This window comes from Rhinolophus sinicus, linkage group LG04 (genome assembly GCF_036562045.2).
Source record: "Rhinolophus sinicus isolate RSC01 linkage group LG04, ASM3656204v1, whole genome shotgun sequence".
Lineage (NCBI taxonomy): Eukaryota > Metazoa > Chordata > Mammalia > Chiroptera > Rhinolophidae > Rhinolophus > Rhinolophus sinicus.
In genome coordinates this window covers 165,913,160-166,156,952 of record NC_133754.1, presented here as the reverse complement: position 1 = coordinate 166,156,952, position 243,793 = coordinate 165,913,160, and the positions used below count along the sequence as shown (strand labels likewise).

The 243,793-nt window shown below is 40.4% G+C and overlaps 1 protein-coding gene and 1 long non-coding RNA gene across 12 annotated transcripts; one reads left to right on the top strand and one right to left on the bottom strand.

Annotated features, from left to right (window-relative positions):
* Nucleotides 1-3,021: 3,021 nt before the first annotated feature.
* On the bottom strand, nucleotides 3,022-137,002 carry ZNF462 (zinc finger protein 462). 11 transcript variants are annotated; one of them, XR_012495875.1, is made up of 14 exons: nucleotides 133,627-133,890; nucleotides 80,601-80,850; nucleotides 74,461-80,039; nucleotides 73,512-73,676; nucleotides 71,619-71,905; nucleotides 68,740-68,858; nucleotides 64,690-64,881; nucleotides 35,153-35,420; nucleotides 32,898-33,034; nucleotides 23,356-23,579; nucleotides 11,407-11,539; nucleotides 6,939-7,062; nucleotides 4,798-5,811; nucleotides 3,022-3,732 (listed from the first exon to the last, which is right to left on the bottom strand). XR_012495875.1 is itself a non-coding variant. In XM_074330792.1 (13 exons), the coding sequence occupies exons 2-13, from the start codon at nucleotides 80,818-80,820 to the stop codon at nucleotides 5,604-5,606; spliced, it is 7,656 nt and encodes a 2,551-aa protein (XP_074186893.1). In that variant the 5' UTR covers nucleotides 80,821-80,850; nucleotides 136,699-137,002; the 3' UTR covers nucleotides 3,022-5,603. The 11 variants fall into 11 exon arrangements, 9 of the variants coding, with proteins under 9 accessions (XP_074186893.1, XP_074186892.1, XP_074186896.1 ...); XM_074330792.1 differs by lacking the exon at nucleotides 133,627-133,890 and adding an exon at nucleotides 136,699-137,002 and having other exon boundaries at nucleotides 3,022-5,811; XM_074330791.1 differs by having other exon boundaries at nucleotides 3,022-5,811.
* Nucleotides 135,874-138,578, top strand: LOC141571165 (uncharacterized). Its single transcript, XR_012495877.1, has 2 exons — nucleotides 135,874-135,999; nucleotides 138,359-138,578. It is a non-coding gene; the product is annotated as an uncharacterized LOC141571165 (long non-coding RNA).
* The last annotated feature ends 105,215 nt before the right edge of the window (nucleotides 138,579-243,793 follow it).

The following is a 243,793-nucleotide window of genomic DNA, read 5'->3' as shown; positions in this document are numbered from 1 at the left end:
GCTCCAAATCTTAACCTCTCTGCTCACTCCTCCCCCACTTCTCACTTTGGATTCCACCTCAAAGACAAGGTTCATCAGCCTGAACTCAGTCACCCCTTGCAGATGCACACACAGAGCCGGTTCCCTTTCCTTACTTTCCCTCTCCAGGATAAAAGGATCCCTCTTCATCTGCAAAGCCAATTGCTCTATTGTGTCCTGGATCCCAGTATGAGTTTGCTTGTCAGTTACCCTGCTGCTGCTATGGCTTCTTCCCTCCAGTGTAACAAACATCCAAATCACTCGTATTCTAGAAAACGTTACCTCCACCCTGCCTCTCAAGATACCCTCCCCTCACCTTTGTCTGCTTGCTTTTGCATCTTGTCAGTCGTCTTATCCCACTTGTCACAGCCACGTATCTCCACTGCCATCATGGCCATTTCTGGCTTCTGCTCCCTCATACTCTGCAGCTGGTCACCACTGATGTCTAATTATCAGACCCAGTGAAACCCCCTATCCATTTCCTTTTCACCTCTGGGAAGGAGAGGAGGACGGTGGCTGAAGTAACCTCTTGAGGGGGAGCTGGTGTTCAGTAGTCTGACATGTCTTCAGAGAGAGCGCCTAGAGTTTCAAAGACATTTTTCATCTACCAGACTGCATATTTTTAGATACTTAGATATTTTAAAAAGCAATCTCAAGCTCCGAAAGAAAATGTAACGTTGATGCCAAATCAGATCACTAACACTTGGTATCAACAGGAATATATTTGAATTTAAAAAGGCTAGCTGCATCTGACAGCAGTGTCTCAGCTACTTAAAGTCGAGTAGGAGTGAGGAGTGGCGAAGAGAAGTCTCCAATAAATGTTTGTGAAGACGGGATAGGTGATAAGTAGGGTGACTGTCCATATCCTGTGACATGTAGGAAATCAGGGAAGGCTTCACGTCCAAAGTTATATTTAGGCTCAGTCTTGAAGGGCAAGTAATTTCCGGTGAAGAAAAGAAGTTCAACATTGAAGGCAGAGGGAACGGCATGTGCACGGTAGAGCATTTGGAAAAGAACAGACATTTTCAGGAAATGATGAACACAGTACTTCAAATCACCTTAGTCTCTTATGAAGGAGTGCTGTCCCCTATCACACCCCTGGCCCTGAAATCTAGAGAGCTGCAAAAGCGAGGATCTCATAGTAAGTGTTGTTGAGCTTAGGGCTAAAGAGTCACCCTGTGTATGAACAACCAATTCCTCATGTGCCTCCCTAAATCAAATGCACGCGTGTAGATGGACAGAGAAAATGTTCACAATCAAGGCCACCTTTCCCCAGGGTTGTCAGCATCAGCACAGAGGTGGAGGCAAAGCCTCACAAAGGGAAGTTAAGGGTTCAGCAAGCCCCAACATCTCCACTTGTTGTCATTTCTCCCACGTTGCACCTCTATCCTATTTGTCTGGAGACTGGTGCCGCGCGTCTCATTGTTATACACTGGCGAGCATCAAACAGTTGCTCAAAAATAATGGTTAAGTAGATGGGTAACGGGACCGGCATCCTGCACTTTTCTAAAAAACAGAGGGTTTCTATCTCCCCTACTGTTTTCAAAGGAACACCTTCTGGGAGTTCCTGATTGTGGTAGAGGTGGCCAGCTAGTGTCCCTCCTGGGTACATTGGTAGACAGACTAGACCACACATTTCCCAGGCCTCTTATGGGAAGGTGGGGCTCTGGGACCAGGTCTAGCCCATGAAGCAAGGCAGGAAGTGATGTGTACTACTTCCTGGATGAGACATTTGAGTCGGTAGACCACCTCCAAGCTCTCATCAATGACCCTGGAACTCATTTTTTGAGATCCAATGGAGGAGCTTGGATTCTTCAATCATCAGATGACAGGGCACCCCCTCGCCCTCCCCGGCATACACACACACACACACACACACACACACACACACACACACACACTTACTCGGAATTTGTAAGAATTAAACCTCTATTGTGCTAAAGGTTTGCTTTGTTGCAGTCTTACTATGACTAATACAAGTATCAGTAAATTCTACTTCCTCTCCATAAGACACAGGGAGTATGGCTTAGACATGAACTCAGTAAAAACATTGCTCATTAAATATTTGATGGAAGCTATGAGGGAATAGCTATGCTTTGCAATAGACAAGTTCTCGTCACTTTCTCTTCTTTAGAAAAACATACAGAAGAAACTTCTCAATCTGTAATTCTAGAAAATGTGTAGTTCTCTCTCAAACATTTGATAATAATATTACTACTACTGTGATTCTTGGTCATTTTTTGTCTTGCTTACCAGGAAGCTCAGAGACAAGTATGTGGCTTCTGTATAGCCTCAGGGAATGCATTTTGCTAATTCCTTTTGCTACTCAGTCCTCATTTTTCCTTTGGGTCCTGATTTGTTTTTTCTAATTGTGTTCTGCATTCATGTAAATAAAACTTTCCTTTGTGAAGGGGATAAAAAAGATGAAGGGTGAGAACCAAATTTTTAGAATGAGCTCAGGACACATGATCCGTTTGTCTCCTAACACTGAAGGAAGTCAATCAGCTCTGAGTTTAATTTAACAATCAGTGCAGTTAATTTTATTTTACTCTTCTTCTAGGTTTCATGACTTATGTTTTCCTTTGATTTACAACAAGGTAGCTCAAAGAATAACTTCATGGTAATTACTGGTGCAGGATGCACAGTAACAGTTTGAGGCAGTGGTTGTGACTTGCAGTTAAAATAACCTGGCACATGGATTCAGGGTCCCCAGATGACTGAGACTTCCTCCTTCTGAAGCTTCCTACACCACTGTATATGTATATTTGATGGAAAACATTCCCTCCATGAAATTTCCCCAGTTGCTGATAAATATCTGATATAGAAATATTAACATTTCTAAATCCCAGCTCACACTTCACCTTAATTTTATCTTTGCTTTCCAGATCTGTGTCGATTCAATGGCTTGAAGTATCTCATGTATGTGCATTGAAAGGCAATACTATATTATTTCTACATTTATCTGTAGTTATAGCTATAAATGATCTACAACAGATGCACATAGACACATGTGAAAAAAATTCTTTATTAATTTCTCACATTTCATTACAAAATGTATGTTGCAAACAACTTGAATAACCTACTTGTGTGTTTTTTGTTGTTTTTTAAACCCTTGGCTTCAAGAACTCAGGATCCCCTATCTTTTATCAAGTATGGGGAAACACTGATTATTGGAGTCAATAGGTTATCATTTTGCTATTTATTTTCTTCTCTCAAGCTCTGAAAAAAAAATGTCCTCTGTATAAATTAAACAAAAAAAAGTTGTAAATTCTATGTCATTACAGTCAACAGAATTATAATAATGCATCCAAAATGTGCGGCCACAAAATATCAGGTATATGTTTGAAAAAAGAAAAAAAATGACATTCTAGCCTTGTTAAAAGGATAATGGTCCCATATTTTTATTAACAGGTTAGCAAAACAAAATCCAATGGATTACAATATTTACATGTTATTTGAAAAATAAAGTAGTGATAAAAGCATGTCACAATTATTTTCTTTTTTTCTTTTCTTTTTCTTTCTTTCTTTTTTTTTTTCATTTGTTTTTTTTTTTTTTTTTTTTGGTAATCATTACAAACACCCAATCCAGGTATGGAACTGTTTAATACATTTGAAATGAGGCCAATTAAAAACAAATATGGACACAAAATGAATCTTTGTTTAGATAGTTCACACTTTCCCCATTTTCTGGTTTCCACATGATGGCCCTCATCCCTAAAAAAAAAAAAAATTAAATTAAAATAAATGCCCTACAAATAAAAATTCTTAACAGCAAGAAAATAAAAGAAGAACATGCTTTTCAAGTAAGCACTTATTCCACAAATGCAATTATCTTTCCATGGATTTTATTTGAAGCTGTGTGGGACACTGTCATCTCAGCAATTCCCTTTCCCTTGCTTCCCTCCCCCTCCCTCAACCCTTCCAAGTAAAAAAAATCAAAACATGAAAACCAAAGGACTCACTCACACAGGCACTCACACACACACACATGAAAACACACGCACATAAGAACACACGCACACAGGCTTCTAAAACCTAGGCTTCAAGGAAAGTTCTTTTCTACATTTTGGAACGAAACCCTCTGTTCACAATCAGAACATATTATAAATGTAGACTTCGATTTAGTCTAAGCTGCTCCCTCCTGAAAAAGCTAATATGGGGAAACAGAGCAGCTGGCAGCTAGATTTAAAAAAAAAAAAAAAAAAAAAAAAAAAAGTTCTCCAGGCTCCTTGTAGGATATAAGTATTTCTTGTCCACTCTCACCAAAGGGATGGGATTGCCTTATCCCCCAAATTAAATGAGAACCCCCCACAAAACACAACGCAAACAAAAACAGAACACAGATTTTAAATCACACACAAAATCCAGCCCATCCTAACAGAAATTATTTGTGTGAGACGGATAATGTGTTAATTTGACAAGCAACAAAAGGGTGAAGAGGACTTCCTCGTCTGGCCCACAAGCTGCATAGCTGTGCCGAAAAGTTTGGTTCTTCAGTTAAATAAAAAAAAAAGAAAGTTAATTTCTTTGTTATTTCCATGTTTAAAATAAAAACATTCCTATTCACAAAAAACTAAATCTCCTTTGCCCCCAAATTAAAACAGTAACAACACACACAAAAAAACAATTTATATGAAAAACTGAATTGTGCTGTGTTTGTAACACTCAAATTGATAGAAAATAAACATGTGGCAAACAAAACTCCACAGTCACCTTAAAATTAGCTCGTATGAATCTACCAAATTCTAAATTATAGTTGAACACTAATAAACAGCTTACCTGGAATAAAGGATGACAATTCACAAACAGTTATCTAATAATTAAAGTCTGTTTCTTTTTTTTGTTTTGTTTTTTACTAAAATAATTAAAAAAATCACAGTATTTTAAGAAATAAAACCCACATGGGGATTTTAAGCACAATTTGTGTTCCTTTCTTTAAAACTCTTTTTTTTTTCTCCATTCACCATCTTGCCCAGCAGTTCTCTCTACATTTAACCACAACGACGACAGGTAGTACTGACAAATGCAGAGAAATCCCTTGGTTAAGTTTGAGGTACTAGGAAACAGGTGACTGTTTTATGCAAAGCAGTTTTTTCTTTTCTGTTTTTGTTTTTTTTTTTGTTTTGTTTTTTTCCCCAAAGCGGCTGCAGTTAGGTCTTGAAAAAGCTTAAGGTATTAAAACTAGAAAAACGCACCGAAAGTTGTGCGTCAAAAAGTTGTTCCCCTAAGAAGTCTTCTACTGTCACGGAGTTTCTGTTTCCACATCCTGTCCAAGACCACCACAGAGCACACCGTGCGCATGGGAGGTACTTTCATGTTCCGTAACAAATGAAGCTTCCATGATGAAGATCCGGAAGAAAAGATGTAGTGATGGAAAAGGAGCCACATATTCCAACCATTTAAATAACTTTAATTTACATACTCACTCACACAGGTACCAGTGCTTTGAAAATAGATTGTTCAGTCCTAAAAAGCAGCTTTGTTCTGTCTTCTCTTTTCTGTCCCCAACTTCTCAGCCCAAGCTGGCCCTCCCACTTTTTCATCATGGTTCAAGTAAGGTGTGATTAAGAATTTTACCAAAACACTTATTCTTTTTTGGCCTCTGCATTCTCCAGGAGAGATTTGTCAGCAGCTACTACACAGATGGCTACTGTCTCATTCTTTAGGGAAAAGTCTATCCCAATTGCCTCGTCATCTTCCTTTTCCTCTATAGAGGGCACCTTAATACTGTCCTCCACACTCTCTTTCAGGTGGATTTCTTCTCTGCTCATCTGCTTGGTGTCATTCAACGCCCTAGAAAAACATGGATGGTAGAGACAGATGAATATATTTATTTTCCTAATGAAACGACAAGAAAAGAGTCATGTCCTTATTTCCCTCATCCTAAAAAGGCCTTGGGGTTTCCCTGGAACAAATGCCACAAATGTATGACTACACTGTGATTTATCCTTGTTACCTGTTATGCTTAGGTCAAGTATTTCTGGTATCATATCAAAGATCTGAACTTACAAAAATATCCATTTTTATACTATGCTTGGATGACATCATGCTTTGTTTCTAGATGAACATAATTGGTTTATGTTCCCTCCTCGGGGAACAGTGTTAAGTCATAACTGGTAAAATAGCAAGAATTGTCTTACGCTCAAACTCATCAGTGGAACGCGGAAGCTAGGAGATTGGCTACTTATTAAGATGAAAAGAGCAACTCAGATATTAAAGATGTAATGGACAGGTCCAGAGGCAAATCAGAGAAACAAAAAGCAAAAACCTGAAGCTGGAACCCATGCCATGGGAAGCTTATATATATTCTCTGAAGTTTAGACGCTTCAGGTTTCAGGGGCATTTCCTGCTGAAAGGACCAACTTGTAGGTTCTGTGTTTGGTGGACTAAGAGCATTTTGTGGAAGGGACGATTTCATATTCCAGGATCTTACAAGTGTTTTCCAGGTATGCTCCCACCTACCTGGGAGGCAGGCAGAAGCTGGCTCTGTCCCCGAGGCAGAGCACGGAAGGCACCAAGAGGTGCGTGGGAATGTTCAAGGCCACTCAAGGAATGAGTCATCAGAGGCAGGAGCAGAAGCCAGATCTTTTGACCCCGGTCCACGCTCTATCAGAGAATGTCACGCTAATGAAAGCTGAAGGGACACTGGCTGGAGAAAGTGCAAAACTTCTACGCGAGGGAAGGTTTGAGCAGGATTTGTCATTCGTAAAGATGATTGTTCATTTGACTTGTGTCTGGGTGACGATTTTCAAAACCAACAGAAACGGAGAAACCTAGTTCTTGACAACTGCCTCTCCTCCCATGCCCAGAAATGTGACACAGAGGGCTCTGGGTATTATCAGGGGAACCAAAAAAAAGAACCTGGTCTCCCTGCCACCTCTCACTTGGGGCAAAAGCATTCTTGGGATAGCGCAACTTACATGCCATGTCTCAGCACGTGCCGTTCCCACTCGGAACCCTGTGAAAACGCCCGTCCGCAAAATTCACATGGAAAACGCTTCTCAGGGTTAATAGCAGCCCCATGGTCAGAAAATCTCATTAGATCTGTAAGGAGAAAACAGAAACGTTACCTGTGTGCTGTGGGAATAGGCAGAAGAGATAAGTCAACATTCATCAGGAAACCTGCTCTCCTTCCCTCACTTGAAAATCCATTCATGAAAGCAATTTCCAGATCTCTTATTCTTTCTCCTATCTGGCTTTTCACCAAAGGGTATTTCAAGAATCGCTCCTGGTTCCCAGGCCCCAAGCGTCCCCATTCCGCCTCACTTGCCCAGCTGCTTCTATTACACATAATCTGGGTTTTTCTTGCCTGAAGAACGCCTTCTGCCCATTCCAAGGGTGTCTCAGCTTTTTTTCCTATTGAATCTCTCCCTCCTGTGATGTTCTATCAGTGGCTCACAGTTTAGCACCTATTCATTTTCTGTTTGACAGAGGTTTACTTTGCTCACGAAAAAGAACACAGACTACTGAAAGCCCCGGACTGGGTTATGCACAGTAGACCTCAGGGTTCCGACTCCTTCCGAGTGAGAATGCCTTCCTGACTCACAACTTGTGGTCATCTGTCATGGATATCATAATCAACACCTCCCAGGGTGGCTACAAGCACTGCATGGGAGCCACAAGCAAAGAATCTAGCATGAACGTGAATCCTGGACAATGGGGAGGCCAGTGTGTGAAAGCATGTCCTCAGCTAACCAGGGAGCCTGGCCAGCTGCCCGGCATCTACTCAATTGGTGGAATTCATGAATGTGGGGATATACAGACAGTTCTGGACAGGTCTGTTGTAAACATCAAATATTGATTGTCATTGTTTGTCTCCTCCACGGTTCTGGGCACATGTGAGAGGTCTGATAAACGTGGATTGGCTGGCTAATCGTTTACAGGCTACTCCTCCTGGCAAACTCAAAGATGAGCGCTTACACAGCCTTTGTGTGATCCATATGTCTTTCATTATACCACAGAGGGCCAAGTCTTCCTGTGGGTTATAAACCACAGCACCTAGACAGTTCTGCAGCCACGTTGCAAAGTGAGGGCAGTGCACAGGGAAATGGTGATCGTCTCCACTATTTGATCAGTCTGTGCCTGTGCATACAAGATGTTACAGGAAGACGTCTCCTGGTTGAAATAGTCCATCTAATAAAATCCTCAGGATGACGTTAGCAGGATAGGTACCTCTCTGCTGCCTTAATCTTCAGCACAAAAAGCTATGTGAATGGGGCCAGTTTCAACAAAAGATGAAACATTTTCTCACAAATTAAGAAGATCACCACACAAGCCATTAAAAATAATTGCACAGACTATCTTCCTTGATTCTTTTCATTGGAAATGAGACAGCACCATCTGCTCTGCGCATTAATTCCTTAGCAGGGATTATCTTGGGCAAGAAATCAACAGAATGCCTTCCTGGCTCCTCCCAACTGCATAATGAGAGGGGGTGGGGAGGATTCTGCTTGGGTTAATTTTGATTTTTTTCATGCCTGGTTTCTTCTCTTTCAAATTCCCTCTGAGCTTTCTAGGCAGGACCTGCAGCGTGGCCACAGACAGTCCTCTCTCCAGTTCTTGTGTTGGGGAAGGATGCTGAGAATGGGGTAACTACGAGGATGTGAGCCCCCCAGAACTGAGAGGGCCTGATGAAAGTCTGACATTGCCAACGAGGGGCATGCTCCTGGCACATTTGCTCCTTTACCCTTAGGAAACATGAAACCAGTCATCTATTCTTTCCAATGGCTCATGCTGTTTCATCCTCAAAGGAAGAGGCCAATCATTACGTGTCACACATCAAATAGCTCTCCATCAGCCCCCAGAGCCTGGCTAAAGCCACCTCCCACTCTCGACTCCTAGAAGACAGACCGTCTGGCAAAAACACCCCGAGGCTGTGGTGTGTTATTTCTTCTTGTTGGCAAGAATATACCTAGATGGTGGCAAATTGATTCAAACGAGATGAGACAAAGGAGGCTGTTCTTTCAAGGATTGGCGAGGGGGACCGGAAGCTTCCGGCTCATGATTCCCATTAACATTACTAGAAGTTACTCATGTAAATCCCTCACCCTCTGAGAGAGGAATACACGCTTCTCCGCCCCAAGACTTTTCCCCCCATGTGGTTAAGGCTCATGAATGTGACGCTACTTGCCAGGGAGAAGTGATCAGACACCATGAAGCTCTTTCCAGTCAAACGGAGCTGGTCTGATGCCACAGTGTTCGTGCGAAGGGGGGTGGCCACACCGGGCAAGCACGGAAATTTGTGCATACACACATTTTCTGGGGCCCCACACATCTAACTGCCATCTTTTTTCTTCTGATTTTCTATGCTTTTATTTTGGAGCAGTCACAGGGGAGGGGAGGACTAACGGGGTTCTCGCCTCTGCAATGCTTATGCAATGCTTATATGCCTCTAAAATCACGTGTGGTCAGCGTTAGACATTAAAAAGTCATAGAAGCCAAGGAAGAATAATTGAAATCCTGAAGAGGAACAGCAGGACACAGAGCATCATGAAACAATAAGAGCCTCTCTACCTTGTGTCAAAAGCACCTTCTTCCTCTGGTCACAGAGCACAGACGTTAAAGAATTCATCACCAAGAACGTATTTGTGAAATGTTAACAAAAATGAAAATGAAAAACCATGATTCTCAGATCACAGCCAGTTTCCTTGTAAGAATGGATGACCATGGCTCCTTAAAATTGTAACTTGACAACGACAGTCAACCTATATGGTGAAGAAGTTTCATCTGTCCATTTCTTTTTCAGGCTGACCATGGGCACCCTGGCACAGCTTGGCTGGCAGTGGTCTTAGCTGGGAATTCAGGGGCCAAACTGGACCCCCACTGTGCAAACCTGTGGTGTACTGCTGTGGTGGGGGTGGGGAAGAGGGCAGGGGCAGGTCAGAAAAAAGAGCAGGGAGAGAGGGAAAAGGCCAGCTAATGGGCTTTCTTAGGCTTGCGGACTGACCAAGCAGGAAAAACAAAGATATTCTGCAGAAGTGCACCTTTGAGTGAGGCCCTAGCGCCACTGAAGTGACACAATTCAGGGTCAGGTTTCCTTCAGGGAACGTCTCACTGACAAAGGGTTGCGGAAATGGTACGTAGTGTAAAAGGGATCCTGCCTTTGGAGCCAAAAGACTAACTTTAACCTCCAGTGGTTTTTTTTTGTTTTTGTTTTGTTTTTTTATTGAATAAGCTGTTAAATTTTCTGGGCCTTTATTTCCCCATTTGTTAAATAACAGTAACACCACCTACATTGCAGGGTTATCATTTATTAGGTGGTTACTATGTTTCAGGAACTAGGTAATGTCTTGTGTATGATCTCACTTAAAATTTATACAACCTTTGTAAAGGAGGAAGGTGATATTTTATTATTATTATTATTATTATTAAATGCACAAGGAGTTAAAATAATTTACCAATTTAGCTAGTAAGTAATGGAACAGGGAGCCAAATTCAGGCAGGCTAACTGCGAACCCTCTACACTACATAAGATTAAAGAATGAAATTATCTAGAAACGACCAACACCAGGCCTCACATGTGATGATGCTCAACAGCAGCCACTAATACCATTTTTCTCATCACCAGGATGACATCTGTAGTGTTTGTTTCTCATGTTGATGTTGTCTGTGTGCTTTTGATAAATCTGCAATAACTCAAGTAACACAGACCAACCTATATGCTTATATGCACTGTCTTGGCATTGCCACAATATTCTATTTTGAACAATATATAAAACCAACTCTAGATCACATAAATGTGTAACTAAATATACTTTTGAAAACCTTCATTTGGAAAACAATTACAGACTAAGAGGAAGTTGGAAAAATAGTACAAACATTCCATGAGACCTTCCCCTGCATCCCCTGTAAATACACAGCTACATGAAAGCTGTTGGTCTCTTTCTCCCTCTTTACAATGCAAAAACAGCAACAAAGAGATTCAGAAAAGAGCCACATCGAGGACTCAGGGCTCATGCCCCTTGCACCCTCCCCCAAAACCTCAGCAGTGTATGCCCCAGAGCAGCAATTTTAAATAAGCGTTCAATTGGAAGCTCATTTACGTTCCTCGATAGCTTTATAGTGTCATCCGTTTTGTTGTCTGCCAGTCCTTATTCTAAGGATTCCCTAGACACCAGTTTTCCTTATTAAAAACAAATCACCGCTATATGTTTTTAATAAACAAATAGCTACAGTTAGAGAGAAAACGCCTGTTTGCCTTGGAGTTTCTATAGCTGGTAATAGTTTACAAAGACATGGCTCCTGACATGTTTCTTACGTTAGTCTGTTCTGCTACTTAACTGAGAAGGATCATTCCTTCTGTTGCTCAACAACCTCTGCCTCCCTTCTGTCTCCCCATGGACATGCTGGCTGCCATCTGGGACTCGGGGGGGCAGGGATGAGACTAACCTCTGTCATCAGCCTTGCTGTTCATTTCTTCTTCTTTGTCCTCGTCATCGCTGCTGGAGCTCTCCATCTTTTCCTTCATCTGTTCCAACTGATCCAAGTTAACCCGTCCAACCAGCTCAAAGTTACGGCTTACCTGAAAAAAGGCCCAAACAAATGATGGGACAATGAACAACAGACTGAATGCAGCTCGCCCTGGCGGAGAGCTCTTGTCAACCTCACTTTCCTGTGACTGTTTTTGGAACGAGGACCAAAAACATCAGTGCCTAAGAGGTCCCTTTCTTAACTGACCTTTCCAGAGGTGGATCCATCCTTTGCTCCCACATTCCACCATGTTCCATGGAACTGTCAATGTTGGATCTTCCTTACCAAGCTTAGTAAGAAATGTGAGCTACAGTCAACAGGAAATCAAAAGTATCATGAATCCTGGGGAATCGAGTAGGTGACTAATAAGCAGTTTTTGAGTTGAATTCAAAGGGGTAACTTTTGTAAACTACCCTAGTTCCAGATACTTCTGGAAGTGAAGAGGCTTTGTAAGTATCCTAAAAACTAGCGGTGTGAGTCACAACCTTTTTCTCCATGACACTCAACCCGGAGGGCTGTGGGCTGTCTCAGCAAAGGCCAGGTGACAACTATTTGATTCTAATAAAGAGCGATGGCTACTCCTCTGTGGAAGGCACTGTGTTCCCCGTTGGGGGCCAGGAGAGGGACCCACAAAGATGAATGAGACCCAGTTTGGGCCTCCAGAGGCTCACAGTATAGTTGAGGAGAGAAAACAGAGATCATTCATTAGATTCCAAGGCAGATTTCCAAAGCTGCTGCAGTAGAGAGTGTAATGAGGGCTCAGAAGAGGAAGAGGGGAATCGATAAGACAATTCAAAAATATTCTCTAGGACAGAGATTTGCAGAGCACCACTGATTCCATATGCCTGGCAGATGGGGACATCATCATCAACTGTGACAAATGTGAGAGAGAGACTCAGAGTATCAGGGCCAACAGACAAGCCCTGTGAAAGGCTTAATATTGTCCCAATGTCATGGTAAGAGGTAGGAAGCATTGAACAGGAGGAAGAACGCTCAGGATAAAAGCTCTTTTAAAACAAGAGAGACAATACATTGCTCTAACTATAATAATGAAGTCCATGAAATCAGTTACTTCGAAAACTCAATACAAGGGTGGAAAAGATGTCTGCCTCAATCTCAATGCTACACACTCAGGGAAGGCAAGTTCTTGTTTTGCTCATTAAAAAACGTTTTAAAAATGGATAGATTAAGGTGAGGAGGAGGAGGAAGAAGCGTTCTGAATCTTTATTTCTCCTTCCTCCCATCTTAAGAGTTCACAGTAACAGTCTCCACCTTTGCTTGTAGCACCTTCCTAACTAGGGATATATCTGCTATGCCTTACTCCTACGGACCTCTATGAATTTTTATGATATAAAAGCCAGCTCTGTACGAGGTATTGCAGCCCCTGCTTCTCAAGGAGCTCATGGTGACAGAAGAGCTGTCACCAAACCAAATGTTCTTTTTTCTTTTCCTCCTTCCTCTTTCTCTTCCCTTCACTGGAAAACTGTGAACATTTTGGATGATACACAGTTTTAAAAGAGTACAAGACATTTTTACCATATGATATTCACCTGAGGCTGACTCAGGATTTAGTTGCCCTGAAAGATTTCTAAAATCTTTTCTAGGCAATTAAAAGATTTAAAAGTAAGAACTGAAAATTCTGCTATGTAATTAGAAGATTTTCCAATAAAAACTCTTGATAGTGTTGGGTTCTTACTCTACTTTAAATCCTGAAATCAGCCATCCAATATTAATCTTAATACAAAGGGAAGACTCCTTGCTGCATTTCTGAGCTACTGTCTCTTACCTGGATTATTGTTAGGCCCTTCCCTCTTCCCCTCCCTCCCTGTTGGTTCCCACCATCCATTCTTGTTCCTTTTGCATCTATTCTCCAATGCCTTCTGAGTGATTTAAAAAAAAAAAAAAAAAAAGAAATCTGTTCATGTCAGTCTCTGCTTGCCCTGAGGATAAAATCCTCATTTTTCACTGTGGTTTATATGGCTGGCTATCATCTTATGCTGGCTCACCTTCTCCAGGCTGACTCCCCTTGGTTCCCACCACCCTGAACTTACTAAGCTTCCTGGAATATGCCATGCTCTTGACTTTATGCCTCTCTCTCTGCACATGCCATGTCCTCTGTCTAAAATTCTCTCTCCTTCATGCGGGGACTCCTCAGTCTTCTAGCCTCACTTCAATGTCACAGGGGGACATTCTTTGAACTTGTCTTTGGTTAAATACCCTTGCTCTGTGCTGCCACAGCACCCTACACTCCCCCTTTATAACTCATCCCACTGAGTAATTGTTTAGTCAGCACCCCCCCTGCCCCCAACTGAACCGCACACCATGAGGACGCGGCATCTGACTGACTCACAGCTGGATGGCCACTGGACACTGCAGTGCCCAGGTCAGAGCCGGTGCTGTTCTCACCTCCTGGCTACTGGGGGTCTTCATTTTAATTTAATAAGATTTTCCTTTCCTATGAACTTTCACAAAGAAAACTTAGAAAATAGGAAAAAAAACTCATTTACAATCCAACTACTTATACATACTAATTGTTAACAAGTTTGTGTACTTCTGTCTGCCTGTTTTCTGTGCATAGATTATTTACACTGATGTAATCATACTAACACATATGCAAGTATATCCTGTTTCTTAAGTCTGGCATGGCTTAAATATCATTCTCTGTATAAGTATTATTTTTAATCATTATATAATGTTTCATTATATTTTAGTTTCCTTGACTATTCCTATGAGTTTACCTTTGGCTATTTCTGGCTTATTAAAAATGCAGTTATAAACTTTATTTTACATAAACCTTTCTTTAATGTTTAGTTTTAATTTTATAGGCTAAATTTCCAAACATGAAATTACAGGGTCAAAGTCAAAGAGTATGGATTTTATTAAAATTCCAATATATTTCGAAGTTGGCTTCTAAAATGACATACGAGTTACTTTCTGGTCCTGGAGATTGGTGGGCCTCTGATTAACTGTTTAATGGTGCTGAGGAAATATTGAGGGAAATTCACCTTTTTCTCTGGAGATAAGAAGTATTTATTACCTCGTTTCCCCAAAGGCCCACAACAGAGAGACAAAAAAGTAAGGCTAGGAATGTAAGGTTTAGAACCTGGATCCTTACAGCCTTTTGAAGGCAAAAGAAGCTACCCATGGTTTTGAAGGGTGGACTTTTCAAATGTATAATCACTCAGACTCTAAAACTATATGCAGATCCTTATATCCTGTGAAAGGTATTTGGGAATGTCCAAAACCGAAACTTCCCTGTAAAGGCCAGTAACCCAGAGTCATGGTGAAGTCTGCTGTCCAATAAGAATGTGAGATGAAGGGCCATCGACCAGCAAATGCTTTACCCTTAAAGTTATACTTTATTCTTAAAGTGACAGTACTTCAAACCCTCATGCTTAATGTTCAAGCTTCATAACTACATTTGTCTTTCTGTTTGTTGGTTTCTAACCATTCAGCAAAGTGGTTTGGATCTGTCCCTAGTATACAAAAGAATTTCCATACTTGAGGCTTATTCAAAGGGGAGAAGCATTACATGACTTACAAGTACTAACCAAGTTGAACATGCATTTTCATATTGTCCTAGGTTGGTAAACCCAGTTGTATAGCAGAGACTGATATAAACTTGCTTGTTAATGAAAAAAATGTAATTGGATACACTTGTCTTCAGATTACTTAGCAGACAATAAATGGGGGAGACGGTGATGAAGAAAAACCCACTTAATATTTCCAGAGTTCCCACTGACTTAACATTTGTACTTTCAAAAAGGAACACCCAATCAGGATATCCACATCACCTACGAGTACATGTCCATGTTATGAAGAAAGGCCAAAGTGAATGTTTTATTTCTAGAAACAGGGACACCAGAAAAACTGGCTCTTATATCAGAAATGCCTATTTCAGCCACAAACTGAGAATGTATAATGCAGTGAAGATTTTAAAGGATTTATAGCACAGGCTGGCAAACTTTTTCTGTAAAGGGCCAGGTAGGCAAATATTTTAGGCTTTCTGGACCATAGAGCCTCTGTCACAATTACTCAACTGCTGCTGTAGCTTGGAAGCAACTACAGACAATAAGGAAATGGATGAGCTTGGCTGTGTTCCAACGAGACTGTATTTATGAACACTGAACTTCAAATTTTATATAATTTCACATGTCACGAAATATTAGTCTTGATTTTTTTCAACCATTCACAAATGTCAAAACCATTCTTAGCTGGTGGACCACATGAAAACAGGTGGTGAGCTGATTTGGTCCATGGTCAGAGTTTACTAACCCGACGTATAATATCAGGTGGTTTAGGCAGCAGATCTTCTTTGCTCGTCTTTAAAAGTCAGCATGGGAATGAGGCAAGGAAATCAGCAAAGCATTTTCTCTACAATTTCTTATAGGAAGGTGGTCAAAAGTGCAGGTAAAAATCTTGAATTCTCAGATAAGAGCATTTCAATTGGAATTCAATCAAGCTTCTAGAAAGGATAGCTAAGTGTACAAAAGTTCTATGGAAGAGCTGTGTCACCATATTCGCTCTGTTCTATTCTGCCTTCCCATTTTATAGATACCTTTATCAAGCATTTAACATGCTGGTTTGTAATTCTTTGTTAAGCTTTTCTTGACCACTTGCTTATAAACTCTTCCAGGGTAGTGACTAGTCACTGTTTCTTATTTAGCTTTATATGCTCAGTGCAGAGTACAAGGTCAGTCATGTAGTTGACACACAATAAGTGTTACGTGAATTTACCGGTAACGTAAAAACCCATGGGAGATCACAAAGTATAAAAAAATTCATAATATTGCCATAAGATGTACATCCCATGATAAAAATTTGCTTGCTAATGAGAAAAAAAATTGGACAATTTCTAAAAGACTTTTTTGATTCTTACCAAATATCTACTATGTGCTAAAAATTAATCCAGTAGTTTTTCTATGTTATCACTTAACACTTATGTCCATTGGGTAAGATATCTGTTATCTTCCCTATTTGTAGATGAGGAAAACAGAACACAAAACCAGTAAGTAATAAAGCCAGGATAAGAACTCACATCTTCAGATGCTATAGCTCCAGTTTCCCCATTATAATACAAATCATCTGTAGAAATGCAAAATTATTCACAAAATAAGTAAATATTATCCGTGATATACTGGCTGAACACAAGAAGAAGGAAGGAAAAAGTATTGTGACAATAATGTTCGGTTGCAAAATTGGATGGCATAGAGTAGAATTTTTTGAGACATTTTCTTCAGAAGAAAAATGTTCCTATGAAGAGTAAGAATAAAAGATGGGCAAGTACCCAGGAGGATATGGAGGACAGAAGTCAAGGAATAGATCTACTTAGCAACACAAACCAAATCAGCGCATTTGGAGAATCTAAGCACAACTCCCGTCAAAAAAGCCAAGGTGAAAGGTATCATCAAGGAAGTCCAAGAACTTCGCTGTTGGCCAATTGAGCTGTTGCCAGTCGCGTGGGCTGGAAATCCAGAAGCAGAGATCCTGATGCTGCTGCTGCATTTTGCTTATTTGAACAAACAGGATCCTTAAAATCTCCTACCTGAAAAGTGATTTCATTTATTGATTTATGTCACAGCTCCTGGAGCCTTTATTGTACGCAGGGTACTATACTAGATTTTGGAAGAAAAGAGAAATACGTAACGTGGTTTCCACTTTAAGAACATTGCACCCAATGGCAAGACAGGCACTTGTTAAGAATTAAGTGTGAGTTGAGGCAGCATGAAATAAATGCCTTTATAGAGGAAGAGAGGAAGAAGGAAAGCCCTATGGAAGCTTGGAAGCAGCAACAATTAATTTTGACTGGAGAGTTTAGTGGATAAATTCAAAGGTTACAGGCACAGAACATCTTCAAATGTCTACCTGAGAAATATGATCTAAGGTTGTGCCGGGCACATCCCTCTATAACGGTCACCCCTCTTGCTCATCTACTTCTGATTTCTCTGTCTTCCAAAATACACAAAGAAACAGATCTACAATGGATAAATCAAGAAGCCAGACTAACATGAGGGAAAACGGGGGTGAAATGACACAATAATCTTATATAGAAACCTTCAGCTTGCAAAAATCCTTGGAGTTGATAAAGCTAAAGCCGCTAGTACTTAGTTCAGAAATTAAACGGAATCCGAAAAAATGGCCAACGGTGTGTTTATGATCTGGCATGGGGAAGGTCCTTCTTTTGTCTTACTTCTTCTCATTTTCTTTGCTGGAAACAAATGTTTCATGTGACTGTTAGGCCACTGTGGATTTCACTAGTCCAGAAAGCTGAACAATTTTATTGGAATGACGAAAATGTTGGTGATTCCTTCTGAGCTTAATGTTCTGCTGCTTTCCCCAAACTGGCAAAAAGTGAGAGATACGAGTTCCTTAGAGTTCAGCCGCCTGAGGCTCCATTTGTATAAAAAATTAAAAACATTTCAAAGTAAATTAAATTAGTGAATGTGTATTGCCTGAATAGACTATCCTTCTAAATTTAATATACCGAACATGACAATTTTATGAGCAAACTAAGTTAGAGATAATATATTTTTATGTTCCTTAAACTAGCAAAGAGACTTCAGGACTATAAAGAACACTAACAAGGTACTGCATACACTTACACTTTCTTTTTAAAAAATGTGGGTTTTTTTGTTTTTTTTAATGCAAGTGCAAGGTTTGTTTTTTTTTTCATGACTTCAAACTTCCTAAAAATGTTAAGTATTAACTTTCACTGGCATTGCTAATAAATGGCACTACCGGTAGGTGATTGTGTGTGTGTGTGTGTGTGTGTGTGTGAGAGAGAGAGAGAGAGAGAGAGAGAGAGGGGGGGAGGGAGGGGCATGGAAGGAGGAAGAAGGGAGGGATTGAAATAGTAGAATAGTCTGTCTTTTAGAAAATCTAGTGAGATCAAAACAAGACAGGAAGTTGAAAGATGAAAAAATAAAAATCTAAAGAGCCTGCACTGTTTACTTTAGATTCCAAGAAATAACAAGTGCTTCCTTGTTCCCCAGCACAAAGATAAAGGTCTAGGAAGACAAGATGCAGTGTGTTACCTTGGCTTCTGAGGATAAACAGGGCAGTGTAAACCCAGCGCACTGGAGAATTTGGTGCTTAAAAGGAATAGTATATTTGACTTCAAGGACTCTTCCTGCTGGTACCAGTATTTTGTCTAGTCATGAACGATACCATCTGACATCTTTAGAGACATTTTCTGAGGTTTACAAGCTTTGCAGGCAGAATTGAGAAGTCCAGTTTTGAATGTCCAGTTCTGTTTAACAAAATCCTGACTGAAAATACATCCTACAGTGTCTTTTAGTTTCTTCGATAGATTCTTTCCACCACACAAAATCACCTAAAGCTACTCGTGGAAGAATGTAATGAGTAACGCACTCAACAGCAAGTCTTACTGGAGAGAGAACAAAAAGTAAACCTTAGCTTAGAACCAATTGCTAAGTTCTATTGCACATTTTACTTTTGGTAGTTTACACATTAATCTGGATCTTGAGCATCTTGTAGATATATGTGTTCCCAGGCTCAACGTTATAAGAAAAGACTTCAGGAAATGAACATTTATTGAGCACCTACTATGTGTCAGGTCCTGGGAAACTTGCACCTTTTAGGTACTGAGGTATATTTTCCTTACTATAAAATTCATCTATTCTTTTTGAAAAATTCACCTATTTCAAATGAACAATTCAATGAATTTTAGTAAATTTGTGCATTTGTGCTACCCTCAACACAATCCAGTTTAAGAATCCTTTGTCACTCTAAGAAGTTCCCTCATACTCTCTTCAATCAATCCCTACTCCCCTATTCCCAATCTCCAGCCCCAACCAACCTCTGATCTGCTTTGTCTCCATAGTTTTACATTTCTAGAAATTTCATATAAATGGAATCATACAACATGTAGGAGTTTGTGTCTGGCTTCTGTCCACTCAACATGATGTTTTAAAGATTTATCCATGTTGTTACATGTATCAGTAGCCCATTTCTTTTTATTGATAAGCAGTATTTACTCCATTGAAGGGATATATATATATCACACTTTGTTTATCCATCAACTTTATGTGGCAGAAGACTTACTGGATCAGATGGTAAGTGTATGTTTAAGTTTTAAACAAATTGCCAAAGTGATCCAAAGTGGACATGACATTTTATATTCCAACCAGCACTGTATGAAAATTCCAGTTTCTCCACATCCATGCCAACAATTTAACACGATCATCTTCTTAATTTTAGCCATTCTAGTGTGTAGGTAGTGATAGTTTACTGTTGTTTTAATTTGCATTTCCTTAATGATGAGTCTCAATGAGCATCTTTTCATGTGATCATTTGCCATTTATATATCCTCATGAGTAAAGTGTCGATTCAATTTCTGTTTTCTCATTTTAAGTTGAATTATCTTATTATTGAGTTATAAAGGTTCTTTATATGGTTTTTTTGTTAGATAATTACTCTACAAATATTTGCTTCCCATCCGTTGCTTGCCTTTTCATTTTTTAATGGTGTCTTCGGAAGAGCAAAAATTTAATTTTGATGACATTCAATTTATTGATATTTTTTCTTTTAATGTCCGTAGCTTTTGTATTGTAGCTAAGAAATTTTTTCCTAACCCAAGGGAAATTTTCTAACATTTTCCTAGAAGTTTTATACTTTTAGGTCTTATGTTGAGGTTTACGATCCATTTTGATTTAATTTTTGTGTTGGGAGTGACGTAAGGGTCAATAATAATTATTTGGCATATGGAAGTCCAATTGTTCCAGCACTATCTATTGAAAAACTATCCTCTCCTTATTGCCTTAGCACCTGTGATGCAAATCAACTGACCACACATTTGAGGATTTATATCTGGACTTTTCCTTCTGCACCAATGATCCAGGCATCTATCCTTATGCCAATAGCACATGCCCTTGATTACTCTAGCTTTATAGTAAGTTTTGAAATAAGGAAGGGTGAGTCCTTGATTTTGTCCTGTTTCCACACCGTTAGGCTATTCTAGGTCCTCTGCATTTTTACATACATTTTAGTATCAGTTTGTCAAAGAAAATATCCAAAGAAAAAAATCCTATTGAGATTTTGATAGAGATTACATTGAATCTGTAGATCGATTTGGGAAGAATTACAACATTGAGTCTTTTAATCCATGAATATGGTATATACTGAATTAACTTAATTCTTTTACTTCTCTCAACAATATTTTGTCATTTCCAGTGTGCAGCTTTCACAGCTCTTGTGTTAAAATTTATTCTTAAGTATTTTATTTTTTGACGTATTGTGAATGAAATTGATCTTTTTAAGATTTCATTTTTGGACTGTCCATTACTAGTATCTATAAATATAATTGATTTTTATATATTGATCTTATATCCTACAACTTTGTTAAACTCACTAATATTTTAGTAGCTTTTTTAGTAGATTACGTAGGATTTTCTACTTACAAAGATCACACTGGCTCTGAACAAAAACTGTTTATTTCTTCCTTTCCAATTCTTACGCCTTTAACTTCTTGTTCTTGCCTTATGGTCCTTGACTTCTGTATTTGAATTATTAGCAAACTTCTCTTAAGTACATTGTACACCGACACTCCTATACCCCTTTCATGAATGCTGAAATCAGGTTTTTGTATATCCTGTACCCTGATGAATGGACATTTTTAACTCGTGTATGATGTCACTGCCTACCAGTCAAAAATTCAGTTTCAGCCGCACCGCCATCTTTGTTTATAAAATAGTGTTTGGATAACTATTTCAAGAATTCAAACTGCATTTTGTACTCAGCATTTAGAAAACAAGGAACAGAAAATGGGAAAAAGTGCTCCTATCAGTAATAAGCATGAGTCTCATAAACTTAACAACTGAGACGAAGATGAAAATCGTTAGGCGTGCTGCAAGTGGCAATTCTACAGCCTCAATTAGGCGCTCATTGGACTTAATAAACTGGTCAACCACGAGAAAGTAAAATTAAAGAGCACATCTCGGCATAGTGACAATATAATATCAAAGACGTGTCTGAACACAAGGTATAATAAGTGATTTTATAACATATTTTAGGTCTTCAGGAACATAACTACCTTTGTGATAAGTGTAATTGTTGTATAGTTGAGGAGCAATCAATTCACATGGACTGAAGAACACAGTGGGTCTCAAAATGTGGGAAATACCAGGACTTCATTTAACCTTACACAACTTCTGAGAAAGGTATAAAGATTCCCGTTTAGAAATCAGAAAACAGACAAAGAAATTTAAGTGACTTGATTCAAACCCAGGTCTGTTTGGCTCCAAAAAGCTCTAAGACAGGCCCCTATTTTCCTGAGCAACCCATTTCTCTGATGCATATCCGGAAGCCCTAACCTTCCACGCCTGCCCAGGAAGCCTCTGGTTCCACATCTGCACAGTTTCTAATCTTTTCTGGATTTCCCCAGTGACTCACAAGCCACTGTGCAACAACTGCGGAAGAATTTATCTTCCTGGTTTGCTGTGTCCCAAAACATGAGACTGAAGGCTTGAACAAGATAATGAAAAGATCTGAGGTGGTTACATATATAAGGTACACGTACATGAATGTAGAAAGCTTGGTTCGAAATGGATGAGTGATTTTCCTTTGAGTTTGGGGGCAGAAATGCCCAGGAAGTTTGAGTAAGAAAATACATTAAAGTTTTTAAGTGAGGTAATTCAGGCTTTTCTTCTCTGCTTTCATTTTTGGGCAGGCACATTAGAAAATGAATGTGTTCCAAAGCGGAAAAGTTACCATAAAATCATTAAATTGTGGATGGGTGATAAAACTCAGCCTTCTCTCTCAGCACCCCACAGAAAAATTTCAACCCTTGGGTGCAGATGATTCAAACTAAAGTATTTATAACTTGGGTTTGTAAGGCAAGTAAAGAGGGCCTGTATTTTCCACTGAGAGGACACAGAGCAAGGAACAAAAGAAACAATATCAAAAGTGCTTTTCATTGTGCTTTAAGTCAACACTCACTAGATGTTCTGGATTTGTTGGTTAATTAGAAAGCGTTTCAACAGGCTCATACCACCCCCACTCCCTACCAGCACCCCCACCACCAAGTTGGGCAATACCGGAAACAATCATCTCAATTCCCGATATGCCCAAACTAAGGAACTGAGAAATGAGGAAGCTCCTGCATGATTTCACCCTACAACCAGATCTTTGGAAGAGAATTTTCTTTTCACAAACCTTTTATTATGTCGTGTACGAATCTGTTATTCATCAATCCCCCTCCTCAAATGAAATACACATTTTACAGTCCTTATATTACTTAGACATGAATAGCGATGCCTTGGAAAATCTTCCTAGTTAGCCAAGTGTTGGAAACAACCTACACAACTGAGGGGCATAGTGACATGGCCACTATGGGTCCACACCCCGTTGCCTATGTTTGTAAATAAAGTTTTATTGGACCACAACCATGCCCATTCATTTATGTCTCGTCTATGGTAGCTTTCTTGCTACAAGGGTAGAGTTGAGTAGTTGCTACGAGGACCATTTGGCCTACAAGATCTAAAATATTTACTATCTAGCCTGTCAACTAATGTGGAAAAATACAGCAAGTCATGTATCGCATCATCACAATTATGTAAAACAAAAGAAAGTGGGCGTAGAAGAGACCAAAAATGTTAAGCACTCAGATTTGGGTGCTAGCATTACGGGTGATTTTCCTTATCGCCATCAGTGTGCTCCAATTTTTAAAAAATTGACCTTATATGTCTTTTATAATAGAAAAAAACTTGAACCTCATTATAAACATTATTTTCGTTCACATCTCTGTCGTGCACCCGGTGGGTGTGACTCAATTCAGCTCTCCAGCCCACGCGGGCCCTTTCCACATGTATGCCTGCCGAGGCTGGGAGCCAGGAAGTCGCAGACAAGTACCTTATGCTCGTCCCGAAGGTGGCTGTCCAGTTCCTCCGTGTGCTTGGTCTCGTAGTAGCAGAGCTGGCATTTGTAAGGCTTCAGTTCATTGTGCTTTTCTATGTGTTGCTGGAGGCTCTCGTCACTGGAGCAGGTGAAGGTGCACTTATCACAGCGGAAAACTACTCCTTGCAAGTATTTTGACAGTTTGGAACGGCACACTTCAATGGGGACAACTCGCTCTTCTGTGGAGACAAATTGAATACAAAGACGGGAATTTTTACTGATCAGCAGATGTCCTTTCTTTGGACTATGAAAAGAAACACCCACTCAATTTTGCAACTTCTTATGAATTTGGGTCCATGAACTGTATACACAGACGTATGATACCCTCTTCCAACCCCCAAACAACATATTCCTCTGGTACAAGTCAGTGTTGTTAGGGCCAGAAGCTCATTGTGTACTTAATACTCAGAATGACCTATAAATAGGGGTGGGCAGGCTGAAAGGTGTTTGCTAATTAATTCCTGAATGGAGGTGATTAAAGGAGGGGAGAAGAATGGAAGTGGCTGCCACTTTGACCAATATTAACGATTATCAACAGCAACCATTAGCACTTCCTACTTTCTCACCAAGTGTTACTGAGGCTGGACTTACAGATGTCTTCAAGGGGCAAGGAAACTGTCATTCCCCAAGCACCTATGTGCCGCCACTGTACACCTTGCTAGCAACTCGATTTAGGCTGGAGTTCTTCCCGTTTTTTACAAATTACTAAAGTGAGGAACAGAGCTCTCAAGTCACTTTCCAAAGGTCACAGACTGGCCAAGCTGAGATCTGTATCCCTGTCTGTCCAACAGCAAACCCATTATTTCCCACCATTTCCAATTCCATTCCTGTTCCCCTTTCCAAAATGTTCTCAAGGAGACCGTTTTCGTTTTCCTGACACCGAGGGAATCTCTAATTAGTATCAAATAGAAAAACAAAGAAATCTGTATGTATACTTTCATTCACGAAAATTCCAACATTGTTTCTATTTAAAAAACAATTTTTTGTTAGGTTCAGGTGTACAAAACGATGCAATAGACATTTACACCTCTCACAAAGTGACAACTCCCGCCCCAGTCTACTCTGTTATCATATATAGCTGTTACAATTCCATTGACTATATTGAAAACTCCAACTCTTAACTATGAAGACTGTACAAATGAAAAAGCTGCAGGCATCATTCAGGGGGAGATCGGATAGTGTGGGAAAAATGGTGGATTTGTGCCTTTTCAATCTGTAATCTGATTGTCAGGAGGGTAAAAACAAAAGAGGGAGTGGATTTGGGTGCTTTTCTCATTAACATACCAAATGCTGTAGGGCTGAAAACTCGTGCGCTTGTTTATTTTGCACTCTCTCACCCTTGTGTTTAGCTGCTCAAATTAAATTTCACACCAGTCTGCCCAGAGTATGGGCACACGCGCCAGAGATCCATAACTGGGATAAAATTAAAATCTGTGCTATTTATGCAAGGATCAAATATAGCGTGTGTATTCACGCTGTGTCTGGATTTCAGGAGACTCTCTGAAAGTTTACAAATGGACGCACACAACATATACTTATATTATTTAGAAACAGCAATGTATTATTAAGTCAAGAAAGCCTGATTTATTCTCAGAGTCACTGAGTAGCAATGTTTCCCGAGCATCGGGATTTTGTGCGCTGGTGCCACTCACTTGGTGAGACCTCCCTTTGTTGTTGGCCTGTGTTGGGCCCCTGGGGATTTTCCCCACCCAACGTCATGCCTTAGTCTCAGCCATCACATTCTCACTGCAGGGCAGTCACTGCCTGGGGAGTCCTTGAATGAGGCGATTAATTGGCCAGCAAAAAAGCTGGGCAGAGGGAGCGTGGAAGGTGGTGTCTGCAACATACTCCCCCTGGAGCTCTAATGCATATGTTATTTTCCCTGTACAAAGAGTCAGTTGCTTATTTAGAAATATAAATATTTTTAAACCAAAGTATAGCAGACAGCTAAGAAACACATGATTATAATGTAATCCACACATTTTCTTAGAATAGCAAATGTTTAACAGTCTTCTAACCATTCAGTTCCATGGGGAAAACGCTTTGGGTAAACCAGTGAGCCTTAAGGAAGCCCATCCTGCCATCTTCTCTCCTCTAACCCAGGGTTTCTCAGTAGTAAGCACTACTGACATTTGGGGGCCAGGCAATTCTTCGTGGGGGGCGTGTGTGGGGGATGGGGTGGGGTTGTCCTGTGCATTGTTGGGTGTTTATCAGCGTCCCTGGCCTCCACGCACCACCTTCCTCCCCAGTTGCGACAACCCAAAATGCCTTCAGACAAATGTACCCTGAGGAGGCAAGACTGAGCCTGGGTTGAGAACCACTGCTCTAAGCCAAGTGTGAAGCATGCACTCCCGCTGCTCTGGGGAAGGCACGTGTGGGCACGAACCACCAGGAGGCTGGTGCCCAGCAAGAGGCAGGGACACAGGCTGAACCAGGCACCAGCCCTCACACACTGAGGGGTTCATAGCAAGGGCTGACGTGAAGTTTTCTGGCACCTTCCTTGAGCCTGCGCCTCCTCGGGCTCTCTCCACGTTTGTTCCTGATTTATATTTTGTGATTTCTACTGCTTCCACTTTCATTCTTCGGCTCAGGCCTGGGCCGGGTGCCCTGGTTCTGTGGACCTTAGTGGAGATGGGGAATAGCTGGGTATAATTTTCCATATGGTGATGTCTCAAACACCTCAAAGACAGTCATTTAAGCATCCTCGAGTCTTCCCTTCTCCCCCATAAATTACCGGTTTTTTTTCTAACTTGTTTTTCATATGTCTCCTTTTCCTCTACCACTTCAGTTTTCTTTGCAGTTTCCAATTTCACACTGTGTGTCTAAGTGAATTTTACACAGTCCCGAGCACTCAGAACAATACCTTGCAGTTTAAAAATAATAAATAAATTTGAACGACTGCTGCAATTTCTTAAGTGCTCAGTACGTTTCAATCTCGGTTAGGTACTCTACCCTCACAGTTACTTTTTCTCCTCCTGACACTCTGCAAAGTCAGTTTTATTACCTTCAGTTTATTGATATGGAAACTGAGAGCTGATCTGTTAAAAGACTTCCTCAAAGTCCCTCCTCTAGCTCAGTGCCCTCCTGACCTTGGCCGGTGCCCTCCTTGGCCGGTGCCCTCCTCCTTCACCTCTGAAAAGAACAGGGCTCATCCGATCTGCATGCAGCATTCTTAGAAGCCTCTTTTCCCCTAATCGTTTAAAAACGCAAAAGACATAGATGTCGAAGGCAACGATTTCTATCTGAATTTCTTTTGATTACCTTCTGGATTTGATAGGTCATTTCCCTGCTTATTTCCTCTGAAATGTTAAGACCTCCCATTTCCAAACTAAGACATTACCAGAGTCTCAAGTCTCTTAGTTCCACATGGACTTTTACTAAGAGATTAATTTTAGAAAAACGTTAACTTTTTCTTGTTTCTAAAAACATGGCTACCATGACCAAGATAAAAAACAAGACAGACGTTGAAAGGCAGGCAAATGACCAACAACATTTTCTGAATGAGGTTATTCATTGAGGCAAAGTGCAGGACATAAAGTTAGAGACTGGGACGATGCCAGGTACGGACTGAGCCCTGTCTTGGCTACAGAAGCTCAGCGCTCAGGGCTAATTTCTATAGGGGCAGCGACAACTGTGGGTCTTTCTTGACTTCACACCTCTCAAAATTACCTTGGGTAAGAAATTAAGGCCTGAATCACACTCATTGTGAATCAGCTTCCACCACTGGCTGCAAAAATATTATGACTTCAGCAGTTTGACTCTAAGATAGACCATGTCTCGCATCTCCTCCTACTCAGAAGATGCTTGGTGCTGCAGCTGGACATAAAACCCAAGATGCTGCACCTCAGAGTAATGACACACTGAAGCACGTGAATACCAAGGTCCAACCAGGGCCGAGAAGTACGTGCCGTCAAGCTCCTGTGGTATTCGGTGGAAAAATCTGCAGAATTAAACTAAAAAGTGGGGGTCACTTCTGCTCAAAACAATGAAAACCACATCCCTGTGGAGTCCAGCATCACCAAGTAAAAATTCTTCCTGAAAGGCAGACCACTTCACACGTCGGTTTCCTCCCGCAGCGTGCCAAATCTGAATGAAGCAGGGAGAGATTTGGAAGGTATTCACTCCAACAAACTTCGTATGTAAGTAATCATGCTAGAAGACCTGGACCGTCTTTGGGCCAAACTATTGGGCCAAACTAAAGGCCCACTAATTACTCCCTCTTGGCCAAACACGTGACAAGGGCTGAGTACTACCGTGTTTCCCCAAAAAGTAAGACCGGGTCTTATATTAAGGTTTGCTCCAAAAGACACACTAGGACTTAAGTTCAGGGGATGTCATCCTAAAAAATCAAGCTAGGGCTTATTTTCCGGTTAGGTCTTATTTTTGGGGAAACACGGTAGAAAGCCATTAAGAAAATAACAATAGCTTCTAAAAAAAAAACAAAAACCAATCATTTAAAAAACATAACCACAAAGAGACATAAACATAAGTACGACTGCTCCTGGTAAGAAGTTATTAAGTTTCGACGTGAGCTAGGCTACCACCCTCAGCCAGAGAGAGCCGAGAACCACACCTCTAATTCTAACAGGCAAATGTATCTGATGGGGATGGAAGGAAACATGTAATTTCACTGAATAAAATGAAAGATTGGCCATCTCATTGTAGATTTCTTTTCTCAAGAAAAATGATCATACAAATTACAGGAGATTAGTACCAGTTCAAAAAGACGCCCACCTGCAGGATTTGGTTCAATTCAGCATTTGTCTAAGTACAAGGGTTATGGACTGGGAAACAGAGACTTGAGGTTAATATGTCAATTGGAGACCAGTATCAGTGATTACATAGCTCCATAATTATAATATAAATATTTTGCAAAACTGTGTTTCATCCTATAATTCAATCTATGCTCAAATTTTCAGGTTCACTGTAGATATGCAAAGTATATACAGGCAAAGCTATGCATGAGATATCCTGCTTCCAATGATGACAAATTCAATGGAAATGTATTCATGAAACGATTCCTTTGTTCACTGTCTCATTTCCCATTAAAGTTCAAGTTCCTTCAATGTGCAAACCTTGCCTGACTCTTCATGGCTGTGTCCCAAGAGCTTAAAATAATGCTAGCATGTAGTAGGTGTTCAATAAATATTTGTTGCATGAATGAAAACCCATCAAAAGTCCTAACACCAACTTTCTCCTTGAAACAAAAGCCCCTGGGCTTAATGTTTCCCTCATGGCCAACCTCACCAAGTATTGGTCCAACCTAAGTTCATAGTTCCTCAAAGAGATGGTGCTACCAAGCCTTTGCTCCAAGCTTTGCTAAATGAGTATTTGCCGGGGATCTCATCAGTCCCCTGGCTTCCCATCTCTCTACTGAGTAAAGTTCGAACTCCCACATTGCTATACGAGCCCTCTATAGTTTGGCCAGAGCATGCTTTTCCAGCCTTGCCTCCTATTCCCTCCAGGGCCCCCTCAGAACAGTCTAATGCCTCTCTGTAAACCCGCCTTTCTTCTACGCACCTGATGGTTTGTTAAATTCCCTCCACCCCATGTAGTGCATCAAATAGTGTCTCCCAGACATGGGTGTCCACCTAGAACCTCAGAATGTGACCTCACTAGGACATAAGGTCTTTGCAGATGTAATTAGTCAAGATGAAGTCACAATGGATTAGGGCAGGCCCTAAATCCAAGGATCGATGACCTTATGAGAAGAGGAGGGGACACACAGACACACACAGGGAAGAGGGCCTCCACAGACAAGGCAGAGATTGCAATGGTGCAGCCACAAGACAAGGAATGGCAGGGAACGTCGGAGTCACCAGAAGCTAGGCAGAGCCAAGGAAGGGTTCTTCTCTAGAGCCTTCAGAGGGAGTAGCGTGCTGACACCTTGATTTCAGACTTCTAGGCTCCGCCATGGTGAGAGAATTCATTTGAGTTGTTTTAAGCCACCCAGGAAGCTAATATACCCCACTTTAAGTTCTCTGCCTGTTGAAATGTTATCATGGCTCAGTTTGAAGGCCAATCTTCCCTCACAACCTTTCTCAATCCCAAGCAGAAATATATCTGCCACTGTGAATCTCCCAGACACTTAACAGTCATTATCTCATACATACTTATGCACACACTTCATCTCCTTAGGAGGGCAGGTGCTGGGTCTTATCTGCCCTGTTTTACCCAAAGAACCCAGCATAGCACGGCATGTAACAAGCAAATAATGAATGCTTGCTGAATGCACGAACGAACAGTGTGCTTTCTGCGGCCCCAGCCAACATAAATCCATGAGCATTTCTCATTCAGAGTTCTCATGAGTGAAATGGATTCTCTTTCCTTTCCTATTTAAATATATCCATTTGTCTGGACAAAAAGCAAAGGAAACTCTATTCTTACAAGCAGTAGCTCACTCGCAGGGCCAGTTCAGCCGATGTTTTTCTTGCCTTTCATCCCAAGTATTTTAATTAACTAAGGCCTCAGAAAGATCTCTTCCTGCAGGCCCTAGAGACCAAAGATGTTTATTCAGAACCAGGAGGGCACAGGTGCATAGAGAGCTACATCTTGTTACTTTGAGATCAGCCCCACTGCAAAATTGTAAGGCAGACACCGAACCCTGTCTTTTGACTTGTTAAGACCAGCTTCCCACTGAGCAGCCATTTTGAGTTGAGATGGACACCAAAGCCAGGCCAAGACACAGATGGCAGACACGGCTGTCCTGAAGCACCCTGCCATCTGTGGTTCAGTGGGCCTCATCTCTGACCTGCAGCCCCACAGATAATTCCATCGCCAGGCCCAGCTGCCACAGCCACTAGATCTCTCAACAGAATGACACCAACCACCTTCCCAAGGGTGAGACAGTGATGCCTGGTGGTTAAAGGGGGCTATGGGTCAGAAAAGCCTGGGCTCAGATCCCTGTTGGCTTACTTATTAGTCATGCACCTTAGGTAAGGTGCTTTCTGAACGTGATTTTTCCTTTATCAGGGATAACCATAATGCCCATCACAGAGGGTTTTGTGAGAATGCCATAAAATGACACTTGGAAAACACGTAGTACAGCACCGGTTACCTAATGAGCATTCAGGAACAGTAACCACTGTTCCTACTGTTAGCTTTGCCATTACCACTATCAGTCCTCAAATGCTCATGTTCATTCCAGACTGTGCGCTTTCTCACCCAGATGAGGACAATATTTATATACTCAGATGCCTCTTTCGATATAAATTATATCTACAAACAAGCAGAAGAGCCTGTATGGAACCAGTGACAGGCAATACGATGGATGGGTCAGGGGATCAGAGGACTGGGGTTGGTGCATAGCTTCACTGCTTACCGGTTGGGTGACTTGGGTTAAACTGCTTCAGCTCTCATGGGCCCTGTGGGACTTGCCACTGCATTTATGGAGGGCAATATGCACTATATCATGCATGGTCCCTTCAGGAGAACCCACTAGAGAAATTCCTTTCAGGCTTCAGAGTCTAGGATTCCTGAAAATTTCCTGAACAAAATTCCTGAAGTCTACCTAGCACTCTAAATCCAACTGATGCCGTTTTCTTCTCTCCTACACTAAGCAGGAATCTCGGGGCCAACTCTGCAGCCCACTGCTAACCCACGCACAGCACCTCCTGGCATACACTGAGTACCCAACTCGTGGTGAGCGTTAGCATACTTTCAGGGGTCTTGCAACTGGTTTCCCCTTATTTTGCATTTTCCCCAATTTTCTCATTTTTTTCTATCCTATAGCTCTGCATGAATATCTTTAAGATACCTCAAATCCTTTGTGAAATGATCCCAAATAACTACACAAAATTAAAGAAAAAGTTGTTTTTCTCAGCCTCAAGGTTCACGTATGTGAAACAGGACTGTAAGTAATAGTATTATTCTTCACGTGTTGTGGGAAGATGAAGAGACTGTGTGTGAGGAAGACGCACATTGTCACACGTAGCGCTCTAAGGGTCAGTTCCTGGCATCAGTGTTTCATCTCTCTTGGCCTTTCCCTTTCTTGGACTCCCAGCTCAGAGAAGGAAAGGTATAGAGCTCATTAGGCATCAAAGCCCTGATCCTGGCACACAGCAATATGGGAAAAGAGAGGGACCCAACACCTAAGTGAGGTCTCAACATTTCTGTTTGCTTGGCAGTGACACTACTCATGGCCTCTCCCAAAGCTGAGGGGGCATGGAGCCACCGCAACACAGGGTCCTGGGGGCCAGAGGCAGGTGACTGAGGTGGAACACCAGGTGGGACCACTCGGGCCAAGCATTCCTGCCTGAATGTTCCTACCCTGCGTCTCGCAGCTTGCAGGAGGATCTCCTGGCCAGCAACGATCTCACATCTCATTGCAGTGCCATGGGGAGGCGAGGAATCTGAGAATGCTCCATGGCGAGTCTTCTAGAGTTTGCTGCAGATAAGGGAAAATGTCCCAAACCGCACGGGCCAAAGGCAGTGACAATGGGGAAACTTTGAAAATGCCCTCAAATATCCAACATTTCTGAGTGAGTGACATCTCAGAAGGACAGCAGAAGACACTCTTTGCTTTTGAGGCACGTGTGGCAAACACTGAAAAGCTTTCCCAGGTTACAGGCAAAGGAAGAGGAAGAAAAGAAGGGAGGGAGGGGTGAATAAAGAAGAGATGGAAAGCTCAGTAGACGGAAACAGCAAGAGATTGGCAGTGGGTGTTCTAGTAATCTTTTCCCATCCATCTTCGGCTTGAATCTTTTCAGGACAAAGTAAAGTAGTTTTTACACAGACATATTGTTCCTTCCAATGCAGAGGAAGCCTGTTGTTTAACAGTGTCATAACTGGTCAAGAGCAAACTCAACTCAAGGAAAAACCAAAGAGGACTTAAAAGAAAGATCCCTGTTTATCAATAGGAACCAACATTTACGAAACACCCAATATGCATCCACTAGGGAACACACTGTCATTTCACAGGCATAATTATCATCTCTTTTTACAGATGAGAGAGAGGTTCGGCATACGAGGTTTTAAAACCAGGATTTAAATCCAAACCCTATGGGTTTTCTAATATATATCAGGCGACTTTTACTTTTAAGAAATTTCTCTCTTCATTTCAAGAGAAATTCCATTTTGCTTTGGAAATCATCCTTTTGGTCTCCCTCCAAAGAACTGCTTACAACACATAGCTCTTCGCATTTTAGAATGAGTCGTCAGCCACCCATTCTCTTTCTCACTCACTCCTTCGTTACAAGGCTGTGAGAGCAGAGGACTCAGAATATAAACATCCCACACGCTGGGAAGCCAGCAGAAGTGCTCACCGCAGAATCCATCACCTTTGCCTCCCTCCAGGTGGAGGAAATCCTCTCGGCAGGAAGGTGTTTTTATCCTGTTGACTGTCACTGTGGTTATCACTGTGATTTCTTGCCTGGAGATAAGGTGAGGAACAAGGGACCAGGGCCAAGGCACCACTGACACCTTGCGAGCACAGCCCGATAATGCCACCCGTGCCACCCTCCCCCTGCACACCAACAAAGCTGCGTTAGGAAGGTTACCTCGGTGCAGTACGATGTGGTCAATCATGTTGCGTTTGTATTTGGTGTGATAGAGGCAGAGAGGACAGCGAAGGTCTTTGGGGCCCTCCTCCGGAACCGCCGAGTGCCCCGCTTCCATGTGCATAGTAAACGCAGATCTAGGGGAGGGGTGGGGGAGACAGGCGATGAGAGCGGCCAGGGGCCATTTCACTCGTATGTCCCCTGCCCACCACCCTATTACCCAGCTTCCGGGGGTGACACCCCCGCTCGAGGGGCCCAAACCATGGCTGTTAATCCTGTGTGCTGACCACAAGTTCCTCGGTCACTCATCCAATAATTGAATACTGTCGGTCATGGATGCTCCTTTTTTGGACATTCTGCCACTTGTCTGGGTCCAGGGCTTAGTAGCATTAAAAGAAACGGATTCCCCCAAATACTTTATTCTTTTTTTTAAGTATAGTTTATATACATATATTAGTTATATTAGTTTTAGGTGTGTAATGTAGGGATCCGGTATTTTTCTACCTTGCATTGTCATTACTCCACTAATTGCAGGAATCATCTGTCACCATGTAAACTTATCACAATATTATTGACTATGTTCTCCTTCACGTTTTTCGCGCACCCCTCCCCCTACTGCTTCCCTTCTGGCAATCATCCTTTTGGTCTCTTTCTGAGTCTCCCAAACATTTTGTTCTTTAAAAGTTGGCAATTGCCTATTAAAAATATGACAACAACATCCCTAACAAAACAAATTTCCATCATGCTTAAACGGAGGGGTTACATTTAAGCTGATTTACCAACTGCCTGTGTCACTCTTCACAGGTAAGGAGGGCAGGAGATGTTGGTTAGGAAGTCATGGCGGTTGACAATCAGGTAACCTAAACTCAGAGCTGCTGTACAGCTAGAAGGCAGAGAGGTACTGCTGCCTTCCCCTCCATCCTGCTCAACACTTCAAAATTTAAAAAGCCTTAAATGTCTCATAAAAATGGATGAAACCAAGAGTTTAATGGGCAAGGCCTCCTTCTTATTAACCCAAGTGCTTCTCTCCGGGGAAACATGTACACCTGTCAGGAGGCCCTTATTATTTGGGTCCTTGTAGCCTTTTCTCAGTTCTAAGGTCACATCCATATTTATCTGAAAAACAACTGAGCCCAATTAATAGTGAGAGCTATAACACATTTTCCACAAAATCCCAGCAACTAAGATGTTGGTGGAAAAGAGACTTGTTCTACCGATTCATGTTTTACTTTGGTCATGAAGCCTACTTTTGCTAGCTTCTCTGTATAGGGTGGCCCTAGGCTCAGGTCCTGACGGCAGCAGGAGCAGATAGTAATAGCTTTATAGCTGTAACGCAGCACCTAATATTATTATTCTTACCTATATTATAACAATACTAGTGTTCTCTTTGTGCCAGGCACTATTTTAAGTGCTTTAGGTACATTGATTCCCTTATTCCTCACACGAGCCCTGTGAGGTAGGTAGTGTTATCATCTTTATTTTACAGATAAGGAACTAGAGGCACAGAGAGGTTTAGTGACTTGCCCAAAGTCACACAGAGAGTGAGCAGCAAAACTGGGCTTCAAACCCAGTCGGGCTCCACATCCTACATGTGTAACCACTAGCCTCCAGGGTATCTCACAGGATGAGATTAAATCCCAGGAGTTTAGCTTAAGTGACAGGAAGCACTCCATTCTTTGAGTTCATCGGTTCTGCCATACACAGGAGCAAAAAGAAGACTTTGGAATCTCTTTTTCTAGACTGGAACCATCTCTCTATGATCGCTCAAGTTCAGTTTTCACAGTGCTGGAGTCTTGATTCTCTGGGTTTCTCTGAATAACATGATGTTAAGAAAAAAGACTTTTCTACCAGGGCAGCAGGGAAGTCACTATTGCTGGATGTTCTCTCCCTTGACTTTGACCTTGTTTCCAAGAACATATTTTCCCCCCAAGCAGTAGTGCTCTGAAGGGAAAACATTCATTGCTTCATGCACTGGGTCAGGGAAATCCTTTCCTGTGATCTCACACTGCTCAGGTGCCCTTTTCCTAAGACTTTTAAATTCCTTTGTTCTGATACAGCTCTTCATCCCTTCCACAAACCCCAAAGCACTCTTCTGGAGCTAGCCTCTTTGTATAAAGACTGGATCCCACCCTTGCATCATCCTAGGGCCAGGGCCTCCCCTGAGCTCCAGGCGGGAGAGTGTCAGGAAAGAGTGTGGTGAGGGGCGGAGCAAGTGCAACCACCTTGGTTTTCGAGGCTGTTCCTCATGCACTTACTTAAAGCCTGTGTAAAAGGAGCAGTCTTTGCACTTGAAGAGCTTCTTCCCGCCATGCTTGTCCCTGTAATGACGCCTGATGCTCTGGATGTAGCCAGAGGAGAATTCACAGAATTCACAGTGGAGAACAGCTTCGGTTTTCTGCTCAGCGCCCCCAGCAGCTCCAGAAAGAGGCACAGGGCTGACACGGCTGTTGTTCCTCGCCAGAGCAGCGGACTGATAGTGGTTCAACTGCTGCTGAACATCTGGAGGCTCTGAGTAGGACGAGTCTGTAGACAGATGGGGGGAAATGACACCGGACACAAGAGAACACACTGGAGTTTTAACACTTGAAACCCCTGACATTAGCTTTGAGTACTTTTTTTTGAAGGGGATGGCTATAGGCCCATCTTTCCCCTTCATTTACATTCTATAACACTTATCTGGGGAAAAGCAGGTAGGGAGGAAGTGTTACTTCTTTTAGTCCGACTTTGAGGGCTCATAGCATTTAAAAATAAAATTCTGAGGTTAAAGGTTTCAAAGTGGAGGAAGAAAGTAAACTGTTGTTTTTTTTTTAAAGGAAATTGCAACGTGGCAACAGGCTGCCACAGAATACCAGCCCTTGTAGGTGAGATAAATAAACCCGCATAATGTACACAGGAGTCAACATGAGAAAGGGAAAGTAGATGATGCAATATCTCCTCCTTTGCAGCCCAGAATTATTCAAGCAAACCAAAAAAAAAAAAAAAAGAAGTTCTTTAACAGAAATGCTCAAGCACATGGCACTCACAAATATAAAAATGTTTTATGCCTTCACAGTCAAGTGATTTAAATTTTAAAATATAAAAATCCAATAGTGTTCTCCTGGAATGGATGTTTAAAGCTTAGTCAGCATTAAGATGGAGATTTATTCATAAATCCCATTAAAATGAAATTCCAAACAAGTTTCCCTGAACGGTATTTTAAAGTTCACAATTCGGAGAAAACTGTCGGAAATGACAGGCACCAATCTCAGCCCTGAGTAGCTTCTATGGCAGGTGGTGGAGAAATGGGACCTGGATGGGAGGAGGAGAAACCTGAGTTTCTTCTTTACATTAAGAAAAAAATTGTTTTTAGAGAGAGGGAAAGTGAACGAAAGGTCTTGAACCTTTTCCCAACACACTGCTTTGAATGTTGAGGTTAGGAATTCAACATTGTCCCGCGTAACCTACAGCTGCCTATGAATAACACAGACGAAGTCCATGAATACCACACAGATGAATTTTAGTATAACTTCCCTTGAAAAGAAAACAAAAGGCTCTTTTCTTAAGCTTTTCAAAAAGCAGGGGGGAAAATGGGGTAGGAACTGCACCAGTCTCCTCCTGATTTGATGGACACTTAATTTTCCAAAGCATGAATCCCCCAGGCAGGACATGGAGGAATTCTGTACAACCCACATTTGATGAAACTAGTACCATCCATCCCGTTGGCCCCTCCGAAAAGAAAATCAAGATCAGAGCAGCCTCCCTTACTGGGGGGCCACCTCCTGCCTTCAAAATACTAAAACACCGTCCCTTCTTGTTTTCCTCCTCCCCTCCTCAATTCGTATTCCTCAGATTGAGAAAAACCCCATTGGAAATTGTAAACAAACCTGCCACACACAAAAATATAAAACAAAAGGAAACTTGAACAATACCTCCGAGCCTCCCTGGGTTCATTACCAGGTGTAAAGTTAAGACAAAGGAAGAAAGGAAGGACACAACTGAATTCATTCTACCTGATTCTTTTATCTCCTTTTTCTTTATTCCTCGACCCTCGCTGATGAACCCACTCAGGATCCAATAATACAATTGTTAACTTCTCATTCTTCATTTCAATAGCAGGTTTGTTTACCATTTCATGGATTGTTCCGAGATGGTTTCTATGTAAGCCCTCAAGACTAGTTTCTGCTTAACACACGCACAATGAAGCACAAAACACACTCAGCCTCTCTTGTTAACACAGGCTTGAGCTACAGGTTCCCACTGCCTCACCAGCATCCCTAACAAGTCCCTCAGCAGGGTCGGTCCTGGTTTCCTCTTAGCTTTTCAAATTACAAATTCCGTGACCAACAAGGCCAAAGCCAGGTCCTGCTGCCCGTGAGCTGTCCACTATCCATAAATCTATCCAGAGACCAAAACACGTATCCCTAGAACGGCCCTTTTCTCTATTAGCAGCCTAACTCCCTTCAAGACATGGTACCCACCTCAGTGAGTCCCACAGGTTAGCACGGACGCTGGCAGTGATCTGGGACACCAGGCACCTGACAGCTTCCATCCCTTTATAGCAAAATGATGTACAAAGTGGCTCCTAATCAGACGATAAGCCAGGTAAATTTGTCTCTTCCTCCCTTCCACCTACCCCCAAACTGACACATGCACTAATCTCCTAGGTAGACCCCCACTCCAGGAGAAGGAATCTCCTTTAACTTAACACATTTTTATTGTCTCTAGGGTCAATTGCATATTATTCCACTCATCTCAGAAAATGAATTCTAGGGCAGGCCCGGTGGCTCAGACGGCTGGAGCTCCGTGCTCCTAACTCTGAAGGCTGCCAGTTCGATTCCCACATGGGCCAGTGGGCTCTCAATCACAAGGTTGCCAGTTCAACTCCTCGAGTCTCGCAAGGGATGGTGGGCTCCGCCCCCTGCAACTAAGATTGAACACGGCACCTTGAGCTGAGCTGCCTCCTGGATGGCTCAGTTGGTTGGAGCGGGGGCTCTCAACCACAAGGTTGCCAGTTCAATTCTTCGAGTCCCGCAAGGGATGGTGGGCTGTGCTCCCTGAAACTAGCAACGGCAACTGGACCTGGAGCTGAGCTGCGCCCTCCACAACTAAGACTGAAAGGACAACAACTTGACTTGGAAAAAAAAAAAGTCCTGGAAGTACACACTGTTCCCCAATAAAGTCCTGTTCCTCTTCCCCAATAAAATCTTAAAAAAAAAAAAAAATGAATTCTAAATTTTAACTCCAGTATTTACATGTTACATGAAACCTGAAAAGATAAAAACATTAAGACGTCGTGAGGAAAGCATTCCAGGAGAGGGCGGCTCCTCACCCTCCTCAAACGGCAATGCAACAGGACAGCTCAATGTGTTCTCAGTCTAAATTCCTTTTTTCCCTGGTTAAAATCAGATGGACAGGTTTATTTACAAAAATCACCAAATCCCACCACTTAATGATACATGTGTAACAATGCCCAGGTTACAACTTTTGGGGTCTTCTTAGAGCTTTACTTTCTTATCTGGTGCCAAGACACATCCTCTCTCTTCCTCTCTCACTTGGAGTTTGTGAATAATGAACAATTGGGCACTGAAGTGACAAAAATGTGAGCATGTATGATTCTGCCGATCTTAAAAAAAGCCCACTTGCTAAGCTACATAAAATTGCAGTTTGTTCACCAAGCAAAGCCTGAAGAGCAGAAAGAGGGTCATTTTGTGCCCAGGTTAGAATCAGAAGACAGGCAGATTGTTGGCAGTGACGGGCATGTCACCTACGTTACAGGTCATTATCATTAAGACTATTTTCTTTCATCCTGAGATTAAGGAAAGGAAAGTAAAAACACTCAGTGCTTGGAGAGCCAGACTTGTAGCCAGGGGGAAATTACAGTAGTGGAAACACAAGGCTGGGAATCTAGTGCGAAACTCTGTACCCAATTGCAGGTCACACAGTTACATTACATCTCTATCCCTGTATTGCCCGTAATATCTACAATGGAACACACAGCAACGATGAGGTTGGTGCATCCATTCCTAACCCAGCACTGAGGACATCAGTCTCAGAAGAGACATTCATTCTCTGACTTGTAGCTTTATTATGGGCAAAACTGAAGAAATTGAATTATAACTACAGTTATAAAATACATTTAATTATATGTAGTTACATATTGTATAAATTATCTATGATCAGAAAATAATTAGATTTTGAAAAATCAGGATCTAACTCGAATTTTAGCACGGATGGTCACACTGCTTGCAGGCGTGAGTTTGAAATTCACTGAGCAGCCAGCAGTTAATTCTCACAACTAGGTATGGTTTCTCATCCCAGTTTTACCAGTGAGGTAACTTAGCCCGAGAGTGGTTGGTCACACAGATCCTAAGAGGCAGAAGTAGGAGTTGAACAAAGATCGGTCTGACTCTAAAGCCTGAGTCTTGTCTGTCGATATCTGTACCCAGTGGTGACCTCTGGGGTCCTGCAATGCAAGTCAGAAGAGTGCAAAATAGTGTCTGAGTGTTATACCGGCAATGAACACGTAACAGAGAGGAGAGAATGTGGTAGAAAGGCTGAAACAGTTGAGGAAATAGCATTAGAATCGATAGAAAAGATGACAGAACAGACAGAAAATAACATTAAACTGAATATGATAGAAAACACTGAAAAAAGCATTTCAGAGCACACGGGGAGAAATAACCAAGTGAGATTCGTGAGAAAGAAAAAGAATACTCAAAATTTAAAAATGCTTTATTTAAAGAAAAAGGGGGTGGGAGGGAGCCATACAGGAGACATTTCTATAAGCACGCTGCACAGGTAAGCACAGGAAATTTCCAGAACTGGAAATCCACCTGTTCAAATGGCATGCTGTAGTTAGATGCTTGATAAATTGCCCTCACAAATGATAATGCTCTAAAATTTCTCAGTTGGGATGTGGCTGGGAAAAGAAAGGTACACAAATGGGAGATGGGTGCAGTTAGGTGGCTCTTAGCTCAGGATTTCAAACCAGGGAAAGGGCTGAGTTTCAAATGTGGCCTCCTATCCCTCTCATTCAGTCATGTCCCCAGAGAAATGGGAAATTTCTTGCTCTAATTCCAGCTCCCCAGAATACCAGCCAAACCCAGGTAAGTATCAGTTTGAGGGTTTTTTCATTCTTTTTTTTCTCCGGAAATTAGCCAGCACAATCATAGGGAATTTGATTTTACAAAGGCAAATGACAAACAAGTGAACTCTGGAAGAACAGTTAGCATGACAGAATGAAGCTTTCTTGAATATTCTGAATCTACAAACATTTTGTCAACACCCTCTTAATCGCCCGGCCATATGCTGGCTCTGCGATTGTAAAGTCATGGAAGACATGAGGGGTGCCTTCTAGGAACTCAGATCTGCTCAGGAAGAGAGCAGAGCCGAGCTACGTAGGAAAATACAGGCCATCTCCATGTTGAGCAAACTTACTCCATTGATTGAAGGAATAAAAGAAGCAAAGAGAACAAATGAATAGTACCGAGAGTTTAACTCTTGCAAGATTAAGGAAGACACAACGAAGAGCAATAATCAATCGGGCAGTAAGTTGTGGGAGCCGCAGAGGACAGCCCCCTTGTGCACTGAGTGATCCCGAAAGGAAGCCATACCAGAGGATCAATTCTCAATTTTCTGCAAGGCATGAGTGAAGGTGAACAAGTAGCCCAAGTGTCTCGGTGCTAGCAACTACATTTAATTATATTTGAGCTAGACTTTTGTGCAGACTTGGGAGAGAGGCCCTGTGGTCAGTGTGAATCAAGTACCAGGAGAAAAATAAAAGACAAAGGATTTTAGGCAAGCAAATTTTAGAGGTGCCCAGAGGGCAAATGATTAAATCACACCCATTCATTCAGCAAATATGTACTGAACATCTAAGCCAATGTCTCCCATCCTCCGTTCTGGGACAGCAGGACTTGGTCCCTGCCCTCAAGCAACTCACTGTCTCAGACAGACATGTAAATAACTGATTGTGATACAATGCCAAAATAAATAAATAAATAAAGTCTTAATACTGGCATCTATTAAGTGGAGAGGAAAGCAAAAACAGCAGCACTTGGTGACAGATGGAATATGGGCGTGAGGGCGATGGAAGGAGGATATCAAGAGACCCCTGAGCGTCCATTAATAAATGTAACTAGTATTAGTGTGTTAATTAATGAAATCAACCCTAGACATGAAGATGTGTAAATGTTCAATGCACCATACCTCCACCCTAAGCCATAAATAGATGTTATATAGCCGTGTAGAGGGTGTGAGTGAAGGTGTAAAAACAGAACTACATTCTTATCATGATGAAAAAAGAAATGGACTTAATTCCTATAGGGAAAAGAAATTAAGATCAGAGGATGGATCTGAACAACAACAACAACAAATTATGTACAGCAGAGGGTGGGATATATTGCATACAGGAGAATTTAAAATCTTCAAGTTCTAAAATAGCATAGAAAGTTCAAAATAATGCATGGATTGTAACTTTTCTTCAGAAAAGTAGGTGATTTGGCAACAAAGGTTGGTGGTATAAGGAACCAGAAATAGACTATTACCTGTGGATAATTTAACCATAAATATTGTAAATAGCCAAAGTATAGAGGGTGGGGGGATGGGACTCAAATATGCTGGAAATACCATCCACTATTTCTAGTTGAGAAATTGCAGAAAATTTGAGAAAGGCACACTAATAAACGACAAGAGAGCAGCTAAAGACATACTTCAGTTAATAGCCAGGAGAATTTTGGAGTGGAATGCAACTTCTATCATCCAACTGCTACTAAAGTTTCATGTGTGGGATAGTGACGACCCAGGTTACCTACCGTGACAAGACAGAGAATTCTGCTGCAAAGGGTAACCCAGTGAGCTTTGAGGTGATCTGAGTCTTCATCTAAAGCTGAAAAACTTTCGAGCTTTATGTCTGACAGACTCCTCAAACTCAACAAGCTGAAAACTGACATCATCTTTGCCCACACATCTCCTTTTGTGTTCTGAATGTTAGTGAATGGCTCACCACTTTGTTCAAGCTCAAACTGTGAGACTCTTCCTTGAAAATGTCAGACGTTTCTGTGGCAGCACACTTAACCAGGTACCATGTCTTAGAGACATGTCATGACCCGCCTCCAATCATTTCCTTTCCAGTCCCCCGCCTTCCCTACCCATTGTTCATTCAGGTCCCCATATTGTATACGGGTAACTCTAACAGCCTCCTATCTGGTCTTCCTTCCTCTGAGATCTAGTCTAGTTTGGCCAGCATACACATACAAACATATACCACATATCACTTACATGATTCGGCCTCAATGCTCAAGGATTAAAGTCTCTTTTCCTTATCTCGGTATATACAGTTCTTTAGTCTAGTCCCAGCCCATGTTTCCGGCCTCACACTTGTAGCTGGTTCTTGACTCCTTGCATACTTTTCTCATCACCGGGAGTCCTGGATCAGGGCTACCTGATGCTCTTCCTTTTTTCTTCTGGCAAATTCCTACCCACCCTTCAAAACTTAGCTGAAATGTCACCTATTCGGGCTTTGGCAACACATATACGTCATGATTTTCACCTGATCTCACTGTACCTCACGTTACACATACATGTTTTCTTAAGCTGTCTCCACCACCATACCCAAATCAATGCCTTTGACCTTAACACATCCTGACCAAAGCAAACAGTGTCTGGACTGGTGCTGAGGGTCACTCTTAAGCAGGCCCATTCATTTCTGCTTCCAGCAGTTGAGTGAATACCAACTAGAATCAGTTTTATTTGCTCCCACAGTTCTTTGTGTCAGTTCTATTTGTTACTGAGCTTATTCAATTTAATTAATATTATCTACAATGAAGAAATGTAGGCATAAAAATTGTCATTTCTATGAAAGCTATGGTGAATGCTTTGAAAAGACTTTGATAAAGTCAAGTTGCTAAAAAAAAATTACTGTCAAATGATGTTTTGGCAAAACCAACTGTAAGAGATGGAGGAGAACATAAAATTCTAGAAGGACTCTGCTCTAAGACTGTTCCACAAATGTATGTATAAACTATCATTCTACTAAAAAAAAATTGAAACTGGGAGTAGCACATGACTGGTGACTGGTTTATGCAAGAGAGTAAATGGGGAAGTCCAACCAAAAGACCCAAACCCAAATACACAGGCTTGACCCTACATCACAATACTGGTGAATGAACATATTTAGATTTTTCAGTGAAAATAAAATGCTTAAATTTCGTTTTAAAAGGAGTCCCTGCATTAAAAAGCTTTCCAATATAAATGAGAAACTGTAGGTCTTGATCGTATCAAAGAACAGTTTCTACTGTACCTACCAAATGCTTGCCCCCATTTTATATTAACTCAGAAAATATTTACTGAGAACCTTCTATGTGTCAGGCACTTCTAAGCAATTGGGATACATCAGTGAAAAAACCCAGCAAGGACCCTGTGGAGCTTACATTTTCCACAGACAGGAACTGTACCTTATGTGCTTATATAGCCACAAAGACTCATGGTCCTTTCACAAAGGAAGGTACTGGAGAAAATGTTTGCTGAATTGGATTTGTGGACAACGTCCTTACCTCCAGTTCTGCCTGTCTGTCTGTCTGTCTGTTTTCGGTTATGAAAACAGTATGCAGCATAGAGTTGTTAAGATGATCCACAAACTCAAGCAGTTTCCTTGTTTTAAAAGATTTCTTAGGTTCTCTCTGAATTCCTTTGAAGCACTATTTAACTCCCTTTCTTTCTCAAGATACCTGTTGTTCACTTCGTGCTATTAAACTAACAGAATGGAATTTGGCATCCAGAAAACCACCAACTACAAATTGCCAATGCAGCTTTCCAAGTATTTCCTTCAAAGAGTCTCAAAATGTTCTCTATCTATGGGCTATTCCAAAAAGAAAATTGTATTAGAAACTAAGCTGTGGCACACAAGCCATTTCAACTCCTTCTGGATAGTGTCTACACGGGAACATAAATCTCTAGAGACAGCCATGTTATTTTATTTCCTTCTCTCGATTATGCCTTGAAAATCTCCAGGCCAAGGACTCTGGCTCCTCCTTGTCTTCTATCACCAGTGGCGTTCTCTGGCCTGGATGCACAAGATTATGATACAATGGCCAGGGGGACAATGGGCACTGGATAACTATATATAGGAATTCTGGGCTTGGTTGTCATGGAAGCAAATAGGAAAACAAACGCCTAATCCTGAAAATACGGCTGAGGCCAAACTTGAAGGAAACACACACGGAAAACTTCCTGTCATTCTGACGAGTAAAAACAAAACCTTGAAATATGATCATGGAATAGATGAGACTAAAAACAAAACCAAACAAAAAAATGTCTTCAAAACGACAAAAACACAGCAGAAAAATGGGCAAACTTCTCTTTTTGGGATTAGAGTCCCATCCTCCATAAGGTTCATTGTAAGGGTCTCTCAAAGGTCTGTTTTGCATGAAGCTTCACGTTCTCACTCTCTATATTTTGGGGGAATCCAGGCAAGTCTGACCTAAGACAGAGAGGATTCCTGGACTTGGAATTCACTAGGTCCTGTATTTAGGGACAAGGCCATTTGTCTCTCCGTAGATTCCCCACCCCAGTGGCATCATTAACAACCCAGTTAAGGAAATCACAACAAATCCTTGACTCATTTCCCTCTTTCATCCTACACGGTTGATGAGTGAAAAAGCCCTGTTGGTTCAACCTCCTGAAAAGCTCTTACTCTGTGACCCACACACTGTTCCACTGTCATTGCTTTTGTTCAGGTTCTCATGGTTGCTTGTGTGAACTTCTACACCACAACATTCCTAACTGCCTTTCAAGTTTCTTCTCCCCTAAGATTTCCCTCTTTTCTAAAAGCAAATATGGTCATGGTACTCCCCCCTTCTTACAGGAAAGGCCCAAACTCTGGCTCTCCGCTGTCCCAGACCCTTCTCCACTCCACACCCACTCTTCCCACACTGCTGATTGCCAACCACATGCAAAGTTCCTAACATTCACTCCGTCTGCTCTTTTTCACTGAATCTTTGCACATTCTTGCAATGCCTTTCTTCTATTTTTCTGATCATAAGAGCCTAGCAAACTCTTATGATCTTCCAAAACTGAAGTGAGTTCAAATTTCCCATCACTATGAAGATCTCCCTTGATCTTTTTAGATATACTTATTCCATTTCCCCCTTCGGGCTCTCCCACTAGTACTCACCATGCTACATTGAGGTTAATATATTTTTCTTCCACCAGACTACAATCTCCTTACAAGCAGGATATCCCTCTATCCATCCATTCATCTATAACTTTTTAAAAGTTCATATTCCCCAGAACTTCACTCAGGGCCTAGCCCAAAACAGGTGCTCAGTGAACATGTTACAAAAATCCAAAGAGCTCAAACTGAAAAGGTGCTCTGGAAAATCCAGATTTCAAATGAAAAATCCAACGAACCAAATGTCCCTCTTTCTTTGGACACTGAGGTGAATAGAGACTTTCCACTGAAACACTGACCCACGTTCACTGAAACAAACCTAGGTCTTAATTTTAATTACCTGGCCTCTGGAACGTTTAAGAATTTGAAATGAAGTTCATAATCCATGGCTATCCAAAAAAGCCAAAGGTATAATTTCTGGGTTTGACTCTAAATCTGCTATAAGCCTAAAACTCCGAAACAAAGGATATCAGGACATCTGGGAACCACTTTAGATATTTCTACATGCAACTCTCTCTCCCTCCTTTTTGAACCCATTGGTCAGCACAGACGTTTGTGAAATGCACAGGTGTATTAGGTACATGCCTTTAAATGCACCATGACTTTCTGTAGTCAACCCCTAAGCCCATGAATAGAGGGCTCGCTGCAATCCCTGTGAAGGTACTCATGGATTACTTTTAGATATTTAGCACTACATTCTCACGGTATAAAATGTTTTTACCAATTTTCCTCCATCAGTAATGCACTCTCATCCCAGCTATGTAGTATACAGACTCTCCATTCTGCAGAAAGACTTGTGGCGGCTCAGAAAAGCGGAGATGGCTTCCTGTCACCCAGCCAGTCAATGGAGAAATAGGAACATAACCTGAGGCATCTGCATGCCCTACTTTCGAAAACATGTTCCTTTTCTGCCATAGTCAATAGCAAACATTGTAGGTATTCCTTTTGCACGAAACAGTATTTGGAACTCAAAGTGTGTGTTCCTAAAAAACCTCCTGGAAACAGCCTGGAGATTTGTAGGGAAACGAAATGTGTGGTGAAGGAGCCTTTTTCTAATATTTGTTGGAGGAAACTCTGGGTGGCATCTGCCATTGTTAATTGAGAAGCTCTTACAATACCAAATGCATAATTCACCTGTGACTCTTTTGAATTGTGTGATGAGGAAGTAATGTTTCCTGCTGTTCGTTTAGATCATATAGATGTCTTTACCACACTGAAAATCCTGCGAAACACGTTGAGAACAAAAGCCTCTTTATATCAGTGACTTGGCCTCGACCACAGAGAGCTTGCTAGCAACTTCAGATGGTATTTGGAGCTCACAGGCCGTGGGCAAGGCCACAGAGCCACCTCCTCAAGAGCCGGCTGGAGAGGAGATGCCTACGGACTTCAAGGACTCGTTTACAATGTCGGGCTCACCGTGAGCAGGACAGTGAGCGCCCAGATAGGGAACCACTGTAGAGATTTCTTAAAAGATTAGATAATCAGGAGGAAAGAACACATCTGACTGTAAGCATATATATTTGGATACACATAGAGCTCTACGTGATAACGTGGATATCAGGTGAGAAAGGTGACGGTTGATTAACAACAGGAACGAACAGCCATACTTCAAACGCTGAGTTATTCTAAAATTGTCCCCCAGCAGCGGGAGTCCCTGCACCAACAAACCCACTGGGTGTCTTACCTTTTTTTTCCTTTTCTTTTCACCTATTCCCACGTAGTATAAGAAAATCCTGGCCCTGGGTTAAGCTGTGTTTTGAATCACCATTAAAGCAGTAGGTTGTTCCTTTAGGCTAGCTCTTCCCACTCCAACCTCACCCACAGAAACACTGCTCAGCGATGCTGGTTTCAGGTGTAGGGTGTACGCTTCCAGGAAGCCAGAGGGATCTGGTAATGAGATCCAGGTTCGCCTTTTACTGTCTCAGCCAGGTCTGCATGTAGCAACTGTGTCAGGTGCTTTTTATAAGGTTACTTGCTGATTTCACCATGACCTTACGAAACAGGAAGTACGACTTCCCATTGTACAGATGGGGAAACTAAGGGAGCAACTGGAAAACACGCCATTTCTCAGCATCCTATGAGCATGCCTATGAGCCTCCTCCTAACCCTGTGAAGACTCTCAGTTAAGCAGACCTCTGGTTCCTCGTTTGTAAAATGGTGACGCTAAAACTGGCAACTTCACAGGATGCTGCAGAGAGCACAGGAGACCAGGATGTGAAGCACAGTGCCTGGCACACAGGGAATGCTTTAAGGGCCTCAGTTCTACAGCTATTAAAAGCCTACATCGTATAATTTTATACTGAATTATAAAATGCCGTTTAGTGTTTGTATTTTCTAGAGATGAAAGAATGTGGTCTCCTTAGCTGGATGGAGTGGGACGGGCATCTCTTACGCTGCTCTAAACAGATGTAACGAACATACCTCCCAGCTCCAAGTACGTGATGGGTTATAAGCAGCTAGTTTTTGAATGAACGATTCTGGGCAAAGCCAACTGCACTACTGCTGCTGGCAACAACCCACTAGCTTATTCTGTAGATGGAGAAGGCTGCAAGGAGGAGGGCACTGACTATAAGGTCTGAAGGCAGGCGTGGCGTGAATAATACCACAGACTCCATTCAAAACAGGAGTTACCCAAAAAACTCCTGTTTGGTTGGGTAACAACGCACACAGAATGGTCACAAATCAACTTGCTATAAAAAGGTTTGTCAGAGCAAATTTAATTCCCAAACTTTACAGGCTTTCTTGGCAAACATTCTGGGGTCTACTTCTTTTTAAAGTTTTTTCAAGCTCACCTCCAGCTTTGAGCAAAATCCTTCGGTATCCAATCGATAGATGCAGCAACCAGCCCCATCATCAATGGTCCTCTCCCAAACCACCCGACTTGACACTGTCCTCTTTCTCTTGGTAGTGCTACTTGCCACCTTATCTATAGTAGATACAAACTGGTTGATTGTCTGATTCTCCCTACTATTTGTGAGGGATTTTGTCTCAAACTTCTTAGCTTGCACGGATTTTTGGATTTTAGTTCATGACTGATGAGGGCATTTCAACTTTCTTGGGAAGGCTCAGCTGAGCATGAAGCATTTCCCCAATACTCAATATGAGAAACCTCAGGGTCTGTGCTTTAGACCTGCCACTGTACATCTACATGTTTCAACCTTTTGAGTGTCGTGGCCAGTGTGTGGCACCAAAAACACCAACACTTAAGACCAGACTCATTCACTCAGATAACTCGTTTTAAGGGCCTACAGCGTGCAACGTCATCGCCATGCTCTGGGGACCCAAAAATGAAACGATAGCCTCTGCCTTTAAGAAGCTGATTGTCTTGGGGGAGATAGGAAGACAGTTACAACAGAGTATAATCAGTGCTATGATACTAAAGAGAGCTCAAAGATCTAAAGGAGCAAAAAGGAGCCCCTCGGCCAGACAGGAAGAGTCAGGAATGCTTCTGGAGGAGACAAGGTTCAAGTTTTCAAGGATAAATAGGAATTAGCCAACTGAATGGAAAAATGAGGAAGAAGGGTAAAAATCAGTGGAGAAAGTTGTTCCAGGAAGAAGGACTAGCAAGGCCTGGAGTGTGAGACAGCAGGAGTCTGTAAAGACAGGGCAGGCAGCATGGATGCAGCACGGGAAAGAGGGAAGGAGAGGAATGATCCCAGGGCGAAATGGGGGGTGCAAAGAATAGCTTTCCATGCTGAGCTGGGAATTGATCCCGATGGCAAAGTCAACAGCCACTGGAGGGCTTCAAGCAGGAAGCAGGTGAGATGGAGGCCTCATATTTTCACCTTTTCTGTGCCTATAAATTGCACCCATAGCCTTGACCAACTCTCAGATGGGGAAGGCAGCTTGGAATAAATGCATCCCCACTGTGAGAAAAATCAAGTTACTGCACATTCCCCATTGATGATGGAATATCAGCAGCCTATGATTCCATTGGTTAAGTAGAAAACACCAATGCAATATCGTTTCTTTTCTGGATTATACTAGCAGGCTGAGATTGTTCATTTGAAACTCAGTTCCCCCAATTTTTACTGAACGTATTATACTTGCATAGGGGAATGAAAGATGGAAACTCAGTAGGTTACCTTCTCTGCTTGCTACCAACCTTTCTTGTGCAAAAAAATTATAAGGCATCACAAGAAGCTAAGTGGTACATCCATGTGCTGGCAACACCGAAAATGTATAGGCATCAGCCAAGATCCTGTGGCCTGTTTTCCAAATACAGGATCTCAGGAACATCCAAAATGTTTCTAGATCTGTATTTCACTCGTTAGCTTTCACACTCATGTGGCAACCCAAGAACACTTAACATGTATTTCTTGGGCTCCTTTAGACTCAATTCAATGGTCAAAATATGGTTTTGTGAAGTGATTTAATATTCTTCTGGATTCATTAGCTTTTATAAATGGTTTGTTTAATCACAACAAATGTTTTATCTACTGTACATTGGGTATTGGACAGATACAAAGATCACCTAGTCTCATATTTCAAGAGCTCTCAGGTTGGCAGGGGAGACGACTGCGACACACAGGAAAATGAGTGAGTGCTCAAAGAAAGAGCAAATGCCCACGGGCTCCTCGAGCCGTTGTTAGCAGAGTAGCCAGCAGACAGTGGGACTCTGGAGTCAGAAAAAAAATCAAATCTTGATTTACTGCTTTAAACTGTTATGACTATTTATAGGACACAACTAACTTTCATTTTACATTCATAGGACATCCACTCTAGGGAGGAAGTGGCCCTGTGCCAGGCGTTTAGAACGTAAAGAGGAACAGGACAAAAACCTTGTCCCTAATGAGCTTCCTTTCTGGTACTATGGAATTGGACAACATATCCCCGAGAGGGACAGGGCATAGCACCTATCAGAGGAAGAGCTGACCCACATCGGGGGACATCATGAGAAACATCATGGAAGTGAAAGAATTTGCACATGGCTTTGAAGGACAAGGAGGGTCTGGACACGGGGAAACAGAGGAAAGGAGGGATCGCTGGGGGATGGGCACGGAGAATGTGGAGTGGGAATTAACAGGCCATGCAGAGCTGTTCAAGATTCTTGAATAGGAGAATGACATGACTCTTAACCTTGCTTAGAGATTGGAGGGAGGAGTTTGCAGGGAGGGTGGATGTGACAGTGGCTGGGTAAGAAATGGGGACGGGAAGAAGGGTGGGTGTGAGAGGAAGTAAGGAGATGGAAACAACAGGACTGAGGAGGCAACTGACTGGCTGATGGACTGTGGATCCAAGGAGACCTGAAGATGCAGAGGATTCCAGCTGGGCACCAGGAGCCTGGCAGAGGGGCAGGTTCGGGAGGAAGTTAATGAGTTCCATTTTAGAACCTTGGAGGGAAAGGCTGTGTGAGAGCTCCAGGTAGAGAAAGTGAGGAGCAGATGGAAAAGCAGGACTGGGCTTAACCTGAGAGGTTAGGGCTGGCGGTTGAGATTTTGGCAGCATCATTTAGAAGAGTGAGTACTGATTCCATGTGTTTGTGAGGGGGGAGAGCGCGAGCAGAGGACTAAGGCCAAGACCGCACTCTAGATGATGGCAGCTGGAGGAAAAACGGTGAAAACAAGGTAAAGAGAAGGTATTATCAGAGAGGCCAGAGGAGAGCCTGAAACACACAGATGGCCCAAAACCAAGGGAGAACTTTCCTGGGAGGAAGGTCTGCAGTTTTAAATGCCATGATATAAAAAAAAAAAAAAGGATGAGACAGGAGCAGAGGCCATGTCTGGAGTTGCTGTCAACCCTTGTGAAAGCCATTTCATTAAAGTGGTGGGGGGCGAGTCACACTACAAGGGATTCCAGAGAGGGAGAGAGAAGTGGGAGGAAAAGGAGGCAGCAGCAGGTGTAAAGAAGCAAGGAACGATTCCTTCCCAGAGAAAATGTCACTGGAGTTTGCCAATAGGAGGCCACGTCATCAGAGTGGTCTCAATGAAATGCTGAAGGCGGAACACAGAGTCTAGTAGTTTAAGAAGAGAATGAATGGTGAGGAAATCCAAGTTGGGATACTGGTTCTTTCAAGAGACTTGAAGGCTAGAACTGTAATTACAGGAATGAAACTGCAGAAGGTCCTATCCAAGAATGGTTCTAATGTTTAAAACACAGATCACTTTCCTGGGGCTCATGGAACTCCCGTTTTTAGACTTTTGAAAGGAAAAATAACACATCTAAAACTGAGGTTTAGGAAAACAATGTGACATAGTGGACAGAGCTTTGGCATCAGGCTGCTGTGCACCTTCACACCAGCTCTGCCAGGTGCTAACTGTGACCCTTCTTAAGCCTGTTTTCCTCTTCTTCTTCGCAGATATATGGTCCCATCCAAAATGTCCACTGAGACATTTGGTCCATTCCAAAAGGTCCTTGATATTTAAATCCTGTTCTTCTGCAAGATTCAAACCACATCCCATCTCCCTAATCCCATAAATGAGGACAGTATTTTCTATGTATTAACCCTCTAAACCAAAAGTATAAACACAATGGGTTATTTGTACCCAGGGACATTTTCTAAGCACGGGCAATTTGGACAGGACTGGATTTCAGAGACCTTGTGGCACGAACAAACGTATCAGTGGACATTTTGAACAGGACCAAATGTCCACAAATCATTTCCCAACTTCCGAAACAGTAGGAAGCTAGCCATGGACGTTACAGTCTCATGAGATTGTCGTGTGTCTTAAATGAAATGAGACGATGTTTGTAAAGAACTCACTCAGCAGATATGCAACGCTAATAACAGTTATTAATTTAAAATGCATATTGATTAACGCCAATAATAACAACACTAATGGTGTTTGACACCGGGACTTATCAATGCCTTTTACCAGCCCATTAGGACAACAAGCACTAAGCAGTTTGTCTGCGTGGTTTCAATTAAGCCCCAAAGTTCACACAAATTTCAATGCACAAGGCTCCAGATGAAGTATCACTTTCCAAACAGTGAATTATTTAGACTCCTAAGAAACAGCTCATGATGTAAAGAAATTTCATTCAGCTTCCAAGGCAAGACGTGCAATTTTCTTCCTTTTCCATTAAAAAAAAAAAAAAAGAAAAGAAAAATCCTCATCAACCTTGGGTTGATGACAAATTATCATAAACCGACACAAAATTTGCTTCTACTATACTACTTCAATAATATCTAACATTTCTACAGTAATTTACACTATGAAAGCATTTCCGTATGTTACCTCATTTGATCTTAAACTAGGCATCATCATCACTACATATTAGAAACCGAGGCTCAAAGAAGGTACATGATTTATCTTAGCACACTCATGTGTGAGACGGACATTGTCAGGTCCTCTGCCTAAGCCTGCACAGGCTGGGTGTTTCACGGCCTACAGTGTGAGTGGTATTTCCTGGATTTGGGCCTACCACCACGCTCAAGCCAAACCTCAAACTCAGGGGTTCAACATCTCCATGCAGACTATTAAGAAAAGATGATTATTCAGAGAACCAGTTTCGCAAGGATCATTTGCGTCTAATTTTCACGAGCTCCAGTTGTGTGAAAACGGTTCCTCCTAGTATTTGCTCACTCAGAGTGAACCCAAAGACACAGAGGAAGTCACGCTCAATGCCAGCACTACAGCGCAACTCCAATATTCCACTGGAAAAACAAAAAAGGTTAAGAGTTGAGGAAGAGGTTCCATGAACATTTGGATGCCTGCCCTGAGTGGGAGTGCCCAAGGGAAGCCACCACCACCAGAATCCTGTGGCAGACCTTGAAAGGGCTCGCTGAGTCATCAGATGTACAGACCTGTTGCTGTAAAGTCAATAACCCTCACTCCCCTTCAGCATACAGGAAGCCCAGGGGAGAGGGGCACAAGGAGCTGTGTCACCTGGTCTGCAAGGAGAGTCTGGTGCTGGCGCTGGGCTGGCGTCAGCACTTCTTCACTTTATGTGGTTTTAGATGGCCAGCTCAAGCAGGGTCCCTTCGTTGACAAGCTTTATGACGAGCAGTATAAAACAACCACCAGTTTGCTCAGTACATTATCGTTTTAAAATTTCTCATGTATTGTTTTTGCCACCTCTCAATTTTGAAAATGGTAAATAACAAGTAAATAAATATAAATAACTGAATAAATAAATAAAACCTTAAGCCTGCACTTGACTTGCACAGAACCACCATCCCTCCATCCTATAGTTCTCAGACTCTTTAATGCTCTGGCAATTCATAATGGGAAGGCATCTCTGTAGTCAGCTTTCTTCCCCTGGCATACTGAGGGATTTAGATAATACCCCAGAGTAATTATTATAGAAGAGGGAGAAACATACCAAAAAGTATTGTAAATCTTTGTTAAAAGCTACAGGGGTAGAGGCACATAATAATGAAACCATTGGAAGAAAATAACTTCAAGAGAAAAAAGCAAATCTTTCTATCTTTTATTTGAACATTGAATTTTATTCTTTTAAGAGTTATTTTCTTCCAGTCTTCCATTATGTAGGTAACATAACCAAGGTGCTGAAGTAAACTGTAGCTGTATTAGCAGAAATGATCTTATTTTATTGTTAACATAACAACACACAGAAGTTACTAATTTTAATGCGTTAGTTAGGAATTTTACTTACATTTTCCTGTCTGCCTTTGATTTAGTGATCATGATTATTGTTTCTTCCAACAGACACATTGGTGGCATTATTCTTGCTTGTATGCAAGGCAGCTGTGGATAGCTTCATCTTTCCTTCTCTGTCTTCCTAATTAAAAACTTACCCATGGGCAAAATTTTAAAATACTGTAAAACTGGAGTAACAGTGAAACTGCAACTCACAAGTACAATAATTTGCGATTGACACAGCTATTAACTATCTATCTCCTCACTCCGTTTCTTCACTATTAGCTTTGGGGCAGGCAAGATAGACTGAAGTGATTTGCAACTTCTAGAGCAAGGGTGTCCAAACTTTTTCCAACGGTTTTCACCAAGGGCCATATGCGGTAAAATACACAAACAGTCGGGCCACTTACTCGAGGTGACGTACGTATTGCCTCCCCTGGTTTATTTAAGTAAACTAAATATATTTTTGGAATTTGCTGTGGGCCAATTAAAAATGGATTGCGGGCCACAGTTGGCCCGCGGGCCACAGTTTGGACACCCCTGTTTCTAGCACATCAGTTGTGAATCCATTTCTGTCTCTTTCACTCAAGAAGCTACCTTGGAATACTTACAAGTAAATTGACGTTATAGAGGGATAAATCTGAATAAGCTCAAATTTATTTTTAAAAGTAGATTTGTGGTTAACAAAGATAATCTTGAAAGCAGATTGGAAAAACTTGAGAAGAGAGCCAGGAAGACTGGCTAAAATCAGAGGAAGTGCAGAGTAAAAAGTTATTCAGGGTTGTGCTCTGGCAAGTTGGAAAGCAGAAGGACAAGGGAATCAGAGATACAAGGACTCTGGAGAAAGCACCTCTGGAACAGCTACCCCTAGGGTGCGGGTTGGGTAGAGAAGGGTTGGATAGTTGCAAAGAGAATTTAAGAGTTTGAGATGCTGATGGTGGAGCAGTTATGGTGAATTCAGCCACAGATGAATGGTGGTTGGAGTACAGTTGGGAAGGAGGTAAATCTCTAGCAGAAGAGAGCAAGTAGGGGTTGGGTCATTTATCATTGAGTCTAGTATATTAGAATTCCACAGCATGATGGTAACGTTGGAGAAATAAGGTAGACTGCGAGCCTGGCACCGAGTTCACTGAAAAACCTAAAAGAACATTCTGGAAGATAAAGAGAAGGAAATACGCAGAGAGCAAGTATTTAAAAAGGGACTGACCAATGAAGAAAGCAGAAAGTAAGGCATGTGCTCACTTCTCTTGGCCGCTACGAAGGGATTAGTCAGTCACTTTGGTTACAGAAAATTGAAAGAGATATGGTGTTGCCACTGGGGGCGGGGGAGGCCAAAGTTAGTTAACGGGGGAGGGAGGTGTGATCAAACAAATGTGCAACAGTGGGGGACAGCACATCATGGCATCCACGCAGCCCAGTTCCACTGGCTATTTCCAAACATCGTGTGACACAACTGAGCTGGCAGTCACTAAAATTCCCAGGCTTTTCCACACATAAACTATTGTTTTGTCAGTTCTCCTCGTGTGTGGTTGATTTTGCTGCCCTAACTCAAATCAAGAAATATTTACTGAATGGCCTGCCAAGTGCTAGGATTCTGAAACAGTCCTTGACCTCAGAGAGCACACCGTTTAGCTGGGGAGACAGATATGATAACTGACAATTATAAGACTATTCGGCAAGTCTAGTAATGGAAGTGAACACAAGGGTCAGAAGCCACCCAACCTATTTCATATTTATCCCCTTGCAAAATCTCATTTTTAGCTCATTACTCTGAACAGTCTAGACAGTCTGTAATCTTGATTTTGTCATTTAACTTATGGACCATTTGCCAATATGTCAAATGTATTAAGTATGAAGCAGTAGCAAAAAAGCCTTTAAGTTATTTTTCAGGAGATCAGTGAGCCTTAAAATGAAACAAATTAGTGAATTTTTGATTGGTGAAACCTCTAAGGCCTTATATAATTCTGAGAATGCCATTTTAAATGCATGTATCACATATACCCAAAAATACGCCTTTAAATACTCAATACTTATTATTTTAAAGGGAATCATTTTTGTTTGTTTTGAGATACAGACCCTCATGTTTTAAAACTACAGTGAGTCAAATAGTGAGAGAACCTCTCCAATGAGAGCAAAAGCATGAAAAAAATAGTTTGTTTTTATGGTCCCAGTTTTGGGGGAAAAACACACAAAAAACCTGTTTGTATATGCATAAAAAACATCTAGATGACTCTACAGCAAATTGTTAATAGAGATTTTTTTGGGTGCCAGCAGAAAGAGGCTGGCATTATGTGACCCTTACAGTTTGTTATGTACTGCCATAAAGTTGTTCTTTAATCATGAGTAGGTATTACTTTTGCAATCGGAAGGAAAATCTATGCAGGTATCTTAAAAGGGGATAACTACCACCCGTAACTATTTTTAATGCACATTCATTCCTGAAGACCTACAAATGCTAGCTTAATGCACCAAGACTTGAAAAGTACCCTTCCGCTTCCAAAAGGGACAGGGACCTTGCTGCTGGTCTTCCTTGTTCAGAAGTGCTTCGTAACAAATCCAAAGACCTCTTCCTGGTACTGAGTAGCCCTGTAGTTTGGCTCTACCTCTCCTCACCTCACCAACTGTCTTCCCACTAACTTCCCTACACACCCACCACTCTAGCCAGACTGGCCTCCTTGCTGTCCCAGGATCTCTTCCTTTATACGTTTGCTCACTTCTGATGATACTCCTTCCACCTGGAATGGATTTTGTTCTGCCTGTAAAAATCCTACTCACCTGTCAAGGTCCAGCTTGAGCCCCGCCTCTTCCAAGAAGCCCTCTGGGACTGTCAATTCCTTCTCTTTCCCATGGCTTCAGCTATTAAAATCCAAACGCACAATTTCTCACTTCATTCTATTCCATTCTTTCAACTTCATACTATCTGTATATCAATTAAGTTCTAAATATTATTAAACTTGGCTTTAGTTTCCTCTGGAAGATTCCAGGACCCCAGACATGTTAGACGAGGCTGTGCCCAGGCCACTCTGTATCATTTACGGATATGTATTTCTGTTGAGTCTTCAACGAGCTGGCACAAAAGTTAACAACACGGGCTTTGGATTTACACCGGCTCCACCACATACACATTTTGTGATTTTTGGACTCATCATTTCACTCCTCAGGGTCTCAGTTTCCTTCTCTATTAAACGAGACTAATAATTTGTATCTCCAATTCATTAGACATACTAATTCAGATGACAAATTTAAGGCATCCATCAGCAGAATTTTAAACAGAAAAATAATGACTAATTTTATCACTTAGGAATTCAAGAGTCATTCAGCATCCTTGTAATAAACCAGAATGAATGACTTGCAAACTGGGCAAGGGGGAAAAATAGCTAGCAACGCTTAAAAAAACAACAACAAAAAAACCAAGGCCTCGAATAAGCGTTTAGAAGGTCCTACGTTGCTTGATGTGGCTGTCACTGCAGCTCTGGTGGAGGGCTCATGGTGCATGAAAATAAAAGATGACATAAGGAGGGTGGCTTGCACACGAGTCATCTAAGAATATTTTGTGTCCCTGAGGAAACTGAAGAACCTAGTCCTGGAATGACTTCTCAAAGAGCAGTGTACTGGTAAATAAAACCTTAGCTGCGCCCTGCACTCTCAGCCAAACAAACACCTCCTTTGGGTTGAGCTTGATAGCTCTGAAACTGCTTGCAAAGGAGCAGAGCCCTATGGTCGGAACACCTCCCTTTCTGGGCATAAACAGCAAAGAACTGAATCCAGCAAAAAAGCAAACAGATCCTCCTATGTGAATTTCTCATGTCAACTTAGGCCATTCTTTACTTATCTCCCCATTTTTATGTAACCACCACTGCGGGGATATTTCCATGGGATATTATTTAGGATTATGAAGGAGTTAACAAGAAGATGTGTACATCATTTGGACAGGTTTTCCTGGGCCATACCATCATCGAAACTCATGATTTACATTGAAAATTACGTAACAGTTGTTTCTAAAAAGTTATGTTTGGCATCTTCTTCTCAGCTCTGCATTTAAAAAACTTCTTTTTTTTTCACATACTCATCTTGCCCAGGCCATACCCTCTTCTCCAGCAAGGCTGTCCCAGGATCTGTACCTCTCACTCACAGCTCACTCGTGCTAGTTCTCCCAATCCAATACCCTTCTTTCTGCTTATGTGAAACCCTCTAATGCGGAATAGTATTTGAAAGAGAAGAGAGACCTTATGAGTCATAAGAAGTCTCAAGAGAGTTTGAAGAATTTTATATCGAATATAATTGGGCTAAAATATCTAGATCGAGTTCCAAGGAAAAATTCGGGGGGAGGAGGCAATGAGAAGATAAGGGAAAATTTTTTCAGAAGAAGAGATTAGTCATTTTAGATGATTTGACTAACAATTGAATATATTTTCTGCTAAAGAATAAAGTAGATTTCTTCTGTCTGTTAGCTACCTCTCATAATTGAGGTTGTAGAGGATTTAAGGTTATCTCCAGGCCTAAGATGCAAAAGTTGGATGTGGAATTATGATGCAAACTCTGGTGCTACTAGGCACTGGTTCTCAATGACTTTGGTAATATATGCTTATATGTCTGACGAACAAATATTTTTCTTTGCATGGGTAAAGGGAGATGGTTAGTTGACAAGGTTTCCGGGACATGGAACGCTTACACTTGAAATGTTTTTTAATCCTTGGCATATGAAACTGCGGCTAATTCAAAAAGTCTCAGAAATCTCAGGCAGGTGGGGGTTTCTTGGGAAGGCTACATAATATGATATTCAACTTCAGGGTGGTGATAATTTTGGAGGCTTCCTATTTGCCATTGAGGCCAAGTTTTAATAACTTAACCTCAAAAGACTTCTGCACCACTGGAGTTATAAACCCCTAAGTATTGGTAGTAGAAATGCCATTCTTCATAACAAGCATTAAAATAAACTCCAGATCACATTTTAATGTAGAAATTCTGATGTCGAAAAGGGAAGGTTAGTATTCTCTGGTCAGATAATTTTGAGACCAGCAGAACCTATTAAACATTATGGTCAAGCCATTAAAATTATGCCTTGTATCCCATGTGCTATAAATGATGTAACTCTTTGTACTTCATAACTATTCACTCGAGTCTCCATTTCATTATTGTCATTTTTAAAGAAACCACCTCTTCTTTCTTTCACCCCAAGAGAAATCTGATTGCAATTGGAACCTGTGTGGAAGGTCTGATGCCCTAGCAACTAATTGGATCCTCTTAAAGGTTGAATTTTATGTCTGACCTATTTAGAAATCTGAAAAGCTTCTCTTTGAAAAGCAGGCATCTCAGATCTTAATTTTTAAGTGTCAAGTATTGCTGCAGTCAAGGTTAAATGAGTTGATAGTTTGGCGCTAGACGCAACATAATTCTTAGAGAATATTTTAAGTTTCAATGTAACTCACATGCTAATGTTTTTAAAGTTCTATGTAATACCCTACATTTCACATATAAAATAAAGGATATATTTGGGTCAAGTTACATTTTAAGTGACACCTAAGAGTAGTCCATATGTTATATAGAAAGGTCTATAATGACATTTATTAAAGACTGGATTAATTTCATGGGTATTACTATAATTTTTTTCCTCCAATCATGTATAACAAAGGTCAGTGACATAATGTCCATGAGCCAAATCTGGTCTCCCCTTTGTTTCTGTACATAAAGTTTTATTGGAACACAGCCATTCTCATTTGTTTATATATTATTTATGGCTGCTTTCACATTACAATGGCACAGTTGAGTAGTTGTAACAGACTGTTACAAAACTGAAAATCTTTTCTATCTAGCCCTTTACAGAAAAATTTTTCTAACCTTTTATTTATGGAATAGAGAAACTGACCAGTATAAATCTCATAAAACCATTATATTATGTGAAAATCCCAGGGGATAAAATTTTCAGGTAGAATAGATTTCATTAATCTATGAGTTTGTTGTTCAGTTTCACACTATAGCTTCTCTGAATGCGGATTTAACTACAACCAAACACATATTTTTTTGACAAAGATGCAGAGAACAAAACAGCTCACTCCAGGGTCAATTGTTTGCATTTGGTCCAAAAAGGGGCTCTGCTACCAGGTGACCCACCAGTAATGCCATCGCTCCAACTCCACTACACTTTCTGTCTCCTTCTGAGGCTTGGAAAGACTTACACCCTGTCTAATCTTCAGTTTCCCACCTCTACAGAAGGTCTCATGCAAGGAACAATGACAATATCTAAAATGCTTTGTCAAAAAAGATCTTTTCCTCTTGGCAGAATGATGTGTCAGAAAATTTCTGGTAGAGCAGTCCCTAAGGTTTCATCTTTGCATTGGTTATCTTTGAACTTGCCTCTTAAATGGAAATGCAATAAACGTACCCTTGTACAATTTGGTTATGTAGATTTAGACATGTTAGGAGGCTCGGTACAATTAACGGAATTAAAAATCATGATGCCTGCAGAAATCACTGGTCAGTCAAAAGAAGTCAGCATTTAATAAGGACCTACCTAACAGCCGCCATTGGAAAATCAGGGGACAGAACCAACAGTGTATCCGTAAATGCAAAGAGAGCACTGAGCTCAGCGATAGAAGAGTGGTCAGAGGAGGGCTGGGACCAGTAAATGTCAGTCTTTAGAGAATGTGGAAGTCAGATTCATAGAAGGAAGCAGACAGGGAGGAAATCCTTCCAACCTCCCAGCAGAGCTCATTCAAAGGCACAGGAATAGAAATGAAAAAGTTAGATGCTCGGGGTAGCAAGTACAGAGATGGCTAGAAACATTAGTATTTCTTAGCGAGGCCACTGTGGAATGGGGGAAGGGCGGTAGCCTCTGAATGCAATGCAGAGGACTTCGATTTTGATATGACAGTAAGAAGTGCCTGTGGTTCTTTGATGAGAGGCGTCTTAATAAAAATAGTGTTTGTATCAAATATTATTCTAGAGTTTAGAATAGAAAAGCCAATTGAAAAGTTATAACAGAAAATCTTTCCCTAGGGGGGAAAAATCACAAAACTCCTTATAACATTTTTCTATTAACTCATAATAGCAAAGATTTCTCTGCTGGGCGGACTATATTACAAAGCGAAGGGCATTGCCACTAAGAGTTCTTGTGTTTTCCCTGGGTGGCTAACCAGAGCATGGATGAAAAAAAAAACTATGTTGTTCTCATTCGTCTTTTATTCTGTACTTGGTCTTAGTGTCTTATTTTTTATTCAAACATCACAGAAGCTATCTCCTAAAACAAACAATTCCACACAGCATAACTGGATAGAAGAAATGATCTATTCTTTGGGAGAAATTTGAGGAAGTAAAAAGATGGAATGCCACCATTGGCATGACTTCTTATAAATGATACAGTTGAATTTTAAATTACTTACGCACAGCCCATGCACTGTGTAGTGTCTCAGACCTAAACAAATCTCATAACTAAACGACTCTGTTCCAGTTTGTTATTTTATAGAAGTGTGCATATGTAGTTTTCAATGCTGAAAGCAGAGACTTGGAAAAAGCCCGATATTTTATATGGCAGGAGAAGGAACCCAGCAAATACACACACAGCAGAGATCTTCTTTTTGCTGACAACCTTATGATTTCCCCTTAACGCATTGTTTAGAATAGCAATTACGTGTCATTTTCCATTATCCTATACACAGAACCAATACCACACAGCCGTATCTTTTTTCATTTTTTCTAACAACTGAACATGAAAGAATATATAGAGAATTCACGTGCTAGTGAAACCTGTCAAGACTGACAGCCCAGAGCCTAAAGCTCTATTTATGCACAGGTGTGCGGCCAGGCAGCTGGGTGAAATCTCCCCTCTACCTTCTCATTTCGGCCTCCTCAGCTTCCCGCCCTTGCGGTACCTCCCTCCGAGTTGGGAGGGAGAGCAGCTTTGGAACAACCTTCTTTCTCAGGCTGTTTCCTTCTGCCAGAGAAGACTGGCTCACTCTCAAGACTGCAAGCATTTGACCACTGCAAGAGCACTGAGCATGTCAACTCGTTTTATTCACATCCCTCATTAGGGAATCAGAAAGCCAAGGACACACTAGTGATTTCCCTGGTTTTATGGATCTCTACTCCCCCCAGGCTTGCAACACATTTTTGGTTCTTATGTTCACAGTGTCCTGGCATCCGCAGTGTGGGAAACCTTAACCGAGAGCCAATAGCCCCACAGCTTCTCCCTATTAAAACGTGCAATTGGATTTCACATGTGTGTTTCAAACACCATTCAAGGCGTGATTTACAGGCCACTGTCTAGCCCCACAGCTGTTTCTTCATCCCCCAGACTTAGCCGTTTCTAGGAATCCGCCACTCAGCTCCCTAATACATAGTTTTCTCATTTTCGACCTCCTCTACCATTCCTGGACATCCAAAACTATGCAAGACCGATAGTAAGGATTCAAGAAATGATTTATTGAATGAATCATCTATTAATTAGTTTTTCCACGGAATTATCCACTCATGAGCATAGCCCATTCCACGCCTCCTCTCTGTTTACCCTACTCTCTAGTCAAGTTTTGTTTTCATCAAATTAAATAAATCACTTTGACCCACTGATGTTGGTTATTTATGTTAAAAACAGCATAGGTCCAATGACTTTTGTGGACGCCTCACTACAGAGTTGCTAACCTGGGCTTTCACAGTCACTAGGTTCTTCCTTTAGAAGGAATTAAAATCCCGCTTTTATATACTGCAAATTATCTTCCCGTGGCTGAATAAAGACAATTTGTGTTACACAGAGAGTGACTCAAAATCATATCATCATGTTTCTGTCTCCACCCTCTCTCCCCATGGTCCTAACCCAGTCTAGCTTCCGAGAATCTGCAATCACCCCCAAAAAAGGTTAGGCTTCAGGCTTAGGGTTGTGGTTAGTTCAGACGTAGGTACTGATAATATCTTCTAAATATTTTAAGCTGATGGAAGAATAGAATAGTACTGGTACTGTATTCATTTTATTCTATGCATAGTATAGCTCTTGGTGGAGAGTCTGGACTCAGGAAATTGATTAAACTTAACTCTGTTAGCCTATGCTGAGGAAGATAATCCATGCAGTGGATGGTCTGTGGGATTCTCTTGTCCTGTGACTGAGACCCACCTTTCAAGTGAGAAGGACAAAGGAAAAAGAAGGTATTAACATTGAGAGAAATGTCCCAGGTAAAGTCTTTGCTGGAAATGGTATTTGGATGAATCAGTTTCACCCAAACGCCTCCACAGGTGTAGCTTCCATTTCAGATGAAAGCAATTAATTAAAAATCATGTTAATAAAGATCTTACAATTTACATCAAATTATATTTTGCCCTTTGTTGCAAACAATTTTTTCCAATACACAGAATCTCAAGGTGCACAGGGGGCCATTTTCTGAACCCTTTCACATGTACTCTCCCCCACCCCTAGCTCTGAGACTCAAAGTCTTCCTGGAAAACAACAACAAAACACACTTCCTCCTACATTTTAAACTACCACACGACAGTTGAGGAGACAGTGTGCCTCGTTTATCACAAGCCATAATCATAATAACAAGCCTACTCTGTTAAACGAAAGTCCTTTATGACAGAGATACCAGTGAGGAGCTATTGGCTATTGTGTTTAATGATTTGCAAAGAATAGGCCACCAAGTTTTGCAACTCAATAAAGGCAGCTTTTAGCCTCAGGACTTACCTTTCCTTTCCCTCCCACAGTTGTCTTCTTATAGACCTCATGAATAAAGATCACTCATTTACTCTCTTGATAATCTGATAATTAGACCATGTTGACATGTTGGGCTGTCAGATCTTCAGATTACCTGAAGAGTCTATATTTTTAAACCCTTACATTAAAAATAACCCAAAACTCATGCTTGTTATAAATGGTCCCAAAGGCCAGAATTTCAATCAAAGGATGAAAATCATAGGAACAAAATGACCATTTGTTAAATACCTACTATATATCAGATGTTTTATGAGGCATTCTCATTAATTTCTCAAGGTAATTGGTTGAAGTAGTTATCTTCATCCCATTTTATTTATATGAGAGCTTAGGAAACTAAGATTGTCCAGGAAAACACAACTGGCATTGAGAGAACTAAGATTCAAAGCCAAGCCTTTGTTTCCAAGAGACCATGAACTTTCTTTCCAGTCCACTAAGCTCCTCCCAAGAACGTAATAGTAGACCTTGGGAAACAGCCCAGCCTGTTCCCTGACCCAGGAAGTAGTCAAGCTGGTGGTAAATAACTGGTTACTACAGATGCTGCAGAAGGGATTTGGGCAATAGAGGGGCATGAAAGAGAATAGCTCTAGGGTCTTCTATATCTCTCAGAATCTAGATTTCCTCCTCTAAGCACCTGGTTCTGCATTCTCTTGGGGTGAGCTGAGTAATCAGAACACTTGTTTCTTGTAATCAAAACAACCATCCCTTTGCTCACTATGCCACACCTGCAATGATCTCTCTCTCTCTCTCTCTCTCTCTCTCTCTTCCCCCCCCCTTTCTCCCTCCCCTCCTCCCCTACAGCTTTGGTTCCATAGCCAGAAGAAGACCCCTCCATGACTTTCTGTATTTCTCCAGAGGCTCCAAAACTGGGCAGTTAAACCCTCCTCCCTGATGCTTTCTCAACATCCTTCATCTGTAAGAAATCAATGCATTACCCCTAAATTATCTTGTAACCCAATCAGACATATTTGCCCCACCCATTCACCTTTTCCATTCCTACTCTGAATTCTATGTCGTTAACTTACACATCTCACACCCCAAACACTTCATAAAACATACATTTTTTTTAGAACAAGACAGGATATAAGTAAGTAAACAAGGAAATAAACCTGTCTGGTATTCCTTTTGCTTTCTTGCTTGCAAATACAGTGGAAGAATCAAACACTAACCCATTGCACACATCATGCTCTTTCCACAAGCAACGCGCACACAAGTCAACACCAGACATTCAGAATTCACAACACTTTCAACTTCCAATTTCTATACTGTTCCAACCTTTTCACATTTCTTCCTTCCCTTGAGCTGCCATGTTTTTTCGTGTCAGATTTTCTCTAGAAAGAATGACTGGCAATTAATCCCAGCCCGCCTCAACCCTAAGTGGTTCATTCTGGCTTGGAAGCCCATTTTTACCATTGGAGTCTTCCACTTCTTCGGCCGGGGCAGCTTTTGGGGAGGAGTGGTGGGTGTGTGAGGAGAGAAGGCTGACAATTCGTGGCCTGGGGAGGGTCAGGGCTTTTCCATGGACCTTGAGGGAGTGTTCCTTCAACTGGCTGATTGTCATGGTGGAAAATGAGCACCAAGAACACTTGTAGGCATGTTCACCTGGAAGAAGATCGGGGCAAGGGACAGAAAAGGAAAACGAGGGAGGAGGACATAAGGAGGGGTGGAAAACAAAAGAAAAATAACGTGGTAAATTCACACTAGAGAAGTGCTTCTCGCGCTTCACAGTCTAACCCTCGCAGACCAACCGCCTGCCCACTCCTACAACCACAGCACTCCTTTGGGATTGAGACTCTTAGGAGAGCTCCATAATCAAGTGACCTGGTTCCTTTTCATTTCACGGTCTACTTACATGGAAGAGCTCATGGGTTGTTCCCTCACAGGGAATGATACCAAATGTCTATGAAACCTCTGTCAGAAAGGCTTCCCATCTCTCTTCCTCCCTCTCTATACTAGAAACAGCCATGTCAGTTTTCATTCAAGGTGGCCTCTATAACATCTGCAGAAAATAACACGCTTAATTCTTATTCCAGGGGTCGATCAGTGGCTTTCCAGCACAAAGTCACACAGTGCGAATTCTAACGTGCTGTTCTCATTCTTCACTTCCTTGCTGACTATATACCTCCGCAGTTCCACACATTCCATAATGGGCTTTCGGGGGGACCAATTCACAAACCTCAGCATAAAACTCTACTTCCCTATGTAATCAATAGTACAGAAATGGGTAAAAAACAAGTTTTTTTAAGGGAGTGTTGTATATATATAAATGCGTGTGCGTACGTATGTATAGCTCCACTTTCTTCAATAAACAGGACAGTTACATAGAAATAAGTTTTTTCTTTTAATTATTTTTATAGCACTGAGATACAGGACAAATCACTATGACTAAATTAAATTAGAGTATGATTTACCTTTGCCCTAAGTCAGCTTTTCAATTAACTGCATTTTAAGAAGCAAGAGTGTGAAATGGGCATTTATGCTGTTGGACAGATAAACTCAGAAAGCAATTTTGCTTTTTGTAACAATAGACTTTGGATGGTCATACCTGCAATGCAGTGATTCCACTTCTGAGAGTTTATATTAAGGAAATATCCTTTAATACATAGAAAGCTCTATTTAGAAATAAACATTTATTTCTGCTTGAAAAAGTATGAAACAACCTACATTTCCAACCATAGGGAAATGATTTCAAGTAAATGTGGGCCTATCTTCTTGATGAATTATTGTTCATTAAAATAAATTCTCAAAGAGTTTATAACAACAGAAAAATGCTTACACTCAGAAAAATACATAGGAAGGCATAATATATTTTAGTTTAAATTATAATCACAAATGTTAAAATAGTTAGAGTGGAAATGGTCAAAAAGAAATATTAAATGTTAAAAACAGTGGTCTTTAGATAATAAGATTATATATGATTGATTATATTGCTTTCAATTTCAAATTTTCTCTAATAAACGTGTATTTTTTAAATTTATTTTTACAGTGAAATTTAAAAACCAGAGAAGAGAAGGAAGTAGAGGAATGAGAGGAGAAAGGATCCTTAGTAATGAAAGTTCTGTGGACCAGTGAAGATGAACCGAGGACGGAGCTGATGGTTCCCAGTTCACTCAGGGAAGCAGGAATTAGAAGGTAAACCTCCACCTTTGCCTCACCTAGCTGAGATGGTCACTATTCTGCCACTAAATGTTTTTGCATGTGAAGTGAGCCCAGCACCCCAAGTTCTGCGTTAAGCCTCCTTTTCATCACTGATGAGCCCCAGAGATTGTATTTTCAAGAAAGTCTCTAAACTAACCTTGAGCTATGCAACATGCTACAGCCCAAGGCAGAACAAAAGTTCAAAGAAGTCAGAGGGTTCAAACAGAACTCCCGTCTGTTGTACCCCCAACCACAGGAGTTACAGGATAAAGCTGGACCATGAATAACGGGATTTACTAATCATGTATATGGTGTGTGTGTGTGTGTGTGTGTGTGTGTGTGTATCACTGCTGCTCTCCTGATTCAATTTTTCAATTTTTTTAAATGCAAGCCTGCTATATGAATTTTGTTTGGTGGTTTTAAGTAGCACAACTTGAGAGAGAATTCACATCCAAGTTATTTGGGTTAGTTTATACAACTTTTTATCCTCTAAAATAAAATAAAATAATCCATCTAGAACAGACAAGATGAGTCAAGAGTCCCTTTGGAAAATGTACTGGCTTTCTCCAAGCTAAGCCACTGTCGGTAGCTAAGAACCATGTCATGAACACCAAGGTTCCAGGTGTGTAGAGAGCTGAATTACATTGCTCCTACTCTGTCTCTCTGGATGTTTCCTTCTCTCCAATCAGTGAGCACAGGCCAGTCTGCTTGGTCAGCTCTAAGAACATACACTTCAGCTCAGTGCCCTGGAGCCAGTGTGCAGCCCCTGGCACTCTTTTAAAGCCCTTCCTACAGGCCAAATCATTTACCCAACTCCCACTGGTAAAAGCACTTTGACAAGGCTGAGGCCTATAGGAAAAACTCACTAGGATGGTTTCCCAGCTGAATAATTTACAATATAGAGTTAGAAAAGAGTGACTTGAACCCTGAAGCCTCTTACTCCACAGACTTGGGTAGAATTTTCCTGGAGATACAAAAATACTAACAGAGAAAAGCACATTTGGCTAATCTCCCCGTCCCACCCTCCACCCCCAGTGGGGCTTAGGGTATCTGGAAGACTTCAGTAGTTTTACTCCATTAAGCCAGCTCAACAGGACTTAACACTCAGGAGACAGCAGAGACAAGATCCTATTTCCATAGGGAATGAGAAAATGGCAGAAGTGAATGACTCAGGTTCTGGATGAATTTTATAACCACACAAGGGAAGCTAATAATTAATGAGACAGAGGAACTCTAGTTGACTACAAATTTAAAACTAGATTTCAGCTAGAATTCTAAGGACCTTAGCTGAGGCCTTCGTTTCCCCAATTTTCCTTTGTGTTTGATGCAAGTTCTTCTAAGGCTCGCAAAACCTGAGAGGGCCACAGTCTGCTGTTGAGCTGGGCTTCTGAGAGTGACGGAGAACGTCATGGACAAGTCCCCAGAACCCGCCCTGCTGCCTTTCCTATATCACGCTTCTTTTCTCTCGGCTGAATCCACCCCACTGTCACTCCTACATCGCCTCTTTTCTCTCTTGGCTGAGTTCTGATTAGCTACCTGTGGGCATCCTCTAGCATATGCAAAGTAGAGAAGAACAGAAATGAGAGCGGGGTAGCATCTTGTCAGTAACAAGGATGAATTTGTTCTGGAGTCAAATTCTTAGTGAATGGACTATACGGCTTTGAGCAGATCACTTCACTCTGCGTCTCTCCTCATCTGACACTGAGGGTGACAACACCACCTGCCCTTTGGAATTGTCATGAGGATTAAACAAAATGATGAATGTAACATGCTTAGTGCAGAGCCTGGTAGGTAAGAGATGTTCAAGAGGCAAGCACAAGGAGACAGAACGACAGAGTGACAGAGACCAGTACGGTTCCTGGACATTCACCACCCAAAGTCACCTCTTGGGTATGGAAATGTACCTAAGGCATCTCAGGAGAAATCTTACGTGTCTTGAGTTCTCTTTGCCCCTTTGAACTTCCTCAAGATTATAATGTTATTTTAGTTGGGAATTATCTTTAGTGGATGTCACAATCCTTGTATTTCCATTAGAAAGACTAGGGAACTTAGAAATTTCTCTAACAAAAGTTGTTAAGATGAATCTGTTAGTAGGTATACCTGTTAGTAGGATGAATCAACTATGACGTGGGTGACAAGCTTGGTATTATGTTGGCTTTGGGTGGTTAATTTTTACTTATTAGATGAAAATAAAACTAAACACGAATCACCGCAATAATAATGTATTTTCACATGTGGGGCAAGACACTTTAAAAATGTCACTCAGGGAAGACCCCTGGATTTCAAACTCAGAGAACTTACGCGTCACAAAAACCCACTCACCAGCGTGAGCTTTGAGTATATGTGTCTTCAGCCGGCTGTTATAGGAGGACTTGAAGGAGCAGAGTTTGCATCGGAATGGTTTGTGGTGTCCGTGGTGGGTTTGCATGTGACGATCCAAACTGGATGTAGAAGGAGAGAAAAAAGAGGAAAACGACAGGATTAAAAATGGCGCACAACATTTTCTCATCGCCCTTTTCCAGAAATCCCATTTCTAAGCTGTTCAAAGTCGTTTTGTTACTTTCCAATGAGAGCGCTTACCAAAAAAAAAAATTTAAAAAAGGCAAGAGTTGTACCTACTCTAAAAGGAGAGGAAGCTAAAGGAAAGAAGAGGTGAGCATTTGAGTGGGGAAGGGAGGTTTCTCAGTGACTGAACTACTTGCAGGGGGCTGTCTGTTTGCAATGTGTTTGTAAATACGCAGGTGTATTCAGAGGCTGCTTATACCTCTGATAAACGCAATCATGTTTGCTGCTGTAGACATCAGTCTTCCAGAAGCAACTTGTAAGGCAGGCACTTGATTATAATGCGTTCCCAGCACTTTATAAGTATTACTAGTCTAAAAGAAATAAATCTATCGACCAAACAAGGTGTGGGAAGAAGTTCTGCTACCCCAAAGAACTAGATCCCATTCTACGTGACTCATTTGGGCTTGGCACTGCTTACCATCTAAACCTGCAAAGTCCTCCTGCACTTCTAGGCCGCACTCTGAACCGCCTCTGGGCGTCTCCCGCTGGATGCCCCTTAGCTATCTGTAAACTCAACCCTCCCTAAACCGTCAATTTTGTTTTCCCCTTTTTTCTGCAAAACAAACTCTCTTTTTCATCCCCTTGTTTCTATAAAGGGCACTACCATTCTCTCAGCCAACCAGACTGAAAACCTAGGTGCCATTTGTACTCTACTTTGTCCCTCATCCCCTCCCTGAAATCATTTTCTCCAAGGCAGGCTTATCCTTGTTCCCGCAACCATTCCCCAAGTTCCATCCTAACTTCTTGGACTAGCTCCTATCACTGCCTCCTCATTGGTCTCCCTCTTTCTTTTATTTCAACACAAGAACATAAGCTATGAAGTTAGACTGCCTGGGATCAAATCCCAGCTATTACTTACCCCTTGTGTGGCCTTGGGCAAGGTATATAAGCTCTCGATACTAAAAGGCCTCCACTGTTCTTCTATAAAATAGGATAATAACGGGACCATACCTCACAGGGCTGTTTTGAGAATAAAATGAGATCATACATCGAAGCGCTTAGCACAGCGCCTGGTCCACAGTGAGTGTCAACAAAAATTAGCAATCATGGTGAATTTGTTCATCTCAGAGCTTTCCTCTACCAGTAAGGTAAGTGATGAGGTACAAATGCCTCATTCAGACACTCCAAATGTGGTCTCTACTCAAGTATTCAGGTTTCATCTTCCACTATTCCTTTAGGCGTAATTTACAGATCACTGAGCTGCGGCGCCCCCACCCTTCCCCACCCTACACGCTCTGCCTCAGGCTTGTGCTCCTGCATCTTTCCTCCACACCCTTTGTCCTTTCCAAGCAACTCAAGTCCTAGCCTCCTCCTTTAAGACTTGACTCAAATGCTCCCGACTCCATAAACCTCTCTTATTCTTCCAAAGTCGTAACATTTCCCTTCTTTGAAACTTCACAGCATTTTATTGATATATACACACACACACAATATGTATATATATATACATACACATATATATGTATATATGTATATACTTTAAAGATATGTGCCTTATTTTGCCAAGTCATTTGTATGCTTGCTTTATTGATAAACCAACTAACTCAAATCTAAATTCCCTCACATCATTGACCATGCCCGACTCATCTTTATATTCCCCCAAAGGCTCTAGCACTGTGCCTAGCACAAGGCATATTCATTTATTCACAATGATTTATTGAGGTTCTACTGTGTGTCAGAAAATGTGACAGACGCTGTACCAAAAATACTTATTGAATTGATGAGAACTACTCAAGTTTTCTGCCAGTGCCTGGAACTGATGACAAAGATTAGATATTAGGCTCTGAATAATAATAAAGAGTTTATAACCCATTCTAACCTCTGCAGAAGCATTGCCTCGTCCTGCCTTTCAACATCCACTAACTATCACTTTATCTTTTTAAAGAAGCAAACAGCCCATCATTTATTTTCAATTATCATAAAAATAAACAGCATGTCAGTCTTACAATCAGTCACCTTCATCCAAGACTGTAGAACACATTATTGAACATTTATCTCTCTTATACAGTTGAAAAGAGAAAGGCAACAAAAGGTTGTTTCTTCTCAGAGCCACCCCTCTTCCCCTCACACTGAAAAGCCTTACACAAGACCCCAAATTTACAATTTCCAAGCTCTGATGGGCAACAGGAAGCACCCTCTCATCTAATGTACGTCAAGTACCTTTGGTGTCCATCCACTTAACTCCCTTTCAAGGTCTTTTTAAAATAAATCAAGCAATCATTCTTTCATCCCATAGTGGATTAACAGTCCTAATTTTACCTCCTAGCCACTCAAATTTCCCAAATAGAACTTTACTCCTCAACTAATGATTAGGTTCTGGGTGAATGTTTGACAGATACACCAGTAAACGTACCTACTCTCTGTTTTTTCTTTGTGTAAATCACAGCAATACCTCCAAAATTATTTTTTAAAATGCCTGCATTAGTCAAATCTAGTGTCAACCAAGCAATCTCCTGTTCTTAGCCCCATCTGACAGATGAGGTGACTGAGGTTCAAGGTAACAGGCAACTAAACAGCAGGAGTGAACCATGAATGGGGCCTTCTGACTCCTCCAAGCTTCTCCTGCTCTAATTTAACTGCCGTTCACTACGACACCTCCTCCCAGTTACCACTTGCAACCACTCGATAGCACTTACTTGTGCCTGAAAGCAGAAACAAAGGAGCAATACTGGCAGCTGTACTTGTCCTCGCGGGTAAACATGGCCAGGGCCAGGTGGCTCCTCTCATGAGAACGCAGCCCCTGCATGGACATCAGGACTCTGTCACATTGACTACAATGGTATCCCCCCGGCCGGGTTTCATCCTCCAACATTCCATCAAGCAAGCAGTGTTCACCATCCACCCGGTCCACTAGGGTGCCACTGGCATCTTTGGCTGCTTCCAATCCATCCAGAAACAAGTGGGAAGGGTCTTCAGCCTCCTGCTAAGAGAACCACACACACACACATGCCCCACCAACAAAATAAATATCCATCATCATTTGCCCAGGCTTTCTTCCTCTCCCTTCATTCTCCCACACTCATCAGCGCTTTCTGTCGGAGCTTTCTTCCCTGCCTCTCCGGCTCCCCCAAGAGGGAGGGCAAACCTGACTGCCATTCTTCATGCAGTGGTGGCATTTTAAGGCAACAGATAAGGTGCTACTACCCGGGAAATGTGAGAGAAGGGCTCTCTCAATTTGAAGACAGTTCACTCACTTATCTCCCATCTTAAAAAGAAAATTCAAATTGTGATCCTACCTAAACTGACATAAAGCAAGGTTAGGGTTATGGCTTAAAGAAAAGAAAGGAAGGAAAGGAGGGAGGGAGGGAGGGAAGAAGGGGAAAAGCCAAGTAGTTTGGGCATCTAGGAGCCTTGGGCCTTCCTTACGAAATAAAAGGAAAGTGAAAGACCCTGCCCTCTGCCCCTACACTCATCCCTGCCCCAGCAGACTGTGACTTCACCCCTTGACGGAAGGTTGCTGTATAAGCAATTCAAAAATATTAGGAAGCAGCCTGATTTTAAGTTATTCATGTTTCGAGGTGGATCCTTGGATTACTGATTACACAGGAAGAGCTGCTCTGTCTCCCTTGAGTGAGTCCAGGAAACAAGGCTGGGACACACCGCAGTGGCATGGAAGAAGCTGACGCCGCTGCCCCTGGGTGCCACTGTTCTGCCGACAGCCAGAAGGCTTCAGTCTTCAAAGAAGAAAAGGAGAAGCTTTACCTCCATGCCACACTGGCAAAACAGGACACAAGATCAGGAAGGGCAGATGACAAAAAATATATTCACATATCCCGAAAGAGCAGAGCCCTGAACTAACTTCTCTGCTCAAAAAGTACAAGTGCTTGGGCATATCCTGGAAGGCAGAGATGGCAGTGTGGTTATTGAAACAGTAGCTATTAGGATTATGATATTCAAAACAGGTGGCCTAATAAAGGTCGGCGGGGGAAGAGGGAAGGCACTTGTCAGTAACATACCAGGCGAGGGGGTGGGGAAGATAAATCAGGTCAACAGGCTTTCAGGGCCAACTGAGACTTGAAGGCTTTTAGTTTTAGATTTAATGTCTCTTCCGCTCCTCAGAGGACCCAGGATAAGAAGTAAAGACGGATTCTCCTGGGCTGTCTGCATCGTCAGCCAGATGAGAACAGTAAGGAGTCAGGCAGTGGGAGGGGCAGAAGATGATGGGGGCAGAACCCACTTGATTCCTCTCAAGAGCTCGAGCCACTTGGAAGAGTAAACACCTAATGGCACTACATGCAGAATAGCAGGGTGACCCAAAGCCTCCTGTACCGAGAGGCCCAGGTCTTCTGTTGCCACCAAACTATCCACGTGGAAGAGAACCAGACCGAAACGCGACCAGGTCGAAACACGGAAGATGAGGAAGGTCCAACCTGCAAAGAAATCAAAACAAGCCAGACCAATCCAAGCATAACTCAGGAATGCCCACATTCGGGGACGCCCTTTCCTGAGCTGCTTTGAGCAGTGGGGTTAATGAGTAACTCGAATCGCTCGCACACAAGAATGCTCATCCAGACCTTCCCAGTTCTCACCTTCACGGCGGCGGACACGGCCGGGACGCTGCCGTACTGGACGTGCTTTCGGAGGTGATTGCAGATGGCGCGGAGCGTCGGGTGCACTTCCACACAGAATTTACACTTGTAGCCCACCACCTTCCTCTCCTTGATCTTTGGCACCTCTTCTAAGTGACCAAAAGGCTGGTAAAATACAGTGGTAGCCATCAGTACTCCGAGCCCTCCCTCCATAGCCGGCATTTATTCTTGCAGCTTACTAGCAGATTTTATTTTAAAGCAGATTAGCAGGTTAAAAACCAAGGGAGATATATGTGAGTATTTTTACATAACGAATGCGTCAGAGTCGTGGCACCCTGCGTGCTATGCAGTCTCTGGAACCCAAGTACGTTACGACTTGTGAGGAGAGAAGATTTCTGTGCAGAAGCCTCATCGTCACTGCCACCAAGTTATCTGGTTTTCAAACCAATTTCAACTACGCAGGTGAACCGTTGCATAGCTACGCCATTAGTGAGCTTCTTCACAAAAAAATAAAAAAATAAACTAAAAAGTAAAAAATTCTACTCCTTGAGATGTTAGGTTCATGTAGCAACACTGCAGACCGAGACATGGCTGAGAAGCGCTAATGAGACCAAGAGACAGCCCACAACTGCCTTAGGAAAGAGAGCGAGCGTCGTCGCGGAACTAGGCCTCAAATAAGGGTACTTGGCAGAGAGAAATCCAGAGAAACCACCCCAACCCTCCCCTTGGGAGCCTCGGGAGGAGTGAGAGGGAGGGGCACAGGACCGTGGAGAAGGGTGAGCACAGACTGGGGATAATCAAGCTCGAAATGTTTAATTGACTTATTGAGCTCTCTGGCAAGCTAAGTCGCTAGGAAGCCTGTAGCAGTTTGGCTGGCAACGAAGAAGTGCATGTGGGCACCAGTGATGAGAGGCCTCCTGGGGGAAGGGAAATCAAAACATATCCTTACCCTCTCTTGTTTGAAATCTGCAAAAGCACCATCTGCATATTTCTGCTTGCTCAAAAGCTGTTTCCTCCTCTCCTGACGTTTGGCACGCTTCTGGAATTCCTCATTGTGAACGTTCAAGTGTGAGGTCAGCTCCGCTGTGCTTTGCAGTTTGCTATCACAGTGCTTACACTGGTAGGCGGAGTTCTGCAAGCGAGGGCCGTTCCCCAGGATGATGAAGTCCCTCTTCAGGTCCCGACTGTGGTGGTCGGTGTAATGCATGCACAGCAGCTCGGCGGTGCTGAAGGAGAGCTTGAAGCATTTGATGCAGCGGAAAGGGAGCCACTCGATTTCCTGAGCTTCGCCTCCCTCCACCTCGGCTTTCTCAAAGCTGCCTCTCTCCTCCTCTTCCAGCACCATGGGCTTCTCGTGCTCATCGGCGTAGACGGCGGTGAAGTAGCCCCCCAGCTTGCTGGCGTGCTGCTTCTTGGGGAACACCCCTGGGTGGCGCTTCATGTAATGGGACACAATGCCCTTCTTGCTGAAGGACTGGAAGGAGCACAGGGAGCACTTTTTCTTCTCCACTGCCCGCCGGAGCTCCTCGCTGAGCTGCGGGGAGTCATCCTTGGGTGGGGACGGGATGATGACCTTGTTGGGCTTGTCGCTGATGGTCCTGGAGGCTGCCAGGCAGTGGGTGTAATATGCATCAATATCATGGCGCTTCTGGTAGTGGGCCGCCAGCCCTTTGCGGATGGGGTTGGTGTAGGCACACAGGGCACACTTGAAGAGGTTGTTCTTGCCCTCTGGCTGGGCTCGGACGTTGTTGTGCTTAATGCGGTAATGCCTGGCTATCCCCTTCCTCGTGGAGCAGAAGTACTTGCAGAGCTGGCACCGGAACACAGTGTGCGAGACCAGGTGCGAGGTAGAGAAGTGAGAAGTGGACACGGGCTCCTCTCCCACCTCCTCCTCGGTGACGGAGATCTGGGAGGGGCTCACTTCAGTGGTTATCTCGGGCTCAAGGGAGACTGGCAGCTTCGGGGGTGACTGGGAGAAGACATCAAATTCAGGCTGATTGTGATACTTCTCATAGTGGATTTTGAGTTTCTCCAAAGTACCGTGGGTGTATGGACACAGTTTGCAGCGGTAGGCGCCGTATCCTTGCTTGAAGATCCTGCTGGTCTCCTCCACGTCATTCTGGGCTATGTCAGCTGACTGCTCCACGTCGTGCACAAAGTCCTCGGCGGTCACCTTGATGGACGGGTGTCGCTTCTGGTAGTGGGTCAGGACGCCGTGGATGCGGGTGTTGATGTACGGGCAGTGCCTGCACTTGTAGACGGCACCCGGGTTGATGTCAATATCCTGGGCAAAATCAGCAGCCTTCACTTTCATGCCAGGGTGCTTCTTCCCATAATGGGTAAGAAGGCCATGCAGGTTGTTGTACTCAGACTGGCACACCGTGCACTGGTACGGGGTGGAGGAGATGGCAGGGTTCGCTGAAGAGAGCTGGATGCTTTTCTCCGGGGAAAGCCTCGCGTCCTCAGGGCACTCTGGCTCCTGCTCGGGCAGTGGGATGGGCACACTGTTTTCACAATTCACATGACCCACCAACTCTTCAGAGGCAGGGATGGGGTTCTCAACCACATCTTTCTCCTTGATGATATCCAGCAGCACGGACTCGTCACCATTCATGGCCCAGGGGTGGAATGCTTGGTAATGATTCGTGATGTCCCAGATGGAGACAGCTTCAAAAACACAGTCTCTGCATCTGTATGTTTTGGCTTCAGCTGGCATTGTGAGAGAGGGAGGGGATGGGTCTGGCCCAGCCCAGAGTTTGGTAGCCATGTAAGTATAGTCAACGTAATGCTCTGGGTGCCTCCTTTGGTAATGTAGGAGCAAACCATTGGGCTCCATGTGGGAATAGATGCACCACTCACAGTGGTAGCCAGCTTCTATCAAACCATCTAGAAACGCCCACCGCATGATGGACGTGACTGTGGCCTTCAGGGCAGGGTGGTCTTTCTTGATATGCTTCCTCAGTGCATAGAAATAGGGGGAGGTATATGAGCACTGCCTACATTTGAGTGCTCGAAGTTTCGTTTTGTCCCGCTCCACATTAGAGGAGGGGACAAGCACGCAACTGGCAGGCTTCTTCTGATTACGGTCACAGAGGCTTCGGATGGTGGCTGTGTGCTGCCGGATCACGTCTGCATTGGCCTTGAAGTCTCTGTGCTTCTTCTGATAATGAATGAGTACCCCTTTGACCGTCCGGTTCCCATAATCACAGTGCTGGCAAAAGAACATCTCATTCTCCACAGGGGGGCCATCTCTCTCAGAGCTGCTTCGGTTCAGATGTTGCATGGGGGCAGGTGGCCGAGGGGAGCCTTGGGGCCCCTCAACCCCTCTCATCATTGCAGCTGTGGGAGGAGCCTGTCTGATATATTTGGCAGTAACCTTTATTTCTGGGTGTCTTTTCTGGTAGTGGACAAGCACTCCCACAACTGACCGATTGCTGTAGGAACAGTGTTTGCAGTAGTAAAGCTCAGTACTGAGGTCTGGTGGCGGGGGTTGTGGGGGGGGTGGGGAACCCATGTTGGACATTTTGGGAGACATTGGAGCACCCACCTCAAATGATAACTGAGAAAGGGCAGAGCCCCTGTCCACAGACACCATTCGCATGGTTTTCTGGATCCTAAAGTAGGAAGCCTTTTCTTCAGGGTGTTTCTTCTGATAATGAACCAAGACAGAGTGCATGTTGGGGCTTGCAAATGAGCAAACGTCACAGTCGTAAACGACAACGGTATTCACCGAGGGGTCCTTCTGATTTTCACATTCTGGAGTAAAGGTCTTTGAAGGAGTGTTTTTATTAAACGTAGCTGGCATGCTGCCACGAGCCATGGGAGCGGACGTCGCCATGTTCTTGGGCGCCGAATTCAGAATCTCCCTCAGTGTCTGGGATTCTGCATTCAGCCCTTCCTGCTGCTCCACGACATAGCTGGAAAATATCATGGCATTGTTAATCTTCACTGTGGGATGCATTCTTTGGTAGTGCGGCATCAAGCTTCTCACATTTGGGCTCGTGTAGGAACAAAAGCGACACCGGTAGATCAGGTCTGAATGGTCAAAGTTGAGGACATTCATGGCTTCTGGGTGGTGTTCACCATAATGCTGCTGTAGGTCTTCAAAGTTGGTGTAATCAATGTAGCATTCCAGGCACCTGTACACCGCACTGTGATCGTTGGGGTCCAAGATGTACCGAAAGCTGAATTTAATGTACGGGTGCATTCGTTGATAGTGGGTGCTGACACTCCGGGCAGATTTGTTGTTAAAGTCACAGTGTTTGCAATAGTAAAGCCTTCCAGAGTCACTAAAGTCTGTATTTTCACTGTTGTGCTCCGTTCCGTAGATAGGAGTCTGGGTATTCAGCAGAGCAGTGCTGGGAACTTGGTGATCTTTCAAGTTCGTCGAGGAGCCGTAATAATCTTCCTCGTCTTCAGAAAGGGTGAGCTCGATCTCGGCCCCATTGGTGGCATTGTAATCGTGGGTGACGTTTCTGAAGTTGGGCTCCTTCTGGGGTTCACTGGCATCTCTCGCCCAAATCTGCTGGGCTGAAAAAGAAGTGGGTACCTCCAGGACCGGCTCTGTTGGCTCCTCCTCCCGGTCCAATTCAACCTCTATTTCCACTTCATTGTCTTCCTCTTCCTCCTCATCGTCCTCCACATTGATCACCGCATCTTCCTGCTGTTTGGTTTGGTTAATTTTGCTCTGCAGGTTGCTTGCGATCTCGTCAATCCTGGTTCTCTTTTTCACGGGCGATAAATCGAGAGGGAAGTCATTAGCGAGCTTCCTAGAGGCCTTAGCGACAAAATTGTTCTTGGAGGACAACCCAAGAATTGAGGTCTGACTTTTCTTCACAGTGTTGCTGGAAGAGGGGTGGCTGTCGGTCTCACTTTCCAGTGGCAGGCTGGAGGGCTGCCCCTCAAATTTTGGCAAGTTGTCACAGAACGAGTGTTTGTGCTGCTGATGGACTCTTAGCCCTTTCAGAGTCGTGGTGGAGTAGTTACACATGGTGCATTTGTAAGGGTGCAGAGGTGGGGCCTGCACGGGTGGTGGCGGCGGCGGGGGCTGGGGCTGGGGCTGGGGTGGCAGCTGATGTGGTGGCTGTGGCTGTGAGGGTGGCGGGGGGGGCGGTGGGGGTGGTGGGGGTGGCTGTAAGGGATCCACCAGGACTGCTGACTTTCTACCATTGATGCTCGGGCCCTCGTAGGACACTACACCTTCATTCAGTGATGAGGAAAGGCTTTCACTCTGGGAAGTCACAGCATCCCAATCTGACGTTGGACCCGTGTGACACTGTTTGTGAGCCCCCAGTTTTAACGAGCTCTTGCAAGTGAACGGACATTCATCACATTTGTAGACAGCAGTCTTTCCAGATAAGTGGATGTTTTCTATGTGACGTGAGATGCTACGTCGATGCATGGTAAGGAAAGGACAAAAGGGGCACTGGAACCTGTTCATGAATCTTCTAAAGGGAATGCCCTTGGTCTCCAATAATTTGTTGCCATCCGAGCCCATCAGCTGCTCTGCAGACATGCCGGATGTCTGGTGATCCATAACATTTAAACCATTCTCACTGTCTATTTCATTTAACTCTTCATCAGAGCTAGAGTCATTCAGCATGCTGTTAGTTTCCAGATCGGCAGAAGAATTGGTCATGTCAGCCATTCCATAACGCGATCTATCTGCCAAGTTTACAAGGCCAGAATTGTGAGGTGACTTCGGCTTCATCTGAGGATAAGACATAGGTGAAAACTTGGAAGCTGAAGAAGAATTGGGTCTCATGATGGAGTTGCTGATGGAGCCCCTGAAATTGGAGACATTTGTGTTGGGTACCTCCCGGCTTGCAGCATTCATGGACAGATAGGTAGAGTTGGGCGTGGGGCTGGAGGCGCTCTTGTTCTGCACATCGGGTAGACTCGTCCCTTCTTGTTGCTGTCTGAGACTGGAAAGGATCTTGACCATACTACGGTGTTTCTTCATCATGTGGTCACACCAGCGTTCTCGGCGGGGGGTCTGGTAGCTGCACCACTCACAGCAAAAGTTGCCTCGGGACTTGGTCAAAGGCTTGACCATGGATTCTAAGATGCTGCGTTCCACAACTTCCGCTGGCAGTTCCTTGCAGGGATCTTGCAGGGACACGGGTGGGACCACAGGGTCTGGCATTGGAGCAGGGGCAGGGGGGGGAGCAGTGGCCTCCTTCAAATTGTTTTTGTGATACATCTTCTGATGCTTCATTATTCTTGCCCTCCTTGGTGACTTGTATGTGCAAAACTGGCAAGAGAAGACCTTTCCAAATCCCTCGTGCATCATGATATTATAATTTAAGGATCCTGGAACAGGGGGTCCCGCCGAACTTCCTTCAGCTTGAGCTCCATGGACCTTCCTAGTGTGTTCTATGAGGAGGTTTTTTGACCTGAAGTAGCGTACGCAGAACTTGCATTGAAAAAACTTATTTGTTGGTTTGGGATTGGGGGCAATATGCTGACCGTAATATCCTGGACTGTGGCCATAGTAACTTCCGGTCCCCAATGCAGCTGCATTTTGACCTAAAGAGAAAGCATAAGGTAAGTGGGAAGAGAAAAGCAAAGCCAAAGAGAATTAAGAAATTTAATCATGCAAATCAATTTTTCCTTTCAATTATTCTTCATTAATAAACATCACACTCAAAAGGCCTACCAGCTCAAGATGAGGCCCTGAAGAATATTAACGAAGCATTAATGAACATACATATATTGCTTCTCACAGATAAAGATGCAGTGTTCAACTTTAGGTACAACAGTCATCTCATCTCCATTAATGTGCCACATAGCTATAAAAGTACAAGTTTCACAAACTATTCACAAGCTATAATAGTTTAGAACTTTTTGAGATACTACTTTGTTCTCCAAACTGAAAGGAAACTAAGAGACATAAGGAAGCTGAAAGGACAATAACCTACTCAAGAAGATACTCAAGAACAGAAACATGACACCCAAACTATGAAAATGACTCAAAAGAGCAAGAAACTTTGTAGAAACCAAGCATATCAAGAACCATGGGCGCAACAGGCTCAAAATAGATGAGAGCAACGCTATACATCAGATATGCCGAGTTTAGTATAGATTTACCTGATAAATCCTCTGCAATCACAAATTCGTCCTTTATAGAAGAAAACTCCACCTCCGTCTGATTACTGGCATTCATGGACCCGGATCGTGGTTCATTCGCATTGTCTTCGGCAACATCAGTTGGCTGCAGAAATGCTGTGTGGACATCCTGAATGTGCGCCTTGAGATCTTCATAAGACGGGGCTCTGAAGTCACAGCCATCACACTGAAGCACCTCCATGATCTGGGTCTACCCTCTCACATTAGGAACCTGTGGCAGGAGTCAGAACAGAACATCTTCGGTGATGCACTAAACGCATACCCCCCAAGCTGATGGGGCGGCAGTCCATTAACGGGAAAATTCTAATACCAGCAGATTTCTCTTATTGAACTCTACCAGTTGGAACACTGGCCAAAGGAAGGCAATCAAACATAATAGGGATGATGTCCTCGATTCATAACTTCAAAGAAGGAATCAAGAAAAGCAGATAAACTTTTTCTGGCTTGATATGAATATATCTTCTAATGCTATTTGTAAAGAAAAACCCTTAAATCGCCCAAAGTTTTACTATTTTCTGAATTTCTTGACTGAATTCAAATTTCTTGGTAAATTAATACTGACTTTAGTTCTGTATTGGACCTACTTTCTTTTTGAACTAGAACCTTCTCAGAAGCAAAAAAGACGTTCATACAGAAGAAAGGACAAATATTAATCTTTATTTGCTGTTTTAATATAACATTGATGTTTTATCACCAAATGATGAAATAGTATTGAATCTCAGAGCGGTGATAGAGAGAGCTTTTATTATTTCAATCTTAGTAATTTTAAGAAATAATAATTTTAAAATAATTTTAATTTAATATCGTAACTGATATTGGGATACACCTCTTTACTCCATTCCCCAAACGCTTTTGTTGGGGTTTTTATTTTTTTTCTTTCCATGAGCTAAATGGTTATTTGCTTTTCACTACCTACCAATTATAACCTAACAGCTTAGCTTCTCCAATCTAATTAGGTCATAAAATATTTCTCATGAGATTCTCAAACAACCAACTTTAGATGACAATCCAGTTTCTAGTTTAAAGTTGCACCTTGGTACCTCCATTTACATTAAGGCAACAGAAACTCACGGTTTTGCAGAGGGGCTTCTAAGTCATGACTTTATCTTTTCCTACTTCTTTTCCTTTACAAATGTGAAGTGTACACTTGGGCATAAAAATCTGTGAACCTGATGAAGAATAAAGAAAAACTTGCCCAGCTAACCTTCATTCTGCTGTTTACTATGGGACAGAAATATATAGATAGCTTAGAAATATACAGATAGCTTCACACTAACTCAATGGAGAGTCCCACCATTAAATTAAAAATGTATTAGAAGGTGTAGTCCTTCCTATCTTTATATCCTGAGTTGAGATACCCAGTTATTATCTTAATGAGTCAGTTACTTCATTGAGCTCACCGCAAACTCTACTGAGTCACTGAAATCTAGAACCAGATGGCCAAGAACTAAAGTTGTAACCAAATCTGTACTTTTACTGTATAGAAACTTTCTCTACTTTCATTGTAAAAGATAAATTATTCCTGCAGGGGAACAAAGTCTAGCAATATGTCAATGGAGTAAAAGAAGCCATTGCAGGAGGATTTTCTATGAAAGAATACTCCTGCTGATAGCCTGCTAAAATAACTTCTGGCAGGTCCAGCTCTGGACAGACTGAGCTTGCCCAGTGAGACGCAGATATTTACCTCCTCTTCTTTCACCCAGAAATTTATCCTTTTTCAATAAACATTGAACTGTGCACCAGTCTTTTCAGCTAACTAAGTCTCAATATTCCAGATACACAAGCTTTTATGTCTAAGCACCAACCCAAATTGTGTGGAAGAGGTTGCTATCAGCTCTGGATCGAATTACAGCAGTCACTGAGGCCCCACCCCACTTCTCCTTTCGCACAGTCCATTAGACCTGAAAACAAATTTTTCCATGGTGCAGACGACTCCTGCATTTAGAACACTTCACAGAAAAAAGCAGATCATCCAGTGTGCACTCCCCATCCCCCAAGCTTAGTCCTTTCATCTCAGCCAAACAAGCCACAGCTCTGCTGAATGTGTTTATCACACTTTCAAGAGATATGAGCTCCTGCGTCACTGAAGCTCTAAGACTCACTAAGCTGCCCTAGTCCTCTGAGCTTAGGAGCAGCCATTTTAGCTCAGAGCTTCTCCTCCGTGCACAACATGGCTTCTCTGGGATTCTGCTAGGCTGACAATCAGAAATGAGCGGTGGAAGAGCAGGCTGGGCTCCTCCTATGCTCTTCTTCTCCCAACAAAGAATGAACTGTTTTCATTTCTTTCCGAAAAGCTGCACCTTTCTCCTCCTCAAATGTCATTCACCAAGATCTCCGAAGGTTCTTTTATCCCATGATTGATATGCTTGTCCCTTAGTCCCAGCAGAGCACTGGTTACTGCAGGACAATCTGGACCAGACCCTGTTCTATAGAAGGGTTTGGGGGTGGGGTGGGGGGACCTCCAGAATGCCTTGGCTTCTTGGGAGTCGTCCTTCCACACACAGAAGACATACCATCCGACTCTGCGTGCCAGATTCCAAAGTCTAATGACCTTTGTTAATCACCAGCCAGTCTGTCTGCATCAGCAGACCCTGCCAACAGACACACCCTTCAACACAAAGGCTGTAGCTATTCCTTTTAAAAGAGGTTCTCTGAAAGCTCCATTGTGTAGCTGAGAGGAAAACAAAATCTCTTCCCTTCGAAACTTCAAGCCTTTAGAAATAATGCAACAAAAGCCTTTCTGCTGTGTCTTTTGGAAAGTTTGAGCCTGGTTTGCACAACATCAACAAAAACTACGGTTCTGCACAAGGAAAGCAGGGCACCTTCTGCATTAAGTCATCTACCTAGAGATGAAATTCACCTCTCTATACAGTTCTCTAATACCTTGGTGTCTTCTGATGCTGTTATCAAGGATCCTAACTTCGCTAGATGCAAACACAAACCAATAGTCTCCTTGTTCTGCTTGCTACAAAGGAGATTAAAGGGTTATGAGATCAAAAAAAAAAAAAAAAAAGGCACTGATTTGGAAAAAGAAGAGATGATGAAAGTGATTTCCTAATGGGTTCTAGCTTTAATGTTGTTGCATCCTCTACCTCAAAAATAGCTCAGCGCCTTAGAAGAGGTTAATCTCCAGGCTGCTGAGAGAACCATCATCAGGTACAGCTGAATGGCCTTCAATTTGATGTCTGCACCAAGGACTGAAATGAGGATGTCGCCTCCTTTGAAAGCCATTTTGCCTTTGTGTACACATTTCTCCCAAAGACACTGACAGGAGAAGAACACAGAAATTGCAGCATGGCCTAAACAATCAAAGAAACAGAGACTTAATGTGTTATGAGACTGAGGATGTACCCACATGCGAGAAGTGAAATAGGAGAAGAAGGGAATAGGTGAGGAGAGAGAGACAATGAAAACTGGACCTGAGGACGCCCTGTCCGTCAACCAGAGTACGTTTTTTGCAGCAGATGGTAATCCTCTGAGAAACCAACAACGAGGAAAAAGATGAGAAATAAGCTCTGCATAATTGACTGCTTCATCAACCCTGAAAAAGCAGCAACCCTAAAAGGCTAAACTAGACTGATTTGCTACCAAATGATGATTTAAAGTCAGAAGCCTAAATCTTATATCTACTTCATTTAAAAATTCTGTGATAATGAGATTAGCAATTCTTCCCCCTCACTGACCAAATCAGAAAAATCAAAAGCAGAAGAGGAAGCTTCTGAATGCTATTTCTAAAGGTCATGAGATGAATTTACAAATCAAACAAGCACCCCCATCACCTACCCCCAATGCAATATTTCCAGCAGGTGACTAGAGTCTAAACACCACCCATAATGACACCTGCTAGGTGAATATGGATTCATTCTCAAATAACCTAGCACCCAAAGTGACCAGTCCTCCTAACATGAAAGCCCTACCCCATTCTAATTATCCATTACTCTTTGGTACTACTTAGTATCGGTTGTTGGTTTATTCCATTTAGTTCAGGGATTTCAAAACGTGGGGTTTCAATGGGAAACCCTAAATCCAATTTTCCATATTTGACAAGCACTTTTAAGTCATAGCTTTTAAAAAATCCAAAGATTTTTGTTAATCATTTGGACTATATACATGAGAATGGGGAAAGGGAAGTCATGGACACAGGCTGTTCTCTCTCCATCTTAAGAACACCAAGTTTAATTTATACTGTCTGCCCACACACTTTCTGTGCTCAGAATCCCAGGAATCCATGATGCCTCCGTTTTCCTCCTGTGAAGGTGAAAGGAGACAATCCACAGCTTCATGCTGAGTCCTTCCAACTCACTGTCCAGAAGTAACTAGAGATGGGGGAGGTGCCTTTGACATTTCACAGGGTTCTCCCAATCCTGCCACCATCCACCCTCGCCCAGTTCAACTTGGCGAGCTTTGCTCTTTAAGTGTGCATGGCCCAGAAGTATAAAAGTGGTCTTCAAGTCATCAAAATCCCAACTGTCTCCAGGAAGGGTCCAAATTAAACATGCAAGCCTTGCCTGGATCTAACCCGTTCTCTGCCTGAAGGACTGCAGACCAGAAATAAAGCTGTGAAGCACCCCAGCCACAGGGACTCAGTAGCAACTAATTATAACCTTCAAAGCCTTTGAGAAACAGAACCAGAAACACCATCAGATGCTTTTCCTCTGTCCACTCCAGAAACCTAGTTTCCTTTATAAGACACTGAACTCCCCAGTTCTCCTGAATCACAATTCTAATAAAAGGCTTTAGTGAACACCTGTTGTTTGTGCTTTTCTTACTTTCCTTTCCTACAAGCGAAAAACAAAACAAAACAAAACAAAACAAAAAAAACCCCAGTTATCCAAGGACAGGTAGTGGCATGCATAAACTTTGGAATAAATAGTTCAACTAGAAAAACAGAAAAATCAGGAGCCTAAAGATCATTTTACAAACATATTTGCAGATCAGAAATTGTTTGATCTGATGAGGTCAAAGAGCTATGGGGTGTGTGGCGAGGTTAGTGTTTCTATTTGCAAGCCCCAGGACCTTGGTTTGGGTGGAATTTTCTTGCTTTAGATGAAAAATGGGTGGGGAGGTTGATCACTAACTAATCCACCTCTGAATGTTGGGTTGCGACTCTTAGCAACAAGGGTTGTTCTGTATCACTACTTATCATCTACTCTTGTCATGGTCAAAGTGGGAGTCCTAATAATTTAAAAATCATTTAAAGCATCTTTCCAAAGAGGGCCAGACTGAAAAACTAAGGCGAGATCAATCTCCTTCCAGTAACAGGAACAGTAAGTGGTTAAGGAATCAGATTTACAAAAGCAAACATAGTCTCTCTCTCTCTCTCTCTCTCTCTCTCTCTCTCTCTCTCACACACACACACACATGCACACATACATGCACACACACACACATATATAAATAATTAATTTTTTATTTAATTTGAACTCAGTATATGAGCATGTGTACTCCAAATTAATAGGAGACCTGTCGGTTAGGAGTCAGTCCCCTTCTGAATTCAAGTATAAATGACGTATGTACTATTCCTATGTTATAGATTTAAAAAAATAAACCAGCAAAATGAACCAACCAAGAACTTCTGACAACAAGCTACCTCCATCAATCCCACAGCATTTGGTACTACTACAGATCCTGGCTCACCATGTGGTGTCTTCAAATGTCCTATCAAATGTTTATACTGTTTGCTACATGATCTAAGCAGTTCTGTGTACTCTTGGCAATTCACCACACTAATGAAAGGTTTAACATATCAGGGAGGATAAATAATTAAGGAATTCAGAAGGGAGACACAGCTGTTCTTCAAAACCAAATTTTCAGAAGAGAAAGAATTAATTTGCAATCACATATGTAACCCCCAACATGAGACTGAATTTAAATAGTAGCAGAGAAATACCATGAGACCTTCAATCCTGCCAATGCATGTGGCCTCTGTTCTACGTGGTTGGCCTGGTCCATCTGTGGGACCTTGTACACAAGCGTCTAGTCTGAAGCAGGCAATCTGCAGTTGAATAACCCAGTCACCTTCTGGTCAAGAATGTAAGTCTTCAGGTTACCTTGTTTTAGCTTTGTCTCCTGTATAAATTTTTCAAGCATTGCAGAGCATGTTGGGGTAATATTTTATAACGGATACCTCTGAGATCATCATTAAAATGACATGAATATATAGGGATGTAATCCAAGTAACTAAAAAAAAAATTCAGGTATGTAAATAAGAAGCGATTCTGGCTGAGTGACCTGTTATGAAAGCAGGTAGTGAGTGTCTAATACAGAAAGAGATAGTACATACCTTCTGGAGAATTCATGCATTCCTTTGCAATGATATAAGGCTAATTGAGGCCAACAGGCCAATAGGCAGTCTGCCAGCAACCCTGTCCTTAGAAAAGGAAGCGTGTGATTTGAACAAAGAGATAAAAGAGGAGAGAAGGGACTAGAAAAGAAAGGGAGGAAGCCGGGTGGTATCTCAGTAGCTTCAGGCTTCATTGTCTGCAGAGGGGAACCAGCAGTTCACTAGATAACTCTAATTCTGAGAAGTGTCCTCACGATATTCTCCTTGAGAAACAAAACAAAACAAAACGCCTCCTCACACGAAAATTCTCAAAGGCAACCATGACAAATGAGATCTCAGCTCATCTGGTTCTTTCAAATGATGGAAACCATTCTTGGTGTTGAATGAATTCTCTGAAATGTCATGATCCCAGTAGAAGTTCCTTGGAAACTTGGAAGCCATTCTTGCCCTAGCATTTAGAACAAGAGATAACTGATTTCTCTCCTCTAGGGCCAAACCTCACCCAAAAGGCAGAGACAGAAAATCACGGTGTTCCTTTATAGATTCTTCAGAATGCTGGCTGGGTTTCTACTCTCATTACAAAAATTGTAAAATTAAAGGGAAGCTGCAGATATGCTGCTGGGTCTTCATTAAGACGCAAAGTAAGCAGAAGCTGCAGTGAAAGTCATCTTCCACATCACAAAAGACCTAACTGTACACTGAGTACCTCCTCTTAGGGTTTGAAAGCTTGACTGACCTCAAGCCTTGGGTGTGTCTTCATGGCCCTAACTGTTCCTGGCACAGAAGGTCCCACCAACCACACAAGGTCTAAATTCTAGTTTTGGTGAATGAATCCAGAAACCATTTTAACAACTTACCTTGCTCTTAATTACCATGCAGAGAAGAAAGAGAAAAGAAAAAAGACCCAAATATGATGTTGGGTTAACTTGTGGAGAGCATAAGAAAGTTTTGCTAGAAGAACTTCTTTTATTTGGGAAAAATCCCATAAAAATCCCAATCTAATTCCTGAGTCTTGCTCATCACCTTGTACTCCTGGTTTGCTCAGAAAATTCAGACAAGTTACTTCCTTTAGATGAGAATTGTCCCAAGTCTGCCTATATCAGTGGCATACAAAGCCCTGAACCAAGCAATTCATGGACGTTTCCAATTTAATTTTTTATATCTGACAAAGCTGATTACACAAGCCTGTCACCTAGGTCTATCTGTCCCTCTCCAAACCACGGTTCCTGATCTAACTACCCTGTCAGAATAAAGCCCCTAAACAGACTGCTTCCTGGCAGGTCAATAATGGCTGGGCTTGTGTGGATTATAAACACTGTGAAGTCTTCCTACCCAAGGATACCGTGACTTTTTTTTTTCTCTACCTATAGCAGAAGCCATTAGAAGGCTGTCCTTCCTCCTTGTTAAGCCAACCAAACGGCCCATTTAGATCCATTAGTTTTCCCACCCATGTTCCAACAAATTAATAGAATCATATAATAGGGAGAACACAGTATGTGTTTATGTATGGAACTGGCAGATACCCCAAAACTAGGATCTTTGTTTTTTAAAGATAGCTAAAAAATTCCTTGCCCCTTCACACCCCCCAATTTACTTTCAGCAAATAAGTTTACTCCTAAAAATCACTGAACCCCAAGAACTTCTAAGCAGAAAGTTAAGACATTTGTCTATCAACATAACAGTAGAATTTATCACCATGTGAAAACACTAGAGTGCTCAGGTACTTGGCCAAGCCCACATTCCATGAATCCTTAAGGGTAAATCTCACTTTTGTCCAACAAATTTAGGATTCTCAGCTTATGTATTCACTACTGGGCTAGTCAAAAAAAAAAAAAGGAGGAGGAAGAGAAGGAAGAGGAGGAGAAGCAAGAGGAGGAGGAGGAGGAGGAGGAGGAGAAGGAGGAAGAGGAGCAGAGAGAGAAGGAGAAACAGGAGGTAGAGGAAGAAGAGGAAGAGGAGGAGGGAGAGGAGGAGGGAGAGGAGGAGGGAGAGGAGGAGGGAGAGGAGGAGGAGGAGGAGGAGGAGGAGGAGGAGACGACAAGGACACAGAAAGCCTATCTAGCAAATAAAAGAATTTGTTCCCAGCAGGTGTGATGACTGCCTGCCATCTTCACCTTGAGCAAGTCTTTTGAAGTCTTGCATCATTTTGCTAAATGAAGAGATTAAATTATGAAGTTCAACCTTTTTGTACAAAGGACATGTGTTTTACAAGATTTCCTTCTCATATTTTGAAAGATTTTTTTTCTGACTTAATTCATTCCCTTACTTTTTATTATTATTCAGAGACAAATGCCCAATTTTGTATGGCTGACTCCTCATCATTTAAGTCTGGGCTCAAAGGTTCCATCCTCCAAGGTGTTTTCCCTGACAACTCCATGTAACAATAGCCCGCACTCCCCACCTCCATGAAATCCAGTCCCCTATCCACCACCCTGACCACACTCACTTTCTATCATGTTACAATGCTTTAGTTCCTTCAGTGCTGACATGATACCTGTTTGTTTATGGTCTGTCTTCCTCCGCTAGAACATAAGCACGCTGAGATCAGGTCCACGCCTGTCTATTCATGTTGATATCTTTAGCACTGGGGACACTTCACACAACAGGTACTCAGCAAATGTCTTGAATGAATGAACAAGTGAATGGATCAGGGCTTCTGAATTATAGGATTCTAATCAAACATTAAAAGATTGGTCATGATCGTTAGATTCTTCTACTAACCCTATGCTACCATAGAGCAGTTTTACACCCTCTCCTTCCCCAGACCAGGGGTATCTGGCAGTATCGGAAGACATTTTGGGTTCTCCCAACTGTAGGAGGGGGCTACTGGCTTCTAGTGGCTGGAGGCCAGGGATTCGGTCAAACATTCTACAGTGCACAAGACCGCCCCAACAACAAAGAGTGATGTGGTCCAAAATATCAACAGTGCAGAGGCTGGAAATCCAGGCACAAATAGTCTCTAGATCTTTTCAGTCTCTGCATATAACCCACCTGCCTTTATATGCCTTTCATGGCGCCCTGGCTGGCGAATCTCTGTACTAGATGACCAGCAAGTTCTCTTGCAGCTCAAAGATTTTATGACTCTATGTTTCTAAGTGATCTTAGTAGCCCTTCATGTCATATGATAGCACAAGGTTTTAGTTTTATTTTTCTGATTTGGGTGTTTTCCCGAACAGTTTTCAAGAAAACTCCAAGATTAAAGCATATGACCAGTCCATCCTTTTTTTTGAGTGATAAGGTCCTTTCACTGTTAATGACCCTGAGGCTTTGTGGGTAAGGAGTCCATGTCATTAAAAATGGTCAAGTTCTACATTTAGCATGTGGCCTCCAACCAAACTTTCTGTGAAAAACACGATGCACATTTTCTCCTGTTCAACGTGTAAAATTATCTTCTCTCCAACTGATGGTGCCCCAGGCTACTCAAAATCACTCTTCAGAAGACGAGTAATGTGTTCCTTTTGGTTCGTATATCCCCAGGGGCCAGCACAGGTCTGGCCCTGATGAGATTTGCGGTATGAATGAGTGTATGCAGGCCTGCTTTCCAGGACAGTATTAACCAGTGATACCAACTCAAGGAACCTAAGCAATTCCAGAGAGTCTCCATGGCCAGAAAAACAAAACGGAACAAAACTGAACGAATGCTACGTGACACTCGCCCACTCCAACTAATGAAGCTCCTGAAGCCACAGGACAATGAGGAGCTGACTACTGGCGTGTCAAGAATTCTAAGTCCCCACTTGTCCTTGATATTTGACTAAGCGGTCATCTTCCTTCTCCTTGTCATCATCCACAAGGAAGGTGCTCTGACTGCATCATCCCACTCACACAGTTTCAACTCTGCTAAGCTACCCTGAACTGATATGACGCTTGGAATCATCACCTGAGGCTGCACTTGAGACTATTTGGTTGCCCTCCCTCCACAAAAACCTTTTAATTCTTGTTTGCCAGGATTCTGGAAAGTCTGAGGAACCATTCTCTGTTATAGCTCAATACCATATAAACATTTTCAGTGGAAGGAAGTATGATGAAGGCAGGAGCAGCATTTTCTCTACTTTGCTTCCTTGAAAAGTACTGAAACAATATATTACTCGTGACTTCCTCAAATCAAATCGAAGAATTAAGTCTAAAAGGTAATTATCTATAGGCTCATAGCATCATTAAAGAGGAGATGTTAAAGACCATGTAGTCCAACCTGGTCCAATATCTTCATTTTTCAGATAATGAACCTGAGGTCTCAGGAAAAGTCACCTGCTCAAGGCTTCTGGAACACAAACTCTCTGAAGCCAGAAAAAAAAAAAAAAAGTCTTTTGAATTCTATAATTTGAGAATGGAAATCGGCAGTAAAGACACTCTAGAAATGTTACCTGGTTCATTAATAGCTTTCACACTTAAAGTCCATGCCCCACATATATTCTCACTAACACTCGTATTTATTCACTGCAGAGACAGATTCCAGAATAACCCCCAGTGTCTCCTCTGCTCTGAATTCTACACTCAGGAGAGCAACTGCAAAGGTGCAAAATCCATCGTCTGCAGTTTGACTGTTCAAAGATCTCCTTAGGCATGCAAGCAGTGTGCTCATACTTTGGAAAGGCATTTGGAAGACTGAAAGTTGCTGACAAAGGTATACACAGAAGAACAAGAGCTATAACACTGATTATCTTTCTTCAGAATCCAACCTCATGGAATCAGAACAAGGTTATATAGTAGCTTTATGCCTGCCAAATCTACCCCATGAGAAACATCGTCTTGTTTCTTATGGAAAATGTGCACTGCCAACAAAGACGCTGAAGGGGCTGGCTGAACGAGCCTTAGGGGTAATCTGGAAATACCAGGGTCAGTTCATTTAAAACGGAGAGGAGAAGAGCAGTCAGTCCCACAAACGCCTGGCAAGGAAGCCAGTCTTCTCCTGGCAGAGCTAGTGGGCAGCTCAGCCCAATTAATTCCAGAATACTATTGATAACAAACTTCACATCAAATGATAGACGGTGTTCTGAAACCAGCTGCAATTTGGAGAATTTTACCACATTTACTAATACATGTATTTATTTATATATTTATTTATCCTTTACTTACCTATATGCCTAGTAAATATCTATATCCATTTGTTAGATATAAACAAACAAAATGTACCAGAAATACTCTCCATAAGGGTCTCTTATAAAAAAAAGTCTCTCTCTTATCATAATGAAGAGAATGGCTTAGAAATCAAGAAGATGCAGAAATGTGCATGTTTGTTCATGTTTGGCCTCCCTGTAGAATACTTTTACCTACACTTTGAGGATCTAAGGAATTTCCATCCTTTGAGACAATGGTTCTCAAAGAGGGGTTCCTAAAGCAGCAGCAACAGCATCACCCGAGAACTCATGAGAAATATAAATTCTCACCTCCCTCTCCAGACTTAATGAATCAGAAACTCTGGGGGTAGGGCCCAGCAATCTATTTTAACAATCCAGCAGGGTGATTCTGACGTCCATTCAAGTTTTAAGATCAAGTTTAAAACTTCCTTCTTGCATGAAATGGTCCCTGGGACTATCAGCGATAATTGCCAAGTCCCCTTCTCTATCGCATGGGCACCCTACTTACAAACGCTATTGATGGAGTGAATATGATAATAGCTTTGAAGTCTGTAAAGAGCCTAGGAGGACTAATGTTTACAAATATTTCACTTTTTAGCCATTAATGGGAAAACACTAAGTTGCAGAATCCAGCCTCAGAAGCTAGTGAGAGCACACTCACAAAAGACCAAGTTGTTATCTTTGAAAGAGTAAAAACTGTACAATGCAACGCTGCTGATATTCATCTCCCTTAAAAACCTCAGAACAGCTCATGACATGGTGTCCTTGATATTTCCAAAGTGGGATGTGGCAATCCACAAAGGAAAGAACTGGAGTATTTTATCAAGAAAATACTAAGAGTTTCAGAAAATCCTCGGGACCCTAGACTCTAACATGACAGGAGGTTTTCGGGATGAAGTCACTAGAAAACACCTCCAAACTTGGAGCAGTTATTTGATTATGACACTAAAGGTACAGAGCAAGACGAAATTCACAGTTAGAATAAACATCTGAAAACAGAGATGTGTTTTCACATTTGGAAATCCCTCAGAAGAAGGATGTGTGCTTTAAGCCTACCAAGGGACTTCTGGGGAAGATGGTGGCTAATCGTCTCAAAATGCAAACAAAGAAAGGCTTGGCTGAAGGAAAAGAAAGAGGAAAACATAAACAAAGAAAAATAAAGTTTGGCCACACCAAACCAACAGACCAATAAGGCCCTCAAATCAAAAGTAGGATTTAAAACTTAGAATCACAGAGATAAAATTCATCAACTGTGTCTTGCCTAGAAACCTCATCACGACTTTTGTACACTGCTGCAGGGCTACAGAAGAAAGACACACCACAAAGACCCAAAATCAGGTTCTTAAAGCAGAATTAAGCAGGACTCAAGGAAGAAATTTAAAGAGATATTACCATCATTGTTTAGGGGGCAAGGGAAAGTTCTGATAGTTATGTCCCAATCGAAGACAATTAAGTTAGAAAAAAAAAAATGAACTGAGGAGGAAAAAGGGGCGACAGAAAGAAACAGGGCATGGAAAAGACCAATGAATAATCTATTTTGAAAGAACAGGGCACAGAAGAAATTTATATACAACAATTAACAGGGATACTAGAAAAGATCAAAGATAAGATGATAAGACATCACAATGAGATGAAAGGGGAGTTGGCAGTTGAAGAAAGAAACTGATGACAAAAATAATATCACTGCAGAATCAATAAATACATTAAAGTAATAAGAGGTAAAAATCCGCAATCCAAAAACAAAGTTGATAATGTGAAAAACAGTCTTCAAAAAACTGACAAAAATGCAGAGGAGAAGGACAAGTAGATGAAAGCAAGTAGAGAAGATGACAGATAAGAAGGTCTGAAAATAGAGATCCAACATACAGATAAAAGGTATTCTAGAAGTAGACAGCAAAACAAAACAGAGCAAAACAAAATATGCTCAAATCCGTGATGAAAAATACCTTCGTTGAAATAAAGGAATATCTAATGTTCCAGGAAAAAGTAACAGAATCATCAAAATTGAGACATCTTGGTAAAGTAATAGAATTTTCAAGGATAAACACTGGATTCCATAAAATCACGATTTTTAAAAATCAGTCAATTACAGGGGAAAGAGCCTCTGAGTTTTTCACAGTAGCATTCAATGATAGAAAGCAGCAAAGGGGTGTCTACAGAGGCTTGAGAAAGAGAGAGCATGATCTGAGCATTCAGTTCCCAACGAAGGTCGTATCCATGTATAAAAGTAATAAAAACGCATTTTCCAATAAGCATCAGGGAATACAGCACTTGTTAAATCTCCTTCACAATCTACTCAGCGATATAATATATCCAACCTACAGAAGATTCAAAATCAAGATCTCAAGAATAGGGATTTCGACGTAAGCAGAGGACTTGAGCACTGAATCCACTTACATTTAGAGCTAAGATTGAATAATTTACAATAATTGCAAAACAAAATTATCATCCCTTAAATGTTATAAATATAGTAACAATAAAGTATTCCATATAATAGTAACAATAAAACTGGGGAAAATCCTCAAGCATAAGAACAAAAACAAAGAAATGAGGGTTAAGCAGCATTAGAAGATAAATATAAGTAGGAGAATAGTCTCAACTTTCATAGCAGGACATAAATAAATACTTGACAGTCGTTCTTTCTGAAGTTGAAAACTCCCCCAATAGAGGTATAAAGCACATTAATTAAAGTTTAAAATTTAATTAGTAATAAAAATAAAAACACACTGTATAGCTTTTAATTTTTTTAATCAAAGAAAACACAGACCATGTATTAAAAGACAGAGGAAATTGCACAGAAATATGCAAGCAAGTGCAAAAAATTAATTAGAATCAAGTATATATGTTATATCAATAAATGTGAATTGGACAACTCCTGTGGAAAATATCCCCAGAGTAGATTCAAAAACAAAATCTAATTGCATTTTGTCTACGAGAGACCCACAAATACATACAAAATGACACAAGACGTTTTAAAGCAATGATATCTAAGATTTTCAAGAAAGGAAAAGTAGGGATCATAATAAATATTATTCATGGTCAAATTCAAGATATCAAAGCTTGTAAGTTTATCAAAAAAAGCTTGATAAGCAGCAGAAAATATCCACAGATGTAAAGGAAAATAAACTATAATTTTAAAAGTTTAAGGATGAATACTTAATAACGTAAAAATGTACAATCCACAATGAAGATTTATCATATTATGCCCCCATCACCAAATAAAGAAAAAAAAATGGCAACAGGTATAAGAAGAAACAGACACAGCACTTAATAGATTAAATGGAGAAAGACAACTAAGGGTAGAATTAATATAATTAATGGAAATGAGTTAAGAGACACATTTCAAATTCCAGACCCTGGAAACAAAAAACATATTTCATTTCAAGCAACTGTGGGACATTTGCAAAGGTTTGCAAATGCCCGTGGAGGTTAATAAGAGTTTATAATGCCAGAATTAAGAGATAATAAACTACAAATGGAAAAAACAGTCTGTAATTTCTACTTACAATGCAACAAAACTTAGGGAAAAAGGAAAACAAAACATTCCAAACACTTGGAAACATTTTTTTAACATTCTCCTAAACAATTTCTGTTATAACCAGAAATAAAAACTCAATTGCAGAATGTGACTTTAAAAATGTTATGTATATAAAATGTGAAATTTGCTAAAACCTATACTTAGAGGAAATTTCATAGCTCTATGAAAATTATAAATGAAGAAATAATACTTCTTACAAATCAAGAAATAATAATACTAAATGAATTAAACATCTTACTCAAGTAAGAAGAAAAAAAGGACTTAATTAAGATATAGAAAATTAGGAATCAAAAAGCAATAAAACTAACCAAGCAACCACTTATTTTTTCAAAAAATACAATACAGTATAAAATTAAAAAAACACTATCTAGCCTAATTTAAAAAGGGGGGGGGCAAAACACAAATATAGAAAATTAAGGATAAGAGCAGAAAATATCCACAAATGTAAAGGAAAATTAGGTTGGTGCAAAAGTAATTGTGATTTTTTGCAATTAATTTTAACCTTTTAAACTGCAATTACTTTTGCACCAACCTAATATAATTCAAAATGACTACGTACAATTCTTAGTAGTATTTGTAAAGTTAAATATAATACACGATTGTCTAGAAACACACATATTACCTAAGTTAATTCAAGAAGAAACCACAACAATGAAAGACTAGGAAGCAAAGACCCAACCTAACCACAAGAGAGTCTTCAAAGAAATCAGTAAATCAGATACCTTTTAAACTGGTCCAAAGCCTAAAGCATAAGAGTTTCACCAATGTATTCCCAAGTACATTGTAGTATAACATAGATACCAAGGCTTACTCTGAAACAATTAATAATAATAATAGCAACAACAACAATAAAAGCAAGCTAATGAACTTATAAATATTGAAGCAAAAATTCAAAATAAAATCCAGGTGCACATCAAAGGAATATGATTCCGTGATCAAATGGAAATCACTGCAGGATTTTCAATAGATATTCAATACTATAGATTTTCTCATATTGAAAATCTGTATTCCACTTTATTAGAAAATCAAAGGAGAAAAAAATAGTTTGACAATACAGAAGAGGCTAGACAGCATTTGATGAAATTCAAGGTCCATTTCTAATAAAAATGGTGTAGTAAGATAACTTACACACACACACACACACACACACCCTCTCATATACTCAGCATCACACTTAGTGATAAAACATTATAAAAATTTGAACCAACAATCAAACAAGGATTATCACTATTGTTGTGGAAATCCTAGCCAATGCACTTGTACAAAAAAATAAAGAGAAATAATAATTGGAAAAAGAAAATTACCAAAATTTACAAGTAAGGTAAATTACCTGGGTGTCAGCCCAGGTAAACATTTTCACTTTCTACTTAATAATTTAAATTTTTTTCAACAAGATTTTATTACTTTAACTTTTAAAACAATCATTGAATGTAAAGCACTGGAGTGATCTGGCAAGGTATTGGTTATCAATGGTTTAATACCTCAGGTTACTAAGAATGTTGACTCTTCTGCCAACCCTTGCAGGACATTTGGTACTGTCCAAATTTCATGGAGACACTTGGTCCAAGCCAAAATGTCCTTGATATTTGTTCCTGTCAAAAAAGTCCATGACTAGAAAATATCCCTGGGTTCAAATAACCCATAACGTTTATTTATACTTTTGGTTTACAGGATTAATACATAACAATACGATCAAGTTTTACTGGTCCAATAATGGTGTTGTGGTTGTATTGGTAATAATAACCCTTCATGGTTACCAAAAAGGTAGCAGCCTGTGCTCGTGGCACATGGGGTTAGGTGGGTGGGTCGGCATGGCCCAAAACTACTTATGGACTTTTTGGACAGGACCAAATATCAAAGATCTTTGGCGTGGACCAAATGTCTCTGTGGACATTCTGGACAGGACCAAGTGTCCACAAATCCTGCCAACTGGGCATTTCTTATCCTACCCTTGTTCAGAACGTTTTAATGACTCCTCAAGTCAATAATCTCAGATGATTCATATCCAGTGATTTTAGGAACTCCAACCTTAAGGTCATGAAGACCATTTTTAATTGATTACATCTGCATATACTCAATTCTCAAACAAATTGCTCCACCTATGCATTTAAAAGTCTTCTAGTTCTGTGAAAAGAAATGCTACACTCCATCTCCTCCTTAAAGGAATGTAAGTATAGGTGGAGAGAAAATTGTAAGAATGAACTCCTAAAACCAAATCATAATTTGGTCTAACGGGTTGTCCTTCCCTTATAATGATTAGGAAAAGCTCTACCTTCGATCTGTCTAAATCAGTGTTTCCTCCAAGCTTCTCTTTGCCTACCCTCAGATTGGTGTCCCTGCAAATTCATGGTTTCCACCCAATAGCCTGATGTTTACCTATCTTGCATTCCTCCATGTCTAATTGAGAAGAGAAAGAGGTTTCTATCTTGTCTGTCTTTCCCTTCCTCATCCTTACAGGTATCTATCCTTTCCCCCTTCTCCGGCCACAGTGGAAGGCATAGCTCTCACTCCCCACTCCCCATGACCTAAGGCTGATTCCCCAACTTGGGCTCTTGATCCAATCCTCTCCCGTCTCATCCCATCTGATCTTCATTTTCAATTTCTCTCTGACTGCTAGCTAAGTCATTCCCATCTTAAACTCTCCTCTCCAGGAAGAAAACCTCCTATTTTCCCCCACCCCCACCCCCACCCATGTCCCTTGGCCTATCTTCTTCCCAGGGGAAACAACAGAAACACAGTCAAAGCCACCTACGGTTGAATCCCAACCCCATGATTTATGAGCTATACGAATCCTTGACAAACTATTTAAATTCCCTAAACCTCTATTTCCTCGTCCATACAAAGAAATCCATATTTCACAGGGTTGTTGTGTGCAATAATCCGGATAATGAACACAAAACATTTGGCATAATTCCTGGTATATAGGAGGACTTAATTCTAATTGCCATTATTACCATTAATCCTCCTTTTTACAGACAAACTGCTTTCATGCTCCTTACTTCTCCTTCGGTCCTCTACATCTGGCTTTTGTAACTACCATTCTGCTAAAACAAATTCACCATGGCCAGGAACGACCTCCTTCGGACCAATGAAAGGATACTTTAAATCCTATCTAACTAGACTATTACTTCCATGCCATTCTCCACCATGCATAGCCCACACTCTGTTTAAATAACTCTCTTCCCTGGATACTTATCACCCTCTCTAACCTGACTCCCTCCCCAGCACCACCAATTTGCATCCATCCTTCAGTCTCAATTTAGACCAGGGTTTCCCAACTTCGGCACCACTGACATTTGGGGACAGATGATGGTTGTGGGGAGCTGTCCCAGGCACTGGAGGATGTTTAGCAGTATCCCCAGCCAGTACCCACTACATGCCAGGAGCATCTCTCTTCCCAACCCCCATCGCCCCCAGTAGGGACAACCAAAGTGTTTCCATTGGTCTCACCATAGACAGAGGGGAAAATCATCCCCAGTTGAGAACCACTTCCTCTAGAAAGCCCTGCCTGGCACTCCAGGGCTGGGTTGAGACCCTTTCTAGATGTTCTTGAATTTCCCAAGCATTGTTTCATACAGCACCATCTGCATAACTGCCTGTGTCCCTACCTCGAACTGTAAGTTCCTTGAAAGCAGGGACTGTGTGCTGTTCAACCCAGGCCCTGGCCAGTGTCTGGAACTTAGACAGACTTCTTCCTCCACTTGGCAAGAAATTTATTGTAAGACATACTTTACTACAGATTTTCAAGAGAAAAAAACAACAACCCATGCACACTAAATATAAACTTTGATTGTAACATGTATCCCTTTTTAAAAAAGTGTTTCTTAGTACTCCAAAATAAGGAAATCAGGCTGAGCTGATGGGCCTTCTGTATTTGGGCGGGGCTTGGGGGAGGTGTGTTGGGGGAGGAGCTGAGAACCAGAATTAGAGACAGGCTTTAGCTTCAGTCCCATGTGGCCATGAGTTAGGTCAGCAGGGCCCTTCTGCTGGCCTCCTTCCCACTGTATTCTCAAGCACAAGTCACCTCCTTCCCTAATCTCTCCCCTGTCCTTGCCTAAGACTTCCTAGCTGATCTGGAGTTTTTGAACTTAATGATATGTTTCTATCTCCATCCTCCCTTTCTCCTTTCCTTGCGCACATGACTATGCTCCTTATACTGTTCCTGCCTCGGGCAATGAAATTTCAAAGCGTGTCCTTACAAAATACAGTTTTCACTCCTCAAACAGCACTGCATTCCAGAAGGCTGGTCTATTTGGGAGATGAGAAATGTTAGGATGAAAAAGAACTCACGGGTCCCCAAACAGTTTATTTCTATGGAATTACTCAAAACAGTAAGTCTTTAAAGACCCACATGATGCTCAAGTGGAATGAGGTCGCTGATGGCCAAGGTTCAGAACAGCAGTGGCAAAGTTCTCTTGTCAACAAAGCTATGAACCCCAGACATGCAGTTCGTTTGCCCGCACTGTAAAACCTGTGCTTCTCCTTAAGGAGTTCTTAGAAGCATTCCCTAACATTTACAGACAGTGAAAAAATAAGTTGTAAAACAGAATGCATTGTCTTTTGCTTTTTAAATAATGCTGTAATACTACCTACCGTGTTTCCCTGAAAATAAGACCAGACCTTATATTAATTTTTGCTCCAAAAGACACATTAGAGCTGCTGGTCTGGCTAGGTCTTATTTTCGGGAAAACACGGTACTATACGGAAACAATCAGAAGATATCTTCCCCAAACCCTTAACAGTGAAGTTCTCTCTGGAGGTGAAGTTAAAAAGGACATTCACTTCCTCTGAATTCTAACTACTTCCATAATGTTTGTGTATTTTTTATTAGTATGTTGGTTTTACAAGCTGGAAATTATTTTTAAAGTTGAAGTGTTTTTAGAGAAATAAGTAAACACGCTAAACAATCTCCCTTAAAAAATAATCCCCAGGTCCAACAAGTCAGCCCACATTTTAGGGAATGTGTGGGTGTGTGATCACTTTAGTGGTTAAATTCTTCATGTGTCCACACAATACTGTGGTCCCGTGAACCAAAGTGGCACAGCCAAGACCGACCACAGAACACCAGCCGCCTATTAGCAAATGGACCGACTGTCAACGCTTTGCTAGCTCTTCTCATCAACCTTCAGACAGAAGCAGGTGTGTCCCACGATTGGAGAAAGCAAGGTTTAGCAGGAACATCTACATATCTGAACAAAGTTTAATCAACCAGTTGACTCTTTTATCTAATGCTCGGTTTTGTTCCATGAGGCCCTCCGGAGTTTGGGCAAAGCTCTCTCCTGAAGGGACTGTCCACTTTACCTCCACTCCAAGACATGTGAAAACATCTTAAATGTCCCTCCAGGAAATATCAGAAGCAATATAATCCATAACCCCATGGAGATATATGGGACACCAGTCATGACCATCTCACCCCACAACTAAGATAAGTGGGAAATCTGAGACTGGATGAGGTCAAGTCTGGCTTAGAAGTGTCTCGTCATTGCCAAGGTCCACTTCATCCACATCCAGACGGGTGAAGAGGGAGTCATTGACCTGGCCCTCTCTGCCCTCATTTAAAAGAAAAATCATTTTCAATTGAGCCCAAAACACATATTCATTGACCAGCTACCACGTGCCAATACCATCCATTTACTGAACATTTGAGTGCCTACTAGGTAGGTAGCAGGTATGGTTCTGGACATGGGAGAAAAACAAGAAACATGTGGTGACAAAAGGCACCTAGGTATAAGGCATGCTCTTTCCCATAGAAGGTAAAATACAGGTGGGACAAGACTAACGTAAAAAAATTAAGAGAATGAAGAATTATAAATACTCTATAATGAAGGGTGGCTTGTTATAGTAGAGTTTCCAAGTACTAAGATGATGAGGGCAGCTGGGAAAGCAAAGGACATGGTAGGTCCGTGAGTTTGATAACAAATATTCTTGAAAGCTAGTCAGTAGAACTAGCATAGGTTTTAGCAAAAAACTGTAATAGCACCTCACCCTAGCACTTGGGATCTAGCTTTACTGCCTCCCACCTGACCTCAGGCAAGATGCAGAACTGCATCCTCACCTGTATAATGGGACTAAAAATATCCACTTCAGCAGGGATTAAATAAGATAACATCTACGGAGTCTCAAATGTCAGATCCTTCCCTCCCTCCCTTCACTGGAGAGGGACAGGGAACTCTTATCGTCCTTAATCAGGGGAATGTGATATAATGAAAGCTGTGTCCTCTCAAGATTATTTTGGCAACACCATGAAGGCGTTCTGGGGGCAGGAGGTGGGGAGGGAGAGTGGTGAGACGCAAGCTGCTAAAGCAGCTGCTGAGGTAGTCCAGGGGTGAGATAAGGTAGGTCTGGGCCAGGAAGATGCACTGGGGGTGAAGAGGAGGTGGTCGAACCCAAACAGTATTTAGAAGGGAGACACATCAGAGGCTAATTCTTTCCGCGAACTCCATCTAATAACCAGGTCACCACTGTCTAAACCATCAAGAGTAACTAATGAGACATAGTCTGAGCTCAGTTTTTTTAAACATATGTCAAGAACAGTTAATTCTCCAGTAAGAGATAAAAAAAAATTATACTTTTAACTACATTTTGAAAAGACCAGTACCAAAGAAAGTATAGAATACTGCCCAAGAACTTTAAGAAGCCAACAGTCTTTAGGTTGGAATACTTTAACCAGCTGGTTCTTCAGACATAGGGCATCAACCTATGATAATGGCATTCTTATATATTTTTTATTTAAATACATAGCAAGGAAATTACCTAGACCAGCACTGTGAGAAATATAATGCAAGCCATGTATGTAATTGAAATTTAGTGTCTAACAGCCAGAAACAGGTATAATTAATTTCAACAAGCCTATTTAGCCTAATATATCCAAAAATATTATTTTAACAGGCAATCAGTATAAACACATATTAATGAGATATTTTACATTCTTTTTGTTGTTGTTGTTGTTTTTCTCCTAAGTCTCAAAATTCAGTGTATCTTGGACTTACAGCAACATTTCCATTCTCACCAGGCGTGTTTCAAATGCTCAATAGCCACATGTGGCTCAGGGCTACTATTTCGGACAGTGTATACTTAGACAACCTTCAAAAATCCCTTTAAATAAAGTACTTATTTGATAGTTTTCACTGGGACTCACCTTGAGGTGGTCACCTACTGCAGGGAACATCTGGAGTGAGAGATTTAAAATGCTAATCTAATCACATCTGTTCCCAGGTTTACAGCCCTGCAGTATCTTTAACTTAAGATAAAGACTAATCAGTTAGGGGTCCCTCCCATTCAAAAGAGAGAGTCTGTCACACCAAGTTTTATGGATTCTTGAAATCATATCTTGATATCTTATCTCTGTAATAATAGAGATTCAAGATACGAAGACCTTCCTCAAAATGCACTTTCTCTACCTACACTGTCAAGCTGGTCATTTTCGTAATACGCCAACCAAAGAGCTGATTGAGCTGAAAAATACCTTTGGCCAACGAGGGCTATTCTGAACTTGGCAGTTGGCCTGCCTAGCAGCACCCAGCATGGTACTTAAGAGCATGGGCTTGGGAGCCCACCTGCCTGAGTTTGAATCCAGTTACTAATTAATTGTCTGATCTTGGTAAATGATATAACCTCTCGATGCCTCTGTTTCCTCACCTGTAAAAAATGGTGTAAAGAAAGAAAAAGGTAGTACTCATTTCATAGGATTCTATTAAGGATAAAATGAGGTAATATATAAAAAACTATTCCTCAGCCATTATTTTCATGGACTTCTCTAATCCTTCAGAAACGCTAAACTCATGTTTCTCAACGACCTCAGAGAAGTATGTAGGCAACGTTGCACAATGAAAAGAGCACAGCTGACCTGCATTCACGTCGCCTCATTGCCACCTAACACTGATGTGAACACATGCAAATGACTCCACCTGTCTGAGCCTGTTTTCTCATTGGCTAAATAGGAATGACAACAAAACTGCATCCACTGCACAATAATACAGTGGAGATGAAATCAGACAACACACACAGTAGATAATCGAGCCTTAGAAAATATAGTGCCTGCCTTGAGTATCATTAGCATTTTCTTTTCCTTTCTTCATCAGAGCTTGTTGCTTTGAACACATTACTTTGGGAATGAGCTGGGATACTTATCTTCTGAGTGAAGTAAAAGCAAAGGGAAACTACTATGACGGGACTGTTTACCATTTCAGTGGACTTTTGTTACCTTACCAAATCTTCACCATGCCCTTAATCATCACTAAAATCCATCCTACATAAGCCATAGCAGGCTAGCTTGGCCACTGGTTCTCAGGACTATTCTATGAAGAGCGTGGTGATTTCCTTCCATGATGATACATCCTCACAAGGTTAGAGGATGTCTCCTGAATATCCCCAACTTCCTTTAAAAGGCTACAAAGCATTTGTCATTTGTGGGTGAGTCATCCATGGAGAGTACTGGAAAGAGCTGGTCAGAAGACAAGATCTGGGATTTTGTCCTGGCTTTCAACCAGCTGTGACTTTGGGGAAGTCACTTGACCTCTGTGGGTCCCAGAGAGCAAATCTACTTCATGAAATTGTTGTACAGAACCAATTTACCTAATGTATACTGAGAGGCCTTGGTCTAATTTATAAAAAGCTTTGAACATCAATGTTCGGCAAGGATTAGTTATCTAAAGCAGACTTCCACATTTGTGTGTGTGTTGGTAGTCTATTTTGGGAATTTGCTTTGAGATGTAGAAGGGACTCTCACTTTATATGACCTTTGACATCGCCTACCTTCTTCCCCAGTCCCAAAGTCAGAACTGGAGATCCAGACCTCTGACTGAGAGCAGGAATAGGGTGCCTTAAAGGCAAGAAGCCTGGGGCCGGTGTGACTCATGGCTGTGGAATTCATTAATGGGTGGAATGCTCTCTGCATTTCTCTTCCATGTCAAGTCTCTGGGTTAGCAAGGTACACGACAGATGGAAGAAATAAGCATATTTCCTTGCAGACCAAACATTATTTATATATGCCTACATACATAGCTATGTGTGTCTGAGTATGCCTCCAGATACGGATGCAAAGATCTAAGCAAATCATTCTTCTATTAGGTTGTATAAAACCAGAAACCAGCTTTATGTTTTGAGAAAAGATGTGTTTTAGAAAGTATGGCATCTCTTCCAGTTGTCTTTTTCTCCACTACCTGAGAGTTTGGTAAATTAAATCCTTTGATATGATTAAAATTTTTAATAAAAAAAATCTAAGTGAAAAGAAAGAAAAGTCCTTAGATAAGCCATTAAAGTTCTCAAATATCATAAGACTGAAGTTGTGGTGTTAAAGGGTGGGACATGGAGGAAGAGGTGGTAGGAGGAGCTTAATGATTCCAGAATTAAAAATAATAATAATAACAATTTTAAAAGATGGTCAAAAAACCCTAAAGCCAATAAAACCTGTATTATTATACATGCTCATGTATACAGATACCTAATCTTTTGTCCAAGTTGCACATTTGTTAAATGGATGCCAGGATTATTCTAGAACAGTAGGAAAGGACCTCCAAGAGGACATTCCAAATACCTTGTGCTTGGATTTTCTCACACAGCTGTAGTTATACAACTCTATTAAATCAGCGGCTAATAATTTTCACATGGTCCATTAGTTCTACCAATGACCTTGGGCCACCCCCAATTTCAGACCTCATCTTCATGTCTTAATCAACAGCCGCAAATGGAATCCCCCTCTTCTTTCAATAGGGAAATGCATTTTGAAGAAAGGTTGTTGATCACTTAACTTCTTTGCCATTAGGGAATTTGTATAATGTGGAATTTAACCTACAAACCCGTCTTCCTGAAAGGAAAATGATTCCTCTGAGATTTCATTCTCTAAAGCAAGGTGAAAACTAAACTCCACCCTTCCACCCCCCACCCCCACCCACCCAGCCCCCACCTCCACCCCACCCCCCGCCCTTCTTGAACAGAACAATTGGCATGGATGGATCTCTCAGGGCTCTGGAAAACTGTCTTGAATGTGCTTGATCAACAATGGGAACTCATCCAGAGCAAAAAATGCCAGGAAAATATATCCTAAGCTACTTCAGATAAATCTAAGAAAACATCACTTTGTCTATAATGAAGGGTGTGGAGAGGAAAAGAACTTATAAAAGTGATTTCATTTTCAGATGTGATTTATTAATGGGACTGAAGATGATTCTGAGAGAAATCAAAACCATGAAAACAAGAGTGCCAAGACTAAAAGGAATGTCCTTTTCTTAGGCTTGGAACCGAAAATATTTTTCTCTCTCGTGACCATCTTAACTTCAGAAGCAGAAGCAAGGAATGTCAACCCGTATGGAGCTGCGCTGGCTGCTTACTATGTTTCCATTCTTTCCACAGAGAAGGGGAAAGGCAGCCCATTGTGTGTCTCTGCCAACAGAGATGAGAAAAAAAATATCACTTGTTTTTAAACTTTCAGAGGACAAGATAACTCAGGGAGAATGAAAACACAGAGATGAATAAAGATTACTTTGGAATTAAATGTTAGATTTTAAAAATCAAGAAAGTTGGAGATTCAAGAAATGTCAGAACTTCCAGTAACAAAAAGCCTCGGCTGCATAATTTGTGTGCTAGGGAATTTTTTTTTTTTTGCCTCTTTTTGTTATTTCTTCAGTACTTTTGTTCCAGGAAGACCTTTTCTTCATTACTGTAAAAATATCAAACAGTCTCCAATTTCCTAGAAATTGATCATTTCCTTTTCCAGCCAGTGTATTCTCTGTTCCACCTTTGGCTTTTTACTAATTTTCATCAAATTAGCTCAAAATCTTGATTTCCTGTACTAGCCATATTCTTGTCAAAAAAAAACAAACAAAAAAAAACGCTTGCTTTATTCTTTACTCAACCAGAAGGGTACAGAGGAAACCATCGGATATTAAGAATGCCATTTAGTCTTCAGGAATAAAGGTGTGACAGTGGCTTGGGGCATCTCTTTGTTCACGATCGCTGGCAAGTTGCCAGGCAAAAATATTTGGTAATCTCATGATAATTGGACAACACAGTCCTTCATGCAGTCCCTATGATGCAACATCATTTCATGTCACAGCATGATGCAAGCAACATGAGCTTTGGAGTAGAAGACAAAGACAAGGAATGACCTCTGGAATTCCGTATCAAAGCATATGCCCTCTGACCTAGACACACTGGGCTCACCTGAGACATTCACCCACACTACGCAGTTAAGCCTAAGGGTCAGTGTGAGTGGGGACGACACCCAACTATTTTTCACCACAAATGGTATGTGGCCTAACTGCATAATAAAACAGATGTATAACCATGGTTATTATCGACATACATAGAGAAAGAAACGCAGAAGGTAGTTACGACATTGTGTTAGGTGGTTTCATGTGCCATGTAGTGTGCTAGCTTTTTATATGCCCGAAAAGGGACTCTAGAAGTGGATGAAAAAAATTTTCCCAAAGGTGTTTGGGGAAGTCTTCTAAACCAAAACACTAGAAGATCACCAGTGTTCCTGGAAGAGGAACTTTAGGTGTTGCTGGGTTGATGACTGGAATTTTTGAAGTATATACATGCAGATGATGGTGGATCATAGGCTGACAACAGATTTGAAGAGTAAGGTCATCCACAGCCTAGTCAAAGCCAGGAAAGCTTTATAGTATATAGTTTTTATTGACTAGAATGCTAAATGCCATCAATACATTTTATAAACTTGTATAAAAATGTCATCCAATGACATATAGGTTGACCAGTGCAGAAAAAAAAACTAATCTAAGAATCCTGTCGGCATTTTGGAAGGATGGCAGCTGGAATATGAGATCAGTGTAGAATCTGGTCTAGAGCATAAAGCACGCAAAGATAGCCATGCTCATTAGCTGGTCTGGAGATACAGATACATCAACGCTACTCACAGCTGAAGGAGTGATCCTGCATCCTGACCACTTGGGTACCCCAATATGTCTGAAAGAACGGATGACAAGAAAGATGTCCAAATATCATTATTTGGAGGAGTTGATTTTTCAGCAATTAGAGAGAGAGAAGTGAAACCAAAGAAAATGCATTACAGTGCACCATTTGAATGTGGCAATGTGTCACACCTGCCGATTAGTGATGTAAGCACTAGATTATGAGCTTCTAGAAGGCAGGGTCTGGGTCCTTCATTTCTGTAATCTCCAACATTTGGCAAACAGCCTATCAAATAGTCAAATGCTCAATAAATGTTTGAATGAATGATCAAATGAATGAATAGGCGTGAAAGACAAATAAGCCTGGTGCCCAGCATTCAAAAACAGAAACAGACTGTCTTTTTACAACTAACCAAGAGTCTGAGCAGCGAAATGCTGTGCAACACCAATGGCGGCCACAAATCAAAGGAAAGGGCAGGAGATGCACAGTCTGACAAAGAGAGTTCGCCAGCCCTGCTCCCTTTTAAGCACAGTCCCCCCTACACATACCACATCCCATCACGGGCATTACTTTCAAATCCAAAAGACAGCAGCAGCGACAGCAACAACCTGAGCTCGTTAAGGATCACAACAGGGGAGCAAAGAGACAGGAAAGTTTTACAAGATAAATGGAGAGGCAGCAATTTCTGAGGCCTCTCTTTTAAAAGGGGTGGGGAGGAAGGGTGTGTTCCCAGGGAGTGGAAGTCCGGACTTCCACCTAGGTGCCCCATTAGGCCAATATTTTGCAAAACCAGGTGTGCGCAATTTGCTTATTAAAGTTCTCACCCTGGGGCAACTGACAAGACTCATCAGTCCTAGGAGACATGTGCTATGACCCCAAGGCAAGTTAAAGCATATCCGGAATATTTTAAGCGAGAAAGAGAATCTTTTTGTTAAAGTGAAAGGGGATCATTTTGCTGAAACAACTGACTGGGAGGAAAAGGAATTATGAATGGTTTGTTCCCAGTTTTGTGTAGAAATTATACCATTAGCTTCCAAAACAAAGGCTCAAGGTTAGCTTGAAGTTCCAGAAGGAGCAAGGGAAACATTTTTATTGATGCTTCTGTATGTGGTGGTACTTCAAAAGAAAATGTTTCAGCAGAGGGCAAAAGGTCCAAGGTGGGCTACCTCGCCTACTTGCTAAGAGGTCCATGAGTGAACACTCTTGCACACAAAGGTCTCTTGGACACCTAGTTACCTTTCCCTCCTCACTGGCTCATATGGTGGGGAGAGGAAGAGGTGTGGAGTGGCCAATGGGAACAGATGGCAGTGGAATTGCTTAAGAGGAGCTGTCTGCTGCTGAAGATGCTGAAAAATAGGAGAGCCTCCATTCTGTTTTCCAGACCAGAAGAGAGGCAAATGAATGTACCTGCATGAGGAAATGACAAGGCCTTTTCTACGTTGATATCAAGGGCATTCATCTCAAATTCGATGTTAACAGATTGCTCTGTTTGTGAAACACAGCTCCCTCCCTGCCAAACGTTGACCCTACTCAGGGCAAAGTATCACCATACATACTTTGTTCACACATAGGTTAATCATGGCAGAACTCAGGTAGTAGGTACCCCGTATCTACAGATAAAAAAAGTCACATTTATAGAACAATTCTCATGTGCCTAGCACTGAGCTAGACAATCAAATTCACAGCACTCTTTAGACTGTGAGGCACATTTATACCACACATGGGTCTTCAAAACAGCTTCTCTTTGGAAGCAGAAAGGGTTCCAAAATTACACTTAAAACCTTATGAAGGTCATATTACAAGCGAATTTATGACCCAAGTATTCCCTTCTACAATTACTACATAAACTACAGAAGAATATTCCAAAAAGTCCTCTCTAATCGCAATTGCATCATTCTAACTATATGGCATCTATAAATCCTAATATATTACAAGGTAATCATGCCCCCTGTGGATTTTGTGACAAACAATTCATTTTCCTCATTTAAATAAAGAGAAGAGAGAAGGCATGGGGGGTGGGGAATGTCCAGTGTGGGTTTGGCTTTGTTCCTCATGATCCAGAGGGTTTTTGTGGTACTTAACAACGTAGTTACCTTGGGCAAGTCCTTTAAATGTTCTTGGACTGACTCAATTTTTCCAGCCATAAAATGAGATTAAATAAAATAACCTCTAAGGTTCCTTCCAGTTTCAAAGTCACAGGTGTTATCATAAACAGGAAACCTCTAAGGAAATATCCTGGAACAATAATGGTCAGGGTACCAGGGGTCTAGCATGACTCTCTTCCACACCTTAGCTGCATGACCCTGGACAAGTCTGGGACTTTTGTGAACCACCTACAGAGGGAAGGGATTTAATAACTGGTCCATGAGGTCCCACAGGGCAGGCCATGAAAGGCAAACTGTGGACAAGATGTAGAACAATAAGAAGGTGATAGTGAAACAGGGAGCTGAGTGACCCCTCACCAGTATCAAGGTTGGACTACACGAACAACACAGAAAGTGAGCTCTTCAGTTCGCTGATAAAAACCACGGTGAAAACCCGACTGTTGGTTCAAATGGCTACTTAACAACTTAGTTACTTTGGCTAAGTCACTTGGATAACCTGCAGGAGAGTCTCCTCCTGACGAAATATCCTCTTCTTTGGTTTAAAACATTTGGAAATAGGAAGTCTCCGTGAACACCAAGTGAGACAGTGTTTTGGTAGGGAGTAAGGCTGTGATTTCAAAACACATAATTTTAAGGGAAGGCAACTGTGGGCAAGTGCCACCACCTATCATTCACCCTCTCCCGCCTACCGCAGCCTTCTCCACTTGATCTCCACGCTCTTTTCCAACAAGCCTGAACAAGGCACAGACAGAATCCTCCAAGCGGAGCTCCAGGCAGTCTCCACCAATCAATCAAAATTGGCACAAGAAATAGAAGGTATTTGCCAACACTGTTGTAGTGGAATAAGCATAGATGGCCAAGGCAGGAAACTGCAATTCCATTCCAGACTTCACGAACGAACTTCTTACATTGTGGACTTTGGACGGATCACTTGAGCCTCTCCAGAGCTGCCAAATGAAGGGGCTGGACACAATGATGTCATAGGTCTCTTCTAGCCTGGGATGTCATGTCTTTGACTCTAGCGGGGGACTTGACATCACGGCAAGTGATAGTAGCTCCTTTCCTTTTGGACCCCACCTCCTCCTGTTCTTTGTAGATGACACTGCTGTATACCCATGCATCAGGATTTAGAATGTGCTCCCAGACTATGTCTGGATGCTCAAGGCAGTGCCCCGGCATTTTATTTATAAAACTAGGATCCAGTATCATTGCCAACATGCAGTGGCTTGAATTCTGAGAGCTGGATACCCTTGAGTCATTATCAACTTTCGAAATAGGCAGAACGTTTGCTCAGCAAAACAGAAAGACATTTCAAGATTTAAAATGATTTTGGATTTACATGCACATACTATAGTCATGAAAAAACAGAGTTTAAAATAATTTTGGATTTACATGCACATACTCGAGTCATGAAAAGACAGAGAAAGCTTCCAGTGTTCTGGTGAGATAACAATCTCAACCACCTTCTTACCACCCCATCCCCATTTTTCTTTTGTACTAAATCACTAATGGTCAATGAGCCATTTATGCAACGACCTCCTCTCATGATAAGGCTGACAAACCACCTTCTTGGGTATGAGTTACCTCGTTTATTATTTAGTAAAACACAAACTATTCAAGTCTGTTGCTTTCTTTAAGATAGTCATCACACATCATTTAGGCTATTGATACTTTCAGCATACTTTACCTTTTCCTGAGGAAAACAAAAGCCTCCATCTATCTAGATGAGGAAACATCCAAAGAGCAAATCATCACAACTCATGACTCTCTCTGGTCTAGTGGTTTATGTAAGGGTCGGGGGTAGGGGTGAAGGTAAGAACAGAAAAGGCTTAAGAATCAGACGGATCCAAAAACAACAAGCAGCTCTCGAAATTGGTCCCATGCGCAGGATAGCCAATTCAAGTTGTCCTGGCTCTACAGTGTTGATGGTAGCGTGAGCTCTGCACCCTAAGCCTAAAGGGTGACCTAATACCATTGCTCCTAGGGCAGTGGGAACAGGACAGGATCATTTGCAGTGATCTGAGTCACTTCTCAGCAACATCTCAGGGTTAACAAGATCACATGTTGGGGCTGCTACTTAAAGCCTTGGAGGCACTTCAACCTCTTAACTTGTAAGCATCTGAAGCCTAGTAGGTAGTGTCCAACTCCTCAAAATAGCTTTGAAGAGACTATCTTCCATTCTTGGAGCTTCTAAGCATGCCAAGGACATGACCATGAGTTCTTAGGCCATGACCACTGTTTTCTGTTACTAATAAATTACTGGCAATGAGAAAAATGTCTTCAGCTTTCTACTCAATTGTTTCTTCTACCTCTAAAATAACATTCTTCTCATTCCCTATGAGGCCTTTAAGGTTTGAAGGAAGAATTGAGAAAGAACATCAAATATCTTTAACAATATTTGTTCTGCAGCCACTCTCATTAATGCATGCAGGGTCTCTTGTGGTAGTAGTGGTGATAGGTGTTTTGGGGCTAGACAACATGCAAAGAAAAAATTTCCCTGCATTTTCTTAGGAAGCCAGTGTCTGATCTGTCAAATTTTACAAGAGGATCCTTTTCCTTTCTGTGGTGATTAACGCAGAAAACATCCTTAAAAGGTTATGCTGACCACACACGTCTTTGAGCAGCATCTTCTCTCCAAGTTACTTCTTATTTCTTGAGGCAATGAGTATTAAGCTGGTTCAGTCATTCATTCATCCACTAACCACATATTGAAGATCAACTATCTATCAGGCACACTAGTAGACCCCAGATCAGGGTGATCATGTAGTCAAGGTCATTCTGATTTCCCAATGGGTCGGCTAGCTGCGACCCCAAATCAGAGGCAACAGCTTCAAATCAGGCCAGAGAGGCAGCCATATGGAGCAAGTCCTCGGTCACCAAGTGCATCTCTTTATTGTTAATAGAAACAAAACAAAGAAAACACTCAGAAGCTAGTGGGGTGGATCAGTAGCAATTTCTTTGTATACAGAAATCAACATAATATAACTTCCCTTTGTTTCTGCCAAAGGTATTAATGTGAAAACCTGCATCCAATTTAATTGATGAATGACAGATATTCTGCTACCATTGTCTCCATAGTGGGAGCAAGGTGACAGGGCAGTGGGGAATGGTGGTAGTGGAGGAGCATAGTAAGTAACCTGCCACTAAGATGACAGTTCCCAAACCTAAATCACTTGGTATACAGTACCCTTAAGGTGCCCTGGAGGTACTGAATTCCTGGGAAGAAAAGACTAAAGCCTACTCCATAGCTCAAATTATTAGCAGCTACAAATATCAAGTTCTGACAGCATCTCTTTTCCTTTTCCTACTTCCTGCATGTGAGACATTAAAGCACTGTGGCTGCTTCTTCTTCTCTTGCTGGTTTAATGATACTGAATTCCCAAGAACAGTGGTTCCTTAATCTGGATTCTAGGGTTCCACCCTAGACCTATTGGATCATTTTCCTGTGGTAGAAACTAAACATCTATTTTTAATAACCTAATAACCCCCTTTTTGTTTCTAAGTTCTAAAATGATTCTGAAGATCAGCCTGGTTTAGGAATCACTGCCCCATACCATAACTATAGTGATTTTTTAAAAAATTAATTTGAAAGGAACTGTCCACTTCATCCCATCTCACCCGACATACTTGTGGTTCCTCAAAGATTTTCTTTATAAGTAATGAAGAGAACAGAACAGCTTCCTCCACTACCACCCAAATATCAAGCAATTAGCAGACTAGACCCACAGATTCTTCACATTCTGAAGCTGTTAAAATAAACACTGTGTGTCTGGTGCAAAGTTTGCTCAGCAGCCCCCATGACTGTGTGGGCTACCCTATCCATCTGAAAGAACAAGGCTGCTGATTCCAGGTAAAATGATAAATAAGTCAAATGAGCTTCAGTCTTAGACTCTGGACTCCATCCAAACTTCAGACAAAAAGATTTACTAATCCCTTGTTGGCAATACAAAATTAATAATACAAAAACAAAATCACCTGCCATTAGCCAAATCTAATCTAATCATTGCTTGCAGTAATGATTTTACTCAGGGTACTTCAAGATCACACTTGGCCTAGCACGCACAAGAAATGAACTAACGACGCCGGCCTTATGTACAAGGCACTTTGGGAAAATGCAACTCCTTAGAATGGGCTGGGATGAAATGTGAGGATTAAAATCTGAATTAGTAAACAGGACCATGAAGAGATGTCTTCACTTTCCGTCCACATACTATTCGGTCCTCATTGGACCAAATATGGTCTCTGCTTCAGAAAGGCTTTGACTTTCCTGCTATTATCCTAGTCTTGCTTTAACACATACTTTATATTAGAATGCGTTCCAGGAAGCATATGGCAATAGAACTAGGTCAACCATTAACCAAATAACAGGAAACTGCTCTGCAGCGCACACCCTTCAAAAGCTTGCTTAATGAGCTGGCTCTTCAGAATATGTCCTTCAGTGAAGTTGGAACTAACAGGAGCCATGGGTTTCTTTAATGCTGCAAGGTCACCTCATACCTAGAAGGTTTCTGCACATACTAGACTTCCAGTGGTCTAAATCATTCCATTGAAATGTTCAAGAACTAAGGTCAAAGGTGAAGAAGCATGTTTTCTGAACCTGCCTGACGATCTTCAAAGAACGTGACTATTGTCCCGGTTCCATTGCTTCATTCTTTCGATTCTGTTAAATTCATAGGAAACACTGCATGCTCATTTTTTCCTTCTCTAACATTTTTTTCTACCCTATATTCCTCGAGGCTTCCATGCCATCAATTTACCCCATGAAATACATGCCACAATCCCTTTAGACTTAATAGGTCGAATAAAGTCTTGGAAAAAGATGTCTTCCTTTTTCATATAAAACTGCAAATGAGTTTCCTCCAGAACCACCAGCCTTGAATTGCTGAGTATTGCTGAATTTGAATTTTTCCTCTCCAAAGTTTCAGATTCAGTTCTAGGAAACCTAACTTTATAATGCCCTGAAGGGTCATTCAGGATCATACCAGTAAACTACCAACAATCACACCCTCCTTGGCTTCTTGAACCTAGACTGCAAATCTGACATTCTTACTTCCAAAATATATTTAATATGGATGGGAGAGTGGAGGAGTTTCCCTTGACGAAGAACTTACATTAACTCTCATTTTAAAATTAAAATGTCAGTGCCAAATCTCCACTTACTCAAGTTGAATGTTGAATGTCTAGTGATATTGGAGTAGCAATCACTGTTTAGAAGAAACTAAGAGCTAATGTTTGGTTTCAGAAATCCAGGTGTATTTAGGGAAGATATTTAGGAGCAATAAGACGTTTTAGAAAGTGCTGGATTTGGTTACTGGCTCAACACATACTTACAGACTATGTACAGTTGCCCCAGGCGCTGTGCAAGGCACTGATGAATGAGGAACCCTGCAGTTGACTTTCTATAGCTTCTAGGCTAGTCCCATTCAGTACCTGATCAGGAGACAAACCTGTGGTTGGCCTTGAAAGATGATGGGGCTAAATTTTAGCGAAGGCCTTTTTTCCTGCAAACAGTCAACAAGGCTTCATTGAGCACCAACATAACGAATGGCACACTGGGCTAGCGGTCAAAGAAAAGAGGCTTATAAGAGTCATTCAGATCATTCAGTCTTTGGGATTCTAGGTACCCAAGTACCTCCCGTCTGTGCCATTCTTGGGAACTGTCAGGTTTTTCTTTTAAAGAAGTCAGTTGTGTAACCATAGTCAAAACAAACAACAATAACAAAAAAGCCCACAGAATGTCATCTAAGGAATTTAATAAATAATCCATTATAGAATGTTCAAGATCGCGCAAACAGGAAGTTAAGGTACTTTTCTTACCCATTTCCAGATTTTGGAGTCACGTTTCATGGAGGAACACATTGGCTTTTAAAAGTCACCACATAATAAAAGATATTGTTTAGCCTCCAACGCCAAAAAGTTAAATGTTTATCAATCCCACCAGTACAAGCTTCAAGGAGCCCCCTCACAGGGATTTCACGTGGGTTCAAGTGTATTCTGATTCCTAATCAGATAGTCACTGTTTAACAGTGCGCTGTCTATAACAAGTGTTTTATAAAAACTTAAGGATGGGAGAACAGGGAATTAGTATTTTTATGTGCCCACTGTATGTCAGGCTCTGCACCAGAGATTTACATTCATGATCTCATTTATTCCCCACCAGAAGCTTAGAAAGTGGATTTTTTTTCCAGATAAGGAAATTGAGGATCAGGGATTAAATTACTCACTCAAAGTCACACAGCTACTCTCTGGCTCAGATGTCTATGTTCTTTCCACTACATACCATGGCCCTCACTGCCAAGGTCTTCATGGGCCTCCCAACACTGATAGCAGAGTTCCCTTATATGTGGTCTCTGAGCTAGAGTCAAGTGCTCCTTCCGAGTATGACAGCACACTGCTCTCAACACATCTCCAGACCCCTGGAGAAATGGTCCAATGTTTCTCAGAGTGCCTAAACACTGATGATGGAACAAGGTCAGGCTAGTTCCTAAGATACAAAGCAAGATGAACTCTGGGTCCTCCTGCCAATTGTCCTTGTCCTCACTCATCTGCTACAGCGTGCCAAGGCCTGCCTGGAATGACGCAGACACCGGTCACCATGAGTGATTCTATACCCCTCCAGATTGCTACAAAATAAAAGCTCGGTGCTGAGACAGGCTGGCTCCTTGAAAACCCACCAACATTGTTTCATAGGAATCACACTTGTTAAAGACACCATTTGCATCTGTCAATCTCAGCGTTAAACCCAGGAGGTACCGAGTAAAGCAGAAGTCTAAAGGTAAAAGGTCTAGGAATCTGTGGACCCAATCCATCTTGAAAGTCAAAGTCCTTATATTTCTGGCTGGCCATCATTTTAAATTCACAAAGGAGCCAAAACGTTTTATTTTCCCTTTTACTGAAGTTCTGACTAGAACCACATTTAAATAGAGAAATAAAGATGAATATCATAGTTATGAAAGGCCCAAATTACACCATTAATAAAAATGTACCCCGAAAACCACTCTACTCTTAGCAGCACCACCAAACCAACCCCAGAAAGGCAAGATTGCTGAAATTTACAGCTATTTAACATAAACAAACATGAAGTCCACACTTGGTTCAGGAGATGTGGCTAATTTTATATGACTATCTGATGAAACGGAGCCTGGACTTTTCGCTGGTTCAATGCCTACATTTAACCAACTCCACCTCAAATTTTTCTCAACTATGGAAAACAAACTGAAAGAAGGAATTCATTCCTGCGCTGTTAGGTCTTCACAGACAAACTGTCTGGTCTGCTCCATGGGTTGACGCTGCAAGGAATTCAGCCTTTCGGAACATCTGATGCTAGTCAGGCCTCGCAGTGTTTCTGCTGATCAGCATCTGAGAGTATTCACTCAAGAGAGGCTGCGAAAATCCTCCTGAGCAGGCAGCAGAAATTGAGAGGGCTCTTGGTGATCAAGTGGCACTCCGTTGGTCCCATCCCTAGGAAAGCTCTGGAATACTCCATGTCTTGAATGCATACAGAACATAGCCTCAGCTATTAGAAACAAGTCAGATATTACGTTCAACTGATACAAGAATCCACTTTTCCAAGAGTCAGTGACTTGCTCTCTCTCTCGTTCTCCCTTTATCACAGCTGGGAAGTCCACTGTATGTGCTGCAAGGGTACTTATGAATGTCCTCCCCTCTCATGCCAATGAGAGGACCTGCTTCCAGCCTGGTGGCTTGATGTACTTGCTCATCAGTTTTCAGGTTTAACAAGGGAAAACAATCGACCCCTCAAATTGCAGAAGCTTTCTTTCCAGGAGAACTAGACAATCCTGATGGCTCTCTCCAGTTACATAGCAATTATGTAATTGCTAAGCTTCTGCAGAATCACTGGAACCATTCTGCAGCCTTCTACTGACTACAGCTGCAGCACAATGTTCCGAGATGATTGCAGCCTTTGAACGGATGACCAGTCTCAAATCCGAGCACAAAGGGATGTACAATGGGATTCCATCTCAAGCACAAAGATGCTCCTGCCTAACGAAGCCCTGTCTCCTCCTCGCAGTCTGTGCAGCTAACTCTTGCCTTTCCTTGCCCTACATGTGTGCAGAACGTGCTTCACTGTTTATGCTGACAGGTTCCAAAAGAGGCAGAAAATCAGCTGAAGTTTTGCCATGGACCATGCACAAGGTAATCATTTAACACATAAGGTGGAAGCTCCAGAAGAGGACAAGATGCAAGGGGGGCGGGAAGCATCTCTCTAGGCTTCCTGCACTGGCATGAAATGAATGCTTCCCTTCCTTCTGCCAGCTCCAATCATTCATGTTGACATTACACATCCTGTACTGGAGATCCACCCCCATGCTGCTGCTTGCCCAGCTGAATTATCTCCTGCGTCACAGCGGTGGTAACAGAACTGCTGGCTCGGCAGACCTGAAAGCACCATTTCAATGCTTAATGCATTCAACAACTGGACGTGTTACCAGTGCGTCAGGGCAGGTTTGTGGCCCTCTCAGCAGCCATGCAATACTCAACCTAACCTTCTGCTAACCAGATGGTCGGTTTGCCTCTTGGGACCAAACCATTAAACTTTATTAAATTCTATCAAAATGTGGGGGACAGTTTACAGTAGTGTGTCTGGTTCATCTCCAACAGGGTTGTTAAGATGAAAATGACCTAAAAATAACTGGAAACTCTACTTCACACCAACAGAGAACAAGATATTTCAGAGTAAATATTTAAACGATCTGCCAGATTACGTACCCTAGCAGCACTGGCTACACGATTAGCAGATTTCTTGTAAATATATACAAACAAAAACACAGAAATGCATGCAACTAAAGAGGAATCCATTTCCCACTGCTTTCCTCCAGAGTTCACCATCTCTGAGCTCCAAGCTATTTAAGAGAGGCTAAGGACACTCATCTCCATCATAATCACTCTAATTACCAAAACAAAGAGCCTAACACAACTGATACCTAGAGAGATCTCACATCCCCTGGGTTCCACCACCTAGGCACACTGCAGGCATACCAGGTACTCAAAAGGAGCTCAATACATGTTTTGATGAATGAATAGATGAATGGGCATATATGTCTTAAATATAACAATTCAAGATTCCCATTTTTATACTGAAACACTAAATTCTTTCCAACTCTATCGTTATCCTACAACTGCTAACTAGGCATGCAAAGCCGGGCGGCAGAAGAACGGCAAGGAGCAAGCCTCTGAACCAGAGGCACTGGCTGGGCCCTAATTGATCATTGCAAATGAACCGCAGAGGTGCCCCTTTATTGGGTACCTGGCAGGGTGCTGGGTGCTTTACATACATTATGCCTCTTCTCCTTCACTAGAGAGAGAATGCCGTTTTAAAGACAAACTGGAGGCGAGGAGCAAATTAGGAGCTTGACCCAAATTAAGCCAATCACTTTCCTACTACTCTGTAGTCACAGGTTAAGTAAGGATCCTACAATTTGTAAAGAACTGAACACTTGTGAAGGTGGCACTCCCAAATACATCCCTTACCTAAGTCTCAAGGAGACTGGAAAAATCTTTCCACTCGCAGAGCTTTTCAGGCATTCCCGGAAGTCCTAGTTTCAGTTCCTACTGTTCCTCCCGCATTTCTTATTCTTTTGAGGGCTTCCATATTATTATCACCACTGCCACAGCCAAAGGTACACACTCCTTTAGTTTTGGGGTCCACCCTTTGAAGCCACAAATCTCTCATGTGAAATCATCCTAGAGATCTTAACACCAATAATAAATGTGTGGTCTCTTTTTCTCTCCTCAAATGTCCCTGGACACAATTTTTAAGTGGTGGCTATAAAGTTTCTTATAATTAAACAAAAATTCCACTGACACCTTATCTCTGGAAATTTTCAAAATGTGAAAATAAATCTTCTTAGATAAGCTGCTTTTAAAGGCTAAAAAAATCACTACACCAAAGAATCACTTACATGTTCTTTATCTTTACTATTAATATCACCATCACCTCCACCACCACCACCACCACGACCTTACCATCAAAGAGGCCACTGATGAATGTTCTTCTGACTTGGAGCAAACTGGGTTAGGTAAGTCTCGTTAGGCCCTACCAACATGATTCCACATTTTGAAATATCATCTCCCCTTAAGGCACTCTAAAATTAGCCTCCTTACCCCTGAGGTCTCAAAGCATCTGGTATTACAGGACATTAGTAAGCCCAAGTGGACACGGACTATTAAAATAAACATTTGCAAAGAGAAGACCAAAGCAATTCTAACCAAGGCCACAGGACAATCCTCAAACTGGCTCAGAGCTATCAAATGAGTGAAGCCACAAAGAGGCATCCAACCTTTATATAAAACAGCATTCATAGCCAGTATTTTCATTGCAATAGGTACAATTTTCTTAGACATATCATTTTTTGCCAGAATGATGCCAGACAATAGGAACAGCAATAACATCTTTCTTCCAAAAAGCTCACAGAAGATCACAGTGATTAAAAACTGTCCCCCAACAACACTCCAGGGAATTACTCTGCAAGGTTGGGACAGGCTTTGTTACCATATAAACGTCCTTGTCCAAGAGGACATGACAGCATCCTCAGGTCATTTACATATCTGTACTAAATGCATTCACATCAGATGTGGAGTGCTGCGGGGTCCATAGCCAGGCTGACCAGTGGCTTACAATCTGGAAAAGTCGACCTGTGAATGGGCAATAGCAATGAGCCCCGCTTATCAATTAAGGCAGACACGGCACAAAGTTAATCAGGCAGGATTCAAAACACTGAGTTTAAGACCAAGGACAAAATAATTCACATCTGGCAAAGCTCTAGGAGATCTCGACCCCAGTTTCTCTATCAGTGAGGAGGGAGGAAACTATCATCTTTCGAGTGCCCATTATCAAGCATGACCCTGATACATATAACATTTTTCAGTGCTTATGTCAGTTCTACAGATTCATACTATTATCCCCTTTTGATTAGGTAGGAAAGTGTGGGGACAGAGAAGTGACTTATTCAAGGTCACACTTCTAGGAAGGGACAGAGACAAATTTCATCTCATGCTTGTGCAGTCCCAAAGAGTATGCTCCACCCACTACACACGACTTTCTTAACGAAGTCCCCTGCACAAAGAACTGCATGTTCACCCAGAAATTCTCAAAATTTGCACTGCTGATGTTTCAGCAAAAAGTAAGCATCTCTCCCAGAGAATATGCATACAGTTGACCCTTGAAGGGGACAAAGGGCACCAACCACCTGCACAGTTGAAAATTCATGTATATCTTAAGTCAACCCTTCAGCTTATACAGATTCCCAACCACAGATGTTAAATATATATATAAACATATATATGTATATATATGTACATCTTTATACACACTCATATATGTATTTATACACACACCCATTTATACTCATGATAGCCAAGTTCCTAGTTGTTCTTCAGACAGTTCAACGGCAATGAAGTTTAGCCATGGTATGCAAATTTTAAGTGCATTGTTTTCCCATACAATCGCATGTCAGAAAGGGAAGGCTGCCAAGTGACAATCTGGCCTAGTGATTCAGTGTCACACTAACATACCCACTTCTGATACAGGTTGTTGTCTGTATTTCCTAGAAAGCATGGCCTTCATTTGGGAGATAAACAGTAAACAGTGTCCCCGGCAATGGCATGTTCTTTTTCTTCTAGAACACAATGACGGCAAATGTCATGAATTTGGGGGGAAGAAATGGGGTAAAATAAAGTTCAAAGCTCTCACTCTGTATTCCTCAGACCTTAACGATCATGTATCTACAAGACAGACGACTCTCTTTTTCATTTTGAGACTACGCCTTATAAAGTAAGGGATCTATTCAAATGAATCACAGGAAATCTACTGAACAGGTTTCATGTGCAGAGGAAAAACAGTCTAGCCAATTTTTTTACTTTTATGGTTTCAAGATTCCCATTTGTTGGTTTATTAACGTTTTTCAGTTATATTTGACTCTTAGAAACTTAAGAATTTTCTATAGACAACAAGCTATACTATATGTGTACTCGCGTGCTCACAGATAAAATATTGCCACCATCCTTTCGACTGAAATGGGGTAAAGATGATGGAAGGTGTCAAGATGGTAAAAAGGAACAGGCAGGAACACACTGGGAACATTGGAAAATCACTGTTCAGAAGCTGCTTCAAAAAAAGATCACTAACACTTACCTGTGCTGGGGTCAATTTTGATAATTGTAGTTGACGCCTAGAAACGAGGTTATGAATATAATTATATGAAGCAGCAACTGGGCAATCACAACCTAATTAAGCCCACTGACTAGATCATCTTGTTTTTCCCCTAATAATCACATAACATTTAACACTTGCTAATTTCAGGACCTATGGGTGACGTTCATTCATATTAACAAGCTACAGACACTGGTCAGAAAAGGAACGGATGAGGCACTCCGGCACTTGAGTCAACCAACGGGTAAAGATGACTTTCGGGGACAGCTGACATCTGTTCTTCAATACCACTTCACTTCTCCACCTCCCAAAATTACTAATTAGAGGCAAAGCCACGGGAGAAGAAAAATATGACTGAGAATTTCCACACAGGTTCTGGATACAATTCTGTTTTCTTAAACACACGCTATTTTATGTGATCTATATAATGTCCTTTGTTCACATTGCAATGGACTCTGTCTTTGAAGAGGTGATTTTCTTTCCAGCTCGGTAGAATGGAGGATTCTTCCACTAGACCTTAGTACATAGACTTTATACATTTACCTCCTAGACATGCTCTGAGGCTTCCTCTCCTCCCGTTTTCACAATGAGTGTATTCTCAAATTCAACGTCCTATTCCCAATTGGATGTCACTGCACACACAAAGATACCAGACTCAATTTACCTTCACTTTCTGCAAAGCCTGGATAGATTTCTCGTCAAAGAATTAAGAGGAAGGTCGAAGAAACATGTGAAGGACTGGTCATTGAGACGGGCGAGTATCTTAGATGTCTAGGCACCACTGACTAGGGTCTCAGCTGATGCTACTTAAGGCTGAGTAGATGAGTCCCCATTACTCTAAAATTAGAAATTCCACCTGAAGAACTACATGCTTCCATAGGGTTCCATTTCATTCTCTTCTACTACGTAGTTATGTTTTCTGAGCCCTTTTCCCATTAAAAGCTTTTATCTAAGAAAACGCGGTTTTGATAAGTTTGGTAGATAATGATACGGATGACAGGTAAAAATGGGTGACTCTCTGGCCTCCCCTTGTACACTTTACAAAGAGGACATATGCTTATCTGTCTACTAAGTCTTTGGGTATGAGTCTGCCTGGGGATAGGAGATCACCACAGCAAAGTTAGGATTTTATAAAACCACCACTAGTTGTTTCGAGGTTAAAGAGTCTAGTCAGCAATTATTGCTTAATTCCCTGTTTTACAGAAAAGCTACTGTCCTGGGTATCTTAGGGATACTTGGACCTGTTCCATCTCCCTTAGTACAACTTGTTACTCTATTAAGGGCATTTGTGGTCATCCATGAACAGCAGCTTCCTTACTGTACTGTGATGTTTGAGGGAGAAGCAAATAAAACCAACACATTCATCATGTCTCCATGATCTAAATAGAGCACATGGTGATCACTGCAGGGCGTGGGGGGCACTAGCGCCCATGCTTTGAAGAGTATCAGCACTATTTTCCAAAAATGACCATTAGACAGTGGAACTAATTTTCAAATATGTCTGTGTGACTTTTGAAAACATTTCTTGTGTTTACAGTAACCAGAGCCAATATAGGGCACTGAGACTTTCAAAGGGGGCCCTAAGAAGGAAAAAAGTAAGATACCCTCTCTATTTTAAAAAAAAGCCATACAGCATATCTTTCTGTCAAGAGAGGTAGGTGCTCTTTTTATTTACTTATTTATTTGATTAAATTTTTTTATTAGTGGTAGGTGCTCTTTTTAAATATCCACGCGTATAACTACTTTCCACTCCTGAGCTTGATACAGTACAATTTAAAAATATTTTTTCTCTAAATTTCCCCCTATAATGTCTCCTGCTTTTTTTTTGTTTTTCAACATCTCCTCTATAACTCAGAAGAACACAGAGGGTACTCTTTAGTTAAACACACTTTGTCAAGCTATTACAATATGTTATATCTCTCATATTAACTAATATATTATAATTAATTTTCCATTATGCTCAGATATCCTTCCAGAACACTGGGATATACGTACTCCCGGCATAAGCAGCTGGAAGAGATAAACCATCAAGAACATAAGCAATTAGGGTGGCCAGATGGCTCAGTTGGTTAGAGCAAGTTCTGAACAACAGGGTTGCCGGTTCGATTCCCACATGGGCCAGTGAGCTGTGCCCTCTACAACTAAATTGAAGACAATGAGCTGCCGCTGAGCTCCTGGAGGGGCGCCGGATGGCTCAAGTGGTTAGAGAGTGAGCTCTAAACAACAAGGTTGCCAGTTCAATTCCCACATGGCATGGTGGGCTGCACCCCGTCCCCTGCAACTAAAGATTGAAAATAGCGACTGGACTTGGAGCTGAGCTGCGCCCTTCACAACTATATTGAAGAACAATGACTGGAGCTGATGGGCTCCGAAGAAGCACACTGTTCCCCAATAATATCCAATAAAATTTAAAAAAAAAAAAAAAGGAAGAAAAAAAAGCTATTAGCATGCTAAGTAACCAAGGAGCTATTAGCATGCTAAGTAACCAAGGCCAGTTCCCACTAGCAAGAGTTCCCACCAGTCGAGAGCCAGGAGGTGGTCCTTATGTGTGTAAACCTGGCTCCCACATTTCTTAGCTCCGTGTCCTTGGGTAAATTACCTCCCCAAACCTCAGTTTTCTCGACCATATGAATAGTCCCTGGTTCACATTAAATGTTAAACAAATATTACCTAACATTAATATGAACTATGAGTCACTCTAGGAAGGGAAATAGCATTTCGTTGAAGGTCTATGTGATATTCCTACTCTATAGAGGAAGTGGCAGAACTTTTTGATGAAGAAATCATCTTTATCCTCCTTACAGATGGTGTCCTTACCCAATATCAGAAGGGATAGTATTCAATTGACACAGAAGGTAGAGAGGTTCTTACAACTGATTTCTGACATCTACATGAAAATGGTCTCTCTTCCATACAAACCCCCTTCCCAGTTATCATTATTAAATAATAATTCACAGTTTTCAGAGAAGACCATTAAAGATAGAAACCATTGAAAAGATTCTGGGTGATTAACTACTTGTTATTAAAATCTTTACATAATCTCTAGCTGGTATCTATTTTTGGCCATCTTCAGTCTACAATCCAGTGTTCGAATTTTACCCCACATGAAGAACCCCAAATCAGGTCCAATCTGGGCTGAGTGATTGATGCTCAATTGCCGACTAATTGGTCACAACAGAGAGGGATGATGTAATTATGGATCAGAATGGCTAAACATTCTGGACAATGGCCTTATTTTGGATTTTAAAATGCCAGGATTGGATTGACAGACCAGCCTGTGACGCCTGGCTGAAGCAAACGGTTTAATCCCAAACTGGACACCAGGTAGTTGTCACCGTCCATTCCTTTCCCTTCTGAAATCAGCATGACTTTGTTTTTCATGTCTTCTAACACCCAGAGCGTAGGAAGAGAAGCTCTATGGATAACTTTAGAGAGGACTATCACATTTTCTGCCCATTAATAATGCAGCTATTTTCTGCTGTGCTCTATTCTCTACTTCGTTCATTTTCCAAGAAAATCTCCACCTAGGCCTACTTAACCAGTTCCTTCAAGCTTCCATCTGTCCTTTATCAGAAAAGCCATATTTGCAATACAGGAGTCACATAAATTGTTTTCTAAGCCCAATTCTATTTTTTACAATAAGAACTGACCAAAGAATGTGGGTCTGAGCACTGGTCTTCATATTTCACATGCAATAGGTACCAAATTACAAGGTCTTTTTCCACTTGCTCTATTGTTTTCTTAAAAGCAATGCCTTTCTTCTTCCTGTAGGCTCTTCCCAGTGGACAGACCTCTTCTATTTTGACTTGTCAATCATTACCCTGCCTCTCTTCTTTTCCTTCTCCCATCCAAGCATTCTCCCCTTCCCAGCAAATTTCCACCACATAATTACGGAAATGCTTTAGCCTACTTTTCTGTTAGCTTAACAACCCTGTCTATTTTCTACTTATGCTGATGCTACTGTTTGCTTTTCTGACGGGCTAATCCGTGTATCCTTTCAAGGCCTAACTTCCCCTACCATGATAGCAGCTGGAGCTCTAATTCATAGGTGCCTTCCAAAGCTTTTCATTAGCAATAGAAATGAGATGGTTTAGAAACCCATTTCTTAATCTGCAGGTGAGTATTGGAACCTTTGTGCAGCAAACATCTTTCAAGTATCCCACATTGTGCCACGGCACAATTATTTTCTGAGTAATAAATACAATGTTATTGGCACATTGTAGTGTTAAAGGAAGAACGTTCCCTCAGAGGGAATCAGCTCCCAGCGCCCCTGCCCCCTCTGGCATTTCCCAGCTCAAGAGGAAAGCACTCAGCTGACTGACAAGAGCAAAACTGAAGAATACTGTTCTTAAATCTGAACAGGGAAGAGAAGAATTCCAAAATTTGAAGGCCTTAGCTCATGTTCTGGTTCAACTGGCCAGACAAGGGCTTAGGGAGCGAGTTTGGCCTTCTCCAGCTGGGCTGTGTGGCAGCTAAGCCTCTCCACAAATCCTGGGCTTAATTACTTCTGACACAGTTGTCTCGCCTGGGCCTCCAGCTCCTTTTGTGCTCAAACCAATCTGAATCCAAAGGTAAGTCCTTGCTTACTCATCTTGGATAAATGCTTAATTTCCTACTAAGTGATCCTAAAACATTGAAATCAGGATCCATTGGTTCTTAGTAGAATTTTCCCCATCTTTCCTTGCATGGTCTTTGTTAAAGGCTACTCAAAAAGCCTGGCAAGTAACTTTCTGAATTAAGCAACCTTCATCTCAAGTATTTATTTTTGAACAAATAAGTACCCACAAAACTTCCCTTTAGCCCCAAGATCAGGCTCTACTCTTCGAATGAAGTTTGGGGTTAAGATGTGGACAGGCACGGCAGAAGTGTTTTATTAATATCCAGAAGCAACATGCAATGAACTGAACAAGCAAACACATGAAAGCAAGAAAATCAATACCAAAATACCCATGACCTGGCACAAAAAGAAACCTTCCATCCAAGAATAACTCAAGAAAAAATGTCTCCAGCTAGGAATTAGGCAAGAACGCTTTGAAGACACCAAGTCAGTAATCTGCTCACCAGAATTAAAAGACAATACATTTGCAGGTGACCATACTGGTACCTCTTGCACCAACTTCACTCTACCTCTTGTCTTTCCAAACCCTAAAAAAACCAACTTTGTGTTGGACCCTCACATCCAAAGACAAAAATCTTATATAGGCTTCAACGGTTGAGAAAGGAACCCTTAAAAAGTAGATAAAATTTGTGGTAGTGTTTCCAAGCAGAAAATGTAAATCTTTGCAAAGCACTTCCAATTGACTTTCTATTTATCAGTGTGTGCAGTTCTCAAGATACAAAGTTCAAGGGGACAAAAGATTCAAAAGAGCTTCCTAGTAAACTGCAAACACAATCTAAATTCATAAAAATCCATTTTCCCTCACTTGGAAACTGCTCCTCCTGAATCTTATAAATCTAGGAGACAGTTCAGTTTAGGATTATCTTCTCTCCGATGTCCACCCCCCCACCCCCCAAATTTTTTTTTCTTCCTTCAGTACTGGCATGCAAACCATGCTGTTTTAACTTCTTTCCTGTTCTCCCAGTTCTTCTGGAACATTTTATTTTCGACAGTCAACTCATTTGGAGGAGTGCCACACTGAGGTTCAACTGTTTATAGCGTTAACTGTGTTTCTGCCAGAAGTCCACAACCAGCACTACCTTCTCCAGACTGCCTCCTGGATTAAGATTTATGCTTTAGTTTGGAAGAGGCTTAGAAAATGTGGAAACTTCCAAACATCAGTCTTCTTTGCAAAACTACTTATGCTTGTCCAAGAGGAATCAGAAATGGAAACCTATTTCACCCTTCCTGAAGTACTGACCCATCTCTTGCTCTCGGTTAAATGTTACTCGTTTGTTAAAAAGTCATTTTAGGGATGACTTCATGTATATGGGGGAATGGGAAATAGCTAAGCCATTGGTCTGCAAGAGAGAACTGGGCTCCTAGAAGATGTATGGAGGGAACATTTTTGGATGGGTTCGGAACATTGAAAAATCACCAGTAATTGTTTTAGACTGGATTTCACTCTCTTGGACATCCATCAGTATTACAAAATGGCATCTCTGAAAGAAGCCAATTTAAATCTGTACCATGTTGCAAGACAGATCCTCAGAGACCAATTGTGGGCACTTTTGTAAGTTGCAACTGACCCAGACAAACTTCCAAAGAAGGGCATTTGAAAAGGACTACCAAGGCCTGGGTGACAGAACTATGGAGGAGAGGACGACGAAAAAAAGCACAGCTACAAACCCAACAGCTAAAACTTGACTGAAAGTCACACAAACAAAATTGGCCTCTGGAGTGTATCACTTTTATACATGAAACCATGCTCAGCCCTGGGCCCCCCAACATGTTAAATCCAGCTAATAAAAATCAATACTCCTGCCCCACTGGTGATTACAGTTTGTGGAGCTGGTGTTTCACAAACCGCTACAATCATGCGCTCTGGGACAGTAGGAAAGGGCACTGGGTTGGGAGTCAGCCGACCTGAGTTCTAGGCCTGGCTTTGTTTCAACTGAACTTTCTGACCTTGGGCAAGTCACTTCAAGTCTTGGTGCCAGTTTCCTCTTCAGTAAAATGCGGGGGGAGGGGGGAGATTGATATCCATGATCTCTTTCTAAGGCACAAAACAACTAGCTTCTCAATTAGAAGTTCTGACTGGTGAAGATGAAATACTTAATATGCATCGTTTATGGTGTACCTCTTGCTCAACTTTTAAATGATTTTCATGTTAATTTCTATTTGGGAAATAATATTTTTGTCCATCACCCCAAAACCTCAGCTTCACCTCTGTGCTCCCTGCAGTTCTTTTCATATTATAATAAATGCCTCTTTTCCTTTCTTATTTTTTTAAGCAACCTTCTCCAAACTAAGACTTGTGCTATTAAAAGAGCTTAGAACTTCCCATTTCCTTGCTAGGTCTAAAATTAAACTGTCCATTCCTTAGGGCCCAACATAACATCTGCCAGATGTCTTGGCATATCACACAAGAAGAGGAATTTTCTTCTAGCATTATCTCCTCTCCTCTCCATTTTCTCATAATCAATTAATAGGTCACCAGCTAATGTTTCTCAAAGCCACCAACTTCAAAAGTATGTGAACCTCACCAAAGATACTTGCTTACACACACACACACACACACACACACACACACACACACTGATAGAGGCTGACTTTTTTTTCCAGTTCACTAGATTTTAGCTATAGACCCTGGAAATATTTTCCCCCACTTCTTTTGAATTTCCTTAGTTTCCATGTACCAATCATCCAATTATACACTCATGTCAGATCCTTTGCAATCTGAGTTCATTATTTATATATTTCCTAATTTGTGAGTGTAGCATTGTGAAATAGCACCTCTGTTCTCCAGTCATCAACTTGAAACATTCAATACAGCTTTGTCAATGCTCTGTCCCATGAGGCAGTAAACTGTAAGTCTGATAAAGGCACACACCACAAAGAAGATAAGTAAGGTTACCTTCACCAAAAAAATGCAACACCAGGAAAGAATTCAAGATAGACTACACCCTCTTAAACTCCATCACACAGAAAACAGAACTCTTTCCCAAGGCAACTTTACCATTCTTTTCTTTCAGGAAAACTGACCACAAGTACTCTAAACTCCATTAGTAGAGTTGGATTTCTTTTCCCCTACTGTCTTCCGGAAGACTCATTAGAAGATTTTATATATATACATATATACAATTTTTATTTATTTTATTTTGTTGTCTCAACAAAAGATAGACAACTATATTTTAAAAGTTGTCTCTAACTCCAAAGAGTGGGGGGGGGGAGGAGTGGAACAAGTCCTCAGGGAATGTGATCAATGAATTAGATGGACATAAATCTGAGAGATATTATGGACTGAGAAGTTTCAACAGAAATCTTTTTTTATGATAGAGTGCATCATAGCTCACATATATTTCTCCAGAATGATTTCTCTTTGTGCTATATTAGAGCTATGGCAAAAAATCTCCATAAAGAGCCTCATCAACTTGATGTCTCAAAAACAAAAAGAATCTCTGAATTGACATCAAATGAGAATGTTCAATTTGACATTTTTTATTTCTCCCATAGTGGTTTATCCAAGATACGTGTCCCATTTCGAATGTATATGTCTAGAAAAATACAAGAAACCATGTATTTATTATTATGGCACTTCTCATGTTGATGAAGGGCATCAGAGATGGGATGGGTCTCAGAATATATTCTCATACTCCAAAATACCTCTTAGACACCTAATTTTTTCCCTCCAGAATGCTCAACTCTAAGACTGTCTATAAAGACATTTAAAATATTTGGAGGCAAAGTGAAAAAATGTGGTGAGTCAAGACGCTGGACTAGCAACCAGTCTGTCAGATTCCCCCCAACCCCACTAAAATAAGTAATTAAGCAGTTGTACTGGTTATTAACAACAACAAAAGATATCATGGACATTTGCTTCAAGACCAATGTCTAATGTATTTATGCTTACACAAACATATATGGTAAATTAGATGCAAAATTATCTGGTAATTACTTTCCCAAATAACTCCTTATTCCATTGCATTTGAACTTCCAAGTTTGAACATGTAGCATCCATATATGCACTAGTAAATTTAACATTGATGACGCTCCACTTAAGAGCAAAAGTAACAGTATCACAAGATAGCATTAAAAAAGAAATAATAACAGGTATGATTCCAAGTAAGATTTTTAAAGTGCTCTTGGAGAGGCCTAGGTTTTGAATACGAAGCAGAGATCTGAAGTATTTTAAAATGAGCATACACATCAACTGAAAATCTTGAAAACCATACATCTTCATCTGCAAAAACCAGGTTTTACTTCATTGACCATGGACAATTATCAGCTAAAGAACCATGTGTTTCCCTCTCTCCTTTCACACCCCTCAGAAGAACAATAACCCTCAATTAATGACACAACAGTTTGGTTTGAAAAATGTGATGTTGTCATAGACAGCATTGTGCATTTACTGAATGACACTGCTACCAGCTACTCAACAGAATATAACTGCATCTGGAATCTAAAACCACTTCTACATGCACAAATATATTGTAGACATAAGGAACTTTACACACACAAAAATCTGACACATAATGAGAAAGCAAAGCAAGAAAAAGGCTGGTATAAGTCGCTCACCAATGTGTTCCTTATTTCTGTTGAAGCTGGTACCTTTCTATATTTCTGCTTGGTTGAAAACAAGGTCTAATCAGCCTCCTCACTATATATTAATTGGTTCTGAATCTCCTCCCAGTTTTCATTCCACTGTGGAGCCCTCCTCACCTATCTTCAATAGTCCATCTAAAATTCTTCCAACATCTTCCCTTATCCTCAAGATGGCTACCTTACCTAATGGAAAAGCAACATCTTCATGGTTGGCTTTTATAAAATCCTCAAGCATTTCAGGATTTAGTTATTTACTTGGATCAATTACATACATTCTCTAGAACTAATCCGTGAAGAACTCCAATCAATGTGTGTGGACTGAGGTAGGAATGGGTCCTTTCTTCAAATCATGCTCACAAAATGTCTTCCTACAAGACTAATAAATTCCTCCCAATTAAAAAGGTGAAGATACCTGGGCACAAGGCTTTCTCAACTGACATATTTTTAAAATTTGTTTCCATAGTGACATTAAGAAGATATCTGCTATTTCTAAAGACTTACAGTACTTGAAAACACAGGGGAAAAAAAAAGCAGAATGGATGGGAAGGGGGAAAACAAAGGAACTAAAAGAAGGCCTAATACACAAATGGAACAACCTGAAGAGAAATGTAGACCCTGGAGAAACTGGTGTCAGTCAGAGTTCCTCTGAGATCTTGTAGGATTTGTTGTTGGGCTTTTTTTTTTTTTAACCAGAGATCAACCCAAACCAGACAATAAAGTCTTGCAATGCATCAAAACATGATGATAACCAAGCCCAAGAACTCCAAAATCTCAGCTTAGGGCCACCACCATCTTCACAATGAGGAAATAACATTTCCTGGTGACTTTCAGGAGACCTGGAGCAGCTTAAAGTTGTGTGAAGACCTCAGTGGAAAATGTTTTAAGGTTTTGTGTTGCCTTTCCTGAACCAGGTCAAAACCCTTCAGGTCCACTCAATAGGAAAAAAAATTCCAAAAGTTTACTTTAAAATGGAAACAAACATCTCAATAACTTGTGAAAGCACTCCTTTGGTGGGAAAAAATCTGAGCAGCCTTTAAAAGCCCCTCATTTCCTTGCATAATGAATAGACAGTGAGGAACCACCATAAGATTTCCCGGAGGAAAGGGAGTAGGAGTAGGGAGGCAAGCCTCGTCCTCCAGCCATCACCAACAGAGCTTCAAAATGGAGACATCCATAATTTTATAAACACTTCTCATCTCAGCTTTGTCTCCTGGAAACACGCTCTCCTCCATTTTCTGGTGGAGTTACAACATGACACGGCTTACCTGACTCAGTTCCCAGCTCTTAACCAAACTAGTCACTTCCTCCAAAACCTGCAAGCCACCTCCAGAAACAAAACCAAAGCAAACCAAACAGCCAACACAGACACTCAGACAGCCCCCGGGAGCCCTGGGAGAAAACCCCAACTGGTTGGTCTTTCCCCATCCCAGACGCGTGCTTAAAAATGAAACTTTTTTTTTTTTTTTAGTAGGGGAGGAATATAAAAGGAACTCCAGGCAGCCTCCCTCCCTCTCTGTAGGTTAGAAGCTACAATGAAAAGAAAATGAGGGTTCCTTCAGGAATGGTGAAAAGCCTGGAGAATGAACGTGAGAAGGAGCTTTGTGTTTTGGAGTCTGGACTGGAACCAAAGCAGACAGCTTGCAAATGGAGGACAGGGAGATAAAGAAAGGGAAAGAGGGGCTGCTCCAATGAGGGGCGGCTGCGGGTTCCCCTCGTGCCTGGAAGGAGGGCAGACCCCTGGGAACTGCACTAGGAGTGAGTCGACCCCCCAGACCCCTGCCTTCTTTTCTGCCTTCCTCAGAGGAGAGCCAAGCGTGTGTAATGGCTTCTCCTCTCCAGAAACCGTTGTCCTCCTCCACCAGACGCTTCTGAACCCCCAGCCTGGAGACAGCTCCTCAGCTGCTCCTGAACCTGCGCCCCCAACCCGGCCCGTGCCCCCCTCCCCCGCTCCTAGACTCTGTCCTCACCAGCCGCACCAGCAGCCACCCCCGACACATCCCGACCCCGCATCCCAACTTCGGAGGGAGAGAGAGAGGGTGAGAGAGAGAGAGAGCCAAATACCTGAGGAAAAGGGGAGGGGGGTGCCAATCCGCACGGCTTTGCCATCGGGCTGGGGACAGGCAGACAGAGGGGGGAAAGGAAGGAGAGGGGCAGAGAAAGAAAGAGGTCAACCGGCTCAGGTCGGGGCGGCTCGGAGCGCTCCCTCCTCTGCCCCTCGCTCGCTCCCTCTCGCTCTCGGCTCAGGTCTCCTCGCCTCCCGCCCTCCGCCCCCTCTCTGTCCCTACTCCTGTCCCCACGCTCCGAGCATCCGTCCTAAGCCTTCAGCTCTCTTCTCACTCATCTTTCATTTTCTCCTCTCTCCCTAGAACTACACGAAATTAATTAAGCCACAGCGCTCCGCTCCCCTCCCAGCAGAAGGAGCAGCCAGCAGGAAAAGCACAGCCACCTCACAGCCACCACCACCACCTTCTCCACCTCTTCCTCCTCCTCTTCCTCCCTCGCTTCTCCTCCTCCTCTTCCTCCTCCCCCTCCCGCTCTCCCTCCTCCCCCCTCCTCCTCTTCTCTCTCGCTTCTTCTCCTCTTCCAACAGCCAGTCCAAGCAGGGGACTTCCTCTCCTCCCGCTCCACCAACCCTCCTTGGCCGAATGAATGAGCGCGTTTGTGCCTCCAGCACCCCGCGCTCTCCTTCCCGGAGCACTCGGACCACCCCGAGGTGGCCGTTAATTGCAGGAACTTACAGAAGAAGCGTCCCGGCGCCGGGAGGTGTTTCGGGTTCTCCAGCCCCACCGCCTCCTTATCCTCTTTCTCTTTCTCCTCTTCCTGCTCGGGTTATTGTTGTGGAAGTTGTTTGGGAGTCTCATGTGCTTCTGCCGGGTCTCAGCAATGGAGGATCGCCATCTTCCCTGCCTTCCTCGGCTCCTCAGACTCGCTGCAGCTGCAGATGACCTGAGATATCCGTCTCTCTCTCCCTCTCCCTCCCTCCCTCTCACTCTCTCCCCTCTCTCCTCTTCTCTCTCCTCTCCTCCCTCTCCCTCGCGCGCTCTCTCTCTCTCTCTCTCTCCCTCCCTCTGTGTCTCTCTCTGAATAATGAGCAACCAGAGGGAGAGAGAAAGCAAGACAGAAAGAGAGAAGGAAGACAATCTTCTCCTGCCACACAAAACGCCGGAGCACCAGGGGGTGCGCGAAGCCTTTCTAATAACAACAACAACGTGCAGGAGAGAGGAAGAAAAAAGAAAGAAAGAAAGAAATGAGGGAAGGGCTGGGTGGGGGGAAAGGGAAGGATTATCCAAGAGCTGGAGAAGAGCAGAAGGAGAAGCTGGAGGAGATGCTGAGGCTGCGGCTGCTGTCCCCCCTCCCCCCCGCTGAACCCCAGAAGGAGGCAAGGTGGTTGCAAAGTTAAGGCTGGGACATTGTCTTTGTCACTCAGAGCAACACAGAGCCAGACCAGTGAGATGCAAGAGAAGGAGGTGGCGGCGGCGGAGGAGGTGGTGGTAAAGGAGGAGGAGGAAGAGGAGGAGAAGGAGGCAAAGGAGGAGGAGAAGGGGAAGAGGGAGATGAGATGAATAAAGACCTGCGGAGAAGGCGGTGCGAGCAGCGCGGCGGCCCGGCTGAGGCGTGCGCGCTCGCGTCCCGGAGGCGCCTGGCCGCCCTGGCCCGCAGAGGAAGCCCCCCGTGAGGACCCTGCTCCGCCGCTCATAGCGCTCCCACCATCAGCCCTGCCCGAGGCGGCCAGCCCCGGCCCCAGAGAGTCCCTCACACGCATCCATCTAGAGGCCAATCTTTGTAAAGAACATACATGGGGAACTAGAGGTTGCAAGTCTAAGTCCACATCAACCACGTGGGGTTTTTTAATCCCTTTCCAGCTTGCGGTGTGAGTATCTTCAGTGAAAAGCTCAAATTGTCCATTGCTGGCACGTATTTTGAAATCTCCCCCCCTCCCGAAATAAAGGCTCATTGTGCATTTTATTTCTTTTCTGATATGGAAAGGGGTTGTGGGGGAGGGAAAGAACCCATCATTCCGAGGCTCGGAACCACCACTTTCTTTTCCTAACTTGTGAAATGTTTTGACGGCGCACCAAAAGGAAAAAAAAAAAAAAGCCTACTTAAAGAACTTTACACCCTCCAGCCCCACGTTGTTTGCACTTTCTGGCTGATCATCTAAAGGCTCGGAAAGTAATAATCAGCGCTCCTAATGATAAGGTGTCATGGTGTTGAAGACAAGAGCCAAGATGAAGATTTCACACCTTGAATTTTTATTTAGTGTAATTTTCCCAAAATCGTTTTGACCCCTCTTTTGCAAGAGTGGGCTTCCCCCACCCCCCCCACCCCGCCCTTCTCACCAGGTCGAATATCTCCTAAGGCTTGATTAGGGAGTGGGGGTGCTTACAGTATAAAAAAATCAATACTGCAAGTCAGAAGCAATTGAAGTTCAAGGGCATGGGCTGGTTGTACCATTTCTATTTCTCGCATCCTCGAGTTGGACATCAACAGCCTCAGGAGAGAGAAACACGCAGCGCGCGGCAGAGACCTTAATTAAAGTTTCTTTTGTCCGCGTCTGAATTGGGGGATGTTGCTGGATTCCTTTGCATTGGGGAGCGCGCATCCGGTGTGGAAGGCGCGGGGTTGAGGATCCAGGGCAAGATTTGCGCTCTTTAATACTCACTCCCTCCCCCCTCCAAACAACAGTCCGGGAAGACACATCCATAAACCCATACAATAAAGGGGGAGGAGGAGACGCGCGCGGAGTTGGTTCCCATCGGATAGCGGGGTTTCATAAGCAGATCTGAATCCTCGTTTTCCAAGATATTCCCCAATCGTTTATTCTGGGTCAGAATCTCTCACCCAGAGGCACGATTTCACCCCCGCCGAGTCAACACTTCCTGCCCTTTTCTCCTCCCACTCACATTGAAAAGCTTGGGAGCCCTAAAAGGGTGTTGATGGCGGGGTGATAAATAAATAAATAAATGACACTCTACGCGTGCGGTGAAGAAAGGAGGGGGAGGACGAGGAGAGGGAAGAGTCAAAGTAGGGTGGGAGAACAAGGAGGAGAAAGCACAGAGGCGAGAGGGAGACCGGAGTCAAAGAAAAAGAAGAAAGGAGAGTGGAGAACGGTAAGGCTGTTCAGAACTAAAATGACCCTGGCTTTGTGCAGAATTGGGAGGACTCCCCCTTTCAGGTGCCTGGAGGGACTTGGGGAAGTCCTTCTGACCCGAGCTCCTCCCCCACGGGACCCCAGGGGTGTCTGAGCGATGCACCGCTCCCCCATAAATTCCTCGTGGCAAAGAGAGGAAACGCGCCAGGTCTCCGCCGTCCCTTTCACTGCCCCGGCTGATAATTTACCTCTTTGTCTTTAATAAAAAAAAGCTGACTTTTTCTGTCAAGCTGTGCACCGGGAAAATAACAATCGTATTTCAGGTTGAAAGCTCCTATTACTGCTGGGTTTTGGAGGCTGTGATAAAATCTTCATCGACGTGGAGATACCTTCTAGGTTGGCGTGGGTCGGAAGTCCTAAGATGGGGGCCGCCCTTCCCCGGGGGCTGGGGCGCAGGGAACCAGGCGGTGGGGAAGGAGGAAGAAGCGACGAGGTCAGAGGAAACCCAAGGCTCCTGGGGCACCGTAGGGCTTCCCGCAGTCGGGGAATGAGCCCTGGGGAGGAGCCTTTCCCGAGAACGTGAGCGCGCCCCAACACGCCTCAGACCTCATAAACCCTCTTGGCAAAGACCCGGGAAGCGGCTGGCGGACCGACTGCGGTGAACTCCAGAAATTAACCTGTGCTACAATTAAACGGGCTGCCGCCCTTTCACACTCACCTCGAGCGACCGAGATACAGAGCTCCCGAACCGGCCACGGGGGGACCTGGCTCCTCCCTCCCGTCCCAGGAGAAGAGGACAAAAAGGGGAGATGGACTTGGAGATGGCCCCGCCCTTCAAACGCTCCAATCCTTGGAAACTAAACCTCCTCTCCAAGCTTCCACGTCTAGAAGGGACAAAGGCAGCGAGGAGATCCAGAGACGGATGGGGAGATAGGTGGCTTTCAGGCTTCTCATGTGGGTGCATTGGGAGGAAGGTACAATGGCTAAGTTTCCATCCCAAATACAGGGTGGTCTTTAGAAGACCACCTTCTGGTTTAGAAGCAAATTGATCTCCCAAAGCCGTGAAGGAAACTATTGCAAAACTCCCCTATAGCCCTGCTTTTTGAACGTGGGAAGGCTGAAATTTCAATTAATTGATGCTGTACATATTTTTTTCGACTTTTTGGAGTTACAAGTGTCTTAACTGTCCAACTAAAATAATTGAAAGAAATTAAACATGATGAGGGAGTGGGCTTTTTGTTTGTTTGCTTGTTTTTATTGAGGGCAGTTTTCTTTCAAATGATAGCAAAGCATTTGCATAAATAAAAGCTGGGTCAGTCAAGGAAAGCAGTGTGGCTGGAGGTTTTAGGGAAAATCTTGATAAACTTGGCACTTAAGTAACTGTAATTATGCTGTGCCATTAGCAGACCATTAAGATAAACAGAAGAAAGTTTACACCTCCTGCTATTCCAATTCCCTAAGAATATTCACAAAGATAATACAAGCCTAGTTGGTGGGTTAGCTTCTCCACCAGGAGGGTTAATTTCTAAATTTTTTAATTAAAGTGGAAAAGCTTAGGTTTTGTACACAGTCAACAATGTGAGGGAAGCCTCAGGGGGACATGTTGACTCTGCAAAATTTGCCTTTTGTTACTATACCCTATGCCATTTTCCCCTGGAATCATAAGGGATTTCAAGACTTTATTAATGTTCCAGGAAATATGAATATGTTGGAAGTCTGGACTTTCTTCTCCCTTATCATGAGTGACTGGCATACAGTCTCCTCATAAAGGGAAATTATGGCTCATCAAAAGAGTGACTTTATGAGCATTAATAGAATAATAAATCTTGCAATTTTAGTTCAAGAAACTGTGGAGTCCTATAATCAGAATGACCCGTGCAAATATGATCCACTTACTTGCTCAACTCTAGCAGGATATGGATAATCTATAAATCATTTTGGTTTTTCAAGGTTTAGGGGGAAAAGCACCCAACTCTCTCAAAGAAAAGTGTTTATGGGGGAAAGGGGGCTTCTATTACCTGCAGGAAGATATCATGGAAAGAAGGAAGAGTTGATCAAGAGGTTACATTAAAAAGTAGAATTTCAACTGAAACAAGAGCATATAGATGTTTTAATGTCATTATTTCAATTTTTACGTGCTATTATATAAAAAAGAAAAACTCCTTCTTCCTGAAAACCATACCAAAAAAAAAAAAAATTCCGTTTATAACCCCACTTTCTAAATTCCAGCTGGAAAACTGTTCAAGCTGATGATTTTGGCAAAACAAAGAGTAGATGAATAGAGTATGGCTTTTTCAGAAGTCTTAATTATTTCATCCTTAAACATTTGACCATATTGTGATGCAACTCTTTTTTTCCCCCCCAATTTGTTTTTCCAGAACCCATCAGCTCCAAGTCAAGTAGTTGTTTCAATCTAGTTGTGGAGGGTGCAGCTCACAGTGGCCCATGCAGGGATTGAACCGGTGACCTAGCTGTTAAGAGCACTGCACTCTAACCAACTGAGCTAACCAGCCACCCCATGATGCACCTCTTGAACTTGATATTTGCCTGCCTATGTAAAACTCCTTTTCCTTGCAATATAGTCCTTTTACAATTTGAGTTTGTGGTGGTTTTTTTTGTTTGTTTGTTTTTTTGATTCTAGATTCTCGAGATCTTTCACTCTGAAATTTTGTGTATGTGAAAACTCCAAATTGGATCATTATGGACCCTCCAAATATCAAGAAAGTGAAGTCACTAGCACACCTTCTTTCTGATCCCTTACAGAAAAATCAGTATATTCTCATAAACCCATATTCAAGCATATGTAACCTGTTGACTAGTGTCCATGCTTAGGGAGAAGTCACTAAAAGAAGACAAAAGTAGATGATTCATAATTCTGAAAAGCTCTCAAAGGAAGAGAAATTGTAATTACATTAAACTTACTCTGAATGAATCTTTGTGTATACCTTTGGATACCAAAGAACATGCTCAGTAGCAATGTTCTAAAATTCAAAAAACAAAGTCTCCCATAGGTAGGAGTTAAATTTACAGTTCTATTAAACTAGCTACTGTAATATGGAACATTCCTGAGTAATATCATTCAACCATTGAGTATTTGTCTAGCACCTACAGTGTGCCATACTCAGAGAAATGAATGTTAGGGATACAAAGATGAACCACTAGCTCTAAAATCACATCACTTTGTCACAGAACTTTAGATTTTTGACTTACTTAAAAGCAATACAGGAATTTGGCCAATAAGGAGATTACGATTAATTTGAACATTTCTGTTTCTACTATGGCATTATTGAGAAGTAGTATTTTAAGGTAAAATTTTGTGATTTAATTTTAAAGCCAATGTCTTCCCTTAACTCATAATTTAACATGATGTTCTTTCTTGAGAAGATTTTTTAGGAAAGAGAGCAACCTTAGGTCAACTATGATTAGATTAACCAAAAATTCAGAAGAAAGAGACTCGACTGCAAGATTGCCCAGTTGAGGCATCCCTTATAGCAAAAATACCGGTTTCTCCAGATTCTTACTGCTTACACTCAAATTGATGCTCAGAGAGGGGATGTGACTTGGTCAAGAACACAGACCTAGTGGGGAAGCGTCAGCTCTAGAAGATATGCCTCCATGGCAGTTTCCTAAAGCTATCATTCTCATATCACCTTCAATATTTCTTTTCTTTTTTTTACATATTTCCATACTGCTTTTTATTAATATATATTTACTTAATATATATTATTTTAAAATCAATGTTAAAACAATTTAGCTACCTCAGAGGCAGTAATACCCATAAAATCACAGGTTTGATGAGTTATTTACATACACATTTCAATATACATAAAAAATAAATATATTATTATTAAAATTAAAATAACAAAAACATTTTTTGATTAAAAAACAGCCTAGTTATATACATCCCAAACTGTTAATAGTAAGGAGTGAGAGAGATGGAAAAGAAAATGTTTTTATTTTTGTGTCTACAAACATAAATCACGTTTATAACTGAAAAAAATAAGAAAAAAATTATGTGGTCTAGTGATGGCTTATATACCCCCTAATTAAGCCTCTCATTATATATCCTTAATAAGAATTAAAAATTAGTAGTCTTTTTAGCACCATTTAATAACATATATTTCAAGTCTTAAAATGCTCTCACTTTTTGTCCCCTTAATTCCTCCTCTTAGAATCTACCCTAAGGAAACAGTCAGAAATGTAGAAAAGATTTATACAAAAAATTGTATAGGTAAAGTAAGTAATTGAAAATATGAGATTACGATAAAAGGAATGGTTAAATAAATAATAATATATTCCCATGATGACATACTAGGCAATTTAAAATTGTTTATGAAGATTTTGTAATTAAATAGAAAAATGGCCTCATGCTAGGTGAAAGACCTAGATGCAAAAATTACGATCACTGATCATTTTTTCATAATGTACAGACACACGGAAATCACCTTGAAAGTAAATATACTGTGTCAATAGTAAGTTGACTTATTATAAAAAATTTAGAAAATGTGGAACTTATATATAATCCATGTTATATAATTATAAATATACCACACACACACACACACACAAAAGGTGCCAAAAAGAAAGGGAAAAAACTATTAAAATTGTAATACTCAATATATACTGATAACAAAAGATGAATACAAGTCACGTTTGACTTCTACAATTATAAGAGGTGCTCAAAGTGGTTACCATCAGCGTCCAGACATTTCTGATTACAGTGAACTACTGCTTGAGCAATGTTGACCAAAGTGTGCATTTGTATACATTTTTTTGCCCCCTCTCTTTCCCCACCCCATATACAGAGGGTGCCAAAAAAATGTATACACATTTTAAGAAAGGTGTCACTTTGGTCAGCGTTGCTCAAGCAGTAGTTCACCATAATCAGAAGTGTCTGGATGCTGATGGTAACCACTTTGAGAACCTCTTGTAATTGCAGAAGTCAAAAGAGACTTGTATTCATCTTTTGTTATCAGTATATATTGAGCAGTACAATTTTAATACGGTTTTTTACTTTCTTAAAATGTGTATACAGTTGTTTTGGCACCCTCTGTATATGCATACTATGGAGTTCACTGCTTTGTTTGAACTGAATTATCAATTATCTGTTTAATTATTTAAAAACATTTTAAAGTTAAATGATAGAAACTACTTTTATGTGTCTGATCATTATAAATGTGTTTCAAAGAGCTTATTAATACTTATAATAAAATTGTGGTATAGTAACTGTTTTCCACAAAGATAATTTGCTTTCACAGGGACAATAGGACGATTCAAGTGGGCATTCTGAATATATTTTATATACAAAAGGAAATATAGCACCAAAGAGATTGAATGATTTAACCAATGTCTCCCAATGCTAATGGTGTGAAGAAGACTAAAATCCAGTTCTCCTAAATTCTACTCTTCTATTTTGAAATCTAGAATTCTACTACAATCTCAAAATATTACCAAATATTATCAAAAGAAAATGACTAACAGCTAATATGAAAAACGTTCAGCTTCATAAGTTATGCAAATGAAAGCTTTGATACTCTTTTATACTGAAAACCTGGCAGAAATATATATTGTATGTGTGTATATACCTATATATACATATATATATGTTTATATTTCCCAATTGTTAAGAGGATATATATAATTCCCAGTTGTTGAAGATGTGAAAAAATAGACCATCTGGTTCTCTGTTGGTGGGAGTGAAAAGTTTCAGTCATTCTGGATATATTAAAAGTCTTTAACCCAGGAATTTAACTTTTAGAAATTAAAGAAATATTCATGAATGTCATCAAAAATTAATGTACAAGGAGGTTCACTGTACCCAACAACAAATGAATGGTTAAAGTAATTATGTTCATCTATGTAGTAGAAAGTCATTTAGCTATCAAATTCCCTAGGAAATATTAAATGATATTGGAATATTTACATGATTTTTTGATAAGGGAAAAACAGATTTCAAAACTATATATAACATTATCTCATATTTGTACATTGTGTGTGTGTGTGTGTGTGTGTGTTTGTGTGTGTCTTTCAGGATTGAAAAATGATTAGAAAAGTATAAATAAAGTGTTAATAGTTTTTCCCAGGTGATGTAATTTTTTTCTAGGTGACATAATTATGGGTATAGTATATCTTTTTTTCACTATATATCTCAGATTTTTAAACATTTCTACAATGAACATATCTCTTTTGCAATTAGAAAGAAAGTTTTAAAACTTGCAAATAAATTTTGCCAGCACTAAATTTTTCTTATGTCATAAAGACTGACCAAACCAAATATTTGTCTAGTTGATAAAAGAAATGTATTAATCATACCTTAAGATCCTTGCATATATTCATTTGATTTCCAAAACAGCCTTTACTCAGAGTTCAATGCATCTACTATGGATTTTGGAAGGAACAGCCAGCACCAAGTTGACTTCCTTTGCATTCACTAACCACCAGCCCATGACTGACCCCTTGTAGATTCCATCTTAGTTGCCTTTTCACCATAATATGGATTCCACACATATTCTCTGCTGTCTACTAGGTCAGGGTTAGATTTCTCAGCAAGCTGCTAAGAATAGTGTTTCACAAAAGTTACTCATTGATTACATGTTTTTTTTAAGTATCTGGAATGCAGAACAAGTTTATTCTTTAGTATCTTTCTGATGTTTATCCTGAAAATCTGCCCAAGGAGCAGATTTTAACTCAGTATTTATTGATTTAATGTTTAAAATAAAGACAAAACCAAGTCTAGCAATCAACATCTAGTTTCCAGCTCTTGCTCTTACCAGTGGAGGCCTTGGTCTTCATAAATCAGTTTCCACATTTATAAAAGAAGAATAATTAAATACTTATCAGATTGTTATGAGAATTTTAAAAATGCATATAAAGAACATGGCAGTCTATAATTTAAGCTTTACTGTGAGGCAGCATTGATGAAGGATGACTTGGGAGTCAAGAAACAGATACTTAGGTAGGAAAATCAAAACCAAAATACGTACATATGACAAATAAACAATCCATTACTATTTAAACAATTTAAAAAATATCAGCAACAATAATGAAAAATTAAAAAACCTAAGCATGATTGACTGTGTCTAACTTCTCCTATTCCTATTTATTTGCTGCTTGTTAGTTCCCTTTGTCAAGTGCTAGAACTCAGCTACCAGATATGTGGCAGTAGGGCCGGAGGATTTTTAAAAGTAGAAGAGAAAACCTTAATATCAAGAAAGATGTTGTTTATTGATATCCCAAATCGAAGAAACAGTTGTATGTGCTCAGAAAAATCTATCCAGTGCAGGAATTGTTATAACAAACATAAATAACTAAACTACAGCAAAGGGGGGAACATTTATTTCACTCCATTTTCTGTGAATTGTGTAGAGACCACCACTGTTCATTAATCTACCTTCTGGATCAGCAGTGTTCTATGGAAGCACAATTTGAAAACCACTGATGTTTCCCAGTTGAGAAAATGGTCTCAAGGAACAGTGATTTGCCCAGGGTTACATACCAAGTTATTGAACATCTAGAATCTACTCAGTTCTTCTGCATGGCAATTTCTACTACATCCAATTTGCCTATCCCAGCGAAAGAAATTTCCTTGAGCTGGTATTGAATTAAAAACTCAGTTACCTTCTGTTCTTTCTCCCTACTCTCCCTTCCTTCCTAAGGTTTTCCAGAAATGAGATCCCATACTTTACATGACCAACAATAATTAACAACTTCAATCAATAAATAATTTTCATGATTTCTCTAAGTTATTTTGATGACTTTCAGTTCATTTCATTTTTTTTTCCTAATCTCAGAGGATTAGCAGAATGGCTAATTGTGTTCTCCATATATCAATATTTTCTGTTCCTTGGGAATATTTAGAGGTTTCCTCCTCTTTTTTCTTCTCATCTTTCAATCTAAAATGGTTTTTATAGGCTTAGGATCTGAAGGGAAAAAAAAGACAAAGGGAGCTTAAGGCTTTTCACCTGGAAAATGACAATTCTGCTTTTATTACACATGAAGATAAAAATGGAGACACATAGCACTATTCTGCATATCGGGGATCATATGAAAAGTTGATTGTTCTGGTCCTTTTGCATTCACTCTATATCATGCAGCATTCACACATGAATTAATTCCTACTATTGAAAAAGGCCGTTGGCCAGTGCTCTCATTTGACTTAGGATAGAGCACTGAATTGGAACTTAGTAGGGACTTTTTAAATGTGATGAATATGGAATTAAAGTATCCACTTGGTAATCAAATTAACTCCGTGGATACCAGAAGTAAGTGTTAAAGCATATAACATGGGAAAAGAAAAGCAATAGTGATTGTTATTACAGCTTTATTTGACTATAATCCATAGTCAAGATCTAGAAGACGCACCTGTCCCATTCACTGAAGAGATTGCAAAATCCAAGACATCTCCAGCTGTCACCTGGACAATAAGTCAGAAACATAAATTTTCATCAGACAAAGGGATATGGTGTGTGTAAGAGAAAATGCACAGATTTTTGTCTGGAGATTGGAAAAGTGCTAACGCTCTAGATCAGCAATAGGAATCACTGACATCTGTAAAGTAGCTCACAAAGCATCTCCCACATTCACTTTTAAAATCCAGTCTTCACAACAATTTATGACATGAAGATTTTTTTTGTTTTATGTTTGAAGAAACCAAGGCTCAAAATAGTTCAGTGACTTGCCCAAGATCATTCAATAAGCACTGGGACTTGAACTCAGGACTTCTGATTCCAGAGTGCACCAACTTTCCTCATTGTCAAGTATTAAACTCCCAGCATAACATAGTAATATGTTTTTTATCTCCATCTCTCTATATATCTATATCTATATAGATATATTTCCTGATATAAGTAGTATGTATTGTATCCAAGTTAGCAAATATAGAAAAGTTTTAAAAAAGAAAAATAATATTGAGTCCCAAAACACAAAGGGAATTACTATTATTTTCTGTATTTCTCCTTTTGTGACTTGGTAACTTATGTCCTTTGCTTATTTTTTATTAGTATGATTGTGTGTGTGTCTTTACATTGATTTATAGATTAAGGATATTAACCCTTTATATATGTAATTAAATATTTTTCTTAGTTGTCTATTTGTTTTTAACTTTAATAATGATGCTTTTTGATAAACAGGAGTTAAAATTTTTGTGTTTAAATTCATCATTCATTTTCTTTATGCTTTCTACCATTGGTATAATATCAGAAAGGCCTTCAAAACTCCTAATAGGACAAAAAAAATTTTTTTTTAATAATTCCAAGATTTTAATTTTTACATATAACTCTACCATCTATGTAAAATTTATTTTAACATGTGATACAAAGTAGGCATTAAACATAATTGTTTGCCAAATCATTAACTAATTGTCACAACATTGTTTAAAAAAAGCATCCTTTCTTACCCACTTAATTGAAATGCCACCTTTATTACACACTACAATTTTGGATGTAGTAAGATAGTTATCCATTTGTTCCATTTATCTGTCTACTTTAGTAAATGTGTGTTGATTATATTATTGGTTCTTATTTACTCTTATTATCAGATTTATCCCTTTAAACTGAAAAAGATCACAGTGTTATTTAGATTTGATTAAAATTTTGAGCAAAATTTCCATATATACATATATGCATATGTATATATAAATTAACTCAGCCCGTATTCCCTCAATAAGTACACAGGTTATTGTTTAGCACAGGTCCCCAAATGGTGGCTTTATCACTTTACAAAATTACGTACAGACGTATTAATGGGTTACAAATATATTCAAAACTTTACATCAACTTTTTTCTTAATATAGTTAGATTCAGGATTCTGAGTCTAATGTCTTACACTACTGTTCACTGTTCATTTGTTTCATCTCACTAAGAAATCAGTTAAGGTAATAAAGCAGTGACTTTAACATTGGTAAAGGAAAAGAGGAACAAGAAAATTCAATTAATGCAGTAAAAGAAAAATGATATAAACAAACAAGAGGATGTGATAGTAGAAAACGCAATATCAGAAATAAGAATAAGAGGTCAGAAATAAAACTGATTAATATGCACATGTCAATTTTCAGAACATATGTTAATGGATGAGATATAGAGACTCTCGTACTGTGAAACCCAATAAATAACCATAAACTCTAATCAAGTTTACTAAATGGGTTGTACAATTCTTTTATATCCTTTTTTTCAATCTCAGGTTCACAGAATCTGTCAGTTTCTAGTAGGTGGTATGTTAAACAACATGATAGTCTGAGAAACAGAAAATGCAAATAGCTATATAAATATGTCATAAATAAAAGTAAATAACCAGAAATTTTAGAAATAAAAAGGAGTAACCAGAAATCAGGTAAGTACTATAAAGAAAGCAGAAGAAATATAGTAATACTAGACAGTAAAATTCTGTCTAGTTAATAAAGTTAAAAATACTAAAATGAAAGAGAAAATATTTTAGTTGATAAAAGAAATAATTCACCATTTTTGTACCTAATAAGTTTTAAATATGTGAAATACAATCTATTATATCTATAAGAAGTTTACAAAACTATAGTGGTATAATTGTAGATTTTTGACATGCCTCACCAAAAAAGGACAAATTAAGTGGCCCTCAAATACAAAAGAATATAGAGGGATTGAATAACACATTCATTAAACTTGAATATAGATGTATGTATAGAACTATGTGCCTAATATTCTTTTCCATTATACATGGAACATTTATAAAAATTGACCATTCAGTCACAAAAATAAAAGAGCTATAAACTCAATAAGTATTGAAAGTGGAATACAAATCAGAGTGCAATAAAACTATAAACTAACTGCCAAAGAACAGAAACACACACACACACACACACACACACACACACACACACACACACACACTCTCTATATACTAAAAGACTTTAAAATACCTTTCATAATAACCTTTGGGTAAAAAGAAAACCAAGCTGAAATTACAGACTACTTATATATAAGCAAGAGTGGGAATACCACGTATCAAAACTTGTGTGATGTGACCTAGTTGTAGTCATATAAAAATTAATTTCCTGAAATGTATTAGGAAGCAGAAACTATTTAAAATATACAGATACCTTCAACTGAAGGAGCTAAAAAAAATTTTTAAGTAGAAACTATTGAGTGTTAAAAGCAGAATTCTATGAAAATTAATAAGTACACTTAATCGATTTAAGTATCAACAGAAAAATCAAATAAATCTTATTTTAAAAAGAAAAATATAAGATAAGGAAAGATACATAAGTCCTTATCCCTTAAGATAAGGAAAGATACATAACTACAGACACAGAAGATTAAAAACTTAGGAGAATATTATATCAATAAAACTTAAACTAGAAAATAAAATTATTATATCAATAAAATACTTAGATAAAAAGGATAATTTTCCAAAAATCTATATAATAATGAATATTGACTCAAGAGGAAGAAGAGAAGAAAAATAAACCAATTATTTGAGGAAAGAGAAAACATAGCTAAATCCCCAAAACCACACCAGATATACTAAGTAAATTCTAGTATATCTTACGGAAACTGATAATTCCTATTTGTAAACTGTATGTATGTATTTATCTTTAAACATTTGTTATAAAGTAATAGGTGTTCATGGAAATATTAAAGAATACCAGAAGTTTTAGAAATAAAAGTCTTACGATATTTAAACATTTTGTTCTCATTCTTTGTGTCTAATGTTACTTTGCCATCCCTTGGTCCAAAAAAGAAAACCAAATACATAACAAAACTTTATATCAATATTTACTGTAAATACAGATACAAAACTCCTGTATAAAATATTTTATATAAAAATCCAACAGCGTATGAAAGAAATGATTCACTATGAGTAAATAAGCTTATCCCAGAAAAGCAAGAATGCTCAAAACCAGGAAATCTATTCATGTAGCTCATTGACTGAACACACTAGAATTAGCATAGGATCATCTTGAGTTACCAAACAAATAGTTGATATAATTTAATATCGCTTTCTGATTAGAACCAAAAAAATTAAAACAAAATGGAACTTTTAGTAATCCATGACTAGAAGGATTTTTTTTTTTAATTATTATTACCAGGATACCTATCAGAAAATTACAGCAAAATCTTACTACTGAAATAGAAGTTTCCCATTAAAGTCAACAGTTAAAAAGGAAATACTTGCTCTCTACTAATACAATTCAACATTTCACTGAGGTCTCAGACTTTGAGATAATTAAAGAAATAGTAAGAATTAATACTACAAAGGTTGAGACCAAAATGTCATTATTAGCAAATGCAAATTAGAATCTTTCAAACAATCTTCTTAAAAATTAATAGCGCTCAGAGTTCAATAAGGGAACTGAGGACAAGGGAAACATACAAAAATCAATAATTTTCCCATATGCCAGTAATATCTAAATAGGTTTGGATGCTTTCAGCTTCAGTTAGAGAATGCTGAATTAATCAAGAGTTAAAACTTATTTACTGAGATGGGAATCTGGAGGAAGGCAATTTATTGGTATGTTCAGTGGCTCAATAATGTCTTCAAGGAGTTACACATTTTTCAACTTTCTGCCCTATCATCTCAATTTGCTGTCTTTTTGTCTTCATATTTGTGGCCTCGTGGCCACATTATGGCTATCCCAAACAGGTGTTGAGCCTGCTCATCAACACTCAAAGTTGGAAGAGAGAATGGGGACAGGAGCAAAGGGGCTTTTCTTGTATCAAGGTGTAAAAATTATTAGAATTTCCCTTATTACATATTGTATAATACTAGGTACTATGGCCAACCCTGGCGGCATGGGTGCCAGGGAAAGTGAGCATGTAGCAGAAGACACAACCATTTGGATTGCCATGTTTGGTTCAGACCAATTTTGATTCATCTTCTGGGACTGGACACACTGCTGACCCCTACATAAAATTAGGATCCTGTTAGCAAGGGAGAAGTGGTCAGCCAGAGGTACGGGGCACTCCAAAGCAGGATGCTGCTTGTTTGGGTTTTGTGAACCTTTGAGAGATTTTAGAAAAGTCCACAGCATGAGCCAAAGCAGGCTGTTTATATGGGAAAGCCACTGAAAGCAGCTTGGGTGTGCCTGAAAGTTGAGTGGGGTGTGGTCTTAGGGACTCACTAGGGTGGGGCAGATGAAAGGTGATAGCCAGTTTGATGGAGACTCTGATATGGCATTCTCCCCGCATCTGCACATCAGGAGGGGGGAGGGCTCAACAAAGAAACAATGGCTTCCACCAGCTCCTCTGTCCCAGAGAAAGCTGCCCCTCCAGTTCTCATTCTTAAGGCAGACAATTCAGTTCCGCCTCATGTGTCCCTGGTGCCTTTCGAGCTGCTGGCCCAGCACTGGAGCTCAGAGTGAGTGAGTCTGTCACAAAGCAAGTCCATGCACAGGCCCTTTAAGACCACCTGGGACTGCAGCTGCCATTGTCTCATTCAGCCACAATCTCCACTGGTTTTCACAGCCAGGAGTTATGGAGACTTCTCTCTTTGTCACTTAAGACCTGGGCTGGGGAGCCTGGTGTGGGGTTAGGACCCCTCACTCCTCGGGGAGCAAGGGGAACCTTTGAAGCCAAGATATTCCTCCTAATTTTTAATGACCACATGCAGGTGTGGGACCAGCCCGTTCTGCGTGTCTGCCCCTCTTACCAGTCTCAAGGTGGTTTCTTCTGTATGTCCTTAGTTGTAGGACTTCTGTTCAGCTAGACTTCAGGCAATTCTCAATGATGGTTGTTCTGTAATTTAGTTGTAATCTTGATGTGATCATGAGAGGAGGTAAGTACAGTGTTCACCTATCTGCCATCTTGACCAGATCCTACTGAGATACATCATATTCTTGTATGAAGTTTCAATATATAATAGTAAAATGTTGATTCTCTATATGGTAACCCACAAATTCATGGTCATCCCAATCAAAATACCTTTTTCTTTTTTACACTGATAACTGATTCTAAAGTCTAGCTATAGGAGGAAATTATCATTTACAAAAATAAGACGAGTATGAAGCCTAACTCCTCATCATGTATCATAACATTTATTATCCAGATACAGGGACAAAAGAGTGTGGTAGAGGTGCAAGAATAGAATACAAATATCAGAATACAGAATGGGGCATAATAAAGAATACAAAGTCCAAAAATGGCCTGTGTACAAATGAGGATTAGTATATAATAAGTATAGCGTTCAAATCTATCCAGTGTTGATGTGAACATACAAGTACTGAGTTTGTGGAAATGTAAATCTGTACAGTGGGTTGGTGGACAATGGAGTGATATCTATCAAAATTTAAAATATTCATAGATTTCTGACCAAAAAGTATACTTCTAAGAATCCATCCAAATTCTGGCTCTATCATGGATCAAATCATGGATCTATCACCTAATAATATAACACCTAACTGTGTGACTTGAATAAGTTCTCAGAGACTCTACTTTGTTATCTACAAATTATGTAAAATAATACTTACTTCATAGATGCATTAACAGATCAAATGAGAGTATTCATGAAAAACTCCTGGCCCATAACAGGTGATCAACAAATGTTGGTTTCGTAAATGACTAAAGTAAATTGGTTTCGTAAATGACTAAGGTAAGTAAATTATAATCTTTATCACTTGCTTTTCTTATTTGGGCTTAAAGGAAGTATGATTTGATCAAGCATTTGTACTTGAAATTTTCATTAAAAGATGGTAGATATGGTCTATGCTTTGAGATGAATAAAATAATTATTTGATTATTCATTAATTTATACAGTGAATGTAGTAGTATTTACTATATGTCAGCCAGTATACTAGGCACTTGGAGCTATAATGATGAAAAAGAGCCAGTCCTTTCTATTGAGAAGTTTGAGGGTTACTTTAATGCTTTCAGTTTCGTGAGATAAATGCAATTCTAGATGCTTTTATAAAATGCTAAGGATATAGAAAAGACTAGTGCTGAATTAGAGAATCTTTGAATTGAGCAAGACCAAGATATCAGTTACTCAACTTTCCATCTAAGGCAAGAATCCCTTCCACGATATTCTTAGAAGACTGCAAAATAATTGTGATTTATTGAATGTTTACTATTGTCCTGGTCACTGTCCTAATTCTTCACAAACATTGTCTCAACTTAAACATCAAAACAAAACTGAAAGCTAATCACCACTGTACATAATTTACAGACAATAACTGAGATTCAGAGAGGTTAAGTAATTTGTCTGAGGTCACACAGCTAATTCACAGAGCAGAAATTAAAATCCGGCTGGCCTCATCCCAGAGTCCATGTTCTTAATCTGAACCACTACACCCTACTTTTTCAGAGCTGTGACATTTTCAATGATAAGAAACTCAACATATTGAAAGGTTGTTGTTTCACTTCTTGTACAGTTTTTCTCTATATGGTGCTGAAATCTGTCTTCTTGCAACATCTATTCTATACCTCCATAAGGATCAAATAACAACTCCAGTGCAATTGGACTTGCCAGGAATACAGAAATGCTTTAGACATGGTCTCTACCTTCAAATAGTTTATAATCTTGCTTTTTTATAATCTTGCCTTTTCTGTTTGGATGTTTGGAGGATCATGGAATGCTTGCTCTCTTCTACCTGACAGCCCTTCAAAAGTCTGAAAACAAACCCATCCATAACGCTTTCTAAGTAAAAAACACTCTACATCTAACTGAAATTTTTGTTGTTATTCCACATTAACTATCTAGATTTCCAGAGCCTCTCCAACTCAATTTTCTTTCCCCAGATGTGTTCCTGATACTGTTCTGGAAAGACAAGGTTGTGAACAAAAACAGTTCAATGCTATGGCAGTATAGAGGAAGTTTCATGGACTTTCATGAGAAACATGACATATCATGCTGAATATCAAGTTGTTAATATTTGCAAAAATGGGTCTAGCTTTTGCTAGCATTAGTGTTATTTACCTCTATTAGGTCAACTTACTACCACTCAGCTTCTTCCTCCTTTTTTATCCTTTTAACACATATTGGTTTGTTAGGTTTTCTCCTTCACTTTGAACTTGCGAAATAGAATTTTTAATTTTTAAATCAAGATTTTAAAATTATCCCCATTAAACACAATCTTTATTTAAAAAATGGTCTATCATTTCAGACTGCCAAAGTATTTTTCAATCTTGTTATTGTTTTCCAATTTATTAGACATCTCTCCCAGCTTTACGAAATCCTAAGTCCTCAAAGCCCAGTGTTTTTGTGATCTCTTTGAAAAATCAAGGCAAAAGAGGGAGTTCAGGATGGGGTTATTAATGACCTCTTCCAAGCTGGAATAGGTTCATGAATCAATCCTCTTTGTTATCATTGCCCAATCAGGGATGACTTCACCTAGCAAAGTTAGTATCTGATCTACTATATTATGAGAAACAGACTATTATGTATGCTCACGTTAGCGTACAGAAATGCATGCCATATACGTAGACTCCTGTAAGTGTGTTTGGGGTAGGCCAAGACAGGTTAAGACAAATCATTAATGACACAGCGTTCAGAAGATAAAGGCAAAACAACATTTGTTTTCTCATTTTCACTTTTTAAACACTTAAGAGAGCCATTACTTCTGTGGATTCATTTGCAGCCCCTCAGTAGGCCAGTGGGATACCATGAAATCTTGATTGGTGGAGAGTAGTTTTAGAAGGGCCAAAGTCATTCCATCTTCATGGGCATGTTTCTCGCAGTCTAACCTCATCCAGGACAACCCAAAGAACCTAGAGGAAAGAATATACTTCCTGTGCTTCACGCAATCCCTTTGAATGTCACGGCTTGCAACCACGTTTTTTATTTGTTCGGAAGAACTGAGCTCTCTAATGAGAACCTGGAGTTCAGATAGTCTGTGTGGTCAATGAAAGGCATATCGATGTGGACAAGTTCCTTGTAGAAGTTAAGAAATCTTACTAAGACATACATCTATCATCTATTTAATAAAGACCCATTGGTTATCAGGGGAGAAATATAGCTTCTTGAGATAATGGCGGTAGTGCACTGGATGAACTTATGAATAATTTCATTTTAATGAGATATTCACATGGATATGTGCACTACTAAAACACATAAAAAAGGTATTAATATTTATTTTAGCCAGATGAAATCCTTTTTGGTTCTAGGTGGATCTAAATAATAAATTTTAAAATAAAAAGAAGAACAGAATGCTATTTATAATATTTATATTTGAGTAATTTTCTTTCTGTTTTTTTACACAGCAGAAACTTGAAGATTTTCCAGATATATCTAGACCAAAAAATGCAGGCAATGTGTTATGCTTTCTTACGTTAATCAAGCCATGTTTTATCACTCAAAGACCTGATACATATTGTTAAAAAATAATCTCTCACTCAGTATATATTTTTCCCCAATCTAGCAAGTCCTTAAAAAAATACCACTTGATCCTTTGCCTAAAAGGCTTAGTTCACAGTCCAAAAGGAAACAAAGTCCAGACAATCTGCTACCGGGTGGTGTGAACCAATGCTACCACAGGTGCATTATCCTCAGTAGAAGATAACCATATTCACTCAGACCCCCTCTGGGTTCCCTTGCAGCTGATGGGCATTTTTTGAGCACGGAGACAGCTTCCTATCTCAAGTACCCATGCTTTTCTGTTTAGCTGCCTAGGGATTTTTGCTAGCACCACAGGACATGCACAAGGCAACCTGGGAAATGGTAGGTATTTTATCACCCCGACAGGCAATTCTCAACCAATGAGTTTGTGAATAACTACCCTAGTTTGACCCTCCTCATAATGGTAAAGCATATCCTGTATACTTCCTCAGAGGGTCCTCGTAAAACTGAGCTAGTTGTCAAGAGTAATAACATGCCATTAATACACCTTCTATTGGCCTCTCCCAATTCCTTGTCTAGGGTCTACTTTCAGGAAAGCACAGACTAAGACATCCTCCTTTACTATCTCTATTGAAATTTCAGTGAACTTGATTATAAATTAGCAGCTCCCCAGAGTGAGAAGGGAGTCCCTCCTATCTGTAGCTCATGCAAGGTAACAATGGAATAGAGAGAAGATGGTGTTATGAGAAAAGCATAAAAGTTATAAATGTATGACTTCTAGTCAAATCTCAGTCCTCATCAGATTTGATCTTTGTCTCAGTAGATTGCTTTCTCCTTGAACTTGCTCTTCAGTAGACCTCTGAGACTGCTTTCTTGATTCTCCTCCCATCTCACAAGCCATATACTGCCAGTCTCCTTTGCTGGACTCTCATTTTCCTACTTCTATTTATTGGAGAGATCTAGGCTCAGTCACCAGACTCCCTCCCTTGGCTGTATAAACCCACTCCCAATGTGATTTCATACAGCCATGTGTTTTAAGTACCATAACTACATGATTCCAAAATTGGCATCTTCAGCCTGAACCTCTCCCCTTGCACTCCAGAACCCTTCTGTCTAAGTGTATACTCAAGATCTCTGCTTGGATGTCTAATAGGCATCAAACTTATCACATCCAGAACTGAATCGTTGGTTTTCCCTTCCCCAGTCTTTTCTGATAGTAAATGGCAGTTCCATTTTCCAAAAACCTGTTGTCTTTAACACATCACTGTCTCACATTCAGTATCCAATCCATCATCAAATCCTATCCTTCCACTTCAAATCCCTGCATGAGTCGCTCCACCCTCCTCTATTGCTCATTTGGGCCAAGGCACCATCATTTCTTGCTCGGATGATTTCAATGGTCTTCTGACTGACCTCTCTGCTCCTACCCTTGACCTTTCAATGTTTACTGTGAGTGGATCTTTTAAAACATTAAACAGATCAGGTGACTGATATGTTGTGGTATTCCAACTCATACAGAATAAAATCCAAAGTGTATTGGATTATCTCGGACTATAGGGCCTGGTAGGGTTTTGTCTCCCCTACTTTTTGTCTCTGTAATTTTGTCTTACTACCCTTCTTCTCCTTCTTGCTCAGGCCATTTCAGCCACACTGGCCTCCTTTTTCTGACTTGATTCTTTATGCTTGCTATTCCCTCTCCCTGGAATTCTCTGCAATCGGATATCCTCAGGGACATGCTCTCTTCAGCAAGGTCTCTACTTCCATGTCACCTTATCAAGATGCCTTCCCTCACCACTCTATCACAGTCACCTCACACACAAATCCACACATATACATTCAAGGGTGTACATACACTGTTCATCTCTATCAGCACCACCTGACATACTACACATTTGTTTATTTGCATGTTACCTTTCTTTCCCAGCTAAAATCTGAGTTCCTTCAGATCAAAGACTTTGGTTTGTTCCGTGCTGTATCCCGAACACCAACTATAGTTTCTGGCACAAATCAGGCACCCAACACATAGAGTATTGTGAGTGATGTAATAAATCAGCTGTAAGTCAGGGGAGATTGGCCTACAAGACCACTAATCTCCCTTTCACTCAAATATTACATGATCTTTGTTGACTATGAAAGTGTAAAAGATGTGCTATAACTTTTTTAATCAGACAAAAGACTTGTTTTTCACTATCATTATTAATGTCCAAAAATTACCTGTCAACTGATATTTCTCCATTCCTTGGGGGAAATATCTATTAGAATGTTTAAGTTAAATTGATTTTATGGGGGGAGGGGGGTGGGGGGTGGGGGTAAGGGGGATCGAATATATGGTGATGGAAGGAGAACTGACTCTGGGTGGTGAACACACAATGGGATTTATAGATGATGTAATACAGAATTGTGCACCTGAAATCTATGTAATTTTACTAACAATTGTCACCCCAATAAATTTAATAAAATAAAATTTAAAAAAAGAATTGATTTTATAAGTTTATATAGATATCTCAAAGGACTTTAGGCCAACATAGTGTTTTTTTCATTCTTTTCTTCTTACTTTTTTTCTATAAGCACTCCAATTTTCCCCAGATACATTGTATTCCCAATAGGATTTGTATCTAGGAGCATAATGGAGTCAGAATTCCTGTTCCAATCATGAATAGGACCTTCTTCCTAAACATATTTATCCATCCATATGCTACTTTTACAAAATCAAGAGAAAAAGAGGAAAGGGCAGTAATACAAATTTTGCGTTTTCCCTAGCAGTGCAGGAATGCTTGTTTCTCCAGACTTGTACCAACATTGGATGTTTTTATTAAGAAATTAAGTTTTTGCCAATTTTATAGATGAAATAGAATCTTATTATTTTATTTCTGTGCCATAATATGTCATTTTTTTTCAAAATTAGTAGCTATTTGCATTTCTTTGCCAAAATTTTTTATTGAGGTACATATCTTTTACTTAATGATTTTCAAAGATTCTTTACATAGTAAAGCTCCTTTAACCTTTTTTAATAGGATTTAAAACATTCTGTCATTTCAACATGTATTATTGTTTTACTCACTTTTAACTTAAGGAGAAAACTTTTTTATTTTAAAAATTTAGAAAATGATTACTAACGATAATTGAAATCAGGTTGCATATTTGCAACTTTAAGCATGTGTGATACTTGCAGACTGGCTATTCACTTTTTCTCTATTCTATTACATTGTGGCATATTTGAGGGCATACATTTTACAGTTAGAAATGTATAGGTAATTGATAATTATATTTGTAATAGTGACCTAGAAGCCAGTGGTAAATGTTTAACAAATGGGTCTCCTTGTAGAACTTACTACTTCCTGTTGAACAAATATTCCCGTCATGGCTGATTTCAAGCTACCAATACGGAGGTGCATAATGGACTCTTCAAAACTGGTATTGAAGCAATACAGGATTCTAAAACGCCCTCTGAATCATGAGAGTGGTTAACTTCTGTAGCACACAGTTTTATTGTTAGCTATATTTCAAAATGTTTGACTATTAATATATAGAGAACGTTTGATTATCTAGAAAATCCCATTCACCAAATTTGTCAGCCAGATGAAATTTACTTGCAATGTCTCCATTTAAATCAACAAATCATGGGAAATTTTAAGAGCCTTTGAATTAACTAACACAAAGGAAATACTTAATTCAGGCTTATTTTCTAACATACTAAATAGACGCATGGCAGGGCAGGAAGAGGGAGAATCAAGAACTTGGATTAATTCATCCAGAAAAAAAGAGGTTAAGGATTGTATTAACAATTATCTTCAAATGCCTTCAAGTGGTGAGGGTTAAATTAGAATAAACCAACACCTAAACACTCAAAGAGGTGGGATTTAGTTTGAAGAGAGAAGACTTACCTGGTTGCAAAGATTATTAAGAATGATTTAGTTTTGTGTTCTTTTTCTATATGTCTACTGAAATAATATACTTCTTTCTGAGATCATTTTGGTATCATTTATAATAGATCTAATGAATTTTATATACTGAATACATAACTTTTCTTTTTCAGCACAGAGAGGGAGAAAGTATTAAGCAAAAACAACTTAACATATTCAGCAACATGGAATTGAGAAGTTTAGAGAGACACTGAGCATATGAATGGTTGTCCTTGTAAGGAGGAGAACTCAGTGATTCAGGGAGAAAAGCCTCAAGATGGGGGAGATAGTGACTGGAAAATTCATTTGGTTGCTTTAAAAGATCAGCTTAACTGGCTCAAGATTCACATTTCCCACTTGTGTCTTGTCTTCAAAAATAAAAAAAAGAGGAAACCACCAATGAGAACATGTGGTGTTATAAATCATCCGACTGTTGTTAGAAAAATGAGTAAGGGTTCTCAACAGTTTCAAAAGGTCCTGACTAGCCTTTTCCACTCACCTTAAGAAGAACCATAGAAGTAAGAAAATAAAAGGAATTCTTTTTCTTTTCATACACCAGTCATCAGCAGTGTTCTCTCTGGGCTCCTGGCATCTGGGCCGAGTTGCTGGGTTACAGGCAAATATAATCAAAACAAACACTAAAAGGTACTCTTTTGGCTCTTAACATGTTGGAAAGGTCTTCTGCCTTCCATCCTCTTTGCTAGCCAATTCTCAGTGCAAAAGAGACTTTCCCATTTGTTGTCCTTTCCTTTTCTTCCTGCAGGACGGCTCTTGATTATATACTTGTGGAGTAGAAGAAGCCCTTAATTATGAGGCCATTAGACCTTTAGACCTTTTCTCCAGCTTCCTGTTGAACAGCACCAGGAATTTAACCTGTTTCCAGTCACTGTCACCCTTCCCTGTGCTCTGAGAACTGGTAGGGTGTAGAGGCTCTTCCACAGTAGCGTTAACCCTTCACTCCACACTTTGTCCAGTTCCCAAGGATAGACTGTCAAGGAAACAAATGGTATTTTCCACTCAGGACTGCGGTGCCAGATTCAGTGATGGACTTCCTGCTTCTCAGCACTTGTGATGTGTCATACTATATTTGAACTTGGACAGGAAAGCTACAGGCATGTTTAGAAGTTTGGGAAATAAGATCTATGGCAAAAGTCAACACGTTAGCCAGTTTGTCCAGAGTATTTTATGAAGGTCCATGGGGTGCCAAGCACTTTAATAGAATCAGGGCATTCCAGCATGCTGTGCAGAGGTTAAGGGCACAAGGATATTTGTCCTGGAGAAGAGAAGAGGGAGAGGAAGCTGCTATAAATCCTTCAATATTTAAAGGGGTATTATCAGAGGATGGCAACCAATTGTACTTCAACTCTGCTAAGTTGAGAACATAAGGAAATACAATTGAAACGTAGACATTCTGTTTATTTTTAAGGAAAAATTTCCCAACAGGATAAATTGCTAAATACCTTGCTAGGTTCCCTAGAAAGATGGCCACATTTCCTTTCTGAAAACCTACACCGAAAAGGCTTACTTAGTGTCTTCCTGAAATGGTTTGGTTTTTGTACGCATGGTTATGAGTGTGTATGTGTTTATCTGAAGACAAGGGCTAGACTGACTGACTTCTGATATAGGAAACTTCTAACCATGGCTGATCTTTGAAAAGCAAGTATTCACTATATTTCTGGAAAGGTCAGAAGTGTATTTATCCTGGTATTTTGCAAAATCAGAGCCAAAGAAGACAAGGTGTCTTTCCTCAGGTTGCACAAAATGTGTTAGAACCAAACACATATTTTGTAAGCATATACTGTGTTTTATTAAAAGTTTGAAACCTCCAGAAAGAATTTTGCCCTCGTGACCTAAAAAATTACCTCATCTTTCCAAAGCTGGAGTATAGTGTTATTTTTTTCTTCATTCTCTTTCATCATCGTAGCTACTATTCATTGAACTTCTGCTATGTCAGGCACTGGACTCAGAGCTTTACATACATTTTTATCTCTTTTAATCCTTACATCCATTATGTAAGGTGGGTATTGTTATTTTTATTTATCAGATGATGAAACTGAGACTCGGATAAACTCTGCTACAACTTGTCCAATTGCAGTCACCAAACTAGTAGGTGGTAGAATCAGAATTAAAATCTTGTCCTCTCTAAATCCAAAGTTCTTTCTCCACTGCACTGGTTTGCTGGGGGAAAATTTGACTTCATTGTTCTACATCAAAAGGATTAAACTAATTGTTAAAAAAAACATAATTCATACATACTAACCTTACTGAAACTGCTAAAACACAACAGAGTGGTCAAAGCAGAAAACATTTTAATTGCCTTGCTATCATTTCCTAAAATTATTTTTTTTAGTGTAAAGCCATAAGATTGATTTCACTGGAGCTGTATTTCATAACATAACTAGCATTAAATTATGGAAACATTTTCTAATGGCCTGGGTTTTATGTTCAATAATTTTATTCTATCTTTCCAAGTTGAGTAACGCATGTCTTTTACTCCTGGCTTCTGGAATATTCCACATTTCTTTTAGAGATGACTCTTCCATTTGGGCCTCTTCAGTTGGCTCTTTCCCCTCTCTACTTATGATCGAATTTATAGGTTCACTGTTTAATAAGAGGGGGCTGCAGGGTAGAACAGGCAGTGGTAAAAAGTGCCAGAACTAAATGTGATTTCAGGCAAGCCTATTGAAATCTTTGTGTCTAGGCTTTTCATCTGCAAACTGGAAGTAATGACCCCTACATCTCCCTGTTGTGAGGTTTGTTAGGAGAAGATAAGTGAAAAGTTCCACAAGAAAAGGTGGTTAGATGTACAGGTGCTGCTGTTTGCATTTGCCACATGAAGTGGGGTATACCTTAGCTCACTCTAAATCCAGAAATTTGTAATTATGAATTGATTTATTATTTGGCTCACTGCCCTTCTTCTGCCTTCTTCCATAAGAAATAGGAACACTTCAAGAAGAATATAATATCTTTGCCCCTTTGCTGTTTGAATTTTCTCTGATATGAACCTCTACCAAAACACAGCTCATTATTTTCTCAGTAAAACCTGTTCCTCTTCCCATAACTCTATCTTTGTTGAGGATGTCAGAATACACTCAGTTTCCATCCCAATCTCCCGAATTGGAAATGTTGGAGCTACTCTCCACCGCCCTCAGCCCTTCTCTTTCTGTCATTTCTCCCCTGCCCAGTCCAACAGGGCTTCAAATCCTGCTGACTCTATCACCTGTTTGTTAGCTCTACCTTCCCTGGATCATCTCTTACTAGGACTATTGAATCCTTTTCTATCAGGATAGGTGGAAGCACAATTTCCATCCACAGTCACTGCCTACACATTTGTGTCCAAAGGAAAGTTATACCAAGAGCAGCCTGCCAATTTACCATATTTTTCTGTTGGCTTGGGCTTTTGTTCCAAATGCCTATATTAGGAATTAGACATGCCGCTGAAAGGATTGCTTATATCTGGGCTAGATGCTCATCTGCCTCAGACTCCTTTCTTCTAGGCTAAGCCCTATTTTCTATTGGCTCTCTGTGGGTGGGGTTCATTCTGGAGGGTCCAAACAAGGCCCACACCTACTTATCTCACTGGCTATGGGAAGTAATTTACTGAACAGAGAAGCATTCCAAGAAGAAAGGGAGCTCAAGGGAGCAAGATCCCCACTCCACCCCCACCACAATATTTCTCCACGTGGGGTCAAAAGCTGTTTCCCACTTTGCTTCTTCGCCAGAAAGTTCCAGCTTCTAGTATCATGGCCCAGTATGGGTTCTTCGTCTTAACCCATTATTGGGGTTTGGTCTGCTCCTCAAGGATGGAGCTGGGGAGAGAAGAGGGAGGCTTGGATTTCTCCCAGAGTGGTGTTGTCACATCATGAGTCATGAAATCATTTTCATGGGTTGTGACCAGAATTTAAAAAAAAAAAAATTTTTTTTACACATATATATGTATATATAATGTTATAAAGTGGAAAGAAATAGGACACAACAGAATAGAAAGTAGATTTCATAAGGTAAGAGTATGGCTTTTCATGAAGTCTTTGTTTAAACCATATGTAGGGGTAAGTGTGTGTGTGTGTGTGTGTGTGTGTGTGTGTGTTTTGGGTCACAATATAAAACATATTTCTTACTATGTGGCATGGTCTAAAAAGTTTGGAAGCCACTGCTAGGGTATAGTGTGTAGACAACAATCTCTCTTCTTCTTGTTTTCTCCCTTTGATGCATCCTCCACCCCCCAAATTGTCAATCAAATAGTTTTTCTACAAAGCAATGTGATCACGCAATCACCCTACTAAGGATCTTCACTCTTCATAGGACTAATTCATGAGCATGACATTCAAGCTCTTGGGTAATCTGATTCCAACCACTTTTCCAGTCCTATTTACTGCTACATTCCTTCTATTCTACCTTTTCCAAAACACTTTTCACATTTGTCTTTTTGTCTTTACTTGTATTGTTCTTTGGACTAAAATGTCATTTTCACTTTTCCACATGTCACTTGTCTAAATCCAATTCATTAAAAAAAATTTTTTAAATAACATTATTGTTTTAATTAAAAACTTGGAATTTTACAGAGATAATAAAATAAAATACATAATCCCATAATTCAGAAATAGTATTATATCTTTCTATGTATTTTCTAGTCTTTACATCGAAGCATATATACATATTACATATACATACATATAAATATATATGATTTAGAAACCTTCTAAAACATATATTGATGTATAATAAAAAATTTCCAATGTCATTAAATATCTGTTTAAAATATATGTAATAGATGCCTCATATTTATTATATAGATATTGTAGAACATTTAAATAATTTCTAATACTTTATTTTTATAAATAATGCCTTGATATATGTCTTTACGTGTCTCTTTAATTTTTGTCCCTTCTGACTGGATTAGATTTGGATTTGCTGGTTAAAATTGTATTAACATTTTTAAGGGCCTTGATATATATTGCCTGATCTCTCATAAAAACTATATAAAATATTCTTATTTGTGTCAATATTAGATATTATCATTTACAAAATGTTTGCCACTCTGATAGATGAAAAATAATTTTGCATTATTTTATTTTCATTTTTTCAGTATAATAAGATTAATCTTTTTTCATGTTTATTTGTCATTTATATTGCATTTTGGAGGAAATTGCTTGTCCATAGAAATTGCCCATTTTTTTAAAGTAGGGAGATTGTTTTTTTCTGGGTTTTTTTGTTCTTTGTTATAAATTCTGCTTATTCTTCAAAGACCAATGGAACTTTCTCCATGGAACTCTCTTTTAGTTTCTGAGCTTGAATCTCTGTTTTTCCACAGCACATTATTTGTCCTTCTATTTAGTGATCAGTTTCCTCTGTCATGTTGAGTGTTGTTTTCCCCACTTAATTACATGATATTTTCATATTTGTTTCTGTATTTCTCTCCAGTAAAAGGCACAGATCAGGTATTTAGTATATTGTTGATGTTCTTTGCCAACCTAGAGAGCAGAGCATTCTCTTTTCAATTTGAAATTTTATAGATTATTTTTCCTGTATGCTTTTAGAATATTGTGTCTGAGGCTGCACTCACATATATTTACGAAGATTCAATAAGCACAGACTGAATTTTTCTTGGGGTGCTGGGGAGAGAGAGAGCAGTGCCTTCTCTGAAGTCAGCTAGACTATGCTTCCTAGTTCCATTTAGAATAATTTCTCTTGCATTTAGAGGTTTTGTACTCTGGGTGATGAGAAGTTTCCTTTTTTCCCCTTCTTTCCTTCAACACTGTGGTGTTCTGCCTTGGTGCACTCACAGGCCATTGGAGATCACTTACATTACTTTAGCAAATTGGTCAGAAGTTAGAATCATAATATGCAATGGCTGGATTGAACCTCAGAGATCACCTAGTCCCACACGTCAGATCCTCTACGACCTTCTGCTCCACAGAATTCCCTTACTTGAGATGACAGTGGACTCTCCAAATGAGGAAAACTCAGGCCCAGTGTCAGTGGGCAAGTCTCCCTTTCCACGCTTCATCCTGAGGGACTGGAACCATCCCTCTGAGCACCTTTACTGGAGAAAGTTATGGCTTTGACTTGTCCATAAACCAGGGCCAGCAGCAGGCGTCATTGTAGAGTCCCCCAGTTTCACCCTCTTGCCTGCCTCCTTGGTGTTGTTCTCCAGCATGGTATAACCACCACAAACCTGCGTTTTCTGTCCGTTCTGATTGTTCCTGTTATTTGCATCTTTTTAATGTGTTCTCTGAAGGAATCTGACATTTATTGAACCTCTTATACGCCATACTGTTCTAGGAACTTTGCAGATATTATATCATTGTTTCTTCCAGTTGTTCCCATTTTACATTTGAAGAATTGAGGCTCACAGTAGTCAAACTATTGAAGTCACACAGCTAGTAAAGTAGTGGAATGAGGACAAGAGCCCAGGTTTGCTTTACCCGGCGTGCTAGTTAATTTCACCATACACTAGGTTTCAAAGTACAGAGAAGAGTGGTTTGGGTTATGGAAACCATATGTGCATCGCTGAGAGGCTGTCTTCCTTTGGTAATACAAGCATTGAATCTTGGGATTGGGACAAAGAAGACTTGCTTTAAGGTACATTTATTTTGAAAGTTAATTAGAGGTGTCTGAAAAAAGTCTGAATAGGTTTTTATAGAGGGATGGCATGAAAAATGAGAAACATAGTAGGTGATCAAATCTATTTATCAAATAAAAGAGAATCGTATGCTTGTTTTAATCAGGAATAAGTTTAATTTAATGAGTAAGTGAGACTTGGGACCCACAATACAAGGAGACATTGCTGAAGAGTAGTTATAACCACAGACCTTGAAGTCAATCAGAGCTGCATTTCAATCCTAGTTTTGCCACGAATACTTCACCTTTCTGTACCTAAGTTTATTCATCTTGTAATGATAAGTAATGATACAATTGTGTGTTTGTAATCCATCTCTTAGGCATTTAATGAGATGATAGATTTATTTATTTATCTAATTGCATTTCTTTGACAAAAGTACTTTTTGAATATTTACAATTTGCACGACACTGGAGATGTAGCCATGAACAAGACATATACATGGTTCCTACCCTGAGAATCAACAGTCTGGTGGTTAAATGTAAAGTGTTTGCCATTTTCTCAAGTACATGCTAAACACTAATAAGTGGTAGATGTTACTATTATTATTATATTACTATTATCATTGTTATTATGAGTGTGCTGTTCTACAACTGCTTGTAATTTTGACGTATCTTACATTTGATAATAGGTGCGAGATCTAGTTAACGTTTTCCCGTATTGGCATTTCTAATTAAAGGATAGTGTCATAAGGTAACAAGCAATTATTGTGAACAAAGGAAGTACTGTATAATCAGAGCCTTGCTTCAAGAATGTAAGATTTTTTCTCTCTTCTTTCCTTGACTGTTATTCCGTCTTTAGCCACATGAAACACTCAGAATGGTGTCTGGCACAACCAGTAACTATTAGTTGAAAAAAAAGAATGTGTGGATGAATGAGGGTTGCACCAACTCTAAACACAGTATCTGGCTGTTGCCTACAGAAGAGGATTCTATCTGGAGATAAATTGTATAATGATCGTCTCCATGTAGTAAGCTTCCTAGGACTTTTATTTTTTTTGGTAAACTCAAGCACCTTGGGGGAAAATCCAAGGTGGGAGACTCTAAGCAAGGAAGTTATTTTTAATGTCACTAGACTACAATGGGGGAAGAAAAAGTGAAAAGCCTGAATATGCAACAATCATCTGCAAATGAAGGATTGCATTTTGAGGGAATTAAATGTTGACATAGTTATTCAGCTATTTTCCCACACACCCATATATTTTACAATGAGTATCTTTAAATGGAACAGTTTGAGTTAGTATTTCATAATTTACTACAGTTTGAGATTCATTGAGAATTCAATGCCATATTCAATGGAAATAACTTTTACATGCACGTAGAACATATCTTTGTATGTGGTTAGTAATGGAAAGAACAAGTGGCATAGAAATTTGAAAGGGTTTTTGCCATATCTGATTCACATCCATAAAGATAAATTTGTTTATGTGGGTCAGATTCCATTTCAACAAATACCTGTTTGCAAAAGATAAAAAAGTCCCAGGTAACGATAATCTCTTCATTTTAATCACCAGATCTGTTTATTTAATATTATATTCATCTACTCATGTACTATCATAAAAAGTCGTATGATAAAAATATACTTTTATTGAATTTAAGAACATGGAATTTGACCCGTACATTATTCAACTATGATTTAACTGGCATAATTTCTAGATCATCTGGAGAAATCTTCTCTTCTAATAACCTTTGCAAGGGCTCTAATGGTTATTTAGTTTCAATATTTTGACATTGTAACTCAAACTCATTACCACCATAAGGAAATTAATATGATCAGTTTGAACATATTTTTACCTTTAAAGATATAATCATAACAATTTTAATAGGTAGTCCAAGTCATGTTGGTAATGAAGTCTGAAGCAAGTTATAGCTTTCTCTCCCCGCCGGCTTCTTTCCCCCAATGCACACTATCATCCTTGATAAACATTGCAAGTTACCAGTATAATACTCATTTACTGAAATATTCAGAGAATTAATATTTGACTCATAAATTCCAAGCTACATCAGCTACTGTTTTTTTCTTTCCCTTCTATAAGAAATATGCTTTCATTCTCTATGTATTGAATGTAAATCAGAACCAATGCATCAGGAATGAACATTACCTTTCAAAATCTATCTATACACAAATGCTCATGTATCTCAAGCCATAATTGCATGCATGTGTACACGATGATTGCACATAGTGTGGGAAAACGTTGCTATGGTAGGTGAGCACTTAGGAAAATAGAAATCAGTCAGCACTAGTTTAAGCCAGACATGGTGTGGGTAGGTAATATAAAAGCTTCTTTCTGCAGACCTTCCAAGCTGGCTGTAGCATCCCAATTCTGAGCTAAAACCTTCATTGCTATTCTAGGCATAGAATTCAAAGATGGAAAACACCTATTAGGTTACTTAGTTTATCCCCCTAGGGCCAGCACTGAAGATTACTCTGATAGCATATTTTATTCCTTCTTCTGCTTCTTCAGTATTTGGTTCACCCTCCTTCTAAAATATCTGTGCTGACAGATTTTCAGCTTGTTTCTTTGGGTAAGTATGTTCTCCTGGATTTCCTTACATTTCTTCTTCATTTTGCTATATCTTCTAGTTTGCAAATACTAGTGTGTGCTTGTAATCAAATCTACACAAATGATTTTCCCCCCTTCATAGTATTAACCATCTGCTCATGGATCATAGCTTCAAAACAACTGGGAGGGTCGGGCTGGGGTAGGTAATAATAACAATAGCTTTGATGCATTTTCTGCTTCTGCGCATCTATGTATGTAGGTACCTCATTGGCCACCAATTTCTTTCGCAGATTGTTCATCAACAGAGGCTGAAGAAAAGACAAACAGATCATCTGAGTTCTGAAAAACTCGGAAAAACTCTGAAAAGCTCTGTGTGCTGAATGAGCCACAAAATAGGATTGCTCAAACCTCATTATTAGAGCGTATAGGGGATGCAAAGAGATCTTGATTCAGTTCAGCTGAAGATATCTGGACCTTGAGAGCATATCTAAGTTGCTGGTATCTCTCAAGCCCAGGAATCCCCGTTGGATATACCAAAGTGAATGGTGAGTAGCTTGAGATGTGTCAGGAATTTTTCTAAGCACACCTCGTGTTTACATTCACTTAGTTCTTCTAACAATCCTGAGGCACAGTTTCACTTGCCTTGTCAGGGATGGAGCTGGGTAGGAATCCAGTAATCTGGTATCAGAGCCCATGCCCATAACCTCTGTGCTGATTAGAGTGAGTGAGGGAAATGAGTGAGCATGGACTTTGGAATCAGATGGGCCGTTGTGAGTATTGGCTTTATCTCACAACTTTTGTGACTTTGTACAAGTTAGTTGTCTTCATTGAGTTTCAGTTCCTTTGTCTGGATAGTGGGGTTAACAATAGCCTCCTTTTAGGATTTATGAGAATTAAATAAGAAAATACATGTCTAGCCCTTGTTATAGTTTCTGGCATATGATTGACATTCAACAAAGGTTAGTTTCCTTCTTTTGAAGCTCTCCCTAATGTCATGGAGGAAGGCTGGCCATCTTACCTTTTCCCCAGCCACTCAGCTACCGTTCTAAAAGTAAATTCTTTTCTAAGTGATGGGCCTTTATTCTCCACATGAAGGCACAGATGGGTTTTCAAGAGTGTTAGACATTTTGAAGGAATGTCCTTGGAATCAAGTTGAGACAAAGTCTGACCAATGCCTTTATTTCATATGTCATGTTTAGTTGGTAGACATTGTATGAAAATAGCCCCCAACTTAAAAATACCTTTTGTCCCAAAAGTTTGTTGAAATTTGGAACTTGAAGCATGCTTTCTTCTAAAATTATGTTATGAGTGATAGTTAGGTCATTAGGTTAGTTCACACAATCTTTTTAACCCATAAGAGGTCTAAATTATAATAGTAGCTGATAGCAAAGACAGTAGTTGATTAGCTTGCCATAGCTAAATTCTCCTTCTAGCTTAATCTATTCCACTCAAAGCCCTGAAAGAGCCAGAATTGGGTACAACAAGTTCTATTGGCCACCGATAATTTGACAAATTTTAGAGAATTTATAAATCTATCAGCTGGCCAGTGGTCAGATGCTCTCCCTAGAATTAGAAATGAGTTACAAAAATTATAGCCTATCTATGTTGGGCACTGAGACACTACACTCATGAACTGTTAGACACAGACTCCATTAAATAGCCATGTTATGGATGGGACAAGAATGAACAAGCTGGGAAGGGGAGAATGATGTAGATGCCTCATAGAGAAAGAAATCACATGGCCCAGAGAGCAAGATGGAGAAAGTAGGTATCTGACGCTGATGACCTTCCAGCCCATGTGAGGCCTGGTTACTACATCTACAGTTGGATTTAATAGGATCCTCCTGTATTATTTCAATAAATCTTTCACTACTTAATGTTAGTTTGAATGGGGTTTTACTATAAGCAACAAAATGATTCCTGACAAAGTTAAAGTTCTCAGACTGGAGCCCTTCTGAACTGTAGTTTCTGGCCATCTGGATGGCTGTTTAGGTGTGGCTGGGTAAGGGTTTGATATGTGTGGATCTGATAGTATCAAGAGAGGGCTCCAGGTTGGGAGAAGAGAACAAATGGGAGCCCTGGCCTGGACAATAGTCTGTATTTGTTAAATCTCCATCCAGAAGGCACTACTGTCAACGCCTTAGGGTCTTCCCAGCCATACTTAATTCATTTCTCTCCTGATTAATGTTGTTCATATCTTGAATGCCCTTTTGTTACCCTCTACTTATACAAATTTTCTATATTCATTGTACCTCAAGATGAGTCATGGAGAGCTATAGAGTTTTATGGCAGGAAGAAGACAAAGCCATCTAGTTCAAAGGCTCAAAGAGGTTGCCCAATGTCACTCAACTAGAAAGTAGTGCTGCCAAGACTTGACTTAGGTTCTGACTTCAGATGTTTTCCACTGGACACCTCTGCCTATAGCCCATAGGGTCTTATTTTCCTCTAGTACATTAGTGTGGCCTTCTCACCATGCAGTATTTAATTATATCTCCTCCTGACTTACATACTTGACTTTGGGTTATTCATGTATATTTTAACAGGCTGCAAGCTTGTTGAGAGCAGAAAGAGTAAACTTTCTTTTAATTCATTCGCTTTACCCAAAACTTGGCATATAAGTGATCAATACATTTCTTCATATTCCTTAAGTGATTGACAATATCATGCAGGAATGAATGAAAAACCTCAGATGTTTCCAGAGCCGACATCTACAAAAGATAAAAAACATTCTCAACACAGACAAGTCCCATGAAAATAGTTTCATTTTACAACTTCTGGTGTCAGGGAATTTTATCTGTGAAGTGTAAGGATTCGGCCCTCTACTCATTAAGAGTGGGAGCCAGATCCTGAAGCTGGAAGAAATTAACTGCAGAAATTAGGTCAAGCTTAGTGGTGGCACAAACACAGGGAGGTGGCAGTTATTTCCATCCAGGTGGAATGGAGGGTGTGGTATTTCCAATTGAGGTGGATGATATGATTCATGGATTAACGTTTATTTCAAGTGGTGATCATGTGCCTTTCAGTAAAACATCTTGGGTCGTCCCATTCTTAGGATCTTTTCTGATTTCCTGGTTTCTGAATTCCCTACTGACCACTATCTTGGTGCTGACAACCATCTTCATGGGTCCCAGATTTCACTGCTTACACTTGCATCTTAATACATTATGACCGTATGTTTTTGGCAGTGTAGACGTAGTGTTCAGGTTACATCGTGGGGACCAGCAAGTGGTAGTTATGCTTTTAGGTCTCAGATTCATGAAGTAAGTCCATCCTTATGGGGACCACAAAGCTGTGACTTCCTATTAGATCATGTCTCAAAGTGATCTCCACACTATTCGCTTTGGTATACCCAATTGGGATCTTTGGTTTGAGAAGGACCAGTAACTTAGATATGCTCTCAATGTTCAGATATCTTCTGTTGAACTGGGTCAAGTTCTGCTTGCTATACTCTATTTGCTCCAATAATTAAACTTAACTCCTTCAGCATGAAGGGTTTTAGGTAATTCAGATAGTTTGCTTGTCTTCTCTTCCACCTCAGTAAATGAGCAATCTGAAGAAGAAATTGGTGGCCCATGAGGTACATGCATACACATATACATTCATTTAAATATGCATAGAAAAAACTCATCAAAATATTAACAGGTGATTGGATTAAAATGAGTTTTTTCTCTCTCAAATTTTATAAAGTGAGTATATATCACTTTGTAGTCAAGAAAGCAATACTCTTAGATATAAAACAAAGAAAAATTTTGATGTTTAGAGAAATAACACCATTTACATCTTAAATGTACTCACAGTGTTTCTAATTTTTGTTTTCACATTAGAAGAGTGTAGTTTTTGGAGAATACAGCCAGGAAGAACAAAAATGTACTATCTCCCAATTCCTTGATTTACTCAGTCATTGACCTATGTTCATTGGCATCAGTGAACATTAATTTCCCCATGACCTTTAGTTTCTGGGATGCTCGAGGGGAGATGCTGGATCTCTGAGGGAAAGAGCATTTTACTTCAAGTTTAAGCTGCATATTTGCTATGCGATTATCACCAACCTTTCTGAAATTCGGTTTCCTCATCAGTGTAGGGTAAATAGTAATAATACTAGTTGTAAATGCCAACTTAGATAATGTATGTAATATTTATTTTAAAGTGTGGGGTGTTTTACATGTTTAGTAATAATAATTATTGTAATTTCATCTTGAAGTTCACAGATATCTTTATAAAGCTCTCCGTTCCTCATTGTTAGGGATGAACTAACTGAGACTTTCTCCTAGTACAAGCAATACCCAGCTTCACTGAGCAACCCTCTCTTCTGTGACTACAAAAGGAAAGGCCAAGCCACTATGACTTTACCCATGTTATTCCCTCTTGGCATCCTCTCCCCCACATTCCTCCCAACTTGCCTTCTCAGATAGACATAACCCTACTCATCTTTCAAGGTCCAGCTCAAGAGTCTCCACCTTTGTGAAGCCTTCTCTGGTAACACTTTAGAAAGAATTGTTTCATCCGCTGCGTTGATTTTCCTTTCTAGAATTCCCTGAGACTGTATTGTAAGTAGTTGTTTACAAAACTGTCTTTTTAAACCTGATTGGTGTTCCTTGACGATTGTGTCGAGGTTGACCGGTATCTCATGAACAGTTCCTTGGTGTACTACCAACATTTGCTCCAAGAATAAGGTTTATTTTTGCTACGACTGAGTACACACATTGAATACAGGGACTTCTGTCAGAAGGTATGATGAGACGAGCCTGTTGTGCAATGTGGTATTATGTGCTGCAAGGAAAGGTAAGAGCTGTCATCAGCAGACTAGAATGAATGAAGACCAGAAATTGTCGAGCCAGACTGCAGTTCTAACCCAACAGTGAGACAATACTTTGTGATTGATGGAAGAAACTCAATCCCTTCAAAAGCACACCCACATTTTTAGTATGTAAAAGTGCATCACAAATGCAAAAAGAATCGATAGCTACTGTACTCGATGCTGAGTTTCTTGAGGGTGTGCATCTGCACTTGAATGAAAAAGAAAAGAGTAATGCATAAGAATTAGGGCTGGTAGATCTAAAAAGGAAATTGGTCAAGTAATTTTTTTTGGTAACCGTTAAGTCTGGCACTTTTCTAATGTGAGGTGAAGAGATTTTTGGTAAAATGACTGACAGTGGAAAACATTTGGGAAACTTAACAAAATGGGTCTAGTTACTTTTCTGTTTAAGATTGGGCATTGAAAGCAGATGAATCAATGCACAAATCCCAGTTTTGCTATTATGTTTACTACCTTTGTAATTTGGTTGCTTAATGTTTCTAGCCTCATTTTTTTTTTTTTTTTTTTTTGTCTTTAAATGAGGCTAATGAAATAAATCAACTGGGATAATTTTGGCTACAAGTAACAGACATTCTGATAGTAAGCTAATTGGCTATTTCACGTTGCAAGATGTTCAAAGGCACAGTAGATTCCAGGGTGGTGAGAGTCAATGGTTCAGTGATGTTCCTTCCATCTTTTAACATTATCATTGTCAGGGTTCACTACTTGCAGAGGGAAAATAAAGGTCACATTTTCCAGTTTCTCTTGCTTAAGAATGAGGGAAATTTTACCTGAAGACTACTGGGTTAGCAGCTAATTCCTAATGGAATAAGTGGTAACAAGTATGGAACCTGCACAACTCGCACAGACCAACTATTTCAGGATAAATAAATACTGGAGAGCCAACCACAACTACTACCAAATCCATTTTATTTTTTTAAGGAAACTATTTGTAAAACTCATAGCTCATTATTTGAAACATTGTAAGTATACGGGAGCTCTTTTTATTAATCAGCCACTAATGAAACCTAAAATGCCCACCTCAAATTTCTAATTTGTTGCACCTTCTTTCTTTTACTTAAAAATCATTTTTTGCCTAAATCTTTCCTCTTACTTCTGGTCAAGATTTGGCACATCTCTGTCTCACATACAGTGGACCTAACAGTGAGTATTTTAGTGCATGGATGCCTCTTTCCTTACCTGCTAGTGACCTTTAGGTACTGTAGTGTGGAAAATCTCCTTTGGCCCAAGGAATATCGATTCTGTTTCCTCTGTGATCTTGAGAAAGGAAGGGAGCCCATGAGATCAGGCCCTGGGTCAGGTGCTCAAATGTAAGATTTGGCTGAAAGAAATTTGGGTCACCCTCTGTCTCCCACTCACCAGCTAGGTAACCTTGTGCAGACAGAAAGCATGTTTCTTCTTGCTCTCCTCCTGCAGGAACTTCCCCACCCTTGAAATTTCTAGTGACTTCAGTAGAGTCTTCCAGTGTTCAGAAAATGTCTTTGGTTGAACAGGAACAAGGTAGATTGGTTAGTTTGGTCTATGGATCTGTGTGAAGAGTTCCCCATTTCACCAATGAGCGGTGAGATCATCTGCTTTTCTGTGGAATGATGGACCAAGTGCTACAAACACCAACATATTCCGCAAATCAATGAAATGCACTCAAGGATTAGTGTGATTTTTCTATCATGTTCTTTTCTGGGGTTCAAAGCTCAACCAGTCAGAATCATCTTTCGAAGAATGATAGCTACCATTCCTCGGGAAGTAACATCAAATAAAGTGACTTCTAGGGATATTCCTTGGGCTAATCTAAAACTGAAACAGACACTGCACATGGCTTTACTTAGGAGCCTGGAAGTTGACATGGAAGGGGTTCTTAGCTCAACATTTTTCCAGATTGTTGAAGCTGGTTGATGTTTCCTGACAAAGCCTCTTGTCAGTCTAACCTCTCCTAGCTTAGCTATTTTAACTCTGGTCTTAGGCTGATACATCTCCTAGCAACACATCTTCTTCTAAATAAAAACAGATCTCCCAGATGGTCTTGTTCCTTCTTCCCTTCTATTGACCAACTTCGCTATCCATTCTCATCACTTTTTCAATCTTAGTCATTATTTTTTCCCTCTTCCGTCAACCTCATTATTTTGTTTTCTCTTCATTCTTCTATTAATAAGATATAAGTTAGCACTGACCAATGTGGGATCCATTAGCTACATGTGCCTATTTTACTTTAAATTAATTAGAATGAAAGAAAATAAAGAAATTCAGTTCCTTTTCATTTGCATTAGCCACATTTCAATTGCTTTATAATGACTTGCGTCTAGTGGCCACCATACCGATTGGACAGTGCAGATACAGAAGTTTCCCATGACTACAGAAAGTCCTATAAACAGTGCTGACCTAGGTATTCAATTTTTCTACCATTTTAAGTACACCCCGCTTAGCTAATTTCTACCAATTTTCTACTTTTATTGCAATAAAAATGTCAAAGATACTCATTTGAAACAAAGAAATGTCTTAAATTATTTACATAGTTGGAGCACATGCTCTTTTCCTTGGGCATAGCCATTTCGTAGTTTCTATAATTTTTTCAGCAGACTAAGTTGAAGAAAGAGAGTTGTTGTAGTCCTTAAGATTTTTATTCTCGAAACTGGAATTTCATATAAACTATTAAGACGTGTAATCCTTCATCCTTCAAGGAGGCCATCAATGCAATTCAATAGCGATTACTGAGTGGAGGCTTTGTCGTCAAAAGAGGCTGATCATTTACTTCACACCTGTGAGGATGCGTTTTATATAAAAAAAAAAATTTAACAAATGTTGGCAAAAATGCGGAGAAAAGGGAACCCTTGTACACTGTTGGTGTGACTGTAAATTGGTACAGTCACTGTGGAAAACCATACGGAGCTTCCTCAAAAAACTGAAAAAATGGAACTACCACCTGATCCATCAATTCTACTTCTGAATATATATCCAAAGGAGTTGAAATCTGGATCTCAAAGAGATATCTGCACTGCCACGCTCATTGCAGCATTATTTACACTAGCTAAGACATGGAAGCAACCTAAATGTCCATCAATGGATGAATGAATAAAGAAAATGTAGTGCATACACACATACACACACGCACAATGGAATATGATTCAGCTTTAAAGAAAAAGGAAATTCTGCAATTTACAACAACATGGATGAAACTGCAGGATATTATGCTAAGTAAAATAAAGCAGGCAGAAAAATTAGTACTACATGGTACCACTTATGTGATAAACCTAAAATTGTCAAACTTAATAGAAGCACAGAGTGGAATACGATTGACAGGGGTTTGGGGCGGGGTTGGGGGGTGAAACAAGGCGATGTTAGTCAAAGAGTACGAAGTTTTGGTTATATAAGATGCGTAAGTCCTAGAGATCTGCTGTATAACATAGTGTTAACAATGCTGTATTGTACACCTAAAAATTTGCTAAGAGGGTAGATCTTATGTTAAGTGTTCTCATCACAAAATAATAATAATACTAATAAGAGGGCAGAAGGAAACTTGGAGGTGATGAATGAGTTTATGGCATAAATTGTAGTGCTAGTTTCACCAAACCAAACTTATCTATAAATTCATCAAGTTATATATATTCATTATGTACAGCCTTTTGTATGTCAAAAAAAATTTTTTTAAGGCTGCTGTCCACAGAGAATTGTGGGTACAATGTAGCCCAGATCTAACTTCCAAATTTTATTTCCCTAACTTCTTGCCTTTCAGCCTCTGCCAGATCTGATTTCGATTTATTCCTCAAATTGATTCTTGCCATTTGCTTTTTGCCAACCTTTGATTAGGGTTGTGAGCTTTTTCACCAGAGTAAGATCCTGATCTCAGCCTGTTCTCTGTTGCATTTTCATGCTAATCTGTCTAAGTCTGATGACTCATCTGCCTTGTTGCCAATATCTAATCTCTCCCTGCACCCACATTTTTCTTTGTCCTTCAGAATTGGAGGGTGCACTTGGAACTTGAGGACACTCTGCCTGTTCCTCCATTAGCAAGTATGAGCTTTGATGTCTCCCATTGACCTTGCACTCAGTGTGAAGAGCTTGAAAAGAAGAATTTTTTACCTTCAAGGTGGTTGCATACTTGTTGGGGATAGAAGAGACAGTTAAGAAATAAGACCAGATGATTTGCAAAGAGTTCATTGAATGGCGTAGACACAGAAACTGTTTGAATTAAGAGAAGTGTTTAGGTTGTTTCAATAGAGGTAGAACCTGGCCAGCTGGGGTAATTTGGGCAAGATTAGGACTGAACAGGGAAGGGCATATAGTTGGTGGACTGGGGCAGACAACATGAGGTAAGAATCATTTAGGACTTTCTTTTCCTTCACCTTATATGCTTCCCTTCTTCATTGTGTATTGACAGTCATGTCCACATGTGGGCCCTGGGTGTCACCATCCTTCATTCTGGCACTTTCTTATATGTTCTTATTTTGTGTGGCTGCCTGGGGTAGTGACTATCTCAGGGAGCTCACGATTCATTTACTTTTTATTTTTTGGCCATATATTAAGACACTGTAGATATTTCACTGGGGATAACAGTCACTTATTCGAAGAGTTGAGTTTAAGTCTGTGGGTAACTGTGCCCACATTGTCCACAAACATGAGAGAAGAAAAATTGCTTGTTTTGTTTTGTTTTTCCCCGGAGGTTTCTGAGATCTTAATTATTTGAAGCACTTCCATGCAGCTCATGTTTCTCATGTATTATTCTTGGGTACAAACAGGTATCAGGAATTTTTACACCTTTATTTTTTCGATGGGAAAATCTGGATTTCTCCATGGGAAAGGAGAGCTCAGGACTTGAGCTCTTCCTGGGTTGGGCTGTGCTTTTTCTCTGTCTCCCCAGTGCTCATTGTCGTTCCTGGAACATATCAGGTTCTCAGTAAATGTTTTCTGGGTCAATACCTGACGAATGTCTCAGAAAAAAGCAACAACAATAATGCAGGGTGTGAGCAAAGTTCAGCTAAGCTGAGTGTGCAGAACCTCATCCTTTCACCATGAGATTTCGAGTTCTATTTGTTCAAGTGTCTGATGTTTAAGATGATGTCCTTTCTGAAGTTTGGAATGACATCCACTCCTGGCCACTATGCACTTCTCCATTGTGATTTCATAGCACTTTTATCCTTGTAAGCACCAAGCACATTATAATTTGTGACCTCTTCATATGTGTGTCCTTTCCTCTTGCTGTTGAGCTTTTTCAAGAAATCATTTCTTGTTCATTTTTATAAGTCCAGCACTTGTCCCAGTACCTGGCACATAGTAGGCACTAAATGATTACTTAGTGAATAAATAACCATATGATCATGGTGGATGCTGTTGGTGCTTCACACATTCCCTCAGAGACCGTCCCTTAGCGCCTGGACATTGATGTGGCTCTTAACAACTCAGACCGTCAACCTTCTTGAGAGAACTACCCTTGTGCCATTGGGTACTCTGCCCAGACCTTCCAAGAGCAGAATGTGCTTGGTAGTTTACATTTCTCAGGGGCATCCTGGAGCTAGTTGTTTACTGGTTCAGGGGTATGAAATTCCAGCTCCCATGCCTCAAAGTGGAACACACTCTGGAGCATTATTTAGCCTCCAGAGCTCCCACAGGTTCAGGCTGAGGTTGGAACGTCACCTGAGCTGACACCAGGCTTGGCTTCTTTTCCTTTGTTGTCCCGATTTCCCCACCCTTACCAATTTCTCCTGAGAACACTTCCTCAATAAATCACCCCTGTAAGAGTCCTCATCTCGGGTTTTGCTTCTGGGGAACCCAAACTAACACCTGTGTTGATTCTGAATTTTGGAATTATGCATTCAAGTTTCTTTGCAATATATACTGAAATGAAAACAATGTTTCAAACATCCAGGTAACTTCAACAGGTTTTAGAGCTAGAGCTCCCATAATGATTTTTCCAGTCCCATTTTTAGGATGTAAAATACCTTTTATGGGTAAGCATATCCATTGATGAATATATTGATTGAGAGGATCGGCTTTCTTCCTAACAAAAGAAGTGTATGTTTCTAAGAAAAAACAACAACAACAACCAGGAAGCTAGCACTAATTTTAAACTGCATCACTCAAGTATTAGAACTGAAGAGATGGGACCCTAATGTATGAGTCACAGAGAAAACACAGCTGGAATGAAGCAAGACATTCCAGCACATTCAAGAATGTCACTAATTCATTTCTGAATACTTGGGAAAATGGAGTCAACTGAGTAACACATGCCTCTCTGTTATTGCTATTTCCCATTTTACCTCTTATTTTCTCCATTTCTATAGCTCTCCAGATATGTTGCTCTCACTGTCCCAAAATAGCTGGTCAAATTTCCTTTCATCTTCTGGTTACTGTAACCACAGTAGGACCCAAGGTGCCAATGGAAAGACCAATGGCTGAAAAATGTGGCTTTTTTAATGGTTGTGTATATTTTCCAAGAAGAGTAGATCTCTGGCATTTTAAAGGGATCATGAATACACCATTAATGAAACTGGAAGCCATCATTTCAGCAGCCAGATTAGTGTCAGGAGTTGACACTGTTCCTAGAGGAGGGGCAAGCACTAAAATAAAATTACCCAAGTCCAAATATTGCCGCACTGCACAGGCGTTGGGTGAATGACACTTGGGAAAACATGTGCATCGATATGTTTTAAGTGCAAACTGTCCCTTCTTAAACCCTTAGGCTGGTGACAACTTGACATACAGAAGACATAGCTCTGCATAGGCTATTTAACCAAGGAAAGATGATTGTCAGTTTTTCCCAGTGTTTTTTTTGTTAATAGTCCATAAACACGCAGTCCCTATTAGATGCAACTCCTATTCTTTATTTGAAATCACCATTAAATTACTCTCCAAAAATATTGCAGAACGGCTGCAGACCTCACTGAGCAGAAACTTTATACGCTCTTTCTCCCTCCCTTGGGCTTTCCTCTGCTTAGCTGCCTGTCCTCTGGCTCTGAGTGTGTAATCAGCCCAGTCTCCTGCTGAGCACCGTCAGGAAAATGGCAGCTCTCACTGAGAGACAGCAGAGCCATTCACAGTCGTGGAGCTATTGAAACATTGACAGATATGACAGACATTTCCAAAGCTGTGCAAAGCATTAATTTTAATGTATGCTGTGTGTCCTTACATAGTAAATATTTATTTGACTGTGAAAGATAGGAGAGGTAATCACTGCTTTCCTTCAAATACAGTTCCTCTGTGAGCTCCAGCCCCCTTTTCTTGAGGGAGCTTAGGACTCAGTTGTGGAGTTTGGAAACAGAACATGGGGAAGAAAAGATGCAAGAGGCAAGATCTTTCTTCTAGAGTCAAACTGTAACAGTCTCCTGTGTTTTGTCCAAAGTGTTTGCTTTGGTCACATGGACTCTGCATAGCCATGCTGGGTCAGCAACCAACAAGCATATTGCTTAGCTAGAAAATTATTTCTAGGAAGTCTGGATTGCCAATGAGATCTTATCTGAAGACATGTAAACTATCTTCCCCTACACTCTTCCCACCTGAATCTCCTATTACGGTCTTCTCAGTTAACTTCTAGAGTCTATTGGCTGTCCGATCTATTCGGAGGGTCTCTCTGGGGCCAGATGTGTAGCAGACCATTTTGTTCTTTAAACTAAATGGATGGAGAAGTTGGAAGGCCGTAGACTGAGTCCCAACAATAACCATTGACTGAACACCTCCAAAGGTATACTTATTTTCACATGTACTATCTCAGTCAATCTAAACAACTCCCAAGTTAGGTGTTCCACAGAGGAGAAAACTGAGATATAAAGAGGACAGAATACTTTTTCCAATGTCACATAATGATACAATTGGGATTTAGACTTGAGACTTCCCAATTCAAGTCTGGTGCTCTACAATACTGCGACAGAGAGCATTGCATTCTCTACACCTTAAATCTTTATGAAAATATTAGTTACTGCTATTGTGAATGGTTAGGAAAATGTGCTTGTTAGTTTTGTCTAGCTGGTCAGCCATCCAGGGCTTTTCTAATGAGGCAATGAACCCAACAGGGGTGAGGGGATGAGCTGCCAAGCCTTTCACATCAACTTTGTGTGCACTAATTAAACATCATGCCTGGATAAACGGCCCAGGATGACAAAGTCCACAGCTTCTCACAGATGGTTCCAGGAAGTCGCATGGTTGGCTGGAGAGGATTTGGTCATGAATAAGACACAACCTCAAACCTCCTCCACTGGCTCTGTGGGACCAGGTACATTAATCTTTCTTTGTACCAGCAACAAGCTGTGAGGTGAATGGCAGATAGGTCCCAGAAATCAATTTCCCATTGGTGAGTATCTGCTAAATATGAACTTGTTTCATTCTAATATATAAGGAACGTGACATATACTAGGCTATGAGATAGAGCTCTAAAATATTAATTCATTGTTTTGTTGTTTTTTCTTTGAACCTATGCTGTTTATCTTGGCAAGCTCCCTTAAATGTCCTTTGACCTTTTATGAGCTGGTTTATTTGCTAAGTTTGCTCTCTTCAATCTCTTGTATTCAGTGGATATTCTCTGGACTTTTTCCCTTACAAAATTTTATACTAGAGAGAGAAATATACATAGTCAAATTCCCTAGGGATTAGAAATCAGTTTGCAAATTAAGTACAGTATTGGTCATGCGTATTATGTTACAATATAAAGGCAACTCTAGTTCAGAGTCTTACAGGTAGCTAGTTCTCTACACAAAACTTTACTAAATCTGAGGGGTGCTCTACGTTTTCTGTCTCAGGTTCTGCAAGTGTAGAAAAACCTAAAAAATTTTTTTCACTTCACCAGTTGTCTAGACAGCTGATTACAGCTTTTTAATGTTGAGGTAAATATATGTTCTCTGATAGATTATTTAAAAGTCACAATCAGAAGAGCAACTACTCCTTAAAATGTCTTACATTTTCTAGTGACTCCAATAGGAATATGTTCACTGATGATTACTATAAAGATGGGTCATCTACACTCTACAACTAACGTGACTCAAGATCTGTGATTTCAAAAGTTCCATCTCACTAAGTCTTTAGAGCAAAGACTCAGGCCCTCGTATAAGCAGGCCATGATCTTATCTAGATCTCAAGCTCCTATCCAGTTCCAGTATTGATATTTGGGGCAAGTCTTTATTTACTTGGTAGCATGCTGAGTGTTTTCACACATATCCTGTTAATACTTAAATAAATTGTAAGGGTGGTACTATTTTTAGCGTTTTAGAAATAGAGACACTGACCTGACCCCCTCAAAAATTTAATTGATTTGGTCAAAGTAGGAGCTTGGATGTTTCAAAATCTTAACTCCATGTTCTTTCATTGGTGCTTTGGTATAACTGACTTTTATTGTTAATAAGATATGAAATGTTGAGCAATGAAGAAACCACCACGCCATTCTGATTAATCTCGTCCATTTATTAATCTCATCAGCGTGCGGGCATCCTTAGTAGTCTGCACCCTTTTATTTTTTATTGTTAGCTTCAGGTGTACCAAACAACATAGTGATTAGACCATTATACACCTCCCAAAATAATAACCCTAACAAGTCTACTACTCATGTGACACTGTACATATGGTGTTTCCCCGAAAATGCGTCTTTTGGAGCAAAAATTAATATAAGACCCGGTCTTATTTTACTATTAGACCAGGTATAAAATAAAATAAAATAAAATAAAATATAAAATAAAATGAAATGAAATAAAATAAAATAAAATAAAATAAAATAAAATAAAATATAATATAATACTGGGTCTTACATTAATTTTTGCTCTAAAAGACTCATTAGAGCTGATTGTCTGGCTAGGTCTTATTTTCGGGGAAACAGGGTGGCTATCACAAGACCATTGACTATATTCCTGTACCCTTTTTTTTGCCCAACACTTAGCTTGAGGGTGATGAGGAATAATGTTTCTCTAATAATGCTCCTGCCCATAAATTCTTTACACTAAGCCAAAGTAAATGGTGGACTATTTAAAAAAACAATGTTAGTGTTTGGTCATTCATTTGCTTCAAATAACTGGCCTAGGGGTGATGTTTAAGGTGGAACTAGGATCATCACAACCCCTTTTAGAGACACTTTCTACAATCAAAATTTCTTGTCCTAGAAGAATCATGCAAAGTTATCATGGATCTGGGACACAATAAAGAGATTGGGCTTATGTAGAGACAAAAATACCTCCCCTCCCCGAAAGACTTGAGAGGAAGACAAATCGTAAGGGGATAGAAGAACCTCTGAACTTTGATTTCTGTAATAAAAAGATGGGTTTCATTCATAGCCAATGTGTATGCAGTTACTTTCTGAAGATGAGTTTATTCTTGCCTTCTAAACAATGAGCAATTTAGTTCTCATTTTGTGGCTGAGCAAAATGAAGGCGACTTACTTGTAATACGAGGCCATGGTTTCTATCTGTCATCAAGAGGTAGTAAAGGCCCCAAAGTCCAAGAAACATGTTTCTTTTCATTAATTCAATGCCATAGGATACTTCCTCTGCATTGGAAAGTGCGGTGACTTACCCATGGATGCATTTTGTGGAATAAAAATGTGGTGAAAGTTGAATAGCTCTAGGATGGCTTGAAGACCTTATTTTTGGAGACCATGTGACATGGATTACTCTTCACTTCATTTCAGAAGAGTGAATACCAGGGAAAGTAATGCAATCAACTAAGAAGATGGTATGTTGAACTCCTCTTCCTGGAATCATTCCCAGAGCTTTCACTGCTCACTATTCTCTGATGACTCCCAAATTTATATCTTTAGTTCAGAGTTTTGCAATGAACTCCAGACCCAACTTTCTACTGCCTGTTCAACAGTTCCACTAGTATGTCTTGCATACACATACCACTTCTCTAAACAACAAAATCAACTGTGCCACTGCTTTCTTATCTTTCTTAATTCTAGCTAGAATTATTCTAGACTCTTCCTTCTTGTTCCCCACATTCGATCCATCATTATGGTATGTTAATCCCACCTTAGAAATATCCCTCAAATACAATTCTTCCACTTCCTTCCCCACTCATTACTACGACATTGGGGTTTTCTTGCCAGAATTATTGCAAACGTATTCCACTGATATCCCTGCCTCCAACTCTCTTCTCTCCAATCTCTCATATACTCTGCTGTCAGAATTTTCTTCCTTAAAAAAAGTTATAATGTTGTTTTCCTTCTTCAAGACCTCTATTGTCTACTCCTTGCCAGCGGGATAAAGTTCAAACTTGTTCATATGGTTTATAATGTCTTTCACAATCTGGACCCAACTTATCTTTCCAATCTCATCACTTGCCACTCCCTGCAACCACACACTCTACACAATCAAACGGACTGTCTTGTTTCCTTAACACACTGTATGTTCTCTTCATTCTGTCTGTATAAGCTTTTCCCTCGGCTTAGAATCCCCACTCTACTTTTCCCCAGAGAGCTCCTAGCCATCTTTAAAAACAGCACAGTGACTGATAACAGGGGTATTTATTGACCATTTGTTCTATTTCAAGTACTATGCTAAGTACTTTGCAAGTATCATCTCAATTAATTTAAAAAACTCCAAGATGTATTGTTCACCTTTTAAACAGGAGATAATTGAGATTTAGAGAGCTTGGGTGATTACCATATTTGCGCAGGTTATGTAGTCTGAGGGACTCTACAGCCCACACTCTTCTCTACAGCACAGTGCTTAAAAAATTAAGTGAATAAATGAGTGAATGAATGAACGAATGAATGAATAAATAGTACTAGGAAGATCATAAGCTTTGCTTTTGGAGAAACCAGAGCATGAATTACATATTCTTTGCCTTTCAGGTGGGAGCTACCACCACTTTTTTTGCACTGAGAATTGTAAACTCATCATCAGTGAACCTCTTCTCTGAAGGTTCTGTGATCACCACCACAACCCATCCAAGGCAAGGTTAACAAGGCCGTCTACTGTGTCCCATGAATTCATGCCTCCATTTCTGTTGGAGGACTGAGTTACCAATACGGGCTCACATATCTGTCTCTTTCACCAGACAGTGAGCTCCTGGAGAATATTCCATGTTCCTTTATGTAAGTGCTATAGTACCCAACATACTATTTGGTACAGAGTGATCATACGGTGTGTGCTTCTGAAATAAGTGAATGAATACTCTAAGAAGGCTTAACACCCTTGCTGTAGTCTAGGAGTAGGTATGTCATAGCTACTACGATGCATAGTTATTCTGTTCGTATTTCCTCTCAGTGAGCTTCTACCTCAGAGTGAGTGTGAATTGGAAGCCGCGACTCTGGTGCTCCTATGTCTCTCCAAGTTGCCATGTCTCTCTTCTAGTGGGAGCATCTCGTCATGCTGATACTATGTCAAGAGTTTAAGACACAGGTTATATTTTTATACAAGGCCTCTAAACACATGCTAATGATTTTCTCTTGTGCTCATTTGAAATACTGGCAATCCATTTTAATGCTGGAGGAAAAACTGGTTTGGGGGGGTTTCTAGAATTGTTGAAGTATTGTATTACATAAAAATTTATGGGTACTTTAAGCGATTTTGGAAGTAATTTTTTTTTCCCACTATATTGAATGTTTTACCTAAAACTAACACTGGAAACTAACCTTCAAATAAGATGTGACTCTACTCCTATTGAGTGGTGAGTATTAGAGTACTAGCTTAAGAAGATGATATTGAATTTCCAATCTGACTTCTAGGTATCCCCCTCTGATTTATAATTTATCAAAATGATATATGGCAACAAAAAGTGTTTTCATGAGTTTGTTTTCCTTTGATTGTGTGATTGGTGTGCTATCTCTGCTGCATAAGGGATGCTGGCTGCCTAGGCCACACTAAAACTACTGAGCCAAATAGTAGCCATCAGGTGGGGCTGGCAATGCTATGGGAGTGCACGTAGGGTAGACAGAATAGCAAAGCCCATACTAGTGAGAAGAGCAAATATGGAGATGATAGTTGGGAGTAGTTGTCAGGGCTTAAATCAACATCAGGAGAGCAAAAGTGATATTCTAGATTTCCCAAGTGACAGTCATAATCCTGGGGTTGGTGTTAAAATGGGTAAGGTAAAAGTTAATCAGAACATATCAACATATAAAGTATATGGGATTTGGTGAAAGCCCAATCAGTTCAGAGTGGTTTTTTTTGCAAGGTAATTACATAATTTAGATATAGGTAAGTTACCTTAGACCTGCTTCTGCCAAGTGGCACAGAAAACAGCTCAATAAGTACAATTCACTGCCAACCGCCACCACCCCAAACCACTACAAATTTAACTCTAAAGGACTAGAAAATAATGTAGATCTTTACTATCTTTTCTTGAAGGGCTACTCCAGAACTTTACACATTACATCATCACTGAAATACATTAAAATTTTTCTGCACTCATCCATTTGTTCAAAGACATGAAAAAAATGTCCCCTCTTTATGTTTCCAATTCAATCTCTGCTCCTCTCTTAAGCTCTGTCCCTTTCCCTGTGTCCCCTGCCCCTCCATTCTCCTTTTCCCAGTCAAGACGATGCTCCTTTTCCTATTCTGGGAATATTCCTCCTACTCCTCAGCCCAGAGCAGGATTCTGGTGAATAAAGTTCTCTATCTCCTTACAGATACTTGCTTCAATACTCTTTTTTGAAAACTCAGTGAGGCCCTAACTCCATCTCTTGTACGATCTATTTCTTCAAAGCTATCCCAACACTGGAAACTTTTATGGAGAAAAGAATTCCCAAAGGGAAGGCATGTAGCCCGAAATGACCTTTCATAAGTGACAATTGCTTCATCAGACATCAGCTGTTGACCAACTTGGACAAGGCTAGGCTTTGCAAAGTCCTCACCACTGTCCAGAACACCCAGAACCAGATTGTCCTCTAAGATACTGTGTATGGTGCTGCTTAAGAGTTTGTGGTTGCAGCTGCCTTCTCCACAGTGCCCAGTTATTAGGCAATAGTAAAGTGACGGGCGTGGCAGAAAGGGCAGTTCTGGCTCGAAGATAACTGATTGTCTATTGAAAGTCATCAAAAAATGTTTTTCTTTGGAGCCAAAAATTATTTCTAGCATGCTAGTGAGGTGCAAAGGCTAAATTCAGAATGAATGACACCAACTGATACAGGTTTTCAGAGAATACTTTGGGGGATTTTCTGTCAACGTGTTGAATTTGGGATATTCCAATGATATTACAAGTGAGAAATACATACGTTTATAAAAATAGTCTGACAATATCTACTAAGAGTTTTAAAATGATTAATTTCATTTCTGAGTGTCTATCCAATGAAATAAACCTAATTAAAAAATAAAATCTTTATGCATAAAGATGCCCATTGCAGTGTTCTTTATAACAGAGATCAATAAAAGCTTAAAGGACTATTCTGTTGAGAAAAATATTGCACAAATCATAGCCATGCTCAATAAATAATTAAGCAGACATTAACCTGGTATTGGTTATGCCCATGTTATAATGTTCAATGTAAGACATACATTGGAAAGTAAGACCTAAAGTTATATATCCAGTATGATGACAACTTTATAAAAGACATGTAAAACTACATACACATTTAAAGAAGCAAAAAAAAAAAAGAAAGAAAAGAAAGTGTTAGTTGTAGTTGACTTGGGATGCTGGAACTATGGGCTTTCTTCCAACTGCCTTCTACTTTATTATATTTAATATTTTTTTATAAAGACCATACACTTCTTTTACAATAATAATAATAATAATAATAATAATTGCAAAGGTTGGTAAAATATTTCAATACAATTCCAAATGGAACAGTGGCCTTGGGCACTGAAGCTAATTGCTATCAACTAAATTTACCTTTTTTTGGGTTTCCCTGGTCTTAACAACCATGCAACAGATTTTGCTGCATGCTGGTCTTAACAACCATGGCAACAGATTTTGAAAAAAGTTAAATGCAATGTGTCTGATTAAGGACCTAACACAACTCAGTTCAATTTGAACCTCACCCTCCTGGTTGATGATGGAGTCCTGTTGCTAATTCTCAGGCAGTTGCACTGTGGTACCACTGGACGAGAATTGCCACTTGCTCCTTGTATGGCCTTCACCTGCTACGTATTTTCTTGAACCTCAGTTTAACTCTCTTTAAAACAAGGAGAGTGATACCTACATCACAGAGCTATTGACTAGAGCCTATGGGGTAATTAATATACAGAATAGTGCTATGCAAACTTTGGGGAGGTAGTTCAATACATCGGGAAATCACCTGACTTGGAGTTGAGCAAACCTGAGTTTCCTTGGCTCAGCCAATTACTCTGTCCTAGGCCTTCAGACGATGGCCAACCACAACTGACCCTCACTTGCTTCATTTGTAAAATGATAATGGTACTACTCACCTTGAAATTCATGATAAGGGTTGGAAATAAGATTGGTTTGAAAGTGCCTCAGATGAAGCCTTTAGCATTAGTAACCACTATTCTTAAGTATTTATCAAAAGCAGCATGACCTATATTCCCTGGATATGCTCCAACCCTTGGCATTCATTATATTTGAATAATCAAGAACTCCTGATGACAGGTTAGGAGCACTGCTAACAATGTTTCCGGATTCCAGTCTAATGGACTCTGAAGCCCATGCTCGGCTAACATCATTTTCTTTTTGGAGAACTTGCACTTCACATTGCTAAATCTGTGAGTAGAGTTTTAATGTGAGTCTCTGCAGCTTGGTTGGTTTTGCTATAACTGAAATTAACTGTAGAGATTCTGGGATGGGTACTTTCCTTGCTCTGGTAAGTTAGTTATTAAAAGATTTTTGTCTATGCTTTGTAGAAAGTACTTCTTGTGGAAGCTCTTTCCTTGGCTTCTGAAAGACTTAATCATGCAGCCTTGTTGATAATGTAGAGATTTTCTCTAGGCCATTAAAAATGACCATACTGTTCCAATTCCACGAGACCGTACAGGAGTTGGTTCATTGTGGTCTTTTCAAACAGGATAATCTTGAATTACGTATATTAATAAATTCCCATATCAGTAGTCTTCAGGCAGAAGGGATACCTCTGTGATGCAAATAGCTATGCCCTCAGCAGGATGTTAATTGTATTTGTAAACCGTTGATCTCTAAACAATGACTAATGGTTAGAAGAAAAATGCTGCTTTAATCATCTGGTCATTTGATTTTGTATCCTCGCTTTAGGTAAAGCAGAATCTATGAGAATTCTTACCTCTGGAAGGTGTCTATCTGGTCGTTTGAGGATGGAATGAAACCATCCCAGCCCATGAGTTCTGTGAAGGATTATTACAAGAACTCTTCAGTATAGTCCAGGTAACTATTTAAGCACGGAATGTTCTCTGTTTCAGGGTGATGTCAGGATTAATTTGCTTACCAGGAGAATCTTAAAATGGATTTGCAATGCATCTTGTTCAGTTTTCTTATTTTAACAAGAACTTGTCTTGTTATTACATGGTAGGATTTGAAACCATAGAAAGAATCTCTGACCATGATTCCAATGCTGAAATCCATTACATTTGAGAACTACATAACTACATAATTGCACCCCTCTCTGTAACACACATAAAGAAACCTCCAAACAACAACAATAGTAGAACATTTTAAGCCTTTTCCTCTACGGTTCCCCCCCACCCCCCTTATTTAGCATACACCAGAACAGTCAATGAATTCTGGATGCCTTGTTGGCTTCAGAACAGGGACTTTAGTCCAACTAGAAGCAAATGTTCTATTTTGAAATTTGGATGGAAAGTTATTGGTATGAAAGTCTGTGTGAAGGAAGAATTGCATCAACCTCCTTGATGAACAATGTAGGGCTTCTCAAATGTTTTTCAGGTAGCAGAGAACAAGATGGTCATGGGGCTCATTTCAGAACACTGTGCGATAATTATTTCTTGCTTTTCATTATCACATTAGGAATAACTCTGCCATCAGGAACACTGATGACAAAATAATAATAATAATGATAATAATAATTAAAAAAATAATAATAGTACTAGCTGTCGTTTATTGATTAATTAATTAGGGCTTGACACATACTAAGTTCTTAATAAATGTTAGCTATTATTTTTTTATCTTATTATTATTATACTGCCATCAAAATTCCTGATGTTAGGGTTGTTCTTAATGCACATAATATCTAATTTACTCATTTAATTCTCACATTACCCTGTGAAATGATCTCTAAGTATCCCAATTTTCCAGGTGAGGAAACCGAGGAGGTAAGGAGAGTTTAAATATAACAACTTGCCCAAGGAAGAACACGCAGTTCCTAAGTGGCGAGGCAGAGATGTGAACCTAAGCAGAATGGCTCCAAGGCCTGAGTCGCTACCTCCATGAGTACTTATTCATGAAAGTACAAACAAACAAACCAAGCAAAACTGAGAGCCTAGAATGTGGCTTATTTTTCCCATTAATACTTATTTGCAACTTGTTACTGTTTTGTTGTCAATGAGGGGAAAATTGAATAAAAGAATTTTAAAATTTGGAGAAGAAAAACTCAAAAATTGAACAAAACATTTTCCAGTAATACTTTTCCTCAACAATTAGAAAAAGACCAGATTTTAGATGCAGAACCCATTAGTGTAACTCACAATAAACTTGTTTTGGGAGATCACTATTTGAGAACTACTGGGACATGAAAAAGAGACTTGGGCTTTAGGTAAAAACACTTGGGTTGATACATCTTTTACTTTGCTTGATTGCTAGCTGACACTAGGCATGGTGGACCAGAAAGAGGTTGGGAATGGGGTGAAATGTCACTAGCACACACCAAGATGTCTCCCACAAGCTTGTCTTGACTTAGAGTCTATTCCACATACTCTGTCTACTATCTTGATTAAACTTTTCCATCTTGTATATTTCTCCTACCCTGCATGTCCGTTTGATCCTTTCTCAAATCCCAGTTTCCCCAGGCAACCTTGCCTAACCCCATTAGCTCTTCACTGAACCCACGTTGCCTTCACAAATGCTATTATGCAGATAACAACTTGAGAGAGTTCCAGGAGATTTTATGGATCATTATCGTGGATTTTCCACTCTAAGGTAAACATCTTGAGGTCAGGGGCTAGATCTTTTTCATCTTTTACTTTGCTTGGCTCAGTTCTCAAGACGTGGCTGATGGTGGATTACGGTACTGAGTGAGAGAATGGCATAAGCATTGCCTTAAAACTGGTCCTCTATTCGTATTCAAAAAGGCTATACAGAACATCAAGAAAGATTGAAAAGAAACATTTTAAAAGTTTGCATAACAGAGATGTGCTTTTAAAAATAACCAAAATTGACTGTTAAAGAGAGTAGTTTTGTTAAATGGATGGCTGCAAGCCTTGCTGAGTTTGATTATGTAGGTCGGGAAGTGAGAACTAGAGAGAACTGACTTGTTCTGAATGGTAGAGGGACAGGGATTTGGATTTCTAGGGGAAACCCAGGAGGGAGACAGGAGGAGCAAGAGGAAAAAGAAGCTAGGGGCAGTTGAGAATTTAGGTGTCTTGTAGGGCATAAGTCCCAAAAGGAACTCTCCCTAGGGGTGGAGTAGCCTGAAAGGAATTTCAAAGACTAGAAATGTCTAATGTATTTTCTGTTGTTTGGTCTAAGATAGGCTGTCAGATCCCTTTACCCAATGCTGTGTGTATGTGTGTTTGTGTGCAGTTTTTGTTGTTGTTGGTTTCTTTTAGAAATTGGCAGAGGCGCTCAGTTTAACCTTTGTTTTCCCATTTTATAACTGTGGAATAATGAATCAGGATTCCAGGAAGCAGACCAAGGCTTGGGCTCATAAGCCCTCTGGGAATTTGCAAAACTCTTGGAGAAGGATTTGACTTTACACAAATCATTAAGATGGGATTCCAGTCAAATGTCTAGATCTTGAGTGTCAAATCTCAGGTGATATATATCTGAGTTACGTTAGGCAAGACTACATATTGTCCTAAAAACAGCAGGAGAGGTCATGAGGTATAGCAAAAGGTGGGTCAAACATGAAATAAGAGGAACTCATTTGTATTTTTGACTCTGCAATATGCTGTTTGGATCTTCAGTTTTTATCATTTATAAAATATACCTACCTACCCAGCAGGTATGAAAAAGACTTCCCCCTAGCCATTTCTATATGACTAGCACTAAGCAAAATTCCTAGTACATAGAGGATGTTACATGAATAACTGAAAGCCATGAAGCTGGGGCTTGAAACCAGATCTTCTAAGCATGACTGCTGATTTTTTTCCCACTGCTCATGACTGGTTTAGCAGTAGAGATGCTCTCCTTAAGATAAAAGTTAAGATCCTCATAATAATATAAGGTCCTTCATAAAACACGTGTGCTTGGAGGATAAGGGTCTTTTCTGACTTATTCACCATTAGTATTGCTGGTGCCTAGAATGGTATCTGATCTGCAGTAGGGAGGCTACAAACACTTGTTGAATGAATCAGTGAAATACTATTAGAAGACACCTCAGCCATTATTACCACTGGGCATTTTTAAAATTGTTATTTTTCACCCAGCAGGCCAGGCAGAGGGAATAGGGCACTGAGCAGCAAATACATTGAGATGTTAGGGGAAAAGAGAAAAAGTTGGGAGCATGGGGTCATACAGGATGGTTAGGTCTAGTTGTGGCGATACTAAGGAACTCTACGATCCCCGTGGCTTAACTGAGACTTCTCAGTGGTAAAAGGAACAGGGTGACTTTGAACCACGGGCTATTTACTTTGCTACCAGACATGTGGCTATCATCCAAACTCTTGGGGACTCTAGTGTCTGCATTATAATGTTTCTTCTTTATAAGAATCATGTAAGGCAAACCGTCATCTCTCTGAATAAACCTCAGACTGAGAACCTCCAAGTTTGGCAATGGAGGGGGAAGGCTCTTTTGCCCCAAAGGTGGGGAAAGCTGGCAGAACCTGGTTGCCGTGACTTCAGCCGAGCTAAGATTTCTCTTCCCCTATCGATTTCTCAGGCACCATCCAGCCTGTGTTCCTAGCAATATGTTGGCCAAAGTGTACACACACATAATTCACTCCAGTGGTATGACTGAAGTAGAAAAGATGTGTTTCTCCCATCAGATACCCTGGGTTCTTCTCTTGGCTTCTGGCAATGACAAAATCATTTCTCTAAGCCTCAGTTTCTCAAGTGTAAAATGGGGAAAATAACAGTGCACTGAAATGTGCTCCCCCCACCCCAAACTCACATGTTGAAACCCTAACTGTATTTGAAGATAGGGCCTTTAGGTATGGAATGAAGGTTAAATGAGTTCATAACTTTAATAATAATAATAATAAATGAAGACCTTAATCTGATAGAACTGGTGTCCTTCTAAGAAGAGGAAGAGACACTAGGGATTTCTCTCTCTCTACAAAAGCACAGAGGGAAGGCTATGTGAGGACACAGTGAGAAGTCATCCGTCCATAAGCCAGGAAGAGAACCTTCACTAGAAACCAGATTTGTGTGCATCTTGATCAAGGATTTCTAGCCTCCAGAACTGCAAGAAAATAAATACCTGTTGTTTGTTTAAGCCATCCAGTCTGTGGTATTTTGTTATGGCAGCCGGAGCAGACTAATACAAATAGTGTGTAATAAAGCTCTTGTGGGAAAATAATAATGAAGTTCTAGGTGAGGACGCGATAAATGTAAGTTATTGTTTGTTTTAGGAGTACTCGACCAGCTGACAAGAAGATGATTCACGAATAAGACTTGACTAGAGGTTCAGGGATAACCAAGGGAACATGGCAAGATACAAATAGGTGCCTCATTTTTGCAGGGATGACTGACTGGTGGGTGTGTGGTGGAGGGGAGGGTGTCACTTGCTTAATGGCAGGCTCTTCCACCAACTTTTAAGACCTTACTCTATGGCCCTTACCAAAGATATCAAACCAAGCTCACCAGTCATAGAAGAAATACACACAGAGGGTGCCAAAACAATGTATGTACATTTTAAAGAAGGAAAAAACTGTATTAAAACTGTAATACTCAATATATACCAATAACGAAAGATGAATACAAGTCACGTGTATACATTTTTTTTTTTGGCACCCCTGGTATACAGCATGGGGGTAGGCAGGGGTGTTCTTTGCTACCTCCTTCCGTTTTCAAGTACACGAAGAGACAGCTCATTGAGACATAATCAACCTACTATATAGGTCACCAATCCAAAGCATACCATTCAATGGTTTTCAGTGTATTCACAGATAATGTGCGGCCATCACCAAGCTCTTACAATTTTAATGTTTATCAAAAACATCCTCCGTCCTTGTATAGCACCATGCATAGGACATCAAAACATCCGCCTGAGGAATTTCACCAATCGGAGGCCAGTTCATCTGTACAGTGCTTTCTCCAGTCTAAGGGGAAGATCTCTCAGTACCTCCCCTTGTATTTCTCTGGGTTGGCTCCAGTACCCGCTGTGAGCATAGCCTCCACAAGAACAAACACAACCGCATAAGAACAAGCGACAGTTACTCAAATGCTGCTTGAGCTATATAAAATAATTTACTCAGAGGAAGCAGGCTCTACCCTTCCTCAGTTGTGGTGCGCTCCTGCCAGAAATTCAGGATTCCCTTAGAAAACTAGTTGGTCTCAGTTCTCGTGCATTCTCTCGTGTTTCGAATCTTCTGTCTGAAGCCCTGCAGTAAGGGCTTTATCAGTTCTCCATATTTTTGCATTTGGGACCATCTCAGCTCTTGTTTTAGTAACCAGTTCCAGAGAAGAAACACTTCACAAGAAATAGCAGAAAGACATGCAGAAACACAGCTCAGCCTAAAGATACCCCACATTTACATTACTGCACAGAACCGGATAGACTATTTCTTAGATCGTAGAAAACATTTCCACTCTTTAAACATACAGCTCTCAAGCATCTCCATTTTAGATGCTGGCTGGTGAAGAGATTCCAAACTTGGTTTCCAAGAACAGAGGCCAGGAACCAGCATTACACTCGCATAACCAAATACATTTTTGTAGGCTTCTCTTGCAGAAGAAAGGGAAAATACTGAAGATGTACTCAAACATTTGCCTCTCACAAGACAAAAGAAAATTGCTTTGTCTTTGGTTCTTTTAGCATCTACCATTCTCACCAAGGCTTTGCAGCCTTAGCCCCTAGTCTCAGGCAGGACCACATGAGGTTCCTGGTGCTTTTCCTTTTCCTGGCAGTGCCATCAAGATGAGGCTCTCCCAAGCACACGCACAAAGAGCGGGCTAGGGAAATGGAGGCTGCCCTTCTGCAATCCTATTTCTTTTAATGCCACATTCTGGAATTTGCTCTAAAAACCAGCAATAGCCTTAACCCCAATAGAAGAGCATTTACCCACAAATTCAGATTTAGCTCACATGTCCTGATTTCCAACTGTGATCTCACACACTTTCTCTTAGGAAATCTTTACAACAAATGTATGACGTGGGACTAATACTATTGTTATCATTTTTTAGCATCTGAAGAAGTAGAACGATATTGGCAATTTGTACAGTTACTAACAACAACTTTCTGAGTCAAACCCACAGCTTCTAACTATAGCAGGTTCAATGCCATTCTGTCTTTCCTAGAAAAGCGAGTTTATCAGGGGCCAAGCCACAAATTGGAGATTCGAGCTGCAGGAGGTGAGTACATAGCATAGCAGGCAGTCAATACATGTTAAATGAGTAAATGAAATGAACAAATGAATGGAATAAATGAAAGAAAAAGCCTGGAGAGTGCAATACTTAGTAGTTTCCTAGTTCAGCTCCTTAATACCTGGTAATCTTGGAAAATCTTATTTCATTCTGATTTGCAAAGTTACTCTGTCAAGTTTCCTTTTCCCCACAAATGCTCTTGACCACTCAAGGAAGTAAACAGTCGCATTTCCTGTGGCTTATTCTCTTAATGACTGAATGCATCCTGGCAGTTTTCTGAATCTCCAGGTTAGAGGGCTAATCTTGTGCCTAGTTCCCCCAACACTCACTCATGGGGCCTCCTGCTGGGGAAATAGGACAGAAGGGCACAAAGACTCTAGAGAGAGTGGATGGCAACATCCGGGTGGAAATTATGATGCTGCTACTGATAAGCTGAGTAATTTGGGGGTAAAATCATTTTTCTGAGCCTCATTTTATTGCTGACACAATGGGAGTGATAACAGCTACCTGATAGGGTTATCGTGAGGCTTAAATGAATGAAAGTTAAGAGTTAAAAGCCTGACATAGTCCAGCACTGTTCAGAAACATCCAGGCCCACCTGGATTGTTGTGTGTAGTTTACCATGGACTGGACAGAAGGTGGTATCTTGCGTTTAAGAGAGACTTTTACAGCAGTAGTATGCTTATTACCAAGTGTCAACAAAGAAAAACAAAAAGCTGTGTTGACATTACTCTTGTCCCTTTGTTTAGGCCTTGAGAGGGGACACCTCTAAAGGTCTTAGATTTGGTGAGAAGTTTTGCTAATGTGGCAGTGGATGTTTATTAATTGTATAACACAGCATGAGACACACCATCATCTGTTCTCGTGTGGGAAGCAGTGGACTGGGGCGCCTTGTTGTGAAAAAGCTACATGATGTGCCCCTTGCTGACCTTCTGACTTTGCCTCCCAGGACTCGTGGCTTCTTTAGGTCCATTCTCTTCTTGATTCTTCTGCGAGGAACTCTTCTTTCCAGGTCTCTGCTCAAATACCAACTTACAGCTGAGGCCTGCCCTGGCTACCTTGTATAAAATCACAGCCCCTCGTTTCCTGACACTCCCTCTCAAGTGCTCCATTAGACATCTGCTTCTTTACATTGGCTCCCTGCATCCCCCAGAATGGGGAGTTGGCCTATTTTGTTTACAGCTCTGTCAGAAACACTGGGAACAATGTCTGCAACATTGTAGCAACTTGAGTCACCAGTACTACAAGAGTAAGTGAATATTCTTAGTGTTATTATTATTAGCATCCTTAATATGATGATAAGGAAAGTGTTTCCTGGGGAGTTTGGACTATTTCTACCTCTTAATCTCACCCTGAATTTGGTCATCTCTGGTTTCCTTAACAAACACTGACCTTCAGATGCCCTTAGCCCAGTCCCATATCTCCATTGCCTCTCCCCCAGCCTTCTCCAGCACTTACTAGGGGCCAGCTTCATAAGCCAGTGAATTGCTAGATGACTTATTTCTCCTGTTGCAGGCAGAGTGCAGGGGTGCACTGGGAAAAATGAAGCTCAGAGTTTTAGGCAGTAGTCCATTCTTTTTTATTTAACACACTTTTATGAAGTGCCCAGTGTGTGCCAGGCTCTGTTAAATGGAGCAGACAATAACGAGGGGTCCTGGTGGGTCGAGTTAGTGGACAGTCTCAACACAGGTATGTATAGGGGGTGAGCTCAGTGGCCTCAGGGAGGACAGAAGAAACCACCCCACTTCACCTGTGTCCCAGTCTGTTGGTTAGAACTGGGCCAATTATGTGATGGCTCGTTACAGGGGCGAGTCATCCATGCTGTAGAAGTAAACAGGCAACACGAAAACGTGGATGACGGTCGAATGTGGTAGATTTTTCGTAAGACATGTTGGAGGTATGCCACTGGGGTGGCTTCCAGTAGTTTCCAGAGGTTATTCAAGGTTTCTGTATGTCTTGTAGAAGTTTGTTTTACAGTGGTTTTGGTTTTTGTTGTTGTTGTTTTTGTCATGGCCACGTGGCCCTCTAAAATCCGCATGATCCACAGGGATCAGACTTGCTTTTCGCACATTATATCAGGGATGAGGCGGCCTCGTGGAGTCCGATAGTGGTCTTGACACAACCTGTACCAGAACACATGCTATGTCCAGACAGACGAAGTCATATGAGTGTCTTCAGAGGCCAGGGAGTGAAACAGTAATCCTGATTTTAGTGCCAAAGCCTAAAAATAATCCCAGCCCAGAGCACAGCGTATCACAGAGTTTGCATCAGCTGAGAAGCCGTCTTAGTTCCTCTCAGTCTGCAGTGCTTTCTGCATGCCTCCGTCGTTTAAGCTCATTGGCTTATACTTCACGGAGGCAAGATCAGATGCTCAAGTTCTCAGTTTCTAAACTGGAGAAATTACTTGACAAGTGCTCACCCTCATTCAACACAGGACAGCACATATTCTTGGAAAACTGTAACTTTGGGAGTTCAGCGGCAGGTTCTCATGCTTTGCCTCTGAGGAGACTTAGTGTCGATTTCCCCTAATCCTATTTCAGAGGCTGCTTGGGACTGAGCAATCGAAGGACATAGGCAGGAGTTTCCTTACACATGTTAGACCCTCCATATGGTTCTAACTACAATCATGTTTTCAAGAGGCTATGAGAGAGAGAGAGAGAGAGAGAGAGAGTTCTCCAAGACGGCGTATTATGTCCGTGTTAGAAATTGGTTGTGGTGAACTTGGCTTGAGGACACACTCAGTATTTGGAAAGTTTCCCTCCCAAACCTTTCTGCTCCTCCTCCCTGATTTTTCTGGCTTTCTCTCCTGCCCAGGATGCTGAGTTGGATGTGAATTCATTAGCGTGAGGTGTCTTGATTCCTTATCTCTGCCAACGACATGTGAGGGAGGAACACAAGGTGTTGTGATGTGCCTACCTGTGACGGGGTTTAGAAACAATCTCAAACATGGTAATGTGTCTGCAGACCTCAGCCCTGCCCTGTGCACGTCCTGAAGCTCGTAGACTCAGTCCCACCCCTTCACAGAGTGAGCTCTGAACTGGTCCTTTTGTCACGGGCTCCTCCTCCACAGAAGGTGGGTCTCATATGTGTCTTGCTGCCATCATCATCATCATCATCATCATCATCATCATCTCTATTGTCAGGGGACCTGGGCCCGGCCCAGGTATCTTCAGGCTGTGTGTTAGCTCAGAACCCTACCGGTCTTGGTTTCCTGACTATGCTCCACTTTTCCTAACACAGGAGGTGGGATCGCAGTCCAACCTATCAGCTGGAACATTTGCCAGCCTACACCAGCGTGGTCCAACAGAAAGATAATGCGAGCCCTGCATGCAAGCCACGCATATAATTTCAAATTGTCTTGTAACTGCCACATTGAAAAAGGTGAAAAGAAACAGGTGACATTAATTTGAATGATATATTTAATTTCACCCAGTATAACCAAAATAGTATCATGTCAACATGTAGGTGGTGTAAGAAAGAGTATTAATGAACTATTTTGCATTTTTTTCACACTAAGCCTTTCAAATCCAGTGTGGATTTTATACTTATGGCACATCTCGATGTGGAATAGCCATACTTCACATGCTCAATCGCTACATGTAGCTAGTAGCTACCACAAGGGATGATGTAGGCCCTGGCCCAACACTGGTTAATTCAGACCTTGTTGTAGTCTGGAAGGAGAGCCCAGAGTCAGGGAGCTGCCCTCCTCTGTGAAGACACTGCTGATGCGAGGTCACCGTCCACCAGCCCAGCCACTCTGTTCCCTTGGAGACTGAAATCAGCCTGCGAAGAGCATTAATTATAGTTTATCCTGGGCTAGGCTGTGTGCTAAGAACTTTAAAAGCATTGTCTCATACTATACTCAGGACAATCGGGAGGTTCTTTTATTACCTCTGGCGCAGAAGACGTTATGTAAGTCACCCAAGGTCAGAGAATTGCCAAGTGGCAGTGCCAGGATTCAAACCCAGTTCTGTCTAACTCTGAAGTTTGAGCTCTTACCTGCTGTGCTACTCCCCCTGTCCTCTTGCTCACTCTGGACATCAGGACTTGGATGACTGCCATCTCTTAGAACTTGTCCCGCAGCTTGGTCAGCCCCTCTCCCAGCCATGCCTGTGTCTGCTTCCTCATCTCTGTCGGCTGACTCAGCATGGACATCCCAGCATGCTCTGCAGCTAAGTCCACACAGGTTATGGTGGTGACAAGCCTCTATTGCACCAGGTCCCAGGAGAAACAGATCTATAAGGCAAACCATATGAAACTTTTCTCTCTTCTCTGTTTGGAAAAGCTGATGAGCCTTGAGTGTCTGGCAGGCTTGCAGCTAAGAACTCAGGAACATGGAATTAGAAAACACACCCAAAGCTGGTTGCTTGGCTAATGGAGACATATTGCACGTCTCAGGAGCTTGTCTCAGGTCTCTGGGGACAGGGAGCCTCTCGTGTTAAACAGCTGGTTTAGCACATTGTCTGCCCTGTGAGCGGGTGCAGTAGAAAGCTCTTATGAAGAATCCTTGGGGACTGAAAGAATGTTTGCTATGAGAGGGATTTTTCTTGGTGCAAACACTCCCAGACGATCTGGTTTTCTCCTGGGAGGAAAGAAGGATTGGCTAGAGGTACATTGAGAATGCAGACAGCCATAAGTGAGCTCATGGACCTTCATAACCCCTGTGGGCATTCAGTGTGACGGGACATTCAGCTGTGTCCTAGCAGCATCTCCTCTAAGCCACAGGAGTAAAATACAATTTCTGTTCTGAGCTGGTTCACTCAGACCTAGGGAAGCAGAAGCCTAGGACTGCACCGAGGTCCTCCATGCAGGAAGTGTGTGCATCAAAATGTCATGCACGGCCTTTGGGGCCAGATTGACAAGGAGCTGTGTGTTCCTGGATGAATCACTTAACTCCAACTCTCAGTTCTTCCACCTCTAAAATCAGGAATCTTCTTTAGGGGAATTGCTGGACACATGAAAGTCAGTAGCACATCTCTGGTTCATAGAAGACACTCAGTGAGGACTAGCTTCCATTTCTCTAAACAAGGTCACAAGTGGCAGTTGTAGTGTTGCAGAGAAGTGATCTGGACAGAGAGGAGTCAGAAAAGGTTTTGTGGAGACATAGGTTGGGGGCTTGACTCAGACGAATGAGGTGTTAGGGCAATAGAAAGACTTTAGGAGTTACCGGTGGGTGTGTTTGGGGAGAAGTGGTTAAGTTGGCCCATAGAAATGAACTCTTGGTTTGGGCATTCACCAACTCACTGTCTTCCTGGATTCTGATCTTTTCTTGATTCTCTTAGGTATGAGTTATGTCTCAATTTGTGTACTGTCATAGTCCCCTCTATATTCCTACTGGCACTTGTTGAGTTTTAGTAAACATAGATGTACTAGATTCAGTAATGTCTCCTCAAAATTTATGTGCACTTGGATCCTCTGACTATGACTTTCTTTGGAAATATCTTGCAGATGTAACTAGTTAAGGTCACACTGGATTAGGATGGGGCAAAAATCCAGTCACTGGTGTTCTTATAAAAAAAGCCATATGAAGACACGAAGAGAAGAAGATGATGTGAAGACACACAGGGAAGAAGGCCAGGTGAAGACAGAGGCAGAGATTGAAGTGACACAGCTACAAGGAATGAATGGCTGGGTGCCACGAATTGCTGGCACCCACAAGAACCTGGGAAAAAGCAAGGAAGAATTCTTTCTCTAGAGCCTTCAGAGAGAGCATGACCCTGCCAACACCTTGATTTTGAACTTCTAGTCCCCAGAACTGTGAGAGAATACATTTCTGTTGTTTTAAGCCATTCTCATTTTAGCAATTTGTTATGGCAGTGCTAGGAAACTCCTAACACAGTGGGACTGTTTAATTCTTTCTCTATGAGACTATGAGTGTTCTCACAGTGCCCAATACAGTTCCTAGACCAGAGGAGATATTCAGTTTCTACTTGTTGAATGGATGCATGCATGAATGAATATCACTTGGCTGTTTACAGCACGACTACTTTGTGTGGCATAATGTCCACTTCCTCCTCAGCATAGCTACAACATTCTATCTACTATTATGTGACATTCTACCATTTATAGTGTGATTTATCTATGTTTAATTTCTCCTTCTATGGTCACAGTTTCTTGAGGGTACATTTGGGTCCTGCCATATGGCCTATCTTAGTTTCCAGCATTGGGTTGGAGTGACCCCTGCATAGTCCATACCTCCAGAGCCACAGAGAAGAGCTCTGGAGAAGATCACGAAGAGATTGGCTTCAGTTCTCACCTTCAAAATGGAGAAAATCATATTCCACTCCCACGATTCTTGTATTAAATGAAGGAATCATCACAAGTGCACAGAGGTTCTTGTTAAGCAGTATTGTTATGACAGCGTGAGCCAAATCTCTGTTTCTCCTAAGACCCAGGCATAGCTGGGTTTATTTGGAAATCTGATGGGATGGCTCATCTGTGTTCTATGTGCAGCGGAAGACCCTTCCAAATAAGCACTCATTTCTAAAGTTAGATGTGGTTATTCTCATACTTACGCCTTGGAATTTATTGGTGAGGATGTGCGCTGTCACCCACTGTCACCCATGGTGTCTGCCATTAAGAATTCTCCCTGCTTTTTCTGTCTGACTTATTTTGCTCAGCATTACACTCTCAAGATCCATCCATGTTGTCACAAATGTTCCTATATCATCTTTTCTTACCGCCGAATAGTATTCCACTGTGTATTTAATAAAAAAAAAAAAAAAAAAAAAAAAAGAATTCTCCCTTGAGGCAGCCCTGTGTAGATTCCTATTTGAACTCCAGAGAAAGGGAGCTGCAAATAAACATAAATATACCTTCATTATAGTTGTCATAATAATACTTCCAATTATAATGGATCTTAAAGGATTTCCCCTTCACTTCTGCACAGAGATAGGTTGACTTAAGAGCAGTAAAGATTTACGGAAACAAAGTGCTGCTTTGGCAACTCCAGAACAATAGGACTTTAGCTGCATTTTTGGTGGGTCCATGGGAGGTGTTTCAATGGTGTATCCTAGCAACATTATTGGGGTGCCTTTACACAGCTCTGAAGGTGATGGACATCAGGGCGTTGTTCTGGACCAGGAAAGGAAGACAAGGTATGTAGTGGGAGCAGACAGAATGAGGAAGTGAGTGCATGTGAGGGGACTACTGGGAGAAATGATGAAAATAATCCCAGGGTCCTAGAAGTGATAGAAGAGCAAGTAGAGCCAGACCTACTGAAATAATTGTTTTAATGAGAATCCATTTCTATCCTCTAGAAAGTTTTCATCTTTCACACACACATTCTTCAGTTTGGCTCAATCAAATCAGCACTCTCTGGTACTGTGTCCCAATGAAATGTCACAGGATTTGGACAACTCTCCTCCTTGACACAGAATTAAGGGGTATAAAGGGAGAGGTAATTTCAACCTCTCTCTTCCAGAATCAACATTTAACAGAGGAGATAGTTTTATTATCATGGATCAGGAGTGGATTTAAGAGACAAATGTCTCTAACAGAATAGCTGCCTATCAATCCTTCCAAAACCACTGTTACTCTTTTGAATAGATAAATCAATTTTAAACTAATTTATGGTGAATAATCCTATACAAAAAGTGGCATAAATCATTAGGTTGTATACATTTCTCTTGATGAAGACACTAGGAATTTATTTCAAAACTCTTTACAGATGTCATATATATGTGTGTTTATTTGTGTATGTGTATACGTACATGTGTACTGGGCTAATGGGAACATTACATCTTTTGAATTTTTTCTTATGCCTAGGTCTCATTATTTTGATGCCCCTCCTCTTGTTCTGGCAAATTTATTTTTAATCAAACTGTTTTTAGTGTGATGAAATTAGTCTATATTAAAGGACACAAATTCTACCTGTCGCTGACTTATTTTAAGAACATTGCTGAGGCTATTGCTCATTACCTTATGTCGTTTCTTCCTTAAGAAGCTTAGTGGGTGAAAGTACTCCCTTACCACTGAGAATCGATGAGGTGTTTGTTTGTTTGTTTTCTAAATATCTGATTTGATCTTAATTTGTGGATACAGTGAATCTTCTAACTTGTTAATTTTGTTGTATTGGTTGCTAGAAAGCTCAGGGCCAAATTTTAGTTTCACTTCTATTGTGATATAGAAGATTTGCTGGTCTGCATTTAATAAACTAATCTTGCTCTTGAATCTGCTATCCTTATTTCTTCTCCTATGTACTTCTCAACGGATTTATTTTTAATTCAATTTATCTGGCAATGCTGCATTTATTCTCATAAGTTACATTGCGTACCTTTTTGGAATCAGGCAAATTTGCTAATACACATATTACAATATTGATATTTAACCTTTGGGTGGAGGAAAGCATAAGGATTTAGAATCAATAGATTTGTCACAACTCACCTCATTTCTCTGATTCTCAATTCCCCCATCTATAAAACAGGGCTAACAGTAAATTCTATCTCACCAGATTCTTGTGAAAACCAAATGAGACAATGGAAGCAAAAGTGCTTTGTATTATTTGAATAATAAAAACAGGAGACAGCCTCTCTTTTCTATTAAAAATTATATGTGATACATATAGTTTGAACATAAAATAGCTTGTATAAAATATGATGGTTTCTTGCCCCAACCCTTTCTATAACTAGTCCACTTTTCAGAGGGAGCTACTTTAAACTCTTTTAACTGTTTCTTCTGATATTTATCTTCAAATGTCTAAATAATATGCTATTGTGTTATTTTTGACATTATATATTAGATTTCTATTATGTTACTTGAGGATTTATCACTCTTATAAACCCATTTTTTCCCATTCTAATTTCCTAGCTTCCTGATATAATTATATAACAATTTTTGACCTAATCTATAGATAGCCATGTAGTATAGAGTCTTTATGAAATTTTGTTTTTCCTGTGGTTAAAAATTACCTTGATTTTTTTTCATTTGTTTAATTTTCTATTTACGTAACACACTATTTTTTTTTCTACACAGGCCGACATCAAACACCCAGCAGTAATTTTTCCATACCTTCCACATAAGAAAAAATCTATCAAGTCAACATTATTTTCCCGGGGGAGTTCTTTCTTACAGTTCTCAATACCCCTCATCTAATCTGGATGGGTTTCTCTCTAGGCCTGGTCCACATCATAAAATTCTGTTTGCCACTCTCCTTTATTTCTAAACCTTTTAACTTCCATTTTCTTGACACAATCATTCTTTTGCTGAAATACATCCTTTAGTAACTTCTGAAGAGAGGTCTAAGAGGTAAACACTTTTTGAGGCTTGGCATATATGAAAATTTCTCTATTTTTCCTTCTAAACTAAATGCTAATTTAGCTTGATATAAACTTCTAGGTCATATAATTTCCCACAAATTTCAAGACCATGTTTCACTGACTGAAAATCAAGGTTGCCTTCTTTTATCTGATTCTTGTCTGTGACCCGCATTTTGTTTCTGGAAGCTTTTTGCCTTTTCTATTTATATTTGTCATCTTGAAATTTCATTATGATTTGCATTTATATAAATCTGTTTTCATTTTTGTCCTAGGTATGCATGGGCCCCTTTAATTTAAAGATTCATACCCTCTATTTCTTTGATAATTTCTTCTCTTCCTTTTTCTTGATTCCATTTTGCTTTAATTTTTATTATTGGGATGTTGTTCCTCCTGGTTGATCCTCTTTCTCATCTCTGTCTTTTTGTTCTGCTTTGTGTGAGATTTTCATTACTTCCATTCTTCTGATGAACTTTTACTTAGATAGATTAACATGTTTTAAATATCGGAGAGCTCTCTCTTGTTCTCTGATTATTTCCTTTTTATAACATGCATTTCTTGTTTTATGTATGCAGTATCATCTTTTATCACTTTGAAGACATTAAATATAAGGTTCTTTTGATGAAGCTTTCTTAAAGTCCTTATGTTGTCTGTATTTTCCCAAGTTTCTTTTATAAAACTTCATGTCGATGGTATTTCTTAAGTGCCTAATGATCCTCCACTCTGTTCTTATTTAAAATCAAGCCATTATCTTGAAGGGATGTGTGTGTGTGTGTGTGTGTGTGTGTGTGTGTGTTTATGTGTGTGTAGTGAGAGAGTGTTTATGAACTGGTGGGCTTCAGTCTAGGGAGATCAAGAACTAAGGCAGCCTCACCATTGGTGAAACCTTGGGATGTGTGTGCATGGCCTTTTCTCTAGAACTTTTCAATTTTTCCAGAGATAGATCTTTGTAACTTTTTAGATGACTGACTTGTGGGGGCTGCAGTTGTAGGTCAACTTACTTATAAATGGCCTGCTTCAGTTTTACACCCACCCCTTCTTTCCATTGGGCCTAGTGCCCCTGAGTCTGAGGTCCTCTGAAGCAAACCTCTGTCTTACCACTACGGAAGGTGAAGAAAGGGTAAGTATCTGACTGCCTAGAATGTAGGAGGAGTTGCAGGGGGGTGAGGGGTGGGGTCCCATTACTCTCCATACAGACTTTTAGCTAATCACGCTTTTATTTTTATATTTCAACCGCCTCCCACAAGTTCTAAGTTTCCTCTTTCCCTTCAGGGTTTCTGCAGGGGAAATTGCCCACTAACTTCTCATGAATTTTTTCACCCACCTGTAAACATTGAGTTTGTAACTTACTCTGCTAAATTCTGAAACCTGTTGGATTCTCATCGTCTAAAGACTCCCCCTCCACCCCGCCCTATTCTTCTTATCCTTGGATGTCTTTTATCCATTCTTACTACCATTTTAGTGAGGCTACGGGAAGGGGAAAAGTAAAATAAACCCAGCGTATTGAACTAATAGGAGCTCTACTTGAATTTCCTAATGAATATATCATTATATAAACATTTTTAATAAACTTTACTGAAGTGTAATTTATAGAGAGTAAAATGTACACATTTTCAGTGTACAGGGTGATGATTTGACAAGTGAATAGAGCCATGTAACCCACATGGTCAAGGTATAGTTTTGCTGAAGGAAATCCTGCCATTTGTGAAAACATGGATGCAGCTTGAGAGGATTATGCTAAGAGAAATAAATCAGACAGGGAAATATAAAAACTGTTTGATCTCACGTATATGTGGGGGGAAACAAACCTGAGTTCATAGAAACTGAGAGTAGATTGGTGGTGTCTATGGGTAGGAGGTGGTCAAAGGGTACACATTTGCAGTTATAAGGTGAATAAGTCCTGGGGATCCAATGTGCAACATGGTGACTATCATTAATAATACTGTATTATATACTTAGAGTTGCTAAGAGAGGAGACCTTGAAAGTTTTCACCACACACAAAAAATGGTAGCTATGTGCGGGACGGATGTGTTAACAAACCTTACTGTGGTTGTCATTTTGCAAAATGGTAAATGGCTCAGAGAGCATTTCTCCCATCCATTAGCAGAATGATTCTAGGTAACCTAATTGCTCAACAATGGTAGACACAAGCAACAATGCACAGATCTGAGTTAGGAAAGCTGAAATTAAGAGCCGATGTTTCTCATGGATATAAAGAGTAGGAGGTTGCAATATCCCTAGAGTCAGAAGGGATTTTCAAGGCCTTGAACGTCAATGTTTTAAAAGGGCAAAACAATACACATCTTTGGGATGAAGGGGATGAATAATAACTGATTGGAATTATATGACACATGAAAGTTTCTTTTCCTTTTAAATTTCAATAAAAAGGCCTTGAACTTAAGAAAAAATGAATCAAGGTTCTTTTTTTTTCCCCTAAAGTTTCAACTTTGATAACATAAATGCTCTTCATAGTTAACGCATATCCCTAATGGACCAGAAGTATCCAGAGACTAAGTGGAAAGGGGAGGGCAGGAACAATTTTATCATTCCAAACACTTAAACCCAGTTTAAGAAAAATCAATAACCATATTCAGGTTGTTGTGGAAAAATGGAACAATTAAAATTCACTTTTCACATGAGGCTAGATCCTGAGGGTTTTTTTGTTTTGTTTTGTTTTGTTTTTGGCTTAAAGGAAAATGTAATTGGGATTTTAATGTTTTATTTATTGAAAGTATGTCATAGCTGGGATTTCTGATAACTCTGGACATTTATAAGGACACAAATCCATTATATCAGCAAGGGTGTTGCTGAAAGCACTACTTTAGGGTCTGTGCCAGAAGAGTATGTGTTAACTTAAAATTGTCTGATTGGAGTTTGTGATCCAGTTTTTCTTGTAATCCTATTGTACAAGTGTTTTCCTTGCTGTTTTCTTTTTCCTATACCTTGACTAAGAGAAATGGACACTGGCTGAGTGATCAAACAGTTATGACAAACAACATATATACTAATTTTATTTGTCTTTGAGATACAGGTATTTAGCATGACCTAAATAGTATCTTCATTGCCTAACAAGTGTCAATCTGACAGTGGGGAGAAAGAAAAAAAGGAGAAGAGAAGAAAAAGGAGGCCAACCCAACTCCAGCCCTGAAATTTTAAATGATTTCAGGTAGTTTTTGATTTCTCTGTTTAAGAGAGACATTACTACACAGGACCTGAAAAACAAAACTACCATTAACTAGGGAATCAGTGGGTTTCTGATTAATTGAGTTTCTACTTAGGCCCATCTTATCAAGGTAAAAATAAAAATAACGCCTGTTTGTTGAGTAAGGGGCTTGGGATATTTTTATAGTTAAAGGACAAAGTTCAGGGAGCTGAGGTCAATGTCCATTGGCCCAAGCCTCAGTGCATGGAGGGTTTGTTATGAACACCACCACCACCACCACCACCACCACCACCAATTATGTTTTGGTTGTGAGTTTCTTCTTTTTCTTGGAGAGCCTAGGGAAAACAATAAGTGAGGAGTTTGGTTCATTGTGTTAACGCTGCTTGATGTTTAACTGTGTTTGCAAATACTTTGTAACTATAAGTCCTATTTTAGTTTAAAGCAAAGATAAGAACAGCACTAGCTTCAGCAAGTTAGGAATTCTAGTGTAGGCTGTGCCGGTAATATGCTCGCTGTGTGATCTTAGACAGGTCTTCTCATCTTGGTTTCAGATTTCTGTTGTGTGGTGAAATCTATATAACATAAAACTTACCATTTTAGCCCCTTGTAAGTGTACAGTGTAGTGGCACTAAGTACATTCACATTGTGCAACCCATTATCCCCATTATCCACCTCCACAATTTTTTTCATCATCCCAAACTGGAACTTTGTGCCCATTAAACAATAACTTCCCATTCCCCTTTCTTTTCAGTCCCTGGCAACCATTATTCTACTTTCTGTCTCCATGAATTTGACTATTCTCGGTATCTCATGTAATCATACAATACTTATCCTTTTGTGTTTGGCTTATTTCTCTTAGCATAATGTCTTCAAGGTTCACCCATGTTGTAGTATGAATCAGAATTTCCTTCCATTTTAAGACTGAATAATCCTCCATTGTATGTATACTGCATATTGTTTATTCATTCATCTTTTGATGCACACTTGGGTTGTTTCCACCTTTTGGCTATTGTGAATAGTGCTATTATGAACACGGGTGTACCAATATCTGTTTGAATCCCTGCCTTTAATTCTTTTGGGAATATATCCAGAAATGGAATTGCTGGATCATATGGTAATTCTATGTTGTATTTTTGAGTAATCACCATCTTGCTTTCTATAGCTGCTGCACCAGTTTACATTCCAACCAGCAATGAACAAGGGTTAAGATTTCTTCATAACCTTGTCAACACTTGTCATTTTCTATTTTGTTTTGTTTTTTGTTTTTGTTGTTTTTGATAATTGCCATCCTAATGGATGTGAAGTGGTATCTCATTGGGGTTTGATTTGCATTTCCTGAATGATTAGTGATGTTGAGCATCTTTTCATGTGCTTATTGGCCATCTGTATACCTTCTGTGAAAAAATCTCTATTTAAATCCTTTGCCCATTTTTATATCAGGTTATTTTTTTGTTGATGAGTGTAGGAGTTCTTTATATATATATTCTAGATATCAATCTCTTATCAGGTATATAATTTGCAAATATATCCTCCCATTTTGTGAGTTGCCTTTTCACTCTCCATAGTGTCCTGTGATGCCCAAAAGCTTTTAATTTTGATGGAATTCAATTTATCTAGTTTTAGTTTTTGTTACCTGTGCTTTTGGTGTCATATCCAAGAAATCATTGCTAAGTTCAACATCATAAAGATTTTTTTCCCTATATTTTCTTCTAGGAGTTTTATAGTTTTAGCTTTTATATTTAGGTCTTTGATCCATTTTAGATTACTTTGTTTATGATATAAAGTAAGGATTCAACTTCATTCTTTTGTGATATTCAATCTTCCCAGTACCACTTGTTGCAAAGACTGTCCTCTTCCCATTGAATGGTCTTAGCACTGTTGTGAAAAATCATTTGACCACATATTCAAGAGTTTATTTCTGGGTTCTCTATTCTATTCCATTGCCAATATGTTTGTTTTTATGCCAGTACCACACAGTTTTGATTACTGTAGCTTTGTAATAAGTTTTGAAATCAGGAAGTCCAACTCTGTTCTAGTTTTTCATGATTGTTTTGGCTATTTGATGTCCCTTGAGATTCCATATGAATTTTAGAAAGGTTTCTCTATTTCTGCAAAAAAACATCATTGGGATTTTGGTAGGGATTGTAGTGAAACTGTAGATAGCTTTGAATAGTATTGACATTTTAACAATACTAAGTTTTGGTCCATGAACACAGATGTATTTCTATTTATCTGTGCCTTTAAATATCTTTGGCAATGTTTTTTTCAGTTTTCATGTTACAAGTCTTTCACTTCCTTGGTTAAGTTTTTTTCTTAAGTATTTTTATTATTTTTATGCTATTGTAAATGGAATGTTTTCTTAATTTCCTTTTTTCATTGTTCATTATTAGTGTGTACAAATGCAACTGATTTTTGTGTGTTGATTTTGTCTCCTGCAACTTTGCTGTACTTGTTTATTAGTTCTAATAGTTTGTGTGTGTGTGTGTATGTGCACACGCACACGCACGTGGACATGTGTAATCTTTAGGATTTTCTATCATAGGATCGTGTTATCTGCAGAAATTATTTTACTTTTTCCCTTCCTACTTTGATGCCTTTTGTTTCTTTTTCTTGCCTAATTACTCTGACTAGAACTTCCAATATTATTATGAATATAGGTGGCAAAGCAGTCATTACTTGCTTCTACTCTAGAGGAGACACTTTCAGTCGTTCACCATTGAGTATAATGTTAGCTACGTGTTTTTCATATATGGCTGCTATTATGTTGAGGTAGTTGCTTTATATGCCTAGTTTCTTGACTGTTTTTATTAGTCTCTGTTTTATCTATAAAAATAAGAGGTTGAATGAGGTGACTCATTCAGTATGGTGAACATGGAATTGTATCATTAGGTGACCTGTGATACATGACTTAAACTCTTTGGGTCTTGATTTTTCATTTGTAAAATAGAGATAATAGTATCTACTACACACAGTTTGGGAGCATATTAAATGACATGATGCATATCGATTGCCTCGAACACACAGTAATTGTTTGTAAATGTTAGTTCACTTGTCCATTTTGTCATTCAACAGCCATGCATTTAACATCTACCTCTGTCAGTTTCTGGGCAAGTTGCTAGAAATACAGAGCTAACCAAGGCATAGAACTTGTTCCCAAGATGCTTACAGTTTATGGGTATCTATGACATTTTCCAGTTCCAATAATTTTTTCTCATTCATTAACTTACTCAGTAAATACTTTGGGATGTCTAGTATAGACCAGACATGCAGACACAAAGCTAGGTGCTGAATTGACAATGGTAACAGCCCTTTGCCTCTGACAAACACACACAAAACAGACATGGGCTTTGCTTTCACAAGCTTATAACCTACTAGGGGAGATGGAGAATAAATAAATAAGTAAATATATAACTCTGAATATTGCATCACAAGAGCTATGGAAGGAGTAGAGTGCCATAGGAGAGAATAATAGAAAATGAGGGGTTGACTGGATGGTCAAAGAAAATCTTGGTCATGAGGTGACATAAAGCTGAGGCTAGAAAAGGGAGAAGGAGCCAGGAATAGGAAGAGCAGGTGGAAGATAACCCAGTTAGAGAAACAGTATGTATAAGGTCCAGGGTGCGAGAAGACATTTATTAGAGGTACTGAGAGAAGGCCAATGTGGATAGAGCATTCTAAGTTAGGGGAGGTGGTTCAAAATGGTGGTAGCGGAAGGCAGAGGCCAGTGGAAGAAGCTTGGATTTCACTTTAAGCTCAATAGGAAGGTTTTCCAGTAGGGTGTGTAACGTGATCCGATTTCTATTTTGGGAGGCATAAGCTGGTTGTTGGATGGAAGATGGATTAAAGAGATCAAGTGGAAGCAGGGAGTTAAAAGGGGAGGATCTTGTGTTAGCTCAGGGCAGAGATGACAGTAGCATAGTCCAAGATGTGGGGGTAAAGTCTCTGGTTTGAGCAACTGGAGAGATGGTGGCCGATTGAGTTCTCTTCATGTAAATAAATATTTAGATCAGATGGCCACATTTGGGGTAATCATTATTGGAAAAGCTACCTCTTATTTCTTTGTATTAGTTGTAGCCCAGTATTAATTCGTTCTTAGAAGTGTCATGAAACTCTCCTCCTGTGATTCGCTCGAGCTTCCTAAGATACTCGTTTCACAACCCAATGTAAATTCAGTCATTCATTCAACAGGTGTCTACCAGTATAATTGCAGGGGCTGGGGTTATAGGAGAGGATGCAAAAGCCAAAAATCCCTGTTCACGTGGACTTCGTGTTCTACGGACACGGCAAATATTTTGTGACTTGTGAATTTCCCTAGAGCACTGAATAAATATCAAATATTAACCCTTCAGTTTCTTTCTTTTTCTTTTCTTTTGTTTTAAGAGAAAAAGACAATTAGTAGGCACTTGTACTTAGTAACCAGAACAATTTGGGCTCATAGTTAAGTGCAGTCATTTACCAGCTATGTTGCCTTGGTCAAATCACTTCATATCTCTGAGCCTCGGTTTCTCTTTTTGATTTATGGGGAAAATCAAGACAAACCTTACTTGTGGGGATTTGTGAAGATTAAACTCATGTCTAGGAAAGAGCTTATCAAATGGCAGGTGCTCAATGAATGGTAACTATTATTAATAATCACAATATTATTACTGATTGATTTGTTATTGACATTCTGGGTTAGATCCCCCTCCGCCCCGCCCTCCCCTCCCCCCACCTCTGCCCGAGAAAGCATACCTGAAGTTCAAACTTTGAGGTCATGAACAGGAACCAGATTATTGTAAAAAGAGCTTGACCTGGGGTGAATCCAAGCTTCGCCATTTCTTATCCTCATGACCTTGAACAATCATAACTCTCAGGTATGGTTTGTCCTTTTGAAAATTGGGGACAGTAATATCTGACTCATGGTATCTGATAAGGACCAAAGAAAACAGTGTGAGTGGCAGTATGATGCACGGTACAGTAATTATGACCATGGGTAGTGATGAAGAGCCCGGACTCTGCAGCTACACTTGCTGGGTTCAAAACATGACTCTTCCACTTACTAGGTGGTAAACCTGGGTGAGTTACTTAACCCAGGTGCCTCCGTGGCCTAATCTGTAAAGAGGAGATTATAGTAGCACCTACCTCCTAGTGTTGTTTGAGGTTTAAATGAGTTAAGATATGTAAAGCGCTCAGTGCCTGGCATATATAAACACTACATGATGACTCTTATTATTTTCATTATAACTACTCTAATCATCTAGGCTGCCTCTGTCAGAAAGTCTACAGACTACTTTATAAAACCATTTATAATGTCTTCCTCTCCTACCTACATGAAGTGAATAGGTCTTTAGAAAAAAATGGGAAAGAACCCCACCCACAGCCTGAGATTCCCTTCTGGGGAGTGCTTTCCCATCTCCTGCTTGCAGTGACACCACCTAGAAGGGACCCGACCTCCACCCCCCCGCCCACCATGGCTCCAGCAGCAGACCCTCCGGAGATCTGAACAGATGTTTCTGCTTTTCAGACCCAGGCATTTCCTCTCTTCTAGGAGCACATGCCAACACAGTCGATATCTGGAAACCCGCTGCTTCACAGTAGGGCTGAGGACTAAACTGGTACTTTACTAGAAAATGGTAATAAAGCAATTTGAATTGCTTTTCATCCTCCTTGCTCTTAACAGCTTTTAGGTTCATATGAGACCAATCAATTAATCCTGCTTCAGAGCTAAAAGAATGGGGTGTTTTCCAGCCTCTGAATAGGAGATGGGTCCATAACAGAGATTTTTCCAGTGCCATCCCACGAGTATCACCCTCAGCCTGGTGTCCGGGCCAGTGGTGAGCAAAGGTACCCACTTGGGTGGGGCCATATTCTCGCAACCTGGCTGACTCTCCAGGTGCTAATGAATCAGCTCTGCCCCAAAGGTGAACCATAACTGTGATTCTGCTTTGCACATTTTTCTCCTTGCACATTCGCTTCCTTCATTTCCAGCTTTCTGTCAGGGAGAGTTCATAAGGTAGAGATGCTGATTCAACTGGATGGAAACTGATGTGTAAAAAAAAAGAACTGCTTTTTCTTTTCTGACCAAGTGTAAGGTGGTTTATTTGAAAGCTTCTTCCCTCACCTTGAAGAAGTTCTCACCCACCGCAGCACACAGTGGCTCTCAGAGAATAATGGATAAAGTGAATTAAAGTACAAATGAAATAAAAACTTGGGATGGGTAAAGGTTAGGGCAGGATTGCCTCCCTCCTTTCTTTATAACCATGTTATTCTTTTGAGAATGAATTTCTTTAAAAAAATTTTAGGACCAAAAGACAAATGACTAATTCATAAATGGAAGGTAACAGATTGAAAGTGATCAATGCAAGTAGACTGACTCATTGGCTCTCCTGCAGACAAATTGGTGATGGGACGAATTGCTGCTTTTCCCTAGTGGTGGAGTCAGTGTGGGGTATTTCTCCATCTCAGCACAGATTTTTGCCAGAAGTTGTCTCAAGACCTCAAGCACAACTTGTTTAGACATTTTTCAGTTGTAATTTTTTTTCTAGGCTGTTAAAAATATTGACTTTGACAGCTTTAAAATGATGGCCTCAAAATTGGAATAATTTACATTCTGGAATTAAGATAATTCAGGCATTTTTGCTGGCAACTGCAGAGTGTAGGAGCCAGTTATATAAATCCCAGATTTGAGGGAGACTGAACCATTAGCATAGATTGGTCTGCTGTGGGTATTCAGAGCAGTCACCTTCCCATGTAAATGGATCTTTATGTCTCTCCCAGGCAGGCCCAGATTCTGAGCTATTTTCGGAGCTGTTTTCAGATCAGGTGATGTGAAAGAGGGTGGGTGAAGGACTTAGGCCACACTCCTGTTGCTGGCCTCTTGGTGTTCTGCAAGAGACATGGAAGGCCTGAGGAAAAATTCTAGCCACTGTCTGGCCGTTGTGTGTTTACCCTAGACGTTCTCCCCTTAAAATCCTGGGTCTCACTCCCAGGGAGTCAACATAGAAGGCATTCAGACCAGCTCAGTGGTCCTGGCCGGGGCCCAGTGCTCTCTGCCAGATTCCAAACACACCTGCTAAACAGATTCCTTTCTCCCAGCACTCTGCTGACATTTTCAGCTGGAATTGAAGTCACTCTCTTGGTCCATAGCATTCCTCTGACTGCTAACTGGATCGCTTGTCCAACCCTACTCCTCAGGAGCTGCTCCTTGATTCTGGCTGATTGCACCTAAATCAAAAGAAAATCTGGTCCAAACCCCAAGCGTAGGGCTGGGAAATGATTGAGTGCTAATCATTGTCTGTAGGGAAACATGAAAACAAGAGCTTCACATTTGGAGTTCCTCCTCCTCCTCCTTGGTACCAGGTATACTCACACTTGTCGTATTTAGTCCTTTCCAAATTGCTTTGAGGTATCATCCACATTTAACGTATGAAAGAACTCAGACAAGCTAAACAGTTTGCCCAGTGACACCTGACTGTGCACTGGGTCAGATGGACTAGAAGCCTGTGGTTGAGATCTTTCACCTGTCACTGCTAGCAAAGAGGTAGATGCCTGAGTCAGTCTCCTCCATGGAATTCAGCAGGTGGAAGAGGCGTGAGAGATGACAAGGGCCTCTCTCAAATATGGGTCATGTGGATGGGTTTGAGTTCAGGTCAGTCACAGCATCACTGGCCTTTGGGATCTGGTGATTGGAAGGGATATTAGAATCCATCTAATCTAGCTCTTCAAGCAAAACCCAATACCTGAAACCCTTAGGTATATCCAAGTAGTTCTCAACTGGGGATGTTTTTGATCCTTGGGGGATATTTAGCAATGTCTAGAGACATTTTCAGTTGTCACAACTTGGGTGGGGATACCAGTAGGTAGCAGAGGCCAAGGATGCTAAACATCCTACAGTGCTCAAATAGCCACCCCTCCTCAGCACAACAAGGAATTATCTGGCCCAAAATGCCAGTAGTGCCAAGGTTAAGAAACTTGATGCATGGGAAGACGAGATGCCAGGAACAAAGCTATCTATTGCAGCTAATCTGGACCAAGGCTCTCCTGGTTAAAGACAGGAAAATGTGACCCAGAGTGGTGAAGTCACTTACTCTTGATTGCACAGCAAAATTTTGAATAGAGTTGGATTTAGACTCCACTGGATATTGGCACATGGACTATCTACATAATAATAAAGCAAAAAGTCGTTTGTAAGTGCAATGTATTTATAGGAAAATGTGCAAAAAACACTGACAGCTCTCACCAGGCATAGTCACATATATTCTGCATATGTAGTTGCAATACATACGGGAGGAAGATGCTGCTCAGATATAATTCCTATTTTAAAAACAACAACAAAAAAACAACAGTTGAAGTAATCGAAGTACAGAGAAGAAAATAAACTAGCCCCCAAATCTCACAGCTAGTAAGTGGCAGAGCTTGGACTTGAACTCATTTTCCCTAACTCTAATCAAAAGCCTTTTGGATGACCAACCCAGGCCTTGGTTATGCCCATGACTGAAGAGGCATAAAAAAAAAAAAAAAAAAGAAAGAAAAGAAAGTTTATGTCCTTATCTGTGAGAACTGTAGGCTGTTCAAACATCTTTTATTGTATTACAGTCATTTGCATTTGATATATTGAATCCACTGCTATGAAGGATACTGCATTTACTCCTGCAGGCACTTGTGTTGGGTGTATAAATCCCTCTAAAGTTTCTGGGAGATAATTAAGCACTATGTGTGAACAGCCACTCTTTGATACAGTGATTTTACTCATTGGACTCTGTCCTAGGAAAACAATCAGAGCTGCAGATAGATTTATGTACAAAGATATTATGATAATAATAATGGCTGGGATTTATCGAGCTCACGCCATATGCCAGACTCTGTTAAGTACTTGACATGCATCATCTTATTTACTCCTCATAACAACACTAGGAGGGGAGTATTATTCTCATCCCCATTTACACACGGGAAAATGAGGCTTAGAGAGCTTCAGTAATTTGGCCAAAGTTGTTTGGCTAGTATGTGATAAAGGGGATTCAAATTCAAAGCCTGGCAGCCTGATTCACAGGGTATCTTCATTTTCATGACTACGCAGAACTGACTGGTAGCAGTAAATCACAACTGTATTGGGAAAAATTGGAAGGAACCTGGATTCTAACATTAGTGCCCTTGGTTAGGCGAGTTATGACCTGTTGTCCTCTTTTGGTATCTTGGCCTGAAGTAACCTTGACTGTGCCTTCCTTGGGTAACAAAGACAGCAGGTGTAGATGTGCTTAGAGGTGATGCAAACAGTTCACACTCAGGTATAATGTTATTTAGAGCTTACCGCTGGTCATAGGAAGGGGAATGAAGCAGACTGGAAATCATACAGAACTCGGTTTGAATCCTGGTTTGGCACATCCTAGAAGGACAGCCTTGGATGAGCCACCTTTCCTTTGTCAAATAGGAAAGTCACATTAAAATAGGGAAGTCAATCATCCACCTTGTGGGGATGCTGTGTGGAATCCTTGACTTGCAGAAGGGCTTGGTGGCATACAGTAAGTGCTCACTAGGAGTTCGGCCACTGGAACAAGGCAGAGGTGGCACTCTCTACTGGTTGGGGCTCCAAAGAGCAAGTCTTGCTGTTTATGGGAAGTGGCTTCTCAGAATCTTTCTTCTGTAGAGACCCCAGCAGGTCTCTCGGACCCAGTCTGGCTGTGCCTTTGAAAAGTAGAAGCCTGGAGAGGCCTGTGTGATCAGGGAGCTGCCTCTGACATCTGCCCCAGCCTCACACAAACCCTACTGGTCCCCAACTCCTGCAAATGGACCTTGGGATGTTACTGCAATGACTGGACTCACACTTCCGGGTCAGCCCCAGAATAATCTCTGCTTCAGAGGTGACTCAGCTCAGGAAAGGCCAAGGCTGGTAGCTTCTATCACAAGGGTTTGACTCACAGAATGTGAGAGCAGGAGGAAGCCTTGGAGGTAAGTCATCTCAGCCAGCTCTTCCATTTGGGACACAAGAGAGGCTCAGAGAGATAAAGGGACTTGTCTAACATCCAGCTAGTTACTGAGAGTCAGTGCCAGAATGCCATCCCAAGCACTGATGGCTCAGAGTCCAGAAGAGTTGTTTTCTCCTAGCACCTTAATGTTTATTTATAATCTTGGAGGATCGATTCATTGAACTATATGTCTTAAACATTTAAGGAGCTTATGGACTTTTGTACACTCAAAATGTATATGGTGAACACAAAGAAGTACGTATCTGTCCTATCAACAGGGGCTGGCAATTTTAATCAAAAAAATGTCTCTGGAATCTGTTTCCATATCTCTAGATCAGACCACTTTTCTGGATGTTTGTAAGCAACTGGTTGTCCTATCTTCATTAACCACTTCTCTCCTTGGACCTTTTCTCAGCCCTGCCACAAGAATTATCTTTCAAGATAATCTTTCTGTGGTGCCAATACTTACTGGGCTAAGTCAAACACCTCTGAATGACACATTCAAGGCCTTTTATAATCTGAACCCAACCTCCCTTGCCTGGTTCCTGTCTAACAGTTCTGCTCACCCATGCATGACACACTCCTGTCACACTGGACAATTCACAGTAGCTGCTTTATGCCTCCATGTGTTTTTCCCACACTGTTCCCTCTGCCCGGAAGGTCCATCTTTTGTGTCCCAGCCCAGAAAACTTTGGCCCATCCTATAAGCATAGCTCAAACATTGCCTTCTTTATGAAGCCTGTCATCCTATCGCTCCAGGCAAAACCCATCGCCCTCTCTGCTCTGTTTCTCCAGGGCTCTGCACTTGGGTTACAGCTCTCATATTATACTGAGGTGAGTTCGTTATTTGCCTGACTTGCCAAGGACGCTGTGAGCGAGTATTTTCACAGCACGGACTATGTTTGTCTCACCCACTCCCAAGTTCTAGCATAGGGCCTAACGTAGAATAAGGATTCAATAGTGTTTTCTGATTTAATGAATTAATTTCTGAATTAACATAAAGAACATTATTTATTGCTTATCTGTCATCCTGTTAAGCAAAATATATAGACAGATGTTCAACAAACTTGGACGGTATATTTGGGATGGTCAGCCTATACAGGACAGAGAAATTTGCATGGATAGAGAAAATATCACTGATTTTAAATATAAGCCCAAAATAAAAATCATAAGGGAAGATGCTTTGAAATGCAGGTGTGGAATAGAAATGGAGCTGCTTCTTATGTGGACAACTCTACACTGCAGACTCAGGGTGAGTAGCGGCACATGTTTATTTAGATAATGAAGATGTGATCATTTCCAAATGCAGTACCAGGGAGGCCAACCAGAAGGCAATAAAGTGTTTAAGTCTGATGAATGACAAAGTGGTGGTTGTAACATCCTGTGCTCTAGGCGTCAAGTGGGAGAGCTTGTCCTTTATCAGGGACAGCTTCTCGTAGGAGGTAAGACTTGAGATAGGCACCTCTTCACCACCACCACCACCAAACATGGACCAAATGTGTAGTCCCTCATGGCTTTAGATGTAATCTGATTTACGTGTGGTGGATCTGACCTCCTGCATTTTGAACTTCCATGTTGAAGACAGTAACTTGTAAGGGAATTTGAAGTTCTTGAGTCAGACTATGTTCAGGGAAGAAATGAAAGCTAGAAAGTTTCAACTAGCATTTTCTTAGATCTTCACTCTGACCCTCAGGTGATTTAATCGATAATGAAATCTTTCAACTTCTTATTCTTGTCATCCACTAATATTTTATATTTGCCCATAAGAGATGTGGAAATGGGTTTAGAAGACATAGATGAGAAATTACTCCGTTGAATTTTTAAAAACTATGATATTGAGAATATTCCCATCCCTAGAACTAGACCCATTCCACCTTTCTGGAGGCCCAGACAATCAATGGATAATTTATAGGTGGGTTTAAGCATGTGTGGTAAAGGTTTATACATGATGGTGGTAGGGGGTGGCAGTGGGGAATAGGGAAAAATAAGAAAGAAGAAAGTCTAACAGAACCTACAAGAAAGATGCTTGTACTCCATTTGGCTGACTTCCATCTCAGAAGGAGCTCTAGATGGAAAATAAAAGGAGAGAATGTATTATTTTATGAAACTAATGGTCCAATCTTTAATAAATTGAATGATTGCATTATAAATAATATATAACACATAAAGCCAAAAATGCATGTTCTGTAGACCTGTTTATTCAGCTGCTAAGATATATACCCTGGGCCACTTTCTCTTTTTCCCATTAAAAAAAATCTATTTCATTGAAACAAATACAACATCCTTCTGACATAAATTCTGATGTAATTTTTCAGAAATGTGAAACTTGATGAAAATAGCTTCTCTACAAAGGCCTTGCAAACCAGTTGGTTAATATTTATCTGAAAAAACAAAAAACAAAAAAAGGGTGTAAAGTGAGACTGTGTGTGTTTGGGGTGGGGTGGAATCAGGAAGTATAGATTCTGGTCCCCTGTCTCTCACTAACTGGCTGTGTTACCTTGGGTAAGTTACTCCTACACCTCTCTGACCTAGACTTACCCCATTCGTAAACTGTCATTTTGACTAGAGTATCATGAAATTCCTTTCTTGATAGCTGGTGTAAAGTATATAGTAGCTCTTGAGGCCTGAGAAGGTCTTCAGAATTCATCTTTTATGACCTCTTGCCCCCAAATGAGCACCAAATGCTCATTGTGCTGCTTCGAGCTCTTTCTGGCAGTTTTCTTAACAGATCCCCAAGGAAAGAGATTCTACAACTTGCCTTCCTAATTCAGTCTACTGTTTAGCAACCCCTCTCATCTACTAGAATTCTTCCTTTTACATTGAATGGTGTACAATGCTTTAAAGAAAACACACACACACTCACACACACACACACAACTGCAGAAGACTATTCAGATGCAACAGGTGCAATGAGTTATAGATCTTACAAAGACCACAAAGAAGCACCCAGTCAGCAGGAACAGCGGTTGCCAAGAATTTAATTCATCAGTACAAATCCAAATTTACAAAGAACTAATCCCACATAATGGATAAAGGACAAAAAAAAAAAAAAAAAAAGAAGGATTAATGGGGGAAAAGGGAGTATCTGAAAATTCACATCTCAAGTCCACTAAAGTCCTAATTTGGCCTGTTTTATGTTCTTTCTTTTCCCAGGAGACTTGAATTTATTTTTCTTAAGAAAAAGAAAGTTTACTGTGGTGAATAGTTGCAACCTAAGAACATGGATGTGTTCAACTGCTCTGAAGTTGGTTTGAATGTCTCTGGGTGTGGACTGATGTGTGTGTTGGGAATGTGGGAAGATTGCAGTTGAAAATAATGAATCTCTTCCTCATGACTTCCATTGCCCCTGCAGAGTCCCGGGCAAAAAAATCTGTTGCTTCTCAAATGAAAAGAAACCTTCTTTCTCTCAGCCGTTTAGAGAATATTCCCCTGGTGACAATTCGAAGCGAGAGGCTCAGTTGGCCACCCAGCCATATTCTCAAGACTCACTGTCAGTTCTACTGGGTAACAATTCCTGCCCAGGTTAGAAACCATCCCCGTCCTGCTGGTTTTAGAGTGTACAGTTTTTCTTTTCTTTTCTTTTTTTTCTACCAGCTGTACTTTGGGATGACCTAGTTTAAGAGGAATGGAAGGAGAATGACTTCTCGGCAAATACCCCTGCTTTCGCCTTGGGGACTTGGGCCTTTCTTTGCTTTTCCAATATTCTTTTTAGTTCACTTTGCTGGACTTTCTTCTTCTCCACCTGTACCTAAATGCTTCTCTCCTAGGATATGAGCCCCATTCTCTATTCTTGATTTAATTCACATCCATGACTTTAAACACTGTACCTCTATAGAGGACCCCCAAATCCTCATCCCTCATTTCCATTTTTCTTTCAACCTTCCAACTCCCTATATGAAATTGGATAATTAAACATTGTTTTCCAGATGTTTTGTGACTACATCAAGTGCAAGTTTTTCTCATCTGAATGCATCATATTTCTCTTTAAATAAAAACTGCTCCTTTGTCCAGTTATGCGAGCACAAGGAGTCAGGTCTATATTCACCCCTACTGGAAAGTCACTTCTTATTTTTCTCGCTTTCTTACTTTCCTCACCCCCTCACTAAGTTTTCTTTGTACTCCCATGCACACTGAGGGCACACTTCTACATTCACTCTTTCTCTCTTTCTTCATGTTGCCACAAAAAACTTCATTTAGGTTTGAAGAAAAACCTGAAACACTCTAAATGTGCATTTTATTGCAATGACCTGTTAAAATGTCTGTCTTTCCCATGAGAGTGTGGGGTTTTTCAAAGTCAGGTTTATCTTTGTTATCCCAAGCATCTAGTGTAATATTTAGTGTTGGGTCTCAAAATGGTGCCCAAGGGCAGACTCCAACCCTTGGATGCATTTGGTTGCTCCTGCCCAGTGTTTTTGCTTTTTTCTGTTCTTTTTTTTAATAAAAGGAATTGTTGGTCAAAATTTTAAAAATCTAGACATTTCATACAAAATCCGTTTTTCAAGATTTCCTTGAATAATTAGAATGGCTGGTAATGCTGAACCCCCATTCCTACTCAGCAACAACGGATGAAGGCTGAGGAGTAAGTACTACCTTTAAACATAGCATGTGTGCTCCAGTGTGTCTCTCTCCTCACGACTCCCCAGTGATTCCCCAGTACTCAGCCTACATGTAAGTCAAATGTCACCTGTAGGCATTTGAGCTTGTGCTTCCTACTGAAGTCCAAAATAGGTACTCAGAAGATGTTTATTGATACGTTGCTATACGTAATCCGTAATCTCTGAGTGATACAGGATCTCGACTATTTCCCAGTCCCACATTCCCATTCGATGTTAAAGTCTCCACAGCAGATTTGGAGATTCATTTCAATTCCCTGACAATTACTGCGAGTGCAGGCAAACTCTCATGAGGACCAGTTCCCTGCCTTCAGAGGCAGCTCATCTCTTCAGAGGCAGTCAGAACACTCTAATTGTTGGAAAGGTCTTCTTTGTATTGAGTTGAAATCAATTCGAGATCACTATAAGGCACTATTGAAGTGCTGAGTAGGACGGTGCAGATTTTTAAGTGTTCAGAGGAGCAAGAGATCACATCAGTTTGGGAAGGGGAAAAGATCATATGGTTCTTTGCAATTGCAGACACTTCCAATAAGCATTGAAAGAAGGTTAGAATTTTGCCAAAGGGGGAAATGAGGAAGACTATTCTCAAGGAAGAAAACAGCAAGAACAAACATCAGCATGTTAAGTTCAGGGTGTGCTGCGAACAGTTTGCGTGGTCTAGGTTGGCTGACCTATGATATATGAACAGGAGACAGCAGATGGAAGAGAGCCTATAGCCTGAAGGGTTGGCAAGTTCGAAGGAGGGATTGAACTTTACCAGGCCTTTCTTTCAACTCCTATTTACTGCTCATTTCCATTTCTAGCATTTCTCCCAACTCTCCTCTCCACTGCTCTAGTTTCTAGTTTCAGTTGCCTCCCGCCTGAGGTAGCAGGGCAGCTTCATTGGCTCATCCCACATCATGCATTTTCTTGTTGCCTTATAATGCATCTTTCCCATCAAAGCCAGGACTATCTTCTTAAAATAACAGCCTGATTAGCTAGTAGGTAATTCTCCTGTCAAAGTCACCTGCCTTTTTGTTGTGCTTAATTTTAAACCCTTCCCCGAGTCTCAGTGATGTAAACCCATGCTATCTGTGTAAGTACATTTTCCACTAGTCCCCTCCCCTCCCAATATTCCTCACTATGGTTAAATTGGACATGCACACACGGACAGTGAAACTTAGGCATTCCAATCAGAAGACCTGGTGTGAAATTTGCCTTTGTCTTTTACTAGCTGGTGGCCTTCTATAAGTTCCTGAACTGAGTTTCAGTTTTCAAATATTTTAAAAAAGGGTTTCATACAGACAATCTGATAAGATTTTTGGGAAGGTTGAGGTCAAGTAGTTTCTATTTTTTGAAGCCGTTTATGATCTTCCCCACAACTGAGCATTCCCTCTCTCAACTTATGCCTTGTTTACAACTTCCATACATCTCTTAAGACTAGGTTCCACTTGTTTGATGATAATAACTAACTTTTCTGAACACTAATTTTCCTGTGTCAGGCACTGTGATAAACACTTTACACGTATTTTTTCCCCCATATGATCCTATCCATCTAGCTCCATGAGGTAGGGAGGATTATCATCCAATCTGTGACTCTTTGAAGGTAAAGAACACGTCAAATTCTTTTTGTATCTCTTCTGCCAGGCCCTTGCTTGGCAGATGATAGATTGTGTGAGGCAGAATTCTAAGATGGTCCCCAAGAATCCTGCCCCCTGGTGTCCATGCCCTATATAATCTCCTCCCTTTGGATGTGGGCGGGAACTGTTAATATGTTGGATGTCACACGTTTATTAATATGATGGATGTTACTCCGATGATTAGGTTACATTATATGGTAAAGGTGAAGGGATTTTAATGGTTTCATGACTCCCTAGTCTACAAGGTAGATTTGTGAGACATTTGTCTACAGTTGATAGTTGAAATAATGGCAGGGCCACGTTTCACAAGAGAAAGAGTGTAAAGGGAGAAGAGAAATATAGAGAGAGCATTGACCATCACATCTACATTAGTAGAAACGAGGAAGAATTCTTGAACAAAAAGAAATAGAGGAGCAGCCTGAGAGAATGCATTAACCCAGAAATTAACAGAGTAACGTTTTAAAAGTTTTAAATTACCCATCATCTAGTGGGCCCTAAATTCATATTAATTCTTCATCTCCTTTCTTTTCCTCTACCATCATTCCAGGTACTCAAAATACTTTTTTGAAGAATGATGTCTTTTGCAAAGCATTTTTTATTGATGTGATCTTATCACAAATGAATGAAGTGGGTGTTATTATTATTCCCATTTTATAAATGTATAAACCAAGGTATGGAGACATGAAATAGCTTGCCCAAAACTCAGTCACCTAATCTACGATTAAATTAGAGTTCACATCTAAGTCTCTGACTCTTAATGGCCTCTCTTTCTCGTATCTACAAAGACAAACATGAAGTATCAGTCTGTGCAAATGTGATTCAACCACATTCTGAACTGCTGGCTGTCTCAGAGGCTGAGGGAGGTGCAAGGAGGAGCAGAAAAATGGGGGGGAAGGAGAACGCTCTGATGAAGAGGGTAGAGAGGAAGGTAATACAGCCCTTCAGGGCACAAGTCGGGAATCCTTGTGTTCATAAAAAGCAGCTGAAATCAGAAATAATAACATCTAGCAGTAAAGGGAAAGATGTATGTGCAAATGAAAGAACACACTTCTCTGAGCTGCAAAGGAATTTAAGAATTCCTTTTCTTAAAATGATCAAGTAGGATTGTAGTTGCCTAGAAAAAAAAATATTGCACATAGCAATGGAGGTGGGATGCAGAGATGAAATGACCTGAAGCTGGTAAAAGAGAATTAGAGGAGAAGATTCTAGGTCTTTCCCCAGATTCTTCAACTGGCAAGTCAATGAACTTCTCTCCAGGAAGCTGGAGAGGTCATCCTTGCCTCTGGTGGCTTTAGTGTCCTGTGAAAGACATGACAGAAATAACACTTACTCAACTGTTATTGTAGGAAATTGAGTTCAAAGCTTTTCTATTTCCAAATCAATTATTGGTTATCAGCAAATTGCCTTTTCTGCTGTTGACGATTCTGTGTTTAACACAAGAGGCTTTTGCTTTTCTTGTTAGGGACATATAAGAATAATAATAGTGATGATAATAATGATGGATATTGAATTCTCTCAGTGCCAGGCATTGTGCTGCATACTTAACAGATTTGATTCATTTCATCATCACAATAATCCTGAGAGATTTTTATTTTTATCTCCATTTTGCGATTAAGGAAACTGAGGCTTGGGAAGTTTCAGTGATGTACTGGAGGACACACAGCTGGAGAGAATAGAACAAAGTTTTGGGTAGAGACCTGACTCCGCAGCCCTCTGACTCCTAACCACTGCAGTACATGACCACTGAGCTATATGCAGAAAGGCTGCTCCACACAGGTGGCTTTGGGTATACAAGTAAATGTATCCCGGTCTAGCTGCGTCAGTTAGCATCCTTTTTTACTTTCTTTTGTTAATGAGCTGACAGTAACAATGGGTAAATAAAACACTATTAGGACTTTAGAAGAACATGTGATGTGGAGTCTGACATCTTGTCCCTGCCTTACTAGCTGTGGGAACTTCATCAGTCCAATTCAACTGATGGTTATTGAGCACATACTGTGTGCCAGATGCTGTGCTAGGTCCCTGCTTCCACAAAGCTTAGAGGCAAAGACAGGCGTCAAGTAATTAGACCTGAGTGGGTGTTAAACACAGGGTACTCTGGAAATATTTAGCAAGGGGTGACTACTTAATGGATTGACCAACTTTAGTTTTCCTATCTAAAGAATGGAGATATAGTAAAACCTGCTCTCCCATTTCATAAAAAAGCAAACAATGTAGTGTAATATGACTACCTCATGCAAACTGTAAATGTTAATTGTCCTATTACCTGGAATTGTTATTGTGAGATCGATAAGGTCCCCTGTAAGTTATTAATCTTCCCATTAGATATTACTTATCTGTAGGTATCTTACCTCCAACTTGTAGTTTTAAGAAATAAATTCTTAGAAGGCATAAATTCAATGCAGCGTGGTTGCCAGAATGAGAATGTTAGCCAGCTTACAGACTTTAGAACTAATGTGTGTGTCCATTAAAAACATAAGCAACAGAAATATATTAGCATTTAGTACCTCCAAGTCACATCAATGTGAAATAGTTGGTTGGGTGGGAAAGATGGGAATTGTGGATTCATAATCTAGACCTACAGTCAACTGGACGATTATAAAAAAAGATAGTTGTGATTCTGTATTGATAAATTTGGTGGGAGATTTTACTCCGCCCTCTTTCTGTTTTCCTCCAGTTGTTCTAAGTGTTTGCCTCAAGAAGAGGAAATAGTTCCATTTACCCAAACACATATGCATTTCCCATAAACTCTGCAGTCATGATCTTGAAGTGAAATCTCAAAACTGAATTTCTAAGAGAATCAGTTGGAAACTGATGCTTGATGTAGGGAAGAAAAAGCTTTTACTCAATTATCTGCAATAACAGCAGGGGAAATGCTGAAAATTACTGACACAGTAAATGGATTTTTGCATAAATGTTACTCTGTTTTCAAGTTTACCTTAGTGTGAAAGACCTTTATTAGGAAGGGGTCCCTCTATCTCATCTTTTGTTTTTCAAAGAAGAGAAGATTTATTCTTTTTCGTTGGGGCAAATGACAAATCACGATGGTAGACTATTTAGTCTTAAACAAGATTGTTTAAGACTGAGATTTGATTTTCCTCAGTTCCCAAGATTTGATTTTCCAGTTAGGTGGACAGTGGTGGATCTGACAAAGATCATCTGACGTGATCTTAAATATAGTGAATCTCTCTTATTTTTTTCTTTCTTAAAAACGCCTTTATTGAGATATGACTTACATACTACAAAGTTCAACTGTTGAAAGTGTACAATTCACTGGCTTTTAATGTATTTACAGAGCTGTGCAGTCATCGCCATAATCTAAGTTTAGGACATTTTCATCGCCTCAAAAAGAAATCCTGTACTCATTAGCGGTCATTCTCATTTTCTCCAAATCTGCAAGTGTCTTTCAACTGCTAAACAAATTTCTGTCTTTATGGATTTGTCAATAGTGGACAATATATATAAATTGTATCATACAATATATGTGGTCTTTTGTGATTGATTTTAGTTAATATAATGTTTTTTGAGGTTCATCTGTGTTGTAGCATGCACTTGCTTCCTTTCGATTGCTGAGTAAGATTTGATTTTACAGCTATGCCACATTATGTTTATCCAATGTCCCACTTTTGTCACCTTTGTGCAACACTTGTCTTTGTTGGTAATTCCTTGCAAGTCCTTCTTCTGTTGATTTCTGCAATACCACTTTTGATTTTCCTCTTATTTCTCTGACCCCTTCACCTCAGATTCCTTCATGGGATTCTCTCCTTCTAATCACTTTTTAGCTCTGATGCTCCTCAGACAGTACCACCCTTTAGACTCAGCGACAGGGATCCTTACCCAGAACAACATCCTACAGAAGGCCCCACATATCACACCCTCCCAATAAGTTTACTGAACGACACAGGGGACCTCTACCATTTGGGATCCAGTGTTCAGCGTGGACATAGTGTGTTTCATAGCCTTAAACAATTATTCTCATGACTAACACTGTTCAGGTCCCAGGGAAATCCTTCTCTGCATCTTTTGCCAGGACTTCTAAACAAAAGGTCTCTAAGTCCAAATGCCATAAAAGTGTGTGGGTTATGCTGCTGTGGAAGCCAAAGATGGACACTGCTTCAGAGTAGAGGGGGGATGTGAGCGCCAAAAGTGCTCAGATAAACGACAAATTAATTAATGTGTCAAATCTTTCCTCAAAGATAACATGAATGCAATACATTCTTATATAGTGAAGTATCATTTCTCCAAAGTGCCAACTGTCCATTTTTTTGCTTCTCGTCACTCTCCGATTGAAAGTTCTAGTAATATTTATGAATTAGTGTGGAATTTACAGTAGCATCAAATAGAGGCAGAGAAACATTGTATAATATCGAACCACTCCTATTACTCTTAAATTTGTACATATGCAGGTTTAGATGTAATGGGTGTGAAATATGATACTGAGTTTTTATATTTCTCTATAGATCTAGATACTACTCTAAGAGATAATGAAGTTAAAATATTTTGTAATATTTGCTATACATTCTTATGTTGCAATGTATGAACGTGATGTGTAAAATGAATAGTTCATTTTTGAACTGAAGTATTACTTTAACAATTTTTTTTTCACATTTCCATTGCAAATGCCTCAGTTTTCTAGATTGGTACTGCTGTGAAAAGAACATGAATTATATGAGAGTCTTGATTATAGCAACATAATTCGTGATTTTTTAGAAATAAAGACAGGAAAATAAATTTCATGGGATACATTTGTAATAATTCTTGAAGAACACGTGACTTTTTTTTCAATCCCTCATGTGCACATTCCTGACCCACCAACAGAACATGCAGACGTTCAAAATAATAACTGAACTCAGTCGTCTTACTAATGTTCTCACCAAATTTCAGTCATTTAAAACCATCGTTTTATACATTTAAAATTGTGTGATTATAAAGATATAATTTTTAAAGTAGGAGGGTTAAACATTTTATGTACCCTGTTAGTTTGATGTTCACTTGCAGACATTTAACCACACGCATGGGAACTTCCAGTGGTACTTTTGCCCAAGGCTCTGCAGATATATACTGCCCTCAGGGATCCCTGTTAGGACACCTCTCTTTTACTTTATATCCTTTTTCTGGGTGATATCCATTTCCATGCCTTTATACCATCCATTTGCTATGGAGCCCAAATTAATTTCTCCTGCCCAGGTTTTCCTCTTGAGCTTCAATTAAGTTCATGAACTTACATGTGCACTTACATGGTGGAAAGTTTGAGAACTTAATTGTCCGATCTTTCGTATCTTAATGTCTAACTTGGATGCTCCATCTCGGACACAATATGTCACTCACTAAATGCACTGTAATTCCTCCACTCTTCCTCCAACCGACTCCCCCTGAAATCTGAAAATCATTGCATGTCTTCATCCTTCTTCCTCACCTTCTCCTCCAATAGCATGTTGGGCGTTATCTTCAGCTGTTCCCACCTACCTGATGTTTCTTGCCTATCCTCTCTTCTCCATTCCCATTGCCACGCCTTTTGTTAAGTCATTCCTCATTTCATGTTTATTTCTTTGCTAGTTTTCCTAATTCCAGGCTTGGCCCTGACAGCAAAAGTCTGGTCAGTTTACTCTCCTGTTTAAAAATGTCCGGTGTCACATCAAGACCTTTAGGAAAAGGTTCAAACTCCTTAATATGGTATAAAGAGCACATTGTGACCTAGCTCTTGCCTCCTGCCTCTCCAGCCACACCTTGAAACAGTTTTCCCCTTGCTCATTGTTCTCCAGTCACATTGTCCTTTGATTTTTCTGAATTGCATCACCCCCTTCTGCCTCAGTGCCTTTGTACATGCAGTTCCCTCTGCGTAGAATGTTCTCTCTTGTCCTACTCCTCCCTTTCAGCTAGTGTTTGGGTGAATATATGATAAATGTCTGTCTCTATCATAGATGGTCCTGTGGGCAAGATCCGCATATATATTTTTTTTCATCACAATTTCACTCCTACTGCTTGGGTGGAACAAAGTAGACACTCATTATATGTTTGTTGAATGAATCTAGGGCTCATTTCTTTTTGTATCTTCAATGCCTAACAGAAGGCATGGAATACATTTACTGCTCACTAAATACTAAACAAACTGAAATAAACTGATGCGTTCTATAGAAACGCCTAGGTGGTTGTTTGAAGGATGGTGCTTCAGAGCTTGAAGTCCCTTGGAGGTTAGGTAACTTGTCTCTTTAATTCACTAAATGCCTAACCAAGTGCTGGCTGCGTTCAGGAACTTAATAAACGGAATAGATGGACATGGAAAAGATCACATAGCTTGCCTCTGCCTGCGTACGGTCTAGATTCCCTTTCCTGCAAGAGATGTCAGGGAGCTGGTTTAGAAAGTGCGTGTTCTCTAAGTCTAAGGGAAGCGTGGTATGGGATTTGGGCAGGAAATTAAGGGGATACATAGATTCAGTAGTTCAGTGTAGACCTTAACCTTAAATCAGTGGGTCACTCAGCTGAGGATGAAAGCTGGTGACACTGTCCACAGCAGGGACAGAGGACTAGGGCCATGAGGGGAAAGTGACCAAAACAGGTACTGGGTCTTACATGTTTGTTATGATGCAGGATGTGTAAGAGCTATGCTTTTTAATAAAAAAGAAAATCTTCAAAAGTTTCATCCAATTCAGTAAACTGAATGCATTAAGATTATTCTGGCCTCAAGTAACAGCAGAAACCTAATTCTAAGTGGCTTACCCAATAAAGAAATGTATTATTCCACATGACAAAAAATCCAGGGATAAGGGGGCCCTAACATTGGTTATTCAGCAGCACAATGCTAGTATCAAGAAAGCAGGGTCTTTTTATCTTTCACCTCTGCCATGCTGTCTTTGTCCTCAGGCTCAGTTCTCTCTTGGTTGCAAGATGGCAGCTGTACTTGTAAATATCACAGCCAGGCATGACAATGTCCAGAGAGAAAAAGAGACCAGCTTTTCCTATGTGTGTTTTCTGTTTTCTTTTTTTTTTTTAAAGGAAAGCTTCCCCAAAATCCTCCAACAGATTTTCTCACACCTCATTGGCTTGAATTACATCCATGCCACCATCTAAACCAATTACTGTCAAGGGGAATGGGTTCATGACCCATCCCTGGGGCTGGAGCTAAGAACATGCAGAGGCAACCAACAGTATCTGCTTTCCCCAGGCTGCCTTTACCCTGAACTTCTGACTCAAAAGCTTGGCCAAAAAAATATGTCCTCTTTCCTCCAAGTCCCCATTGCAGGAGGAGAACTGCATTTCAAAAGAATAAATTCTGGTGTGTGAATTTTTCCCATTATGCATTATGTTGGAAGCATAGTCAATGAGCCCGTCTCTGTGGGTTGGTCTAAGTTATGGAGCCTGGAGAGCAGTCCAGGGGTGCTGGAGATTAATTGCACAGTTCATAAGAGTGATTAAGTTTATTCACTGTATTTTCTCCCCCATCTTGCAAAGAGCAGCCTAGGTGGGGTTTGCCAATCGTATCAATCTGTTCCAGCTTCTAGGCTGGTAGTATTCACAGTTATGTGGCCCTGGAGTCACATTTTCTGTCACCATTAACCAAAGGAGCCACATGAGCCTAGTATAACAGAATATTCTAATACAGAAATGAAAGGTCTTGCAGCCTTGCAGGTTGCAGAAGAAGGACCCACACTCAGACTATTAGCTTTGCCTGAGACTATGATTTCCTCCAACAAAGCTTCAAGCGTGGCTTTGTATCCAGAGGGCAAGAAACTGGTCAAACCAGTTTATTTTTAATCCTTTGTTTTCCCTCTACCATTTTTTAACTTTGAAAATATTTTTAGACCACCATACAGAATTATGTCAAGAAAAAGGAAACTCAATCAAACTGAAAGTTTCATAGATGCTGAATTCAATTCCGAATATACTTTTTGAGCACGTGGTATGAGTAAAGCACAGAACTAGATATGGTGGGGAATACCCAAACTAGCAAACATGTCACTGCACACACATTTTCTGAGAACATACTTTTTTGGCCAGGTACTTAGATAAAGTTAAGGATGTAAGATGAACAAGAGACTTCTCTGTTTCCAAGGTGTACATGAGTCTGGAGTGAGAGGAGACAATATAGATAAGTAAAAAGTCCACTGCTATAGACCGAATATTTGTACACAGCACCCTCCCCCCAATTCACATGTTGAAACCTAATCCCCAAGGTGTTGGTACTTGGAGGTGGGGCCTTCGGGAGGTGCTTAGGTCACATGGGTGGAGCCCTCCTGAATGGGATTAGTGCCTTTATGAACACAGTGAGAAGTCAGCTGTTCATGAACCAGGAAGTCCACCCCCACCAGACACCAAAGCTGGCAGAGCCTTGGTGTTGGACTTCCCAGCCTCCAGAACCGTGAGAAACACGTATCTGTTGTTTACAAGCTCCCTGGTTCATGGTATTTTGTTATAGGTTCCCTAATGGACAAAGACACCTATTGAATTTCATTGTGGTGTATCAAGTGCGTCCTGGTTTTTGTGGCATCAAAGCGATGGCCAACCAAAGATGGAAAGACAGTGACAAAAGTCATTTCCCAGGAAGTGATATCTATGTGAGGATTGAAGAGCAAATAGGGGCTTGCCAGATGATCCTGAGTCCTAATTTTCGAAAGTGGAAATAAGATATTTAAACCAAAAGCTAAAGACAAGACAAAATGTGTAAAGTTCTCTAAGGGGGCATCTTGGAATGCTTCAAGGAGGAAGACTCTCTTGTTCTGGGCTTTGATGATTGATTAGATTATTGACAATTAGAAATGGGCAGAGGGCATTCCATGCAGAGTGAGCTCTAAGAATGTGACGGGAAGAAGACAAACTATATGAGAAACCTTTTCTTTTTTTCTGTCTCTTCCTTTTACCCTGTCTTCTAATGAGGAAGAATTTTTGCTTGGTAGGTCAATTCTGGGGCTTATAGGAAAATTCAAAGAAGCCAGAAGGGCTGAAATGATACATGCAGTACCCCGTATCCGTGGTTTCACTTTCCATGTTTTAGTGACCCATGTCCAACAGCAGTCTGAAAATATTCAGTAAAAAATTCCAGCAATAAACGATCTATAAGTTTTGAATTGTGCACCATTCTGAGTAGTGTGATGAAATCTCATGACATTCTGCTCTGTCTGGCCTAGGCCAGGAGTCTTCCTTTTGTCCAGAGTATCCACGCTGGGTGTGCTCCCCACCCCTTTGTCACTCAGAAGCCTTATCAGTTATCGAGTGGACTAGTCCAGTATCACAGTACTTGTTCAAGTCAACCCTATTTTACTTAATAATGGTCCCAAAGTGCAAGAGTAGTGAAGCTGGCCATTAGGAGATGCCAAAGAGAAGCTGAAAAGTGTTTCCTTTAACTGAAAAGGTGAGCATGTATAGAGAAAAGCATTATATATATACGAGTATATGTTCAGTACTATCTTCAGTTTCAGGCATCCAATGGGGAATGTAGCTCCCACAGATAAGGGGGGACTACTATAGATATGCAGAACTTAGGCAGGGAGACAAAAGACCTGAATGTGGGTTCAAAGGAAACCTTGGAGTAGATGCTTAAAGTCAGGGAGGAGACAGACTTTGGATGAGCCTTGACAAACGGGGAAAAATGAGAGCACGGAATGGGAAAAGACAGGTTTGGGGATGTTTTTCTATGTGCTACGAGCATGTTCTCCCTTTTGGTGTTTGCATGAAAGATCGCTCTAAACAGTTAACTAACTTTACATTTTTGGTCTGGGTTGATGTTCCTTTGGCACAGCACGGTATCCAGATGGCACTATACGGCACCTGGGCTTTACATGAGTTCCATGAGCTAAGATATGAAGGGGGAAGAGTACAAGCAGGATTGGGAAGCAAGAAGTGAGACTGAATGCTGAAAGTCAAGGCTGTTTGGAGGGAAACACTAGGACGGAGGTTAGGTTTATGGCCTTAGAAGTCAAGGGTAGGAAGTTGGTACGAGCTCAGGGGTAAGGCAGAGCCTCTGAGGTTTCTGAATAGGATGGCTCAGTATACCACATGTGTTTTAGGACAATTACATTGGGAGCAGAATCGGTGGGAAAGGGATAATGGAGTAAGACACCAATTAAAGAGCTATTTTTATAAAACCTGATGCCAAAATAATAGATTTGGAAGATCTCTCATGGAACTGATTTGTTAATTTGAATCAACCAAGGGTTTGATTTTATCCAGACACAGCTTCACCAGGTCATTGAGATGAAAATGTACTCGCCAACCTCATTACAATGTTGTATTTCTATTCTTCAGGAGCGATGGAGGACTTACAGAGTGCTCGGGTGGCTATGGAGTACAGTGCACTAGAGCAAGTTTTTATTGAGCCCCCACCAGGTGGCTGGCACAAGTGCCTTGAGCACCAGGCTTACCATATAATTAGAGTTACCAGATCAGCACACAAGCCAGCCCCCCAATGCAGAGGGAGACAGAGGGCTGTAACTTAATGAGAGGCAGATGTCAACGGGGAGCAGATGTTTGCAGCTCTTCAGTTATATCAAATTAATCATCTCCTGACTTCAAGGTGCTTCTTGGAGTCCAGGAAATTTCCCTGTAATAAATTGCTCCTGGGATTGATTTTTAAAGTGAGAATGTGTATGCCACTGTCTTGAATGCTTTTGAACAGTTCTACCGAGAAGCAGAAGTCTTTCTTTTTTTTTTAATATGGACGAGTTTACGTGGAGGTAAAAAGACCAAATCTAACCTCCCAGACTTGTTTCTAAAGAAAACAGAGAGGCTGACGTTTTATTAGTAAAATTAGCTGCTGGAATTGCTTCACCAGTCTGCCTACCTTTTCATTTATTAAGCAAATAACTTTGATAGGCAAACTACATACTGATGTACAATGGTCCATGGAAACACAGATGCTGACTTCATGGAGCTTACAACATACCCCATTTCCCCGAAAATAAGACCTAGGCAGACAATCAGTGCTAATGCATCTTTTCAAGCAAAAATTAATATAAGACCTGGTCTTACAGTAAAATAAGACTGGATATATATTATATTATATTATATTATATTATATTATATTATATTATATTATATTATATTATATTATTACATTACATTACATTACATTACATTACATTACATTACATTATATTATATTATATTATATTATATTAAAGACCTGGTCTTATATTATAGTAAAATAAGACCAGGTCTTATATTAATTTTTGCTCCAAAAGACGCATTAGAGCTGATTGTCCGGTTAGGTCTTATTTTCGGGGAAACACAGTAGTAATAAATACTCGTGGTAATACATCTAAAATGATAAATGTGGTAAGTTCTATGAAAGAATTATGTGGTTCTTAAAGAGTTAAGGTAGGGATTTGACTTAAATCTGAGGGATCAGAGAAATCTTTTCTGAACAAGAGACAAGAGCAGAGTTCTTCCTTCTATTTTCTTCTCTTTCCCTTTCTCTGCTCTCTCTCCCCCTCTCATCTCCCCCTCCTTTCTTCTTTTCCTTCCCTCCCTCCCAGTCTTTCTTTCTCCTTCCTTCTCTTTTTTCTTTCTTCCTTTTTTCCCTCCCTCTTTCTCTTTCTTTTCTTCTCTTCTCTTCTCTTCTCTTCTCTTCTCTTCTCTCACTCTTTGTCACTCTCGGTCCCTCTCTCATTTTCTTTTTTTTCCTTTCCCCAAATTGTTGTTGAAAGCTTGTTTGGGACCCAAGCCCCGCACTAGGTCTGAGAGGGGATGGAGAGGTTGGTGTATGTGCAGAGATGAACAGGGGCTTCTCTCTGTTCAAAGTGCCCAAAGGCGATGTACAATTTCTTGAAATTCAGAATGATGGGTGTTATCTTGGAGGTAGGTATAGGTGCTTCTGGGAGGCCACAAGAGGTGCACTGGACTCAGGCTGGGTATTGGGCAGGGATGTATGTCAGGTGAGCAAATATTTGAGATAAGTTTTTGAGAATGCTAGGAGTTAAATGAAAAACAGAGTGGAGGAACTTGCAGGAAGAAGGAAGCTGCCATGTGTGAAAACAAGAAAGGTAATGGGGTAAGATTGTTAGTTCTGGGGAAGACAAGAAATTCAGAATGACTAGGGTAAAAGACGTGAGTTGGGAAGATCCAGGAAATGATATGGTTGGAGAGATCAGTAGGAACCACAGCAAAGAGAACAGCATAGTATTTTGTGTTGTGGGCAGTGGGGAGCCATTGAAGTTTTTAAGAAGAGAATGACATGATTCAGTCTGCCATTTAGGAAGATCTTTTCAGGCACTAGTGTGGTCCTACCCACTCCCAGCAAATAGAAAATCATGCATCTTCACATTTTGGCTTTTCCAAATCATTGTTTGAGGTCCCAGAAGCATCTAGTGAGTCCTTTGTTGCCGTCAAATACAGGAACAAAATGAAATCTCAAATTCTCAAAAAGAAATTGACATTGACAATGTTATAGTAGCCCGTCCCCCTTCCCAAGCTCTCCATTCTATAAGAACCCCTAAGGGAAATGAATCTTCTTAATTGCTGGGACTTTTTCATTACTATAATGATGGTAAGGCAAACCCGTTCCTTTGTTTTAGATGGGTGTTGCCTTTCAAGGTATAAAAATGAAATGAAATGAAATAAAATAAAATAAAATAAGCCTGCAAAGCATGAAACGTGAGAAAACATCCATTATTCTAAACCAGATTTCTCAACCCCAGCACTATTGACGTTTGGCCTGAATAATTCTTTGTTGTGTCTTGCATTATGGGATGTTTAGTAGCATCCTTGGTGTTTACCCATTGGATGCCAGAGAAAATCCCTTCCCAGTTGGGACAATCAAAAATGTCTCCAGACATTGCCTGCCAAACGTCCCCGGGCCAGGCAGGGGGGTGGGGGTGAGGGTGGCAGCAAAACTGCCCTCTGCTGAGAATCATTCCTCTAAACTGTAGGGTTGGAGGTTTTGTAGATAAGAAGAAATTCAGATGAGATCCCACCAACGTATGCTCGGCAAATTCTTCCTGTGTTTAGGGGAACATCGGGAATGACTGCTGGCATCTGAAGGTAAATGAATTCCAGTGTTGCCTCCAGAAGCACCACATCTCCCCACTCTCAGGCCCCTGCTAATTATTAGACCACCTTTTACTTTCTTTCATCTCCAAATGCCTCTAATGTGTTATCATGGCACGGATCCTACTTTCTCTCCAATTACATGATCAGATGGACCTTTTTCAATTTGGCTTTGAAAGCTGGTTACTCCTAGGAGACAGCTTTGCTAAAAGCATTTAATGATCCTCGAGGTAGCCAAGCCGTAGAGGTGCACATCTGCGGTGCTGGGCAGGCTAGGGACGCTGTCTGGGGTTCTGTCCACCTTCCAGACCTGCCACGTCTTCTATTTCTCTGTCCTCCCAGAGTGGGGCCTGCCTGCTGGCTTTATTTAGGTTTTGCATTTCAGATTCCTGTTTGATACGATGCCAGCAGCGACATTTCAGACGTTCCCAGGCAAGGCATGGGGCTGCTTTTCCCCAGCTAGGTTTTGTGAGCTGCAGTACAGCCTCACATATTAAAATTATGATGTTGTGGAGTCGCCACTAGGCTGATGACTAGACTTTCGGCTCCTTAAGAACAAAGACTCAGTGCGATTTCTCTTTGTTTTCCCAAAGCTTATATCTTCTCTCACACCTTAGGGATGCTAAAAGGCTCCCTCCTGGGTGCTTAAAATGGATGCCTTCCAGAATACACAAGAGCCTCGGACTTGACACATTTGGCAGCAATGTGGGGTGTTGGAGCCTATATTATGGATGTGAACCCATATTTTACCTGGAACCTTCAGCTGAAAGATTGCATGCTATTTTTAACAGTGTCCCTTTTTTTCTCAACATGGTTCTTTAACAAGGTCATGTCATTATCAGTTATTTAATATTTCTAAAATTAGAAACAGTTTCACTGCTGTGGCAGCTCAAGCTTTAGGCCAGACTCTTTGAGCCTTCTCACACTAGGGCTATTGATACAGTCTCGTGGACAGTCTTCCTGTTCCTTCTTTTACTAGTTTATAGTTGGTTCCAAATGCAGCCAGGCTAAACTTTTTGCTCTCTTTTGGTCAAGATTTTCACTTATGTAAGGAATTGCAGTAGCCATATTTAAGCCAGAGGCCTGGGATTTAGCTACTCGATTGGTATCAATGCCCTGTACTCAGTGGTCTTATCCAACTAGCCCAAGATAGCTTTCTGACCAGCCCAGAGGGAGGGCAAAGCAGAGAAAGAGGATATAATAATGATTCCTTCCAAAGCAGCCCTCTCTGCTTCTCATAATAAAGCAACTGTGAGTTCTGGAGATAATTAAGAGGAGGTGAAGTGACCAGCAAATAGAAAAAGGAGAATGAAAGATGCACACTATTGTTTAACAAAAACCTATTCATTGCCAGCAGTGTACCAGTTCCTCTGCTAAAGGATAGAGAAAGCAATATCTGTGACATCCTGTTCTCACCAAACTCTTAGTTCACATGTAAGGGAGCAAACGTTGGAGTATGATTTAAGCTTATCTGAATAGTTTCCCATTAGAACTTCCTGGAATATAAAGAATGTTGACTATCTCATGTAACTTCTTGGTTGTATGGGAACCATTAGTATTCCCATTTTATAGAGGAGAAAACTGAGGCTCAGACTGGTTAAGTAACTTGTCCAAGTTTTCTTCATGGAAAAGGGTTAGAGCCAAGGCTGAGACCCAGATCTTCTGACTCCAAGTCCAGGGAACAGCCTACATTCCCACCTGTGTTCAGCCTCCCTGCTCCACAACAAGTCCTCAATGATATTTCATTATTGATCTCTTAGCAGTGTATTTTGGTCTTTGTGCCATGTCTAAAGACTATTCACTCCTCTTTCCACGGGGCTCCCTGCTAGCAGAAGATCACTCATTAGGCCTGTTGGAAAGCTACAGCACACCTTCAAGGACAGCCTTAAACAGGGGGCTCACAACGGTTATTGATAAGCTTGTTTCCATCGCCTATTGCGGAGTACCATTCTCAGTACACCTACAACTCGAGTGAATAATCTTACCTGTTATAGAGAGAAAAAAAGAATACGTGTCCACCATCAACTGGAATGCAAATGTGAGTTGTGATTCATGTAATTAGCATTATACCTAGAACAGAGTAGATACTCAGGAAATATTGGATTTATATGGAATGAATAAACACATGACTACTGCCAAGAAATCCATTCAAGGTGGGAAACCTTAGCTCAACTGGGCATTTAGACCACATCATGCCGGAAAAACCGCATCACTGATTTTTTCCCCTAGTGGAACTCGCCCAGTGTGCGGTGTGTATTTGGGATAATTAGAGATGATGTGGATTTTAGATTTGATGCATGTACCAATTAATGCACATGACCTCCTTACTGTGTAGGATAGTGATAAAAAAGTCCAAGGGACTCAGACTGAAGGTTTGGGATAAAGTCTAAGTTCTGCCTCCTTCTAGCTGTGAGATCTTGGACCAATCATTTAATCTCTCTGAGCTCCAGTTTCCTCCCCTATAGGTGGAGGTAACATCAACAGAGAACTCAGGTGTTGGTTGGTGAGTATATGCTGGCAATGACTGTGAGATTGCACTGTCCACCATCAACGGGGACGCAAGTGTGAGTTGGGATTCATGTAATTAGTCACCAATGTTCTTATCCATGTTGAATGAGTGAGTGGTATGAATGACCGACTTTATAATTATGGTGTTAATAATTATGAATATTAATTAATTTGAAGTGGCTCCAGTCTTTACTGAGATATGTCATCCTGAAACCCCCCTGACTGTTGTCAGAAGGCCATAGAAAATGTGGGTTCCTCTCATCCTCTGGGGCCCTCATGGCTATTTTGGGATCATGACTGCCTGACAGCATCTGAGTGAAGAGCTCTGATGTGCGCCCCACAATGTCTTCTGATCAGAGGATATGGGACAATTGAGTTCATTGATGCCAAACCAGAACTGTGCGCTTGAGTCACAGTTTGCCTATGTGTGCAGATTCTTTTCTACTGCTGACTCCAGACAGAAGATGAAATGTGTGCTTCTGACCCTAACAGAACGCTGTTCGCTGAAGGATTGCCAGAGTGAAGAAGAGCCCTCATCGTCTCGGGGTTTGTTCTCACACCCTTCTCCCTCCGAAGACATACGGGCTAAGACTTCTACCCCCAAAGGTTACTACAGGGCAAGATTAGAGAGTACAGACAGGCTTTCACTAACTCCCCCTCCCCCCAGAAATTCCTCATCTTTAGGTACTTGGGCATTGGAATGGAATAAGAACATAAACAAACATATTTCAAGTTGTAAACCCCCTCCTTGTTTCTATTTAAAAAGTTAACTTTTAATCTCCTTTGTACCTCAAATTTTCTTTTCCATAGAAGCTTGTCTTTGCCACCATTTCAGTAATTTGTATCCCTGCTAGCTCTGTTTCACTTGATCAAACTAACCTGGATAATGTGTGAGCTATTAAGAGAACACACCATTTCCTTGGGGAGTCATTTGTTCCCACGATCACTGATACTAGAAAGTCCTTTTCTGGGTTTGATGCTAATGACTTCTCAATCCGGACTGGGCGCATTTTCTCCAGTTGTTGGTTGTTCACAAGCTATCACTTGCAGCCTTGTGAAAGCAAGGATGAATATGCTTCATGGACCCGTTTTGTGTTCTGTTTTGATTATTGTCAGCAATGTGGATAAGGCAATAGAAGTGAATGGATGTTGGGTAATCAGTTTTATTGGTGACTACACAAAGAAAACATGAAGTGTTCCTATTTCCCTTGCTTGGAATTCAGAATAGGTTTATAAACAAAGTGGGGGTATCACCAGACTTCACTATTTCACATTTCAAGTCTATGTTTGAAAAGGTAGATTTCTCACAAGCTCAGTGAAAGATAAATATTTTAAGTGCCTTAAATATTTAAAATTGACCTAATATTATCCCTCATACACTGGATGTCCCTCAATAGAACCATATTGTTTCTATCATCCCAGTTTAAAATTCCAGAATCTTCTATATCGCCTTCTTTCTCATTCTATATGTAGTGTCTAATTCTTCCGCATTTGTTCTTATAGTTGTTATTTTTGCCTTCCAATCTCCACCCACCTTGGCGAAGTCATTATTATCTGGCATTGAGTTGACTGAAAGAGCCTGGTAATTGGTCACCGTGGCCTCAAGCTCTCTTGACTCCAATCAGCCCTGCACCCAACTTGGACATCAGTGTTCTGAACGCAACACTCTGCTCAAATCATTCCCTGCTCCAAATCGTCACTGACTTCCCATTTCTAGTAAATAAAGGCCAGACTTGTCAGTGTGAGATTCAAAGTTGTAACTGGCCCCAACCTACTATTAACTTTCTAAGACTTTCCCCCTCCATTCCTCTAACATTCTACCACACGGATTGAGTCCTCCTCTAAAATAGTGTTAAAAAACAAAATTCAACTAAGTAAATTTGAAGATCTAATTGGCTGTATTAAGTAATTCGTGAATTGGGCAGCACCTCATCTACCGTGTTTCCCTGAAAATCAGACCTAGCCGGACCATCAGTTCTAACGCATCTTTTGCAGCAAAAATTAATATAAGACCCGGTTTTATTTTAATATAATATAAGACCGGGTCTCATATATATTATATTAAAATAAGACTGGGTCTTATATAAGACCGGGTCTATAATATAATATATTATAATATAATATAATATAATATAATATAATATAATATAATATAATATAATATAATATAATATATAATATAATACCGGGTCTTATATAGCATAACATAACATAACACAATACCAGGTCTTATATTAATTTTCCCTCCAAAAGACTCATTAGAGCTGACGGTCCGGCTAGGTCTTATTTTCAGGGAAACACAATAGCAAATAGAAGGGCACTGGCTTGAAGGGCTTGTACAAAATGCCAAGTTTTTGCAGGAAGAGGGTGGAGCAAGGGAGCTACTAACAAAAGAAAAGAAAGGATTATTTTCAGACCAGGACATCTTTTTTTGGGGTGGAGCAGGAATGGCGATCGTTTTTATCATATAGATTGCGTCTTCTTTCTTTTGGGTATGGGGATGAAGCAAGCCCTCGGGCAGATTACTTTACTGGTGCTTGACTAGAAAACTCCAGGCTGGTTGATTAAGATTATGTTTCAGGGAGAAGTTGAAGTTGCAATTAGATCAGGTATTAAATCTACGCTTGATATCGTGGGATTTTAGCATGAGTAATGCCATTTTGGGCCTATGGTTTTCTCTTTAACAATAACTTTGTACTTTTTGCCTCTGCATCTATGCTCATGTGGTTTTCTCTTCCATTCCTTCACAGCCTAATTTATAGTTTTAAATGCCTCTTCTTTAATTAATTCTTTAATAATCCATGCAGAGTAATGTAACATAGTCACATGTATATCTATTTTGTCTGCCCATTAGACAATTAGATCACAAAAAACAGAACAATGCCTTATATACCTTTATACTTTCCACAATGCTTAAAATAATGCCTTGTACAAAATACATTGTCAATAAGTATATTTACTGAATGAATGTGGAAATAGAAAAAAAAAAGAACATATTGTTTAGACTTTGGATTACAGAATACCCTAGAATATAATGAATGGAAACTTTTGGAAAATCAACTGATGCTTTCAGAGCATGATGGAATTCAGAATTAAACGTTTTTTTTAGTCTCATCAAGGCCAGAGCTCCCTACTGGTGTTCTCTTGCTTAATTCTGTTCTCATTTCATTTTCTCAGACCCCTACTTCTTCACTGTCTCATAAATATAGTATGTTATATAGAAAATTTTTTTTAATCGATTAGTGTTAAACGATATATGGCAATGAAATCTCTTCTTCCTAATTCTGCCAAACTGCCTCCACTATTCAAACATAGCATGTAAATGAAGACAATGCTTTGTAATCAGATCATGGGCAAAACCATGCCGTGGGTCACTCCAGCCAAAGCCATCATTGGAAATATTCAGCAGCCTCCTGGAGACCTCATCCTTCTAGCTACTTTTAAATTGACATCCTCATATTCTGGAAAACTGGCCTCTTCTTGATGTTTTGGAAGAGTGCGGGATCCTATGATGCAGTTCCAATAATCATTGGGATGTGTATGGACATCTATACAAGTGCGCATTGTGTGTGACAGCATATCTATTTGTGTTTATGGCTTGGTTTTACCCCCAAATTCCCAAGATCTTTTGAGACAGAAAGAAAGTGCAAGCTCTCAATTTATTTCTGCTTAAAAGAAGGGCCCAAATCCAAGGACTCCGAGGTTTGGTTTGGACAAGCACCCAGAAGTTGGGATGACTATCTGAAGCTCTTGCATCTGCAATTTTGGCTGGATCAATTGAGGACAAGCGTTGTCATGACTTTTCCAGTACTCCTCATTGTCATTCAGGTTAGAAAGGAGCACCTCCTTCACCATAATACATTCAGATTTGGGGAACTGGAAGAACAAACAGGAAAAGTAGAGAGAGAGAAAAGGAAAGTGGGTTTGATTACTTTAAAAACTATCCTTTCATTGCCTCCAAAGTTGTGATTATACTGCTAATAGCTGGGTCAGGCTGTGCCATACAAATGTTATGAGTTAATAATGGGCAACTTTACAGTAGATCAAGAGATCCATAGAATTTGAGAGCTAAAGTGGACCTTGGGGGCCTTCTGGTCAGACCATCTTTTTATACAGATTATAAAACTGAGGCTTGCAGAGAAGAAATGGCTTGCCAAGGACTCAGAGAGTATAACTGGGATTCATTTCAGAGTCTTGACATTTAGTCAACATGGTTATTCTAAATCATTACCCAGTCAGTTCTATTGTAGCACATCTAGATGGATTCAGTAGGCTGAGATCAGACTGTACTTCTGATCTAATTCTCATTTGTATTTGAAGAGATAAAGAGACTTGATTTTGCAGATTCATTTGTAGAAAGAAGGTTTAAAAGTTGGGATGGGTTAATAAGTATGTATGGGAGCCATCAGGACGGGGCAGTCATTGCTGGCATTCATTTGTTGGGAGGGAGCATAACTGAATGTTCTGAGCCAGGAGAGGAAATGCTTTCCTTCATGGTGGAAGATGGCTACCAAAGATTGGAGAAGGAAAGCCAATTTGACCATAATCCAATTTAAAGAAGCATAAGTCACCAGCCAGAGAATCAACCAAATAGGAAATGAAGAAAATGGGTCAGAGTGTCAAGAATATTTAACCAAGCAAAGGCAGGAAAGTTAGGGAGTCTTGAGATCAGTCCCAAAGCAAGAAGAGAATTGTAGGCAAGCGAACGGACCAGAGGGTCCCCAAAGGCAAGTTCCTTCCGCACATATCCTTAGGGACCAGATGGGGCCACAGAGACCTGGTCATGATGGATTAACTTCGTTTTCAATAAAGTTGCAAAATTGGTTAACAAGGGAAATACTATAGACATAGTATATCAAGGTTTCAGTTCTTCTGATGTGTCTGTACTTCACTAAAGACTATAGAGTCCTTTTATATATGTATTTATATATATATATATATATAAATTTAAATGTGTGTGTGTGTGTGTGTGTGTGTGTGTGTATCTGGAGATACCAAAAAAATGTTTACAAGTGGACACTTTGGTCAACGTTGCTCAAGCAGTAGTTCACCGTAATCAGAAGTGTCTGGATGCTGATGGTAACCACTTTGAGCACCTCTTGTAATTGCAAAGTCAAACGTGACTTGTATTCATCTTTTGTTATCAGTATATATTGAGTATTACAATTTTAATAGTTTTTTTCTTAAAATGTGCACACAATTTTGGCTATATATATATGTATGTATATATATTGTATTGTATTATATTATAATTATATTATATTATATTATATTATATTATATTATATTATATTATATTATATTATATTATATTATATTATCATATTATATTATATATTTACAATCTCCCCAGAGAACCATGACTAATACCGCCCCCTCCTTCACTCAAAAAAAGAAAAAGAGTGGAAGGATGCTAAATTTGGTATAAGTTTAGAGAGTCAACGACTATCAAAACATCAAGATTAATCTTGGGTCCAGAAGAAGCGAAGCAATACCTTACTTATTACTCTGCTCTGATCAGATTATACCTAGAATATCATGCTCAATTCTTGTAATCCCAATAGAGGAGGAAAAAGGTCAAAAGGAAAAAGTCCAGAAGAAAATGAACAAGGTGTATAATGTATTTAAAGTCATGCCAATGAAAAATAGTCCAAAGATCTGAGGATGTTTTTCAGGGAGAAGGTTTCAGGGAAGGATACAATAGCCATCTTCAGATTCTCAAACTGCTATCAGCAAGAAGAGGAATGACACTCATTCAGCGTGACTCCAAGAAGCAGTGACATAGAGTGAACGGCTTAAGGAGAAAGAGTACGGCCCAATCTGAGGAAGCACTTTCTAAAGACGGACTGAAATGAGAATATAAGTTCTCTTCACAGAATCCATGTGACATGAAGTGTGGGTGGTTTGGGGTTCTGGTCAGACTAAGGTTGACATCAGTTATCTTAAAGATGATTTTCAATGCTGTTTTTAATCTACGAAATTGCTTTTTGTAAGGAAAGTGATAGTTAGCCAAGTAAATAATGTGATGTGATGGAATACTTACACTATTTAATAGAAGACACTTTCCAAAGGACATATTCATTTATAAGCAGACTGTTAACATACATTTTTAAACTAGGTTCCCAACAAAACTTCATGCAGTAATACCTTTTAGTTAATTTAGTTTAGTTTAAATACCTGTATCTTTTTTG

Coding starts and splice junctions, on each gene's coding strand:
- ZNF462 (XM_074330792.1), bottom strand. CDS start 80,820: ATGGAGGTGCTTCAGTGTGATGGCTGTGACTTCAGAGCCCCGTCTTAT. Junction 33,035..35,152: donor TCCTTTTACACAGGCTTTAA/GTAAGTGCATGA, acceptor CCCCTCCCCTAG/ATCTGCGTTTACTATGCACA. Junction 7,063..11,406: donor CAGCAAGGCTGATGACAGAG/GTTAGTCTCATC, acceptor TTCTCCTTACAG/ATCTAATGAGATTTTCTGAC.